Raw genomic sequence first — 288,358 nt, 5'->3', positions numbered from 1 at the left:
TACAGCAAAAAATTGAACAATTTCTCGCCCTTTTGATATCAACTTTTCTGTTTGTTTAATGCATTAAAACGTTAGATGCTCTGGAAAAGCATTAATCAATTTTCCCATTTTTTATTTCAGGATATTTTCTTTGTACAGTTAAGAACATAAGAACGGCCCTACTGGGTCAGACCAAAGGTCCATCTAGCCCAGTATCCTGGCTTCCGACAGTGGTCAATGGCAGGTGCCCCCGAGGGAATGAACAGAACAGGGAATCACCAACTGATCCATCCCCTGTTGCCCATTCCCAGCTTCTGGCAAACAGAGGCTAGAGACACCATCCCTGCCCATCTTGGCTAATAGCCATTGATGGACTTATCCTCCATGAACTTATCTAGTTCTTTTTTTGAACCCAGTTATGGTCTTGGCCTTCACAACATCTTCTGGTTGCTGTTGTATTCTCTTTGTACTCTGGGTAATGTTGTTCCGAGCTGATTTCTGGCCCTTGAAGGAGTAGAAACTGGTTACTAAAGGTGATGCACTGAGCTGGCAGTGGCAAATGTGTGTCAATACAATATTTGAATTTCAATAAAATATTAGTTAAAATGATGAAATGCCTATAGTTTTAGCAATGGGAACATGATTCTGACATCAGCTAGGTGGACAGGTAAAGTTTCCTATTAACTTTTACATGCTCTTCATAACCCAGAGGGCAATGGTTCTTCAGAACAGAAACAGCTTGTCTGTGATTTTAAAAACTGTACACAGTTTGTTTAAATACTATGAACTTGTTAAATGATAAATTTTCTACTAATAAAAGAAAATACTGAGTTCTGGAAAGATAAAAATTATACCTAGGAAATAGTGCTTTATTATTCTAATGCATTCTTCTACTTTAGTAGGACGGCAATTGTTTCAGGTTGTGCTTTCCTTGTTCTTTTTTGGTAGTTGACAGGTTTCAGAGTAACAGCCGTGTTAGTCTGTCTTTGCAAAAAGAAAAGGAGGACTTGTGGCACCTTAGAGACTAACCAATTTATTTGAGCATGAGCTTTCCTGAGCTACAGCTCACTTCATCAGATGCATAGTGTGGAAAGTACAGAAGATGTTTTTATACACACAAACCATGAAAAAAATTGGTGATTATTGTAAGAAGAGTGATCACTTTAGATAAGCTATTACCAACAGGAGAGTGTTTGTTGGGGGGGGGGAGGGGAGATAACCTGGATTTGTATTGGAAATGGCCCACCTTGGTTATCATACACATTGTAAGGAGAGTGATCACTTTACATAAGCTATTACCAGCAGGAGAGTGGGGTGGGGGGAGAGAAAACCTTTTGTAGTGATAATCACCCATTTTTCTCATGGTTTGTGTGTATAAAAAAAATCTTCTGTACTTTCCACAGTATGCATCCGATGAAGTGAGCTGTAGCTCACGAAAGCTCATGCTCAAATAAATTGGTTAGTCTCTAAGGTGCCACAAGTACTCCTTTTCTTTCTGGTAGTTGAGTTGCCAAATCATGCCTTGTGGATATGTTTAATAGGCTTATAAAAAAAGGAAACTTTATTAGCTTGGTGCAACTTCATCTTTCTTCTGCATCATCATACTGCAGGTCGCATGAAATCAGCGTTCCCACTAGAGTATCTCTTGGAGCACTAGCCTCAGCCGAAAGGTGTGAGATCCTTCCTGGAAGCAGTTACAGTATATGTATGTTTTTAAAGGTCTCAAGATCTCATGGCTGTAAAAGCCCTTGAAAATTGCACTTTCTAAACCTTTTCATAACTCTGGAATGAGAGAGAGGCTGTGCTCATGTGAGGGACTGACATTTAGTTTCAAGCTAAAATGGAACTATGCACTGAACTGACTCCACTAAGGATACAGAGGGAACAACATTCCAACGTGGGGGTCACAGTTCTACCTATCTTTATAATCTATTAGGAAGATGCTCAGCCAGATTCTGGACTCTGTCTGCCAGATACAGATCAGAGAGCGGATTTAACCTCTCAGTGCCATTTTCCTCTTCCTAGTCCCACTGTAATAAGCACGTTTTTTGGTGAATAGTTTATTTGCTGAAAATGGGGTCAACAAACTGTTCTCCAATTCAGATCAAAGCTGGTGAATAGTTCTGGCAAAAAGAGAGAAAATACGTTTCCAAAACACGTAAAATGGTTTCATTTAGACATTCCACTCCTTGCTAGTCTAGGTGGCTCCTCACTCAGCTGGCCAGGTTCTGAAAATGCAGATCATACACTGCCGTGCAGTTGGGTGTCGCCTGGGTGGCAGCAGCAGAATGCGAAGAGGGAGCCCCAATGTGGTAAGTAGGGGGCGATGGGAGAGGGAACAAGGTGAACGTTGAGCTTGGTAACTGGAAATAAAGACAAACTTTATTTTGCTCATCTGCATGGCAGCCTTTGCTATTCAAGTGGGCAAGAATCATTCACGTTGCTGTACTGCAGGCAGTTCTAGAGTTGCTCAGGAAGCTTCTGTCCACATTTCTGACTTCCACTGGTAAGGAACAAGCATCTCCATCAGTCCCTTAACTGGCAGCCAGGCAATTACAGGACAGCTTCCTGGGAAACATTTTATCAGGGTTGGAAATGATGGCTTACAATGCTATGGCCTGACTCATCCTGCAAGATCTGACAAGGGGCAGCAAGGACAATCTGTGACAAATGGAAGTCTCTACCCAACACCCCTGTGCTGAATCTAGTCTGTGCCACATCCATAATTCTGTGACATCTCTCCTGGGCTGCACTCCTTTGCAAACAGGCATGAGAACGAAGACAAGGGAGGAGGCAGCAGAGGAGCAACGTGTTCCTATGAAAATGATCGTGTCTGAATATCAATTAGAGCAGTAAAAAAGTTTTGTCACTAATAAAAGTAAGTGCTGAAGCTTCCAGCTTCAAATTCCTGTAATTATCCAGCCAATTATGAGTAATTTTCATGCACTTCATTTGAAAAGGAAGCTGGAGTACCTTTCCCAGTTTAGCATATTTTAGGATTAACCACTTTATCTCCCCTGGCGTGGGGACACCACTTGGTCTCATGGACGGGGCCAAATGTTGCCAAACAGCAGGTGATAAAGGGCCATGCCAATTTATAACGTATGAACGTATGCACCAAAAACGTATGCAATGTATATCGAGGTGAGGTGTCCAACTTTTCGGAAAGTCTGGTCAGACATTGGTACATACCTGAGACAAGACTTAAGAACAAATGGATAACAGAGAGAGGGAGAGGTAGCCACTTTATGAACACAAATCTGCTTTCTGGTAGGGTCAGAAATAATCATGGATGTGCCAGGGATAATATCTACTTAGCTTCTCTGAATGACTTTATATCTGTCTTTGCTGTAACCATGTATTTATATAGCATTATGAGGTTTTTCTAGGAAGCGGAGTAATGTTTTATAGAAAAACATCAATCACTCCGCAGTTCGGTTTGCAGCTGAGTTTCTGATCTGAACACTTCACCCTTATGAATGGTGGTCTCTTATGGGTTTGGATAAACCTGAGAACACCAAAGGCTAGATTTCCAAAGAGTTGATAAAGAGCCTCTTGCTTCCTGTCATTTCTACAGCTGTGGGTGCAGCCAGAATTTCTTAGTGCATTATAATGTTTGCAAGTATGGGCTCTTTTTCAAATTTAGCCCTGTCTCTGAATCAGCGTCGGATCCAAGTGCATCGAGGACTGCCCAGGCATTGTCCTGCACTGCCACTGCAAGGCCTTCGCTACCTCTGGAGCCCTGGCACGTCTTGTGGGCCCATATTTTTCTCTAAAACCCCTTAAGTTGTGCTGTGCCGGCGCATGTTGCAAAAACAACTCTTCAAAAATTGAACCCAGAATGCTTTTTTCCCCCCGTTAAAAGTCTCCTGTAACTACCCTGAAAGCGTTTAGAGAGGCCTGGGGGGAAACACCAGAAACCAGCCCGTCTCTGCAAAACTCATCACAATGAAACAAAAACAGGGTGAGTAAAAAGACTGGCTTTAATGAAACCACTAACCTGTCTCTTCTTTCAGCAATGGCTTTGCTGTCAGAGAGCCTATCCGGGGACAGTAGGCCATGGGGACATTCCTTTTACTAATAACCCGTCTCACTGAGGTGCAGTGACGTAACCAGTGGGTTTGGCATTAACTAAATCATTTCAAACAAGAGTCTCCTTGTATCACCCCTCACAGGAGCCTGCCCTGTTCATTCTTCACATACTGCACTTGGCGTTTATGTGTACTACATGAGGTCTAATTGTGTTGGGAGTACAAATGGTTACTGGTGGAAGGAGCCCAGTGGTCTTGGAATGCGATGTTACCAGTAATATCAAGGAACCTAGTACTTAAATACTCCCAAAATTTAATTAATTATAATGAATCTACAATTAATGAGTGAACCAGAAAGCTGGCTCAGGGGAAGGTAATTTCCAAGGTGTCTCAGCTCTAATTGAAATTATTTGCATTGTTTTCAAAATAATGCATCAACCTATTTAAAGAGTAGGTCCTAAAAGCCATTTCTTTTCCAATACCTTTAGACATTGGCACAGAGAAGGAGTCCTTAGCATAAGTGGCTATAATGCATTTATCTTTATAAACCTCCATGCTAGATACAAGAGAGGAAGCAACTCCATGGTCTAGAACGTCTAGGCTCCATTGTTCTCATAACTTATTAGTATGCAAACAGTGCAGATTAATACTGCTAAAAGCCTATATTAATTTGAGCGCTCAGTAAAATGAAATCAGAAACTCTGTTTTTAAAAGGTGAGACACAGTGGATACAGCCGGCCTGCCTACTGTACTGGAGGAGACGAAGTGAACAAAGGAAATGTTTATTGGGCAGAAAAAGTGACAAAACATGCCAGGTTGAGTATCCATCCTCTAAGTGATTTCAGATATTGATAGAACAATTCTGTTGGCTGTTATTCTACTTGTAATATTAATACAATGAAACATCCAAAGCCTTACTCCCTCCTTCAAATAAATATAGATTTTATCTGTCGATAGGGGAAGCAATAATGTTGGACAAACTAGTTTGTATTGTGTTTAGTGCAGAGATCACCTCTCTTAGTGTGCTCTTTCCTTTGAGATTTCATGCAACTCATGCCCCAGCAGTTGCTGCTGGAGGTGCTGTAAAACAAATACCTGGGTCTGGTGTGGTCATTACAGCTCTCCTGGGAAGGAGTGGTACCCTGGATAACCTTGCTCATGCTTAGTGTGCATTGTCACGGTGTACTTATGTGATATCCTCCCATTGGTTTAAACTGGGATGCAGCATTCTTCACTCTCTCTTCTAAACTGCTTGGTAGCAGTGCTGAGTGCTGTGAAACAGCTGGATGTATTCGGGAGAGGAAAGGCTGCCTCTCACTAGTAGAAGTGATCCTACAAACCTTCTAGGCATGGTGCTCATAGTGACTTCAGCCATAGTGCCAGGTGCACAGTGTTTCTTAAACTTTTGTACCTTTCACTTAGCAAGCCTCTGAGCGCGACCCCCCTTATAAACTAAAACCACTTATTTAATATATTTAACACCATTATAAATGCTGGAGGCAAAGCAGGATTTGGGGTAGAGGCTGACAGCTCGTGACCCCCATGTAATAACATCGTGCCCCCTGGGGGTCCCAACCCCCAGTTTGAGAACCCCTGATGTAGCACTTCTAGTGTAGACCTGCCCTATAAGTCTCCCTCTACTTCACCCACAAGGTGAAGTCCTGGCTCCATTGAGGTCAATAGGATTTTTTTGACTAACTTCAACACGGCCAAGTTTTCATGGTCCTGCAGATACAGAGCACACCTCTGCATGACGGAGAGCACTATATTACATACACACTGGTGCAGATTGTATATATATATCTCTGCATAAAGATACATGGAGAGCATTGTTTCCCTTAGATAAGAAACATTTATTACATTCATTCCATTTCCCCCCCCCAGCCCTCCAAGGCTTGCTCTTTTCATTTGTTCAGAGCATGAAAATGGAAAGCTGGAATTATAATGGACTCCAGATTAGAAAACAGGCAATTTGTGAACTGTGAGGTGAATTTTTTTTTTTTTTTAATATTATGAGTTACAGTTCGTGCACCACAATTTAATTGCATTTGCCCTCCAGCCTTCCAATTAAAAATAATGCAGAAAGCAGCACTTTCAGGGTAGAAATGAGAGAGAGCAAATTCACATAAAAGGGAAAATAGTGTGTTTGGAGAGCAAGAATAATTATTGCCAAAGCAATAATGAGGAGGAAAGGAGCATTGTTCACCATTGTATTCAGGGGCAGAAAATGAGTCATTTGAACCTTGCAAAAGAAGGTCAATTCATATCCAGGGAAAGAAACATATGCCTGTAAACTGTTGGAGAGTCGGGTGACTAGCAGCGTTTTACCTGTGTCTCCGAACAGAACAACTGGAAATATTTAGCCAGCAGGAATATTTAAAAAAAAATGCAATTTTTCAGGAATTTTGCTGTACTCTATCATTTTAATATTAAACAAAAGAAACATTCAGAGGGATGTCTCACTCCATCTGCTAATTGCCTTTCCCGTGACTCCCGTGCTCTATCATTTTCAATGCAGATCTCATGTTGATGACTACTCTTCAGCTGATGCACAAAGAACTTCCACAGTATCAGACTGCCCAGCCCACCAAACACCTTGGACAGACACAGAGAATGCAAGCTCTGATTTTATGAGGTATTCTTTTCTAACTTTTTGCTTTAGGACACAGAAAGGAAAGGGGTGAATAATGCATTTGTGCTACTAGGTAAACACCTGTGAATATTCAAGGGGAATATTCAGCAAGACAAACCATCCTGAGATAGATCAACAGAATTACCTACTTGCCTGTATCTATCTTATCAAATGTGTCCGTTTGTATCTATCTTGCCCACCTACCTATCCATATCTCCTATGTCCACCTGTCTATTTACCTGTCTGCATTTCCAACTCAACGATCACCATACCAAAATACAACAATTACAGGAGGAACTTTTTGTCTGGGAACAATTTCCTCTACACCTCCTTGTATTTCTAAGATAATTATGGTGAAAGATACCTAAGGGGAAAGGGACCACCTTGCAGTCTCCTTTGTTGGGTGAATCCCCTAGAAAGTAGTGTGTTTAACATCATACTGTAGAGGAGCTCATTCCAATCTATACCAGTAGGGAGCGCCAGCATCTAAGGACCCTTCATTGCAAATGCTCTGTCCCTATCTCCAAAGAATCCTGCCCTGGACCCTATTATTTGTGATGTCCCTGTAGGACCATAGCATTTGTAGAGTGAGAGGGGCACTCCTGAGGCCAGGACCTTGAAATGAATCTAGAATTGAACAAAGTGCCAATGTAGAATGCAGAACACTTGCGTTCTAAGCTTTCATCCCTCTGCCCCAGGCAGATAAGCTACAGCATGTTGGATCAAATTTTTGAACAAGACGTTTTAAGTTGTTAATTCTTCTTTATTGGGGTAGGCAGCAGAGCAGTACCCTGAGAGGAGTAGAGCAGGAAGAAGGCAGAATTGAGACCTTCCAAAGTTTTGGCACAAGCAAGGGGGCATAGAGGTATCATTTGAGCTCTCCGCCTCAGGTGCCAAAATGTTGTGGGTAGGCCCTGGGCGGGGTGGACGTTGAGCACCCCCTGGCAAGATGAGAAGTTAGCACCTATGGTCCTGATGGTGCCCCAAATTTTTGGGTACCCTATGCAGCTGCGTATGCTTAAGGACGGCCCTGATCCCACAGTCCCCATCCTCAAAAGGAAACCTGTGTTGGATCCTATTAAAGAAGTTCTGTATTAATCACAAATGAGTTTGATTCCCCATAGTTTAAATTCCTTGGTATTACCTATTAAGAGGTCTCTTGGTTTTTGGTACTGTTTCTCTCCCTCTCTGTGTGAAACTTGCAAGCTGCTAACTGCGTTAGTACATTCTAAGAGAGTCTGTTCTCAAAGCAATTCACACAGAGAGACTCAAAGCAATACTCTGTAACAACAGAAACAGCACCCAGAGACTCCCCACCCTTTTGTTGTATTAACAATTGTGATTAAAATAGAGATAGAGGATGTATGTGGATGGATGCTTGGTGTGGATAACAACTGAATGATCAGGGAGGTGCCAGCCTAAGAATCCGGTGTCCATCGACTGAAGGCGGCGTCAAGTGTAAATAACCAGAGGACCCCCGGAGGGCAGATTGGAATCCATCCAACAGCCTCAAGAATGGGAGAACCAAAGAACAAGATAACATCTGGCAACACGGGGCTGTCAGGAATGTGCCGTCTGCCGATTGATTCGGCAACAGCATGATGAAGTAATTCCCACAGACTGGCATAGGAAGAAATTCCTATAAAAATGGACTCTAGAAAGTGAGAACTTTGGGGTCTGATTCTGCAAACCAACTTCCAGGAGCATCAGATGTGCATTTGACGAGGCCCTGCTCCCTCCTCATGTCCAGGCCACCTGGCCAGTGGCTTGGCATGAGCAAGTCTAGGGCTGGTAACTATGATAACAACCTTGCAGAACCTGTGTCTGTGTGAATGAATGTGTGAATAAATATGAGATTAAATGGAATGTTATAGCTATAACTAACTGCTTACTATGATTCTTTCTATATTCACAATAAATGTAGCATTTTGCCTTTTCTCCTTTAATAAGATCCTGCTGGTTTTTATTTTATTGGTATAACACCTGCACACCACCTTCAAAAGAGGAGCCTGTGAGCTTGAATTCATAGCTTTGCTAGACACCAAAAATCAGGGACTCAATTAGAGACACTGGTTTTATGTCTCATTACAACAGTCTGTAACCCACTAATTCGCCTTTGTCCTATGACTGCAGAGGTGTTAAATTGCTCACTTTATTTTGAAGGGTTTCTTGCAACATGTCAAATCCTTATGCTTAGAGCCCTGCAAATCTGCAGATACCAGCTTTATATCCATGGACCATGTTTGCAGATTGGATGTGGATACAAATTTTGTATCTGTGCAGGGCTCTACTTACGCTTAACAATCTGTTCCACCTTGCATGTGGCTGTGACACTATCACCTTTCCCGGACCTGAAGAACTACTCTGTGGAGCTCACAAGATTGTGTTTTTCCCACCACCAAAAGTCCCTGTCCCCCCGCACCCTGAAAAAGATTCCCTCATCCATCGTATCCCTGGCCAAGGCGCTGTTCCTTAGAATGATGCTCTCTCACAGGAAGGACAATGGGCAGTGTCGGTAGCTGGCCTTTCAGAGGCAGAGAGTCATCCTCTTTCACCAAGCTGTTTTTCTTGTTGTCCTTGATTTGACTCCCGCACAATCACTGTTCAACTCCTCTCTGTCGTTTATGGACATGGCCCTCGGTCTGACATTATTAGATGTTTCTCAGCCTTCAGGAATCTACGCTAGTTTCAATTCATGCTTTTTTCTCCCTCAATACCCTATTGGATATTTGTTGTCTGTTTTTCACGCTTTGTCTGCTTTAAGAAGGGGCCTCCCCCCAACCCCCAGGTATTTTGACCATTAATTGCAGATTTTCTAACTACTTCTTAAAGCCAATGTGTGGGATATTTTTCCCCTTACATTTTGAAGAGAGATGTAAAATAATTGCTTAGCATCACTGCTATGTTCCTGTTATTTGCCTCTAATGTCCTAGCATTAGTCTTGAGAGCAGGTATTTTTTCCTCTTGAATGTTACCTTTCCTTATATGGGGGAATTAAAAAAAAAAAAAAAAGCAACCACCCCAAAACTAGTCCTTTGTGCTTCGATGAGTTGCGTTTTTGACAGAGCCCTTTCTAAAACTTGCCTGAGTCATCCTAGCCATAGAATTCATCACTAATGGTGATTGCTTCCTTGTGTCAGCATTTCTGAGAAATTCTCATACAATATTGTATCTAACTAACTTTTCCCCATTTGTTACTAGTGATCAAAGTTGTGGGGCTAAGGAGCCAAGGCTCCTGGGTTCTGGCGCTAACTTTGCCAGAGGTTCACAGTGTTACCTTTGGCTAGTCATTAATCCTTTTTCTGTCTCAGCATATCCCCCTGCGAAACAGGAACATAACACTCATTAGCTTCGATAGGAGGGGCTGTCTGGATCGTGGAGATGAAAGGACATGGTAGCCAAGGTGAAGTTATGGCAAGAAAAGGAAAAAGAAAAAGAGCAGCAGCAGCGTGGCAACAGCGAGAGGAGCTTTTGCCGTGTTCACAAGGGTCACGTCTTGCTGCGAAGGCAAGGTCTGTCTTTCGGGTGACCGCGAAGTGGACCGTATCGTTTTGTTAGAAGCCTTTTAACCCCTGGAACGTACCATCAGCTGAAGCGGTAACTGAACGTATCGGAGATGGCTCGACAGCGCCACCGATTTTACTTTTATCTGCTTCTCTCCGTTGCTTGTTTTTGGTTTTGGTTTTTTTAATACACTTCCTTCTCATTCCCTTGGGCTTTTCCTCTTTTCCTGTTACACCCTCTTGTAGCTAGAGATTTAAAGTACCGAGTCCAGTCTCGGACTGTGCTCAGCAAGCAAGAAAGGGTCACATACTCCGGTTTAAAGATCCAAGGGGGGAGGTGAGAAAATAGGCCCTGTTCAGAGCACTTGAAAAGCTGCTGCCTGATCTACTGAAGTGCGATTAATTAACACAAGAGGCTGAATTAGTTAATGTTTGTAAGAAGCTTCAAGAGCGCGAGATGAAAGTGCAATGTGCTATTCTATTTCAAAAGAAAGAGTTTATTGCAATTAACTCTCTACATTGCCTCCCTCATCCCGACCTCCTGCTGCTACAATTATCAGCTGATCGCCAGGGAGAGAGAAATGAAAGCTCTGGGTCACAGGGGCATGGATCTCAGAAACCCGGACACTTTCTTTCCACATCCAAAAGCTCTGTAGCCACGGCTCTTCATCCCACACCTGCATGACAATACAGTCCCACCATTCAGTGCTTGTTTCCTGGAGCCCAAAAGCGATGGTCTACCCTATGCAGCTGTTCTGTGAATGCCAAAAGCAAAGTAAAGCTGCTCTTATTTATGTCACACAATGTTGGGCGCCTGCGAGTCTTCTTCAGTTAAGAACTTTATGATTAACTGCACTGCCATTCGCATGTCATGACAGTTAACAGAGCATAGGACAGCAGTGTGGGATCCATCCCTTCTCACAAAGATGGCAAGGTGCACAGCAAAGAAGGGCCATTGCAAAAATGCCACAAAAGCAAGCCACAAGCCCATGGAGTGCTGGGACAGAAAGCAATGCATCACAGGACATGGAGACTGGTCCCAAGATGCGCCACGATCTGCTCTGCCTTCCCTTAACACCGAGCAACACAAGGTGTTGAGTTGGACTCTAGGATGGGTATCCAAACTGCATTGTTCACACTATCGATGATGGTGCCCCCACTGTAGACACGATCTGCCAACAGAGGGAGCAAGTGTGAACATGAGATTCTGATTTTTATGATGTTGACTTTTGGGTGTCAACATCATTTTTGTTGACAAAAATTGGTAGTGCCATGCAAAAACCTGTTCTCACTTTCAGGTGACATTGTAAACAAGAAGCGAGCAGTATTATCTCCCGTAAATGTAAACAAACTTGTTTGGCTTAGCGATTGGCTGAACAAGGAGGAGGACTGAGTGGACTTGTAGGGTCTAAAGTTTTATATTGTTTTGTTTTTGAGTGCAGTTATGTAACAAAAAACAAATAAAAATCTAGATTTGTAAGTTGCACTGTTACCAGAAAGAGAGATTGCACAGCAATACTTGTCTAAGGTTAATTGAAAAATACTATTTCTTTTGTTTGTCATTTTTACAATGCAAATATTTGTAATAAAAACAATATAAAGGGAGCTCTGTCTACTTTGTATACTGTGTTGTAATTGAAATCATACATTTGAAAATATAAAAAAACATCCAAAATATTTAATTTTTTAATCAGTTTTAATCACACTGTTAAATAGAATTCCAATTGAAATTTATTAATCGGGATTAATTTTTTTGAGTTAATCGTGTGAGTTATCTGTGATTAAACCGACATCCTACCTATTACCTCATCCATCTGGTGTCTCTAATATCCTACTACAACTGCACTACAAAATTGCAAATTATGTATTTTCAACCAACAATGGACAATACAGCTCTTTATCTCAGCTGAAATCAAACTGGTAATTTCCTCCCTAATTCTTAGGTAACAGGATATTTCTACAGGTTTTGAGAGTGTTAAAGCTAAACTTTTTGATTAGATTGCTCACTGAGTCAGCATAGGATGCTTCACAGAGTGGAACACCAGCCTCTTTTCCCGAGAGAATGGTGGATTACAATGATACTGTAAATAGAACAGGAGGACTTGTGGCACCTTAGAGACTAACAAATTTATTTGAGCAGAAGCTTTCGTGAGCTACAGCTCACTTCATCGGATGCATTCAGTGGAAAATACTGTAAATGTTGATTATCATGAGAAGATTTGCATTTTTTCTCTGGTTAGCATAATCAGGATTTGCACTCCAGTAACTCAGATTTTAGACATGGTGGGAGGTTTGGGGCGGGGAGGGAGGGCTTCCATTAATATGTGCTTAAACCACAGGAAGCTTCTTAAGACAAACTAACTCAGTTTCTGGTTGTGACATGGAACATTTGTTAAACACACACATTTCCTTTACCCCTGACTTCCCACCCAGTGGGGGCAGCTGTAGTATTAGCAGCCATATGGTATTAGTTTCAGACCACTTATCTGTAAAGGATGTACCAGACCTGATAAGAGAACTACAGACGGCAGCAGCTTTCTGCACAGCGGGATAAACCAATTTGGAAGCATAAAGGGGGATGGGAAGCATTAGTTTTAATGGGGCACAGCCCAAACCATGCTGCAAAACCTAATTTTGCTGTGGGCACAAGATTTTAGCCACAGCAGGTTTTCAAACTTTGATGCTCAATAATCAATAAGCAGTAATCTAGCTTTCCTGAAGCTCCTGGTTCAGTTTAAATGAAATAAAATAACCAGTAACTTTCACTTTATGAAGATAATCAGACACACACAATTTATATATATTTTCATATTCTAGTTTCATATAGCATTGGAGGCACTGTTTAAATATCAGAGATACTGCTAGAAACAAAAAACGAAGGGAAAAAATAAAAAGCCTCCACATACATGCTAAAAACAGCCTGCCTGAAGCAAAAGCCCTGATCCCTTAGAGCAGAGCAGCAAGTGTTAGCAAACTAGATCCATTTCAAAAGGAAAACAAATGAGATAATTTAGCAAACATTAAAGAGATCGCAACACAGCGCTTCTAATGACAAATGAGAGGCCAGAAGGAGAAACAGGCATGGAGGAGCTTGTTGCAAATAGGAAATTTTAAACCTTGTGCAGATTTCCCATTTAAAATAGGTCTTTTCCTGTAATGTATTTGGGGTGGGACTCAGGGCCTAAAGTGGCTCGGATCATGTGTTTGCTTTTCAGGAGCATTTATACAAGTAGAGTCATGAAAGGGGCACGCAGGCTCTTCATGGCATACAGCAATGAAAAACAAAACTATAAAAATATAGTTATACTAACACCTATATCTCATAGCACTTTACAAAGGCAATCGGTATCATCCCCACTGACACTGGGGAAACTGAGGCATAGAGGTGCAGTGATTGGTTAGAGGTCACTGGCCTGCTGGGTGACCTCTAACCAGAGCCAGGAATAGAACCCAGGTTGTCCAAGTTCCAGTCCCAAGTTCTCATCCACTAGGACACACTGCTGCCTTTAATGTACAAAAAACTGTAATGTTTAACATACACGTTATTTAACACCTCCGCAAAAGCTGTTCTCAACCCCGGTACCTCAGTCTGCTGCAAAACTCATTTAGCAAAACAACTAAACGAAAAACCCCACAAGAATGTTTGAGTTAAGATCAGGCCCAAGGAAATAGACCTCCACACACACTTCAGAGTCCTGCTATGGGCCTCCTCTTGGAAGTGCTAAGATGCAGAAATACACCTTCTTCCCCCACATTCTCCTAACCCCTCTGTCCTGTCCACCGGAGGGGCAGGTCCCAAGGGGTGGGATGTAGGAGGATATAGATCTTGTTCACAGAACTAGAGGAAATGGCAGATGGGGAGCTCCTGCTAAGCTGAAGAAGAAGCTGGTGATGAGCCCCAGCCAGAACTGCAGTAGATAGGGTATTGACCTTATTTCCCAGGGACTCTAGTTATCCCTGCAGAGTGCTCTGGCAGCATGCAGCAGAATGAATGTCAACGTACTAGGTTGAAAGGCTCCAGCCTCTGGAAGCTGGTGGTCGGCTATTCAGAAGTGCTTGGCCCCCATAATTCCCAGTGATGCCAGTAAGAGGAACAGGTGTGCTGCAGCCCTGATCAGAGCACAGTCTGGACCCAATTCAAGTGCATATTTGGATGCAATCCAGAAATTGAAGAGACAGGGTGCATTGTCTGAGCCCATGCAAGTCATGCAGCAATGAGGCAGACTCACAGATCATGTAAGTAGAACCATCAGGATAGCCTTACTAGCTTGCCACAGTCACTGCAACTGGCTCCTGGTCTCCCACTTTGCTTGCTGAGCAGAGATGGGATTGACAGCTACGCGGTCACGCAATGCTCCCTGCCTCTCACCAACTCAGTCCCCTTGTGCGTGTCAGTTTCTCCTCTGAAACAGCATCACTGGTTCAATTGGCTGCACTGGGCATCTTTAGTCCCTCAAATGCACCCTGCAATCTTTTGCACTGGTGCTTCACATGCCACCCAGGTTCACAGCACATGAGTAGTAAAGCCAAGAACAGAACCCAGGTCTGCAGACTCCCAGGCCTGTACCCAGACTTTGTTACCTGTCTAGCTTGGTTCCAGGGCATTGGTAAAGCCTTATTGCTGGGTAGTAACAACTCAGTTTGGGATACCAAAGAAAGAGTCCAGCAAACATTGCTGGCTCACTACCTCTTAAACCAGGAGTCAGCTTGCTGAGGATATTCTATCTACTACCCAAGATCCATAAACCTGGAAATCCTGGGCGCCCCATCATCTCAGGCATTGGCACCCTGACAGCAGGATTGTCTGGCTATGTAGACTCCCTCCTCAGGCCCTTCACTACCAGCACTCCCAGCTACCTTCGAGACACCACTGACTTCCTGAGGAAACTACAGTCTATCGGTGATCTTCCTGATAACACCATCCTGGCCACTATGGATGTAGAAGCCCTCTACACCAACATTCCACACAAAGATGGACTACAAGCCGTCAAGAACACTATCCCCGATAATGTCACGGCTAACCTGGTGGCTGAACTTTGTCCTCACCCATAACTATTTCACATTTTTCAGAGTAACAGCCGTGTTAGTTTGTATTCGCAAAAAGAAAAGGAGTACTTGTGGCACCTTAAAGACTAACCAATTTATTTGAGCATAAGCTTTCGTGAGCTACAGCTCACTTCATCAGATGCATACTGTGGAAACTGCAGAAGACATTATATACACAGAGACCATGAAACAATACCTCCTCCCACCCCACTCTCCTGCTGGTAATAGCTTATCTAAAGTGATCATTCTCCTTACAATGTGTATGATAATCAAGTTGGGCCATTTCCAGCACAAATCCAGGTTTTCTCACCCTCCGCCCCCCACAAATTCACTGTATACCTTCAGATCAGCGGCACTGCTATGGGTACCCGCATGGCCCCACAGTATGCCAACATTTTTATGGCTGACTTAGAACAACGCTTCCTCAGCTCTCATCCCCTAACGCCCCTACTCTACTTGCGCTATATTGATGACATCATCATCTGGACCCATGGAAAAGAAGCCCTTGAGGAATTCTACCATGATTTCAACAATTTCCATCCCACCATCAAACTCAGCCTGGTCCAGTCCACACAAGAGATCCACTTCCTGGACACTACAGCGCTAATAAACAATGGTCACATAAACACCACCCTATACCGGAAACCTACTGACCGCTATTCCTACCTCCATGCCTCCAGCTTTCACCCTGACCACACCACACGATCCATCGTCTACAGCCAAGCTCTGCGATACAACCGCATTTGCTCCAACCCCTCAGACAGAGACAAACACCTACAAGATCTCTATCAAGCATTCTTACAACTACAATACCCACCTGCGGAAGTGAAGAAACAGATTGATAGAGCCAGAAGAGTTCCCAGAAGTCACCTACTACAGGACAGGCCTAACAAAGAAAATAACAGAACGCCACTAGCTGTCACTTTCAGCCCCCAACTAAATCCCCTCCAATGCATTATTAAGGATCTACAACCGATCCTGAAGGATGACCCAACACTCTCACAAATCTTGGGAGACAGGCCAGTCCTTGCCTAAAGACAGCCCCCCAACCTGAAGCAAATACTCACCAGCAACCACATACAACACAACAGAACCACTAACCCAGGAACCTATCCTTGCAACAAAGCCCGTTGCCTACTGTGCCCACATATCTATTCAGGGGACACCATCACAGGGCCTAATAACATCAGCCACACTATCAGAGGCTCGTTCACCTGCACATCCACCAATGTGATATATGCCATCATGTGCCAGCAATGCCCCTCTGCCATGTACATTGGTCAAACTGGACAGTCTCTACGTAAAAGAATAAATGGACACAAATCAGATGTCAAGAATTATAACATTCATAAACCAGTCGGAGAACACTTCAATCTCTCTGGTCACGCGATTACAGACATGAAAGTTGCTATATTACAACAAAAAAACTTCAAATCCAGACTCCAGCGAGAAACTGTTGAATTGGAATTCATTTGCAAATTGGATACAATTAACTTAGTCTTGAATAGAGACTGGGAATGGCTAAGTCATTATGCAAGGTAACCTATTTCCCCTTGTTTTTTCCTACACCCCCCCCCCCCCGACGTTCTTGTTAAACCCTGAATTTGTGCTGGAAATGGCCCACCTTGATTATCATACACATTGTAAGGAGAGTGGTCACTTTAGATAAGCTATTACCAGCAGGAGAGTGGGGTGGGAGGAGGTATTTTTTCATGCTTTGTGTGTATATAAAAAGATCTTCTACACTTTCCACAGTATGCATCCGATGAAGTGAGCTGTAGCTCATGAAAGCCTATGCTCAAATAAATTGGTTAGTCTCTAGGGTGCCACAAGTACTCCTTTTCTTCTTGCTGAGGAACAGACTAAACAGAAGGAGCAGGAGAAGGCAGAGCAATAAGTTGGTATTCTGCTTTTTAATAGGATTTCCCTAGCCATGATTCAGCCTTAACTAACTGCCCCATTTGCTTTTGGTGTCATTGGTGCATCACTCCTGACTATACCAGGAAACTCGTCTGAGATTTTGCAGTGAATCTGAGAGGGTGAAGAGGGGAAAAACAAACAAACAAACAAACCAACCCCAAATAAACATCCTTAGATTATACAGAGTTTCCAAAAGTGCTTAGTCTTGGTGCGTCTCTGGAAACACTGATGCTTCCCATAGCAGCTCACCTGGCAGGATCACCTGTGCCAACCTAAGAGTGAGCTAGAAAACAATCTGTTTGGAGCTCTCAGTTGAGATGGTCAGCAAGTTAATGAACATTTCTCTTTGCAGATACAACTGGCTGTAGGAATCCCTGATAAACTGTGTCTCCTGCCTTCTCCCCCCCCCACCCCGTAATAAAAGGTCAGTTTGTTTTTAAACACTGCCATTTCCATGGTTTCTTGCAGAGATTCCAGCTGATTGGGATTGCAGACACTGTTGGGGCTGTTATAGCACCGCTGAATATTCAAAATAATATGTGCTGTCATAAAACAAGAGCCTCTGCAGTTTGGAAAATGTTATGTTTGTGCATGGTTTATTCCTTGCAATGAAATTGGCAGGCTATAGGGCACTATAAAGATGAAGTCACAGCAGAATGTACCCACCACTTCAAAAATTATATCAAGTCAACATAAGCATCTCTGGAAAAGTGAAGAGGATCTTCCTTATGGTCTCATCTCATGCACTGGCCACGGACCTCAAGTCCCACAGGCAGTGCCTATCCTGAGGTCTGAACTTTTGGAGGGGAAGTGGCTAGCGTGATGATATGTTATGCAGAAACAAAGGAATAATTGTGGAAATAAGGGAGTGCTGGCACTATTCAGGTACTTGCAATCTCCTTGGGAGATGGAACAGAAAGACCGTTCCTCTTTACAGAGGGCCTGGCACAAAGGGGTCCTGGTCCAGGACCAGGGGGTTCCTAGGTGCTGACACAATGCAAAAATAATTATGTGGCCCTCATCACTGTAGTATCTGACCCCTCTCAGTCATTAACGGAGTTTGTCCTCTCAGTACCCTCATGCAACAGGGAAGTTCCATTAAGCCCATTTTACAGATGGGAAATTAAAACCCGCAGTCTCTCAGTGCATGTCTACCCTGCAATCAGAGGTGTGGTGGCAGCTCACGAATAGCAGGGAAGATGGGGCGGCAGAGAGTGCGCTAGCCTTCCTGGAACCCCGGGTACATACTCACGCTGCTAGCCAGCATTGAGATCTGCGCTTCCATAGCTTCACTGGCTTTAGATACCAAGATGGTTTAAAAAAAGCCACAAAGAGTACATGTAAAACCAAAAATGGTTAGTTTAGAAGATCGTTAAATTTCACTGAAGTCCTGACAGTGTTATTTACTGTTGATCTCACCTGATAGTTCTGCATGAGCAGCTCACATGCCTGCGACATAGTGTTTAGCTATTCTACAGCATCAAATAACTGTGTTCCTGTCAGACCCAATCCCTTTCCATCACAGTGTTCTGTCTGCCTGCACTTTCCCACTGCAAACATGGCTCCTGTAAGTAATGATTTTACATACACATATCAATACAAGCTGCTTCCTTTTGTTTTCATCCATCCAAGATTGTTTCCCCAGTGCTTATTCATCCCGTTTGATTTCCTGTAGGTTCTTTGCATTGCATCTTCATCACAGAACAAGGGAGATTGCTTGCTCCTTAGCATTTCCATCAACTCATAATAAATGCTGCATGACATTACCAACCCCCTCTCCCCTGCTCCAAAAACATCTGACTTAGATGGTCAGGGCTGTTTTTCTATTTGCTGCATTAGAGCTTAGTACATCCTGCTCAACAACCATCATTTACAAGCTGCAGCCCATCTCTGCTGCTGCAGAGTAGAGCTGTACACACAATATTTGCAGACAGAGAGAAACTACCTAGTGAGATTTCTTCTTTCTGCAAAGGAGAAGGAGGTGGGGGGGGGATCACTTTTTGCCAGTGTAGTTTTGTGTATTTGCATGAGAAGGATCCTTTAGTGAGAACTGTTTGATTTGTGAACACTAAAGCAGTGTTTCACATTGCAGGAGTGCACATTTGCATATATTTGTTTACGAGCCTCAATAGTGAATTTTTAATTTGGGTTTTCCTCAAAGCAACCCCTCATGAACACAGCTGTAAGGGAGCAGAAAAAAATACCATTGTGCCTTCTGTGAAGAATCATGACTATGCACTACAGCCTGGATTTCAGATTGTGTGTAGCAAGCCACAGAATAAACCAAATGTGCAAAAAAAATGGTGCCGAGTATTCTGAATAATCAGCGAAGGATTATAGGCTGCATGGAGACATTCCACAAACAGCAAATGGGAATGCCAAGCTACCTGTTATGCATCATTCACTCAGCTCTAGTCATGGCCATTACATGTGTTATCAGTCCACATCCCCTCATCCCTCCACTCTCCAAATCTCCAGGAAGCTTCTGGCTCCCTCTCTGTATCCCCCTCTACTTTGAAGATCCCCGGGGCACACGTAGCCATCCCCAGTCCTGTCAGCACGTGCAGGTCAGAGTCTGTGCTGAACCCCAGCACCATTTGGTTGAAGTCATTTACATGTGGGTCACTCATTGCTTCCAGCCTTAAAGCATTTGGCTGCATCACCTAGAATTTTGTTACGTTAACCTGGGAGTCCTCACTTAAAGAATTGTTTGCAGCACAAATCCCATCAAGGACAGTACAACTGCTGGTTTCAGAAGGAAGCTGCATACTGCTGGCTCGTGAATGAGCCCTTGGAACCACGATTCCAGTTCATTCATCCAGGACAGTTTTACTGGCATAAAAACTATTAGTTTTGATGGAAATTATGCCTCCCCTCCAGAAGACCGAGCAATAGTTATTGGGGCCCAGAGACACTGCACTATGTGGGGAAGGGGTGTTCCTCCAGAACAGTCTAAGCCAGTGGTTCTCAATCTATTTACCACTATGGACCGCAGATGCAGCTCTGTGCGTATTATGTGGGCTGCATCCACACTACCTGTATGGCCCAGAGGATGTCACATGGGCCAAACCTGTGCACTGATTGGGCTGCAAGCGGCTCACTGGTCTAAGCTGAGCTCCCAGTGAAAATTACAAAAATGCTTTTAATCAAGAAGTAGGCAAATCAGATGGGAAAGAGTCCTTATCGGAGTCACTTGATAGCCCCAGCAGGATTAAAAACACATCTTATACTCATTATCACAACCTAGGCATAAACCCTGACGGTCTATTAGGCAAGGTCAGCCTTTGGCAGGGGCCACAGATGTTAATGCTCCCCTCAGAGGACGTTGTTCAGAGCACAGGTGTGAGCCCAAAAGACTCCCACTGATTTTGCAAACTTTCAGATCAGAGTGCCCATATGTGGCACCAAACCTCAACTAGAGGCTGGGCAGCCCAAAGCCTTCACTTTAAGCTGGGCTAGATGCTGCAACTGCACTTAAGAAAAAAATATTTTCTTGCATGTTATTGTCCTAACTGTGGGCTTAAAAGTCACCCTAGGTAATGCTACACCATATATAAGCTCCAAGGACCTGGTCCTTTGAGACCTCGGTCTCATATGCAAAGGTGACAACACCACCTTGAATTTCTGCACTGCATGTCATTGCAAAAAGAAAAGGAGTACTTGTGGCACCTTAGAGACTAACCAATTTATTTGAGCATAAGCTTTCATGAACTTCGAAGTGAGCTGTAGCTCACGAAAGCTCATGCTCAAATAAATTGGCTAGTCTCTAAGGTGCCACAAGTACTCCTTTTCTTTTTGCGAATACAGACCAACACGGCTGTTACTCTGAAACCTGTCATTGCAAAGACTCCCAGTCTCTTGACAAACTTCATAAATGGATACACCACTCCACTACATGTGAAGGTATCTGAAAGTTACAGTAGAACCTCAGAGTTACAAACTGATTGATTAAATGCATATCGTGGAAACTGCAGCAGACTTTATATATACACAGAGAATATGAACCAATACCTCCTCCCACCCCACTGTCCTGCTGGTAATAGCTTATCTAAAGTGATCATCAGGTGGGCCATTTCCAGCACAAATCCAGGTTTTCTCACCCTCCACCCCCCCACACAAATTCACTCTACTGCTGGTAATAGCTCATCCAAACTGACCACTCTTCAAGTTTAAATCCAACTTAAACCAGAACATCGGGGGGGAGGGGGTAGGAAAAAACAAGAGGAAACAGGCTATCTTGCATAATGACTTAGCCACTCCAAGTCTCTATTTAAGGAGACTATCTTTCCATCCCACCACCAACCTCAGCCTGGTCCAGTCCACGCAAGAGATCCACTTCCTGGACACTACAGTGCTAATAAACAATGGTCACATAAACACCACCCTATACCGGAAACCTACTGACCGCTATTCCTACCTCCATGCCTCCAGCTTTCACCCTGACCACACCACACGATCCATCGTCTACAGCCAAGCTCTGCGATACAACCGCATTTGCTCCAACCCCTCAGACAGAGACAAACACCTACAAGATCTCTGTCAAGCTTTCTTACAACTACAATACCCACCTGCAGAAGTAAAGAAACAGATTGATAGAGCCAGAAGAGTTCCCAGAAGTTACCTACTACAGGACAGGCCTAACAAAGAAAATAACAGAACGCCACTAGCCGTCACCTTCAGCCCCCAACTAAAACCCCTCCAACGCATTACTAAGGATCTACAACCTATCCTGAAGGATGACCCAACACTCTCACAAATCTTGGGAGACAGGCCAGTCCTTGCCTACAGACAGCCCCGCAACCTGAAGCAAATACTCACCAACAACCACATACCACACAACAGAACCACTAACCCAGGAACTTATCCTTGCAACAAAGCCCGTTGCCAATTGTGCCCACATATCTATTCAGGGGACACCATCACAGGGCCTAATAACACCAGCCACACTATCAGAGGCTCGTTCACCTGCACATCCACCAATGTGATATATGCCATCATGTGCCAGCAATGCCCCTCTGCCATGTACATTGGTCAAACTGGACAGTCTCTACGTAAAAGAATAAATGGACACAAATCAGATGTCAAGAATTATAACATTCATAAACCAGTCGGAGAACACTTCAATCTCTCTGGTCACGCAATCACAGACATGAAGGTCGCTATCTTAAAACAAAAAAACTTCAAATCCAGACTCCAGGGAGAAACTGCTGAATTGGAATTCATTTGCAAATTGGATACTATTAATTTAGGCTTAAATAGAGACTTGGAGTGGCTAAGTCATTATGCAAGGTAGCCCTGTTTCCTCTTGTTTTTTCCTACCCCCCCCCCCCAGATGTTCTGGTTTAACTTGGATTTAAACTTGAAGAGTGGTCAGTCTGGATGAGCTATTACCAGCAGGAGAGTGAGTTTGTGTGTGTATGGGGGTGGGGGGGATGTGAGAAAACCTGGATTTGTGCAGGAAATAGCCCAACTTGATTGTCATGCACATTGTGTAAAGATAGGTTTCAGAGTAACAGCCGTGTTAGTCTGTATTCGCAAAAAGAAAAGGAGTACTTGTGGCACCTTAGAGACTAACCAATTTATTAGAGCATAAGCTTTCGTGAGCTACAGCTCACTTCCTCAGATGCAGGAAGTGAGCTGTAGCTCACGAAAGCTTATGCTCTAATAAATTGGTTAGTCTCTAAGGTGCCACAAGTACTCCTTTTCTTATTGTGTAAAGAGTTGTCACTTTGGATGGGCTATCACCAGCAGGAGAGTGAATTTGTGTGGGGGGGTGGAGGGTGAGAAAACCTGGATTTGTGCTGGAAATGGCCCACCTGATGATCACTTTAGATAAGCTATTACCAGCAGGACAGTGGGGTGGGAGGAGGTATTGGTTCATATTCTCTGTGTATATATAAAGTCTGCTGCAGTTTCCACGATATGCATCTGAGGAAGTGAGCTGTAGCTCACGAAAGCTTGTGCTCTAATAAATTGGTTAGTCTCTAAGGTGCCACAAGTACTCCTTTTCTTTTTGCGAATACAGACTAACACGGCTGTTACTCTGAAAACTGATTGATTGCTTACTTTCAGTTCCAAATGAAGTGTGTGGTTGACCAGTCAGGCAGCAGCAGAGGCCAAAAAGGCAAATACAGTACAATGTTCAATGTAAACTACTAAAAAAAAAAAAGAAGTTTACAAAAAGATTTGACAAGGAAAGGAAACTGTTTCTGTGCTCGTTTCATTTAAATTAAGATGGTTAAAAGCAGCACTTAACAGTATTATTTAATCACTGGGATTTCACAGTGCTGCATTCCCTGCAGCATCTTTCCCATTCATAGCCACACACAACCCGGTGATTTCTTCTACTGCTCTGTCTCCCTTGCGAAGTAATTTTGAGGAGTGATTATATTGGCAAGGTTTAGACTGGCAGGGTTTTAGAACTCCGGGGTACTGGATGTGACCTCACTGAGTGACAAGAGCTCCACTGCTTTTGCTTATCACTGGTAGGCAGGAGTCTGCTGGGTCTGGAAAACCAGGAGGTCAGCAAACACTGTAATCAACAGCTCAAGGAGTGACGTGAGCATAAGGGCAGAGGAGCATCATGGAGCAGGTCCTCAAGGAATCCATTCTGAAGCACTTAGCATGGATTCATCAGGGGCGAGTCATGCCTGACTAATGTAATTGCCTTCTATGATGGGATAACTGGTTCTGTGGATGAGGGGAAAGCAGTGGACGTGTTGTTCCTTGACTTTAGCAAAGCTTTTGACATGGTCTCCCACAGTATTCTTGCCAGCAAGTTAAAGAAGTATGGGCTGGATGGATGCACTACAAGGTGGGTAGAAAGTTGGCTAGATTGTCGGTCTCAACGAGTAGTGATCAATGGCTCCATGTCTAGTTGACAGCCAGTATCAAGTGGAGTGCCCCAAGGGTCTGTTCTGGGGCCGGTTTTGTTCAATATCTTCATAAATGATCTGGAGGATGGTGTGGATTGCACCCTCAGCAAGTTTGCAGATGACACTAAACTGGGAGGAGAGGTAAATACGCTGAAGGGTAGGGATAGGATACAGAGGGACCTAGACAAATTAGAGGATTGGGCCAAAAGAAATCTGATGAGGTTCAACAAGGACAAGTGCAGAGTCCTGCACTTAGGACAGAAGAATCCCATGCACCGCTACAGACTAGGGACCGAGTGGCTAGGCAGCAGTTCTGCGGAAAAGGACCTAGGGGTGACAGTGGACGAGAAGCTGGATATGAGTCAACAGTGTGCCCTTGTTGCCAAGAAGGCCAATGGCATTTTGGGGTGTATATGTAGGGGCATTGCCAGCAGATTGAGGGACGTGATCGTCCCCTTCTATTCGACATTGGTGAGGCCTCATCTGGAGTACTGTGTCCAGTTTTGGGCCCCACACTACAAGGATGTGGAGAAATTGGAGAGAGTCCAGCAAAGGGCAACAAAAATTATTAGGGGTCTGGAACACATGACCTATGAGGAGAGGCTGAGGGAACTGGGATTGTTTAATCTGCAGAAGAGAAGAATGAGGGGGAATTTGATAGCTGCTTTTAACTACCTGAAAGGTGGAGCCAAAGAGGATGGATCTAGACTATTCTCAGTGATAGCAGATGACAGGACAAGGAGTAATGGTCTCAAGTTGCAGTGGGGGAGATTTAGGTTGGATATTAGGAAAATCTTTTTCACTAGGAGGGTGGTGAAACACTGGAATGTGTTACCTAGGGAGGTGGTGGAATCCCCTTCCTTAGAAGTTTTTAAGGCCAGGCTTGACATAGCCCTGGCTGGGATGATTTAGTTGGGATTGGTCCTGCTCTGGGCAGGGGGTTGGACTAGATGACCTCCAGAGGTCCCTTCCAACTCTGATATTCTATGATTCTATGAGCCAGACACTTACAAATGAGCATTTCCTGCTACTGACCACACATGCCAATCTACGTCTGGTATGTGAGCTGGGGAGGAGAGCTCTTGCTCCCGGCTGCTGGGACCTGGCCAAGCTTGAGGTTACTGGACACAAGAATCACCCCAAAACACACTGTGGAAGTACTATTTCCCCTAACTCCAAGAGGTGAAAAACCAGAAGTCAGCATTGTTCTTAGGAGGCCAGTCACCCGGACTCAGTAACAGCATCTCCCTACAGGAAGGCTGTAGAGACAATATATTGGGCTCAGTTCCTTCTACTGTGCAAATGGCTGAACCCAGCCTTACTTTATGTCTCCAGCCTTGAAGTGATAAAGAATTGGGTGCGCACACAGGATCAGAAGCATAATCTGATTTTCATTTTAGGCTAATGAGCTCTAGTGACTAGCATGGGACCCCAGGAGCTCATGTCCTCTGTGAGCATAGATGGATTGGAGTCCATTCATTTTCTCGGGCAATACACTAGTCCCAGACATGAAGCCCATGAAGTGCCATCTTCATCCCAGATAACTCAGAGCGACCCTTGCGTTGAGTGATCCAGAGACTTTTTCCCTTCAGAGTTACCAGACACGTGTTAACGTTTCCTATCAGGATTAGCTTGGTGACATTGTAACATGTCATTTACCTGCCCACTCTTGAGATGGAGATCTTGTTAAGTCATGCACATGCTGTAACATACAGATATTGCACCATAAAAGGCTACATCTTAAGGTAACTGTGCAGGAGAAGATTTGCTGGATGCACTTGCAAACTATCACCGTTAAGGATCACCATGGTGCCCGTGCAATTGCAGCTGGTTAGAAGGCTCTTGCTGCTGGTCCCTTGGACTGAACCTCGATATTCAAGAGGAGGCATGAGCCGCACTGCTCTCAGATGTGCTGCATATGGAGAAGCCCCTGCCTGGCCACACAACGGGCGTGGGGACAGGTGTTTCTTGTTGGCAGGGCTCTCAGTTCTGCAAGATGATTGTGGTAGACGTGACACAGCGGTCAGAGCCACTTCAGATTCTGAATACACACTGCACTGCCCCATAGCGAGGACAGACTTTTCACCCATTGGATAACGGGATCCTAACAGTCCTTGTTAGTACAGAACTAACTGAGGGCCACATCATGTGCCCCCTGCAGATCCACACATCGAAGGCCTTCTCTGCAAGGCGGGACTGAGCTAAGGTGGTCACTCACACATTCCCAGAAAACCGGAGATGCTCTGCCCCCACCAGTGTGGCCCGGTGGGTGAGGTCCCACCAGCAGGGGTGGAGCAGCACGTTCTTCAAAATGGAGCTCCCTGTCCAATACCAGAGAGAACCTCGTCCAGCTCCATCTGAGTCCCGGTCAGCAGACATGGGACGAACCCTGGAAAAGCAGGGCTGTCGGGTTTAACCCCAGACGAGTGGCCTGCCTAGGTTCAGCCCTCAGTGCAGCACCACCACCCCCTGCCTATGTGATGTTCAGGATCCCTCATGGGGTACAGGGGGAGCTAGAGATGCACATTCCCTTGCCCCCTCCAGCTCTGCAGAAATTAGTCAAAGAGACTGCCGTCCCAGCGTGTTCTAGCCTTTCAGCATAGCCTCCTTCTCCCATTACCCCAGCGTTGTGGGGGCCGCAGGGAGTAGGGACCCGGCTGTGGGGGGGTGGGAAGTTCTAGGAACCATAGCCAGTTGCATCTGCATGACTAGGGAACAGGCTTCAGAGCCTTTACCCTGGGGGAGCGGGATGTTCACACATGCGTGTATGCAACTCCGCCCCCTTGTTGGGCCATGTCAGGGGTCCTACATGCAGGGATCCTCACAGAGTTCTTCTCCCCTGCAGGCCCTCCTGGCTATTCTCTCAGCGGGGATGAGATGGGCCTTAATCATTTAAATGGTCTAACTACAAAACCAGAAGTCTGGGTCTGGTCTTGCACTTGAAGCCTAGATATCCAGCCAACACAGAGCCTGGCGCTCTGCTGCTGTGACAAACCCCAGAGCTCCATATCTGAAAGGCCACTTATGCACAAATGGGTGAATAGGACTTGCAGGAATGGGGGAATCCTTAAACGTTGCAGCAGCTGCACAAGTGCTAGAAGGGGTAAGGGCCTCTCAGCATTTCCATTACAACCCTGAGGGCACAATCTAGAACAGCTCCGTGCTCACACATCCCAACCATGCATGATTTTTTAAACACACAAGTTTTCAAAATGAAAACGCCAACTTAGCTGTTTCTAAGCCACAGGCCTGCCTGGAACTCTTGACAAAATGCAGGTTCCACAGCCCGGGCCCCTCTGCCTCAGTACTACCCCAGAGCCGTGGGCGGGGTGGGAAAGGAACCTCTCTGCCCTTTTCCGAATGCCCCCTCTAGACTCACTGATCCCGCCACATACACCTTCCCTACAGCCTTCACCACCACCAGCTCTCGTCTCAGTGGGGACTTTCTGCAGCTTCCCTGGGGCTGGGCACGCTGGAAAGGAAAGAAAAAGCCATTAACATTCTCAGTCGGAGATTCTGGTGGTCTCCTGAAATGCCCTTGACATTCATTTTTGATTGTAGATCATTAATATTTACATCAATAATGGGAACAGGGATATTGATTGGGTCATTAAAATAGTCAGTTACTGTATCAATTATAAATTCATGTATTTTTTCCTCAAGTACCATATGAGGGCTAAGAGCGAAAGGCAGGTTCCATGTAGAATCTGCATCAAGCACTCTCTCCATGACTGCTCCAGTGGGGGAACTGGAGACTAAGACACCATCCTATCGTTCGGGTAGTATGAACGAGAAGCACCTCCTCTTCACACCTGTGTCTCATGGATGGATAGGAAGCACAAAGAACACTCTCTATCCCTCCAAGCAGGTACAGCACCTCATCCTTCTCCACAGCTGCTCTGTTTGTAGATAGCATTAAAGACACAATGGGTCACAGTTTGATTGCTGCTAGGCTGATGGCTCCTCAATCTGCCCTTGTCTTAAGCCACTGAGCAAAAATCTCCCTGTTTCTGATGAAGGTGATGAGGAAGGAGTGGTGATTACCACCCCAGAGAGAATGCTGAAGTGGCAAAGTTAGCTAGATAAGTTTATTATGCACAGTAAGGCACACATGGGAGGGTCAAATAGAACTGTCCGGGAAGAAACAAAGAGCCAACTTACCAATGCTAGGACACAGGGGGGGCGTGGCCATCTTCTGCCTCAGTGCAGCCCAGCAGAAGCATCATGCCAGGAAACACTTCCGCAATTAGAATATGGTGTGAAGGTATCGCTTTCTGGGCACAGCAGCAGGGCACGGACTTGCCCCTCTGCAGCATCATCTGGGAAGGTATCAGAATTATGCACTAGGAAAAGCTGGTGCTAGGGACACATTACACACTGAATAAGTGTACTGCTTCCCCCTTTAGAGGCTGAACCCCAGGGGGATAAGAGCCCGGAACTGTTGCCAGCTAATGGAGTGAATCCTTTAGCACATGTGGCAGTGACCTGTGTGTTTGGTGCTGAGCTGCAGCCCACAGCACTGGGCTTTTGTTAGACATCACCCAGCACTTGCTTCCCAGAGTGGCTTCCCAGAGTGACCTCTGTGCATCTCCGGGAGAAGGATTCAGTGGTTGGAACTAGTGTTGGTTGACTCGGAGACTTGCTCCTAAGGACCAGGAGGATACGCTCCAATCTTCTGCCCCCGCAGTCCTGTGAAGGCACCGAGAGTCCTGTGAAGGCGAATGTGTCCAGGAAGATCATCAATCAGGAGGGCGTTAGGACTTGGGCTAAGAGAAGAGGACGTTTGGTGTTGATATTGGGTCCCTTCCTCACAATGGGGTGCATTAGGGAAGGAGCGGTACAGATCTGTTTACCCTGGGTCTCCAGTCATGCTTTAGCAATGCCTAGTTGCAATCCCCATAAAGTGGGCTGAGCCTGGGACTGGGTGTTGGAAAATTTTTTAAAAAGTGTAAAATTAATGGAATAAAATAAACAAGATACGATAATGGGGTGACCAAGTACACCCTGTATTCACACCCTACTGTAATGATCTTTGTACAAACGTATGCCTTGTAAGAGACCACTTGAGAACTCAGTTTGCTGGTCAATATTGTCTTGATAAAATGTGTAGCAACACTGCATGTCAAGCTAAGATTTTCCTTGTAACCATTTCTGACATGCCTGGTTACTTCAGCAGGTCATGGTAAGGCACCCCTGGTTTCAGGGCAGGGGTGACACAGCAGCGCACTAGTCTGGATTATACCACAGTATGTCACAAATAGACATGGTATAAAAACCTCAATAGAATAGAGCAGAATGCAGTCACCCTTCTTATACAATTGAGAGCACCAAATATGGAGTCAAATATAGTAAAAATTTTAAGCGAACCAAATATACTGCAGAATCATTAGAGATTTCACACTTGAATAATAAGAGTATAGCAGCAAGAATATACTACAAGCCACCTGACCAGTATAGTGATGATTGTGAAATGCTCAAGGAGATTAGAGAGGCTTTAAAAATAAAAAACAAAAAACCACCCCCCCACACACACACCATCCCCCCTCCCCTCCCCCCCCCACACAAGAAAACCCAATAATGGAGGATTTCAGCTATCCCTATGTTGACTGGGAACACGTCACCTCAGGACGGGATGGAGAAATAAATTTTCTAGACACCATTAGTGACTGCTTCTTGGAGCAACTAGCCCTGGAAAGCACAAGAGGGAAGGCAAGTCTTGATTCAGTCCTAAGTGATATACAGGATCTGATACGAAAGGGGAACACAGCTGAACTGCTTATAAATCCTGTCCAGCAGGCACCTAATATATTCCCTGTATGGAAGTTTATACAGAATATTTAGCATTGAAGTTACTGACGTTACTTCCCAATGTTAGTTACTTAACACGCAACAGAGAACAATACCCTGGTGTTCTAGTAGCGGAGAGGAAAGCCACTGAGTATCACTCTTAGCGTTGTAAATATTTCTTAACGCTACATCTTATTAAATAGGATATATGTTCTTTATATTAAAACCACATCAACTGATTATTAAAAACATATATTGGGGTCTACCAGCTGCGGAATGGCTCCAGGCCTTTATGTAGCTAAACTTTCCATGGCAAGCTCTGTCTGGAGTGCTTTGAGGCCTTTCCAAATGAACCTCCTGAGACAGGTGTACTGATCTGGATATCCAGTTTCACTTTGCATGTCAAGATTTCCCTTGCCTTCCCCCTTTTTTTTTTTTTTTTTTAAATATGAAAATTAAGACTTCATTTTCCACCTAGAATGTACTGAAGCCACTGGCTAAAAAGGCAGAGACAGGCAGACATGAAAGACTGTCATTGTCCCAGGGCCTAATGCCCATCCTCTCGGGTAGGATGACATTGGTCTCTGAAGGCCACTTATTACCTTCACTCCTTTTTCTTTTCCACTTCCCTGGCACTTTTCATCTGAGAATCTCAGAGAGCTTTACAAACAAAAACACTCCTTAGACTGAGCTCTCCAGAGCAGGGACAGTCTGCTGTGTTACTTTTCTGAACTGTGCCCAGGAAAATGGCATCTTGATCTTTGACCGGAGTTCCTTGGCACTATAATAAATAGTATCTCACAACCCTCCTCCTGGGAGTTTTAGAGGAGTAATTTCATCCCCATTGTACAGACAGGAAAACGGACTGAAGTTATGGGATTTGGCCAGCTTCATCTAGTACGTTGCAGGCAGAACTGGGAATAAAACACAAGGCCTCACCCCCAAACTGTGCTCTAACTAGTGCAGGTCAACATTTTTCCATTATAATGATTTTTGATAGAAGATTTGCATTTTTCCAACAATGCTATCAAAAAAGGCCATGTTTTCACAAATTTGGGTGTTTTCATCAAAAGACAGAACCTCAAACTTTTCAGTTTTCCACGCTTGGGGTGTTTTTTGTCCACAAAAAAAAGTAACTAGTTTTAACTGGATATATTCCCCCATTCTTTGTGCTGCTTCTGCAAAGAAAATATTTGATTAGCATTTAAGAGAAGAAACCCCTTGATGGTGCCCAATAGCAAAGCATCTGTTTTTCTCCATGATTACCTACCGTTCTGGCTCATTGAGGGTTACAGCATGTACATTGCTGATCTGAAATTGAATAGCAATACATCTTCAGGCTCAGTGAACTGAAAACTTAACTTCTCTCATAACCGGGGGAAACACAATGCAAGCTGCACCTGCTACCACGAAGGCTGAATGGTGCCTGTAAAAACTACGTGCTGAATATGTACAAGACTGTGTGACAGTATGTCAAGAATGGGTGAGAGTCCAAGTTTGCTCCATCACGGGAGAAGGTTGCATTTACCTCTTCAGTGTGTGAGAGTGAGAGCGAGAGAGACAGACAGTGTTTGCATGCATGGAGTGGAGTCATGGCTGAGCCATGCTGAGAACATACCCATTGGTCTCAGGCAGATTTGTACCCTGCATGGCTCAGCTGGGCCTCCACTGCTGCTATCTGTACTGCTGTGGCCACACCGTTATTTATTCTTGCACTAGCTCTCATCAAGTTAGTACAAGTACGTGTACACAAACAGGGAAGATCAGCCTGAGTGTGTTTAATCCCGCCTGTGCTAAGCAGTTGTGTTAATAACTAAAAGTTGCATAAAGTTTCTATGCTACATATGTGTTTGCTAAAGCAATTTTTAAATTGCTTATAATTTTATCCCAGATTTACCAGTATCTAACCCTCATTGAAGTCTTATAGAATCGTAGACTTCAAGGTCAGAAGGGACCATTACGATTGACAATTCAGGAGGTCAGACTAGACTAAGTGCAGCCTTTTTAAAGTGCATGAGAACATAGTGCAAAAAGCTTAAGACATTTCTGAGTTAGAAGGAAAGTATCTGAGTGACCTTTTCTTGTACTGTCCAAAAAGAAATCACCTTTCTGCTGAGACCAGACAAAGAAAGTTTTAGTCCAAAAGGGAGTGTTTTGAGGAAGCTGTGGAGTTATGAGTGAGTGAAAATAGAGGACAGTAATGGAAGTTGAGTGGCAGCCATTTCTCCTTGGGCATTAAGAGTCTTGTGAAATGACAGATATTGGGGACAGTGTGTCCTTCCCATACTCCAGCTGGAATTCATGCTGAGGTTGTAACAGTTAAATTGCAAAGATAATTACGTTCCATAAGAGATCATAGCACAGCTTCTGTCACAGTTACTAGCACCTCAGCCACTGAAGCTGTCTCATGTAAAAGCAGGAGGGGTATGTTAACTTGAACCAGGAAAGAATACAAGACAAGGAGTATGCACCCTCTATCCACCTAAATAAAGGTTAGTTCATTAATAATAGCAAGAGGGACCCAGTGACAAAGCCAGAATACTAAATCCTCAGCAAGGTGAAAAGATCCAAATGTAAATGCTGTTGCCAAGATCAGGTTGTTCTGAAGTCTGTGTGCTGGGGTTTCCCATTATTAATAGGTGGTAAACAGTGGTGTTTGTTGGCAAAGAATCAATGAACGTTGTTTGCTTCCTGTTCTGCATTAGCCTCAAATTTTTTATAAAAATGTTACTTTTTTGCCCTTTTTTTTTTTAAAAGCTGTATATTTATTTGGTGGGAAAGAAGCCAACATCCTCAGAATGGCTGTAATTATGACAGAGATATTTAATCGTAGGGGTCTATTGCCCTCTGCACTGAGCTATTGCCGGAGACAGCGAGCACGTGTGGGGGCTGGGAATAGTCAGGGACCACAAACACACTGCCATGTTATCCATACCAGGAGCTGGTGGGTTCCTAGGCACAACCACAAGGAGAGCAGTGAAATCAGATCACTGATTCAGCCAGGGGAGAGGGGGGCAGAAGGTAGAGGAGTGGTGGTCGTGTCACACTGGAGAATTGGCCACGTGACTTCCTTGCACATAGCTGGACATTGAGAATGAGTGAGTGAAGGCCAAACCCCTGGCGTGAATGACACCCAAGGAGCTGGCAGCCTTGTTAAGCAGACTGGGAGTCCTGCCAGCCGGATAGGGCTCAAGGAGAAGAACTCTGGGAACTGAATTCTCCACTCGGTTTTACTTTCTTCATCTTGTAAGACACTGTCATGATATTACAGGACGTGCTTTGCCTCAGACCCTTCGGCTATCCCTCTGGGAGCATCTTCTCGGTAACAGCTCCTGGGCCTCCACTTTGCTCAAAGGGTGGGGGGTCCTGTTGCTCTGCTACTCCGTGACTGGGCCCATGGGGTCAGCACCCGTTTCTCGCTGTGACTCCTGCAAGAGGTCCGAAGGAGCTTGAACTCTGTAGGAGACTTCCCTTCCTGGGAACTACGCAATCATCAGACACACAGAACAGCCTTTTCTAAACAAGACAGCATCTATTAGTCAGCAGGAATAGGGCGTACAGGGATATGTGGCTATAATGGTAAAGAAAAGCCGAGACACAACTGTCACCTATCCGGTCAGCTTCCCCTTGCTTGGTTAGGAGAGTCCATCTTACTCCTGGCATGGAAGACAGACTGGAAGTCTGCAGCCAGCCTTCCTGGCCCTGGCCAATAGTCCTGGATTGGAATATCCTTTCCCACTGAGAGAGCAATTTTTTTTATTTATTTATTTTTTTAAATACAAGCCCCATAACACTTGGGTTCATTGTTTCAATTCCCAGTCACACTGTGCCCCCTTCCACTGTACTGCCCCCCACCTCAGATTCCCCTGTCGCACCCTCTATCTGAGCTGATGGGTAATCACCCATCCATATTCCAAAAAGTCCTCTTGGCCAGCAGTCATTCCAAGTTAACGGTCTGATCATTGGTCTCCATAGTCAATAGTTACCTTGGAGATACATGTTCATAGAATATTAGGGTTGGAAGGGACCTCAGGAAATCATCTAGTCCAACCCCCTGCTCAAAGCAGGACCAATCCCCAATTTTTGCCCCAGATCCCTAAATGGCCCCTTCAAGGATTGAACTCACAACCCTGGGTTTAGCAGGCCAATGCTCAAACCACTGAGCTATCCCTCCCCCCATAAACTTCCCTTCCCTCCTTCTCCCTGGTCACAGCTCCCCTGGTCAGTCTCTGCGCTTGATGCTGTACAGATCATGGCTGAGACAGAACACACTTCAGTCCAAAGAGGCTCCAGGACAGTCCTTGATAGCTCATTCATACTGATCTTGACATTAGTGGAGGATTGGTCCTGCTTTGAGCAGGGGGGTTGGACTAGATGATCTCTTGAGGTCCCTTGCAACCTTGATATTCTAGGATTCCCAGCGAGTGTCTCTAGATCCAGTAGGTGGCAATGTACAAAGTAAGCAGGTAAACTGAGTCACACTCAATTTTCATAACTATAGTGCAGAAGTTTCCTCACATGTGTCACACAAATCAACACTTTGTTGGTAGGTAAATGATGGGCTGCAGATTTTCTTTTGTGTTTCTTTCTGCTTCACAAGCATCCCATGCTAAACCTTGGGTTCTTCAGTAGAAAGTGCATGTGTGCACTCCAACACAGCAGAATTATACAGGAACCACACAGAAGAAAACGAGAGGGAGGCAATTACTCCTCTGTAATTGATTGAAATCCGCCCTGGGCTAGTGTAACTGAGCCAAAGTGATACTGAACCACAAACTCTGCTTACAGCAACACACGCCAATTACCCATAAATTGTGTAGGTACCACTGCCCGTACCAGCACAGCTGGAAGAAACACTGTACTGGACAGAGGGCTGGTATGTCGAGGTGAATGCAAAGGCTCTATTTGGGTGAGTCACGGGAAGTTGAAGTCTGTGCCGCCTTGGAAATGACAGACCTCCGTAATACATGGGAGCTGGGACATGGAATTCATTTCCTTCACGGGGACAAATCAAATAGAAGTTCATTTCTTTACTGGCCAGGGAGCCCGCAGTTATGGATCTTTCTGGGTCAATTTCTTTTAGCTGTTAGGCTGAAATCCATATTTGTGACCCCTACAATGGAACCACTTCCAGGACCCCAGGTAACCGGTGCACTTCTAAGGAGAACCCTCTAAGAAAGCTTGAAGACAAGGAAGTCAAATGTAGTAGGGTTTTGCAGGGGCTGTGGTACTCTGCAATATTTTTATTCATGACTTGATAATGGAATGGAGACTGTGCGTATAAAACTTGCAGATGATGCCAAGCTGAGAGGGCTTGCAAGTGCTTTAGAGGACAGGATTAGAATTCAAAGTGACCTAGACAAATTAGATAACTGGTCTGAAATGAACAAGGTGAAATTCAGTAAGGACAAGTACTACACTTGGGAAGGGGAAAAAAATCAAATGCACAACGAGAAACTGGCTGGTTGGTAGTAGGGCTGAAAGATCTAGGGGTTATCGTGGATCATAAATTGAATCAGAGTCAATCGGATGCACTTGCTAAAAAAGCCTGCTATATATTCTGAGATGTATTAACAGGAATATCATATGTAAGATATGGGAGATAATTGTCCAGGTCTGCTCAGCAATGGTGAGGCTGCAGCTGGATTACTGTATCCAATTCTGGATGCTCCACTTTAGGAGAGATTTGGATACATTGGAGAGTCTAAAGGAGAGCAATAAAAATGATAAAAATGTTTAAAAAACCTCACCTGTGCGGAAAGGTTAAAAAACAGGCCTATTTAGTCTTGAGAAAAGATGTCCGGGGGGCAGGACAGGACTACGGTTGCCAGTTTTGGTTGGATGTATTCCTGGAGATTTCATCATGACAATCTTTAATTAAAAATTAATCTTTAATTCCTGGAGACTTGGCAACCCTGGGGGTGGGGGTGGGGAGCTGGTACCTCATAACAGTCTTCAATATGTTAAGGACTGTTATAAAGAGGTTGGGGATCAATTGTTCTCCATGTTCACTGAAGGTAGGACAAGAAGCGATGGGCTGAATCTGCAGCAAGGGAGACTGAGGTTAGATATTAGGAAAAACTTTCTACCTATAAAGGTAGTTAAGATGTGGAATAAGCTTCCAAGGGAGGTGGTGGAATCCCCATCATTGGGGTTTTTTAAAAGAATAGGCTAGACAAACCCCTGTCAGGGATGGTCTAGGTTTACTTGGTCCTGGCTCAGCACAGGAGGATGGACTGGAGGATTTCTTGAGGCCCCTTCCAGGCCTACATGTCTATGAAAACACCCATAATAACTAAGTACAGGGTCTTCCTACCTAGACACTTCTACGGCTCCATTAGTATAGCATCCAACACCGGATCACCACCAGTGAATCCAGGAAATGCTTTTTAAGGCTGCAATACTGGCCTTAGGTGCTTTTCTTCCATGGTTTGGTGAACCAATTATCTCCTTTCCCAAGCAGCTTGAATGTTGGCACTATTGGGCAAGCCCAATGCTTCCAAACAGGAGTCAGAAAATATTTGCCTGTGCCCAGACTGACCTGGCAGGGAGCTTTACAAGTCTCATAAGAGCATTCTAGCCAGTCAGTATAGCGTATGAGTCATATGACTACATGGCAGCCATTTTTGTTACTCCTTACTCATTCCCTATATAAAATATACCCTGATAATCAAAGCAGTCTCCGTTCTCATCCATCCAGGCTGCCACACCATACTCATCACCACAGCATCCAAGTGTCCCTCTGCATATTCCTGTGACTATGCAGCTCTCCCCCCCAGACTCAGGTCCCCTTTTGTGCCTCTCCATTTCTATACTGGATCCTGAGTATTTTGCATCAGCCACATAAGAGGCTCCTGAAGAAGACTAGAATTAGGATTCCGATGCTGGGGATTCACCAATCCCTTCTTTTTTCCACACTGATCTGAGCAAAGAGTGAGTCTCTGTCTGAGGCTGGAAATTCCAAGCATGTGTCAGTTTCAGAGACTTAGGAGCCTGTTGGCCCCTGGGTGGGGAAAGCTTAGCCTTGCATCCCCGCTCCTTCCCCATGAGTGAAGACATCCTTTTTGTCATCATAATGAATTCATTACAGAAAGGATTGTTGAGAGTAGAGCTTGAACGCTCTCCCTGGGCTGGGACTTGGCAGGCGTGGTTACTCAATACCTATGAAGTGAGCTGTAACTCACGAAAGCTTATGCTCAAATAAATTTTAGTCTCTAAGGTACCACAAGTCCTCCTTTTCTTTTTGCGGATACAGACTAACACGGCTGCTACTCTGAAACCTGTCAATACCTATAATTCTTATGCTGGTTGTAGACCACAGCGGCATTCCTGGCATTGATTCTATCGTTTCTTATTCCTTACACACTTTGTCTGTGATTAAATGCAACACTCAGCCTCCATTGTAAGGATAAGAGATTTAGATTTTTGTCCTGGTAACCAGGTACAATGCTATGATTTGTAGGTTACCTTTACAGGGGATAGGGGCATGTACATTGCAAAGGACAATAGATTTGTATGGAGGAAAGGGGCGTTATTTGCCTAAACAAACAGACTAGTCCTCCCATCTCCCAAACAGATCCTTCACATGCATTGTGTGGCCTACTGTAACTGACAACACAAACCCCAAAGAAGTCAGATTTCAAGATGGTTTATTTCTAGCACTGCTAATGCTTTTAAATATACTCACATTACAAATGGCACATACACAAGCGAGCTGTGCTTAAAAGAGAGGTTACTGGGCTGGGCATTTTCACATACAGAATGCAACCACTGCGGCTTGCATGAAAAATCGGAACAGTGATTGCAAGGTGGATAATACATATCTATGTAATGCAGCATCAACATGCCCAGCATACACAGTGGGGTTGTTTTTGTTTAATGCAAAGCAATATATTTAGATATTTCAAATACTGTAAAGATAGATTGGTTTTAGTAACTTTTAAAAACTCTCCGATTTCAGATATAGAACACTGGTTCGGCTATTGAAAAAAACAAAGTCACAAACACATTATTTATAAGTAGAAGGGAAAAACCACCATTTGCCAGGGTGGCATTCATGCTGATCCCCAAGTAGAGCTAACTTATTCCCGAAACATGTTGCTAGAATGGGGGACAGTGGTGACATCTTTCTCTATGCTAGTTTTGGACCAGAGGAAGGTTTACTGTGGGTTTGGATCTGCCCTTTGCTGAGGATGCAGCTTTCTGACAGTTTGTTTGAATTCCTCAGAGGGATTTTTAGTCTGCTAACACTTGGTCTAGTGCAAAAGAGGGCAGATTTGATCTACAGCTATTAATAAGCAGCTGGGGCTTTGCAAGCTTCCCCAATACCAATCCATGCTTGGCCTTTTAATAGGAGAGGAGGTGGCTCTCTTCACATCGCATCCAATTTGGGAAAACATCATGCCACAGATATGAGTAATCCCCAGACAGTGTGTGTCTAGCCACGGGCACCCAAGGGCTAGGCTGTTTGATTCATAGAAACATGGTGGGTTGAGAGGTTTCAGAGTAACAGCCGTGTTAGTCTGTATTCGCAAAAAGAAAAGGAGTACTTGTGGCACCTTAGAGACTAACCAATTTATTAGAGCATAAGCTTTCGTGAGCTACAGCTCACTTCATCAGATGCATATTGTGGAAACTGCAGCAGACTTTATATATACACAGAGAATATGAAACAATACCTCCTCCCACCCCACTGTCCTGCTGGTAATAGCTTATCTAAAGTGATCATCAGGTGGGCCATTTCCAGCACAAATCCACAAATCCAGCACAATTTCACTCTCCTGCTGGTGAATTTGTGTGGGGGGGTGGAGGGTGAGAAAACCTGGATTTGTGCTGGAAATGGCCCACCTGATGATCACTTTAGATAAGCTATTACCAGCAGGACAGTGGGGTGGGAGGAGGTATTGTTTCATATTCTCTGTGTATATATAAAGTCTGCTGCAGTTTCCACGATATGCATCTGATGAAGTGAGCTGTAGCTCACGAAAGCTTATGCTCTAATAAATTGGTTAGTCTCTAAGGTGCCACAAGTACTCCTTTTCTTTTTATGGTGGGTTGAGTCACTCCAGGGATCTAGCAGTAGGTAGCATTACTCAGTGCCTGTCTCATGAAGAATCTGACTGTGCCTAGCTTCTGGTGGGAGAAGTCACCCATCAAACTTCCAGTTGTCATGAGCAGAAAGACTCTGCCCTATGCAGCCGAACCATGCTGATCCCAAGGGCTCTCCCAGGTTTAGAAGCTTTAGCCCACCCTGAGAAGAAACGCTCACTCCCTGACATGCCTCTTTTGTTTCAGAGAAGAGACTTCCAGGCATTCTGGAACGTGCTGTCTGTCTTGGCACAAGAGCAAGGGCACCATATTAAATTATAAAACTGGGATTTATGAGGAGTGGAGCCCAGAGCGGTTGGGGCAAGTCTATCAATCCCAGTGAAATGAACAAAGACGACAAATCCTGGGGGAGATGGCTTCTGACCCACCTGGCTTGTTAGTTCATTGGCCTAGTAGATACAACAAGGAAATGGCAGTCATGAGGAACCTCTTGGTTCTAATTCCAGCTCTGCCATGGTCTGATCTGCATCAGGTCAATTCACTGCTCTGTGCCTCAATTTCCCCATCTGTAGAATAGGATAGGACAGGGCACTCCTTCACTTGTATGTTGGGAGGCCTTGAATTGTTCATATTTGTAAAACACTGACACCTTCAAATGGAAAGTGCTACAAAATTGCCAAGTCATCTCTTTATTGTCATCATCCTGGGGGTCATATTGCAGGTGTACTTCTACAGCTGTTTGAGGCTAGGAATGCCCTACAGCAGGGGTGGCCAGCTTGAGAAGGAGCCAGAATTTACCAGTGTACATTGTCAAAGAGCCACAGTAATACATCAGCAGCCTCCTACCCCCCCCCACCACTCCCAGTGCCTCCCCACCCACCGGCAGCCCCGCCAGTCAGCGCCTCCCCCTCCCTCCCCACACCTTCCAATCAGCTGTTTCGTGGTGTGCAGGAGGCTCTGGATGGGAAGGGGGAGGAGCAAGGGCACGACAGGCTATGGGAAAGGGGGGGGAGGGGTGGAGTGGGGGCAGGGCCTGGGGCAGAGCCGGGGGTTGAGCCGTGAGCATCCCCCGGCACATTGGAAAGTTGGAGTCTGTAGCTCCAGCCCTCGACTCGCATATACAAGGAGCTGCATATTGACTTCCGAAGAGCCGCACGGGGCTCCGGAGCCACAGGTTGGCCACTCCGGCCCTACAGGGTCAATTCTCTAGCTTTACCTCATTTTAAATGTTGTGAGCAATTAATTGACTGTCAGCTGGGGTGTGGTAACGGGCGAGCCTCTCTGCCGATAACAGGCTTCTGTAGACCTGCACTGACTGCCCATCATATCCTTTGAGCTCTAGAGTTCATGGTTAGAAGTATAGTTGCTGAGTCCTAAGCAAGAAGTGGAGGGGAAAAGCCAAAGCTAGGTTATTTGACGTATGAAATCAGCAAATCTTTAGTAAGGACAGCATGACACCTGTGTGACTTTGCCTCCTTTGCTGTTTTCAGAGCTCGCAAGCACTTATTATTAGGCCACCATATGGCAACATCGACAGGAGACTAGTTTTAAGGAAGAGCAGATTTGTGATTTTTAGGAGATTGATTTGTTCTCTGTGCAAACATAAGAGCATAAGAACGGCCGTACGGGGTCAGACCAAAGGTCCATCCAGCCCAGTATCCTGTCTACCAACAGCGGCCAATGCCAGGTGCCCCAGAGGGAGTGAACCTAACAGGTAATGATCTAGTGATCTTTCTCCTGCCATTCATCTCAACCCTCTGACAAACAGAGGCTAGGGACACCATTCCTTACCTATCCTGGCTTATAGCCATTAATGGACTTAACCTCCATGAATTTATCTAGTTCTCTTTTAAACCCTGTTATAGTCCTAGCCTTCACAGCCTCCTCAGGCAAGGAGTTCCACAGGTTGACTGTGTGCTGAGTGAAGAAGAACTTCCTTTTATTTGTTTTAAACCTGCTGCCCATTGATTTCATTTGGTGGCCCCTAGTTCTTATATTATGGGAACAAGTAAATAACTTCCTTATTCACTTTCTCCACACCACTCATGATTTTATAGACCTCTAGCATATCCCCCCTTAGTCTCCTCTTTTCCGAGCTGAAAAGTCCTAGCCTCTTTAATCTCTCCTCATATGGGACCCCTTCCAAACCCCTAATCATTTTAGTTGCTCTTTTCTGAACCTTTTCTAATGCCAGTGTATCTTTTTTGAGATGAGGGGACCACATCTGTACGCAGTATTCAAGATGTGGCTGTACCATGGATTTATATAAGGGCAATAAGATATTCTCCGTCTTATTCTCTATCCCTTTAATGATTCCTAACATCCCGTTTGCTTTTTTAACTGCCGCTGCGCACTGCATGGACGTCTCCAGAGAACTATCCACAATGACTCCAAGATCTTTCTACTGATTAGTTGTAGCTAAATTAGCCCCCCATCACGTTGTATGTATAGTTGGGATTATTTAATAGTTTGGTTTAGGGAACTAAAGGTTACATCAGCACATGCTGGAATACTTCACAGACCTGCTGATTAGTACTGCCCTGCTCATCAACTGTGCTTCACTGTCCAATGGGCACAATCAGCTGAAAAGCCATCCTTTAGCCCTGTCCTGACTGAGTAAATATAGATGGCCTCTCTCGTGGGAGCTGCCCTCTGCTATACTTCTAACCACCCTTCCTGCCAGTACTTTATACAAAAGGACTAGGGCCCAGTCCTGCCATTTGTTCTGCACAGGTGTGCCTCTGTGTACAGAAGCTGCTCATCTTGTATGCCTTAGGAATGTGAAATAAAGGAAGAGGAAAGTTACACAAGTGCTGTAAACAGATATACTTTCTGCATCCACCAGTACAAATTCTAGCTTACTTGATTGGCATAAGTGCATGTTACTCCATAAACAGAAAAGAGAATTAAGGCTCTTTGGCTGGCAGCACCTGAACTGTGACCCCAGCGCTGCCTTCACTTAAGAGTGAGAGAAAGATGGAGGAGGATGTCTTTCTGAACTTTGGATGGGCTATCACCAGCAGGAGAGTGAATTTGTGTGGGGGGGTGGAGGGTGAGAAAACCTGGATTTGTGCTGGAAATGGCCCACCTGATGATCACTTTAGATAAGCTATTACCAGCAGGACAGTGGGGTGGGAGGAGGTATTGGTTCATATTCTCTGTGTATATATAAAGTCTGCTGCAGTTTCCACGATATGCATCTGATGAAGTGAGCTGTAGCTCAGGAAAGCTCATGCTCTAATAAATTGGTTAGTCTCTACGCCCTCCTTTTCTTTCTGAACTAGATTTTCACCTTTTCTGTTCTTCAGGATGGAAATGCTTGAAAAGAAGCCCTAAAATAATTTTAATACCAGCTAAAGAAACACACAAACAGGGAGATTTTCAAAGGTATGAGGGGCTTGACTGTCCATCATAATGGCTCCTCCGCCAGCCCCCTCTCCTAGCACAAGGGCATGATCAGAACACAGGGGGCACGACCATGGGTTCCTTATGCTTAGGTGATCCCTGGTTGTCAAATTGGCCTCTTGAGGCTGTTGGCAGGCTCTGATCAATGCAGAGGGGTCAGCCTCACACAGCCTACTATGGATCAAAGGATTGCAAAGATAACATTCAAAAACCGGTAGGAAAACACTGCAACCTCTGTGGCCACTCAGTAAAAGATTTAAGGGTGGCAATTTTGCAATAGAAAAGCTTCAAAAACAGACTCCAATGAGAAACTGCTGAGCTTGAATTAATATGCAAACTAGATCCCATTAACCTGGGTTGAAAAGAGACTGGGAGTGGCTGGGTCATTACACATATTGCATCTATTTCCTTAAGTTAAGTATCCTCACACCTTCTTGTCAACGGTCTAAATGGGCCATCTTGATTATCATTACAAAAGTTTTTTTTCTCCTGCTGATAATAGCTCATCTTAACTAATTACCCTCTCAGTTTGTATGGTAACTTCCAACTTCTGTGTGTGTGTGTGTGTCTGTGTGTGTGTATCTTATTATATGTTCCATTCTATGCATCCGATGAAGTGAGCTGTAGCTCACAAAAGCTTATGCTCTAATAAATTTGTTCGTCTCCAAGGTGCCGCATGGCCCCACAGTATGCCAACATTTTTATGGCTGATTTAGAACAACGCTTCCTCAGCTCTCGTCCCCTAATGCCCCTACTCTACTTGCGCTATATTGATGACATCATCATCATCTGGACCCATGGAAAAGAAGCCCTTGAGGAATTCCACCATGATTTCAACAATTTCCATCCCACCACCAACCTCAGCCTGGTCCAGTCCATACAAGAGATCCACTTCCTGGACACTACAGTGATAATAAACAATGGTCACATAAACACCACCCTATACCGGAAACCTACTGACCGCTATTCCTACCTGCATGCCTCCAGCTTTCACCCTGACCACACCACACGATCCATCGTCTACAGCCAAGCTCTGCGATACAACCGCATTTGCTCCAACCCCTCAGACAGAGACAAACACCTACAAGATCTCTGTCAAGCTTTCTTACAACTACAATACCCACCTGCGGAAGTGAAGAAACAGATTGATAGAGCCAGAAGAGTTCCCAGAAGTCACCTACTATAGGACAGGCCTAACAAAGAAAATAACAGAACGCCACTAGCCGTCACTTTCAGCCCCCAACTAAATCCCCTCCAATGCATTATTAAGGATCTACAACCGATCCTGAAGGATGACCCAACACTCTCACAAATCTTGGGAGACAGGCCAGTCCTTGCCTACAGACAGCCTCGCAACCTGAAGCAAATACTCACCAACAACCACATACCACACAACAGAACCACTAACCCAGGAACTTATCCTTGCAACAAAGCCCATTGCCAACTGTGCCCACATATCTATTCAGGGGACACCATCACAGGGCCTAATAACATCAGCCACACTATCAGAGGCTCGTTCACCTGCACATCCACCAATGTGATATATGCCATCATGTGCCAGCAGTGCCCCTCTGCCATTTACATTGGTCAAACTGGACAGTCTCTACGTAAAAGAATAAATGGACACAAATCAGATGTCAAGAATTATAACATTCATAAACCAGTCGGAGAACACTTCAATCTCTCTGGTCACGCAATCACAGACATGAAGGTCGCTATCTTAAAACAAAAAAACTTCAAATCCAGACTCCAGGGAGAAACTGCTGAATTGGAATTCATTTGCAAATTGGATACTATTAATTTAGGCTTAAATAGAGACTGGGAGTGGCTAAGTCATTATGCAAGGTAGCCTAATTCCCCTTGCTTTTTCCTACCCTCCCCCCCCAGAAGTTCTGGTTAAACTTGGAGAGTGGTCAGTTTGGATGAGCTATTGCCAGCAGGAGAGTGAGTGAGTGAGTGAGTGTGTGTGTTCCCCCGGGCGGTGGGGTGGGGTGAGAAAGCCTGGATCTGTGCTGGAAATGACCCACCTTGATTACCATGCACATTGTAGGGAGAGTGGTCACTTTGGATGGGCTATTACCAGCAAGAGAGTGAGTTTGTGTGTGGGGGGGGGGGCAGAGGGTGAGAAAACCTGGATTTGTGCTGGAAATGGCCCAACTTGATGATCACTTTAGATAAGCTATTACCAGCAGGACAGTGGGGTGGGAGGGGGTATTGTTTCATGGTCTCTGTGTGTATATAATGTCTACTGCAGTTTCCACAGTATGCATCCGATGAAGTGAGCTGTAGCTCACGAAAGCTCATGCTCAAATAAATTGGTTAGTCTCAAAGGTGCCACAAGTACTCCTGTTCTTTTTGCAGATACAGACTAACACGGCTGCTACTCTGAATTCTTCCCATGCTGTGTGATAGTTGTACATAGCACAGAAGAGGCTCATATGGGGAATTTGAACACCTGTATAACTCAGGATAAGCTTCCCCTCACTCAGTGTGCTGCATCTTACTGTAGAGACTTCTCCTATTCCAGGATTACAGCCTACCACTGCTACCAGCTAAGGCTGCTGTTAGCTCAAGTAGTAAAGGACTGCATTTAAGGTACTAGGCTCTGATACCACTGTGGGGTTGGCATTACACACCATACATGATAATTGTGTCATCTTGTATCAAAGGGGTGGGATACAACTTCATAATATTGTCTCTTCAACGTTACTGCTGAATATGCCAATGTGATAATGGGCAGGTTGCCAAACTTCTCAATTTTGTAGAAAATTGTCTCAAGTAATCACCCATAACCAACTTGTAAGGGGTTTTTGCTTAGATGGATGTAGTCTCCACCTCCAGCAGCGAGGAACAGATAAAATATTGTCCCGACTGAAAGAGTTATTTGAAATATTGTTATATCTCCTGATGAAATAAGGGCTTTTTGCAAGAATCCAGTAAACCTCACGGTTGTAAAATATTTAAACTCACCCAGATACTTACATTTTCTATGCTAACAGCTATGATTATATAAATGCATTTTAATTCTGGAGCAAAACATACATCCTACATCTTTGCTTTCTGCTATTACTCCAGCCACTTTCTTTATAATGAATGTTCATGGGTTTATTTCTTTTTAAATTTAATCTTATATTCCTCTTTGTCCCATAAACAGTACATAGAAGGCAGTTTCAGGAGCTGCAGACTATGATTTAAGTTAGCTACAGTGAGTCTATTCTTATGGAGCTGATGTGATTGAAAGCCCATAATTCACCACACTGGGTGTCTCTGCTCATGGAGTTGTGAGCAGTTCGGTTTTTTAAGTCTTGTCACTTTTAATATTTATGAATTAGATACATGAACAATGCCTTACCCTGGCTTTCAGCTCACTCCCCTGCTGCAAGCAACTTACACAGCAAATGAGGTTTTGGGGTAGACGGTTAACACTGACTTCCTTTACATTCTTATCCAGTGTGCTCTTTCTGAGTGGAATGTGGGGTAATGCTGACCAATGGTTACTTCTTTCCAGTACAGTAACTGGGATCCTGTTGGAAAGGTTGGCTGCCCCTTCACTAATTCTACCTTCCCCTGGGCTGATCACTCCTTAAGGGGAACAGCACTACCTGCTTTGTTCACAGCATGGAATTAAGAAAAGAGAAACACCTTTGTTCCATCTCCATACGTGCATTATTAACTATGTTCTTTGGTCTCATGGTAGGAGAGCACATTTAAAATTTACTTACACTTGTCTAAAGAGTGGAGTAGGTTTAGCGCTAAGACAAACACTGGGAGTGCTAATTTGCTCCACGTCCTCCAAGCCCCTGCTAGCCCAGAGACGCTGCTTTTCCTGTGAGCTCTAGCTCACGAAAGCTCATGCTCAAATAAATTGGTTAGTCTCTAAGGTGCCACAAGTCCTCCTTTTCTTTTTGCGAATACAGACTAACACAGCTGCTACTCTGAAACCTGTCCTTTTCTACCGGAGAAATACAATAGCACTCAGAAGAATCACAATGGTGCTGGCATGAACACGCTCTCCCCCCACCCCCACTTCCGTATTCTCTCCTTTCATCTCTTCTTTTGGCTGCCTATAATTTTTCTGCTGAGCAGTGTAGCATGGAAGTTTATATAGGAAGAGAGAAGGCCAGCCAGTGTATATCAGCTCACCCTCCAGGCCTCAGGGCCTGATTACAGGACTGGGAGCTCCACAGCCCTAATCCCAGCTCTGATTCTGTCTGTAGCTTTGGCTAACACTTCATTAATGATTTCAGAGGTTATGGTAATAAACAGTATCCGTGGCAAAGTACATAAAGCCATTCTCAATTAGCTTCTTGTGTAAGCAGCCTTGCTGGCAATACACTAAATCTCAGGGTAGAAAGTTCTCACAGAAGAGAAAACAAATAATAAACCCAACCTTCTTAAACCACCGATCACATTTCAGACCTAATGGCTCTAACACAACTAGCCCGGACATTAGAACAGGCCAAAGAGAGAGGGTCACCCATTCATACACCAACAAAGCACAATATCCTTTAGTGAGAAAAGTTATGGTCTATGCACAGGACTGGGAGCCAGGATCTCTGCAGAGAAATACTTACACAGCCTCCTTCACTGTAATATGGGGGTGGCTTACCAACATTAATGAATGTATTCTTCCAATTCTTTCCCATCAAGGTAGGAAAGCACAACTATTCCCATTTTACAGAAGAGGAAATGGAGTCAGTCTATGACAGAGACGAGAACTGAACCCAGCTTTCTTGTGTCCCAGGGTCCAGTGCCTTAACCCCAAGACCATCCTTCACAAGAGCTAATCCCTTACCTCAAGCTACAAAGGCAGAGAGAGCTAAGATATTAACTTTGTATAGAATTTTCAAGAATGCCTAAGTCTCATTAAAATGAGATCATTTGCCTCAATTCCTCCATTCCCCTCATCAGAAAAGCAGGGATAATAATATTGGATTATGTCACAGGGTGTTTATGAAGTGATGTTTGGGACAGACAATCAGTGCTAAGTATTTTTAAACAGGGCCTCTCTCTGTACTTTCCTGAGCCCTCACTTGTCAAACTCCTGGCCATGTACCCTTTGATATGGAAACACCAGTATGCAGCACAGACATGCACGGCTCTCTGCAAGCATGTCAGGTTCTGAGTTACACACCAGACACCACTGTTCAGTTTTATCATAAAACATGCTTTATGAGAAACCCCACAAGTATTTTATCCTCATGAGAAATTACAGAAGTCAGGCTGATTAGACCTTAACTACACTGAGGGGAAACTTTAAAATACCAGCAACCAGGGGAGTGAACTGCACCATTCTATTTTTCTATTTACTGTGGTCACTTTCAATTATTTTGGTGGGGCCAGGTGCAGCAAGTTGCTACTTCCATCAGGTCAGACTAGGTCTTTGGTATTTTATGACTCACAACTGCCCACTGAAAACGTGACAATAGCTGCTTAGACATATCCCAACAGTCATAAGTCATGTCTCATTCTGCACGTAAATTGTCCCTGTTTCAAAAAGAAACAAAAACAAAAGACTAATGGCTGTATTATTTTATGCGTTATCAAGATGGGACTAAAATGATGGTGAAAGACACCATCAGGCCTTGTAGAAGAGATGCAACTCCTGCTATTTCTTACTTCTAGCAGCTCTCTTTTCTTTTTCTGTCTGAACTAGCTACATAAACATGATGATAACCAGCTCCTCAGCATCACCTTCTGACAGTGCCTCACTGCCATTAATATGCAAATCAGAAGCCCACACATTGATTAAAAACATATTAGACAAAGGCTATTGGCAAGATCTATGAGCTTGTTACAAAGTTTGATTAGCGAGCAGCGGACTGTGTAGAAAGACTATGTTTAAACTGCTTCCCTTCAAGCACCTGCACTGATTGGTATGACAAACCCATCTCTGCTATTCAGAGAAATGAGCTCTTGCTACCACATATACTAAACTAACATAAGCAAAGCCAGTAGGTACTTAATTCCAAATGAAAGGCTTTCCATCTTTAGTCCATTAAAAAAAAAAGCAGCTCTGTATTCCCCAGCGCTACCAGGGGAGCAGGGAAATGTATGGCTTTGAATGAGAACAATTACAAGACAAGTGAAACAAACAGTCGTTCTTCTAAAGGCAGGGGTGTCCGAGAGAAGATAGTTCTGTTGCACATCAGCCTTCAGAGGAGCCTGAGCTTATAGATGGGATGTAGCACCAGCTTATAGATGCAGTCGGGACAATGCAAAGGAAATATTGTGGCACTGGCTCTAATGATAGCACCCATTTGCCAAGGGGATGGCGTACCGCGCAACACATGCCAGCAGCCAGACACAAAGCATCTCATCAATCAGAAAAAGAAACACCTCTGAGGAAGGACAACAGGATTCCATACTCAACCATATCAAGAGCTGTGCAGAAGCCTAGCAATAGGAGCATATATGGATGTTGTGACTAACTCACCATCCTGGAGCAACTCCTCGTAGCAAGACTCAGCACTGGGACACTTCTGCCTCCTCTCATCCTTGGGCTGCTGTGGTCTGGTGAATGGGGCCTCGGGCCAGATCCCACTAAAGTCCCCCCTTTGGGGTCATCACACTCGCATGCAATACTGGTCACCAAATAACATCCAGCCCTCTTGAGCTGCTCTTCAACCCCACTTTTCTTTCAGAGAACTGGCTGCTTCGCCCCAGCAGAAATCAACCCCCCAAATGAAACCAAACAACTTCTGCTGCTCCTGCCTGCCCTGGGCTCGACGTGTTAGTCCCTCTGATCTCTTCTCAGCTGTCTGTTCCTCTTCTAGAACACCAACCCACAGGTCTGCCTCAGCGGAGCTTAGCCCCTGTATCAGTCCCATCACAGGACTAGCTCCCCACAGGGTTTTCCCCCTGCGGGAGGAAATCCTATACCCCTTCTCCCCTAGCTCACCTCCCTGCTGACATGCTCCTTCCACTGCTCTGAGCTCCAGCTGCATCTGGTAACTAATTGTGCCTAATGCCACTCTAGGTGCGACCAGGTGGGCTAATTGAGCACGCACGCTCCTGTTAACCCTTTCTCTGCCAGGGTGAGGTATATAAACAGCATGGCCAAGTTAGCCTGTGTACCTGCTCCATACTCTCTGTTCCATGTCCTAAGTGGAGTGGCCCCTTGGCAAGCGTCTCTGTTAGCATGCTAAGCAATGTAAGGCTGGATCCTGGTTAGTCAAAGAGGTCGGTTGTATCAAGTGCTGCTTTTGTGGAGCGCTAACAGGGTCGTGGTTTGCATGAAAGTGTCAGGGAAATGGCCTGGGAACTGCTATAGTGGAGGCATTTTATAGAACTTCTGAACCAAGATACAGTAACACAGGAGAATGAGATGAGAAAAGCAGAGCGTTCTGCATTCTTAACAGCGCTGCGGCGCCTCCAGGGCTAGCTCTTGAAGGCTAGATCAACACAAACCTCACTTTGTCAGTGTAAATGGTTCCATCATCATCTCTGACCTGACATTCTGTCCTCTGAAGAAGGAAATTAGAGTAGAATATTTACCCTGCAGCGTAGAAATTGAGCTTATGGCAGTTATGCAAATGGGGGACACACTAGAGCAGTGGTCCCCCTATAGGAGCATGGACGAACATTGGGGGTCCCCTGGCTCCCAGCCCGGCCACAGCTCTGCACCCACCCATGGCCCTGGCTGGTGGCCCCAACCACGGCCTGGCTGCGGCTCCACTCTCAACCCCAGCCTTCAGCCTTGGTTCCCGGCCCCGGCCCCGGCCCCGCTCCCGGCCCCGGCCCCGGCCCCGCTCCCGGCCCCGGCCCCGGCCCCGCTCCCGGCCCCGGCCCCGCTCCCGGCCCCGGCCCCGCTCCCAGCCCCGGCCCCGGCCCCGCTCCCGGCCCCGGCCCCGGCCCCGCTCCCGGCCCCGGCCCCGCTCCCAGCCCCGGCCCCGGCCCCGGCCCCGCTCCCAGCCCCGGCCCCGCTCCCAGCCCCGGCCCCGGCCCCGACCCCGCTCCCGGCCCCGGCCCCGCTCCCAGCCCCGGCCCCGGCCCCGCTCCCGGCCCCGACCCCGCTCCCAGCCCCGGCCCCGGCCCCGCTCCCGGCCCCGGCCCCGGCCCCGCTCCCGGCCCCGGCCCCGGCCCCGCTCCCGGCCCCGGCCCCGGCCCCGCTCCCGGCCCCGGCCCCGCTCCCAGCCCCGGCCCCGCTCCCAGCCCCGGCCCCGCTCCCAGCCCCGGCCCCGGCCCCGCTCCCGGCCCCGGCCCCGCTCCCAGCCCCGGCCCCGGCCCCGGCCCCGCTCCCGGCCCCGGCCCCGCTCCCGGCCCCGGCCCCGGCCCCGCTCCCGGCCCCGGCCCCGGCCCCGCTCCCAGCCTCGGCCCCGGCCCCGCTCCCAGCCCCGGCCCCGGCCCCGCTCCCAGCCCCGGCCCCGGCCCCGCTCCCAGCCCCGGCCCCGGCCCCGCTCCCGGCCCCGGCCCCGGCCCCGCTCCCGGCCCCGGCCCCGCTCCCAGCCCCGGCCCCGGTCCCGGCCCCGCTCCCAGCCCCGGCCCCGGCCCCGCTCCCAGCCTCGGCCCCGGCCCCGGCCCCGCTCCCGGCCCCGGCCCCGGCCCCGCTCCCGGCCCCGGCCCCGCTCCCAGCCCCGGCCCCGCTCCCAGCCCCGGCCCCGGCCCCGCTCCCAGCCCCGGCCCCGGCCCCGCTCCCAGCCCCGGCCCCGCTCCCAGCCCCGGCCCCGGCCCCGCTCCCAGCCCCGGCCCCGGCCCCGCTCCCGGCCTCGGCCCCGCTCCCAGCCTCGGCCCCGGCCCCGCTCCCAGCCCCGGCCCCGGCCCCGCTCCCAGCCCCGGCCCCGGCCCCGCTCCCAGCCCCGGCCCCGCTCCCAGCCCCGCTCCCAGCCCCGGCCCCGGCCCCGCTCCCAGCCCCGGCCCCGGCCCCGGCCCCGCTCCCAGCCCTGGCCCCGCTCCCAGCCCCGGCCCCGGCCCCGCTCCCAGCCCCGGCCCCGGCCCCGCTCCCAGCCCCGGCCCCGGCCCCGCTCCCAGCCCCGGCCCCGGCCCCGCTCCCAGCCCCGGCCCCGCTCCCAGCCCCGCTCCCAGCCCCGGCCCCGCTCCCAGCCCCGGCCACGGCCCCGGCCCCGCTCCCAGCCCTGGCCCCGCTCCCAGCCCCGGCCCCGGCCCCGCTCCCAGCCCCGGCCCCGGCCCCGCTCCCAGCCCCGGCCCCGGCCCCGCTCCCAGCCCCGGCCCCGCTCCCAGCCCCGGCCCCGGCCCCGGCCCCGCTCCCAGCCCCGGCCCCGGCCCCGCTCCCAGCCCCGGCCCCGCTCCCAGCCCCAGCCACGGCCCCGCTCCCGGCCCCGGCCCCGCTCCCAGCCCCGGCCCCGGCCCCGCTCCCGGCCCCGGCCCCGCTCCCAGCCCCAGCCACGGCCCCGGCCCCGCTCCCAGCCCTGGCCCCGCTCCCAGCCCCGGCCCCGGCCCCGCTCCCAGCCCCGGCCCCGGCCCCGCTCCCAGCCTCGGCCCCGGCCCCGCTCCCAGCCCCAGCCACGGCCCCGGCCCCGCTCCCAGCCCCGGCCCCGGCCCCGGCCCCGCTCCCAGCCCCGGCCCCGGCCCCGCTCCCAGCCCCGGCCCCGGCCCCGCTCCCAGCCTCGGCCCCGGCCCCGCTCCCGGCCCCGGCCCCGGCCCCGCTCCCGGCCCCGGCCCCGGCCCCGCTCCCGGCCTCGGCCCCGGCCCCGCTCCCAGCCCCGGCCCCGGCCCCGGCCCCGCTCCCAGCCCCGGCCCCGGCCCCGCTCCCAGCCTCGGCCCCGGCCCCGCTCCCAGCCCCGGCCCCGGCCCCGCTCCCAGCCCCGGCCCCGGCCCCGCTCCCAGCCCCGGCCCCGCTCCCAGCCCCGGCCCCGGCCCCGCTCCCAGCCCCGGCCCCGGCCCCGCTCCCAGCCCTGGCCCCGCTCCCAGCCCCGGCCCCGGCCCCGGCCCCGCTCCCAGCCCCGGCCCCGGCCCCGCTCCCAGCCCCGGCCCCGGCCCCGCTCCCAGCCCTGGCCCCGCTCCCAGCCCCGGCCCCGGCCCCGGCCCCGCTTCCAGCCTCGGCCCCGGCCCCGCTCCCAGCCCCGGCCCCGGCCCCGCTCCCAGCCCCGGCCCCGGCCCCGCTCCCAGCCCCGCCCCGGCCCCGCTCCCAGCCTCGGCCCCGGCCCCGCTCCCAGCCTCGGCCCCGGCCCCGCTCCCAGCCCCGCCCCGGCCCCGCTCCCAGCCCCGGCCACGGCCCCGCTCCCAGCCTCGGCCCCGGCCCCGCTCCCAGCCCCGGCCACGGCCCCGGCCCCGCTCCCAGCCCCGGCCCCGGCCCCGCTCCCGGCCCCGGCCACGGCCCCGCTCCCAGCCCCCAGCCCCGGCCCCGCTCCCAGCCCCGGCCCCGGCCCCGGCCCCGCTCCCGGCCCCGGCCCCGGCCCCGGCCCCGCTCCCAGCCCCGGCCACGGCCCCGCTCCCAGCCCCGGCCCCGGCCCCGCTCCCAGCCCTGGCCCCGCTCCCAGCCCCGGCCCCGGCCCCGCTCCCAGCCCCGGCCCCGGCCCCGCTCCCAGCCCCGGCCCCGGCCCCGGCCCCGCTCCCAGCCCCGGCCCCGCTCCCAGCCTCGGCCCCGGCCCCGCTCCCAGCCCCGGCCCCGCTCCCAGCCCCGGCCCCGGCCCCGCTCCCAGCCTCGGCCCCGGCCCCGCTCCCAGCCCCGGCCCCGGCCCCGCTCCCAGCCCCGGCCCCGGCCCCGGCCCCGCTCCCAGCCCCGGCCCCGGCCCCGCTCCCAGCCCCGGCCCCGGCCCCGCTCCCAGCCCCGCCCCGGCCCCGGCCCCGCTCCCAGCCCCGGCCACGGCCCCGCTCCCAGCCTCGGCCCCGGCCCCGCTCCCAGCCCCGGCCACGGCCCCGGCCCCGCTCCCAGCCCCGGCCACGGCCCCGCTCCCAGCCCCGGCCCCGGCCCCGCTCCCAGCCCCGGCCACGGCCCCGCTCCCAGCCCCGGCCCCGCTCCCAGCCCCGGCCCCGGCCCCGCTCCCGGCCCCGGCCCCGCTCCCAGCCCCGGCCCCGGCCCCGCTCCCGGCCTCGGCCCCGGCCCCGCTCCCAGCCCCGCCCCGGCCCCGCTCCCAGCCCCGGCCACGGCCCCGCTCCCAGCCTCGGCCCCGGCCCCGCTCCCAGCCTCGGCCCCGGCCCCGCTCCCAGCCCCGGCCCCGCTCCCAGCCCCGGCCCCGGCCCCGCTCCCAGCCTCGGCCCCGGCCCCGCTCCCAGCCTCGGCCCCGGCCCCGCTCCCAGCCCCGGCCCCGCTCCCAGCCCCGGCCCCGGCCCCGCTCCCGGCCCCGGCCCCGCTCCCAGCCCCGGCCCCGGCCCCGGCCCCGCTCCCGGCCCCGGCCCCGGCCCCGCTCCCAGCCCCGGCCACGGCCCCGCTCCCAGCCTCGGCCCCGGCCCCGCTCCCAGCCCCGCCCCGGCCCCGGCCCCGCTCCCAGCCCCGGCCACGGCCCCGCTCCCAGCCCCGGCCCCGGCCCCGCTCCCAGCCCCGGCCCCGCTCCCAGCCCCGGCCCCGGCCCCGCTCCCAGCCCCGGCCCCGCTCCCAGCCTCGGCCCCGGCCCCGCTCCCAGCCCCGCCCCGGCCCCGGCCCCGCTCCCAGCCCCGGCCACGGCCCCGCTCCCAGCCTCGGCCCCGGCCCCGCTCCCAGCCCCGGCCACGGCCACGGCCCCGCTCCCAGCCCCGGCCACGGCCCCGCTCCCAGCCCCGGCCCCGCTCCCAGCCCCGGCCACGGCCCCGCTCCCAGCCCCGGCCCCGGCCCCGCTCCCAGCCCCGGCCACGGCCCCGCTCCCAGCCCCGGCCCCGGCCCCGCTCCCAGCCCCGGCCACGGCCCCGCTCCCAGCCCCGGCCCCGGCCCCGCTCCCAGCCCCAGCCCCGGCCCCGCTCCCAGCCCCGGCCCCGGCCCCGCTCCCAGCCCCGGCCCCGGCCCCGCTCCCAGCCCCAGCCACGGCCCCGCTCCCAGCCCCGGCCCCGGCCCCGCTCCCAGCCCCGGCCCCGCTCCCAGCCCCGGCCCCGGCCCCGCTCCCAGCCTCGGCCCCGGCCCCGCTCCCAGCCCCAGCCCCGGCCCCGCTCCCAGCCCCGGCCCCGGCCCCGCTCCCAGCCCCGGCCCCGGCCCCGCTCCCAGCCCCAGCCACGGCCCCGCTCCCAGCCCCGGCCCCGGCCCCGCTCCCAGCCCCGGCCCCGCTCCCAGCCCCGGCCCCGGCCCCGCTCCCAGCCTCGGCCTTGGCTCCTGGCCTGTCCACAGCTCCGGCCCCAGTCCCAGTCCCACTCCCAGCTGCAGCAGCCCCAGTCCCTACCATGGCCCCACTTCCAGCCCCAGCTTCCAACTGTGGCTGGGGAGCGCAGATGGGGCAAGGGGGGGCGGCCACTACACTAGAGAGAGAAACATTTACCAGCCAACCTGTATATTGTCCTTATCTTACAACACAATGGCCCTGGATCTTCCTAGTGACATTTTATGGGGGGGTGAGTGGACTTTCAGCTGGACTTAGCAGTACAGTCGCATTTTATGAGCTGTCATCAGCTGATTCAGAATGAACCCAGAGAATGGCAGAAGACAGCTAGTTATAGCCCGAAGGGGAGACAAAAATAGATTTCTGCATACATAATTTGGAGATTATAGAATGGGGTTTTTAAAGGTCAGGAGTTGCTAATTAAGTTGATGCAATGGGAAAATAACAAAGAAAGCAGTGCCTGAAATCGTTGTAAAAGAGAAATTAATCCTAAGAAAAGAATGCCATCATAATGTACCTAGGAGCAGAAGTGCTTCATACATTGTTGTCATAGAGTTTCATCTATGAAGCCAGTTGATAAGAACGTGTATTAGATCTGCCATATAATACCTTCGCTTAAAAACACCACAAAACAACAGCAGTGTTTTGCTTTGCTAGAGCTTTCCCTCCAGTAGCCGTCCCATTGTCTAAACAGGTGTGTTAGTACATGCCACAAAGTTCTCTTAGAGTGCTTCTCGAAAGGATGAAGGTTTCATATTTTATAATTAAACTTCTAGGTAGCTACTGGTGCCAACTATGTTCCAATTTAGATTCAGATCTTCAGTAACTGCATACATGGCAAGAGATAAATGAACAAAATGACACTGAATTACTGAAATCTGTTATCTTTACAGCATGTCACATAGAACTTTAAGTTGGAAAAATGCTTGACCTTAAAAGAGATGAAATTTACTTACATAATCTATAGAAGTTCCACATGAAAAATGCAGAGTATATTTTTTGAATGAGGAAAATAAATGTAAATGTCTTCACCCTTCAGTCTAATGTAACCATAGGGGATGCAATTTTTGTGAGCTGTAGCTCATGAAAGCTTATGCTCTAATAAATGCGTTAGTCTCTAAGGTGCCACAAGTACTCCTTCTCTTTTTATTGTTTTATTGCGTTCCATTTCAAAAGGGCACTAATGTATCTATACACAACGTTTAAGCCTAGTGTAGGGCAGTGATCTACTTGATTCAGAAAACACAAACACATCAGAAAGTGCACAGCCTGGAAGGAAGTTCTGTAGGGATCCTTGAGTTCCCACTAGGAGATTTGTCTTTTTATGCCTCTCTTTGAAAGCCTAATAAACTCAGCAAAAGCAAGAGATTAGAAGGATTTGGAGACAGAAGCCTGCCTGACTGGCCCAGGACAATACAGACAACTAAAAGGCAAATTTTGTGCAACAGGCGATAAAGCTGGGGAACGTGCCAGGGTATCTCGATCTCATCACAAACCTCCTGCTTTCTAGAGCACAGCAGCCTGGCCTGATGCACCAGTCACTATACAAGCTTCCCACTAATCTCTGAGAGCTTGCCTGCACTACCAAGTTTTGTTGACAAAATTTATGTCGCCACCCAAAAGTCGACAAAACAAAAATTGCCAAAGGGTGTTCGCACTTGCTCCCTCTGTCGACAGATCGTGTCCACACTGGGGACACCATCATCGGCAGGGTGAGCAATGCACGATGGGTATGTATCCCACAGTGCCCCGTTGTGGGAAGCAAGAGCCGATCGCGGTGCATCTTGGGATTCTCTCTGAGTTCTCCCACAGCCCCCTCAGCTGCCCAGAGCAGCATCACGCGTAGCTCTGTGAAAGCAGCACAGCAGTCTGTGTTCCCAGTGCAGTGCAGGGCAGGACAGGAGCATTCCCAAGATTTGCTCTTTCTTTGTTCCCCCAAGGGAGCGGCACACAGATACTTCCCGGAGCTTTGAAAGGGGAGGGGCGCATGCCTGCAGGGCAGCAGAGATCAAACCACTGAGCAGAGCAATCAGGGCAGGCATTGTGGGATACTGGCGGAAGCCAGTTCTGTGGATAAAACAATCAGCAGGGTCTACACTGGCTGTTTGTCGACAATAAAGGGAGGGGAAAAGACAAAAGTCTCTTGTAGGGGTGGAAGTTTTTTGTCCCCAAAACTGGGCGTTTTTTGCAACAAAGGTCCCATTGTAGTGTGTACCCATTGTAGTGTGTACGCTCTTCTTGTTTTGTTGCCAAAAGGCAGTTTTTAGCAACAAAACTTGCCAGTGCAGACAGGCTCTGAGCCTGATTGTCCTTTACACAAAGACCACTTCACAGCACCCTGGCAGTGTAAAGGGGTGACTTACGCCCACTGGAAGGCTGCCAGAGTGGCGTAAATGAGAATCAGGCCTTCTGGCTTTTGGCCAGGCCGTTTGAGCCCAGTTAATGGTCCACTCCATGCACATTAGTGCTCCTGGGGAGAAGGGTGAACAGATGCCTCTGGGAATGGCTATAACTAGGGCCTTACCACATTCATGGTCCATTTTGGTCAATTTCATGGTCATAGGATTTTAAAAATTGTAAATTTCATGATTTCAAATATTTAAATCTGAAATTTCAGGGTGCTGTAATTGTCAGGGTCCTGACCCAAAAAGGAGTTGTGTGGGTGGGCGGGTGGGTGGGTGGGGGTCGCAAGGTTATTGTGGGGGGGGGGGGTTGCGGTACTGCTACCCTTGCTTCTTCACCGTTGCTGGTGGCGGCGGCTGCTGTCCGGGAGCCCAGCTCTGAAGGCAGCAGAGAAATAAGACTGGCCATACTGAGACCCGCCCCTGCAACTCCCTTTTGGGTCAGGACCCCCAATTTGAGAAACTCTGGTCTCCCCCGTGAAATCGGTATAGTATAGCGTAAAAGCACATAAAAGACCAGATTTCATGGTCCGTGACGTGTTTTTCATGGCCATAAATTTGGTGGGGCCCTAGCAATAAGCAGCTAATCTCATTGCAGCAGAATGAGCTGTCTGGATTGTGAGTCTCTCTCTCTGAAAACACCAAATACAGAAACTACAATGGCTTGTAATGTGGTTCTTTCGGGAAAAAAACGGTTTGTGTTATAATTAATTTATTGTGATTAGCTGTCAGAGATCACCAGCATACAGGCCCCGAAGTTACTGGGGATGAATTTTTCTCCATGGCAAATCACCTGTGTAACAAGCTGCATGGAACTTGGCGGGAGAAGCATAGGCTGGAGGCACCGTTGCTAACTTTCACACGGTAAATAAGCACCCTGATTTTCACAATAAGCCAAAAATCAAGCTAATCCCATTTCAAAACAAGGCCAAAATAAGCCAATCCCTAAGAAGCCCAACACTCTATGTGACTAGATCCCTGCAGCGTGCAGTCTGGGACTATGGTGGGCCTGCTGTGCACCCTGACTCTCTTCCCCCTTGCCCCTGCTTGCCGGGAGCCGTTCAAAAAAAAAAAGAAGCAACAAGCTACAAGCCAAAAAAGCAACACGCTACAGGCCAAAAACTAGCCAACAAGCAACTCACAAGCCAATTAAGCCAAAAACAAGCCCAATTTCTGCATTTTTTTCGCAGGTTTGGCATGTCTGGTTGGAGGTCGAAAGAGTTTGAAGGAGGCATCAGGAAATCAGTCTGTGTGCACATGGGTGCACAGGATCTCTTTGTGCCAACTAGCAGAGGGCACGGGGTGCATGAGAGTTATAGGGATCACCTGGGTCTGGGATCTACATACTAGTTTGCCAAGGAATGTCATGTAAGGTCTCTAATGAAAGCCTGTGTCACACTGGTCATCATAATCATTCCAAGATGTATGTATGGAAAATATGTGAGGAATTATGCATCTATCCCAAACATTCTGTTCTCTAGGTTTGTGAGTTAAGGCAGGTCACCAAGAGTTGATCCACATATAAGGCAGGGAGAAGAGATGCATCTCTCTCTCTGGCTGGTTGTGTACAAATTGAGTATTGTATGGTTCACAATGGATATCCATTTACAGTCTGAGCAAAATGCCAATCCAAGGATTGCAGAGACTGCAGGAAAAAAACAAACACAACAGGAGTTATCCTGTTTACAAAAAAGACAGTGAACTTTTGGAACTATATCTGGGATGCAGATGAACCCTCACTTATCCATCCTCAAGGGGAGACAAGTTGCCAGCAAGCCTGGTCTCATGAAAGAAGGGTCTCTGCCATCCTGGTTGAAAAACACTGTGGGAAAGACTTTGGGATAAGTAGTACCTTATCAGACAAGAGGGCATCTTGTTAGTTGAGTTTAGGCTCTAGAATGCAAGTTATGATTTTATTGTATATGTAACCCTTTGGTTCCAGTACTTTTGTTTGCAATCACATGACTCTCTGTCCTTTGTTAAATACCCTTATATTTGTTATTAGAGGAAACAAGTATAAGTGCTGTGAGTTCAGCAGAGCTGTGTTCTAAGGCGTAACTACTAAGCTGTGGGGTACTGTTCCTTTGGGAACAGCAGGCCTGGTATTTCTATGAGTATCCAGTGGATAAGAGGCTGGACAGCGCTGGGGGATGCTCAGAGGACTCAGGGGTTGGAGTGTGTCTATCACTAGCCTGCATGAGGGACAGTAAAGCCCATGTGGGCTGAGACAAGACCTTGTGTTGCCTGTGGCTGGGAGAGTCAGGGACCTGACTCCTGGCAGGCACAGACAAAGGTTCCTCATGCTAAGGGCAGGTGATAGTGAGGTGCCTCACAGCCTGGCTGACCCTGGGAAGCATCACAGAAGAGTAGGGTGACCAGATGTCCCGATTTTATAGGGACAGTCCCGATTTTTGGGTCTTTTTCTTATACAGACTCCTATTACCCCCCACCCCCATCCCAATTTTTCACACTTGCTGTCTGGTCACCCTGTAGAAGAGTTTGGAGGAGGCATCAGGAAGTCCATCTGTGTGCACATGGCTGGAATGCTAGCTTCAGTTGTAGCACCTCTGCAGATAGTTCTTTAATAAAGAGCCAATTTAGCTTTAGAAACATGAAGTCCTCCAGTGTTATTACGCAGAAAACAGTACATGAAACCACACAATGAGCAGCGCACTCATCTTCGAACACTCCTCCCTCAACCACATGAACGCCTTAATGCTGGAGCATGAATTAATTATGTAGGGGTTGCTCTGTATGTTTACTATCCTCAGAGAATAATTTGCTTCTGCAATGCACCCAGCCCTTTCCTTCTGCAGGACGGTTTCACATCTGCAGTTCACTGAACCCTCAGTGGCCTATGTCCCACTAGGAAAGGGCTCCTGCCAACTTTCGTCTTGGATTGGGCAGTGTGACCAGATGCAGCCACATCCTCAGCTGTGCTCTGAAATCTTTCTGATTAGAAGCAGGTAAGACCCTTAGGAAATATATGTTTTATGCCATTTCTGTACAACAGGAGGAATTAGTTTAGATAAATCTTAAAATGAACAGATCTGAAAGCAGTTCTTCAATGTAGACCTTCCTAGGTATGAGCTACAGGTTGGCTAAAGAAACAGGACAGTTTGGCTAGAACCACCATCTAATGCTGAGAAAACTTGGTCTCCTGTTCTCACCAGCTTCCCCCAACTCCACTGCCCCAGTGAGCACACTTGTTGCAGGAAGCCTTGCTCTTAGAGTGAGATGTGTTCTTTAAGGAGGCTTAAAAGCCCATAGGCTTGAAATTAGGTGAAGGTTTCTAACCACCGCAGGAGTGAAGTTCAGGAACAACATTCCAAGGGAGCTGTGGGGGAAAAAAACCTAACTGGCTTCAAGACTGAGCTTGGTAAGTTTGTGGAGGGGATGGTGTGATGGGGCTGCCTACAATGGCATGTAGTTGATTTGCGACTGCTAGCAGCAAATATCTGGCTGATGGGTCTTGCCCACATGCTCAGGGTCCAGCTGATTGCCAGAGTTGTGTTTGGGAAGGAATTTTCCCCCAGGGCAGATTGGCAGAGACCCTGAAGGTTTCTCACCTTCCCTTTCAGTGTGGAGCATGTCACTTGCAGGTTTAAACTAGAATAAATGGTGGATTCTCTGTAACTTGAAGTCTTTAAACCATGATTTGAGGACTTCAGTAACTCAGCCAGAGGTTAGGGACGGGGTGGGTGATGTTCTGTGACCAGCAATGTGCAGGAGGTCAGATTAGATGATCATGATGGTCCCTCCTGGCCTTAAAGTCTATGAGTCTATAAGGGATTAGGCCCATGACTTTGAAGCTCATCTCCTACTGTCCCAGCACTCCCAAAACAATCTATTTATGGCCGTTTGTGTTGCTAAGCAAGCATTCTGCTCCATTCAAGCCAGCTACTGCTTTTCAGTGACACTGTGAATTGCAGTAGCCTAGCCTAGCCAAGCCTGGAGTGATGAATGTGCTTATCACTGTGGCCAAACCCTCCTGGCCAGCTGCAGAGCAGTACCTAGGACTATCCAGGTATACAGGAGCAATAAGGAGTCTAAGGTTGCAGTCTAGCTTGACAATGAGGGGTCAGATGCCCCTCAGAGGAGAGAATGATGCAGCCCAGTAATATTTCCCTCGTCTCACAGACGCATCTGTCAGGCTCCTGCTGCTCATCCCTGCCCTGAGGCAGCACGAGATGGCTCTGCCTCCATCAGACATGAAGGAGACGCAGAGCTTCTGGCACCTGTTGTTTCAGGGTCTCTCTCAGTGGTTTTACTTAGATTTTAGACAGCAACTGCCACCAGTGCCTAAGCCTCCCCTCCTCCTCGTTCTTCAGCGCCTGAGATAGAGACTGACAATGGGCATCTGCACGGCCACATGCAGCGATCTGGCCCGTAGAGTGCCGCAGCGCCCAGAAACTGGTCTGGGCTAGTTCAGAGCCATTCTCTGGGCCCTGGTGGGTCTGTGGGGCATCTCTGAGGGACAGGGAGGAGTCTGCCCCAGCACAGACAATAACATTTCTGTGCCCTAGCCAGGATTCAAAACAACAGGAAGGGCCTTTCATAACAGCAAAGGTGAGGGTGGTTCTCTGCTCGTTTTCAGATTACCTTGCTCAGGAAGAGGGAATTAGACACCGGTTGGAGGCACTGGCTGCGGCAAGTGATGTTTTTTGGCCCATGTTGAGAGGCAAGTGTAAATTTGCATCCACATGTGCAATTCAGGCATGTGTACGTGGGAAAGGCTGCAACTTCCTTTGTCTGTCGTGAGGATAAACTCTGTGGGGCAAGGCCTGTCTCTGTGGTTATACCCACAGTGCCTAGCACAAGGCAGTCCCAACTTCCATTGGAGTCGAAATACTACTGCGACTAAGTGCTACTGAACTAGTAACCTGTGCATCACATACCATTTCACCTACACGTCTATACCTAGCCCATTACTATAGTTGCCTAGGAACTACTATTTAAAACATGTAAAGCGAAAGTGACATCAGTTAGTAAAGAGGTCAAAGCACTGAAGAAATTGATTTCTTCCTGACAACACAGTATGCTGGCACCTCCTTCCTTCTATGATATGAGGGAATGAGGCTCATTTGTGACTTTGATGTTGAGATTTTCACACAAGGTGGAGCACTGTGTTAGTACAGAGACTTTCCCAATTATTACTCCTACCTGAACACCCAGAAGAGAGATTCATCTAAGATCTACTTGCTGTTAAATCGTATTTTCCTCCACCAGACATTTCCCCATCTAATATAAACAAAGTGATGAAAGAAAAATCAGTTCCAGAAAGACTGTAATTAAGAAGTACTTGTAACTTATTGCATCTGTCCATTTCAAAGGCAGTATACGTTCTGCAGCTATCGAACAGCGCATGCGTTTCAGGCAAAGAACTTAATATCCCCTCTCCATAGGTAGCGACAGCTGTGGGATGACGGAAATATTTTGTGCCCAGCTTCAATCAAGAATTATTTGAGCAAAGCTATTGTGCTCTCTCTCAGTCAGTCTTTGCTTTTACTCACCTCACTCCAGGAGCAGAGAGAACTTTTTAAAAACATGTGTGCTAATTATAAACAAGCAAGATCATGTATTTCTCTCGATCTCCTTCTTTGCTTCATTAAGCCTTTCAACAAAACTAAATACAGGCCAAATGTAAAGGGTGAGATTTTCAAAGTGGACAAAGGCATTTAGAGACACAACACACTAAATTTTAAAGCGAATTGTGTCTAAATGCCCTAGTCAATTTTGAATATCTCAACTGTGATTTGAAGGGGATGGTCCCCCGACGTTTCAATTTCTATTTTTATTTACTGAGACATGAATGTAGCCAATAGTGACTCTTTCTTAGTAGGTTTCAGAGTAACAGCCGTGTTAGTCTGTATTCTCAAAAAGAAAAGGAGTACTTGTGGCACCTTAGAGACTAACCAATTTATTTGAGCATAAGCTTTCGTGAGCTACAGCTCACTTCATCGGATGCATACGGTGGAAAATGCTTTTTCCACAGTATGCATCCGATGAAGTGAGCTGTAGCTCACGAAAGCTTATGCTCAAATAAACTGGTTAGTCTCTAAGGTGCCACAAGTACTCCTTTTCTTTCTTAGTATTTGTCAAGCCAGTTACTCCAACTATTAATTGAAGGAACCTTAATAAATCTGTTTAAATGCTAAGTTAAAATAGTGGTATATTCCCCCCCCCCCAAAAAAAAAATATTGGTGCTTTTCCATTAAGTAGAGCATTTTGCCATCAGATTTCATTTGAGTTATGCCAAAGAATTGTATAATTCAAATAGCAGCCTGACTTCTTAGCCTGGAAGGGGTCTAGTTAGTCTTCATTGCTGGCAGGAGAAACTCTGCAGGATTCCACAGAACAGCATCTATTATTGATCTTAATCCTAATTTAGGAGATAATCACCTCACTTCTCTCCCACAGTACTGAAAAAAATGCTCATGTAAAAATGAAACTGGTGAGTTTTGACTTTTAATGTTTTTTTGCAAGAGAAAGAAAAAATTTCCACTGGTACACATTTGCTTGTTTTCATCATAAGGGCAAAGCAGGTGGTAATATGGTAGAGCATTTGCAATTCTCGGTGAGAGAATCCAAAAGCCAGAGGGAAAATAAAATATTACTGGCAAGAGATAAAGCTAAAGAGCTCCTTCCCTGTATAATCATTTTTTTGAAGGGCATGAAGGAGAAGCTGCAACAGAAGTCACTACGTGCCCTCTGCTTGGCTGTGGTTAGATCTAAGACTCTAAAGAGAAAAAAGAAGCTAAACCACCATCCTAATCACAAAACGCCTATGTTAGCAGTAGATTAAGGCCTATTTCTTTCCCTTTGTAGCTTAGCTGGAGCCATAGGATCCATGATCCTGAAATCCATGCCTTGCTTCAGCCCACGAACTAGATTAATCGATTCCAAGGCCAGAAGGGACCATTGTGATCTAGATTTGGGAACAGGATTGCCTCTAGTGATGGAATTCTGGAGGTATAAGCACCTGCTTGACCTTGTAAGACAAGAAGGCATTCATTTCAGCAAAGCCGGCCAGTAGCGTCTAGTAGATTTACTACTTACTATCTCCTCATGACTTAATAATGACCAATTGTTGAGCCTGATTCTTACATTTGTCAAGAATAAGGTTTAATACATGGTTTACAATGAAACTGACTCAAACTCACTTATCCATTATCCAAAGACTCAGCCACTGTAAAAACCATTGTGTACTCACAAAAGCTTATGCTCAAATAAATTTGTTAGTCTCTAAGGTGCCACAAGTCCTCCTTTTCTTTTTAAGGATACAGACTAACATGGCTGCTACTCTGATACCTTCCCTTTGAGAGAGGTATAAATCAAAGGTAACGAGCAGCACTTAATGCATCCATTGCTGGGTTTTTTCTGAATTTTATTTATTTGTAATGTGATAGTGAATTTAGCACTAGCATTTCAGTGCTACGAATAAAAAAATAAATTAAGTTAGTGTCTGGACTACAGTTTTCCAGATAATTACCCACATTTAGATATAAAATGCTTGAAAGGAACACAGTGCTGCCTAGCACTTAAGTGCCAGAAGAAATACCTTATTTGTTTGTTTAATTAAGTTGCAGCCAGGTGGACAAAGATTAATGACCTGTACATAATTTGTTCGCCTCTCTATCATACACACAAATCTGCAGGGCATTGTGGTGGCCTGTGGATTCAATTAGAAGTATCCCTGATCCTGTGTCAGGCTAATTTCCAGTAGCTGCAGGCCAGTGTCCTTGCAGTGTCCATTTGCACCTTGCTGCAACTTCTCCTGGTAAAGGAACTGATGAATCATTGTTCACTTCAAAGGTGTGAAGCAGCCTCTAGTTGAGTGTGCACAGAAAGGAAATGTCAAAGCCTATTATTTCCAGAGGTGGCAGAAAGCAAGGACAGAAGCAGCCCAGGGAGAATCACACTATTGCACATGCATAAAACAACCAGGAACATTCCTCTACAGAGAAGGTTTATATTTATGTTGGAATCCATAGGATCTCAAAGTCCTCAGAACCTTTTAAATGCAGATGTGTTTTATAGCTCATACAATCCACATTTGTTCTGCATGGTCTCTAGCACCCTCTTGGAACTTGATAACATTTAGTTCCGTTCCTAACAAGCAGACCTATACTAAAAAACAAACAAACAAAGAAAAAAATGGGTTAGGTAATTAACTTGAAAAAAGAAAAGGAGTATTTGTGGCACCTTAGAGACTAACACATTTATTGGAGCATAAGCTTTCGTGAGCTACAGCTCACATCCGATGAAGTGAGCTGTAGCTCACGAAAGCTTATGCTCAAATAAATGGGTTAGTCTCTAAGGTGCCACAAGTACTCCTTTTCTTTTTGCGGATACAGACTAACACGGCTGCTACTCTGAAACCTATAATTAACTTGGGCTCCCTCTGCTGGCTGCATGATTTTGCAGCAGAAAAATTAAAATACTGCAGGATATGGCTTGCCAGTGGCTCCAGTTATTTTTGTTACCAATCTACCACCAAGTCAGTGAAAAATAAATGCTTTCCCTGTGGATGAACCACCAAAGTCTACAAAGGGGTACCTGTCAGGGACTCTGGATAAATGGCTTTTATCTTCGGAATTCAGATCTTTTCTTGAGCTGAACCCTCCCTCCCTATAAACCCTGTTGTGTTTGCTCCTGGTGCGTGACACCAGTTCAGCATGCACACTCTGCCACTGGGACCCATGACAGTGGCAGGTTGTAGGTAGCAATTAGTGAATGAATATTGCACATAGTTTGACGGGATACCACCCCAGAACACCAAAGGACCATCCTTGAAGGGTTTAAAAATCGATGCTCCAGAACTCCTGGACAGGTATTATCCCATTGAACTCATTCACTTTCAAAGCATAAATATCATTGCTATGAACAGTGGATTATGTGATACAGGATAACTACTTAGGCCCAAATCCTTTGCTTAAGAGCCATTGCTAGTATCTGGGTTGGGTGCTGAGCAGAAACATGGGAGAAATGAGGATTAGGTGAGGTGCTCTTCCTGCCTGATCTTAATAAGCAGCAGTGGAGACCCTATTGTGTCCCAAGAGCATAGGCCCCAGTTCAGCAAAGCATTTAAGTCTGTGCTTAAGTCGATCTCCGCTCGGCCCAGCGTGTGCTTAACTGCAAGCGCGTACAAGCAGACGCTCAGCGCTTTCCTGACCAGCGATGGCCTGCTGAATCAGGGCCTGAATAGCAGCGTGCATCCCTCCCGCAGCAGTGGGTTGCACAGACAAGCTCTGGATGAGCTGCATAGGAGTGATCCCGATGCCCCTGCCCTCACTCCCATTTGGCACTAGGCCTCTACATGCATGGAGAAGGGGCCAGGACTTGTGCCTTGGTGTCAAGTTCCTCAGTGCAATGTTAATACGTAACCGTCTCAAAGACAAGGCAGGCACTGGGGTCAAATTCAGCAAGTCTAGCGGAGTCCGGAAGGAGTCTTAGTTGGCCTAATTTACACCCATCTGTCCTTCCCACCCCTCGCCTTCTTGCACCCGCTTCCCACTCATCAGTACATGTGCCACATTAATAGAGTCCTTTCTACTTCAGTAGGTGGGATTAAGTAGGTGTAAGGGGAGCATAAGGGAATCCAGCTTTCACATCATGAACCTCACCTTGAGTTGAGCTCCTTTTCCTTTATTTTCACAATTTTCCCTCTGTCTTCATTTACTTTCTATAGAAGCACCTGGTGCACTGGGTAAAATATCTGTTTTATAGAGGAAACATCAATTCACCTAATCACAGTGTGCCACTAGCATGGCATCGGTGGTGTTGTTCCTTCCACTGCCTTGAAACATTCCAAATAGGCAATTTGCTTCCTAGGAACATCATGTGGACAGACTAATGTCTTTTGTAAGTTAGCATTCAGCAAAGTCGATAGTGGGGGTAGCGTCCATGTAGCCTGTAGGAATCAAACTTGAATGGCAGGAAAAGGATTTTATTCTTTAATTTTAGCTTTCATTGTTCTGTGACCCATAATGTATTTTTTCTGAAGACAAACAGGAAAGGAAAAGATTCATCCATTATACATACCCCGTGATTCATTTTTTTTCTTTATATGTTGACACAAATCATGCCGAAGAAGGTGAAGAAATCATGTTTATTTCTGGTTGAAGACTGATTACATCACAATCATGGATAATTTAATAGAGCAATTTTATATTCTCAGAAGAAATCTAAGAATAAATATGAAAAAAAATAAAATATTTTATTTCCACTGTCTTTGAGGATGAGTGATGTTTAGATGCTGTTTCTTAAAGGATATTTATCATACTTTAGACTGTGTGCTGAATATATTATCTTGAAAGGGTAAAAAAAAAATCCATCCAAATATTTTAACTCACCACAAAATTAAAAAAGAAAATCCATGTATTTGTCCAAAGTAAAGATTTAGTTATACGTTAATTAATGAATCCACATAGGAAATGCTCATTGTCCAAGAAAGCATCCTTTCTATTGGTTAATAGACTCTTCTCTGCAGAAAAAATCTTGATGTTTTTTCCTTCTTTGGACTGATGAATCACTATTGATTCTTCAGGCTGTAATACAAAAAGGAAGCAGAGATAAGTTTCTTTCTTGTTTTTCCTAGTTTTTGTTTTTGCTTGTTTGCTGCTGCTTTATAAGATTCTCTCTCTCCACCTGTTTCCATCATTTACCCATGTAACCCTGAATACAGCCTATGTAGCTGACTGCTTATTCAATTATATACCATCTTGTAATTGTTCCTAGGAGACAAAGGTATACCGAGATACAGCTGCTAGAAGTTGAAGCTAGATAAATTAGGAGTAGAAATAAGGCACACATTTTTAACAGTGAGGGTGATTAACCATCAGAACTTACCAAGGTTTGTGGTGGATTCTCCATCACAGGAAACTTTTACATCAAGTTTTTCTAAGAGAGATGCTCTAATTCATCCACAGCTATTGACATGTAGCAGAAATTAATTCAGAGAAGTCCTATGACCTGTGCTATGCAGCAAGTCAGAGTAGATGATCACAATGGTTTCTTTTGGCCTTAATATCTCTGAACCTATCAATCAAAATACCACTGTAGTATCTGAGCACTTCACAAGCAGCTTTATCCTCACAAACACTTCCAGGAAGTAAAGAAATATTAGCATCCTCATATTACAGATGGGGAATTGAGGCATAGAGTAATTAGGATCTTTGCTCATAGTCATGGAGAACGTCTGTTTCAGAGTCTGGAGTTGAACCCACATCCTAGACCAGTGTCTTCACAGCAGCACCACCCTTCTTTTTACATACTTATTACACTATACCAGAGGGTTAAACACAGTCATCTTCCTTTAAGTCCTCAGTATAAACCTAGAGTTTTTGCACACAAGGCAATATATTTTTGACAACTGAGAACATGTCCAGGCAGTAAAATAACATGATCTAATATTGATAATTTGAGAGATGGGCTGTTTACTTTTTAAAATCAAAGTAATTTCTCCATACACCAAACACCAAGAAAACAAACAAAAACACAAAATGCACAAGCCAATCAGTGGCTTTCAAATTATGATCAAAGCATCAGAGGATATCAGAGACATCTTTATTTTCACTTATATTAAAAGGGAATGGAGAGAATTTAATATTGAGGGAAAATATTACACATTTGCTTTTTATAGGCAGTGTAATTATTCCGATTATCTCTGGAAGAAGCAAAATAATGACAAATTAAAATGCCTTTGAATCCCATCTACCTTTATAATTGTTCATCTGCTAGAGTTGTTATTGCTCTAAACTTCTCTGTATTTTAGTCAGCATCCTGCACAATACCAAAAGCACATGGAAAATTTCATCGCTATTAATAAATGTTGCAGCCATCAAGATAAAAAAACATTTTAAATTTGAGACAGATGTGCTGTGTAGCTCAGGTATTTAAAAATATTTCCTGAAATGTAATGGAAATATAGCCTGAGAGAGAGAGAGAGAGAGAGAGAGAGAGAGAGATCATTCCTGAAGGATAAATTTAATTTAGTCTATAGCTTTCTTAGGGTGGAATCTACTTGTAGAACAGAATAAAAACAAATACAGCATAATAAAATATCACCCCTCTAAAATGCAACCACATAAAACCAAAATGACGGGGTCGAATTTAGAAGTTGTTTGCAAAAATGTTTTTATAGGGCGGAAAAAACCCCTAAAGGTTTATGGTGGTTTTTGAAAGTGCTGAGGGATGATATGAGAAGGTTTCTGTGATTGGGATGGAGTTCCACACCGCAACAAAGTGAATATACTATTGCCTGACAGCTTGAAAGACAATGGTGGGATCCCAAGATGGTGGTAATTTGTATGAGCAGTCAATGTGAGGTTCAAGGAGCAGGATTCAAATGAAGCCAGTGCCAGGAGCTTGTAGGACTTGGAAAACCAGCAGTGCCAATTTAAAGTAATCTGCCACTTTTACTTTGCTGATTCTGGACAAGTCCATGTGCAATGGACCTGCCAAACATCTTATCTTTTTATGTTTAAATTTTATGTTTGAGGCTAACACGGGATGGGTTTGAGGCATCACAGGTGAAAGAAGAGAACAATCTGATGAACTTTGGAATAAAATGAAAACTGTCATGCTCAAATCTGCCAAAGCACATGTTCCAAAATGTCAGCACTGGACCACACTATGGTTAACAGAAAAGGTGTTTGGACTGGCAAAAAATGATGCAGAATGACACAGAATGGCTTGAAGACTGAAGCACCTAGGAGAGAATACGAAGAACTGAGCAGGCAGACTAGACCAGACAAGAGTGAATACATCAGGGCAAAGTGTGAGGAACTTGAGAGTCACAAAAAGCGTATTACAGGTTTCAGAGTAGCAGCCGTGTTAGTCTGTATTCGCAAAAAGAACAGGAGGACTTGTGGCACTTTAGAGACTAACCAATTTATTTGAGCATGAGCTTTCGTGAGCTACAGCTCACTTCATCGGAATGCATATGGATGCATTCCGATAAAGTGAGCTGTAGCTCACGAAAGCTCATGCTCAAATAAATTGGTTAGTCTCTAAAGTGCCACAAGTCCTCCTGTGCATATGCATATGCCACAAGTCCTCCTGTGCCACAAGTCCTCCATATGCATTCCGATGGAGTGAGCTGTAGCTCACGAAAGCTCATGCTCAAATAAATCGGTTAGTCTCCAAGGTGCCACAAGTCCTCCTGTTCTTTTTGCGAATACAGACTAACACGGCTGTTATTCTGAAACCTTACAATACAGGACGACACAAAGGAGCCCTAGAGCCAGATTCATGAATCCGGTGAGTGGAACTGGTGCATAGTATTTTGAAAACGAAGCCTGGGAAAACACCAGTGGTAGATAACATACCAGTAGAATTGTTAAAAGAAATTAGTGACTTCGGTACTGATCTCAAGGAAAATTTGCAGCGACGTACGGATGTCTAGAAATTGACTGGTGAAGGGAATCTTTCTGTTCTTACCAACAAAAGGAGACATAACAGAGTGTAGTAACAAGTGTATTATCTCCCTTTTATTGCACACGAGCAAAGTTCTGCTCTACATAATCCACGATCACATTAAGTGAATGATAGAAGTACAGCTACCACTTCAATAAGCTGGTTTCAGAGAGGGATGAGGCACATGTGATCAAATTGCAAATATCTATCACATCATTGAAAAATGCAGGGAGTACAATCACCCATTGATCATGTATTTCGTTGACTATTCAAAAGCATTCAGTACTATCAGACATGATCATTTTTGGAGGATACTGGCAGACGTGGGGATTCCAAAACACATTATTGACCTCATCGCAAGACTCTACCATCAACAACCACCACAATGCAGACGACAGCAAGTGGTTTTCCAGGGGGCAGGACGTGAAACAAGGGTGTATTCTGTCTCCAAGCCTTGCCAGCATGTACTCAGAATTTATTATATGACAGAGTGGGAAGAGCTGGGATTTCCATTGGTGAACATGTCTTAACGGACCCCACATACTCCGATGACATGATGCTCTTTGCTATAACCACTGATACAAAGCAACAAATGTTGGAGTTTGTAAAAACACGTAGTGAGGAATATGGACTACACCTGAATGAGGTATGAAATGAAATGCATGCACATTGACGTGATTAATAGGATGGCAAGAATGTCTTGCTCAGCAGTGGACTCCCTCAGGAAAGACTGGAAAAACAATTGCATCTCAAAATGTGCAAAGGCTCAATTGGTGACAAGCTTTTTTTCCCCCCACAGCAACTTACAGATGTGAATTGTGGGGAAATAATGCTGCTGACAAGAAGAAAACTGAAGCTTTTGAGATGTGCTGTTGGTAAAGACTTTTGCATATATCCAGGAAAGAAAAAAATACTTGAAATATTGGAGAGAAGCAGACCCTGCAATAAGAAAATATTAGGTGCAAGCTTATATATTTTGGTCACATCAGGAATAGAGATGGAAATAACCTCAAGAAAGTTACCATGGAAGGAATGGTAGTGGGGCACTCTTGTAGGGGACAACCAGTGAGGAGATGGAGAGATGATGTGTGGCAGGTCACTGGAAGGTTAGCTGCTGACTACTTGAAGCTATTAATGGATTGAGAAGGCTTCCAAATATTCTGCTACTACGTCACCAATATTAAGACAAGAATAAATAGATTTGACCTAATTTACTTACTGCCACTTTCTAGGCAGCCAGTGTAATGGATGCAAGACAGGCCTAATGTGATCACAAGCATTCAAAGTAGTAAGCAATTCTGCCACTGAATTCTAAATAAGCTGTAGGCAATGGAGCAACCTCCCCAAGTGCCCTGTACAGGAAATTATTATACCTCGTGGTTGCAAGGGCATGTGCATTGCTGGTGGGAAGTCACCATGAGATAAGGTACAGCCAGTACAAACTGCACAATTGCAGACGGAGTAAAAAATGCACTTTTGCATGGCAGCCAACATATGAGAACTCGGATTGGAATGCCCCTCATCCATTTACTGCTTTTCCCCATCTCTTGCATCCTGGACTACAACGAGATTCTTTGGGGCAGGAGCTGTCTTTGCAACCCTTGTCTGTACAGAATCTAGCACAATGGGACCCTAATCAGTGCCTCTAGATGCCTTCGTAATACAAATGGAATGTAATAATAATAATAACAACAATAATAATAGCATGGTGTAGAGTCACGCCAAAAACCTGTCTCACAACACATCCCCTGCACAAGGGATAGAAGATGGAGGGGGTGGTGGGGGAATCCTCCTTCTACGTCCAGGTAAGGAGGGAAGCAACAAGATGGGGCGTGAACACTAGACTGAGAAGACAATTCTGTGGTGTTCAAATACGACTGTGATTAGAAGCACATAAGTGCAGACAGATATGGAAATGCAATCATGGTGAAGAGTGACATTTCTCCAGGCACGGTATTTACAATATTTTGATTAGCTCAGATTTCTGAATGGCAAAGCAGCTTATGTTAATAAATACCCAACTTCAATTAGACATCTGCATTCACAGTCTAAATAAAGCCAATAGCCACCAAGCATGTCATTTGCTTCCCAGTGGGCTATAAATCCCCTGGGCTTTCACAAGAAGATGCACAATGATTAGGTGAACAGCAATGGGTAAATATCTGTCATGTGTTCAAGATCTTCAGAACACTCTTTTCCTAGATGACATGGCAACTGCCAATCTCCAGTTATTCATTTGAGCACCATCCTGCGCTCCTCATTCAGGAACAATCTCCCGTTGACTCAGTGGGAACTTTACTGTAGTAACAACTACAGCGTTGGGCCCATCTTCTCTCATTTGATTTCCCCCCCTGAAACCCTGGTTTTGGGTATGTCTACGCTGCAGCCGGGGGTGTGAATGGCAGTTCATGTAGACCAACCTGCGCTAGCTGTAATCTAGCCTGCTAACAGTAGAAATGAGGACGCCACGGCTTGGCCTTCAGAGCTAGCAATGCAAACCCCCAGACTCCCCATGGCACGTACTCACTTATGCCGCCAGCACCGAAGCATCCTCATTGCTATTTTTAGCAAGCTAGCTGGAGCACAGCTAATTACTCCTGAGGGAATTCTGCAGCAAAAAATTAAAAATTCTATGCACAATATTTTGAAATTCTGCAAAATTCTATAAATTTTGTTTGTTAATAAATAAATGTGGAGGCTCCAGCATGGCAGTGGGCAGCAGAGGTCACTGGCTGCATGGGACAGGGAGTTGGTGGTGAGGCTGCACCCAACCCCAATACAGCACAAGGACTGGGCCTGCCCCAGAAATGCCCCAGGGCCCTGCCCCTCCATGCCAGCCGCACCAAGTGTGGGCAGGCAAGCAGGATCCCAGTGTGGGGGGAGAGTTCTGTGTGGGGCAGTCTGGGTATGGGTGGCTCAGTGAGGGGTCTGGGTGTGTGTGTGGGGGATCTGGATGCACAGGGGCTCGTTGCGAGGTTCCAGGTACAGGAGCAATGGGACTCTGCAGGGGGTCCAGGTGGGGTGGAATCTGGGTGCAGCTGGTTGGGGGTCTGGGTGCAGGGGACTCATCAGGGTAGGGGGCTCACCAGGGGGGTGATCTGGGTGAAGGGGGGTGAGATTCAGTGGGGGGTCCGACTGTAGGAGGTGAGGCTCAGCGGGGTGAGGGTTGGGGTGTGGGGGGCTTGATGGGGGGTTGGAGGTTCAGGGATTGGATGAACGGTGGAACAGCTCCCCATACAATGATCCTTCCCCACATGGTTGAAGAGCAATGGGGGTAGGGAGGGCGGAGGTTTCTGCAGCCTGTAAGGGGGGGAGGGCTCTGGGGGTGGGTCTGACCTGGCCCAGGCTGCTCCTTTCAAAGGAAGAGCAAGTCCCATCCTTCCTAGTCCAGCCGGGACTAGTAGCTGAGCAGGATAGGAGCCACCAGCTGAGGCATCCCCAGCCCCACATTCCTCCCACTCCCTGCAGTGATTTACCTCCCTGCCAGCTGCTCCAGATACCCAAAACGATGGGCCCACATTGCTGGGGAGGGGCACGTGACCACTCTTGAGGCCTCCCTTTGCTTCCCCTTCAGAAAGTTATTTTTCTGCAGGGAAGCAAAGAAATCTGCAGGGGACATGAATTGTGCGCACGCACAGTGGTACAGAATTCCCCCAGGAGTAGCTAGTGCAGGTGTGTCTACACGAACTGCCAGTCTTACCCCTGGCTGCAACACAACGGAACCCTTTGAGAAAGGAATTATAATTATGTGGGGTGCATGAATGGCACCTAGGAATGGATAAATGACTGGTTATAAAAATACAGAGAGCATGTGAGAGCTCCAGCAGATAAGAGGGAAGTTTTGCTGGTAAAAGAAAATAAACTGAAAAGAGGGAAGATGAAGTTCCTTTTCATGGAAGTTGATGTCATGATCAGCTACATCATAAGACACTAACTACTAGGGGCTGAGGTGAATCTGATGTCACTGCCCCTCATCACCCACAGCCAGGAGGATAGCAGATACATCTCAAGCTCTCAATGCTGCATGCAATGTTGGTTATATCATTGTGACATTTGATACAGGGCCAGATCCTCAGCTGGTGTAAATCAGCACAGCTCCACAACAGACAATGCAGCTACACCAAATTACAACAGCTGAGGATTTGGCCCCCAATGGTCTATTAGTTACAGATTGTCGTGAGGCCCAAGAGAGCGGACGAAATCTGAATGCAACAAATACAGAGGACAGATTTTGAAAGTTTTACCACAAAATGGGTGTGTGTTGTGGTCTGTCTGGCAGTGAAAGGGAGATGGGAAATGCTGCAGAGACCAATGAGACACACAGCATTGCAATGATGGAACTAGGGGACCGTTTCTCTCTCTCAGTCTCTTCTTATCATTATTAGCAGTATTACAGTTACACTGAGAGGCCTGCACTGAGATCAGGGCTCCCCTGGGCTAGGCACTGTACTTACACAGAGCTAGAGACAGTCCCTGCCCCAAAGCGCTCGTAATCTAAACGGACAAAGTGTGGAGGGGAAACTGAGGCACAGAAAGGGGCAGTAGCTTGCTCGAGGTCACCCGGCCGGTCGGTAACTAAGCCAGGACCGGAACCCAGGGCCCTGACCCCCAATCCACTCCCCTATCCTCAGATTGGGGGACTGGGGCACAGGGAGCTTGAAGGGCAGATTTTTCATAAGTACTTTGCACCCATAACTTCAGCTGAAGCCAAAGGGAGCTGCAGCCTGAGTAACTCATCCCAGGTCACACAGGGACACAGACTGAATCCCAGCGCAGTGCCTTCACCAAAAAAATTCTTCCGCTTGGCAGGAAAGTCAATGGGATTGTGCTTGTAAGTCACTTAGCCAATGGGAGTTAGGCACCTAGGTGCTTTTGAGAATCATACCAGGAGCCTGCCTGCATCTTTACGCATCTAAATACCTTTAAAGTTCTGGTCCACTGGCATTTTTTAAACTCCCACCCTGCAACCTTATTTCTACCTGCAAAACCCCTGAGAATTGCTCTGGAGCTGCAACAGGGCCCATGAGTTCATTTATCCAGAGCTATTTTCAACATGGTGATGAATGCAGTGTATTTTACCTTCTTTACTGTATGTGCATGCTAATAAATAAGGAATAATTTTTACAAATTAATATGCAATGCTAAGATTTCTTCACATCCAGAATCCGTAGGTATGGCATGTTCTTACTCACCTAACTGGGGGTTATTTTTAGAAACATTTTTATTGGATCTTTCCAGACTATATGAAATAAACCAGAAAAGAGCCAAGAGTTTTGTCACTTACTGTTTGTCACCAACAATGAAGAGCGAGATCAATATGTGACAGTCTTCAAATGTTTCCCAGTTAACGTGACCCCTCCCCCTGTTACTGCAGCCCTGCACAAATCCTGCCTTCCATTTGCCATCGGTCCCCATGGAAACTAGGCTGCTTACAGTGAGTGTGATCCAGTGCAAGAGGATACTCACAATCACACACCATGCCATGCCTCCTGCTTCATGAACCATTCTGTTTGCTTGTTGTTTATTTTGCAGGGGTGGGGGTGTAAAAAGAACACGTTTATTTTTGGAAAGCAAGTCAGACAATGACTCAATTACCTTGGCACTGTTTACAAATCCCTGATTAAAGGGTTCGTTCTCCTCCCCCACTGCAGATGTTCCAGAGTCCAGCCTCATTTCAGAATGTTTGTGTATTTGCAGGTGTGTTTGTGCACACACACACACAAGAACTATGAATCTGAGCTGTAGATTCACACGGCAAATTTTTAAAAAGTAGCTCTCACTCACCAGCCTTGCCCATGAATGTGTAACTCTCACCAAACCTGCAAGGAAGGCTACACAACCTCCCGGGTAAGCATATTCTGCAGCGTCGTACATTTTTGCTGCTTATATAAGAAACCCTCTTCTGGGTCTGGTTCTAACCCCTTAAATCCCAAGGTTCATTACAAGATCTCAAGTGGAGCTGTATTTTCTTCTTTTTTTAATATATAAAACTTAAAATATTTATGTTTTTGAAAGAAAAAAAAGGCTCTTAGATGTAGCTTTGCATATTCACTGGCCAATGGAAAAGCAGAGCTGACAATGCTAGCTGCATCCCTCTACATCTCTTATTAAACACTGAAATATCAGCCTAGTCAATTTCAGCAATTCGTTTCCTCTGCCACTTCTTCCCATCTTTGGTCAACCAAGTTCAGCAGACAGGCACCCAGGATTCAGATCTGACTTTGAAACTCCTGTAAAGAAAGGTGGGGGGGGGGGGAGGGAGGGGCAGGGAATGTGAACAGTCAGTTAGATGGACTTTGAGTCCCAGCTTTGCTGACTGAGTTCCAATACGATCAGCTCTGATGCTGAGAAATGAAGGAAGGTCAGAATAACATGGCCCGCTAAGCCGCACCTCAAGGGCTGCTATTCAGTGAGTTATTTAAAGCATAATTTGGGGATGGATTGGCTGTGTGTTATACTCTGGAACGCTTTCAGTAGCTGTAATATAAATTTATTGTTTGGTTCACTCTTGTTTTATATGACTCTTGTCTTACAGCTGCTCTCCAGAAGCCTAATATGCTGGGTAATTTTGGGGTGCGATCATCTTTCCATAACCAATCTGTCCCAAGAGGGCATGTCTTTCCTTTATAAAACATTTTTGAAAGTGTGCCAGGTTCATGAAGTGTTTTTTGTTGCCTTGGATACAGCAGTTCACTAGCAAACCCTTTGTGTTGAAAGGATAAGGGGAAAGTATCATCATTAACCAAAGATAACAGGAATGTTAAAAGGGATACAGAATACAGGAATAGGTGTTGGCTAGGTAAAACATAGGTATAAGTTAAGGCAATAATGCAAAGAATCTACAAGCCTCAAGGCCTGTAAGACAACAGCTTAGTTAAACTAATCAAGGCCTAAGGCCCCAAAAGCCTTAGCATAAGTAGCTAATCAGGAGTAAACCCTAGATTATAAAATATCACAAGAATAGAATGCTGTAATAGACAGGTGTGTTTATTGCTGAAAGAATGGATGTGTCTTGAATCACTGTAGTTGACTGGCTGAGAAATGGTTTAGAACAACATTTGCCGGTGCTATTCACTTATGACAAAGATCTTTTAAATAGAAACATCTCCATCTGCACTGATTTCATAGCCATGGACAGAGAATCACAGAAGATTAGGGTTGGAAGAGACCTCAGGAGGTCATCTAGCCCAATCCCCTGCATCATCTGTATTAGGGCAGACCTGCATAATGCTTGAACTTTCTAAAATCTTTTACCCCTTACTGCTGTAATATCCATACTGCACACTGATCCAAGCCCCAGATAAACGCTTGCTTCAGTTTAGTTGCCTGCTTGCTATAAATAGAAGGGACTCCTACATGAAGCAATGTGCCAGACTTATTCTGGGGTCAGATTTGGTCCAGATGAGCTTGGTGCTGGACTGGAGGAATTGGGGGGAAAAGGTAATTGTTGAGAACCCCTTATCTTATCACTAATTCTGTGCTGGCTTGGTAGTTTATCTTAGAACAGACCCTTCTAGAGCACCATCCCCCATCAATCCCATCTAAAAGAGGACACAGCCCCAAGAATTTCTTCAAATGAGCGAGTAAAATCTGTTCCAGACCAATTATAAAAATGAAGTTTTTATTTTGGGTAAATCCAAACTGCCAACCCTATTCTGTCTTACACATCTGCACTTCACTATAGGAGATGAAGAATTCTATATTCATCTGCTGAGTCACTTAGCCTCAAAGAAAATGGTATAAGAATGAACAATGAATAGAGGAAATAGAATAATCAAAGCAATTTCCCATAGAAATTGGTCAGATGAACATCTCTAATTGGCATTCTATTATTACATTTGTAACATACTTTCCTATGAATTTAATAGTAGGTTTCCTCTCTTATTAAATGCCCATGAAGAACTGTGAGATGTTTCCAGATTTAAATAATTATGAGTAAGTGATAAGACACTATATTTAGAAGAAGCGATAGGAATATTAATTTGTGAAACAGCAGAAGGTCCCTTTTAAAAAAAAAAACAACTGTCCAAGTCCTGCAAGGCCTGTGAGTGATACTGTGATCTTCATGCAGGCATCCTCACTTTTTGCCAAAATGAAAGTGACAGGGACCTCCTGCTCAATAATTCATGCTTTTTTCAAAGCTCTAGAAAGCTTTGGGAGTATTTGAAAATTCCACTGGGTCTTGACACTAAAAAGGTATAATGCTACTTGCCCCTTTGGTGCCCAGATGTGGTAATGAACCATTAGAAGCCTTCTAGGCCCAAACTACTAACTGTAATAAACTTCCGACAGGGTTACTTCAGCCAAAATAATAGGAGGATTTAAAGGTCCCAAGTCTCCCTCCTCTCTGGGGGATGTGGAAGGAATTGCAGGTAGCAGCCATTTTCTCTCACACCTTACGTCCCTTTGATGTTCTGTACAATATTTTCCTCCATCCTGATGTCCTTTGGCCCAGTTCCCTGTTTTGCCAGTATGTCAGAGCTGCTCTTGTGAACAAATGAAGCCCTTGAGTTTGAATAACTCTGAGAAGTACTTTTGTCAAACACAATCTTGGCACAAAGTAGGATTTTTCCAACTTCTCCAAACTTTAATCTGAGTTCCATTCAAACCCTTCCATCTCTTTGCTTGGTTTTCTTCTCGCTAGTCGAAGACATAAAAGGATCGGGAAGAGTTACCAGCTAGTGAGTTTTCAGCTGAATGTTGGAAATTCTTTACCCAGATCTTAAGCACTGGCTGAGGAAATTCCAAAGCTCTGCAGTGGAAACATTCTGCATTAGGTTTCTTGTACAGTCCAAGAGGCTAGGTGACAGATTCTCTCTCTCCCCCACTCTCTCTCTCAAATTTTCATCAGAGCAGGTTGGGAGGAAGAATTCAGAAAAACAACACTGGGATACAGAGGAAATCATCCTTCTACAAGGACCAATCCTCTAAAATTTGAAGAGGACACCTTGCTAATTGCAGAGGATTAAAAATATGCAACTGGTGATTGAAGAGCTGAATAAAGTATGAGAAGTGGATACAAAATAAAAATGTGAGGTTACATACGTAATTGTGCAGAAGGCAACCTTGCTGATGTTGCCAGAATGAGAGACCGCTTCTTTGGCGGATCTCAGTTTACCATCCAATTTATTTCAAATTACATCCATGAGGCTATTCTGGTATGCAAATGATTTGCTTTAGCCTTTGCTGTCTGAACAATAAAAAAAAAAAGTCTACTGAAAATAACCCTTGCCTCTGAAAGTAGTGCTGGGTGGTAGCCTCTGGGTGGGATGGGTGGTAAAGCTGTTCTAGATTTTCCCCATGTAGGACCAGACTCAGGAAGACTGGCACCGGCAGGGAGAGGGTAAATGACAGCTCTCTGCGTCAGAGAGCAGGGGCTAATCCCAGCACAAGACTACAGCTGTTGTTCCTCTGGGATTCTGCTGGTAAAGACAGGCAGCTCTGTCTTCTGGCAGATAGAGCTCTGCTTATACAGCTCCTGTCTGCATAATAGCTGAGTGCCACACAAACCCTAAGCCTCACAGTGCCACTGTGGGTCCAGGACATATCATCCAGCTTTACAGATGGAGAACTGAGGCACAAGACATTATGCGGCTCCCCCACAGTCACACAAGGGCTCTGCGGCAGAAGCTGGAACTGAACAGAGATCTCCTCAATCCCAGTCACTTTAGCCATGAGATCACCCATCCTCGCTTACTAGGAGGTCCTATGGGGAAGTCACTGCTAAATCAACCAGCTGCCTTGCAGTGACCTCTGTGCCACACCGCTCGGTTTTCTGAGCTGAGCATTGGTCACTACAGGAAACAAAGGGTAGGAATAAATGCTCAGTTTTCAGAATGGAGAGAGGTAAGTAACGGGGTCCTCCAAGGATCTGTGCTGGGACCAGGGCTATTCAACATATTAATAAATGATCTGGAAAAGGGGTAAACAGGGAGGTGGCTAAGTTTGCAGATGATACAAAACTACTTAAGATAGTTAAGTCCAAAGCAGACTGTGAAGAGTACAAAGGGATCTCACTAAGCTAGGCGACTGGACAACGATAGGACAGATGAAATACAATGATGATAAATGCAAAGTAATGCACATTGGAAATCATAATCCCAATTATACATACAAAAAATGATGGGGTCTAAATTAGCTGTTACCAGTCAAGAAAGATCTTGGAGTCACTGTGGATAGTTCTCTGAAAACATCTGCTTGATGTGCACAAAAAAGTGAACAGAATGTTAGGAACCGTTAGGAAAGGGATTGTTAATAAGACCCTAAATATCATCATGCCACTCTATAAATCTCTGGTATGCCAACACCTTGAATATTGCATGCAGTTCTGGTTGCTCCATCTCAAAAAAGATTTATTAGAAATGAAAAAGGTACAGAGAAGGGCAACAAAAATGATTAAGGGTATGGAACAGCTTCTGTATGAGGAGTGACTAAGATGACCAGGACTCTCCAGTTTGGAAGAGAGACAACTGAAGGGGGATATGATAGAGGTCTATAAACTTATGGATGTTGTGGAGAAAGTAAATAAGGAAGTGTTATTTAACAGTCACATAATATAAGAACTAGGGATCACCCAATGAAATTAATAGGCATCAGGTTTAAATAGCCATTAATGACTATCAGCCAAAATTGTCAGGGATGCAACCTCATGCTCTGGGTATCCCTAAGCCTCTGACGGTCAGATGCTGGGATTGGACAACAGGGGATGGATCACGTGATGATTGCCCTGTTCTATTCATTCCCTTTGAAGCATCTGGCACTGGCCACTGTCGGAAGGTATACCATTGGTCTAACCCAGTATTGCTGTTTTTACGTTCTTACAGCTACCCTTTGGCATCACAGATGTCACAATTCTTTTGTGCTCCTACACCTCCCCTTCCCACTGGATTATCAGTGACTGGCGATATAGGCCAGGGCTCATGCTAATATAGGGCTTGTCTACCCTGGCACTTTACCGTGCTGCAACTTTCTTGCCCAGGGGTGTGAAAAAACACCCCCCTGAGCGCTGCAAGTTTCAGCGCTGTGAAGTGCCAGGGTAGACCGTGCCCCAGCACTGGGCGCTGTTCTCCTCGTGGAGGTGGGTTTTTTTATAGCGCTGGGAGACCTCTCACTACACAAGCCACGTTAAAGCGCTGCTGCCTTCCGCTTTAACACGGCTAGTGAAGACGTGCCCCTAACGTAATGGACTTCATGCAAACCAGGTCAACCTTGGGTGTGTCAGGTTCCTCAGGCAGAAAATCCTACAGCAATGCAGTGACTATGCTAAGCTAAGCAAGTCTAAACTAGTGACTGGAGAATGAGAACGTGCAACAAATGGATGTTAGGCTCGGCCAATGGATTTAGCCTAAATTTATGGAATATAAAAAAATTACCCTAATTTGGGGGCCATTCAAACACATAATGAATAAATAAGATCACAGGAAACATGATTCACACTAGGCACCTTGGAAGGGCTCACATCAGCTGTGGGCATTTTAGGGGGGAAAGGCTGGGCTTGCTCTTTGAGGGAAAAAAAAACAAAGCTCAGAAATTACCTCTCACTGCTGGTTTGGCCTGGCCCTGATTTATCCTTCTGAAAACTTCTGAGTCCCCTTAAGCCACCTGAAATGTCTCAGAAACTAAGGACACCTTTTATATCCTGCATGCTGGAGTAATATTGAATACTTGTGCTTGGAACAGTTCCCGAAGCTCAAAGTATATTGAGAGATTAGTTCATTACTCTACTCTTTGGAACTCTGTACCTTTATAATTTTATTTTAATAATTTATACAAATTGGCAGAGCAGATCCCCTTCAAGTCTTGGAAAGTTGGCTAACAGGCAATTGCTTTACACCATAGAACAAACATATTCACTTGGAATCCCATGACAGACTCAATGTCCTTCCTGTAGTGAGTGCACAAGAGAAGCTCCAAACTCAATGCCTTTAAGCTGGACTGGTGGTGGCATCTGTACAAGGACTGGAAGTTGTTGGCACGTCAGCTCGGTGGGTTACTGCTGTCCATTTGCTTTTCACATGAAAGGATGAATCTTTCAGTCTGAAGGAGCGGATGGACAGGCAAAGTGGCCTCATAGCTGTTCCCTGGCTTGTCTCAAATACAGAATATTTCAGTGTTTAAGGAGAGAGAACGTTTCAACAGGGTTATGTGACCGAGTCCAGACCCCCATTTCAGCCCTAATCTCATGCAATGGCTTTTGTTTTAGTTTTGAAAAACTTCTTCCTGAATCCACACAAGGCTCTCAGTTCTCACACTGGGTATTTCCTTTCTTCTTTAAAGAAAGTCATAAAATCTACTCAATAGCTGCTTTTGCTTTCTGGCAAAACAATGCTACTCTGTTGGTCAGGTTCCATAATTTTGTCCTGCAGCCTGCCATCCCCTGTGCATCACATCTGTACTCTGTGTCCTATGAATATTAAGGAACCTGCCTGGGATTAGGAACTTTTCTTTGCATTATCTATTGTTTTTAATTTTTGGCCTTTTCCCCCTGCCGAGCTGAAGACACAGATACTGTTTTATTAAGGAGGGATGATATATTTATTCAGAAGGATACTGCAGACCATCAAAGTCACTTAAAGTGTCAAATATTCTTTATAAATTAAAGCACAGACTGCACAGGGCAAAATGCAGACCAGGGTAAATTATGAGAAGTGAAAGTTATGAGTATAAAACACTCAAGCTGTGCTGTAAATTTACACAGCACTTTAGAGAACAGAGATAAGAAACATTCCCTGCCCAAGGAGCTTACAATCTAAAGATGAGATAAATATAAAGCAAGTCATAGGCTAACAGCTCAGGAGAGGGATGGTCTGATGGATACAAATGAAGGAAGGAGGGATTTTCTACAGAGGTGTGACTTCAAGTGAGTACTGACTGGAGAAGTGGAAGTTGTTTAGTAGATGAGGTCAATGGGAGTATTCCATTCCTTTTAATTGTTGTAATATGCTAACCTCCAAACAACCATCGTTACACAAATTCCTCAAACCCAGTTTACCTGGCAGGATTGTCACACTCCTCAGAGCTAGAACTGAAATGCACAAAATCAGCTCAAGTGTCCGGCATCAAAGCATAGCTGGTTTCCTAGAAACCATGATGGTCTGAAAGCAGATTTACACCTGGGTGGAGCCATGAGCATGCATCAGGTTACCATGCGTCTCGTGAGCCAGACCAAATCAACCACCACTAATAAAATCTCAGTGAAAGCAGAGATTGAAGTAGAAAACACAGCACAAGATTCTCCATGCAGCTGAAGAAGTGGTTTTTTACCCACGAAAGCTTATGCCCCAAAAAATCGGTTATTCTTTAAGGTGCCCCCGGACTCCTTGTTGTCTGTGGATACAACTTAACATGGCTACCCCCTGATACTTAGCACAAGATTCATTGTCTGTATTTTCAGCTAATTTCATTCTTTGTTTGAATTTTCTCACAGCTCTGCATGCTGGTTTTGGCTAAGCAGAGAAGCATAAGTGCCAAATATACCACCTCTTCCTAAAGTATTTGTGACCTATCTGAAAACAGGACATGCTCAAAACTTGTGAGAAAGCCTGTTCTCATCAGACTTCCATGCCGAAGAGTGATATCCAGAATGCTTTGTCACAACAAAGCTCTAGAGGAACAGGTAAACAAAGAACAAACATTGCATTTCAGGTTCAAAGAATGCAGTCAAACTGATCTATATTCAGCTCTGCCTCTCTCTCCAGGTACCTACCAATATCTTTGTGTCTATGTTTGTAAATCACTTTGGGATCCTTGGATGAAAGGCATTATGGGAGTGCATAGTGTTTTTCTTATATTTACATCTATCGCCCACACCAGACAGACAGACAAGTACTAATAGGAAAAGTACTCACTTGGTCTGATGTTTGGAGCCTTTCAGATGAGCGTGATACTGTTCTATTGAGTTTAGAGTGACATTACAGATGTTACAAGTGTAACTACGCTTCAGACCTGTGAACAAAACCCAACATGGTTAGTTGCTATGTTAACAACAACAGAAACCAATAGTTATTAGAAAAAAGCTGTGCATTTTTGTGACCTAAAGTGGGAGATACAGCAAACAAGGCTGACCGAGAAGAGAAATCTGTTGTAGAAGAGGCCTGGCTCATTTAAGAATAATCTCTTTTGTAAGTTCTAATACAGGAAGAACTCTCTCTTGTCCTGCCAACAACTAACCACTTGGGTGGGAAAACACAACAATACCCAAGAAATAATGCATATATGCTCAACTGAACTAAGGATTTATGCCCCAGTTTTTTCAGTTGCAATTTGCTATTCTTCTTTCACTCTGCCTGTCTGTACTCTGTGCACAGTGTCTTAGACAGCCATCACCATTCTATACATGGCTTGATCATCATCTTTATATAAATGGCCTGATCTTTTAATTGCTAAATACTTCCTAATGCAGATGAAGCCAGAGAGAACATGGAACAGAGGGAGAAAAGAATCCTTTTCCTTTCAGACTGTTAGATTAACTACTGCTGGCTCTATGGCCTACCATGTTTTGAATCAAAATGGCAGCTGGATAATATAAGCAAGTATGAAATTCACCCCAAAGAGAATAAGGTTGAAAATAAGAAGGATGGTTTTAAAAAATCCAGCATAATTCTCATTAATTAGAATACACTCAACCCATACATGTCTCTTACCATTTCCAATTTCTTCTCAACAAAACAATTCCCTCCCTGCCAGCTTATGTTCTTATATAATGTCCAGCATTCTGGACTGTAAACAGCAGTGGAGTCTGAGCAATAAGGGAGATCATCACTGCAGCCCATGAAGTAGAGTAAATACCAGTCTCCTGTCTATTACTATTATTAGACTAGCCATCTCCCTCCCCCATGATTATGCCACAAAAGTGACTGTATGTTAACTGGTGGGTATGAGAAGTTCCGCCTCTCTCTCTTTTGCTCTCTCATTTTGTTTGGTAGTTGGCACAGTTCAGCGTGACTCATTATTATTATAGCGACAGACAAAATGTTCAGAAGAGCTCAACACACACAATCAGGGACAGATCTTCCAAAGGGACCAGCTATCCCATAACCGACCAGATTCGTGGGGTGCAGGTTGACTACTGAGCCCCTTTGAAAATCTGCCCCACATTGGGTGAGCTGATCGCTTGAGTATTGGATCCATGTTGCAGGGTGGCCTATCAAAACCAGAGCTATGCGCTAAGATACATTTATAGTTGGTTGAAATATCTGTCTAGGGCTCTTGATGATGGTGTTCTACTCTTCCACACAAAGCAGTTCCTGACATACTAATTTTAGCTTTCCTGTTCACTGTTGCAATAACAAACAGTAATTGCTATTTATATAGGTGCTACCTGGCTGCCGGTCAACTGAATACCCCTGAACAAGAAACAACATCTCAGTGGGCTCACCAGGGTAAATGTTTTCATGTAGCATGTGTTTTTAAAAAAAACAACACTAACTGATGCCTTTTGCTTTCCATTGTATTGTTTATTCAATTGTTACAGTTAAATGGGGTTTCTTAAGTAAACGTTTAGCATTTTCTCATGATGTAAAACTCCGCAAGTGCAGCAGATCAGTTAAATGAGCAAGTAAAGGCAAGAGGAGATAATGCATAGGAATGTGCCACTGTATACATGCTGCCACTTCACTGAACTAACTGCTCATCTTTTAAAATACAGCACTCATTATGGTCTGTATTTCCTCCTGTAACAAAGTTGTTCCTCTTCAGGGCACGTGCTTAGCTTAAACTGCACTGTTTACCTAATTCACATTTCTGCCTCCAGGTTTAGACTGCAGAGCAGGGAACAGGCAATTAAACAGACAGATATACATTTTCAAAAATAGGAAATGCACAAAGATTTATGAGCAAAATTGCAAAGAGAATTTCTCTGCATCTTCATGTGAAAGTCTCCGACCTAAAGAACTAACTAAAATCCAGGAAGTCAACATGTGGCCTGGCCTGGCTGTTCGAAGTGGGCTAAATTGCAATTTGGGCATATAAAATTCCTCTGAGGTCTCAGATGCTCACCATAGAGAAGACGAACTTATTTATTCAAAGAGTACATGCACACACTCCTGTGAGTATGCACAATTTCATAAACGTTATGATGCAAAGTGCAATGCAAAGAGGAGAAAGGTAATAAGGGATGTGCTCTACAGTTACATCTTACTGCAATTTATTTCTGAAGACATGTCTGACAGTAAATAACTTGTCAACTAATGTACAATACAAACACAAACAGGCAGGTTCAGAAGGTGGAGGCTCATCTATGCACCCCATAAAAGGTTACTTCACTGTGAAAAATTGAAATAGCTGTAAGGTTAATATAGAAATTTAATCCTGCAACAGCATCTTGATATTTTGAGTGGCAGGCTACTGCGGATTCCCTTCCAATACTGTCCTTTCCAGTCAATATTGTTCCAAGTTGTCTTCTAAAGTTAATGGGCTCAAATGGTTCATGAGTAACATGTAAGCTTCCAGAGCTGTTTAAGGAAAATAGATAATGAGTAGGAACAAAGCTTGAAAACCAGAGCCATCCTGTATCTTCTTGGAGATCCCAGAGTAACCTGTACCCAAAGCTTTGCTCTGAAAGTGAATTTATTTTATTTTTTTGGCCTGGTAAAAATCTCTGTTGCCAAAAATCATTATTTAATTATTTAATTTGGAGAGGGTGCTCACTGCTGTGCAATACATAGAAATAAAGACTGCCCCTGCCCTGAAAAGCTGAAAATCTTCAAATAGGCCCCTAGAAGACAAATTGCACTGGTAAGTTGAGAGGTGGTGATAAAATACACTTTCCTAGAATAGCATCATGCTGTCTGTGGTCTTTCCAGAGTGCCCTACATTAAATTTTTTATTTGCAACGGAATGGAAAACCTGTGCTTTGTATTCCAAACCCCATTTATTCAGACATAGTGTCTTGGAGTGCTCCTCCTTTGCCTGGAGAAGATGTTAGGCTGCTTAGTGCATAGCAGATCAAGTAGTTATTAACGTACTAATGTTCTCATTTCGTCTGATTGGACAGGTTTTCATCCCAAAACATTCTTTAATGATTTTCTACAACCATGGAATAAAACGATATTGTTGGAGAAGTTTCAGAGCAGCAGCCGTGTTAGTCTATATTCGCAAAAGAAAAGGAGGACTTGTGGCACCTTAGAGACTAACAAAAGCTTATGCTCAAATAAATGTGTTAGTCTCTAAGGTGCCACAAGTCCTCTTTTTCTATTGTTGGAGAAGTTTCCTTAGATCTGCAGAAGGTTACTGACCATGTAGAGCTCAATTAATTTTTGGTCTTTTTCTGTTTTCATAAATGAGTGATCTGGGTCAGGAAATAGGGGGTTAACTTGGCTCATAATTTTTTTTCATGACAGAAACCAAAAGGTTATGTTATTGAATAAGCATAAGCACGGCAATAACTCTTTGCACCTACAGAATACCTTTCACTGGAGGATTTCAAAGCACTTCAACAAACATTATCTATGCCTCACAACACCCCTTAGTACACCTGTTTTACACCTGGATAAGCTGAGACACAGAGCGGTTGCGTGGCTTGTCACAGAACACATCATTGGTAAAACCAGGACGAGAACCCAGAAGTCCGAACTCCCAGTTCTGTGCTCTACTACTCAACAATGTCTCCTTGTAGCAGAATGAGGAAGCTCTTGCAGCTGATCATCATTGTGGGCACATCCCCAAGGATGAAACTGGGCTACCTTTCATTCTCTCTATGAATATCCCTTGTAGGCAACATTATCCTTGGAAAGTGCTAATGCACATGAATAGGCAGTCGCCTGTGAGAGTGGCAATTCAGTTGCAACTATTCAAGTTGACGTGGACAAAAAGACTTGGATAAATTGCAATCCAGGTTTTGTTTAAAGGCTTACTGAATATGCCACCACCGAGGATAGGCCATTTAGGATACAAGAGAGATATCACATAAAGCTTCAAGTTGCAACAGTAACGAATGAGACCGCACAAAGCACAGACATGTACGTGTCTGAATAATAATTAAAGCATCCTGGGCCCATCCATAAGAAAGCTGAAGAGCGCCGCTGTTCTGCCCCATCCGTCGTGGTGCAGTGTTTCACAGCGGCCCTTGCTGGAATGGTTTAGGTACAGCGGTGGGCAGAGCGAGTAAAAGAACGCGGCACAGCCCCAGGTCTAGAGACAAGGGAGTGGGGAGAAGACTGGATCCCTTGCTGCCGGGCCACAGAATGCTGCCAACCATGGGCTTGATCCTGTTCCCATGGAAGTCAGAGTAGAACTGTGAGCACACTGCTCAGGACAGGCAGGAGAAGCTCAGGTGAGGAAAAGGGCAGGATGATTGGCAGCAGCCCTTTTACATCAGCCTAATTGGCTACGGCCTGGCCCTCTCCGCCCTCCCTCACTATAAAGAGACAAAGCGGCGGCCAGATTCCTTCACTATCTCTGGGGTCTGGCTACTGTCCACCCTTGCAGCCAGAAGGAAGACTGGAGACAGGAGCCCAGTAAGGAGAGATTCATGCTCCTATAGTAATGCTGACCACTGCCCAGCGGCAAGAAGGAATTTCTCACCCCTCTTTGGCCTACAGTGCTGAGGTGCTTTTCCCTTAAAGCCTGGGACTGCTCTGAATAGTTACTGGGTAATAATGGCACCTTCTTACTCAACAGATCTGCTCCCTCTGCATAGAGTCCAGTCTGACTCAGGTGCTCAGTCAACATAGGTAGGAGACTGAGCTGGATCCTGCTCCCTCTTGTGCATCGATGTCAAAAATATTGTTTCCTACGGTATAAGCAGTTTCAACCTGTGCAAAGCTTCTGAAGGAAACTGGGCCACTCAGGTGTTGCTGTAAAGGAATCACACGCAGGAGTATTGGCAAGAAAGTGCTCTTTACTTCATGGTACCAGTCAGTTGGCATTGGTCAAGTTTACAGCCCTTTTACATGGCAAGGGTCAGTATCCCCCGACTCTTAGTGGCTACTCTTACAGTCACTGAGATTATAATTTGGCTAACAGAGCCCTTATTACTGATTTATGAGAAGGAAAGGACTCGACTTGCTTTCAGCTCCTACACAGGGCTAAAAAGAAAAAACTTTCAGTTTGTATGAAAGGAGCAAATTAGGCATGGAGACGATGAGACACAATATAATTCTTAACATGCCTGTGTCCCAGAAGGAAGGTTCCTTTCTCTTTAAAAAGTACACACAACTCGACTCCATTATTCTTCTCTTTGGAAAAACAGCAGGCAGGTTTCAAAAAGGCATTACAGAAAGTCACTTATGTGAGTCATTTAACATATTTTCATTGAAAAGGCAGGGAGGAACTGATTATTATATTAAATGCTTGTATCCCTTGTGGACATCCTTGAAAAGGAGATGGTAATCCTAAAGCTCTTTTTCCTATAAGAAAAATTCTACGTAAATGAAATACTTAACTACAGATCCTCATGCTTACAATTTCCCTATTTTGTGGCCTCCTTTAGTATTCTGTGTGTAAGAGGGGCTTTTTCTAGGATTAATCTCTCCCCTCCCTTTAAAAATACTGTATATTTTAAGGTTTCAGAGTAGCAGCCGTGTTAGTCTGTATCCGCAAAAAGAAAAGGAGGACTTGTATATTTTAACCATCTAATAATTTCCCTGGTATCTCAGACTGTATTATCATTGATGGTCTTATTATATTATTATATTATACAATGGTCTTATAGCAAACTGCTAATGCTACAGTAACGTCACTTATATTCCTCAAACAAGAAAATGAAATTGCAGAGTTCGGAAAGGCTCTGTGGTTGGATTTCTGTTTTGCAGCGATTCACTTGTGTGAAGGTCTGAATAGAACATTTTAAGCTTAATTGAAGAGCTCTGTTTTGAAATGCCAGAGTTGTGGAATTTTTAGCTATGGACTGCTGAACTTTGTAAACCCTGTAATAGTCTCTCTGGACTTTCCACACTATTTTTTCCCCAAAGACATAGAATCATAGAATCATAGAATATCAGGGTTGGAAGGGACCCCTGAAGGTCATCTAGTCCAACCCCCTGCTCGAAGCAGGACCAATTCCTAGTTAAATCATCCCAGCCAGGGCTTTGTCAAGCCTGACCTTAAAAACCTCTAAGGAAGGAGATTCTACCACCTCCCTAGGTAACGCATTCCAGTGTTTCACCACCCTCTTAATGAAAAAGTTTTTCCTAATATCCAATCTAAACCTCCCCCACTGCAACTTGAGACCATTACCCCTTTCAGGTAGTTGAAAGCAGCTATCAAATCCCCCCTCATTCTTCTCTTCTGCAGGCTAAACAATCCCAGCTCCCTCAGCCTCTCCTCATAAGTCATGTGTTCTAGACCCCTAATCATTTTTGTTGCCCTTCGCTGGACTCTCTCCAATTTATCCACATCCTTCTTGTAGTGTGGGGCCCAAAACTGGACACAGTACTCCAGATGAGGCCTCACCAATGTCGAATAGAGGGGAACGATCACGTCCCTCGATCTGCTCACTATGCCCCTACTTATACATCCCAAAATGCCATTGGCCTTCTTGGCAACAAGGGCACACTGCTGACTCATATCCAGCTTCTCGTCCACTGTCACCCCTAGGTCCTTTTCCGCAGAACTGCTGCCTAGCCATTCGGTCCCTAGTCTGTAGCGGTGCATTGGATTCTTCCATCCTAAGTGCAGGACCCTGCACTTATCCTTATTGAACCTCATCAGATTTCTTTTGGCCCAATCCTCCAATTTGTCTAGGTCCTTCTGTATCCTATCCCTCCCCTCCAGCGTATCTACCACTCCTCCCAGTTTAGTATCATCCGCAAATTTGCTGAGAGTGCAATCCACACCATCCTCCAGACCATTTATGAAGATATTGAACAAAACCGGCCCCAGGACCGACCCTTGGGGCACTCCACTTGATACCGGCTGCCAACTAGACATGGAGCCATTGATCACTACCCGTTGAGCCCGACAATCTAGCCAGCTTTCTACCCACCTTATAGTGCATTCATCCAGCCCATACTTCCTTAACTTGCTGACAAGAATACTGTGGGAGACCGTGTCAAAAGTTTGCTAAAGTCAAGAAACAATACATCCACTGCTTTCCCTTCATCCACAGAACCAGTAATCTCATCATAAAAGGCGATTAGATTAGTCAGGCATGACCTTCCCTTGGTGAATCCATGCTGGCTGTTCCTGATCACTTTCCTCTCATGCAAGTGCATCAGGATTGATTCTTTGAGGACCTGCTCCATGGTTTTTGCAGGGACTGAGGTGAGGCTGACTGGCCTGTAGTTCCCAGGATCTTCCTTCTTCCCTTTTTTAAAGATTGGCACTACATTAGCCTTTTTCCAGTCATCCGGGACTTCCCCGGTTCGCCACGAGTTTTCAAAGATAATGGACAATGGCTCTGCAATCACAGCTGCCAATTCCTTCAGCACTCTCGGATGCAACTCGTCCGGCCCCATGGACTTGTGCACGTCCAGCTTTTCTAAATAGTCCCTAACCACCTCTATCTCCACAGAGGGCTGGCCATCTCTTCCCCATTTTGTGATGCCCAGCGCAGCAGTCTGGGAGCTGACCTTGTTAGTGAAGACAGAGGCAAAAAAAGCATTGAGTACATTAGCTTTTTCCACATCCTCCGTCACTAGGTTGCCTCCCTCATTCAGTAAGGGGCCCACACTGTCCTTGGCTTTCTTCTTGTTGCCAACATACCTGAAGAAACCCTTCTTGTTACTCTTGACATCTCTCGCTAGCTGCAGCTCCAGGTGCGATTTGGCCCTCCTGATATCATTCCTACATGCCCGAGCAATATTTTTATACTCTTCCCTGGTCATATGTCCAACCTTCCACTTCTTGTAAGCTTCTTTTTTATGTTTAAGATCCGCTAGGATTTCACCATTAAGCCAAGCTGGTCGCCTGCCATATTTACTATTCTTTCGACTCATCGGGATGGTTTGTCCCTGTAACCTCAACAGGGATTCCTTGAAATACAGCCAGCTCTCCTGGACTCCTTTCCCCTTCATGTTAGTCCCCCAGGGGATCCTGGCCATCCGTTCCCTGAGGGAGTCGAAGTCTGCTTTCCTGAAGTCCATGGTCCGTATCCTGCTGCTTACCTTTCTTCCCTGCGTCAGGATCCTGAACTCAACCAACTCATGGTCACTGCCTCCCAGATTCCCATCCACTTTTGCTTCCCCCACTAATTCTACCCGGTTTGTGAGCAGCAGGTCAAGAAAAGCGCCCCCCCTAGTTGGCTCCTCTAGCACTTGCGCCAGGAAATTGTCCCCTATGCTTTCCAAAAACTTCCTGGATTGTCTATGCACAGCTGTATTGCTCTCCCAGCAGATATCAGGAAAATTAAAGTCACCCATGAGAATCAGGGCATGCGATCTAGTAGCTTCCGTGAGCTGCCGGAAGAAAGCCTCATCTACTTCATCCCCCTGGTCCGGTGGTCTATAGCAGACTCCCACCACTACATCACTCTTGTTGCACACACTTCTAAACTTAATCCAGAGACACTCAGGTTTTTCTACAGTTTCGTACCGGAGCTCTGAGCAGTCATACTGCTCCCTTACATACAGTGCTACTCCCCCACCTTTTCTGCCCTGCCTGTCCTTCCTGAGCAGTTTATAACCATCCATGACAGTACTCCAGTCATGTGAGTTATCCCACCGAGTCTCTATTATTCCAATCACGTAGGTATACAAGTATGCACTTCAAATATTTAAAACTATACAAAATAATTTTTAAAAGTTGCAGTAATTCAGTCAGAATATGTAATATATGGCACCCTTAAATTTGATCTATTTATGTCTAATATATAATTATATAGGGCTTCCCCCCCCACTCTGCAGTGAGCCCTATAAAATCACCAGTTCTAACAAAAAAATTCATTTTTGTCTATTACATGTTCATAACAATGTTCCGATTTTCTCTAGTATTTATTATTTTATTGATATGGCTTCTAGTCACTGTGGTATCTAGGGATGATGTTGGTAGACATACAACAGAGTATTATTTCAGATTAGAAAACAAGTAGTAGTAGGGATAAGAATCGGAATATTCCAAACGTTAACAGAATTTACTGAACACATGGCTATTTCTTATGGGATTTTAAATTGGTCATGATTTCACTTGGAAATGGGTCAATTTTTGTGCAAAAAATAGTCTCAAAATATGGCTATCTGGCAAAACAGGCCCATTTTTGAATTTGGAATAAAATGCAAACTCAAATGTCAAGTACTTAAATCATCTCTAATTTCAACACTGGAATGATATGGGAGTATGAATTTGGCAGGTTGGCTTTGGATTTTACTCAGGATATGAAAAACAGAGTGGAAATGAAAAGTCCACCACAGAATCAGATTGAATGAATGCTGAGATATAAGGCTATTTTTGCTCCCAAGTGGACAACACATCAAGGTAGAAGATTTTACTGATTCAACTTTCTATCCTGAACTTCAAAAGTTAAAAATTTCTGCCATGTGTGATAATTTAGACTTAATGTTTTGCCATTTTTCTCAAGTAGCTTTTCTCCTCTTATTTCTGTCTATATAAAATTAATAACACGTTAAGATCTTCTCTACAAATATTTAAAGGATATTTCATTAGAAATTCATGGTATTTTTAAAAACACTCAGATGACACTGATACTGCCAAATGATCACTGCAGTTCTCAACCAGGGTTCCGAGTTTAGCTACATGGGGCCCACTGTGGTGTGGGGCCCTGAGCAATTGCCCTGCTTGCTGCCCCTTAATGCCAGCCCTTGTTTTTATAAGCAGAAAAACAGCTGTGGCAGAAGTTTGCTCCCAGCACAATAGCAAAACCAAGCAATGTTCTGCATTTATAGCGCAACACTCCCTCCAGAGCTATTAGTATCTATTTCTCCACATCACTGCCAATGGAAGCAAAGAGACCAACATAGCCTTGTGTCAGTGACGGGGGAACAACAAGATTGAATAGTCCCTGCTGACACCAAATGCTCTTTGTTAATCTGTATCCACAAAAAGAACAGGAGGGCTTGTGGCACCTTAGAGATTAACCAATTTATTTGAGCATAAGCTTTCATGAGCTACAGCAATGCATCCGAAGAAGTGAGCTGTAGCTCACGAAAGCTTATGCTCAAATAAATTTGTTAGCTTCTAAGGTGCCACAAGTCCTCCTGTTCTTTTAGCATATACTAACAGTCTTACTGAATTGTAATTACTTGTGTAGGTGAAAGCATTGCCAGCAATTACAGCTCTTAACTTGGGACACAAAGCTTTTTTCCCCCAGAAGGAAAAGTCCTGTGTCAAAGTTATAGAGTATGATTAATAGCAGAATCCTGTCCTACACATCAGTCAACCAACATGCAGAAGTTTCCAAAGTCCTAAGGCATTCTTAATTTACCTAGGTCATCTCATCCTATGCTGAGATTTACAGCTGGGGTGTCATGTTTTCCTCCTGCTAGAATGTTTGATTGTAGAAAGAGTATATTGGTTTATATTAATATACATATTCATTTCAGCATTATATATATGCACACACACACACACCCCTCTTTTAGATATACTGCTATAAAAAACAAAATTTGCTTGGTGGAAAACAAATAATTGGAATGACATTATGTCATTGGGCAAATTTCATATCAAGTGTGCTCCTTGTGTTCATGCTGTGAGTGTCAGAGCCTTTCACTTTACAAATTTCTCTCCCTCTCACTCATGAAGCAGCACACTCATACCATGAGTCAGAGCCCTGGTAGTGCATGTGTGCAAAATACAAACCACAGGCCTGCTGCTGTCTCCCACGGAAGTACATCATAGAATCGACTAGTCCAACCCTCAAAGCAGGGCCAACCCCCAGCTAAATCACCCCAGCCAGAGCTTTGCCAAGCCTGACCTTAAAAACCTCTGAGGAAGGAGATTCCACCACCTGCCTAGGTAACCCATTCCGGTGCTTCACCACCCTCCCAGTGGTTGTCTTCACTGGGAGCAAGATCACTGCAGAGTCTTTGGCAGTTCTGAGATTATAAATTTGCTGCCAACATAACAACGTTAACACTTTTTGGCCAAATATAACTCTATTCACCTCTTTTCCTTATTGCTACAACTCAATGACCATTTATTAAAAAGGCAGCATGCCACCGTTTCACGATATCACCCAGAACCATCTAAGTGTGAAAACTGGTGAACAGAGAGAGAATGGCAACTGAAACAAGCAACCTGTCTCAAAGGCAAGAAGACCCTTCTAGAATATTTAAAGGGGTTAAAATAATAAGGAATTCCATCTGACTATTCAAATTGCTTCTTCTATAGATGGAAATAAGAAATTATGTGGATACTAAGAGGCAGAAGAGTCAAGCTTTCCTTTTATTGCAGTCTGATTCAAAAATGGAAATGCACAAAAAAAGGAACCCTTGGCCTGTTCATTTAACTGGAAGCCCCTTGGTCATTGGTAATTTAAATGACAAAAGGAACTCGATAACTTTTGCAGAGTTAACAAATCAGAGCTTTCCCAGCCTACATAATTGCATTAGTCTGGGGCAAGTTCAGCAAGTGTGTGTATCTTTGTCCTCAACACTGGATGAAATGACAGTTTCAAGGACATAAAAGCAAACAGGTGAATCCAAAGGTCCAGATTTATTTCCCAGTGACTCCAGCTATGTCAGAACATTTAGTAAAAGTTGCTGTAAAGAACGCTGAGTCAATCAGCATTTGAGGTTATGTGACTGCAGCAGACAACTCAAAAGAGCACAACACACTCATTGTGCCATCTAAGCCATTCAATCTTGTCCTGTGCCTCATTTTAGGATTATCTCCTTTGGAGACAGACTGTAGTTTAAGTGCTGAAGGTAATTGGCAAGATCCAACAGATGTCAAATCAGATTTCTCCGCAAAAATCTTTTCAGAAATCCAACTCTTAAAGCAAGCAAAAATGGGAAGAGAGAAATGCTCCAATCTTTAAACGTGGGATAATTGCTTGTATGTACTGTGTGGCAAATGAATAGAGTAGTACTGACCCTCAAGTAAAAGTGAAGAGAAGCAATGAGACGCTGCTTATTGGACCAGCCCAAGTCCCTCCCTTTCTCAGATGTTGACTGGTTACAGGGACTAGTAATGGATGGATGGACTGATCCTCTATGGCAATTCCTGTGTTGCTAAGAAGCATCTTCAGACCTCGAGAGATTCTTCAGGAGCTTGCATAATCATAGTGACGGAATGACTATACTTCTACTCCTATAAAATTCTGCCTGGAAGCTGCCCTTACCAATAACTTATTCACTGTAAACCATGTTTAAAGCCATTTGGGAGGGAAATGTACCTCCTATATTAAGTTAGGGTCTGGTTTTTTTAAATTTGTGCGTTACACACAGGAGTAGACCTCTCTCCTGTGAGTGAGCAGCCAACTTAAAAATCAACGAGGCTACTGTACTCAGGTGAATAAGGGACTTTCTGATGTTTGCAACTTTAAGTCCCCCAATATGGTGCATATATTACTAGAGAACGATTCAAATTCCTTATTAATATTTCCCGCTCCATACATCACCAAAGATTAATGAATGACAGGTTTCTAAGTTTTCTGCTTTAGCTGACTATTTACTTGGACCAATCATATCCCCTGTCTTCTCTTACTACACAGTCTTCAGCCATCTTGTGGCACCTAAATTTCAATTTGTAACTTTACTATTCTGCAGTCTACATTAGCACAAGTCAGAGACACTGTATTTGTCACAGATATTCTCAAATACACCTCATTGTGGCTCAAGCTCCTTTCTGGTCTGTTGTACATTTATTTCTCTGTAGGGACATATGTGATTATACACACCCTGCTGCTTATTCTTTTTAAACATATCCCTGATAATATGGGTTCAAAGGGGATCATATCTTCTCTAGCACATGATTTACAGCTGTGGATTAGGCAAATATTGGAACCGCATAGGATTTTATTATAGCACCAGATAGTCTCTGACAATAATAAGAGCCCAACAAATAGACATGACACACTGAGGTCCTTTCCTAAAACTGGAAATATTGCCTAAACGGTTATTCTGACCAAGAAAACAATGACATTGGACAGGGAGAGCACGATTGCACCATTATTGGGATCCTGCTAGGATGTTACAGACACAGTCAGACGTGTTAAATGCACAGCTTTTTAGTGTAATTCTTCATCTCATGGGCAGCATCATGCTGAAGATGCTGATCAGATAACAATGCCTAGCATGCTAGCTAAAATGCTAACAAACAGATTTGTTTTCCACAATGCTGGAATTTTTAAATCAAGCCAATGTATTTACTAGAAATGGCAAGGTCTAATACAAAGGAAGAGTGATGCAAAGATTCTCCCTTCTTCTTAAATATCATTTAGAGGCCTCATCCTGCCTTGATTTTCACCAGATACTTTAAGAGTCATTGCTAGTGGACATAGTGTCCTGGACAAATACTTGTGTGTCCTCTATTACTCCATTCTGCTTCTCCTCTTGAGGAAGCAGACAGTGGACTGGAATGCAAACTCTACTTCTCTACCTATGCTTTAGGCTTGAGATGCTTACATTCCTAGCAGTGTGTTATCCCTCATTTGCTAATCTCTCATAATGATAAGTTTATTGTGCAGAAATTTTCACTACATAACAATTTTTTAAAAAAACCCTTAATTCTAATTTAATCCAGCCAAGAATTTTGCCACACACAGTCTGCAGCAATATTGTACATTTAGCTGCTACTGTGTATGCACCAAATGATTCCAAGATCCATTACTCCTCGTTATTTAGTGTGTTCACTTGTATGCATGTAACCGTATAATTGAAGACATTCATTTAGCATGGTTGCATTGCACAAAGGTAATTGCAGCGCAAGACAACCACCATTTTTACACATAAAAATTCAGTGTCAGTGATGTCACATAACTCATCCTCCTGTAAAAGCTTCCCAAGTACTTGTCGATGATACGGGCAGTCATGCTGGAAAGGGTACTGCTTGATTTATTCTGCAGTCTAGTTCCGTAAAGATGAATCTCACTTATGTTTTCAAAATTTGTTCCTCCACCTGCCAACCCTCATGCTGAGTCTAAGTTCTACACTTTGAAGTGTTTTGGAAGGTCCTCCTGGACTATAATAGGTTACTTCTCTGTTTTTGAAGTAATGAGTAAGTCTTCCTGTGAACCTGATGAATTACATATTCAAGCTGTTTGTGCACATAAATCCAGCTATTCCTTGTGATTATCAGGTGCTCCTGAACAGTTTTCTGCTACGTTTAAGATCTGAGCAATAATGCCAGGAGAGTGCTGTTTATGTAAAGCTGGGGAGAAATACTGTCTCTTTGGAAGGAAGGGTCGCAATCAGCTTACTGATTGTCACTGAAAACAGATGCTGTTGCACAGCAGGAGGACAAGTGCTCAAGAACGTCAAGCATACGACCGATCAGATGTTTTTATGTAAAGTCAAAAGTAAAACTTCCTAAACCAGTAGGTGGAACCCAAAGGTGAAATTCACCCCTCTGTAGAGGGTCAGCACAGAACCTATGCACCATTTAAGTTGCCTTAATGCCCTGGTAAATTCAATTGTACATCCATAACTTGTTCCAGATTCCACAGTGGCCATTCCTGAGTCTCTTCACTTAGATTACCTTCATTAATAATAATACTGCAAGAACATGGCATATAAAATCCAGTGGAAACTGTTTACACAGACAGCACGGACCCAAATATTGAAAATGTGTTTCATATCAGTTATTTGCACATTCCTTAATAGGCAAAAATTAAAATTTCACTCTGTTTTTTTTGCCAGCAACTAAGGAATCCAATGATAAAGCCCTTGTGGATAAAATTGTGAGTCATATATTGCTTGGAGAAACTTCTACTTGTCTCTCTCCAAAGCAGTAAACTTGAAACTGATTTTAACACGGGCTGAGGATTTTGTTCATTTTCATTCATTTTAATTTCATGCCACTCATAAAAAGCTTGTAGCCAAATTTGTACGACGACCTTTGATTAGCAAAAGTAGTTTATCAACAGACTCATCAATGACAGGTTTCAGAGTAGCAGCCGGGTTAGTCTCTATCCGCAAAAAGAAAAGGAGGACTTGTAGCACCTTAGAGACTTTGTTAGTCTTTAGCAGACTCATCAATGTTGAGTGAGCTTCCAGGTGAGGTGCACTGGCTGTGTAGCTCAAAAAATGGATATTAGATCAGCATCTGTATGCACTATAAAGGATTCTTTGCTAGCTGGCATTTGAGATTAAAATCAGGAGTCATGTACTGAAACTATCATGAGGCACCGTGCTGGATTTCAACAAAATGCTAAACTATTGTTAAGCAAGGGAAAGGCTTACAAGGAATGATAAGGATCAAAAAGATCAATGTAACCAGCTCAGAAACAACACACTTCCCCAATCAGCTAAGCACAGTGGGCCAAATCCCTAGCTGGAATAAATTAGTTCAACTGAAATAGTGTACCAATAATTACATTGGTACAGACCAATTCACGGACGCACCTCACTTTCCATCAGCTGAGGATCTGGCTCAGCAGTAGCATATTAGTTGCACTGTTGCATCTTTTGTCTGTTACCAAGGCACCTCTAGCCAGCAGGAACACAGCAATTTACAGGGATTCCATTTTAGCCTCTTGACCAATATATGCTGGCTAGTACATTATGTTCTATATATCAATGTATCATATCAATAAAATGTATTCTCTGCAGCATATATACATTAGTATGCATGAAGCAGAAAAGCTGGCCTGTATCTTTACTTATCCCATTCTCCTATGCTAAATATCCCATAACACCTTGCATTAAATGAAGTAAGCTTTGGCTTAAATAGATAGGAAAGTTGTCAGGTTTTACCATAACAACAGGCAGGGAATTACTCTCACAGGCCAGTACTGGAATGTCCCAAAGGAAGAGGACAAGACATAGGATTGTTCTACCCTAGTACAGGCCTACAAGGTGCCTTCACACTTGGTATCTGGAGTGCAGCAGACATTCAGAATAAAGAGATAAGGGGTACACCCCGGTATCAGCAAAACAAAGCAGAAAGTTGACTGGTTGAACTCTAGTTTCAGACGACAGCGTGTACCTTTTACCGGTAAACAGGTAGGGTAGAAAAAGATGGCGTTAGGGTTGCAACGGTGGGAGCATGTCTTCTGTGTGAGGTGAATGTAACAATGCTGCATGAGACAGGCTCCCAGAGACTGGTACCAGAGAGAACCTTTTTCCTGTACTACATTGTTATTGACTTAAAGCAATAAACCTGACAGATTCTGATTATTTGGTCTCTTTTTACTATATTTCATAAAGAACCAAAGTGTGGTTGCATACACACAGAGATAATTAACCCCTTCTTTGCTTGACTAGAATATAACAGTGCAGAAAAGCATCACTCATGGCATACAGCATCAGCAGCCCTTTTCGTGACAGCATCCACGAAGCTAAGTGAGAACAATACAATTCCTGCAGCGGGGAGAGAGGCTGCAAAATCTCTGAACTAAAATATGTATTCAGACTGACTTTCATATTTAAAATATTAAAAAGTGTGAAATTAAAGGAAAATGGCAAAGAAATAAAATTAGCTCTGGATAATCTACAAAATGAAACATCTTAAAACAGAGAATAAAGGACAACAGTTAACAGAACTGCAGGGCACAAGATCAAAATTAATGATATTCTGGCTGACTTATGCTTATAAACACTGCCAGCCTAAAAGGGTGACGTTGTAAAATACAGGTCTTCTAATCAACTGAGGTCTGGACAAAGTGACGTAGAATCCAGTATGAGCAAGGAAGGCCTTTTTGCCACTCAAACAGAGACGTGCTCACATCAGTAAGAGCAGCACAAGTCGGGAGTTTTTGTGCTAGTCCCCAAAAGCTCGGTTTAAATAATACTAAGACTGTGACCCAAACTGACAGTGGCGAGGAAATCCCAGTCAAGGCTGATCCTGATCCTGATCCTTTGATTTTTACTCCATGCACTGAGCTGGATCTAAGAAGTGCGGCTCTAACACCAAGGCTAAACAAAATTTTTCATTTCACATCCAATTTTTTCGTTGAAAAATCAGTTTTCCACAAAAAAATTGTAACGAAATTGTTTTGTTCAAAGTTTTTTTTTATGGAAGAAAAGTTGCATTTTTCAGCTAGCTCTACACAGGGGTCACATTTGGTTTAAATTATTTACAGACATATATCTGCTTAAAGAGAGAAGGTGTCATTAACTGTGTCACAAATTCAGCGTTAGGTGCCTTCAGACACCAGCTGACTTTCATGCTTAGGCTCATGCAGAATGTTCATGGCTAGATTTCAAAAGAGCTCAATACTTATCAGGTGCATGATGGATACTGAGCTTTTCTGAAGATCTGGCTCTCATTTTGGTGCCTGAATGGAAGCTGGGATCTTTTGAAACTCTTGCTTTAAATCTGCCATGAGCTGCCAGCTGCTAAGGCCATGGCATTGCATAATTGGCAGTATGACTATCTATCTGACCTGGGTATCTGAGCATTTTTGCACAAGACATCCTAATAAAATCCAAAACTCTAATGCACCAATATCTCCACCAAGTACAAGTGCACTGCTAATACTGACATGTGACAAAGGAGGACTCTTATCTCTGAACCTAAAATCTACCAAGATGTGCAAACCTCAAATGCCAAAAGACATGCCACCTGTTTTCAAAACTGTTGGCTTTTCCTGCCCTAACTCTTTGCCAGAGAGCACAGGTGTCGGAGCATCGGCATAGAACTTCACAGGATTGGTGAAGACAATTGGAATAGATGGGATTTGGAAAAGACAAAATGTTTTCTAAAGGGAAGTGAGCCCAGTTTGATAGTGGTTTTTGTTTCAGTTATACAGGTGAGAAGTAATGAGTTAGAATTAGGAAGAACTTAAAGATTAGTGTTCTTTCTGCACTTGTGTGTACCTTTGCACTATCGTAACACATCAGAGTTCCCCCCCATGAAACCTGACATGTATTCATATAAAACTGAATGCACGCCTATATCCTGCAAATAAAATATTAATGACTTTATTTATTAATGTCATTCTGCATAAAGTGCATTAAAACACATTCCACAGGAACACTTGTTAAATTCTTTTTCACTAAATGAAAGTGACAGCACAGAACCAAAAGTACTTATACTGCATATAGCGAAATTATGGGCTGAGGACACACAATAAATCCAACTCTGCCATAATTTTTCAAGATATATCTGCATCTAATCACTATTGGTTTTTGTTGCTATGGGAATATAGGAGAGTTTTCCAGTGATGACATTCCTGCATAGCCATCTCCATTCTGAAGTCTGGAGACCAGACACACCAAATAGCACCATATTTTATTCTAAAGAACCACTGTTGTAATTCCCTTTTTGAGGCAGTATCCCATCACCTCTCCTTGCGCCTTTGCATTCCTCCTCCATGAGGAAGCTGAATGGTCTCTGGCAGAAAGCTCCTGTTCCAAGGTGCTAGCTACAGAATTCCATTTTCCCAGCACAAGAAATTCAAGACCATCTCTGAATTTACGTCCCCATTTTTTCTATTTAAAAAAATAAATAAAATCAGGGTTTTTACTGCTTGCCAGTCAGAGAAATCCAAAGGAAAGACCAGAACAGATGGGTGTCTCGGGAGCACATGGAGAGCTCTACTGGTTCTGGTGCACTATGGCATCTGGTGGTGTTAGTTGTTAGTCTGCCTGAACTTTTAAAATACTTGAATTGGGAAGTTCTCACTCCCAGCAGCCTAGACCTCTTGGTACACTGGTATTAGAGTACATTGGCACAGCAGTCCCATCCGGAGCTGTTTGGCTGTTCTTCTGGGATGCTGGACCCTACTGAGCAGTTTCCTAAATTGTGTTTGAGACTTGCGTGTACCTTTCGCAAGACCTCAGCTGAGGCTCTTCTTGCAGACCTTATGGGCAGGGTTAAATAATTTCCCAGAATGTGCTGAGCATTCTCATTGTGAAACAACCTATTCCCTCAAAGGTAAAATAAATAAGGAATTGGTAACAGTGGGCTAGAGAGACAATTCTGCCTGATTTCATGCTTTATAGAAATCTCGTTTTCTTTTTTAGTATCTAGGTCTGGTATCATACCAAGTGAGATATATAGGCAGCTAATTTGTCATTGTACAGAAGTACATAGAAGTTAAGGTTATAAATACCGACAAGATAAAGTCTTTATATTAAATTATTAGCTCACTCTCTCCATTCAAAGTATACACAGGACATAGCAAAGGAAAAGACGCACAACTCACACAGTGAAACACAGACCTTTCACAAACTGGACGAGCTGTCAAAGTGAAAGGATTTTGACATATACTTTCAGCTCATTGCTAGCAATAAGCAGAACCCATAATTAAATTGCCCATAAAAACCCTTTCAAAGACCTGTCAATTTCTCTGCATGGCCTTTGCCCATGCAGTGGCCACCTACTTTATAGGAGGAACAAGAGAGATCAGTGAGAAAAAATGCCAAATGAGAAGCAAAACTGGTGAAACGTGACCTGATGGAGCAGAAAGCAATTTGTTTTATGCTTGGTGCAGTTTGGGGAAAGTTTAAAACGGCCAAACTGGAACGCAATATACCTAATGCAGCAGCTTACATTCACTATTGTCGAATAGTCTCATATGTTGGACAGGAAGATTCCAAACTTTATACTCTTGTTATTATATTTGTAAACAGTGGAACCATAAAAGGATACAAAAAAGTGTTAGCTCTCTCCATTGCAGTTCAATCAGGGTCAGACTGGCATGCAAATCGTGCTCAGCAATGTCAACATTGATTGTGCCTTAGCACACAACAGGAAAGACTACAAGAAGGTTGTTGTTACCAACCACGAAGTGAAGTCCTAGCACCAATCCCAGCTCCCTATCCTGACATGGGGAGCTGATGCAAAACTCTATGGACCTCTTCACTGGCTTTTGTGCACTCTATTACAGAATACTGCTCACCTGTTTAAGCACATAGCTCTCACACATCACTTGTCAATCTCAACTTAACATAGTCATGTGGATTCTTACTGATGCAATAAAACCAGGAACACAACCATAGCTTCCCATACTGGCACATATCCACCCATCTCACATGCATCATGACACAAGACTTTCAGATTTTCCATCATATTTGTCCTGGAAGGCCTTGTTCCCCACAGGAAGACCCAAATAACATACTGACTCAAATCCAGAAAAACCTTTATTTGCTTGCAGCAAAGAACTCAAAACTCAATAGCGAGCAAGGTGGAAGGATGCCAACATGCCGAACACACACCTCATTAAGGGGGAGGAAAGTGCTTTTAATTTCTCTCTTCCATGGTATGTTTTCCGATTCAATGTATGGAATGGGACCCGCCTCACTTTCCCCCAATCTCCTCTCACTTCTTTTCCTTAGTTTTTCCGGGTCATAACTGGAAGACAGGATAAACCACTAGCTGTGCTAAGACCGCACACCAACCTCTGGAAGCACCCGCTGCAATGTATAGGTAATTCGAGTGACCGAAATCTTCTCTCAAGTTTGCAGGAAGATAACCTACTCAGACAGATAAAGTCCTCATACACGCAGAAAAACTGGTATGCAACTTCACATATGGCTAAACATAACCAGGGCTGCAAACATCACTCAAATGCAGCAAATCATTACGGGAAAAACAAAAATCCATAAAAAGAAAAGGAGTATTAGTGGCACCTTTGAGACTAACCAATTTATTTGAGCATGAGCTTTCGTGAGCTACAGCTCACTTCATTGGATGCTTCATCGGAGCTGTAGCTCATGAAAGCTCATGCTCAAATAAATTGGTTAGTCTCTAAGGTGCCACAAGTCCTCCTTTCCTTTTTGCGAATACAGACTAACATGGCTGCTACTCTGAAACAAAAATCCATGTTCTTGTAGTGCTCATGGAAAGAACATTACAAAGGTTTGAAGCTTGTCACAAGGTTGAAAAGGCAGTCAGATGACAGCATTAGCTTTTTTGGACCTGCTAACATGAAAAGTTTCCTCTGCTCAGGCAAAGCATCAGATTTCCAGGGCTATGCAGTCATGATCCCACATACCTCAGATTAGAGCTGAGCACAGAGAGTAGAGAAATAATGCCATTTAGGAGGCTTTTTTATGTGTTTGTTTATTTATTACTTTGGAAAAGAAAATAAGACTTCAAAGTTTCAGAACAAACACTTGGCCAACAAAAAAAAAAGAAAAGTTGAAGCTTTAGCTTTCTATAAATCTCTTTTGTCCAGAGCTACAGCTCCACATTTATTTTTCCAAATACAGGTTCATATTTAGCAACATACATTTTATTATAACCATTATTAGAAAATCAAGATTGCTGGAATTTTGTACTTCAAGCTACACTGCTCACCAATACTATAAAATGCATCAAACATTAGGTTCCCAGTGTAGTCAAAACAGAATTAATATTTAAAACATGATGTTGCAAGCCACCTGGGATCACTTGAAATGGAAATGAGTTTACCATCCAGTGAATACTGAGAAAATAGAACCCATAGGGAATGGAAAGCATGGGAGAGTACAGTCTGCAAGCTTATTGACAAATACAAAAATATGAGAGAGAGAGTAAACTGGGCAATTTCGCACTGATTAAAGCAAGTTACAGTCCAGAGGTCTGCCTTCATCTCTTTTCCTGTCTAACAGAAGACACCGTTAGCTTCCCAGCTAACAACATGGAGGAAAAAGTCCTGCAGTCAGCCTTTAATAAAAAATAAAAAAAAAAAATGTGAAAAAGACCATTTTCTGGCTACACCGTTATTCTGAGCGTCGGGGCACATTTTGTAGAACAGTCTTAAATCCCTTCCATCTGCATCAGGACAGGGCATTAACGCTGATGCCGAATTTGCATCTCTGAAGAAGGAGCCAGATAAAGTGAATGTGGCCCATCAGCCAGACATGTAACTATTTAGAAGTCGAAGTAAATGATGTATATATCCCTAAAACCCAGTGAAAGATTCTGCACTTTCCTTTTAGGAAGTAGGACATGAGCTCTTTAGTTTCCACAGAACATTAGGCGTTTTCAATCAAGCCACACAAAGAGCCTTGGAGAGTTGCATAAGTCTAACCTGACGCAGCTTTTCCTTATTAGATGCAGAAGTGCAGACACAGGAGTGGAAGGGTGCTTTTCCCTATCTGCGCTGCCAGCACTCTTCAGAGGATTTGTCTGATGGCTTTTAGTCACAGATACTGTACTAGGCTGACAGCCTCAAGTATCTGAATAGAATAAATCACTTGGCTTCACTTCTCCTTGCCGAGGGGAAACTGTGAGTCCATGAGGCTCTCACTTCCTACCAGCGGGGCTGAAGAGACAGGGCTGGTTACGTACCTGCAACCTAGATTCAGAGCTATCCTTCTGCCTCCAAAAGTTTCTTTGAACTTCTCAAACAGGGACTTCATCCTGGGACAAAGGCTAGAGTCCTGGCAGACAAGACCGCCTAGACTGCCACCCACCGGCATGGACAGCCAGCAGCTAAGAAATCCTCATGAGCAAGAGCAGGGAGAGCACCACAACAGCAGGGTGGATTTGTCTCCAAAGGGCTCAGGCCATCACCAGCATTCTTTTGCCAGCTTCACACTCTGAGGGCAGTACTATCCCGCACCGCGGCACAATGCAGTATCTGCTGAGTCACTGATCCAAACACAGCTGTTTTGCTGCCTTTGCCACTATCTGTAGCAGCTCCGACATGTTATTCCTAGGAAGGATATTGCAGTCCCTGCAGTGCTGCTTTGCACTCACTGGACTGTTATGCATTCAGTGTAATTTCTGCAAAGACTGGGTGATTTTATGCCCAGTAGCTCAACACTTATCACTTATGCATAGTAGGATCTCAACTGTAAAATCTCATGTGTCAGGGCATAAACTGATCACTGCAGGGGTCAGGAAGGAGTCCTTTTTCCCCAAGTATAGCAACACTCAGCTGGTCCAGGGAATTATGGAGAGTGACAGATAACTCAGGTGTCTAAATACAGAATAGGTACAATTTTCAAAAGCCCCTAAATGACTTCGGAGGCCATCTCCCTCTGAAGCATGAAGTGTTTGCCACTTCCACAGGCAAAATATGAAACTTAGCAGGCAGGTCAGTGATCTGATCCATTATGGAAAGTCCTACATTCCAGCGATTTTACAGAGCTGGGGATGTCCGTAGAAAGAGTGGGGTTATAATCAAGAATGGGCCTTTTTTCTATCCATGCATAGAGATATACATGCATGCCTGCAGCCCTTCTTTTCATGTTCTAGAGCGTGAGGTCTGAGAAGGGAATTTATAAACAATTCTCCTCTTTTGAAAGAGGACTTTGTTAATACAACACCAGTGGAGAAAACATGTTGTAAGTGGATTCTGACATTTTCAGCAACAAAAGATTAATCTAGTTTACTAGGATGGCTGTTGTTGGCTTAATTGCTAGCAGTATCTGGTACACCTGGTTGGGAATTTTTTATCAAAATATTTTTTTCATCAAAAATGCTGATTCCCTTGCAAGAAAATGTTGGTTTTGATGAATTTTGTGTTTTGAAACATTTTTGAAATGAAACATTTGAAATTGTTGAAACATCCCATTTCAACATTTTCAAAAAGGAAAAATATGTTTTTCAGGTGAAAATGACTGTTTAGAAATTAAGTTAAATTTAATTTACACTTAAATTTAAAAAGGTCAAAATCTAAAAAAAAATGTTTTAAAATTACTGTTTGGATTGATCCAATCTAAAGTTTTTCTGGATTTTCAGTTTGTGAAAATTTTGAGATTGACCTTTTGTCCCAAATTGGGACAGGAAACATTTAAAATTTTGAAAATTCTTGTAGTATGAGAAAACAAACAATCTCTGCAGTACTATGTGGATATTGGGGATAGCAAGGCCCAACGGGGATACTAGAAGGGAGCAAATTTTAATTCTCTAAATTTCCGTCCTGGACTTCGGAAGAGAAAAACATTCTACCTCATTTTTATTTCAAGCTCGTGTGTGAGCTATGGGCATTTCCAAAAAGTGGCTGTGAAATCCCTGGACTCTTCGCAGCTATTCCACTTCACTGAACGCAGCACAAGAAGCTGCAAATGTAAACAGGGCCGAGAGCTCTTGCTGAAGTCCACCCTGCGAGTTATGCAGGAATTAAACTCTGTGCTTGTTCTGGACAGGGACTGACAAATTGGGACAAAACACCTGCCCCTGGCAAACATCAAGCAACATACAAACAATTGCCAAATTCTAATTTATTATGGGCACCATTTCCTCCTGCAGGAGAGACATGTGACCACAAAACTAACTGCACCTAGCCATGTAACTACTGTGACAGGGTCGGGCCAGATGGCTATAGGAGAGTAATAGAAGGCAGATATATTAGCCCCAGGCTAAGTAGGTCCCTTTTTCCTGGGTAAGGTAACAAGGAAGGTTCCAGAACAATCACAAACCTTCTGGAGACAATTAAGACAGGCTGATTTGCAGCCAATCAAGAAGCTGCTAGAATCAATTAAGGCAGGCTAATCATGGCAACTGGGTTTTAAAAAGGCGCTCACTTCAGTTTGTGCTGTGTGTGTGAGGAGCTGGGAGCAAGAGGCACTATGAGCTGAGAGTGAGAACGCGGACTGTTGGAGGACTGAGGTGTACAAGCATTATCAGACACCAGGAGGAAGGTCCTATGGTGAGGATAAAGAAGGTGTTGGGAGGAGGCCATGGGGAAGTAGCCCAGGGAGTTGTAGCTGTCGCACAGCTGATCCCGGAGGCACTCTAGACAGCTGCATTTCACAGGGCCCTGGGCTGGAACCCGGAGTAGAGGGCGGGCCCGGGTTCCCCCCAAATCCTCCCAACTCCTGGTCAGACACAGGAGGAGTCGACCTGGACTGTGGGTTCAGAAAAACGGCCAAGCTGAGGGCTGCTGTGAAGCTCCAAGGCGAGCAAATCTGCCGATAAGCACAAGACCCACCAAGGCAGAGCAGAAACTTTGTCACACTATCCAGCAAGTAGGTGAAGGTGGGAGGACAAATGCAATAACTCAGGTGTCTAAATACAAAATAGGTACAATTTTCAAAAGCCCCTAAATGATTTCGGAGGCCAAGACTCACTGAAAGTTACTAGGACTAGGGATCCTAAGGCGCTAAGTCACTTTTGAAATTGGGGATTTAGGTGATTAAATAACTTAGGTGCTTTTGAAAAACTGATTCATTGTATTAATAATGGTAATTCTGATGTATTAATAATATTAATTTTGTTTGTTACACAAAAATTAACTGTAGATGATACAAAGTTAGAATCTGGATTCACACCCAATCTCCCCAAAGCTCAAGGAGATCTGAGGTTTTGATTCAAGAGCAGCTCCAACCAAAACAGAACGCAGACTTGCATCTGATGAAGTGAGCTGTAGCTCACGAAAGCTTATGCTCTAATAAATTGGTTAGTCTCTAAGGTGCCACAAGTACTCCTTTTCTTTTTGCGAATACAGACTAACACGGCTGTTACTCTGAAACCTGGAATGGGCTTGAGTCTCAATTTCTCTGAATGAACCTAAATCAGGAATAATTCCACGGAAGCTAAATTACACTGGCATTAATACGGTTTTAAGATCAGAACCAAGCCCTGTTTCCTTTTCCAATAACTCCTAAAATCAACCAATCTGTTCTGATTGTGATGTGGATTCAAATGATGTTCTGCAATTATTATACCAGCTAAACAGATCTGTTCCCCACTGGATTGAGTCTATAAATGGAAATCACAGACAGGAACTGAAAGTTATGATTAGCAAATGAGGAATTTCTGTTTGTGGTTAGACCCTTTGGGTGTTATGATCATATGTCACGTTTATCAAATAGTATGTCAAGCCTCTGACATGTAGAAAATGATGTGAAATCACTTGAAATTACATGATTGCTGAATGCCTGAGAGAATAATGAATAGTGAATAACATGCCTCATGTGTGAGCAGCCACTAATGTTAAACAAATGTCATCTCTTTTCCATTCAGAAGATTGTGAAATACTAATTTCACAAGAGAAAGAATTGCAAAAAAACTATGTTTAATAGCAATAACAGTGCAATTTTACTCAACCAAAATAAGGGAATTAAACAGTAAAATGATGATGTTACTGGAGGAGGCTTGGAGCAGGGTCTTATCCTAAGAGTGCATAGGCTTTGCTTAACAGCATGGTCCTGACTGCACACATTTTTTAGATGAAATCTCTGATAACATTTCTGTTAGCAGATTGCTAGAAGATGGCCAGAGGTGGGCAGATTGACTTTGATGGTATATGGAAGTTTACGTCAATATTGGACCAGATTCTCCTGGCCAGCTATGCTATGCTCAGTGCAAGTCCAGAGAAATGAGCAAAGCACTGCTCCCCACTCTCAGAGAGAACGGACACCAGCCCAATCCCAAAATCCAGGTGGAGCAGCCTTTAGCCCACTCTAACATACACCAGGTAGAAGTGGGAGGAGTCACCTGGATTGAAGAATGGGCCAATAATATCCCCTTTTCTCCTGCGCCAGGAGCCAGCAAAGGGCTGGTGGAGTAGCTACCACAATGGCCCTGTACTTCTGGAGCCTTCTCTGAGGCAGGGGAATCCTTCTGGGGCCACTGAAGCTGCAGAACTGGGTCCATTAGCTGTACATTCAGGAGAGGCATGGCATTTTCTCCTCCAAAATGAAAAGTTTGATCACTGAAACTAGGAAAAAGTACCCCTCAAAATGTCAAATACTAGCAGCAAGGTGCCCTCTCTTCCTCTCTCACAGAAGTCTGCGTGCATCTGTGTATACACATTTATGTTTCCTTCTCTCCTATAAAGTGCACTGTCCATTAATGCATGATTTACTGATACTAGATTATCTGCAAATCCAAAATATGTCATGGAGTTCAGAACAGCAGAACATTTTCAGAAACACAGTATGGACCAGTAGGTACCTTAAACGCCTTCATTTCTAACTCCCCTAGACAATAACTATGTGAATAAAACATTCCACAATTGATTTATTTACTGCTACTAATGTTCCCATCCACACATGAGTTCAGCATAGTTCAAGGTAGTAAGCACTTACATATTACTGTCCCAGTTTATTCTTCACTGCATATGTTCAGCAGGGGGCAGTGAGTCAGCCAATGAATCATATTTATGGTATTGTGAGCCACACTGGCTCTCCCTGTGTAGCACACATAGAATCTGAGAAAGCAGAAGTTTTATTTGAAGCTTAGAAATTCATAATCTACAGTATGTCTATTAGTAATTGAAGGGAGATTTTTAAATTTGTTAGTCTCTAAGGTGCCACAAGTACTCCTTTTCTTTTTGCGAATACAGACTAACACGGCTGCTACTCTGAAACCTGAAGGGAGATAGTAATTTCCTTCAAAAGGAACAAAACTGAAAATGATATGGAATGTCCTGCTGCGAAACCAAATCCCTGCACTGGTTTGAAAATCTCAACTAGTACCTCTTCCTTTGTCTATTTCAATTAATTATTCCTGTAGACACATATTGGGCCATATTACATCAAAATGAAACTTGTGCCTTAAAAGGAGCTCCATAGTTTTCCCTTTTTAGGCATTTTCACACTTTAATGATATAGTCTTCTCAGCATTTGGGCCACATCCTCCATTGGGGTAAATTGGCACAGCTCTATTAAATGAAGCTACACTGATTTACACCAACAGAGAATCTGAGTCAAACTCTCATACATATTTATGCAGAGTATTTATCAAGCACAGGACCAATTATAGTTAAGCCCTGAGCGTATCGCTACTAAGCAAGAATTTCCAGGTGAGGCTCACACCTTTGACTGATGCAAAGGTAAGACTCAAGGTCAATGTTGAGAGCTAATAGCCTTACATGGGCTGCTGAGCAAGTCACTTTCAGTTACCAAATGGGGACAGCCCCTTTGTCTTTTATTTAAAAGACAGGCCATTCAAACACTAAAGAATTTAGAGGTCAAGTCATTAAGATGTGTATTTCTGTAAGAGCTGAAGTGCTGATAACTCAGGCTGAGGCAGCAAACAACATTTGCTCTCTAAGCAAACATCAGACATAAAAGAGACAGGTTGTGACTTGTCTCCTTTGGTGCCCTGACATGGTCTGATGCTGTGCATGCTGTTTAAGCAAGTGGAGCCGGGTCAAGGAAGGTCCATTAGCTGATCATAGAGAGTTGCCCAGCATACCTTCTGAGAGAAGGCAAGAAACCTCCAAAAAACAGTCACAACACATTGAATGTGATACGTGTTATGCTCATTTTACAAATGCCTCAATGGAGGCACAGGACGTCCTTTGCCTAAGGCTACACAGCAAGTCAGTGGCAGAAATGGGAATAGACCCCTGGAGTCCAACTCCCAGTCACACTGCGCCAAGTACTAGACTATCGTTCTCTCTGTAACGTGGCTCCTAGAAGAGCGATCCTGTGTTTGCCAGGGAATTGCGACATGCACTGACCTCTAAGATCCTCCTTCTTTGAAAGAGGAACAAGATATCCTAGAGGACCAACTTCTGAATGATGCTGCTATGACTGCAGAGTGTTATCCCACAGAAAGGTATTCAGGTTGTCACCCTATTTGCCTTATCGACCACAAAAACAAGAAAAAGGAAGGCTCCTTATAACCTAAATGAAATAATGTATATACTTGTTACCATGTTTTTGAATATTGACTCAGGGGTTGTGGTTTTAAGGGTGTAACTGAGCCTGGTGGAAGGCCTGAGTTAATGTTTTACAATTTTTAAAAATTAGTATTCATCTTACTGAGCTGTGCTGGTTTTAAAACACATATTTACTGTATTGTGTGCTATGCCTTAAGGCTCAGACACTACATTAATAAATGGTTTCAGAGTAGCAGCTGTGTTAGTCTGTATCCGCAAAAAGAAAAGGAGTACTTGTGGCACCTTAGAGACTAACCAATTTATTTGAGCATAAGCTTTCGTGAGCTACAGCCCACTTCATCGGATGCATGCATGTATCTCACGAAAGCTTATGCTCAAATAAATTTGTTAGTCTCTAAGGTGCCACAAGTACTCCTTGTTCTTTTTACATTAATAAACTATCCTAGAAAAAGGAAAGTCATGAAGAGCTGCATATGAGCAGCATTAGCCAAACACTGCATCCTTTTCTTCTATAACCAGACAAGACTGGAATCTGCTAACTGCTAAGAGAAATGACGAAGGTGAACAGAGAGACACTAGGCTGCAAACACATTACAACCTACAGAGGATGAATCTTCCTTCTCAAAGCACAGATTCTTTATGTTCAAGACAGGCTCTTACCTTTCAACTCTCCTAGATCCAAGGTCTTCCCTAGTTGTTCTAATAAGTCGGCCCTGGCTGCGTTCTTTTTGTGCTTTTTGCCATCATAATGTTGTTGTGCCATCATGGGGTTATTGAACCAGGCTGCACAGAGCTGACAGTACCTGTCTGAGTCTCTTCTTTGGTGAGGTGAAGACACCACAGGAGAACTATCCGCATGCGGCTGCTTTAGTGAACTCAGAGTGGTTTCTGTAAAAGAAAACAATCAGACATGGAGTCTTCCCAGCCCAACCACTATTCATACTACACCAGAACCTTGAATAGACAGTCCCCATGTTTGACACAAAGAAGAATTAGCAGCGGTTAGCACCTTCCATTGCAAAGACTGCTGCTCTACATATTTTGAATGGTATGGCTTAGAAATCTACCATCTCCCTTAAAACAGAAATGTTAGTGTGCTTAGGTAGCATGAAACTATTCCTAAATTATTTGCATTTACACCAGCTCAGGAAGTAAAGCTTCTTTTAGTTATAGTTACATGCTTTATTATTAAACTTTACCTGTTAACATTTTCTTGTTAAAACTGCTACTTATAATATAAACATACTGGTGAAGAATAATCAAAAATAGTAATCAAAGAGCATAACCTTATGTATGACATTACATGTATAAAACCAAACATTTCTCAGAGTAGGAAAACTGTTAGATTTATAATCATCTGAACATTCTTGTTTTCAGTTTGTTTGTTTTTAGAAAAGAATAGGAAAAAAAACAGAAGAATTTTAAAATGCCACAGATAAAGACCGTATTCAGTAGTCAATCCCCTCGCTCAAATATCTTAATACACTATTAATAGGTGCCACCAACATGTAAACCTTCTGGTTTAGCCCCTCAGCCCTCTTCAAAATTGCCAGAAGGCTCTAGCAGTCTACTTTTAAAAAAGTGATCCTGATTCAAAAGGTTTTAAAAGAAAAATGGATCATTAGTCATAATGCAAAACAAGAGCCGCATGTGTTTGCTGTGATCTCTCTGCTGAATATAGTACAGCTGATAAAAGAAAAATTAATTTATAATAAAAAGGTAAAAATTGTGATGCTATTGGAATACCAGAATACACACTTATTAGTACTTAATTGGCACACCTAGCTCATGTGGTTTTCCATTTTTAGATTTTAAATAAAATGTTTAATATCAAAATAATTACTTAAAACTATGCTTTCAGGAAATATGCTTCTTGGGATAAGAGTAGGAAAATTTGCACTCTAAAAATCAGTTTGAGAGCTCTTCTGATCCAAAGGTTTCACCGCTATTGTAGCTCAGCTCTAATGAAATTGCAGCTGGAGGGACTGACAAAGTGATGAAAGAACTTCATTATTTGATTCTGCAAAGTTCCTCAGTGAGCAAAATAACGATAGATTTAGGCACATAATTATGACCTGAACCCTCTGTGATCTCCCTCATGGTTCAAGAGTGTTAATACAAGTTACAAATCTTCAGCTGACCGGTATATGAAAGGATCTCTATTAGCTTTCATTAAGGAAATTGTATCTTGCCTCTAATGTTACTTACGACCTTATCAATTTTCAGGGTTTTTGTAAGAGTCTATTGGCAATGGATTGGATTTTCATTGGAATCTTGGAAAGCTATTGGATTTTCATTGCCTGAATTACAGTTGGTTCTGAAACATAGTTCTCCTACTTCCTAAGCCCTGATCGGGGAACCATTTAGGAAGAGAAAAATATCCTAGACGGATACCTCATATGTGCTGGCAAGATTGATACACTACAGAGTATTAACAAAATGAGCTCCTTTGGGTATTAGTTAACAAAATTATTATATAATTGACTCTTCTGTGGAGACATTTATTCTCCTCTTTGTATTGGCTAATGGACTTTCCACTTACCCTGGTTGAATTTATTTAATTCCACAAAGTGACGGTGTTGTCTATTCACTGTATAGCTATTGGTTTGAGAGTAGCAGCCATGTTAGTCTGTATCCGCAAAAAGAAAAGGAGGACTTGTGGCACCTTAGAGACTAACCCATTTATTTGAGCATAAGCTTTCGTGAGCTACAGCTCACTTCATCAGATGCTTCATCAGAGCTGTAGCTCACGAAAGCTTATGCTCAAATAAATGGGTTAGTCTCTAAGGTGCCACAAGTACTCCTTTTCTTTTTGTATAGCTGTTGTTTCACTGGTATAGTTAGAAACAAAAAGAAGAGTAGTTCTGCTAAATAAGACTGTCTCCCGTTCGCACATCCATTGCTGCCTTAGACTGTATGCCCTCTGGGGCAAAGTCCGTGTGCTTGAAGACTCCTAGCACAATGGAGCCCTAATCCTGACTGCGGCTTTTAGGTGCTTCTCCAGTACGAAGAATAAATAGGAACCCTAGCTACCCTTACTCTCAAGCTAATGCAGCTCACTGATTTTACTCTGTGTTGTTATTGTTCCTTCCCCACATTTTATCCATTCACACTGCCACTGCGCAAGGGACTGTGTGCTGGGGGCTCAGAGAGGGACTTGGGACTGGCTGGGGTAAATCCACCCCAACCCCACTCCGGGTGGGCTGTGAAGGAGTCTGCAGCCCAGAGCAGCCTCCTAATGGGGAGCTGCCGGCAGGGCCACTTGTTTGGCACAACAGCCCCAAGCAAATTCCCCAATTCTCTGCTGGGGCGGGAGCCCACGTCATTGGGGAGAGCTCTGGGCACTCTAGGGAGAAATCCTGAGGTAAAATCCTGGGGCAAGGCAGCCTCTGCCTCAAGCACCATCTTGGAACAGGCTGTGCCACAACAGGGCGCCTGCCTCACTGCCCTCTTCACTCACCCATGAAAAGGAGCATGGTCTCGCTGTAGCAAACGCAAAGCCTTTTATTCACATGATTCGCCACAGTCTGCGGATGCCTCCTGCTAAACACACTTCCTCCCAGAGCCAAACAAGGTTACAGCAGCTCCTCACTCCCACGCCAAGGTCACCATTCCCGGGTCACCCACCCGAGAGCCATTAGCCAGCTCTTTCTGAGCCAGGTCCAGGGCCCCTCTCCAGGCCCCCACCCTGATCGTGCCAAGACCCACTTCTCTCCCACAAGCGTTCTCCAGTAGCCCCAGTCAGGTCTCCTCACCTAGGAGTCCTCCTACCTGTCGCACTGTCTATTCAGGACCACAGGACCATTGCTGAAAGGGGGCACCCTGGCCACCCTGCCTGAGAGTCCTAGCTCTGCTCCTAGGATCCTCCTGCCTCCTCAACTCCCCTTGCTTCCGGGCCCAGCTTACGCTGACCAGGCTGGTCCTTTCCCGGTTTCCTGGGAGCCTCTGCACAAGCCTTCCTCACTCCCCACAACTTGGCAGGATTCCCCAGCTCCAGCCAGCCCTCCCAACACCTTTCCACAGAAAACATCATGAGCAGTTCGGTTACTGAGTACCTTCAGCAGCTCTCTGCTGTCCTCCCTCTCTCGCCCTGTTCTCAGACAACTCTCACCCACCCCTTCCTGCAGCGCTTGGTCTCTCCTTTATATGGCCCAGCTGCCTACTCTGAAGCACATTTGGGAGGCAGCTAATCAGCCACAGATGCACCAGACCCTGCTCCCACTTAAAGGGGCCAGTCACCCTGTGACAGGGACACATCCTCTCCACAGCCACACAGGGAGCTGATGGGCCAGTCTGCCAATTCCTGTCTCAACAACGCCCCAGAGCAGACAAAGATTCCCTCCCTATTCCTGTGCTGCCCAGACATCTGGTTTGGATGGGAGCCAGCTGAGAGGGACCATGCAGAGAGACCCTCAGAATCCATGTCTCTCCCTTCAAAGTCCTTCACTTTCGAGTGGTTTGGCTAAGACCACATAAGGAAATAGTGTCACACCCACACCTACTCACCCACCCACCACTGGGTTACAATCACAGAGCTTGGCAAACACAGAGAGCTTCATACATGGCTTCGTGTCAGTCACGGAGCAAAGCCTTTGGATACGATAGCCCGAGTGTCCCCCTCCGACCACATCCCATCACATGCTGCTCTTTTATTTGCGTCTCTAATAATGGTGTTAGAAGCAGGAAAGCTGTCCGAGACTGATCTCCATTTCCTGGTCCCTGTCATATGGGTTACTAAGATCACACACCCTCCGTCTCACAGCAGGCGTCAGGGCAGCGGCTACTGACTCCAGTAACTACTGTTAGTGTCCTGTCCATCAGCAAACAGAGGGGGTCACATACACAAGTGTAACTGAACTTTATGACTCTCACTCAGAGGTAAAAAGAAAAGGAGTACTCGTGGCACCTTAGAGACTAACCAGTTTATAGCTCACTTCATCGGATGCATTCCTTTATATGGCCCAGCTGCCTTCTCTGAAGCACATGGAATGCATCCGATGAAGTGAGCTGTAGCTCACGAAAGCTTATGCTCAAATAAATTGGTTAGTCTCTAAGGTGCCACAAGTACTCCTTTTCTTTTTGCAAATACAGACTAACACGGCTGCTACTCTGAAACCTGTCATTCAGAGGTGAAGTTTTAGTTGCTTCTGGCAGCTCTTCCTAGGCAAGAGTTTTCTGCATGTCACCAGGAGCCTCGTCTTGGTCTCCAATTCAGAGGGTGCAGAATTCTCTGTGCAAAAGCTAATAATTCCCAGCTTTGTAAACACAGTCATGTAGTTAGTTGTTTAATATCCAATATTTATGCCCACCTTCATTTGCATCTAAATTAGCTGAGGGTATGACCTTTCCCAACCCACCCACCCTCATATGCTTTGCATGGACTGGGCACAATATGCCCCCCTAAGCCTTGCTGGAGGCATGCCACACTACACACACTGTACTGTTCTGTACATTTCTTGCTAACTCCGTATATACAGTGCTGAGATGTTTCCAGCTCAGGTCCTAGACACTTTGGTGCTTTCTCCCACAGAAATATAGTATCGAGCTCTGCTCTCTCTTTTGAGCCTCACACAGTTTTTATTATGCAAGTAAAGGACAAAATTACTTCTCCAAAAAAACTCACAAGCAGGAGGCAGCGCTCAGGAGAGGCCAGATGGCATTTTCCTCATAAAATCACTTGTTGCTCAACAAATAAAAGCAATCTGTCTAAAAATTCAGTGCCTTGCATTCCAAAAGGACAAATAAACCTGTATAGGCACTGAACACAATCCAGATAAATGGCAGGAAAACAGTATGTGATCATGTAATTCAAGACTGCATTGTAATGCATACACACAAGAGGGCAGAGTTAAGGCCGCGAAGTGAAGCAATCAAAAATCAGGAAATGGGTTGCCTAATACGCTTAAGATTCTTTTAATGCAGTATTTTTGTTTGGAATTTTAATTAAATGAAGTGTAGCTTTCCTTGTGTATTATTGCCCATACTAATAGTTTACCAGCTCACAATCCTCCCCTACTCTTAATAATCAGTGTCAACTACTGTCCAATGCCTTGAACACAGAATCATAGAACTGGAAGGGACCTCGAGAGATCATCTAGTCCAGTCCCCCGCACTCAAGGCAGGACTAAGTATTATATAGAACATCCCTGACAGGTGTTTGTCCAACCTGCTCTTAAAAATCCCCGATGATGGAGATTCCACCACCTCCCTGGGCAATTTATTCCAGTGCTTAACCACTCTGACAGGAAGTTTTTCCTCATGTCCAACCTAAACCGCCCTTGCTGCAATTTAAGCCCATTGCTTTTTGTCCTGTCCTCAGAGGTTAAGAACAATTCTTCTCTCTCCTCCTTGTAACAACCTTTTATGTACTCTCAGTCTTCTCTTCTCCAGACTAAAGAAACCCAACTTTTTCAATCTTCCCTCATAGGACATGTTTTCTAGGCCTTTAATCATTTTTGTTGCTCTTCTCTGGACTTTTTCCAATTTGTCCACATCTTTCCTGAAATGTGGCACCCAGAGCTGGACACAATACTCCAACTGAGGCCTTATCAGCACGGAGTACAGCAGAAGAATTACTTCCATGTATAGCCTTAATTAAGTGCTAAGTACACGCTGGCCCTGCCTGCAGGGAAGCAGGTGCAGTTTGGAAAACCTTCTGCTCTCCATTCACTGGAACTCCTCCTTACTGCATTGTGCAAAGTTCAGGTAAAAAGTACTCCCTGTACAAATTGCTCTGTCTACTTACTGTACTCACACACTATATGTTCCACTAAAACCCTGATTATTCGTAGTATGTCCCAATCAAGGAGAATGGACTAAATGACACACAAGGCTAACCCAAAAGCAGAAGCCCATTCAGTTTTACACTATTTTGATGTTCGATGCTCTCCAGTGCAGAAGGTGGTGTGTGCACGTCTCAAAGATTCCAAGCTGTGTGGCTGTAAATTGCGGTGTCTGGGTGATTATTCCAATTCAGCCAAATCTTGGAGAGGTGTTTCATGCTTTCCCCACTCTAGCCCCATACACAAACTGTATCGGGAGAGTTGTTAGTGACTGACTTTTTTTTTTTTTTTTTAAAGGGGAGTGCAAGTCTAAAACCTTCACCCATAAAATTATCCTCTATAGACTTATAAGATGAAATCTTTCTATTCTTATCTTTATTTTTGACCGCTGGGATTATCCGCAATAACTGTAGAAGCATTTGGGCATCTGGCACTTTATAATAAAGAGTTATTACATGTCGAGATCCAGGAGTTCGAGTTATGAGGTATATTGGACATGCTCCTTGCCTAGGCCCCAGCTATAAAGTTAAATATGTCGGCTCCTTTGGCCAGGTTTGTCCTTGTTTATATGTTAGCTGCTGCCTTGAGGGGACTGGGGTGGCATAAGTTCACATAGCTGGTGGTGTCCTCAGGATTTATGTCTGCTCCACACTAAAGAATTATGACTGGAGCATACTATTCCCTTTGCTGCTGTGTTAGCTAAATGGGAGAGAACTCCAGATTGCATGTCAGAGCCTGTCTCACAAACTCTTCCTTCACTGATTTGCAGCGCATGCCAGTCAAAACATAATTAATGGGGAGTGGGCATTAGTGGGACTCGAATTTAGGCCTTTTTCTTGTCCATGAAGTGATCTTAGTAGTTAGGGATAAAGCAGCAATCACGCTCCCTCAAGCCACCACGTATTCTGTGCTACCAAAGCCCATAATCTCCATGGTATTAAGAGTTTAGTGTGGAATGTTCTACTCATTCCAAGAGCCGTTGGCTGCATCAGATGTGGAAGGAAAAGTTGTGAAGCCCAAGGGATTTCCCTCTGAGCTGCATTTTTAAATAGCGCTTTGTTTCTATGTGAAGGGAGCATACTGAGCTACCAAACCAGAACTCCTCTCGCTCACTAGTGGTAGTGTTTTACCCTAGTCTGTGCTCACTTTGCATAGGTGTTCATGATTTCACCAGGTACATAGTGGTGAAGCATTAGTCCTCCTCTTAGTGATGCATTTGTAATGCAAAATCTATTTTTGTATTGTTGCGTCACTTAGACCTAGTTTACAACTACAGCTAGGCCTGAACTATTGCCATATTTAACCACTAATTAATGAAACACATCCCCTATCTACTGGAACTCAGGATCTTCCTGAACAGAAATAAATGACAGCTGACTTCACTCCAAATGGGAATTTATCTTTTTAACGTACAGTGCCTTCTAGCCAGAAACAGGACAAAATGTCATTCCCACAGTAGCAACATGAAAATAATTAACCCTAGCAAAAACTTCCTTCCTTTGACTTTGGTTCTACCGGTGCAACGTGTTATGTAGCTTATAACAGTCTGTCTTGCATTGTTTTTTGGTATTGGAGGGGCGTGAGGCAACATTTACAGTTAAACACTTCAGCACACTGGTGATGGACAACTGTTTCACTTATTTCTTGTGTACAACACTTTCTAATCACAGGACTACCTGCAAAGGCACTGAACTCCTCACCCTATCCAAGAGGAACTCAGGATAACAATACTAAGAAAGTAAGCACTCAGCTGCCCCATTACAAAAGGGAATTATGGAAATACAGTTTCCCTCAGAAAAGAAGAAATTCCACAGATAAGGTTGACACTGAGAGCCTGTCTTCACTAATCGCTCCGGTGCTGCCGTACCATGCCGATGGAAGAGCTTCTCCCCTTAGCAGGTTTCAGAGTAACAGCCGTGTTAGTCTGTATTCGCAAAAAGAAAAGGAGTACTTGTGGCACCTTAGAGACTAACCAATTTATTTGAGCATGAGCTTTCGTGAGCTACAGCTCACTTCATCGGATCCCCTTAGCGTAGTCAATCCACCTCCTGGAGAGGCGGTCACTATGTCAACGGGAGAAGCTCTCCCATCAACATGGTGCTATCTAAGCGGGGAGGGGGAGAGGGGGGGTAGGTCGGTTATAACTACGTTGCCCAGGGGTGTGGATTTTTCACATCCCTGACCAACGTAGTTATACCGCTATAGGTCTGTAGCGTAGGCTTGGCCTGACTTTATAGTCACAACCAAATTCTGAGAGTTATTTTATTCCATCACTTTTAACAGATCTGAGACTGAAAACCTGAATCAGGCACCAATGGAGTGAAATGCCAAGGAAATTCTGTTCACGGTGGTTCCTGATGGGAGCGGAGTGCAGATCACGGCATCTCTAAAAATATGCGTGCCTTTGACGTTTTGCTGCATAGTATCATTTCTTACCCAGAATGGTGACGCTAGGTCCTCTACTGCACACCAACCATCACCTGCGGAGCCACTGCTCCGGAGACATGGCACTTCCTCAAACTATGATTCATCACCCACTATCCTACTCTGCTGGTGCCGGTGTGCCATTTTCCACCTTCCTGAAATAGCAGGTCCCAGCACTGGAATAAATGAGGGCAGCAGCTATTATTTTACCCACAATTCTCTGTTTTATAATTTGCACTGATGACTGAATGCAAGTTGACAGAAGATGCCAGAAATGACTAGAGAAATTAATCAGTAGTGTTGGTGACATGAAGCCTCTGAGGGCACCAGCATAACACAGCAAAAATGGGAAAGGATCAGGAATAGGAAAGGATCAGAAATATTTCACCACAGTGATAAGACATCACTTTTTCCAGTAATAAAAAAGCTTATTGTCAAATCACTCCTCAATCTTCTAACTGCTCCAACTGGGAAATGATATAAGATCAGCATTTTGTTAACTCTGAGATGATAAAATTCAGAAATATAATATTTCTGAAATACATTGAAAACTGACCCAAATTTTCTGTGATACTGAGTACACAGGAAAACCAGAATATCAAGTAGCAGTTAGCTCTCAAATCCAGGATACAATATGAGTTTGTGCAGAGACGCAGAATACATTGAAATGTATCTGCATTATTCCCATGGTCAGACAGGAAGATTGCTGTGTAATGAGTAATTGTTATTTAAAGCTATCAAGAAAAGCATCTAGATTACCAGATAGGAGTACCAGGATAATCCTTCTTTGCTGATAAAGCTGCTATGGCAAAGAATATTATACATGTAAGTGTGCTCACTGCTTGAACTATATAGGGCATACATTAGTCAAAATTGAGAATTTATGTAACTTCACACTGATCCAGAAGATCCTTACTAATTCAATAGAGAGCTCAAACAAGTCTGGATCTAGCATGAAAATCCATGCAAAAGGACTAAACCTCTCTCAGCTGTATTAAACAGCAGCGAAGAAAACAAGCTGGGCCCTAACACTACCTCGTTCACAAGGAAAAGTACTCACACTCATACGTAAGTCAGATTCATAGGGTCAAGACGGGCAAGTACTTGGATGGGAGGAGTCCAGGAGGGGAGGGGAGGGGAGGGAGGGAGGGCAAAAACAAAGACCAGAAGTGGGTGTTAGAATACAGTAGGTGCACTTTGCCCTCGGAGTCAGTGCAGACCCAAAAGGCCAGGTCCGGAGGACCTCTCTTTCAGAAAAGAAGTCAAACAGAGCTTCTGATCATTAAAGCTCCCAAGATAATTTTTGAAAGAGCAGGGATATTACTTTGGTGTTCCAGCCAATGTTCACAACAGGTGATGAGGAACAGAACTTTGGTAGCAGAGCTGGTAGAAAAAAAATCAGATTTTGGTGAAATGGTACACACTTTCAATTCTATTTTTTTTTTTTATAAATTGCCGTTGTTTTTCAACCAGCTCTAGAATCATCTCTCTGTAAATTTCCCCGACGTTTCGGCTGCACACATTAGTGTTCATTTTTGCCTCTAAACTTTGTTGTTGTTACTGAATGATTTAAACAGCTGCTACCTTCAATCCAGAGGTGGCTCCACATCTGAAGTGACTTATGTATAGCCAGATGTAGTTTATAAATTCTTTCATCTCTCAAGCATATCAACAATGCTAATTAAATTCTCATTATAGATATTTACATACAATGGTCCTATCAGTAGGACAAAAAGTAAGATTGCTTAATCTTAGCCCAAATGAAAAATTTTGGGGAAGTTTCATAATTTTTGGAGCATTTCTTAATGAGGGGACTATGAACAGTTTACCTATTTGTGGAGATTTTGTATTTTTATTTTTTTGTCCTATAAATTAAAAAAAGACTTTCATGCTAAAAGTTCAGTCTTGCAGTACACCAGACTCCAACATGGACAAGTGCACACAATACATCTACATGTTAAAACAAAGAATTAGAACATTATGAATAGATTCATAGATTTTAAGGCATTGTGATCATCTAATCTGACCTCCTGTATAACACAGACCAAAGAATTATATACAGGTACTCCAGTACCGAACCCATTAACCTTTGTTTGAGTACAGCATATCTACCAGGCAGGCATCCAGTCGTGATGTGAAGATACCAAGGGTTGGAGAATCCACCACCTCCCTTGGTATTTTGTTCCTATAGTACATTTAGTAGAGATGGCCCATATAGCAGCAGATATTATTATGGTGTGCTCCAGGTGACTGCAAATGTTTTCATGTGTACATGCTGCACTGTGCATTGCCATCCCTGTAGTTCCTAACTTTGCAGACCAAAAGATTTCATCAATCTCATGGCTGGAGGGAAGAAGTTTAATAAGACAGTCTCTTTTAACCCCTCCATTTATATGCCTGTAAAGAACTTGCAATTTTTAAACTTGAGAGAGTTCTGTTCAGCACACTTTGATTTTCCATGTTTATATTCATCCCAGGATGAAAAGTCTAGTCACAGTGGGATGAAAGCGAAGGAGAAGCAACTGATGCATATAAACAAGTACGCTTACTGGTCTGAAGAGTGCTAATGTTGATGAATTTTTAAGGCTAAGCAGTTTTGGGCCTGGTTAATAGTTAGACGGGTGCCCAAAGGAGAATACTTGGTGTTTTAGACTTGCAAGAGCAATGGCTGTGCTCACCAATCTGGGGTCAGGGTGGCTGAGTCCCTACAACGCCAGCTGAAGTCAATGGGGCCTGCAGGTGCTCAACACCTCTAAAATTGTACCTATTATATCTCTTCTTAATAACATTATACTTTGAAAGGGTTTCTATTTGATGTTTCCCCCCAGGAATCAGTGACTGGGCTGTGCAGATATGTGCAGTTGTGGGGGTGGGGGACTTGGGTTTCATTCAATCGTTCTCATCTTCCCTCTTTGGTGGAGAGTCTAGTGCTGTGGCTCTCAACCCTTCCAGGCTACTGTACCCCTTTCAGGAGTCTGATTTCAAGTTCCATCTCACTTAAAATATGAAAGTGTCAGAGCTCGCTATTACTGAAAACTTTCTTTCTTTCTCATTTTTACCATATAATTATAAAATACATCAATTTGAATATAAATATCGTACTTACATTTCAGTGTGATACTTCAGCCTGTTTTTCACTTGTGAGCCTTTTCTGAAGCCCAAGCCCCATGTAACTTTGTGGGGCCTCCTGTGGCATGGGGCCCCAGGCAATTGCCCTGCTTGCCACCCCCAATGACAACCCTGCACTTGCAATTCCCCCTAAACCTGGCCCGTGATCCACCTCGGGGCTGCAACCCCCAGGCTGAGAAACACTCATCTAGATGAGTTGAGTACCCCTGGAAGACCTCTGCATGCCCCCTGCGTAGACCCCTGGCTGAAAACCACTGGTCTAATGGACATATGCTCTGATTCAATCTGCAACCTGAGCTTTTTTGTTTAAAGAACGATCACTGCTTGAGTTGTTACAAGCCAATGATTTACTTCTGAGTGGATTAAAATAATCCTACTATTAAATGCTCTTTTGCTTTCTATTTTCTTTCTCTCACAAAACATTTCAACTAAGATTCATCCCAAGATAGAATATATGGAAAAAGCCACTGGATCCTGGAGCATCCTCCAAGGCTGAGAGACACTCCTAAGTATCACTGAATAAAAGGGACCTACTGTCTAGAGAAAGGAGCAGAAAATAGGTGTCTGGAGCCAGTAATTCCACCATCAGAGTCAGAGGTAGCAGTTTCAATAGGAAGGTTGAGATGCGCGTAGGTTAAGTCTTCCTGGAACCACCTAAATCTTCCATAAAAATAGAGAAAAGTCTCTGGGGGAGCTCTTCCTGGAGCTGTTATAGGAAAACTCCAAGGCCAAGTCTCAGTTATGTATTTGTGCCCTAGAACTTGGTGCCACCCACTCCACAGAGCACACAGTTACCAGCAGATTTTTCTGTAAGCCTGCACTGAAATCACATTTGTTAATGCAATGTGAGTAATGCTTGGCAAATAGGCCTTGAGATGCTACTTCACACAACTGCCACACTCACAGCTGTCTATACGTGTCTCCTAGGACTCTTGAAAGCAGAATCTTTGAAGCAGCAGTCTGGAGTACGAGAGAGAGCCTCTGTTACATGGAGCACAAAGGAGCTGATCTCCATTCCAGCAGAGAAATCTCAAAAGAAACTGGTTCTGCAGGGAGCCCACATAAAAGCTGTTTTTAAAGGGGAGTGCTTGAGAACTCCTGGAGAAGGATGGCCACTGCTGATTAATATATTCCTATTGCTTAGATTCATCAGATCAAGTATCAAGAAGACTTAATGAATACTTGAGTTATTCTTTCCTAGTGATTACTACAACTGAAGAGCTCGTTACACAGAGAGATATGCAGCAAGGGGTGCGGGTGTAGTCCAGACTCAGCTCACTTGATTCAGATTAACAAAATTAAATGAAAACACAAAGTGAAATCAGGGCTCTTTACAGTGCCGCTTGAGACAGTGTTGTGGGTAATGTTTTCTCTTTACATAGGAGAGGTGCAGCATGGACAATACCACTGCAAGTTTCCACTACACAACCTCTGACCCCATTCTGGTAAGGTACTGTCAGTCTGGAGAAGTAACATCAGTCTCCATGTCCATTCAGTCCTTGACTAGTTAATTTATGGTGTGGGGGTTTCAGGTTTTTAAATACGAACATATGTTCATTAGGAACTGAAAAGACATCATGATTAGGCAGTTGGTGAGCTGAGACCATAGTCTATCATGCTGACCAATATTGTCACGTTGTTTCCTTCTCCTCATTGGTCTCCAGCTGTTGTTTCTTGTCTTATGCATCAGTTGGAAGTTCTTTGGGGCAAGAATCTTTTTGTTCTGTGTTTGTAGAGCGCCTAGCGCAACGGGGACCTGGTCCATGACAAGGACTCCTAGGTGCTACTGTAATACAAATAATGAACAACAACAACTAATTTCACATTGGCCAGAAAACAGCTTATGGATTTGAACAGTTGACCTACATGTGAAGCACTCACATGGCTCAGAGAACAGATATTCACTCATTTATTTGAGGCTTGAGCCAAAGCTCATTGAGCTCAATGGGCTTTGTATCCAGCCCTTCAGGCTTACATCCTGGAGAACAAACCTGTGGAAGCTTGGAAAGTTCAAATATTTTCCCTATGAAGGCATTTGATCTTTAAAAAGAAATTCTCACAGTCTAAAATATAAACAAAGGTATTCTTTCCACTGGTGCCTTTCTTAGCGTTACCCATAATTTGAGTCAAACTGCGATGCATGTCCTGAGGACAAAGGCCTGATACTGGCCTTCCAAGCAAGAAAGCAACTTTAAATCGAGTCATTATGCCATCTCATATCAGTTCTCTTAGCATTGGTAAGGGGTTAGAAGTCGTGGCACCCAAAGCTTGGGCAGAAACATAATAAGGTTGCAAATAACTTCCATGCCCAGTCTGAGTTCCCATATTCGGGTCCCAAACTACTCGGCAAAATTTTCAAAAGCACTTAAGTTACTTAGGAGCCTAAGTCCTATTGAAAAGGAATTGGACTTAGTCTCTGGAGCCACTTAGGTGCTTTTGAAATTTTTACCCATAGTGTCTTCTGACAGAAAGCTGCACCAGTTGGTCACCAAATGCCCACTGTATCTATTATATTTCTGTAATTTAATTGATGATGACCTGTAATGACTCCCTTCAGGAAGATATTCTTTAGTTAAAACAATGAGTAAGCCATAGTTTAAAAGTGATTCCCTGCTATTCCCCCAGGTAAAAGGAGTGACCATTCTTAAGCACAACAAGGAAGAGGATAAAAGACAAGTGCTATTTTATACTTCACCATCTACAGTCTGTAAAGCAAGAAAAATCTTATTTAATTATACCTAGGATTTACATCCGACCCATTAGATAGGGATATAAAATGCACAGCTAAATTTAAATTCCTTTCTAAAGGAACTGCTGCTGGTAGTAACAGTGAAATACATGACAGGTTTCAGAGTAGCAGCCGTGTTAGTCTGTATTCGCAAAAAGAAAAGGAGGACTTGTGGCACCTTAGAGACTAACCAATTTATCTGAGCATAAGCTTTCGTTAGCTACAGCTCACTTCACTGAATACATCCGATGAAGTGAGCTGTAGCTCACGAAAGCTTATGCTCAAATAAATTGGTTAGTCTCTAAGGTGCCACTAGTACTCCTTTTCTTTTAGTGAAATACATTGCACCTATCTCTAAGATTACAGCCCAATGTTAATGCCCGTTTAGTATCCAGTATCCTCTGTCCGGATTGAATAGCAGTGGAAGTTCAGGTTCAAAGATTGTTAGAAGTTGAAAGGATTTTATGGATAGGAAAACAACAAGATGGCTAAATGATCTGATTCCAACATTTGTCTTTTCTGAATGTAAAAGTGAATGAGCCTGCATTATTGGAATCGCTGCAGAGAATGGCATGAATGCCATGTAGGCAAAAATCAAGAGGCCAGTGATCCAAAATGTTTTAAAGTCTAGATTTTCCTCTACAGTGAGAGCCGATTATATTCTGCTGTGTGCAGTAACTATAAGGGGTTAAACATATTAGCTGAGTTGACAAATAATTTCTGATAATGAAAGTGAATCTTGTCATTGGTTATGCATGCCTGGAGGAGACATTGTCTTCCGACGTGCAGACGATTTGCAGAAACATGGAAGCAGAGATAACACTAATATAAGGGCCAATGGTGTCTGATAAACTACTAATCTACGTGAACCAGACAGGCAATAATGGCATCAGCAGGTTTTTTTAAAAGGTTATTATGACAGCAAGAAAAATGAATAGCTGCTTCTGCTGATCTTTATTCGTTAGCTATCCCTTTACGTTCTCAATCGGCAGAGTCATTCGAGCTGCAGTGCACCCCAATCCTGCTTTGGTGCAGTGAATAGTCATAAAGCTGAATGGACAGCAGGTTCTGCTTTCTAATATCTCCTCATATTCATGGTCTCTGGACCTACCTGTGGCCTTTAGTGCTGGCTGTTCACCTAGCAACAGTTTTAACCTTTTGGCATGGATTTTGCCTTGGTAATGTGACTCGGCCACCACTGCCGAGGTGAAGGACATGTTACAGAGCGTGCAGCATTTGTTCTTGTCCACTGAGTCAGCGTCACTGCCCTGGATGGAGACAAAAGAAACAGAGATGTCAAGTAAAACTGGACAGACCTTTGCAGAGAAAGGGAAGAGCGAAATCCAGTTCTGTGATGTCACTGAAAAGCCACAACCACCCCAGAAATCCAGAGGGACTTTTCCCTTCCTTCGTTATCTGAAACGCACCCCCGTTTGCGGCCCAAGCATTAATTCTGCTTAATGAATTACTCCCCACTTCTGATGCTCCGTACCCCCGAGTGTTCCTGGAATGGATGACAGCACATCGCCTGCTTTAATACGAGTCCCAGTAGGCATGAGGCCTTGGATGCCCAAGGAGACCGTGGTATTACATGGTATATAAAACCATTCAGGCAACCGCTTAGCAGGCTCAAATGGTGGCTCAAAAAGGACGTGGATAGAATCTGTTCATCACCTCAGCCCTATCCAACCGTGGCCTCAAAGAAAGGCGACGCTGACAATTAAGTACATGCTCCGATGCCAGTTGCTTTGGGACTCTCCCCATTGCTCCTTTGCTGTGGTAAGTCTCACGGGGTGTAACTCGCTCCCTGCCAGTTATCAGGTCTCCTTCCCCCGCATACTTTCAAATGATCCCTCAAGAGGTTCCCTTTGTTGCTGGCTCCGTATTTGCTTTCACTGGCTATGGGGGACTGGGAAATAAGACAGATGGGTTGTTATAACAGAAGTTGCTTATTGGTCAAAGGGGCAGCCTCTTTTATAATGATTTTTAAGATGTGCCAAGGAGCAGCTAGAATGGGACAGGCCCCTCTTTAGAGGATGGGGGCAGAAAAACCAATCAGGCTAGGGGTTTCACCAGAGCCAATCCACCACATTCCAATGGGATTCGGGCACTTCACTCCTGCAGGCACCTCTGGAAATCACAGCCTAAATGTTTAGATTATTGCCCCCCTTTCTTTGGTGTGCTAGAGCCTGGGGCTGGGTGTAGGGGCACTAAAGGGGTTCCATTTAGCACCCCTTGCCTTTCTCCTTGCAGGGGGAGAGCTGCTGCAGACAGGAGAAGAATGCCTGCAGGAAGGCTGAGTGCTCTTCCCCCAGGCTCCTTTTGCTGATGGTTCCTTCTTTAGCCTGTGTTTATGAGGACTCTCTCCTGCCAGGTTTCAGAGTAACAGCCATGTTAGTCTGTATTCGCAAAAAGAAAAGGAGTACTTGTGGCACCTTAGAGACTAACCAATTTATTTGAGCATAAGCTTTGCTGTAGCCACAAGTACTCCTTTTCTCTCTCCTGCCAGTGGCTCGGCTTGGTTTCTGCCCAGCCTGCCCAGCAATGAACAGAGCCCCTCGGGTCATCTGCTGGAAAATCACTAGAAGGTTCATTGTAATTTTAAATCTCCTCTGTTTTAATGCTGTGGCATACCGTGCCAAGCATTTCAGGCACAGGCCAGAGAGGGGATGGGGAAAAGACGGCTTTATAAATAAAGGTGTCAGAGTAGCAGCCGTGTTAGTCTGTATTCGCAAAAAGAAAAGGAGGACTTGTGGCACCTTAGAGACTAACCAATTTATTTGAGCATAAGTTTTGCTGTAGCTCTCGAAAGCTTATGCTCCAATAAACCGGTTCGTCTCTAAGGTGCCACAAGTCCTCCTGTTCTTTTTATAAATAAAATGACTACTGAACAATCAGATGGATGGCCGGCCACGTCTGCAGCAGTGGGTCTGCCAGGCAAAAGCACTGCCAGGCAAAGCAACACCTGGTAACTCTCATTACATTCTGTACGTACCAGAGATCAGACAGGGCCTTCAATTATTAATCAGAGATTAGTAAATTGGTAATTCAGGCTGGACTAAAAGTGAAGTCTTCTGTAGGGCCCCTACTGGACAGGCTAGAGCTAGGACAGTTTCCTTAACTAACCCAATGCTGGGAATAATATCGGAGATGCTCCAGAACAATTTCTCTGCTCTTTCCAGGTGCACAAAGGCAAACTCTTAGTTATCAACAGATGGGGAAATTCAGGAACTAGGATCTAGCTACGCGAGTCCCTCCACCCCCATTCCCAATAGACCATGTAGAGCCTGAGTTAGTGGCCGAACACATTCCGTTCCTGGGGTTTGGCTTATTGGTCACTCAAAAACAACAACACACACACCTCCTTGGCCATTTCCCTTCCAAAATCCCCAGTGCGCCTTAGTGCAAAGAATCATTTGCACCCTCTTCAGATCCTTGCTGAATCTAACTGACTGCACCATTGGCCAGCATTGCACGACACAGCACTAGCTCCCCTGACTCGTCCCGGAGAGCTCTGTTCAGTACATGAGCCATGGGCAACAAGCCCAGCAGGCCCATACAGCACTTATATTTTAAAAGGTGCTTTGGGGAAGTGCCAGGGCCTAGTCAGGGATTCACAGACTGGCCTCATTTGTCCTCCAGCATCTCAGCTTTTTTAAAGAAATCTCTCATCTTGTGGCTGCAAAGAAACCCACACTAACGTGATCAGAGTGGGACCAATGCAGTGACGCCTGCTCAAGTTCACAGAGAGCCAGAAAAAACAGCTCTGAGTCACAAACTGCCCCATTCATCTCAATGGGGGCTAACTCAGATGCTCAATGATGATACTTTAAATGCCAACACTGATAACTATTTCACTGCTCAAAAGTCTAAGATTGAAGAGGAAGGATCATGTTATGAGGGACAATGGTTCTCCTGGCTTGTGGTGTGCTTGGAAAATATTAAATAATAATGTGGCATGATGAAGAAACATTTATAGTCCACTACTAATTGTGTCTGGGAATTTTGAGCTCCCATTCTGGTTGGCATTTGCAGAGAGAATTCCTGCAAAGAGTGTTGGACCATCCCCAGCATTTCATCTGTTGACAAGTACTGTAGAACCAGACTCGTATCTTCCAGCAATTACCTACTACCAACTGCTAACAAGATAAACCTGAAGGCAAGACCAGCCTAATGGCACCTACTAAAGACTGGAATAACTGCAACAAAGCTTGCCCAGCAGGCCAACTACCAGCCAGGAAAAATCTGCTACTTTCTGCTTCTTCCCTTGTGGAAGGCGAACTTTTGAACTCTGCCTTGTGACTACTCAGATATGAAAAAGGATAACCACAAAGAGATGGGCTTTTTGCATGTGGTATGAAAAACATGCCTAGTAAACTGATGCTGCCAGAGACTCTTCTTCTAATACAGTGGGTTCTCAAACTGTGATCGGCTGCTCTGCCTGGAGGGGCCGGGGTGGTGGTGTCTATGGAACGAAACATATTTCTGCAAGAGTGATGCCTTGTGAGTGCTGTGGCAACAACCACGTGAGTCTGACACCCAGACTAAAAGTCACTTGCTCTTGCATAGGAGGTCCCCGTGCGTGCACAGCATTTCCATTATTTTTTCCAGAGTTGGTAATCTCTGTATTTTCATGAAATTGGGGAACAACAGATTCAGGTAAATGACTGTTTCAGACAAGCAGAAGACTCCATCAGGTTGGGGGATATATTTTCTAACGGATGGAGAGTTATTCTGCTACGCATCCAGAGGACTACTGCAGCCCTCAGGTCCTAAGAGCTGCACAGGACCCTGGGCTGTATGAAATAAGAGCACGTTGGAAGTGCGGTGGATCCTGGCTGCCGATTATCTGGTGTAGAGATCATCTCTGAAGTAATGCTCTACACTGGTGTAACTGGCCAGTGTCACTCAACGTACAGAAGCCATGCTGCCCCTTGGATGGAATGCCAGAGCTGAAAGATGTGTATAACTGCAGCTCCCCGCAATGGGCTCACCTACAAACAATATGAGCACCAATATACTGCTCCACAGGGGTGAATGCTCCATAAGTTACTGCTAATGATCTATAATCACTTCTGATTCAGCTCACTCTGTCCCTCTCAACCTACAGATGCAAGCTGTGTTTCCATGGCCAGCAGCCATGCAAATAACATTTTTGCTAAATTGAGCCCTTTAAAACAGAAATGTGCTTCTGGCCACCTTTTAGAATATAAGTGATAATTTATCCCAGGAATGTGATTTTTTTTCAGTGTGCTCTTTAAAAAAAAAAAAAAAAATACCCCCCCCCCCACACACACACATCACAGTGAAATGCATACATGTGCTGGGCCCCTACTGCTCTGAGCCAGTAAAGGTCTGTAGGACAAGTGCATCCAGAAGGCCTAATTTGTATTTCATGAATAATTAGGAAGCCACATCAAGAAGATTTGAGAGATTATAAACATGCATTGTAAATACAAACTGCTGAAATTCCTGCAGGACACAGAGACAATCTAACCTTGCTGGAGATCCCCGTCCATTCGCTGCATTCAGCGCTCCTCTTTCCTTATATTCCTGTCCCCCGAGAGTTTCCCCCTGCCCCAGCCATGTGCCCCTTACAGCTGCAGCCAGTGCCTCTGGCCGTGATTATGGAAGAGTCCCTACAACAGAATAGCCTAATGGGGGACAACGCCAGGTCCGAAGCAAACATTGAAAAAAACTGCTTTAGTTTCTGTTGCGGGAGCGTTGCTCCTTTTACGCTCCCCAAGGTGTCTCATCCCATTGTGCCTGAGGTGAGAGGAATAAGCAGTGTGGTGATGCACACAGCAGCTCTTAGTGCTGGGTGCAGACCATTTAGCAGGGAGCAGACCACTCTGATTGGAGAGGAAAGGTACCAGAGGCAAACGGCTGCTCTGAAGGACAGCAAGCAGCAGGCCCTACAAGAGAGGGATGAGCCAGCCTTGGGTACGCGGGGTGTGGAGTGGCAAACTGATATGCTGGAGGATGAGAGGGACAGGCTTCAGTTCCGGGTGACTGAGAGGAAGGGAGCTCGGGGAAGAGAGAGAGCGAGCAAGCCGTTTTTCTTGGACAGCAGCCTGAGGAATGGAGAGCCAGAGAGGCCGTCAGAAAAGCAGACTGGCAAGGGGTGATGGAAGAAATAAAGGTTCTAAAGGGGCATGAAGTGGGAACCCAGATGATGCCTGCCGGGAGGTGGGCACCCAGACGATGAGCACTGGGCAAACAAGGACAGCGTGGTGGGTAGCTTCATCTCCTTCTCAAGGTGCATGGAAGATGGCCAGCCCTGGGGAGGGGGAGAGAAAAAAATAGTACTCCCTCCGCTAGAACTTGCCCTGGAGCGACCAAGGCTTTTTTTGGTGAGAGGAGTGTAACAGGGAGGCTTGCTCCTCGAGAACTGATTAGTGTTTGCTGAGTTCCAGTTATCGTCAATACTTTTGTGCTGATTATACAGTGTCTCCATTATACTTTCAGAATTCTTCTGTAACACTGTACTTTGAAGGATTGTAGTTTCTTTGCTTCAATGTCCGTGTTTCACCGTCATAATTTAACATAGCTCAAATGTAAATTTAAGAGTCAGAATTTAGTCTTCAGTTTTGTGTCCCTTCTAATCAAAAATGTATACTTCCAAAATGTCTCTTTCACGCTCTCTGTTCTGGTTCTGATTTCAGCACCCAATCTTCCATCATGATGCTTCTTAAGTAGCAATAATTTCTCACTTGCTGTACAGCTATGTGGTTCACTGGAATCTTGCATACCACCATAGTTTTGTCTTGTCCACATTCAACATGAGAGGATATATAATCTCCACTAACTTCATCAGGCCTTCTTCTGAATCAGCTGACAACAGTGTCATCTGCATAGTGAATGTTATTCCCCTATTTTCCATTCATCTTAATATAGTCTTCTGTTTCTTCGATTAATCACTCACTATAAATGTTGAATAAAGTGACATTATACAACCTTATCTCACTTCTCTCTTGATCTCTATTAGATTTTCATTTTCATCTCCCATTATAATCACCTTCTGATTGCAGAATAATTGTTTTTTCACTTGGAGTTTGTATCCACCAGTCCCTACAGATCTTAATATATTAAGCAATTTGTAATTGTGGATTCTGGCAAATGCTTTTTGAAGTCAATGAACAGAAATATATTGTTTTCCTCATTTCAATTGATCTTTCTAATATGAGCTTCAAGTTCATAATGGTATTTATTTTGCCCTTTCTTTGTTTGAAGCTATATTGTTTTTCGCTTATTTTCTTATCAGTCTTTCCGGGTAGTCAGTCTTGAACAACTTGCAAAAATATCGGAGAGTCATGCAATACCAGGCTGATTATGAATTGTAAAGACTGCAGAAGTGTTCTTTTTTGGGGGATTGGGATAGCGTGGGGTTGTAAAATATTCTCGCAAATCTCCCGTCTCAAACATATGCTTTTTTTGCCTCTGTTTTCACTAACAAGGTCAGCTCCCAGACTGCTGCGCTGGGCATCACAAAATGCGGAAGAGATGGCCAGCCCTCTGTGGAGATAGAGGCGGTTAGGGACTATTTAGAAAAGCTGGACGTGCACAAGTCCATGGGGCCGGACGAGTTGCATCCGAGAGTGCTGAAGGAATTGGCGGCTGTGATTGCAGAGCCACTGGCCATTATCTTTGAAAACTCGTGGCGAACCGGGGAAGTCCCGGATGACTGGAAAAAGGCTAATGTAGTGCCAATCTTTAAAAAAGGGAAGAAGGAAAATCCTGGGAACTACAGGCCAGTCAGCCTCACCTCAGTCCCTGGAAAAATCATGGAGCAGGTCCTCAAAGAATCAATCCTGATGCACTTGCATGAGAGGAAAGTGATCAGGAACAGCCAGCATGGATTCACCAAGGGAAGGTCATGCCTGACTAATCTAATTGCCTTTTACGATGAGATTACTGGTTCTGTGGATGAAGGGAAAGCAGTGGATGTATTGTTTCTTGACTTTAGCAAAGCTTTTGACACGGTCTCCCATAGTATTCTTGTCAGCAAGTTAAGGAAGTATGGGCTGGATGAATGCACTATAAGGTGGGTAGAAAGCTGGCTAGATTGTCGGGCTCAACGGGTAGTGATCAATGGCTCCATGTCTAGTTGGCAGCCGGTATCAAGTGGAGTGCCCCAAGGGTCGGTCCTGGGGCCGGTTTTATTCAATATCTTCATAAATGATCTGGAGGATGGTGTGGATTGCACTCTCAGCAAATTTGCGGATGATACTAAACTGGGAGGAGTGGTAGATACGCTGGAGGGGAGGGATAGGATACAGAAGGACCTAGACCAATTGGAAGATTGGGCCAAAAGGAATCTGATGAGGTTCAATAAGGATAAGTGCAGGGTCCTGCACTTAGGACGGAAGAACCCAATGCACAGCTACAGACTAGGGACCGAATGGCTAGGCAGCAGTTCTGCGGAAAAGGACCTAGGGGTGACAGTGGACGAGAAGCTGGATATGAGTCAGCAGTGTGCCCTTGTTGCCAAGAAGGCCAATGGCATTTTGGGATGTATAAGTAGGGGCATAGCGAGCAGATCGAGGGACGTGATCGTTTCCCTCTATTTGACATTGGTGAGGCCTCATCTGGAGTACTGTGTCCAGTTTTGGGCCCCACACTTCAAGAAGGATGTGGATAAATTGGAGAGAGTCCAGCGAAGGGCAACAAAAATGATTAGGGGACTGGAACACATGAGTTATGAGGAGAGGCTGAGGGAGCTGGGATTGTTTAGCCTGCAGAAGAGAAGAATGAGGGGGGATTTGATAGCTGCTTTCAACTACCTGAAAGGGGGTTCCAAAGAGGATGGCTCTAGACTGTTCTCAATGGTAGCAGATGACAGAACGAGGAGTAATGGTCTCAAGTTGCAGTGGGGGAGGTTTAGATTGGATATTAGGAAAAACTTTTTCACTAAGAGGGTGGTGAAACACTGGAATGCGTTACCTAGGGAGGTGGTAGAATCTCCTTCCTTAGAGGTTTTTAAGGTCAGGCTTGACAAAGCCCTGGCTGGGATGATTTAACTGGGAATTGGTCCTGCTTTGAGCAGGGGGTTGGACTAGATGACCTTCTGGGGTCCCTTCCAACCCTGATATTCTATGATTCTATGATTCTATATTCTTCATTACCTCTAACAGGGCTTTCAAGCCTTCATCCTCTATGCTTTTTAACAATTCAGCCAGTATTCAAACACAATCTAGCACTTTTCTATTCAGAAGTCACTGCTGCCTTGATTTCTTTATCCATTATTGGCAGGTTTACTTGACCGATCTCTAAATTGAGATTTTTCAGGCCTACCACCATATAGTTCCTTGATATATTCTCCCTATCGTTCATTCTCGTCTTTAGGATCCATCAAACATTGCACATTTTTGTCCTTAAGTGTTGTATCGATCACCTTTTTTCTGTAATTAAAAGTTTCTTACCTCACTTGTTCCTTCTCTTTAGTCAATTGTTCAATGTCTTTACATTTCTCATTCAACCATTCGAACTTTGCTAATCTGCATTTTTTCTTTATCATTCTATTTAGTCTTCAATGTTCTTCTCTTTCCATTATTGATCTTTGTGCTTTTACTTTCCTTCTTTTGTCCATCAGAGCAATAATTTCATGTGGTATCCAAGGGGGTTTTCTTAGCTAGTAACTTCTTCCCACACATTTATCTGCAGCTTCTCTGATAGCATCTTTCAGATGTACTCAAGTCACTGGGTCTTTGTTTTCATGAATGATATGCAACACTTCTTCTTGGTAATGACTTTGTATCTCCTGATTCCTCAGAGCTTCAAGGTTCCAACCTAGATAATGTTTAGCTTTCCGTACATTTTTTCAGGTTGATATTCAGTCTCATCAATACCAATCTATAATCTGATCCACAATTTGCACTTGGCATAACCTTAACCTTCCTAACCCCATTTCTATAACTATGGTTGATTGTGATAGATTCTCTTCAAGATGAGTATTGCAAATAATGAGGTCATCTTTCTCACAAAATTCCATTAATCTTTCTCCTCTGTCATTTGTTCCACTAAAACCAAATGTGCCAACTGTCACAGATATCCTACCCCTTCCTACTTTTGTGTTCCAGTCTCCCATAAGAATTACCACTCTGTCTTTTTTTCCCCCATCACTCATTTCCATTGCTTTTTCTATGTTTTCACAGAATTGTTGGCCATCATCATCAGAATCTGCAGTTCTTGCGGCATACACTTCAATATCATCTTTTGGATGTGCTTTTATCATAATCATCATTACTGTTTGATAGATTCACTTATTCAATCCTTCCAGCTACAGTCCTACTTACTATAATTACCATTCCTTTCCTACTTTGCCATCCACCTGCACTAATAACTCTGTATTCTTTGCCACTCGTAATGCTTATGACAAAGTCATCTTGACCTCTCCAGAACATCTCACTCACTTAGTCCCATTATTCTGATGTCTAGCCTTTGCATTTCTCTACATATATTGGCTAGCTTCCCAGGTTAAGCCAAGCTCTTCGCTTTCCACCTGGCGACCCCTGCAGTCACCAAATTTCACACATCTGGCCATGCAGGGCACCAGCTGGTGCTGAGGGCCAGTCAGATTGCATGGCAATTGAGGAATACTCGCATTCCTCAATGCCATATAGACTTTAGGGCGCTGTGAATGTTTACCATTATAAAACAATTACATAATCATCTGTGCCAAGAATCTTTTGCTTATATACAGTGAGAATTAAGCATTTAACAGTTCCCAAACATCCATCTCTATCCATATGGTTTCTTATTCAGGCACTGACCACCAGGATCTCTCTCAACACCTATTTTTATTTTTTCGTCCTACGGTTCTGAGCAGGCTGCACCTGAAGCCTCCACAGAGAGCGTGTCCTGACTTGTATTATGGCTGTATCACTTTTCAGGTGCAGTACCCGCCTACTCTCATTTTTCGGTCTCTCAATTGATATTTCACACTATTTGTCTTCGGTGTATTTAAAGGAGACAGTAGGTTTAACAGCAGGGAGCAGAGCCAATACCATGTAAGTTGAGGGTAGGGAATAATTGTCCATCACTACTGGTGAATGGGTGGAGAAAAATGTTCCCAAACAACCCAAAGGCTAAACTTCGCTCACACAACCAATTTGGCAGATACTTAAGAACAAACACACACTTTCATAGCTATTGGGTTTGCTGTCAACAATTTACGAACAGGGCTGCATTTGTCGTATTAGTCATAACGAATATTTGAGTCAGCACCATAAGGAAACGTGAGGAGTGCATTTAGAGCTATACACAGTTGGCCAGATTTTCAGAAAAGCTCAGCATGCTGGGTTGGCTGCTTATTTAAATGCCTAAATAGGATCAGAACTCTATTGAAAATCTGGCCCTATTTGGAGCAAGAACTTTCCAACAGCCAGGGAATCTGCCTCTTTCTTTTGTTTATCCCACCTGAAATCAGTGGAAAGCCATTATTTAAACTGCACTTCTCTTCCAGCTACCCTGTGTTCCTGCGAGTATGCATGCACAGCTGTTCACAGTGAAGTCATAACAAAACAGGGTGCCCAGAATCAAGCCATATACAAACCTGGATTCTTTCACCCCATGAATCATTAGGCAATGCTGCCAGTGCAGTAATATGTTAGGAGACGTGTGCCAAGCTCTCCAGACACCTCATGAGCTTAGGTCTCTCTTGCACTAAGTGGCATTTTTATTCCCTGTGATTATACAGAAACTGAACATGAACAGATACTTTGACAAAAACTAATGGTTGCTATCTAGATCACTGAAATGTTGGGCGCCAAGACAAGAGCAGTTCAAACACACGAAGTGGGACAGAGACAGATAAATAAGGCTGCTTGACAATAAAAGATCTGAACGAGGCATGAAATATACTAAAGCCACTTATTAGTATTCCTAAAGAAAACAACGTTGCTTGACTGTGATCTGCATTGACTATAATGTAATCTTTTCATTTATTTAAAATGAAGACTGTCTGATTAGAACTTGGAAGACTTACAGCTTTAGCCTGCTCCTGGAGGCAACTTGACCGATTGCCCCCTAGAATATGGGAATAGGTATTGTTTCATATTCTCTGTGTATATATAAAGCCTGCTGCAGTTTCCACGATATGCATCTGAGGAAGTGAGCTGTAGCTCACGAAAGCTTATGCTCTAATAAATTGGTTAGTCATCCACCATGATTTCAACAATTTCCATCCCACCACCAACCTCAGCCTGGTCCAGTCCACACAAGAGATCCACTTCCTGGACACTACAGTGCTAATAAACAATGGTCACATAAACACCACCCTATACCGGAAACCTACTGACCGCTATTCCTACCTGCATGCCTCCAGCTTTCACCCTGACCACACCACACGATCCATCGTCTACAGCCAAGCTCTGCGATACAACCGCATTTGCTCCAACCCCTCAGACAGAGACAAACACCTACAAGATCTCTGTCAAGCTTTCTTACAACTACAATACCCACCTGCAGAAGTAAAGAAACAGATTGATAGAGCCAGAAGAGTTCCCAGAAGTTACCTACTACAGGACAGGCCTAACAAAGAAAATAACAGAACGCCACTAGCCGTCACCTTCAGCCCCCAACTAAAACCCCTCCAACGCATTATTAAGGATCTACAACCTATCCTAAAGGATGACCCAACACTCTCACAAATCTTGGGAGACAGGCCAGTCCTTGCCTACAGACAGCCCCGCAACCTGAAGCAAATACTCACCAACAACCACATACCACACAACAGAACCACTAACCCAGGAACTTATCCTTGCAACAAAGCCCGTTGCCAACTGTGCCCACATATCTATTCAGGGGACACCATCACAGGGCCTAATAACATCAGCCACACTATCAGAGGCTCGTTCACCTGCACATCCACCAATGTGATATATGCCATCATGTGCCAGCAATGCCCCTCTGCCATGTACATTGGTCAAACTGGACAGTCTCTACGTAAAAGAATAAATGGACACAAATCAGATGTCAAGAATTGTAACATTCATAAACCAGTCGGAGAACACTTCAATCTCTCTGGTCACGCGATCACAGACATGAAGGTCGCTATCTTAAAACAAAAAAACTTCAAATCCAGACTCCAGCGAGAAACTGCTGAATTGGAATTCATTTGCAAATTGGATACTATTAATTTAGGCTTAAATAGAGACTTGGAGTGGCTAAGTCATTATGCAAGGTAGCCTGTTTCCTCTTGTTTTTTCCTACCCCCCCCCCCCCCCCCAGATGTTCTGGTTTAACTTGGATTTTAACTTGAAGAGTGGTCAGTTTGGATGAGCTATTACCAGCAGGAGAGTGAGTTTCTGTGTGTATGGGGGTGGGGGGATGTGAGAACCTGGATTTATGCAGGAAATAGCCCAGCTTGATTGTCATGCACATTGTGTAAAGAGTTGTCACTTTGGATGGGCTATCACCAGCAGGAGAGTGAATTTGTGTGGGGGGGTGGAGGGTGAGAAAACCTGGATTTGTGCTGGAAATCACTTTAGATAAGCTATTACCAGCAGGACAGTGGGGTGGGAATAGGTATTGTTTCATATTCTCTGTGTATATATAAAGCCTGCTGCAGTTTCCACGATATGCATCTGAGGAAGTGAGCTGTAGCTCACGAAAGCTTATGCTCTAATAAATTGGTTAGTCTCTAAGGTGCCACAAGTCCTCCTTTTCTTTTTGCGAATACAGACTAACACGGCTGCTACTCTGAAACCTAGAATATGCAGTTTTCCAAATGTGTGTATGTGTATTTATTGTCTAGGCTCATTCACTCTGCAAACTGGTCCAGTTTGGCCCCCAACCCACAGTAAATATCCCTCTAGCAGTGAGCCATCTGGAGACAGCATTGTGCACTTCTTTACTCTACTGTTCCTTCAGCAGATGGTACATACTCACCATTGACAAGAGTTTCACTTATGAGCTGCAGTGAAACAGTCTGGATTTTAGCAATTGCTGTCCTGGGGAGTGTGTTGGATGGGTTCATTAAAAAGGAGGAAGGTTTCCGCCACTGTCCTTATCTTCTTTTATTAGAGAACTCCTAATATAGCAGCACAGTCAAGGTGGTGACCAAGGTCCCGCTGCCTGCCCTACTTTCAAACCCACTCCAACATTGCCAAAGAAAAGCCCAACAATAGCATTTAATTTGGATGCACCATCACTCTTCTTGTATGCAAAAATAAGGGACAGCCAGTCCCCACAACTAAACTCTTGGCTTCCTTTATGCTGTGGAGTGTAATCATTATAGAACTACATGGAAGTGTTTATTATCCCCAAATTTTAAACTTACAGTGTGATATTCACACCGGTGCAGAGGGCCAGAGCAAGACCCATATACCATTCTAGTTCCAGTTTAATCTGTGGGTTGAATGAGATTTAACTGGTGTATTAGCCTTGTGCTGATCATTTGCATAGGGGTGATTTTTATCGAAATTGCTCCTTTATATGCAGAAAAAGCCATTTGTGGCTTCAAGTGTTGACTACTCTTGGGAGGGTGGGAAGCGGGGAGAGAGGAGAGGTTTTCAAAGGCTTAAGGGGCAGTTAGAAGCCAACTGAAAATCAGTGGGAGTTGCGTTCCTAATTCGCCTTTGTGACTTTGAAAATCTCCTCCTTATATACGGTCTAAGGAATACAAAGCCCACATTTGTTAACTGCATCAAGCCACTGCATTAAATAATTTTAATGGAGGGTGAAATTAAGGAAAAGAAAAATTCAGGCTGAATATCTGGAAATATTGGGGGCTGCAGATTAGTCTTCCACGGAAAGTGGCAGAAGTCCAATTGTTTTTGATATTTAATACTATCGGGGACAGCCCTGCAGGAGGATACATTACAGCAACAGCAGCCAAATAAGATTTTTCCATCTCCAATCTAGATGATCTTGTGCTGCTCCAAGGGGCACAGACTGGAATAGCATTAACAGAAGAAAGAGTGACTGCAGCATTCAATAAGAGAGTTATTTTTAAGTTGCTATGTTCCCACTGGGTGTAGTTCTCTTGCCTGGCAGAAATATTTACTGCTGCAAGTACACCACAATGACCCATTAATAGTATTGTTAAAGGCATGAGAATGTGCAGAGTTTATTAATTAACCTAAATAGGGATCCCAGTGCTTTTCAAAAGGGTTTAATGGGAGACCTCTCCATTTCTGTCCCAGCCAGCATGCCCCTCCACACAACACATCTTGCTAGACTAGCTTCTAGCTCACTTCTTGTCAAGCAAAGCGTGACCAAAATATAAATCAGTCATTTTCAAGAGCCATGCAGTTCTGTTCTATCCAGACCTACTGGCATTATGCACTGATTAAATTCAGATGATGAATTCCTCCTTGCAATATCTTTGCCATGCAGTGCTGGTGGTTTTGCTAGAATATTTAAGTTTGTGTTGTAGGGAAACTCGGGATGTTGGACACCTACTGTAAATGACTACGTTTCCATCTACAGCCAGTAAGCCAGCAGCATGTGCATTTTGTCACAACCAGCTACAACAGCAAAAAAGCATGTCCATTTTCAACACTAGAAACGTTCACTGTCCATCCAGACACTTGTGAATCAGGTAAGAGGAACGACAGCAGCAGGGAACAGCAATGTGTTTGTGCAGCTCACACCTAGACCATCTATCAGCTTCCTTTTCATCACAAAGAGCCATTGGGAAAGGGACTATGTCCACACTACAGCCCTTACTGGGGCACAGCTGTACCGCTGCAGCTCCGCGGCTGGAAGGTCTGCTGTGCGGCCGCTCTGTGCCGACAAGAGTGCGCTCTCCTGTCGGCATAATTAAACCACCACCTCTGCGGGGCGGTAGCTATATCAGCAGGCGAGCATCTCCCTCCTGCAGGTTTCGGAGGAGCAGCCATGTTAGTCTGTATCCGCAAAAAGAACAGGAGGACTTGTGGCACCGTAGAGACGAACAAATTTATTTGAGCATAAACTTTCGTGAGCTCCAGCTCACTTCATCACTTCACTTTAATTAATCTAAATCAGTTGTAGCCCCTAGGGGAAATCCCACAGAAGTATATTTTCTACTCTGAGTGCAATTCACACTTCTGTTAAGTGGGATTCAAGATATTTTACATGTATTCGAAGAGGAATTACTTGAAAGTCAAGTGCACAGTGAAAAATGCTCAGAATTCATTGATCATCAGTGGCTGCAATAGATAAAGAACCACCCCTTGAGCTCTTGTCTGACAACCTTATACACTGAGGTGTTTATGAACTTGGGTCTGTGTGCATGTGTGTCTGCCCTATGCTTTAAGTTGTTTGCAGTGTTGTTGTAGGCGTGTTGGTCCCGGCATATTAGAGACAAGGTTGGGGAGGGAATATCTTTTATTGGACCAACTTCTGTTGGTGAAAGAGAAGCTTTTGAGCCACACAGAGCTTCAGGTCTGGAGAAGGTACTCAAAGTGTCACAGCTAAATAGGAGGTGGAAAAGATAGTTTAGCACAAGTAGTTAACACATTCTAAAGGACCAAAAGTGGTCCATTAACACCTCTGCAGTCACAGGACCAAAAAAAGGGGGCTTAGTGTGTTACAGATTGTTGTAATAAACCATAAATCCAGTATCTTTATTAAGACCACAATTTTTAGCTTCTAGCGAACTTATGAATTTAAGTTTCCAGGCTCGTCTTTTCATGGCGTTGTGCCATTTTCCTTTGAGGATGAGGACTGAGAGATAAGATATGGAGTAAATGTTCTGTGAAAAGTGTTTGCCCAGGGGTGATATGGTGTCCAATAAAAGATAGTACCTGGCCGAGCTTGCCTCTGTGCTTCAGTGACATTGTTTCATTTCAACCCGCTTTCACAAATGGCATGGAGTTTAAAAAACCACCTCAAACTGTAGGCATCTAACTTACACTGTATTCACAACGTCAGCGCTTTCTTTTTCATGGATTCTCAGATCACAAACTTTTTTTTTTTTTTTTTTTAAACTGGCCACTAAAGTTTTTGGTTGAGAGTTTCAAAGCCTACTGGGGAATTCAGTCACACAGCTCCCATTAATTTCAAATGGGAGTTGTATAGCTAAATCCCTAGTTGACTTTGAAAGTCTCAACATCCATGCATAATGTAAACACACCTTCCCTGTTAATTTCCTCTATCCATTTTTCTTATGTTTATAATGCTAATAAGCACCAGCAGTAGGGGAAATGTTTTGGCTAAAGCATTATTAATTAAATATACAAGTCTGCAGCATTTTGTCAGTAGCATTGCCTTCTTTATTTCCTCCATAAGGGTAAATTCCCTGCACAAAAAAAGTGTCCAGATGCTCAGAGGCTTGCTCTAACCCTGAGGGATAATTATTCCTTTTGTCACTTTGTCAGGAGATGGTTGTGTGTGTAAACAGATGGGCTAGACGGACCTGATCCAGGTTCCTTTCACCATTGGTTCAGTGACATGAAGATGATATGCTGGAGGGTAGGGATAGGATACAGAGGGACCTAGACAAATTAGAGGATTGGGCCAAAAGAAATCTGATGAGGTTCAACAAGGACAAGTGCAGAGTCCTGCACTTAGGACGGAAGAATCCAATGCACCGCTACAGATAGGGACCGAATGGCTCGGCAGCAGTTCTGCAGAAAAGGACCTAGGGGTGACAGTGGACGAGAAGCTGGATATGAGTCAGCAGTGTGCCCTTGTTGCCAAGAAGGCCAATGGCATTTTGGGATGTATAAGTAGGGGCACAGCGAGCAGATCAAGGGACGTAATCGTCCCCCTCTATTCGACATTGGTGAGGCCTCATCTGGAGTACTGTGTCCAGTTTTGGGCCCCACACTACAAGAAGGATGTGGATAAATTGGAGAGAGTCCAGCGAAGGGCAACAAAAATGATTAGGGGTCTGGAACTCATGACTTACGAGGAGAGGCTGAGGGAACTGGGATTGTTTAGTCTGTGGAAGAGAAGAATGAGGGGGGATTTGATAGCTGCTTTCAACTACCTGAAAGGGCGTTCCAAAGAGGATGGATCTAGACTATTCTCAGTGGTGGCAGATGACAGAACGAGGAGTAATGGTCTCAAGTTGCAGTGAGGGAGGTTTAGGTTGGATATTAGAAAAAACTTTTTCACTAGGAGGGTGGTGACGCACTGGAATGCGTTACCTAGGGATGTGGTGGAATCTCCTTCCTTTGAGGTTTTTAAGGTCAGGCTTGACAAAGCCCTGGCTGGGGTGATTTAGTTGGGGATTGGTCCTGCTTTGAGCATGGGGTTGGACTAGATGACCTCCTGAGGTCCCTTCCAACCCTGATATTCGAGGATTCTATGATAGGATTATGTTTATTCCCCCACCCCCCACTGCTCCTCGGACATTCCTGTTAACTGCTGGAAATTGCCCACCTTGATTATCACTACAAAAGGTTTCTCCCCCAGCCCCCCCACTCCGCTCTCCAGCTGGTAATAGCAAATCTTAAGTGATCACTCTCCTTACAGTGTGTATGATAACACCCATTTTTTCATGTTCTCTGTGTATATAAATCTCCTCACTGTATTTTCCACTGAATGCATCCGATGAAGTGAGCTGTATCTCACGAAAGCTTATGCTCAAATAAATTGGTTAGTCTCTAAGGTGCCAAAAGTACTCCTTTTCTTTTTGTGGATACAGACTAACACGACTGCTACTCTGAAACCTATGATAGGATTGTGTATCCAACTGGTAAAATAACATTCCTTGTATATCAAGACAACCTGGACAAATGCTATGAATAAGCCAGTCTGGGATTTTGGCAACGTTCCAATGGACTGCCTTGCCAGAGGCTGGGTTTAGGAAGGAATGCAGGCCAGGGGAGTTTAGGTGCTCTGCAGAGGTGACATCCTGCTTCAGGAAAGGCAGCCTGCCCCTTCCAGGATGTACAAAAAGAAAAGGAGTACTTGTGGCACCTTAGAGACTAACCAATTTATTTGAGCATGAGCTTTCGTGAGCTACAGCTCACTTCATCGGATGCATACCGTGGAAACTGCAGCAGACTTTATATACACACAGAGAATATGAAACAATTCCTCCTCCCACCCCACTGTCCTGCTGGTAATAGCTTATCTAAAGTGATCATCAAGTTGGGCCATTTCCAGCACAAAGTGAATTTGTGTGTGGGGTGGGTGGAGGGTGAGAAAACCTGGATTTGTGCTGGAAATGGCCCAACTTGATGATCACTTTAGATAAGCTATTACCAGCAGGACAGTGGGGTGGGAGGAGGTATTGTTTCATGGTCTCTGTGTGTATATAAAGTCTGCTGCAGTTTCCACGGTATGCATCCGATGAAGTGAGCTGTAGCTCACGAAAGCTCATGCTCCAATAAATGGGCTAGTTTCTAAGGTGCCACAAGTACTCCTTTTCTTTTTGTGAATACAGACTAACAGGGCTGCTCCTCTGATTCCAGGATGTACAACTCACATCAGCAAGGGTGAAACACACCCACATCCACACAGACACGTGCACCCCCCACACCGGCTGGCCTGCTCACAGTAAGGCACTGCCACTGTTCCGGAGATCGTCTTCTGAGAATGAAGGCAGAGGAGAGACCAGCACCACTGTTTGGGTATATTGAAACACCCATCTAGTGTCTTGTCTACACAGAGAGTTGCAGTGCTTCAAACTAAGGTGTGAGTTTAAACCAATTCTGCTGAACAGGAACAAACCTTTGTGTGGACACACTGGATTTCACTTTATGTGGCTTATTGCAGTTTAGCATAAGTCAATTGGGGACAAAGTTAAGCTGAACTGCAGTAAACTACTCTTAAACCCAAATGTCGTCTACACAAGGGGTGGAACCAGCTTAACTAAAATCAGTTTATTTAACTGGTACACGTTTTGTGCAAATAAGGCCTTGTATTATTTTTCCTCACTTCTTCCTTTACTCCTCCCATTTCTTTTCACAGCCTCAGTTGATAAATCCTGGAATAGGTGGATTTCACAGCCTTGGGAGGAGATACCTATTGGCTCCCTAGCTTTTCCTAACAGGAGGTTGCTGGATTTTGTAATTTTAGAATTTTGTCCCTGCAGCAATTCCACATGCTGCAAGAGTGGGAGTGGAGAAAGAAAGCTCTTTGGGGGCCCTGCCGTTTACCCCTTCATCTGCTGCTCTCAGATGAGTCTCCTTAGTGATACTCTGTGCTAACAGAGACTACTTCCGTCCTCCAGGTTCTCAAGGACTCCATTTCACCATTCTCCACATCACTGGTTTTAGAGATCCCATCACTCCAGCTGCTTGACTCTGGCCTGCAAATTCAACGCTACATCAGCATGCTGTCTACTCCAGTTTCTGCTGCTTAGCCCTTTCCTCAAAGTCAACGACATCTCCCATTATGGGCAGTAGCTTAGAGCCAATACCAGTTCTGAAAGGCGCTGGGCTCTGTTGGAAGCTGTCATGCCAGCCTTGGTAGCAGGAAGGGTCTTCCCTCTAGGCAGCTATCTTGTCTCCTTGACAACCTCTTGAGTTTCTAGGCTGCCATACTTCTTTGTAAAGTGGTTTTAAAAACATGGATTCCTGTGAGGGTCCAGTCATTGGACCCTCTCTGGAAGACGTTGTGTTGTACTATAGCCAACCCGTACTGTTAAAAAATCTCAAGTCAGGCCCCAAAATCTTGAAATTGGCTTAAAGATTGTGAGATTTAGAAACTTGTGGTTCATTTGTCCTTGCTTTCTGGGTTTTGAACCTTTGGGGTACTCAGGGTCACATTTTCCAGCTTTTCTCTACAACCATGAAGACTAGAAGCTTAGTTTACCTGAATCTGAGATTCTCATGTCACAACATTTCCAGGAGCTGGGGCTTCAAGAAAAAAACCTTATATATTGTAAGATTGGTGATAAAATCATGAGAGTTTGCAGCTCTGGGTGGGGCCCAATGGAGGTGGATTCTGTAACTTCTCACTCGAAGCTGAAAGTTCAACCCACCAATGAGTGCCTTTACTTGTATTTTCACTGGCCCTGTCTGAAACACCATCAGTGCTCACGGCTGTCTTCTGGATCCCCACTGAAATAAAAATGCAAAGCAAAAAGCCAGCAATGCAAAATGGGACTGAGCAAGTACCCAGAATAGGAGCCTAATTATTATATACATGTTGCAACACAGACCTGAGCCATCTTAAAAGGAATATTTTCACCCTTTAATTTGAAAAAAATTTCAAGGTGTACACTCCCCCTAAGTGACAGATTTCAGAGTGTACACCCCTCTGCCCGAGTCCTGATGGGTAAGACCTGCAAAGCTCTGACATGATGAGCAGAGTTTAACGTGACCTTCAGCTACTGACCCTGAAAATATCCCCCTTTCCAGAGGGAGCCATACTTTGCTGTTTCACGAAATCCAAATTGGTTTTGCCAGCCCAAAGATTAAATAATCCCACCAGAAAGGAACTCATCACAAAGCGCTTTGTCTCCATGCATGAGCCCTGTCACCCTTGCATAAATTGAGAGCAGAATGTATTTTATTTCTAACCCCGGAAAGATTACTTGAGATTTCATTCTGTTACACTTTCCCCAATGACAAGACCATTCATCTTCCTGTGATTTTGTATTCATGCCTAGCCACAGTGCTAATTCATAAGCCTTCTTTTAATAACATTATAAACTTCAAAATGAATCTTGTACATCCAACAGAATTAATTTTAGTTATTCAGAAGCCTGTTAACAAGTTGCTAAATGGTACAATCCTTACAAGAGACTATGCAGCTGCAGGCCTTTGCCGGACGTCCCTTAAGCAATGTTAGGGAAAAAACAAAGAAGTTTATTCAATCAATGTGAACCTCCTGTCTTCATTTCTGGGTTTCACTAAGAATAAAAGATAATATGACTCCATGAAATATAACAATACAAAACATAGCACCAAAAGCAATGAGAAGTGTCTTAAATAGGCGTTCATTTCTGTGTATCAAGAAAGCGCTGCTGGTAAAAAGCTATTTTCCATAATGCTAAGTGTAAGGGTTGGATCGCCTTCGTTTCAGCCTGTGCTTCGATCATCATCTAAGCAAAATGCAAGTGCTGATTTATGGTGATTTGTATCTGGTGCTGAAAGATGTGTTGCACCTCAGAATCTCTTACAGCCAGCACGTTACTTGGAACAAACAATCTTAAACTAAGGGCCAAAGTCCACAAAATAAAATAATCCAAGTTCCACAGCTCGGACAGTGGCACAGCTCACTCCCAATTCAGGAGGGAAATAATGGATTTGCCCTTAGGCTCAGAGCTTGGAGCCCCACTTTTGGTTTCAGTCAAAGACGTAGCTTCCAGGCTTCCCACAAAGCACTGGAGAATATACTGAAAGGAACGAGTCTTTTCAATGTCTCTGTTTCTTTGTTTCATGGCTTGAAAGGGGAACAGAGATGATGGAGCTTGTGGGAATTATTCCTTGATTCCCCCAGCTAGGAAAGGTGCAGCCGGGAAATCAGCTTTCAAATTGGTAGCCAGCTTTTGGCTCACTCATAGGCTTTTCGCTCTTCATTCCAGACGGCCAGTTTTTTCCACTTTCAGTCCCCTCCCTTGCCTCCAGAATCAAAGTCGCACACCTGAAACAGCTCAGAACCTTCTCCAAGTTTATCGTACCACCTGCTAGAAGGGCCAACACGCCATGCAGGGAGACTGAACTCTGCACTTGCCGATCCTAGAACATCGGTGTGTGAGACCCATGTGGACCCATGACTTTGCTATGGCTGAACCTCTATGTCCAACTTCCAAGCCACAGGTCAGGTCACCGTATTCTCTAGGAGCAAGGGAATGCACAGCAGCAAGAATCTCACACAGAGACCACGCCCCTGGTGCAAAAGGGTCAGTTACCAAATGAGAGTAAACTCAGATCTAGTTAGCACTATTGTAGCACTGGAACTGTAGCAGGGCAGCCTCACCTTGAGTGGATCCCTGTGACAGGCCATGGCACCACCAGTATGCCTGCCTCAGTTTCCCCTTCACAGTCTGTGTCCATTTGAAACCCCAGTCTTGGGCATAATTTATTCAGGTACACAGGAAATAATCTGCAGAACCCTCAGGATAAAACCAGTCTTCCACAAACCCTAAAGGACAACAGACTCGCAACAGTTATCCCTACCCCTGGCAGGGACATCATTTCCAGCTCAGCCTCCCAAGAATCTGTCTCCAGCCTGGTGCCACTCTTGGACCCTGTTCCAGGGCCTCGCTCTCTCTGCCATCCACGTGAGCGTTCCCAGATCCACTTCTTTCCCATAGCTCCTCTTCTCCCATGGCCCAGGTCAGGTCCCCTGAACAAGGGCTCCCTGCACTGATCCACCCCATAGGCCTCCTCACCTGAGAGTCCTACTCCTGCTCAGGGAAACCTCCCTCCAGGACCAACCCCTTCTCCTTAGGCTCCATTTCCCACAACCCTCCACTTAGGCCTGCTGCAAGGGGGCTTCCCACAGCACTCTACATACCCAGGCATCGCTGGCTGTGAATCCAACCCCTGCTGCTGGTAGCCACCCTCCAGCATCAACCCTCTTGTTTTGGACTCAGCTTTCCTTAACTAGGCTGGCTCTTCATGTCCCCAGGAGCCTCTGCATGAGCTCTCCTAGGACTCAGTGGGTTTCCCCAGCCGGGGCCAGTCCTCACCAATAACATGCTTCACCTTTTGTTCTCCCCAGCAGCTCTCTGATCCAGCTCTTCTGTATGGCTCCTGCCTCTCTCCTCTCCTCATCCGGCAGCCCCCCACCCTTCTCTGTCTCCAGCAGCTCTCCCCTGCCGCTTTCCTGTCTCCAAGTCTCTCCTCTCCTCCTTAGGCAGCTCTCCCCTGACATTATCTGTCTCCTTTTCATACAGCCCAGGTGCCTCCTCTTAAACCCAGTTGGGACTGGGAGGCAGCTGATGAATCTCATGTACACCAGACCCTGCTCCCTGTTAAATGGGTAAATCACCCTATGCCAGGAACCAACAGACCTGTCCTACCTTATGGACTAACGAACTGGGACCTAGAATTCTGAGTGTGCCGGTCTCCCTTTCCCAAAGCAGCATCACGGAGGAACATGGTGTCAACTGCAGTGTCCATTATCAGAACAGGACACTTGAGCATGTTCTGAGGCTGTGTCCATAGCTGCTTTATTTACAAGCTGATATTGTTCAGGCTAAAACAGAAAGGGCTGCTACAGACAGTCTGGGTAGTTTTCCATGGACAGAGTATAAAACCCAGAGAGTGATGAGGAAGGGGGCATTGGTCACTGCCTTTAATTGGCTTCTCTTCTCCCCCCCCCCACAAGTTGTGGGTCTCCTGGGTGTAAAGCCTGTTGACTCTCAGGTCAACACTTCTTGGATTTAATAATGTTCCCAGTCCTGGGTTAGTCTTTGTCTGCTCATCTGATGCCATCCACGCTGGCTCCCACCACCAGGAGAGAGACAGAAACTTCCTCTGACAACTGGACCCGGGTTCCAGCCCAGCCTTCTACCCTGACCTCTGAACTCTTCCTGTGAGAGGATGGATCCACAGCTTGAGCCTGAAGCTGACAACTACCAGCACCTACCCACTGTTAAAATAAAAGTTTATTAAGTCATTTTCCCACAGACAAACCAGCAGTTTTGTAAGTCAGCTGAGTATGGTTGGTTGCCACCCAAATAATATTTTCATCATCATTTAAGAAAAGAATTCTAGAAGGAAAGCTGATTTTGTAACATGCAATCCTACCCCATCCCCCCTCATGTGTTCAGGAGAGAGAGAGAGACTTTTTGTCCCTCCCCCCAAAAATGCCTAAGTAATGTAGGGACACAACTGAAAGTCAATACAACTTATTATTATTATTTATATTATTGTAGTGTAAGTGCCCCAGTCATGGCCCAAGACCCCACAGTGCTAGGCACTGTTCAAAGACAGAACAAAAAAACAAAAACAGAACAAAAAGGCAATGCTTAAGTATAAGCTTCATGCTAATATGTCACTTAAGTACTTTTGTAAACCCCATGCAGAAAGTTTATATCACATGTGTGATTATTAAGGAGTCCAACCATGAGAAAGAACCCTGGACCTCTTAGCAATATCCATGAGATGCATCTAATCATCACAGCTAGGACACCAATTCAGGCACCAGTTCATTTGGACATTTTATCATTTAACGACACGGGTGTGTGTTTTCAAGAAAATGATGGGATCATGCCTTAGCCATGTCCAAGCACAATTGCAGGTTGCAGGGACTTTCTTGCCTCCAGTTATGGAGGTAGCAGCCCGACAGCTCACAACTGCAGTAGACTAACCTCAAAAATGACAACCCCTATGAGGGATGCATTATGCATGACTACTTTGTGCCATGTGATGAACTAACAAGAGGATTCCGCTCAGACAGGAATGGAGGGGGATACACACAGGGACCTTGCTTTAGAAACCCTGTAGAGTGTGGTAACTCAGGATGGCAACATCTCTGCTCTTCCTGTCTCTATTGCTGCTAAAGAAGAAATTGTAGTCACCCAACACTAATTCCTTTACGCCAAGCAGTTTATAGCTAGATGGAAATTTCAGTTAAAAGCGTTGCACAAGATATGCACATTATTAGAAGTATTTAGGCTTTCAAACAGAGCATTTTTCTTTAATTTCTGTGTAATTATTCCACATGAGTTAAAGCATATATTAAAGCTTTCACCAGGAACTATAAAAAATATGTAGAATACAAAAAAGTGATGTACTGATAAGTTATCTGCTAGTTCACAATCTGAGCTTCAAAAAAAAAAAAAAAAAAAAAAGCAGCCTCTATCCTTTATGCTTCTTTCATAGATACCAACCATTTCAGCTCCCTTGTTTCACTGTCTGTAGCATTCCTTACAAGGCATATGGTGCTCTTTGCAATATGTTTTGATCTCATTTCTTATGCTTCCTCAGGCAATTCATGTCTTAATAGCATCTCTCCGCCCCTTCAATAAGCGTAGTCGCCGACTAGGGCTGCCTGCCATACTTCTTAACTGTACCTAATAGTACAAACGGGACCAGGAAGAAAGTACGAATGGATTTCTCCCCATCCCAACCTCTGCCCCAAAGCATACAAAAAGATTCCATCGTCTCTGTCAGTCTTAAACGGGGCCCATTCCCTATTTACAGGTGACGGGGAAATCCGGATGAAAACTAAATTTGCCAAGTCAAGTCATGATTGACTTTAAATTTCAGAGCCTGTGACCTTCTCAAATTGTGACCTAGTCCCAGCCTGCGACCTTCTCGAATTACTTTCAGCTGAAATGTGAAGCGCACATTTAAAAGAAAAGGTCAATGACCACTCAGTATGCCAAAGACACCAGGTTTGTTTTACAAAAAAAATTAAAACAAAAGGCTGCCTAATAATTGGGTTGTGTAAATTCAGTGCTTTTTCGGATGAAGGTTTAATGGCTGCTTAAGGAATGGAGCATATTTTCATAAGCATCAGATAATGGCAAATATTATCCTCCACATTATTTAAAGGTCAGCTGGAAAATGATGTTGATCATGTACAGTTGGAAAGGCCTATGTCATCAGAGATGTAAAGCTGAAACAGACGTTGCTTCCTTGAAACCTTTTCCCTTCGTATCATCTGGAAGACCAAGCATTTACTTTCATAATTACAAGAGGTAGGATACACTCCAGGAAGTTTTTGGAAAATGTAGGGGACAATTTCCTGGTGCAAGTGCTGGAGGAACCAACTTGGGGCAGAGCTCTTCTTGACCTGCTGCTCACAAACCAGGAAGAATTAGTAGGGTAAGCCAAAGTGGATGGGAACCTGGGCGGCAGTGACCATGAGATGGTCGAGTTCAGGATCCTGACACAGGGAAGAAAGGAGAGCAGCACAATACGGACCCTGGACTTCAGAAAAGCAGACTTTGACTGCTTCAGGGAACTGATGGGCAGGGTCCCCTAGGAGAATAACATGAGGGGGAAAGGAGTCCAGGAGAGCTGGCTGTATTTTCAAGAATCCTTATTGAGGTTACAGGGACAAACCATCCCGATGTGTAGAAAGAACAGTAAATATGGCAGGCGACCAGCTTGGCTTAACAGTGAAATCCTTGCTGATCTCAAACACAAAAAAGAAGCTTACAAGAAGTGGAAGATTGGACATATGACCAGGGATGAGTATAAAAATATTGCTCGGGCATGCAGGAGTGAAATCAGGAAGGCCAAATCACACCTGGAGTTGCAGCTAGCCAGAGATGTTAAGAGTAACAAGAAGAGTTTCTTCAGGTATGTTAGCAACAAGAAGGAAGTCAAGGAAAGTGTGGACCCCTTATTGAATGAGGGAGGCAACCTAGTGACAGAGGATGTGGAAAAAGCTAATGTACTCAATGCTGTTTTTGACTCTGTCTGTCTTCACGAACAAGGTCAGCTCCCCGACTACTGCACTGGGCAGCACAGCATGGGGAGGAGGTGACCAGCCCTCTGTGGAGAAAGAAGCGGTTCGGGACAATTTAGAAAAGCTGGACGTGCACAAGTCCATGGGGCCGGATGCGCTGCATCCGAGAGTGCAAAAGGAGTTGGTAATGTGATTGCAGAGCCATTGGCCATTATCTTTGAAAACTCATGGCAATCAGGGGAAGTCCCGGACAACTGGAGAAAGGCTAACGTAGTGCCCATCTTTGAAAAAGGGAAGGAGGATGATCCTGGGAACTACAGGCCAGTCAGCCTCACCTCAGTCCCTGGAAAAATCATGGAGCAGGTCCTCAAGGAATCAATTCTGAAGCACTTAGAGGAGAGGAAAGTGATCAGGAACCGTCAGCATGGATTCACCAAGGGCAAGTCATGCCTGACTAATCTAATTGCCTTCTATGACGAGATAACTGGCTCTGTGGATGAGGGGAAAGCGGTGGATGTGTTGTTCCTTGACTTTAGCAAAGCTTTTGACACGGTCTCCCACAGTATTCTTGTCAGCAAGTTAAAGAAGTATGGGCTGGATGAATGGACTTTAAAGTGGATAGAAAGCTGGCTAGATTGTTGGGCTCAACGGGTAGTGATCAATGGCTCCATGTCTAGTTGGCAGCCGGTATTGAGCGGAGTGCCCCAAAGGTCGGTCCTGAGGCTGGTTTTGTTCAATATCTTCATAAATGATCTGGAGGATGGTGTGGATTGCACCCTCAGCAAGTTTGCAGATGACACTAAACTGGGAGGAGTGGTAGATACGCTGGAGGGTAGGGATAGGATACAGAGGGACCTAGACAAATTGGAGGATTGGGCCAAAAGAAATCTAATGAGGTTCAACAAGGACAAGTGCAGAGTCCTGCACTTAGGACGGAAGAATCCAATGCACCGCTACAGACTAGGGACCGAATGGCTCGGCAGCAGTTCTGCAGAAAAGGACCTAGGGGTTACAGTGGGCGAGAAGCTGGATATGAGTCAACAGTGTGCCCTTGTTGCCAAGAAGGCCAATGGCATTTTGGGATGTATAAGTAGGGGCATTGCCAGCAGATCGAGGGACGTGATCGTTCCCCTCTATTCGACATTGGTGAGGCCTCATCTGGAGTACTGTGTCCAGTTTTGGTCCCCACATTACAAGAAGGATGCGGAAAAATTGGAAAGAGTCCAGCGGAGGGCAACAAAAATGATTAGGGGACTGGAACACATGACTTATGAGGAGAGGCTGAGGGAACTGGGATTGTTTAGTCTGCAGAAGAGAAGAATGAGGGGGGATTTGATAGCTGCTTTCAACTACCTGAAAGGGGGTCCCAAAAAGGATGGATCTAGACTGTTCAGTGGTAGCAGATGACAGAACAAGGAGTAATGGTCTCAAGTTGCAGTGGGGGAGGTGTAGGTTGAATATTAGGAAAAACTTTTTCACTAGGAGGGTGGTGAAACACTGGAATGCGTTACCTAGGGAGGTGGTGGAATCTCCTTCCTTTGAGGTTTTTAAGGTGAGGCTTGACAAAGCCCTGGCTGGGATGATTTAATAGGGGACTGGTCCTGCTTTTAGCAGGGGGTTGGACTAGATGACCTCCTGAGGTCCCTTCCAACCCTGATATTCTATGATTCTCTAGAGTCACACAAATAGACCATTTTCTCTGCAAGGAGGCCAAGGTACCCTTTTTGGTAACGTATGTTTTTACAGAGAAACATAACTGGGCTCCAGTAATATCATACTCAAATAACTGCATTTTTAATATTCATTAAAGTTGTTATACCAATAAAATAAAAACCAGCAGGATCTTATTAAAGGGAAAAAGGCAAAATACCACATTTATTGTGAATACAGAAAGAATCATAGTAAGCAGTTAGTTATAGCTATAACATTCCATTCAATCTCATATTTATTCACACATTCATTCATACAAACACACACACACAGGTTCTGCAAGGTTGTTATCATAGTTACCAGCCTTAGAGTTGCTCATGCCAAGCCACTGGCCAGGTGGCCTGGACATGAGGAGGGAGCAGGGCCTTGTCAGATGCTCATCTGATGCTCCTGGAAGTTGGTTTGCAGAATCAGACCCCAAAGTTCTCACTTTCTAGAGTCCATTTTTATAGGAATTTCTTCCTATGCCAGTCTATGGGAATTGCTTCATCATGCTGTTGCTGAATCAATCAGCAGATAGCACATTCCTGATGGCTCCGTGCTGCTAGATGTTATCTTGTTCTTTGGTTCTCCCATCGTTGAGGCTGTTGGGTGGATTCCAGTCTGCCCTCGGGGGGGGGGGGGGTGTTTCCTCTGGTTATTTCCACTTGACCCCTTCTTCAGCCGATGGACACTGGATTCTTAGGCTGGCACCTCCCTGATCATTCAGTTGTTATCCACACCAAGCATCCATCCACATACATCTCTATCTCTATTTTAATCACAATTGTTAATACAACAAAAGGGCAGGGAGTCTCTGGGTGCTGTTTCTGTTGTTACAGAGTATTGCTTTGAGTCTCTCTCTGTGAATTGCTTTGAGAACAGACTCTGTCTTAGAATGTACTAACACAATTAGCAGCTTGCAAGTTTCACACAGAGAGGGAGAGAAACAGCACCAAAAACCAAGAGACCTCTTAATTAGTAATACCCTGGAATTTAAACTATGGGGAACCAAACTCATTTGTGATTTTAATACAGAACTTCTTTAATATGATCCAACAAAGTCACTATGCCGTGACATCAGTAACACTACCATCAAGCTGAAATGAGCGGGATACAGCTGTGTCCTCGACACGGTAATGATGTTATCAAGCTGCCTTCAAGAGACGGTCTAAATATCTCAACTCTGTGGTTACACATGGATACAAAGGACTGGATAATATCTGAGCAGGGACAAGCATATTCCTCCTTGGAAGGCCTGGGAGAGGACAATCATAACAGACAAACAAGTTCTGTTGTGCAGGAACAACACTCTGAGCTTAGAAGAGCCAAAGGATACATAAGGGAAGCAAAATTATCACATGGCGATCACCTAATGGACAGATGGGGGATATGATGTATTACATAGACACAGAGCATATAGACTTACGGGGTGTGTAGGACAAGGGCAGGCACAGAGCTGTCAGAGCAAAGTCAGGCTGGTTTCTTATGAGCAGGAGAAAACAGGAAGTCAAATGGGCTTCAGAAGCAAAAAGGGTGAGCACCTGGATGCTGAGCAATGTGCAGGGAAGGGTTAGGATGGAATCAGAAAGCAGGTTGGAGGCACCAAGGGATGATGTGAGAGACCCCAGGAGGGCGCTTTCAACAAGACCCAGATCTGAAGAACGGATTGTTTCACAGGAAGAAATATTTTTAGTGTGATGTCCATGGCTTTTGCTGCCCAGCTCCCATGAATATTAAATCTCCCACACCGAACTGTTTGTGCCCAGTGATCTAAACTAGAAAGAGAGAGATAGCAATGAGGGCAAATCAAAATGGACCTAAGTGAAAGGATCTTGAGATGGGCAAAGAGAGAAGCTGTCACAGCCAAGTACGCAGATAATTGCCAAGAAACTGAAGTTCATCCATTCAAAGGCCATAAGGGAGAGTGGAATAAGGGTTACAGGACACACTAGAATGGAAATTGCTCACTGACGTGTATTTCTTCCTTCCTCGTTTTCATTTGACTAGTTACTCTCCCCCATGAATCTCTCTCTAGCTGCCTCTCTCACACAGTGCTTCCCTCTGCTATCACTTGTTCTCTCCCTGATGTTTTTTCCCCTGGCGTGAGAAAGTTGTACACAAATATCATCTGAATGTATGGAACCCGAAAGGACTTCAATCCAGACTGACGGTGGAACAGTTACAGAACTTTAACCATCACAATTAAAGAGCAGGTTTTACTACCCTAAATTCAAAGGGAACTAGACTGAAAGTGCCATCATCCACGTAGTCATCATCCTTTCAGTCGTTTCCACTGCAGTTCACCAGCCAACAAGCTAAAGGTGTCAGGCAGCGTGATCTGGCTCTGAATGCACACTATAGGTGTGTTGTGAGGTCTCTCTGTTTTAGAAACGACCAAGTAAAAACTAAAAGTTCAATTACTGGCAGGTCATATTTTCTGTATCATTTATGGAAAATTGTTTCAAGTAACTCAGCATTTCAGCTACCCCAACTCTTACCTCTGAAGCTGTTACAGGAGTACATGCCTTTGCACAGGGGCGCCAATTCACAAAGCAGCGCAGAATAAGGCTCTGAAACATACTCACGTTTTCTGATCGGAGCTTCTTGGCCGGGCAGCCTCCGTCTATGGGATGTAGCATGTAGTAAAGTCTGACTTTGCTCGCGTGTTTCCGACTCTGTGAAGGAAGAGCAAAACCTGGTGAGGCAACAATCAAAACATTCTTACTGGACAGCAGAGAGAACCAAAACTTGAATGAGATTTATCAGTCCCCTTGATAAACATCAATCATGGGATGCGAGAGGAGGAAACCCTTAGTAAATAACTCATTCAGAGAACATTTCACAGGGCTTTCACCAAGGCTGAGGAACAGAGTTTAATCCTGGAAATATTGTAAAGCCATCAGATACAGAGATAAATGGTACAATTTCATCTTGAATGCTGCATTCAGTCCTGGTTGCCCAGCTCCATGAAGATAGAGCAGAAATGGAAAAGGTTCAGAGAATGGCAACACAAACTATTAAAGGGAAAGAAAGATTTCCATCCCAGGGGAGATTTAATAACAAAGGATTAGACATTTATATGAACAACTGGAACATCCATAATTGCTGTACTTAAGATAGGATAAAAATGTATACGGGATATAAAACCTAATGCTCCAGGAAATAAGTAAACCAATAACTGCATAGGGTTAGGGCAAAACTTCCTCTATGGGCAAAAAGAAAAGGAGGACTTGTGGCACCTTAGAGACTAACCAATTTATTAGTCTCTAAGGTGCCACAAGTCCTCCTTTTCTTTTTGCGAATACAGACTAACACGGCTGCTACTCTGAAACCTATGGGCAAATTAGCAGATAATTGTGCATTAGAGCTTTTATGCCTTCCTCTGAAGCATCTGGTGCTGTCCACTGCCAGAAACAGCATACTGGACTAGATGGACCTTGGTCTGAGCTAGCATAGGAATTCTGATTCTCCTTCTCTCCTTTTTTTAGTGGTAGTCTCAGATAAACCTTGCCCAATACTCTGAAAATCTGGGAGGTTGACTGTTCCTGGAACTAAGCTCCACTGGCAGGGAAAAGGCCCAAATTAGTTCCATAGGTGTTAAAAAAACAACCCCCCCCCCCCAAACCAATCCAAACATACTGCTTTCAAGAGCAAACGCTCTGTTTTGTTTGATAACAGCCCTCAACCTCTCAGGAAGTGGCAATAAAAGATTTGTGGACTTAAAGAAGAGAGACCCCAGTCACCCACAGGCCCAAGTTCCATGTGAGGCACTAACTGCTCCACAATACAATACGCTTCCCAGGTATGAACTCTTCCCGGGTTAGCAACTTAAGGGCTGTTTCCCCTCCCCCAAGAATATTTAGGACAGTGTTGAAGAGTGAAGGACCTGCTAGGTCCTCAGGTCAGTCAAATGCAAGTGAACAATACAGTACACGTGCCAGTGGCACCAGGAAACCAGCATGCTGACCAGCTATGACACAGACCGGCAGTGACATGGTGCCTAAATACTCTGATAATGGGCACGTGACAAAGGTGAGATGGTTAGAGAGAGAGAGAATAACGATTAGTCACTGTGACAGCATCTCTGCCAACAGTCTTAGGATAGCTTAGGAACAGAGCGAATAGCATCGACATTCTGTAATATATACAACAAACAACAACCTCTGATGGCAAGAATTTAGCAGTATAAATATTCCAGTTTTTAATGGCCGAAAACAAACAACACTTAGAAATAGGCTGAGAGCAGTTAAACTCCAGACCTGGTTATTTTAGTTTCAGTTACAAGAAAAAAGAAAAGGAGGACTTGTGGCACCTTAGAGACTAACCAATTTATTTGAGCATGAGTTTTCATGAGCTACAGCTCACTTCATTGGATGCATACCGTGGAAATACAGACCAACACGACTAACACGGCTGTTACTCTGAAACCAGTTACAAGAAAAGTGCCATTGAGGCAAAAAGAAACCTGAAAACAACAATTACTTTAAATTGCATCGAGGGTCAGTTTCATGGTATTTCTTGCATTAATAATTTTCCATTTTATGCAAAGTCATTACTTTGATTCAAACCGCATTTGTTTCATGCTTCTAGGAGTGGCCAGTACCAACCTCCCTCCTGGTTAATTAAACCCCTTGCCCCTTAGTGCTCCCAATTCTGCTAGAGACAAGACTCCTTCCCACATTTATTTTTATGTCTGACAGAACCCCAAGGCCTTCAAAGAGAAATACTCTACAGCAGGGATGCAGAAGAGTTGTCTAATTTGTGACAGAGAGCACACTTTGTGTAATGCTTTAATAAATCTCCTACATTATCAAGTTCTTCTGGCAAAGTCATACATCCATCAAATATGTGTCTCCTTGAAATCATGTGTTAACCCAGAGCAAGGAACATAGGTCCACCCCAGCAGGATCTGCTGAACAGACACCTAAGCATTCCCAAATTATTCATACTGCAGGAAAGTTTCCAAAGGGCTCGTTTCTGTGCAGAAGGGACAGAAAACGTTTGGAGGGGCCTAGGTGGGATCATTCTTTTTCCAAGCTCATAGGAGGGAGCTCGTAAGTGCTAGTTCCACACTGCGGTCTGGACAGCTGAAAAGGGAAAATGAAATGTGCTCCTCACATTAGTAAAAATCCTGTGATTTTTAATATATCAAAGAGGGATTAAAGCTTCCACAGCAACAGCCCTAAGTTGCTGCAGACAAGTTTTCAGGGCCTCACTTAATCAGAATCCTTGTCTTCCTGTAGATCTAAGGGAAGAAATCTGCAGCTAACAGACACACATACAAAATCCAGACATGCACAGCAGCTGCTATTATGCAAACAAGTTTGCTCTGAGTCTCCATTTTTGAGTGCCCTGCAGAACAACTGCACCACTATATTATAATTTCAGATCACAGATTTGCAATTTTAAAAAATTAAATTACCATTAATGAGTGGCGGAAGAGTTTTTCCATGGTGCGAACGTGGAGCTAAATTTGTATGCGTAAATGTGACTCTGCATTTTAAGCAGGATCATGCAATAAATTAAAATAAACAAATAAAAAGATGGAACAAATCCGTGAAGATAGTGGATAAATAAATATAGATAAATAGTGGAATGTATCTTTCCCCACCTTTTCTTCTTATAAGGTTTGAGAATATGGATTTTCCCTGACAGACCTCAAATCTGTCTGTGGGCAGAGCTAAATAGAGGAAAATTCAAATGCCTGCATTATCAAAGATTAAAAGTCAAGACAAGTGATTAAGTAATTTAAAAATGACAGAGTAAATCCACTTGAATTTTAAAGGATTGAGCTGTGCAAGTAAGTCCCATATGTCACTGGTCCCACCGAGTTTCTTCCTCGAACTTGTCGCAATAGCATATGAACTTTTCTTTGTGTTTCACTCACTAGAGATTTGCACGACTGGAAACCTGGGGCCTGATCCAGCACCCAGTAAAGTCAGTGCAAAGGCTCTCATTGATTTCAGTGGGCTTTGGATTGGGCCCGAACTGGGCAGGAAGTATTGACAAGTGACATTGATACTGCGCATTTGGACGCAGTACATAGCACTGAACGGGCCTTGTTCTCAGCTGCACTGTGGGGCATGGGTGCTTTGTACTGCACCGGTTGTGTAAAAGGGGGCTGCCAGTGAGCACAGCCCACTGACAGACCCCTTTGCACTGACAGAATGGTACCAACAAAAGAGAATCAGGCCCAGTGTTGTTATGATGCTCTGAAGATATTGAGTAATGGAAAGCTGAGAGTGCAAAGCATTATCACTAGGACAACGTTGCTTTTCTTTTTTGGTCTGTTTAGTTCTGTGCTTTGTGCAGTCTGGCAGTATGTAGCTATACTCTGCTATCTAGCTGAGTTTATATGCAGTTCAGAAAGATTATTTTTAAAGATTAAAAGACAAGATTTTAGTAATCATTTTAAGTGTTCTTTTCTGGATGAGACAAAGTGCTGTACAATAAGTGATCTCAAAACACCATCATTAAAAGGCAACCAAAGTGCCATCTCTATGTAAAACAGCTCTCGCCTTTATTAGATGTTTAGATTTACATGTGCTGAAAATGGGAGAGTATATGTTCTAGGCATAACTTCAAAATCGAGTTCAATAAAGATCCCTCACAAAAATGAACTGCGGTTCATATTATCCAACAGAGATTTGCTGCTAGACTAGAGCTCAGGACCTATCCCAAACCTTTGCAGGTATTTAGTAAGCCTCTCATTTACTGTAAGGGGTAGGAGATAGTGGGGCAGATTTGTCAACCCACTTTATCAGTGATACTTCCTGCATTTACATGTGTATTTATCACCTTAATAACTTGTCAAGAGCAAAGTGATTATTTACAACATCCTGCTTGCAAACAGTCCTGCTGGTCCCTCCAAGTTGCAGACTTGAAATCTGCAGCTTGGAGGTGTTGGAAAGGGTAAGTGTTGAGAGGTAGTGATATGACACGGGCTGACAGCTTCTCTGCTGCACTGTGCTCTGCAAAGAACTTAAAATGCCACTGAGCAGAACGAAAAGGAGTACTTGTGGCACCTTAGAGACTAACCAATTTATTTGAGCATGAGCTTTCGTGAGCTACAGCTCACTTCATCTCACGAAAGCTTATGCTCAAATAAATTGGTTAGTCTCTAAGGTGCCACAAGTACTCCTTTTCTTTTTGCGAATACAGACTAACACGGCTGTTACTCTGAAACCTGTCACTGAGCAGAACAAATTTCTTCAGGAGAGAAAAGTGTTTTGAATCGAACTTGGGGGCCCAGTTGAACAGTTTCTATCCCTTCGCCATGTTTCAGAGAACAGAGGGGCATGAAGACATTTAGATACTACAGCAGTGAGTATTGTTGATGCTAATACATACATACAAAGTGCCCCATTTCCTCCTCGTTACATGCTTTGAGTCAGTTCTGTGTACAAAGATGCCATAGGAGATTCCTCCAAACTAAATGAGAGCCATGGTAGGTTGGTATAACTCTCCATCTACTGACAGTTTGCAACCATATTCTTGTAGATGTCAGGGGAAAAGAGCCTACACCAGAACCATTTACCTGAATTCGGAGGTATTTGGATAAAATGGGACCTAGGCCTGGACCCCTGATTTTCCCCATCTCTTTATCTGTAATAGTTCCTGAAAAATAAAAAGACCTGATTTACAGTTTAAAGACAAAAACAGGCACATCTATAAGACTGCCAGCTCTGGAACAAGAATCCTCGTCCAGAAGAAACCTACTGATTCATCTGCTGTAGCCCCAAAAGTTGTCCTCAGAGTGTGCTGTGTTTCTCTGAGTCTGAGTACTTCTTTAGTGGCTGAATCAAGTGCTATGCACTTGACATTTTTACTTCTAGTCTCTGTACTAAAGGAACTATCTTCAAATGGGAAAAAATTCCGCTTAATGTAATACAGTTTAAAGACAACTTTCTCCAATGAAAAGAGCAAGGAAAGGGGCTGTTTTCCTTCTGCAACAACAGAGATCTGCGATGTCAGAGTTTAGGTACTATGGCAATAAGAGCCATAGAACCAAATAGATTAGATAAAATAACTACCTGTCCAGACAGATAGATAGATAGATAGGTAATCTATCTACTTACCTACTTTGAATTTCTTTAATACAGCAAAGGTGATATAGAAGCAAAACAGCAGTGATTTAATGTAGGACAAACAGGAGTCAAACTTGCAGCATAAAGCCAGATTCATCCTCTTGAGGCTGGCGTTATAAATCACAGTTCTGCAACAGGCTTTTATTTAGAGAGAGAGTGCAGCACTGTAGGTGAGATTATACAATTACATTCTCTGCTGGATAATAGCAGCAAGCAGGTCCCAGGAAATTAAAGACAATGGTAGTTTCAGGCAGAGTAGCTCTGCTTATTCAGATAGGAAACATTTGGTCTCTGGCACTGGGAGGGACCAGGGACAGGAGCTATTTTGCTTTTTATTAACAAAAGCTCTATCGATTGATCTTTCTTAGCGTTTTATCCTGCCGCCCTTCATCATAGTATCTGGGTACCTTCTGTGCAAAATCAGTAGCAACAGCCATGCCCTTACTGGATTTCATTGAGCCTCTCGCATGTCAGACCTCTGTTTGGGATACTGGTTTGTTTGGTTTATATGTGGGGAGCGGGGACTGATGGGAGCGATGTTCTTGTACATTTAAAAAAATCCCCTTTCTCTAGTCTAATTGGTTGCAGCACACAAGCAGCTTTCTTCCAGCCAATCGGCACGCCAAAGGCCAGGAACAGGAATGTGTCCATTGCTACTTTATTCCACTAATTTAAGATGACCTGGCAATATGAAATATCTCCCAATCCTGCAAGGGATTTCTTGAACACCCGAATGGGACACAGGGTTCCAGAAGTGGCCACATCAAGTGCCAAATACAGAGGTAAAATGATGTCCTTACTCCTACTTGAGACTCCCCTGTAAATACATCCAAGGATCACATCACCCCTTTAGGCAACAGCATCAAAGATCTATTTTCCATAAACCCATGTTGACTGGCATAAATTATATTACCCTCCTTCAATTCTTTACTAAATCGAGTCCCATATCAGCCATTCCATTAAGTTATCTGGGATCTGTGTCCGCCTAGTATCCGTATAATTACCTGGGTTGTCCAGTTTAGCCATATTAAATACTGGCACAACATTAGTTTCTCCAAGACCTCTGGACCTTCCCCAGTGTTTCAAGACTTTTATTGAACATCAATATTAATAATCCACAAGGCACCTGAGTCAGTCAGCTCCTTTAAAATTCTTGGATGCAAGTTATCCAGACCTGATTATTTAAAAAATGTCTAACTTGAGAAGATGCTGTGTAACATCATACTGAATTACTGTTGGAATGGAAAGTATTTCATCAGCATCATATGACGAATATATCATCTGGCTTTTTCTCAAATGCAGAACAGAAATATGTATTGAACAGTCCTGCCTTTTCAGCATTGTTATTGACAATTCTACCATTCCCATCTAGGAACAGACTCATACCATTATTAGGGTTCCTTTTGTTCCTACTACACTTAAAGAATTAATAGATTTATACATTCATGGATTCCAAAGACAGAAGGGACCACTGTGACTATCTAGTATATACAAAGCAGGACACAGAACTTCCCCAAAATAATTCCTAGAGCATATATCTTTTAGAAAAACATTCAATTTTAATTTAAAATTTATCAGTGATGGAGAATCCACCATGATCCTTGGTAAATGGAAATTGTTTCTTATTGTCCTTAACAATACGAGCTATAGATTTCTCCTGGTATCCTTTTGGCATCAGTTCCTAGATTCTAGTTTATATTCACTGCTATCAACTTTTTTCCCCACATTTTACTTGTATATCTATACATTTTATAGCTGCTTTCATTTCCTCGCTAAGCCAGGTTGCTATTTTAACCACCATAGCCTTTTCTCAATTGTGGCTTTTTGAGCAGGTAGGGAAATATTCTTAAACAATTCCCAATTTTCTTTCACTTTCAATTCCTTCTCCCAGCTCATTTTGCTTGTAATGGTTTTCAGCATGGTGAAATTGGTTCTTTCAAAGCACCAAGTGTATTTTAACAAATGTAAAGTCCAGACCAGTAATGTGCAAACAGAATAGTTCAGTCATGAACACTTGCATGTACACAATCACTAATTTTTAGTTCTACGACCAATCCCTCCTTATCTGTCACGACAGGGTCCAATACAGGGTTCCCTGTGGTGGATGCAACACTTCTGGAGTTAGGAAATGATCCTCTACAGTTTTTAGAAATTTCAAGGATGTTTTAATTCTGGCAGCATGAGACCTTCAGCATGTTGCTCAGAACGAAGTCCCCCAGGACACAGTGGCTTTTCCCCCTACACACAATATATAAGGATGACACTGCACAGAGACTGAGGCACTTCCTACCCTGGCAGAGTTCATTCTGTGCCTCCAGCTAAGAAGCGGCATCTGGTGGACCCCACGTGCAACCCAGGAATAACGGAGTTCTGCTCCTAACTGTGTCAACTTGGGCCAGTCACCTAACCACTTTGTGCTTCTGTTTCCCTGTCGGTACAAAGTGATACTCATTTGTACCATTGTGTGAGGATTCATGGTCTTTATAGTATTTTGACTACTGTCCATCAATTCTAGTGTCAGCATTCTTGTGGTCAGTCCCCACTATGCCCTTTTGACATCCCTCTGCCTGGATAGTAGCTATGTATGCAAGATACATGCACACACAGACACCCCCTTCTCCTCATGCCAATGAAAGTTATGAACAAGTTCAGGCAAGACCGGATCGCCTAACCTTTGCAGGAGCGGTCTGGTTACGTGGTTCTGGCTGGGAACATTTTGCAAACCCTAGCAGCTTTTCCTCTTTCTTGAATGCTGCAATTTAAAAAAGGAAGGAGAAAACTAAGCTTGAGAAACATTTCTAAGTAAAACAAATGGCTGAGGAAAAGCCATGACTGCTGCACGCAGAGCTGCTGGCTTGTGAGTAATGAAAGGAGCTGTTTCATCTAGGTCTCCTTCTCAGCCCAGGAATCACCTGAGGTCAGCGCAGCCAAAGCCTGACAACTTTAATTAAAAACAACACTGCTGTTCTTCGAGTCACCTTCATAAGAGAAATCTAAACACTGGAACCAACTCTCCAGTTCTGGACACCAAGGAATTCCTTGAGCAGGGGAATGAGTTTTAAATGCCAGGATCCCATTCCCTCCAAACACCTCATTCACTAGAAAGAATAGAAGCTTCACTCCCTAGATCTCCTTCTGCTGCGCTCTGGAAAATTAAACCTTCAAGATAACGGAAGCGAAGCCAATGCAGAATAAACTCTCAAAACTGACCTGATGCAGGTACAGTCTCGTCACAGGAAGAGTTTCAAATTGTGCTTCTGCCATGACAGGAAAAATGCCACTTCAGGGTGCTGGCTCTCCCCTTCGTGCAGGAGCACAGCTCCCCATCGCCAGTGAGAAACATGACACATCCCCATCAGTGGGGAGGATTAAGAACTGGTACAGAGAGCTGCACTGCAGAAGCTATTTGCAGGGCACAAGTTCCCTTGGCTCGACAGCACCTAGGAACTATGCTACGTATTCTTGAGCACTATCCCCTGTTCTGTGAACTCAACTATTTACGTAGCTACACAGACAGCACAGTCTTGTAACGGGGAATAGAGCCCTGGGTGCTACGATGGGCTGTGCTTTTCCAACCAAGGGGCAAACTGGAGACCTCTCAGAAACTAACAGAGTTTGAAATTGGGTAAATTATGAATTAGGAAATAGTTTAAAGTTAGCGTATAAACAAAAGGGTTTTCACTCCTTATATATGTGGCAGTGATCGGCCGGGCTATCTCTGGGTTATCTGTGCAACAACAATGCCTATTTTTAAAATTCTTCTGGAGCTGTGGGGGGGGGCAGTAGGGGGGTGTTTGGAGTCTGTGTCTCCTTTTTCCTTCTTTTCTCCTTAAAGTTTCCAAATTCTGAGCCTAATTCTGCTTTCACTTCACTAGTGTAAATCAGAATTAGGGGCAAAGAAGGCCAGCGTGTCCAGTGGTGGGAGAGGGGAATGAGGCTCTCAGGAATCCATGCTGTTCTTGTTTCTCTATAGGATTTCTTCCATATTTAGAATATCTACACTATGGTCCAAATCCTGGTCCCAGTGAAGCCAAAAGCAGAACACCCATTGGAGTTAAAAGGGAGCAGCTTTGGCCCAATGTGCGCTGGGTACTGATTTACAGGTTGGAAAATTTGGAACCCCAAGGTATGAACTGTCTGTCTTCGGAGTCACACATTCTAAGATCAGTTTCAGAGGAGCAGCGGTGTTAGTCTGTATCCGCAAAAAGAAAAGGAGGACTTGGGGCACCTTAGAGACTAACACATTTATTTGAGCATAAGCTCACGAAAGCTTATTGTTAGTCTCTAAGGTGCCACAAGTCCTCCTTTTCTTTTTACATTCTAAGATGAAATCTTTAACCTTAGCGTTACCTGCAGTCCAAGTATCTCCTATCTAACACCACAAACTGAACATATCCTGCAAGGAGGGAAATGTTTTACTCTACACTCCATAATGCTTGAACATAGTTATATTACCAGAGAGACCAAGCACTGTGACTGGTTCTAAATGCTAGTTCAAACAGAGGAAAATGAGAAAACAGATATTTCAGACTCTGTTCCCAGCTACATTTATTGATGGGAGTCTGGGTGCAGACCAGAGGATTTTTTGGCTATAAGACTGAGCACATTTAAAGACCTCTTTCCCCTTCAGACCTTCTTTGGTCTCTTGCTCCAGGCAAATCTTGCACATGGGTTGATATTAAAAATGGGAAGTTTGCTCTTCAATCTGTATTTCAGGATGATTTGCTGTGCAGTTCCAAGCACAGGGAGAAAATCACTTAGAGCAGGGAAGAGTCCCTGTGGAATATCTGCTTCTCACAGCAACTTTTATAGTTGTTGTCAGCCACAAACTTTTTGATTGCACACAAACACTTTATCAACGTTGCAGTGGCATATTAAATTCTTTAAGCCTGCAGACCTACAGTTCTGCTATTTATTATTTTTTGAATTAGAAGTTTTAGCCTCACGGCAGCTGCTACTGTCATCACTCAAGAGAGGAGCAATCCTGCACTGCTTCTGTGCATATCATATTCTGTGTACCATGCCCTTTTAAATATTTCTTCCCTTAAAAAGCCAATGTAGCTTTCTTTAACCATTCTACTCATTTGATCTCTCTGCTCTGTAGTGCTCATCAAAGGTGCCACATTGACAGCCCCACCCTACATACTGAAGGCTTCTGTCTATCCACAACAGGTCGGCATTGCACAAGCTTCCCTATGCCACCTGCTAGCAACATACCTCATTAGAGCATGCAGGGAGTGCTCCTAGGAGGGAAAGGAGAGCTTCTCCCTGTGGGCCATTCTACGCTGCCTGCAAATTTCAGCAAGGTGTGCCAGAGGGAAAGTGCATTAACAAACATATACTATTTGTTCCTTGTCAGACACAATGCTACATCAGGTTTCAGAGGAGCAGCCATGTTAGTCTATATCCGCAAAAAGAACAGGAGGACTTGTGGCACCATCTAGACTAACCCATTTATGTGAGCATGAGCTTCCGTGAGCTGCAGCTCACTCCATCGGATGCATGCCTGTAGCTCACAAAAGCTTATGCTCACATAAATTTGTTAGTCTAGATGATGCCACAAGTCCTCCTTTTTTTAATACTTCATCACTAGCTCTACCCACGAGCCCTGTGGGCAATGGCAGCCAACCCAGGGAGCATGACGACATAGTGCAGGCACATCCGCATCTGCACACGCTTCATATTGCTAATTGCCACTTTGATGGAAGTTCAGCTTCAACTTTGGATTTGTGTAACCCTACATATCTTCCTACACGTTCCTTTTAAAAGCAAAGCCCACAGAGATCACAAACAAATATTTTGAGCCCAGAGTCAGTTAACAGGATGATTGTAGACTTTCAAGAGGTATATTAACTTAACTACTGATACTGGCATTGCAATACCAAACTGGAGACCAGAATCAGAAGAGCTGACGCTACTCCAGTGTATTGTGTTGGTTCGTTCGTTCGCTCTCGCATATATAAAATAATTTTGCTGTGTTGGTTTTATTTTAGTATCATGTATTTGAATCAAATTGCTATAGAAGTATGTCAGTGTGACAATTTCAGTAGAACCCCAGTGTATAAAGTGTGAGTGGATTTTGTCAGAACGCATGGAGACAGTTAATCCTTCATCTCACGAATACCTGAAATCTAAATCAAAAGTGAAAATTGCAAGGTTAAAATAAAACCTTCCTGAAAAGCAACAATGAAGACTTTGAAAGAAACGAATGTCCCCTCACGCCTCACTGGATCTGTCCGGACTAACTGATTTATTATCTTAATTATGCTCACTGTTATTTCAAGAGCAAGATACACGTATTGCTGTTAACAATGCCAGCGTCCCCACGGACTTTCAATCACTGTTAATGTCAGGGGACCATGAACTTCAGGGTCTCACCCTTGGTGTATTTCTCTGGTTTTCTGAAAGAAGCCTCTATAGTTTAAACTATTTTCGTCCAGAAATGTGATGTTGTTTGAAGGGAGCCCTGGCATGAAGTCAAATTAGATCAGGCTCTATCTAGTCTGCTGTTGCTGCTACTTCTCCTCAACAGTAGATTTTAGCACTGGGAGTGCATTAGAAATTATGTTTGGCCATTAATGTTGACAACAATGTGCTAATAAGTAGCCTCGTAAAGAACCAGTTTAATCTAAATTGGTTTTTATAAAGAGCAACGTGATCTAGTGGTTAATGCTATCCTGGGGACTCCGCTTACTGTATGCAGAAAATGGGGAAAAGGTAGGTAGTAACCATCTCATCATAAAATATTTGTCAGTGTGTTTCTTTAGTACAACAGACAAGGCCATATCTACCTAGACCAATTTTACCTCCTGCTGTTAAATTGTACTTTAGGAAGTGGCTGTTTTGTTGTGGTATCTGAGCACAATACACACAGACACATACACAAAGGCTGATGCAGGACCACTCATGCATTCTCATGCACATCAGTTTATTTTTCTTTACTGCTCCTTGTAACATTAACACAAAAAAATATTCAAAATATTCAGAAGTGTTGAATTTTCCCTCCCACGCTCAGTCCCGGCTGCAGGGATCTGCCCCCGTGGGATATAGCAGTAGTAAGGTCAATGCATTAGGTATGGCTCTGCCGCTGAAAATGACTTGTAGTTAGTACAGCACAACTGCTCAGGGGCCTTCAGTCTGTTGAGATGAGGTGGTGGTTTGGGACTATACAGTCTCTGGGTCTGTATGACACAGTCATTTCAGATTATTCTGCAGTCAATATTTCCTGCTCAACTGTGCCCACTCTACTCCACAGTTTGATCAGTAATTTGTCCCTCATATTGTGCAATCTTTCAAGAGGACTCTTTTATTGCCATAAAATTTTCCAAATCTCTGCTGTGTTGCCACATATTCGCTCCCTAGGAATGGAAGCTAAAGACCCATTTGGAGCCTTTAGCAAGAAGCATGCCTAGCGTAGCAAAAACTTCATCCGCCCGTGAAAGACTGCTTTGGGGACAAAAAGAAAAGGAGTACTTGTGGCACCTTAGAGACTAACCAATTTATTTGAGCATAAGCTTTCGTGAGCTACAGCTGAATGAAGTGAGCTGAAGCTCACGAAAGCTTATGCTCAAATAAATTGGTTAGTCTCTAAGGTGCCACAAGTCCTCCTTTTCTTTTTGCGAATACAGACTAACACAGCTGTTACTCTGAAACCTTTGGGGACAGATGCTCGATGATATGTCAACGGAAAATTATCCCATGGAGAAAATCAGAAGCACAGGGCATTTCATGGATGACTTCCCTGCTATGGATTGGAAGTCAAGGAACAGGCAGCAGGAGGGAGAAAAAAAGATTTTGCAGGTATACATTCTAGCCTGTAGCAACACATATAGGAGCTCTCTTCTGATGCTCAAAGACTATCCTAGCACCTTTGGCTCCAGCATTTATTGAATGGCATGTGTGCTCTTCCTCCACATTAATATTTCAGATACTGGATTGCTTTTCTGGGCAAACACATTGTGATCTTTTACTGTACTGACAGTAAACAATGCCTATTATTCCTTCAGACAGGCGACATTTGGCACAAAATTCCCTACACCTGGACAGCCTGAGCGATAGCAGATAACATCAGAAGCATCCAATCTATCCACGGAAAAAGAATATGGATGAGGCTGTCAATACTGTTCACGAGAATCACTTGTCTCTGACAAGGCAAGAGATTCCAAAGAGCCCTCCGTTCCTAGAGACCAAGCCAAAGGACATGGTACTTCCTTTCTTTCCCTTAGTTTTCTCAACATCAGAATTTTAATCCACTTGTCTCTGCTATTCCCCACATTTCAGTTATTCATTGCCTTGTTTATGAGGGGAGCCAACACCACCACATTCCAACTGCACCTTCCTGAGCTTCTCTTAAAAACCCAACATCTCTCTTTATTCTAGATCAAAACAATAAACTATTCTTCAAGCACCTGAAGTCTACACTGAAGAAAAGCGTTCTAGCCGCTTCCAAAGCACATGCGGTAATGAATATGCAGCTCAAGGCAAAACCTGGATAATAATAATTTTAATTTTACTGCAGGATTTTCAAGGAGAAACTTAGAAAGACATTCGCATTTATTTTCAATGGCTGCAAGTGCTTCACTCACTAGGACTTCCTGAGAAAGCCGATATTTAATTTACAGTGTAAATCCCCCAAAGGAACTGCTGCAGCTCTCTGCATGGAGACAGCTGTAAGGAAGAGCTGCATTACAGATGGGAGCTGTGAGAGCTAGCAGCTATCGAAGAGCAAATGGGCTCATTACTCAGAGGGAAGGTGAGACATAGAACCAGAGAGAGAGCACCTGCTCTAAATACGGATTTAAATGACATTGGAGCCATTTACAACACACACTTTGCTTCTCTACAAAAGAAAAAGGACACTAAACTTTCTAAACTACTACATGCCACAAGGGGCCACAGCAATGGTTCCCTCAACCCACCCAGCAATATTGTTAACCTATCCAACTATACTCTCAGCCCAGCAGACGCAGCTGTCCTATCTTGGGGCCTCTCCTTCTGCCCCTCCACCCCCACGAACATGATACAGTTCTGTGGTGATTTAGAATCCTATTTTTGACGTCTCCGACTCAAGGAATATTTCCAACACACCTCTGAACAACATACTAATCCACAGAGACCTCCCTACCAATACTACAAAAAGAAGGATTCTAGGTGGACTCCTCCTGAAGGTCGAGACAGCAGACTGGACTTCTACATAGAGTGCTTCCGCCGACGTGCACGGGCTGAAACTGTGGAAAAGCAGCATCACTTGCCCCACAACCTCAGCCGTGCAGAACACAATGCCATCCACAGCCTCAGAAACAACTCTGACATCATAATCAAAAAGGCTGACAAAGGAGGTGCTGTTGTCATCATGAATAGGTCGGAATGTGAACAAGAGGCTGCTTGGCAACTCTCCAACTCTACAAGCCATTACCCTCTGATCCCACTAAGAGTTACCGAAAGAAACTACAGCATTTACTCAAAAAACTCCCTGAAAAAGCACAAGATCAAATCCGCACAGACACACCCCTGGAACCCCGACCTGGGATATTCTATCTACTACCCAAGATCCATAAACCTGGAAATCCTGGACGCCCCATCATCTCAGGCATTGGCACCCTGACAGCAGGATTGTCTGGCTATGTAGACTCCCTCCTCAGGCCCTATGCTACCAGCACTCCCAGCTACCTTCGAGACACCACTGACTTCCTGAGGAAACGACAATCCATCGGTGAACTTCCTGATAGCACCATCCTGGCCACTATGGATGTAGAAGCCCTCTACACCAACATTCCACACAAAGATGGACTACAACGTCAAGAACACTATCCCCGATAATGTCACGGCTAACCCGGTGCCTGGACTTTGTCCTTACCCATAACTATTTTACATTTGGGGACAATGTATACCTTCAGATCAGCGGCACTGCTATGGGTACCCGCATGGCCCCACAGCATGCCAACATTTTTATGGCTGACTTAGAACAGCGCTTCCTCAGCTCTCATCCCCTAATGCCCCTACTCTACTTGCGCTATATTGATGACATCTTCATCATCTGGACCCATGGAAAAGAAGCCCTTGAGGAATTCCACCATGATTTCAACAATTTCCATCCCACCATCAAACTCAGCCTGGTCCAGTCCACACAAGAGATCCACTTCCTGGACACTACAGTGCTAATAAACGATGGTCACATAAACACCACCCTATACCGGAAACCTACTGACCGCTATTCCTACCTCCATGCCTCCAGCTTTCACCCTGACCACACCACACAATCCATTGTCTACAGCCAAGCTCTGCGATACAACCGCATTTGCTCCAACCCCTCAGACAGAGACAAACACCTACAAGATCTCTATCAAGCATTCTTACAACTACAATACCCACCTGCGGAAGTGAAGAAACAGATTTATAGAGCCAGAAGAGTTCCCAGAAGTCTTCTACTACAGGACAGGCCTAACAAAGGAAATAACAGAACGCCACTAACCGTAACCTTCAGCCCCCAACTAAAACCCCTCCAACGCATTATTAAGGATCTACAACCTATCCTGAAGGATGACCCAACACTCTCACAAATCCTGGAAGACAGGCCAGTCCTTGCCAAAAGACAGCCCCCCAACCTGAAGCAAATACTCACCAGCAACCACATACCACACAACAGAACCACTAACCCAGGAACCTATCCTTGCAACAAAGCCCGTTGCCAACTGTGCCCACATATCTATTCAGGGGACACCATCACAGGGCCTAATAACATCAGCCACACTATCAGAAGCTCGTTCACCTGCACATCCACCAATGTGATATATGCATCATGTGCCAGCAATGCCCCTCTGCCATGTACATTGGTCAAACTGGACAGTCTCTACGTAAAAGAATAAATGGACACAAATCAGATGTCAAGAATTATAACATTCATAAACCAGTCGGAGAACACTTCAATCTCTCTGGTCACGCAATCACAGACATGAAAGTTGCTATATTACAACAAAAAAACTTCAAATCCAGACTCCAGCGAGAAACTGTTGAATTGGAATTCATTTGCAAATTGGATACAATTAACTGAGGCTTAAATAGAGACTGGGAGTGGCTAAGTCATTATGCAAGGTAACCTATTTCCCCTTGTTTTTTCCTAACCCACCTCTCCCCCCGCCCCGACGTTCTTGTTAAACCCTGGATTTGTGCTGGAAATGGCCCACCTTGATTATCATACACATTGTAAGGAGAGTGATCACTTTAGATAAGCTATTGCCAGCAGGAGAGTGGGGTGGGGGGGGAGGTATTTTTTCATGCTTTGTGTGTATAAAAGATCTTCTACACTTTCCACAGTATGCATCCGATGAAGTGAGCTGTAGCTCACGAAAGCTTATGCTTAAATATATTGGTTAGTCTCTAAGGTGCCACAAGTCCTCCTTTTCTTTTTGCGAATACAGACTAACACGGCTGTTACTCTGAAACTGTCATTGGAGGAGAAGACTCCAAGAGATTCATTCAGGTAAGCCAGTGTTCATCTGCATTTATCCCAAACTCTTTGGTCTGGAAATCACATGAGAAGAGTTTCTCTGAGATTTCCAGTTCCTCTAGCTTTGAGATGGGTCTGACTCAGGAGCACACAAGGAGACTTCATCCAGGATTATTACTACTGTTTGTCTTGCTGTAGCACCTAGAGGCCAGGGCCCTGTGATGTCATGTCCTCTACAAACATACAACAGGGATGCTGCTTGTCAAGTTTGTCATGTAAGTAGCACAGCTGAGCAGCAGAAGCACACAAAGGCGGCGGGGTGGGGGTGGGGGGGACACACACAAACAAACAGCTTTTCTGACCCTTGCATCAGCTTTGAGTCACTTCTTGCTTCCTCCAAGCCCTGGTAGCCATGTTCCGCTGAACAATGCATAAATCTAGGTACTTACATGCCCCTCATCCCCACAGTATCTCTCCATGGGTGGGCCATGACTACTCTGCATGCAGAGGTTTCACCTGGATCCCGGTGCCACATTTGTTCAGGGAGCTCAGCTAAAAACACCCATCTCCAACTGCTATCCCCACATCCTTCCAGCATCATTCTCCAGGCTCATGGTAAAAACCTCTCCCCTCCCCTCGGCCTCCCTTCCAGGGTGGTGTATGTTTTGTATTCACCCCTCACTAGATACATTGCAGTGACCTCTGTGTGCATTAACCAGAGAATCAAGTGACCCCATAACTGCAATGGACTTCATTTACAGGCGAGTTTCACAAGGATTTCCCTGCAAAGCGCTTTCTGGCACAGAGGAAAAAGCAATTGCACCTTTGAAGGGAGAAAGGCATTTTAATAGCGAAGCTTTGTTGACAAAAGCCTAGGGAATACAATTTAGCACATTGTTCGCGTAGCACAGTTCTTCTAATCTGAATCCCCAGGCTCTCCGCGGGGCAGAGCCAGGTCTTGCAAAGGGCACTGTGCTCAGGGTTACCTACTCAGGCCACCGACTTATGCATTTTCCCCCCCACCCACAGATTTTATATTTATATAAAAATAAATCAGTCCCACCATTTCAAATTGTGTTTGAAGGACACTGAGCATTCAATGCAGTGAGAGCTGGATGAAAAGGTCACTTGCCTTTAGAAGTCACTTGGCTTTACGTCCAGCCGAGAAACATGCCCAGTGAAAAAAGGTGCCCTTAGAACATGCCGTTGAAAACCCACTGCGTCTTAAAAGACTTTCCAAATCTCTCTGACATTCCATTACCTAAATGCCATACAGAGTAGGAGCTCTGCACTGGGTGGGTGCTCAGCACTTGCACTTCACATCAGAGTTAGGAACACAGGAGCAGATCCATGGCCCCTCTAGCCCAGTGTCCTATCTCCAATATTGTCCAGCACCCAATGCTTCAGAGGAAGGTGCAAGAAAATCCTAATCCCTAGAATTAGTTAGAAGGATGACAGGTTTCAGAGTGGTAGTCATGTTAGTCTGTATCAGCAAAAACAACGAGGAGTCCTTGTGGCACCTTAGAGACTAACAAACAAAATTTATTTGGGCATAAGCTTTCATGGGCTAAAACCCACTTCATCAGATGCATGGAGTGGAAAATACAGTAGGCAGAGGTGTGTGTGTGTGTGTGTGTTATATATAAAAAAAATATAATACACACACACACACACACACACACACACACACAGAGTACATGAAAAGATGGGAGTTGCCTTACCAAGTGAGGGGGTCAGTGCTAATGAGACAATTCAGTTAAAGTGGAAGCTGGCTATTCTCAATAGTAGAATACCAAGGGAGGAAAAATCACTTTTGTAGTGGTAATGAGGCCAATGTCATCAGGGTGGCCCATTTCAAACAATTGACAAGAAGGTGTGAATATCAGCAGGAGGAAATTAGTTTTTGTAGTGACCCATCCATTCCCAGTCTTTGTTCAGGCTTAATTTGAGGGTGTCCAGTTTGCAAATTAATTCTAGTTCTGCAGTTTTTCATTTGAGTCTCTTTTTGTAGTTTTTTTGTTGAAGAATTGCCACTTGTCTGTTACTGAGTGTCCAGGGAGATTGAGGTGTTCTCCGACTGGTTTTCGAAAGTTATAATTCTTGATGTCTGATTTGTGTCCATTTATTCTTTTGCGTAGAGACTGTCCAGTTTAGCCAATGTACATGGCAGAGCGGCATCCTGTAGGTGTTTGTCTCTGTCTGAGGGATTGGAGCAAATGTGGTTATATCGTAGAGCTTGGCTGTAGACAATGGATCGTGTGATGGGTTCTGGATGAAAGCTGGAGGCATGTAAGTAAGTATAGCAGTCAGCAGGTTTCCGGCATAGGGTGATGTTTATGTGACCATCGCTTATTTGCACTGTAGTGTCCAGGAAGTGGACCTCTAGTGTGGACTGGTCCAGGCTCAGTTGATGGTGCGGTGGAACTTGTTGAAATCCTGGTGGAATTCCTCTAGGGCCTCCTTCCCTGGGTCCAGATGAAGAAGAGTCTCAATGTAGCACAAGTAGAGTAGGGGCGTTAGGGGACGAGAGCTGAGGTGTTGTTGTTCTAAGTCAGCCATAAAAATGTTGGCATACTGTGGGGCCATGTGGGTACCCATAGCAGTCCCACTGACTTGAAGGTATAAATTGTCCCCAAATCTGAAATAGTTGTGAATGAGGACAAAGTCACAAAGTTCAGCCACCAGGTTTGCCGTGACATTATCGGGAATACTGTTCCTGACGGATATATTCAATATATATCCAACATGATATATGCCATCATGTGCCAGCAATGCCCCTCTGCCATATACATTGGCCAAACCAGACAGTCTCTACGCAAAAGAATAAATGGACACAAATCAGACATCAAGAATCATAACATTCAAAAACCAGTCAGAGAACACTTCAATCTCCCTGGACACTCAATAACAGACTTAAAAGTGGCAATTCTTCAACAACAACAAAAAACTTCAAAAACAGACTCCAGCGAGAAACTGCAGAATTGGAATTAATTTGCAAACTGGACACCCTCAAATTAGGCCTGAATAAAGACTGGGGGTGGATGGGTCACTACAAAAACTAATTTCCCCCTACTGATATTCACACCTTCTTGTCAACTGTTTGAAATGAGCCACCCTGATGACATTGGCCTCATTACTACTACAAAAGTGATTTTTCCTCCCTTGGTATTCTACTGTTGAGAATAGCCCGCTTCCACTTTAACTGAATTGTCTCATTAGCACTGACCACACACTTGGTAAGGCAACTCCCATCTTTTCATGTACTCTCTCTCTCTCGCTCTGTGTGTGTGTGTGTGTGTGTGTGTGTGTGTACTCACTCTCTCTCTCACACACACACACACACACACACACACACACACCTGCCTGCCTGCCTACTGTATTTTCCACTCCATGCGTCTGAAGAAGTGGGTTTTAGCCCACAAAAGCTTATGCCCAAATAAATTTGTTAGTCTTTAAGGTGCCACAAGGACTCCTCATTGTTTTAGGAGGAGGAGGGCTGAACCCCATGCATGTCTGTGAGCCGGACTGGTTTTATCCAAAACCAACCCAGAATACACCCCACGTGCATAATGATTTTAGTGAACATGAGGTTTATATCCTTTTTACTCGCATCCCCTTTCTCCAGGAATTTTGCTTTCTATTTTCCCCATGTGCATGGGCTCCTTTGTCACCACATGCTGCAGACAGCCTGAAACATCTGACGTGCACTGGACTACTTTGTCCTATTCAGTGTTTCTTCATCTGCTCATTCAGTTTCTTCCTTTATTCTCCCACAGGGAGAAAAAACAGGTGAGCCAGCCGCAACGCAGAATGTCAAATCAAAGTAGTGCAACATGTTGTTACCTAGCAGTGAATTTATCAGGCATCCAGATTTGGATACTTCATTGCAGTGGCATAAACGGTAACAATAACAGAAAATAGAAGAGAACAGATTTCTCTGATTAAGTATTGTAATGGAAACAGTTCATACAAGTGCCCCTAAAACTCTCATCTTGGGGTTACAATTCTAGTTGTGTTTCAAATGCTTGGTCTTCCTCAGTTTTGGTAAGTGGTATTCAAATCACACATCACATAAAGAAAAGGAGGACTTGTGGCACCTTAGAGACTAACCAATTTATTTGAGCATAAGCTTTCGTGAGCTACAGCTCACTTCATCGGATGCATGCCGTGGAAACTGCAGCAGACTTTATATACATAGAGAATATGAAAAAATACCTCCTCCCACCCCACTGTCCTGCTGGTGACAGCTTATCTAAAGTGATCATCAGGTGGGCCATTTCCAGCACAAATCCAGGTTTTCTCAACCTCCGCCCCCCCACACAAATTCACTCTCCTGCTGGTGATAGCCCATCCAAAGTGACAACTCTTTACACAATGTGCATGATAATAAAGTTGGGCCATTTCCTGCACAAATCCAGGTTCTCTCACCCCCTCTCCTCCCTCCCAAAAACCACACACACAAACTCACTATCCTGCTGGTAATAGCTCATCCAAAGTGACCATTCTCCCTACAATGTGCATAATTAAGGTGGGCCAGCTAAGGCTATAGCTCACGAAAGCTCATGCTCAAATAAATTGGTTAGTCTCTAAGGTGCCACAAGTACTCCTTTTCTTTTTGCGAATACAGACTAACATGGCTGTTACTCTGAAACACATCACATACTTATCAATCATAGAATATCAGGGTTCGAAGGGACCTCAGGAGGTCATCTAGTCCAACCCCCTGCTCAAAGCAGGAACAATCCCCAATAAAATCATCCCAGCCAGGGCTTTGTCAATCCTGACCTTAAAAACTTCTAAGGAAGGAGATTCTACCACCTCCCTAGGCAACGCATTCCAGTGTTTCACCACCCTCCTAGTGAAAAAGTTTTTCCTAATATCCAACCTAAACCTCCCCCACTGCAACTTAAGACCATTACTCCTTGTCCTGTCATCTTCTAACACTGAGAATAGTCTAGAACCATCCTCTCTGGAACCTCTCTACCTCTACCTCTCTACCTCTCAGGTAGTTGAAAGCAGCTATCAAATCCCCCCTCATTCTTCTCTTCTGCAGACTAAACAATCCCAGTTCCCTCAGCCTCTCCTCATAAGTCATGTGTTCCAGACCCCTAAACATTTTTGTTGCCCTTCGCTGGACTCTCTCCAATTTTTCCACATCCTTCTTGTAGTGTGGGGCCCAAAACTGGACACAGTATTCCAGATGAGGCCTCACCAATGTCGAATAGAGGGGAATGATTACGTCCCTCGATCTGCTGGCTATGCCCCCACTTATACATCCCAAAATGCCATTGGCCTTCTTGGCAACAAGGGCACACTGCTGACTCATATCCAGCTTCTTGTCCACTGTCACCCCTAGGTCCTTCTCTGCAGAACTGCTGCCTAGCCATTCAGTCCCTAGTCTGTAGCGGTGCATTGGATTCTTCCATCCTAAGTGCAGGACCCTGCACTTATCCTTGTTGAACCTCATCAGATTTCTTTTGGCCCAATCCTCTAATTTGTCTAGGTCCCTCTGTATCCTATCCCTACCTGCCACCATATCTACCACTCCTCCTAGTGTAGTATCATCCGCAAATTTGCTGAGAGTGCAATCCACACCATCCTCCAGATCATTTATGAAGATATTGAACAAAACCGGCCCCAGGACCGACCCTTGGGACACTCCACTTGATACCGGCTGCCATCTAGACATGGAGCCATTGATCACTACCCGTTGAGCCCGACAATCTAGCCAACTTTCTACCCACCTTATAGTGCATTCATCCAGCCCATACTTCTTTAACTTGCTGACAAGAATACTGTGGGAGACCGTGTCAAAAGCTTTGCTAAAGTCAAGAAACAATACATCCACTGCTTTCCCCTCATCCACAGAACCAGTAATCTCATCATAGAAGGCGATTAGATTAGTCAGGCATGACCTTCCCTTGGTGAATCCATGCTGACTGTTCCTGATCACTTTCCTCTCATGCAAGTGCTCCTCTTCAAGAACTTCAAGAACAGGAGTACTAGTGGCACCTTAGAGACTAACCAATTTATTTGAGCATAAGCTTTCATGAGCTACAGCTCACTTCATCGGATGCATTCAAGAAGCGAGCTGCAGCTCATGAAAGCTTATGATCAAATAAACTGGTTAGTCTCTAAGGTGCCACAAGTCCTCCTGTTCTTTTTGTGGATACAGACTAACACGGTTGCTCCTCTGAAACCTGTCTCCACTTGTAAGCTAACCGACACCTCTAAAGCAACATCCTGTGCAGCTCAATGCCACAGTGTGAATGGACCTTGCTAGTGTATTTTCTGCATTTGGATAGATGCAGCTTCATTGCAAGCAAATACCCCAAGTCCAGCTACACACATCAGTGCACTCATGAGCTGCATCCTGGACTAAAAGCAGTGTTGGAGAAAGGGCACAGTACAGGGGGAAGTATTTGTGGATTTTAATGCAGATGAGAGCTGAGGTACAGTAGCTGTATATAGGAGAGACAGAGCAGAGGAGGGGAATGGAGAGAGTTGTTACAAAGACAAAGTGAGCGCAGTGTTTGCTGCATGTCTAGTTGCAAGTGAAGATACGCTGCAAACATTCAGATTCTTTTGTCATTTTTCCTGCTACTCTTGCCCTTGGGAATAAGATTGCTTAGTATCTGCAGAACCATCAACGAATTGTGTGGTTTTTTTTTTTATTCCCTGGCAAAATAGTGCGAAGGAAAGCAAGAAATAAAGGGGTTATTACTGATGGCTCAGAGATGGAGAAGAGAAACTAAGTGAAACTGACTATTCCTGTTTGGCAAGATTAAAACCTCCTCATTTTATATGCCTTTCCTCTCTCCCCCACTTTCTCACACAGAAATGTCTAATTTTATATGCAGAGTGGAGCTGAGATTTCACTCCATGGCCTAGAGGTGCAGACTATTCCCACTGCACTAAAATCAGTGCTCAAGGAGAGATCATACAGTAGTAGTTTCAAGGTTTCTCTCTCTCTCCCCACATATAATCTATATCTTTGCATGGAAGAGGCCACTCAGAATAAATTGTAATGTGTTTGTGGCTATAAGCCAAACCATCAGATGTGTGGATATATCTTGGGGGTGTGATATATGCAGAATTACATGCCCAGAACCTGATCTTGCACTATTGAAGACAATGGCTGTCATCCCATTGATTTAAATTGGAGAAGGATCAAGCCCCCAAATATCAGGAGCTGTGAAGTCATCCTGTGATTGTGATTATTAAGGCACAGACAGCTTGTGAAATGAACAATTGGATTATTTTTATTTGAACATTACATAACAGCAATGGAAGCCAGCTGTAAAATGCAGCCTGCCCCAGTCTGTTCTACCTTCCCCTGCAATCACCCGGTCTTCCAAAACAAACCACCACCTTTGGCCGCTGCAGCCACACCCACACTGCATTGCAACGGCAGCTGATCCACACGGCCTCAAAACAAAAGGACAGAGCAGCACGAGACCACTCTATGTGCCAGTGCTTCAGGACAGCCCAAGGCCCTTCAGGGTCCCTAATCCTATTACAGAGCTAGAGGAGACTGCAGGATGCCACTAGCCCTACATAAAGAACAGGAGGACTTGTGGCACCTTAGAGACTAACCAATTTATTTGAGCATAAGCTTTTGTGAGCTACAGCTCACTTCATCGGATGATGCGTCATGCATCCGATGAAGTGAGCTGTAGCTCACGAAAGCTTATGCTCAAATAAATTGGTTAGTCTCTAAGGTGCCACAAGTCCTCCTGTTCTTTTTGCGAATATAGCCCTGCATAGCTCTCCAAGGAGCCAGATGTAGCTTTGGTCCAAATCTCTTTTCTGCATGTTGGCATCCAGGCCTAGACATTATCATCCCCTGCAGAGAAGTGCATATGGTTATAAACAACCTTGTCTCATGATTGTGCAGGGACCCTGTTCCTATAAGTCCCGACACAAAGACAGACAAATGAAATTTAGTTTGGGCACAGAAAATTCAGTGCTGTGTCCATTTAAGGCCCTTCCTGGGTATTTCCACTGAGAAACTGAGCTTGGTGCACGCCTCGGAAAATCCTGCAAATATTCCCTCCGTTGACCATTTGAGTGCGCAATGGCGGCGTTCAGACCCCTGCTGTTTCTGTTAATTTCTGCTGCAGTCAGACCCAAAAGAGCCCAGTGAGAATCAGGGCTAGGGGAAGATTTGATCCCCTACCCAAATTGATTATAATCTAAGAAACCCCCGTGTGTGTTTTCTCTGAACATTTTAGTGAACAAATTTATTTCTAGAACTGGTTAGAAAAATAGGATTTTTTTCCCCCCTGGGAGAAGTTTTTTGGGGGGATGGAAGGGAGATCATCATAGAAATTGAAATCAGCTGGAAAAAAAAAACTCATTTTTTCTGCAGGAAGTTTCAGATCAAATTTGAAATGAACATTTGTTTCAAATGGACAATTCAAAATGAAACTATCATCATTTCCATTTCATTTTGAATAATGCTTTAGAAAGACATCATATCAAAATGTCATTTTATTTCTGATTTTTAAAAATCAAAAACAAAGCATCATTTGAAGTTGAAATGAAACAAATTTTAGTTTCAACGTTTCCTGTAGGAATTTTTTTTGGTCTGAATTGACATTTTTCTGTGAAAAGTTTCAGTTTTGACCAAACAATATTTGACCAGCTTTATTTATTGGTTGTAGGAGACCGTGAACTTTACATGTAATTATCATTTATTTTGCAGCAGCATCTAGAGGGTTCAGCAAGGATAGGGCTCCATTGTGTTAGCTGCTGAACAAACATACATATTAGAGAATATTTATGGAAAGCAAATTTTGAACTTGTAAAGGGCAAAGATTCTCACTGGAAACCGGATTTGTTCATCTAGCCAGAGAACAAACACCTTGTGACTCCAGTGTCCAGTTAAAACTAACCATCCCAGCTCAACTATCAGAAACTCAGAATTATTCACAGAAATGATGTGTTCAATCATTCTGAATTACTAATCTATCTGGGTAAGTCACACATGGCTCACTCCATCTCAGAACAGAAAAAAGAAGCTAAATTCATCCAATAAATTATTCACTACAAATTATTTGCTCAGGTTTCATTCAACCACATCCATTGTATATTGGGAAAGAGATGTATGAAGGTGTCCTATTGATGTCTGGGATAGAGGCAGTTCTCAGTTGCATCTGTTTTCCAAAGAATCAAACTCCACAGAAAGCAAGTTAACTCTGCGAAGATCAGTGCTACATTGACACATAGGCAAGTTCAAGAGTTGCAAAAAAAGTCTACAATACAGAGAGAAAAATATTCAGCTAGAGCGAGAGCAAACTATCCAATCTCCAAAGCCCAGAAACACGTGCAAGTTCTACCCTGGACTCTCTGCAGTACAAGACAGCCAGATTTTCAGAAGTGCTCAGCCTCCACAATTGGGGCTTGATTTACAAATGGGCTCAGCTCCCATTATTGGAGCTGCTGGGTGTTGAGCACTTACAAAAATCTGGCTCACTAGTGTCACATATGGTACCTTAAAGGGGACAGGGATGAGCCCTGGAAAGCTCATAACCCGTTTTTGCACAATTAATCCTTTCTTATGGGGCTGAAATATGAGACTTTAGTGACAAACGGCCGGCTATTTCCACAGGAAAAGAGGGGTTTTCTTTACAAATACCAGCTCTGTAGGGAGTATGCTCGTGGAGCAAAGGCTGTTTTTGGAGTTTCTTCTAAATTGGGACATAAATGGTGTTTGTTCAACAGCTACAAATGTAGGAGAAAAAGTAAAATCTGTCCCAGAAAATTCTTTCCAAAATTTTGCATCAAAGAATCAGAGACCACAGCAGGGGTACATGCGCCGCACTTCACAGCGTACAGAATCCAAGAACTGGAGATTGATTTGTAAGTGGGTTGGGGTTTTTTTTGTTTTTAAACAAAAGACAAATGCAAGATACAAACAGAAGGTAAAAGTCAAATAAAATGAATCAATTGCACAGCTATGCCCCTTCCCCCTGCTGCTTCCGTTCCCTGTAGCAACATTCCTGGAAGAGCCATCTGTGCAAGCATTGCTTCTTCTAAAATATCGTGTCTCAAGCCTGGAGGTATCACCAAGAGCTGCACTACAGGGCTTATGTCCTCCCCTCTGCATTCAGCAGTAGGTTAATCCAGGGAATAGAACTGTCTGTGGACCAGTCATGGTTGCTCCCATATTCAAAAGCACCCAAATACCTGGGAGGCATTGGGTTTTATAGGGGCTTTGTCAGAAGGAAACATTCTACTCTGGAGCACAAAGAAACCAAGACAGTAGGGGCCTGGCCTGGCCTGCCAGGAGAACAAACACTGCTGCAGCTGCTGGAAGAGCCACTCAGAGCCAGCTGAAGAGGAACAAATACCGAGATGGATGGAGGGGAACGTGCCGGCTCCGATACACTGCTGCTGGCACCATCAGCGCAGCAGCTCAACATCTTCGCTGTATCGGAAGGAAAGCTCCGGGCTGGGTCTTTGCCACTCCAATTCCTTGAGGTGGGTGGGCATGTTTGGCTTGTCCCTTCAGATTTCCAGCTCCCTGCGCTCATTGCGTCGCAGAGCCTGGTAGGCCCGGTTACATAATGGAGCTGCTGCACCTGATGTCAGCAGTGTCTGCTGGGATTGCACAGGTATGACAAACTAGCCTGACACATCGCTCCAGATAAACACAACACAAAACCAGGTTGGTTTCCCCATTTCAAAAACATTAACAACTCAGCTGGCACCAGCAATTACACGGGCAGACGAAACCAGGCTGCTAGCGTACCCCATTGCTCACAGGTAGCAGTTCCTATTTTCTGCACTCGTGCCTCCGTCTCCTGGGCGCTGAATATTGGCTTCCTCTTGCAGCATTATCAAGAGCTGGAAGGTTGCTGCCTTAGAGTTGGCAGTAGCTGCTGGGGATGTCCGTTTCAGTCTCTAGGGAAGCCAGGGCAGGATATACAGGGCAAGGCTGTTGTGACAAGTTCCTTATTTATTAAGGACAACATGTCCTCCTCTACAATGCACCAGTCAAGGCTGTTGTCAGTTTCCACTGCCAACGGTGGGACAAATTCTCCCGCAAACGTACACCCAGGGCAAAACATTCACGTAAACCGGAGCTGAGGTTTGAGCAAACCAATCTGTGCCGAGGAACCCTGAGAACAGAATTGTCATTTGGTTGACAACAATGCAAACCTTGGTGGCATCAGCAGAGTTTTGCATTGAGTTTCATGTTCACCAAGTCATAAAACCCATGCACAAAAGAGGCCCCACCCTCAAGCTGCCCGTAAAAACTCCCTTCCCCTAGAGCTTGCCAGTGTTCTAGGTTGGGAAAGACAGGTCCCATTTCAGACTCACCCCTGTCACTGATTACTAAAAGCACAGCCAGGGTGGATATGAGAGTGACTGAAGTCCCATTGTGATTAATATTCCACAGCCTGTCCGCTTGTGCTAATGCGTTCACCTTCCATTTATCCCAACACAGCCCCACACAGTGGCCAAATCCGCAATCTGAGTGCAGTATTCATTTCTGACTGACACAAAGCCAGCATCACATTTACAACCATTTACACCTTTCCTCCCGAACTCCATGCAGCATGTTCCCTACAGCTCAAAGAGTGTACGCTCCGGTATCCCATGTCAAGGCGGGGTATGTACTGTATTATTTTCCTCTTACTAGCATTATACAATGAGATATCCTTCTGCGATTGCCTCCCTGTTTAATGGGAATTTATTTAATTTTGTTTTGATGATGTGCAGTGCTGTTAATTGCTGTTCTAACACATCTCTAATGATATATCCTTTCTAATTGTTTATAGCTTGCCTACCTCTTAAGTGCTTAAATACATTCAAATACTAATCTATTCTCTGCAAAATTAGAAATTTCTTCTCAGCAATGGATAGCACAGCACATTTAATATGAAAACTTGAGTTCAAATTGCTGAACTCTTACCGGATCTCACTAACTACTTGCTTTTTGAAACCTAGTTTTTCAATACAGTCTTCAAATTGCAGAACTGACTTTGCAAGTTTAGGCAGCAGCAAGAAGAGATGCAGCAGGGAATGTTACAATGGCATTATTTAAACAATTAGAGAACAATATAACCAGCAATAAAATTACTTTTAATTTAAACAGCGTCGTTCTGCATTTACGTTTTTGATTGCATTGTCCTGTTTAAAATACTACTAGGCCAGTTACGAAATCAGCTGCAAAGATATCTTCTTTTCATGCATTTTCTTTCTATAATGGATAGGTTCAATGATCTTATAAAGGAGAAGTTTTATCCACAAGGTATTAACAGAATGAGACCAAGCAGAACAACAAGTATTCCATACATTGGGGTAGCATTGCCAGACATTCCTAAGTGCCAAAGAAAAACTTAGAAAATCAAGTCCAGGCCATATATTGAGTGGATGTAGCTCAGGGACTTGTTTTACTGTTCTCTAAGCATGGGAATTTTAAAGAATAGTCTCTACATTTCTGCATCAAGATTCAATGATGGCCCAAAAAGCGATTCCACCAAAGCAGAAGAACTCTGCAGTTTCCAGCAATGGATTATAGCCATTGCAAAACGTCATTCTAACAAATTTAGGCTCTGAGTAACAAAAGCTCTTACCTCATAATGTGCCACCCGCTGAGATTCTGAGATTAGCTGAGCACTGCACACTTTGCAATAGCTTTCCGTGAATAGTTCCTGGTCAATATCAGACGACTTCATCTGCGTACAGTGATACAGACAGACAACAGAACAGAAGGAATGATTATTTTCAGTGCTAGCACATACCACGGACAATAGAGAACAGTCACATTTCACAATGATCCACGAAGAGCGGAGCAAACCAACGTTCTGAAGAAGTTGGATGCTCTCCAAAATTTCATTACAAGTGAACGAAGCTGTAGCATCTTAAATTCCGTAAGCGCACAGGTAAGTATGGAGAATATTGGCAACCCCAGCTAGATAGCGTTGTATGCAATTCTCACATAAATGGTGAGTTGTGCATCCAGTAGGGACAGCTGATGATCTATTGATCTCTGTTCTTGAATGATTTGGAACCATCAAGTTATGCACACAACTAGCCTATGTAAATGTGCTTTCTTATTGCTGATACCCGCCCTTCTCTGCCTTCTTACTGTCTGTTACATTTACTTGCTGTGTCTTTCTTAAATTGGATCATAAATAAACTTTAGGACAAGAACCAGGATACCCTGTAATACAATGGGGTCCCAATATGGGCTTGGCCTTCTGGTTTCCATTACAATATAATAAATAAAATAATAATAAGGGACTCAAAGGAAACAGAAGAGAGCAAATGAAATGTTCTCAGCCTGCAAAAGAAAATCCAGACCTAAAAACATTTACCTTTTTAATAAACATAAGTCATTAGTGCTGGTATGATTTCCAGATTTCCACAATGAAAAGCCAGACCCAGAATTAGTTATGAAACACCCACCCCCCAAACACACACCCCTTGCTCTGCCGTGACACTGTTCGCTGCAGTGTATGGCGACATGTCTCAGTCTGAGGACCAGAAGTGCTGTGAAAACATTTCTAAGAAACACCTAGAGAACACACTCCTCCTGTATTGCTGTGTCAAGACCTATGGATCACTACTCAGGACTGATGGATCATTTAAGTGATCCAAAGTCCTTTTGACTTGGGGCAGGAGCAGGACTTGAACATGTGTCTGCAAAGTCAGGATAAGACATGGTATTGACCCACTGCACCTCCCATTTTTACATATATGAATTTTTACCATGTGTCATCATGCCTCTCAAATCCAGACTGCCTCCTAGTGGCCAGGTACAAAATTACAGGGATTTTCTCAGCACAGCACAGCACCGCCTCCAATTATCCTAGTGCCACAAAAGTCCACTGAGGGGTGCGGCCTCTCCCTCCAGCCAGCTCACCACTCCGTCCATTCCCCTTCTGGGGTTAACTCAATCTAGTTTATTTCAAGCCCATCTCCCAGCCTCTATCTGGCCCTTTCTGTTCTTCACGGTCTTTCTCCTTTTGGCCTGGGGCAGGGCTGCTCCTACCCCATTGGGAGCCCTATGCAAGAATATTTCCCCCCCCCATGACACTGCACCCCATATTCTCCATAGCGATATTATATGATAATGGCATAATTATGATGCATTTTATGCAAGATGGGTCATGTAAGATGTCATTGGAAAAGCTTTGATTTGCTGAATACGATTATCCTATTCGTGTGCACGGATCATTTGTGTGTCTGAAGTTATGACTATTGACTCTGTATTTCACATGTAGTTACACCTGGGTGTTGCTTACTAGGCAAGATGCTTCCAGTCTAGATTGTGAGTGGGGAAGGGCCTATTTGAGGTAATGAGGCCCTCAGGGGGAACAACAGGCCTAAGGAGAAGTTTATCCCCCACCTGGTGAGCCGTCCTGCGAACGCTCCAGACAGCTCATAAGTAATGGCTGCTTTGACTCAGCAAGGTGTGCAAGGGCCGGTGACCAGATCATCAGACTCTGGACTCCATCTTGGGACGTCAGCGTTTTTCCACAAACGGAGGGTTTGAGACAAAGGGTCAGGACCGCCTGAGCCACCTGTAGGGCTTCGGGCATCAATGGCACCTGAAGCTGGCAGAGGCCTGCACCGCTATCCAAAGTTACAGGCAAGGTATGGGATGGGCTGCTCCGCACCGCTCAAACTTGAGCTGGGGCCTGACTTCCCAAAGGGGGCGTTGAGCTGCCCGGCGTGGATCTTGGCTCAGCCCCAGCCCTCTCCTTTCCCTTGCAGGAGGTAGGGGATCTTCCCCTCGCTGTCTTCTTCGGCTCCCGGCTGGAGCCGTGGAGGGGGATCGGTGCTGAGTGGGGGCCGGCACTGGTGGAGCACTGCGCAGCGATGCCGCCGTGCTCCGTGCGGAGTTGGACCCTCGCCCGGTGCTGGAGCGAGCGCCGACTCCACCAGAAGTGCGTTCAGGCGGTTGCCACGCTCCTTTTCCATCCTGAGTTTGAAGCACTTATAAAATACGACACTTGTCACTTACGTGCCCTTCGCCCAAGTGCATCGGGCAGCTACTACGTGGATCGCTGATGGGCATAGGCCATTTGCGAGGATCATAGGGCTTAAATCCTGGGGACCAGGCCATGCCTGGCGGAGTCCCGTTCAGGACTAATGAAGACTTTAAGAACTAATTCAACTACTAACTATATACAACTGTATTACAGGTTTTATAATGTTCGCAAGAATGGAGAACAAAACCAATGTAAGCCAGAGCAGCAAACGGTCCAGCACTGGCGGTAAGAAGGAGCTGAGGGAGGGGGGAGCTGGCAGTGCCCCATATACCGCGGCATGCGCGCACCACTCCAAAGGGCCCCAGCACCGGGCCCCTACCGATGCCCCGGAGGGGGAAAACTTCCGGCACCGGCGCCTGTGGTGAGCGCACACCCACGCACACCCCCTAATACGGAGTGGACATGAGCAAGCACTTGAAGAACTGCTAATTCATAGGCAAACTAGTGTGAAGCCTAGTTTGTGTTTTTGTTTATTTGCTGGGTAATCTGCTTTGATCTGTTTGCTACCCCTTAAAATCTCTCTTTTGTAGTTAATAAACTTGTTTTTGCTTTATCTAAACCAGTGGATTTGACTGAAATGCCTGGGAAATCGTAGCTCCAGGGGAAAAGGCTGTGGCATATTCCTCTCTACATTGGGGTGGGGGGGGCAACTCTGTGAGCTTACACTGTACAAATCCCTGTGCAGTGCAAGACAGTATAATTTTGGGTTTATGATCCAGAGGGAATGCAACCTGGGGAGCCGCGTTACCTCGGCTGCAGCCTTTCTACTGTTGGTTCATGCAGTGGCTGGTCAGAGAGCCTGCATGTTACTACAACCGGGTGTGTCCCTACCTGCGAGAGTGCTGGAGGAAGTGTAGGACTGGGAGCGGAAGTGCAGCTTGTCACAGCAGCACTGTGAGAGAGAGCCCAGGCTGGTGGGTGAGAGGGCTCAGTGGTACCCCAGTTCCAGGTGGCAAACGGTCCAGGGGAACTCGTCACCCCCTGACAAACACACACTAATAATTAATGGGGGACCCCCTTGAACTGCTTGGGGCCCTAAGCAAACGCTTAGGGCCCGTCTTCACTAGCAATGCTAAAGCGCTGCTGTGGCAGCCCTTTACCGTGGTGTGTGTGTCTCCCAGCACCCTAAAAACCCCACCTCCAGGAGGGGGGTGGCTCCCAGCGCTGGGGCACGGTCTACCCGGGCACATTACAGTGCTGAAGCGTGCAGCGCCCGGGGGTGGTGTTTTACACCCGAGTGAGAAAGTTGCAGCGCTGTAACGTGCCCGCATAGACAAGCCCTAAGTCTGCTTATGCCTGGCACAGCTCTGCCGGGGGGGGGGGTGGTAGAGGGGCCCACGCCCAGCATTCTGTCCCCTGGGTTCCAGCCCAGGGACCCTGTTTAGGCAGCTCAGGACATTCCTTCCATCCTTCCCCAGTTTTCTCTGGGCTGCCCCTACCTGTACCTCAGTCACCAGCATCTTCACAAGATCTGCAGATTCTGCAGCCCCTACCTTGAACTGGTGGTTCCTCAGCTTCTCCTAGGACCAACTACAGAAGCGTTTCCTAAAAACCAGTCTCAGCTCTTCCCTGTGGCAGCTGGATTGTACTGCAAGTCAGTAGCTCTCTCCTTTAAACAGGTGTTCCCCCTCAGCGCTCTCTCTGGGACTGGGTTTGTATCCTGTTACTTTGCCTTGGCTTAATCAGTTGCAAGGCTTTAGCCTGCTCTCTTCAGCTGAGCACCCTCCCCAGTTAGCCTTCCAATCTGAAGGGGTCAGCAGCCCAGCCTTCTCCTCTCACTCCGTCTGCTGGTGGGAGGAGACAGCACCCGTTTTTATGCTGCTCCGCTTCTACTAACATTTTTCCAATGGGTTGGGAGACGGAGGAGCCCGGCCCTGCCTTCTCTGCAAGGTTTTATGCCCTTAAAGTTCCAGTCTCAGATTCCTTCCCCAATCACCATTCGGTCTCCAAATGTACTTATGGGACCTTCCAAACCCTTAAAAGTCAAAGCCAGGCACCAGGGCGGGCTGCCCATTAGGCACTACTGCCCTCAGTGGCAGACTACCTCCTCACAGCACTGTTTTACTATTTTAAGTGTATGAATTAAGATTGCGAACTGCTTTCCATCTTAATTATCCTCCAGATATATAAATACTGATGTGCATAACCATTTATAACATGTATTATCTCGACCTGAAACATGCTTGTAACACCTGCTAGTTTATAAAGAGTTAATAAAGGATTATCTAAACATGTAACTTTATTATAAAATGTGATGGACACGTCAAACTGCATGACAGCGTTTTGCAACTGTATTCCAGACCCCAAGGGAAACAGCCCTGGAGATTTACTAGGTTTTGCTGTTCTCAGTGAGCTATTTAAATATTTTTGTCTTCCCTGCAATTTCCTATAAGGAAATTCACAAAAATACATTAAATGAGCGACCTGGCTAATAGGAATCTCTAAATCCACTGCACACTCCTTCGTCATTATGCAAGTGACTGCAGAAATCAAACATTATGAAAAGATTTCCAAGGTACAAGTCAGGAAGAGCAAGGCTGGTAGGAACACGAACCCTAGCAAAGCAACTGAGCAGCAGAAATCGCTTTAGAAGTAGCATATAAAAATCTGTGTCCTGATCAAGATCCATTTTCTATTTGTACATCAGTCACAACAACCCCATGTGCAGTCTAAGGTGGTAAACAATACAGCTTCTTTAGCACTGATCTGAGTCAACTGATTGTGATGGAAAATAAGTAATGTGGAAAATAAAAGGCTACAGAACAGTGTAGGCAGAAAAATTACCATGTGCAGAAAGCACTGTTTCTGATAGCTAATTACTGGCTTTGAAGATATGCTCACTCACTTTTGCTACTTGCTCTAGGTTTAGCCTCCATTTGTATTCTCTGGCAAATGATGTATGGGGAAACTATTCCCCAATATTCCAGCGGGTATTTCAGGCACCCAGAAATTTCATTGTGAAATCCTGTCAAGCACAGACTGAAAATGCAGGAAAATAGTCTCACTTAAATCTAACAGAAAAGGAGTACTTGTGGCACCTTAGAGACTAACCAATTTATTTGAGCATGAGCTTTCGTGAGCTACAGCTCACTTCATCGGATGCATGCTGTGGAAACTGTAGCAGACTTTATATATACACAGAGAATATGAAAAAATACCTCCTCCCACCCCACTGTCCAGCTGGTAATAGCTTATCTAAAGTGATCATCAGGTGGGCATTTCCAGCACAAATCCAGGTTTTCTCACCCTCCACCCCCCACACAAATTCACTCTCCTGCTGGTGATAGCCCATCCAAAGTGACAACTCTTTACACAATGTGCATGATAATAAAGTTGGGCCATTTCCTGCACAAATCCAGGTTCTCTCACCCCCCTCCCAAAAACCACACACACAAACTCACTATCCTGCTGGTAATAGCTCATCCAAAGTGACCATTCTCCCTACAATGTGCATAATTAAGGTGGGCCATTTCCAGCACAAATCCAGGTTTTCTCACATCCCCCCCACCCCCATACACACACATATTTTTTCATATTCTCTGTGTATATATAAAGTCTGCTACAGTTTCCACAGTATGCATCCGATGAAGTGAGCTGTAGCTCACGAAAGCTCATGCTCAAATAAATTGGTTAGTCTCTAAGGTGCCACAAGTACTCCTTTTCTTTTTGCGAATACAGACTAACACGGCTGTTACTCTGAAACCTGTCATTAAATCTAACAGATTAGCTTTGCATCAAATTTACAGATCTCAAGCCAGAAATCAAGTAGCTAAGGGTGTTAATTCTACTTTGCTTGCCAATGGTACGTACTCTAACATCATAGGAACCCTGCAACAGCTAACCACTGTAGGGCACATGAGGTGGAGCCGCAGCATTAGCTCATCCCTTTACATTATGAAAAACAGATCCTGAGCCTATTCTCCCTCTGTTGCGTGTGCACCACCCCAGTCCTTTATGGATAAACCTGTAGGATTCCCATTAAAGGAAGAGAACCTGATGTTTTCCATATCTGCAGAGGCTCTCTGGGTATGGACTCCGCGGGCCTGAGACCCAAAGAGGTGGGAGTAAGATTGTTACAGGTCAATTGTTACCATCCGCTAGCTACATTTCACGTGCTACGGTTACCGCACATTGATGGAATACATCTCACTGGGGGGACCCAGTTCTTATGCTGTCAATTCCTAAGCAGAATGTTACATATTACGAGTATCATGGAAAGATTCATGTGTGGTCCTGTTCAAATTAACTAATAGGGCCACTTCTCATCACGTGGGACATAGCTACAGACATGCACAACCAAAGCATTTCCAACGTGTTGTGAGCCTTTGTAACACCATCGGGATCTGCTGGCACCGAAGTGCGCATGCAAACTAACTGAAAATGTGCATTTTCTATACAGGGACCACTTCACCAGCCATGAATGTGCAGCCGCTCCTGGAGTGAAATACGGCAATTGTTTAACATCACACAGGGATGCTATGTTAACAGGTTAGCGCAGGAAAGGCCCAGTCCTGCGACACCCCAAGGACCACTGGTCCCAAAACAAACAACTTCTCCAATTGAAATGCCACAGGGATTTCAGTCATCATATTTTGCCTCCCTACATCAGGCCATGCGAGCTAACACCCCTGCTCTGGTCAGGTGTGCCATGGGATCCTTATTGACCTTGGGTGTACAAAGGCCAGGACCTTGAGCAACGCTGCATTGCGGAGCACTCCCGCCTGGGCGCTGACTCAGGGGCACGAGTGCCCCCACTGCAGCACGCAGCACACCTGCAAGACCCTGGATTTCCCCGAGAGAACTCCCCTCCGCACACTGACTCAGCCCAGCCTCACTCAGCGTGGGAGAGCTCCTCACTGCCAGCTGGATGTGGCTGAGCTGAAGACATTAAATCTGTGGGGACTATTAGAAGAGGCTTCATATCTCTTTTACTGATTAGCCCCAATTCATTAATGAAAAACTGAACACCTGTCGCTTACTGATACCACTTCTCTCATGGAGGGTGACCAGACAGCCACTGTGAAAAGCAGGGCGGGGTGGGAGGTGATGGGCACCTATACAAGATGAAGCCCCGAATATTGGGACTGTCCCAATAAAAGCAGGACATGTGGTCACCCTATTCACTTGCAGAGCAAGCCCCTGGGAGGCACAGTTGCATTCGGTACATTTTCCTGCTCCAATTGCTCACAGGACCAGCCTCCCCACACACTCCTGGGGAACATTTAATCCAAATAATTCTTGTCCTGGCTTCCCCTCCTGCAGGAATCGCAATGCACTCTGCCCAAGCCTGCACACTTCCAGCCTCCCAGCCCGTAGCTTCTAAGGACTTGCCCACTCTTCGCTTCCAACAGCGGAGCAGAGGGACACCAAATTGCTCTGACCTCTTTCAGTAGCATGGATGGGGCCTGCCATTGTCCCTCTAATTAGCATTGTTCTCCCTACGTTACCATTAGAGGTGTGGGGCTATTCGCCTCTCCCCAGGTGCAATTCAGGGCTCTACCCTGGTTCAGTCCTGGATGTGCAGTTGCGTCTCTCTAACGGTGGGAAGCGGGTGGCTGTAGATGCAGTCACATGAAAACACTATCCACAGCGAAGGCTCCCACCTGGGAGGCGAGTCCACAGCTATTCTGCGCGCTGACAGGCAAAGCCGGGTGCAGGCTCTCAAGGCTGGTTGCTGAGTTTACACAATGACAGGAGCAGAGAGAACCCAGTGCCCTAATCACACGAAGAATGCTGCCCCGAGGGCTCGCTGACTGCCTTTGCATTTTAAAGGGTTTTATTGCTTTTTAATAGAGACACAGCGACAAAGAGGAAGAAGAGTGAGGGACAGAGAGATTAGAGGGTAAAGGAGAAAAAATGGAACCAAAGCCTCCTTTATGCCATCTCTTGAAGTCTTTGTATTAGACTAAAGCATGCAGAGGTCTCAGTCATACATAAAGCCTGTGCAGTTAAAAAAAATTCAGAAGCTTTTGGCAACAATAACTGTTTAGGGTGCAATTTATTACCAAGTGTCTGTGAAAAAAACAAACAAACAGTCATCTCAGCAAAGGGGTGTTCTGTATTAGAATGTGAGCTACCTCCATTAAAGGAAGATTTCCATATAAAACCTGTACCCGTTTATATAAATCATCCTCACAACAACACCACTATGAAGCCAGACAGATTGAGGACAGATTTAAATTCAAGTATCAAGCACTGACAAGGAGAAAACAGAGTTTTTTACCAATCCCACATAGTTCTTGCAAAAAATGGTCAATAGCTAAAAGGTACCTAGAGCAACAGCTGCAGACAAAGTATCACTTTATTTCTGTTGTACTTTGCCGAATGACAGCCGAAATAAACATTCATTTCAACGGGCTTTCTCCTCAGCAACAAACTACGGCATAAATGCAAATTTCACTTGGTGCTAAGGCAGTATTTTGATTGAGCTTTCTTTTGTATATTACAATACACTAGACACCCACCACTCACCTGTTCAGCAACAGCATACAGACCCAAGCAGAGAGTACTAGAAATACAGGTTGTCAGAATAGGCAAGGGAGAATACGAGGAAGGGGAGAGGGAAGATAATTAGATTGTCCAGGATGTCTCTCTCCTCGACAAGAGACTCTATTGCTCCTGAAACATCGGTAAGTATTTCCCCAAGCCTGGGTGAATACTCTCCCTTTCTGGGCTCTGAATCATGCAAGACAAACTCCTTCACAGGGCCACATCCTTGCTCTGAATGGGCTGAGAACACCTCCCAAGCTGTCTCTCCAGCAGCAGGTCAGATATTTCGGTTTCTGGCTGACACAAGGGTGGCAGAGGTAACTCAGTAGTCAAAGAATTAAAACACACTTTTTAGGGGACCGCAACAAACATCTGGGGTGCGTCTAACTTGAGAGACTAGTGTGACGGTGGCTTCTATTTCCACCCGAACCAGTCCGCACACCCATCCCCAAGCAAGAATGTGGCTCCTGTCCAGCATCAAAGCATCATTCTACCTGTCCTAGAGATTTCCCTTTACAAACCCATAACAGACCGGTCCCTGTGCTTCCCAAGCAGACAGGCAAGATCCTACAGCCAGTGCATGCTGCATTTTGGAGTATAAGGGACTGGACTCGGGTCCAGAATGGTCCTATTGGCAGGTGCTGTGCTGGGCATGCATATAGGATCATAGGATTAGATGGTAAATGGATGTGTACTCAGTAAGATCTGCCATCACTCCTACTCCAAGCTGGATTCACTTTCACATCCCCTCCTAAACAAACACACACATTACATAAAAGGCCTGATTCTCCTTTCACTTACACCTATGTAAATCAGGAGTAACTTCACTTAAGTCAATAGATTGATATAAAACAGGTGTGAGACCATAATCACACTCAGGGCATTTATTTCAGCTCAAATCAATCAGGATTTAGTATTTCACAGGGTGATAAGAAAAGTAATAGAATGAATGACACACCAGCCAACGCTGGGTGCTCCCTGTGGAGGGCCACCCATGACTCCGGAAACACTTCTGCCATCTGACAACTTCTCATTCTGAATCATTGGTCTGGGTGCAAAAGCTAAACAGAGGAATACTGAAGCTTTGCTACTAAACAGAACTTTGATCTTCAAGGAAAACTAGATTCAAGTTCTCCTTTTTATGACTGGCTATATGTACAATGAAAAAAAATAATATTTTCTTTTCTGTTAGATTAAAGCTAAAGCCAGACTGGTGATGGGAACTGGAGGCAACAATTGCAAAGAGCTGGGGACGCTGATCCAGTCATTCCAGGTTACTGTGTTTTCAACTCCTATATGAGAACATTGGGTCCTATGGCAATAGGACCCCAGATCATGGAGATGTAAGAGTCAGCATAAACAGTAACATTTAAAAGTTCTTGCCTTCCACCTAATGCGTCCTGGAAGTAATAATACTGACAGACAGCACTGGCCACTCCTTAATACAACTTAAGATAATAGGATGATCACAAGGTTTGATGGGCTATGAATTGTTTACTGGGAACCTCTCTGGCTGCCCATGCACCGCAGGGATCTGGCGGCTGCTTCCAGGACCCGTATGGAGCCTGCCTTAGCCCTGGATCCCCACGGCACCGCCAACCAGACTTTTAAAAGGGTCCCTTTTTGACCGGGCACCTGACAACCCTATCTGGAGGGGACGGGCCACAGGGAATACATGGGGTGGGGCCGAGGGGATATCTAGACAAGGCAACAATTCAGAGCCTCCCTCTCAGGTGCTTCTGCTGGCAGAACTCCTGCTGAGTTTCAAAGCACTGTGTGTGCTCTGGACCGGTTCCCTCCTGCTTACTGCCGGGCTCAGCTGCCTCACGGGGATATAATATACCCTTTAGATCTATCGTTTGACCCTGTGTTTCCCTAGGCAATGAAGGCAGAGACTCGCCTTGGCTGCAGTTATGCACCGGGACTCCCAGGGAGCAGGGTAGGGGCAGGGACATGGGGTTTGGTTTGTTTTTTAAATGAGCACTGACTTTTGAGAAGTCTCCATGCTGCTAAAATGAATCTGCCTCCAAATTTTGCACCCTGAAGTTCCCAGTGCGGCTCCCTAAACCCAGCAATGATTATTTTTGTGCTCGTGTCGTGACCACAGGCCCCAACTGGGCTGGGTCCTAGACACACACTATAGGGCAGTCAGTCTATCACCCTCAGGTATTTGGAAAGCTTTTAGGCTCTGCCATGATGCATAGAACCAAGAGGGGAAGCTTCCTGCAGCCTTCTAGAAGGGAGGATCACTAAGCAGTTGTATCATTGCAGATATCCCCATCACAGCATCTGTAGATAATTTACAAGGTCTTTAATCTTTAACAAAGGGGATCTTCTAGGTACAAATCCCAAGAACAGAGCAAGTAACTTCATTGTTTAAGCAATAAGAAGAGGTTCTTTAAATACAATAGGAGCAAAAGAAAGGCGAAGGACAGTATAGGTTCTCTTCTTAGCAGGGAAGGAGAGCTAATAACTGATGACAACAAAAAGGCGAGGTGTTCTTTGCCTATTTTGCTTCAGTCTTCACTAAAAAGGTGAAGGTGACCAGATACTCAAGACATATAAGATTAACAAGGGGGAAGGAATGCAAGCCAAAATAGGGAAAGAAGAGGTTAAAGGATATTTAGATAAGTTATATATATTCCATTCAGCATGGCCTAACGAAATTCATCCTAGAGTGCTTAAGGAACTAAATGAGGAAATCTCAGAACCATTAGCAATTATCTTAGAGAACTCCTGGAGGACTGGTGAGGTTCCAGAAGACTGGAGAAGAGGAACAAAGAGGACCTGAGGAATTATAGACCAGTCAGCCTAACTTCAATACCTGGAAAGATACTAGAACAAATTATTAAACAATTAATTTGTAAGCACCTGGAGGATAATAGCGTTATAAGGAATAGCCAGCAGGGATTTGTCAAGAACAAATCATGTCAAACCAACCTCATTTCCTTCTTTGACAGGGTCACTGGCCTAGTGGATGGGGGGAAGCTGTAGATGTGATATATCTTGATTTTAGTAAGGTTTTCAACATAGTCCCACATGACCATCTCATAAGCAAACTAGGGTAATGCAGTCTATGTGTTTTGAGAAAAGGTGGCTGTGGGGGGACTTGATAACAGCCCTTTCCGCCTCCCAACAGCTGTTTGGCAGCGCTTAGGACTTTCCGGGAGGGAGGGAGAGGAGCAGGGATGCGGCGCGCACTGGGGAGGAGGCGGAGAAGAGGCAGGGCAGGGATGGAGACTTGGAGGAAGGGAGTGGAATGCAGGTGGGAAGGGGGCAGGGACTTTGGGGAAGGGGTGGAATCGGGGTGGGGCAAGGACAGTGCAGGGGTGAGAAGAGGCAGGGCAGGGGTGGGGCTGAGGCAAGACAGGGCCGTGGGGTCGGTCACCCACTAGGCAGGGGGGAAGTCAGCGCCTATGGTCCTGGCTCAGCGCCAGGGGCTGGACTTGATCACTTCTTCCTTTCAGCCCTAGAGTTCTACGATTCTATTCAACCCTAATCCAAACTCCTTTTCTGAATTCCACTTTAACTCTCTCTGTCTGGAAAAATCTACGGATATGCCTGCACCAGGAAAAAAAAAACAAATTCATGGCTGGCCTGGGTCAGCTGACTTGGGCTTGGGTTCAGGGGCTGAAAAAAAATCACTGTGTAGACATTTGGGCTCAGGCATCAATCCGAGCACTGGGTGGGTGGAGGGTCCCAGAACTCAGGCTTCAGTCCAAGTCCAAATGTCTACACCGGGATTTTTAGCCCCACAACCCGAGGTCAGCTGACCCAAGCCAGCCACTGCCATGCCACAGGTCTGCTATCCTTGTGTAGATGTACCCTAGTAATTATTGAGCCTACAGTTGGTTAGTCCTTGGCTCATCTTCAGTAGCTAACCTGAATTTTTTAAAAAAATACCTTCCTAAAGCAATTCTGCAGCCATGTATCTCAGAGCCTACTGTCAAGAACCATGCAAAAAGTAAGCTGGACATTCCCTCTTACACCACTGCCAGCAAACAGTCAGCCTCCTTGATAATATTGTTGCAAAACAACATTTGTACTTTAGGTGGTTGATAAGAAATGCAGAAGCGGAGACACAAAGGGATTCAATTTCTGCACCTACTTACAGGGCTTTCTTCTAGGGAGCTGAAGAATTAATGCACAGCCACAGTCTCTGCCAGTTGGACTCAAACCATTCAGCTGAGCGCAAGAGTGCACTTAGAGTGCGCTGCAAGTTCTAAATATTTCAAACTCTTCGTTCTCTTTCCCCATCTCCACTGCAAACAATGGTCATTGTCTGCTGCTGTTTCACAGAGGTTTATTATTTATTGAAGATTTCCTTTTTTCAGTGCTAAACCTCCCCTTTCCGGATCAGTATCCTCTCTGCATGTCAGTTCAGCATCCTCAGCAATAGTAAATTGTGTCATGAGAGACTATTTTAAATATCTTGTGCCATATGGCGACCAGTCTTCCCACCAGCTTCGGCAAGTATACACCTCCAGAAACGGTTTTCATACACATTCTCTCTTTTATTTTACAGTTCACATTTTGGGTTTCACAATTTGTTGTTTCTACGTTTTGGCAGACAACAATCAGCAGAAAACAATTAACGTGATAGGAATTTTAAAAATACTTACCAACTTTAGTACAAAGATCTGCCTGCTTTCAGAGACAGTTTGTGGCCTTGCTATTTCAGAAAGCTACTTTTACACTCTGTCTGATAATGCCCACAAAACGTACATCCAAATGCACTTAGAACACTGCCCGAGGGTGCGGGGGGGGGGAGAGTAGTAGGTGGAAACTGAAAATGAAAGATACACATTTTTGAGATCAAAGCTGAGTCCCTTAGCAACTGTCATCCAAATCCTAGAACACACTGCACAGGTACAAGTATAAAAGCTACAGCGAACACCACAAAAGAGAGAATACACCTGTGATGTGTGACTGCAGACCAGCTAACTGTACATGCAAAACTGTTTCATCATCCAGATAAAGAGATGAAAAATCACAGATCAGTGGGACAGCAGGGATCGGTTTGATTGGCTAGCCCCAGCCCCAGACCTCATGCCTGTGGACATCAGCTCTGGAAGGCTAAGTAGTTCTGAGCTACATGTTTATTCTCTCCACTCAAAGTGAACAATGCTTTTCTAATCGCAATTGTCTAAGCCTGGAAGGACGGGCAGCAGTTCAGACTTGGCACACACTTTGGGACCTGTTTTTTCTCAAAACCAGCACACATCATGCTGCTCATAGTTACTTACAGGTGGCACTGGCCACGGCTGCATTCAGCTGGAATTCAGAAAGCCATATATTGCTAGCACATTTCCAGGCCTCATAATTAGAGTCACCTGCTTGATCACCTGCTCGAGGCCATGTACTTAGAACTGCTGCACTGACGGATTTTTTCATCTCCTCTGATCAATGACAAAGAGCATTAACAAGATAAAGCACAAAGTTGTACCTTCTTGTGTTTGCTCCAGTTGGGGGATGGGGGGAGGGAGGAATCCTCACTTTTCAGTCCCTGATCCAATTTATTCTCAGACACCTTACCCACCTTTTCCAGAATTAAAGGCCCGAGATATTCAATGGTTAAATTCAAAAGATAGGTGACAAGTGAGCATTGGGGTGAATGCCAAATGGGAGCAAGAATCCAGAAATTAAGGTCCAGGATTCTGATCAGTGTTAAGAATTATCTGTGTTCTTTTCAAAAAGAAAAGGAGGACTTGTGGCACCTTAGAGACTAACCAATTTATTAGAGCATAAGCTTTCGTGAGCTACAGCTCACTTCCTCAGATGCATATCGTGGAAACTGCAGCAGGCTTTATATATACACAGAGAATATGAAACAATACCTATTCCCACCCCACTGTCCTGCTGGTAATAGCTTATCTAAAGTGATTTCCAGCACAAATCCAGGTTTTCTCACCCTCCACCCCCCCACACAAATTCACTCTCCTGCTGGTGATAGCCCATCCAAAGTGACAACTCTTTACACAATGTGCATGACAATCAAGCTGGGCTATTTCCTGCATAAATCCAGGTTCTCACATCCCCCCACCCCCATACACACAGAAACTCACTCTCCTGCTGGTAATAGCTCATCCAAACTGACCACTCTTCAAGTTAAAATCCAAGTTAAACCAGAACATCTGGGGGGGGGGGGTAGGAAAAAACAAGAGGAAACAGGCTACCTTGCATAATGACTTAGCCACTCCAAGTCTCTATTTAAGCCTAAATTAATAGTATCCAATTTGCAAATGAATTCCAATTCAGCAGTTTCTCGCTGGAGTCTGGATTTGAAGTTTTTTTGTTTTAAGATAGCGACCTTCATGTCTGTGATCGCGTGACCAGAGAGATTGAAGTGTTCTCCGACTGGTTTATGAATGTTACAATTCTTGACATCTGATTTGTGTCCATTTATTCTTTTACGTAGAGACTGTCCAGTTTGACCAATGTACATGGCAGAGGGGCATTGCTGGCACATGATGGCATATATCACATTGGTGGATGTGCAGGTGAACGAGCCTCTGATAGTGTGGCTGATGTTATTAGGCCCTGTGATGGTGTCCCCTGAATAGATATGTGGGCACAGTTGGCAACGGGCTTTGTTGCAAGGATAAGTTCCTGGGTTAGTGGTTCTGTTGTGTGGTATGTGGTTGTTGGTGAGTATTTGCTTCAGGTTGCGGGGCTGTCTGTAGGCAAGGACTGGCCTGTGACTCGGGATCGTGAGTAACACTGCCAGCTTTCTCAAGTTGTTTAATTCATTTTGCAATCAAGAGTAAAAAATTCCTTTATTAATAATTAATGTGCTTTCAGCAATTGTCTGCATATGCTACAGTTACAACAAGGCATTTGAAGAAATGCAAACAATTGCCTTTTGAAGTGGCTCCTTTCACAGACTAGTCAGCGTGATGGATGGCTGGGCCCATTTCATGAGTTAACGTTTTTTGTATGTTTTTATTGCCATGGGGTAGGTGGTGCTTCAGCCGTGCACGGGGAACAACGGGGTTCGTGCGTGCGTGTGGAGATCACATGGAGCAGAGAGGTCACTAGCATAACAAAGGGGGGGGAAGGACCAAATAAGCAGAAGGAAACGGAGAGCAGAGAAACGTCCGACCTTACGTTGCTAATGAGAGCGCCAGCACCCCCTGCTGGCAGTAGGACAATACTAATAGAGTTAGCAGGCTTGCAGTACAGACTGCAGCAGGCTCTCAGAACTCCAGGCTGATGCATGCTGCAGAGGAGAAGGGGTTTGTTGGGTGGAGCCCTGGGCAGTGGATTGCCACCCCCCAACAAACTGTAGGAAACCAACATTACAAGGAATAAAGCAAAACTAGGATCCTACTGATAAGAGGAGTTCAGGGGAAAGGGTGCAAAAAGCAGAGGGGTGGTTGCTGAAGTGAGGCCTTCTTGCCTGACACAGAGAGCAAGACTGCAGCTGGGACTCAATTTCTCCTATGAACTGCATGGCCTGACCCCCAAGATGGGCAGTGCTGGTGTAAATCCAGCTCAGGGTCACCATCTCCAAGAGGGGCTGGTTTGACCCCAATCTATGGAAAATTGGATGGCAGTGGTTCCAAACCTGCAGGGCTTTGCCATTACAGAAACCCCCTGATCATAGGGTGTTGACTTTCCAGAAACTAAATCGGGAATATGTTCACTTGTTCCCTTTTCCTAAGGGACTCTGAGCAGAGAGTCTGGGCTCAGAGCTGCCTAGAACTGCACTGCCTAGAGTGCCACCTAGCCATTGTCTGGAAGGCTAATGCTTCCAGTGAACGCTGGCCATGGTAAGGAGAGTGGTAAAACCATTCTCATGGCCAGCGTTGGAAATCATATATTCCTACAACAGCAGTACCCCCTGGCACACTGACAGGGCAGGGCCTGCAACCGTCACTACTGCACAAAGGAAACCGGCCAAGAGCCATAATTGCAGTATTTTATTTTTTATGGTTCAGATTCAGCTGTCACACAACGCAGCCCACCCTGGGTCAAGACATCAGCTAAGGCTGGTAGGGGAGCCCTTGTGGCTGGGGCAGACACAGCTTGATGGGCAGAGAGCTTCCTGCTGTTTGAGGATCTACATGCTGTAAGCCAGAGGATTTGAGGCAATCACGCCAGCTGGCCACCCTGCAGAATCTCTTTGCTGCTGCTGAGCTGTGACGGGAGTAATGGCTCTTTTTGCATGTACAGTGCCCAAAAGCATGCTAGGCACCTGACAGCGCCAAGAAGGTGGCCCAGTCCCTGCCTTGGAGCTTTCAGCCTAGCAGCACAGCAAAGCAGCTGGGCAGAGGGGTCAGGAGCGACGTGGTGAGCTTGCAGTAACAGATCAGTCACTTGCTATCTAGGGTGCTACATGGTTGAGTGACTCTTTGCATCAGTTTTGATAAAAGCATTTAAATGAAATCTTTAAAAAGTCTTCCGCAAATAGACAGGTCTGGGCTGCTTGTAGTCCTCAAGGAGAAGCTGGCCTCGAGGAGAGGAGGCACCCACAAATCTGGTGGAGAAGGCATTCCTGAAAACCCTTCGCTTAACAGGCAAGTAAAGGCTCAGCCAGTCTCAGGCCAGGCAGGACTCACCTCAGTACATCTCAGCAGTGCACAGCCAGCCAGGTGAATTTCCTCTGAAGCACCAGCCACCAGCCGCAGCCAGGACCCTAGCCTCTCTGGACCAGCGATGTGATTCACTATGGCTAAGCCCACACCACCCTGCTCATTCCTGAAGTGCTGCATTGCAGACGCCTCCTCCTAGACGAGGAGCTCCTAGTCAGACTCGCTCTCAGAGCCAGTAAATGCTGCTGGGAGCAGGGAGGACTTCCTCAGGCTCTGAAGCTGGCCCCCTCCTCCACTCCAGGGCAGGGTGGTCTCCCTCTGCCAGCCTTTGCCTCTCATTTCCTTGGTTGCTCTGCCATCCAGACTGGGGTTTGTCCCCCTGTCCATGAACCATCACAGTCTCTTCAGACTCAGTTGGCTTCACTCCTGTTTTCAGCTTTTTGACAAATATTCACAGACTTCTGAGCTGAGCGTGTGGCACAAGCCAGGGAGCAGGAGGGATTCTGCATGCGGCTTCCGCACAGCTGAGCTGCATGTGTCAAAACATCTCAAAAGCTGAGACAGGAATGCAGCAGAGTGGGAGCGGATGAAGTTCAATATTTACAATGGGCTTGTACTGAACTTCCAAAAATATTGAATCCTGGACAAACTGTCTAACACAAGCCACCAAACTACTCCTTTGCACCAAGTCACTGCTGCATGCTTATCAACATTCAGCAAGGGACTGGATAGTTACATAGATATCCAGTCATAATTAACAATGACAAAAAATTTTAAGGAATATTGAACTTCCTGCTTTGGGGTTTAAACCAATCTATAAATATTAGAGACAAGGACTGGCGTGTGGGAAGGAAAGAAGAATTATCCCATAGCTGCGACTGTCGGGTTCTCACACCCTTCCTCTGAAGCATCTGTCATGGGTCACTGTCACAGACAGGATACCCAGCAACATGGGCCACAGATCTGATCCAATCTGGCAATTCCTGTGTTCCTCTTCTTTGTGGGGGAGCAGAGACCAAGTGTCCCCTCTTGTAACTTCTCCACCTTTGATGGAGTCACACATGGGATGGGTCTGGCTCATTGTGCATGAAGAGTTGCTAGGAGAACATCTCACTGAGTGCAGGATGAGGAATGCCATGTCAGACAGTGAGGGGGCACAATTATTATGCAAGATCCCCAGAGAAAGTGACTGGTTTAACATGGTACTGTACTGAGAGTGGGGGTTGGCCAAGCAGGCGATTTGTCAGCCTCCCACTAAATTGCAGTGATGCTAATAAATGAGGATTTAGGATAATGGCCAAATGCGCCTTCCTACCTTTCACCTGCTTCTACAAAGAGCAAGAACCAAGGAAGCAACAATTTGTGTATGTAAAAAAAGATGCACAGTGCCTGAGCCAAAAAGGAGCAGGAGTCGCTCTCTGTAGATTATGCCTTTCAGGCAGAATAGGAGTGAAACCAACAGCTCAGAGAGAGACAGAGAGAGTGTCCCCTAAATAGCAATGTGTGATGCAGCATGGCCAAAGGTTGACATAGTGAGTGCATGACTGAGACACACACGGTTACGAAGGGTAGTAAAAACTGAGTAGTGCCTCCTTTACTCACTGCCCCATAGAATACAGGAACAAAGGGTCAATTGATAAAATTAGAGGCAGGTAAATTTAGAACACACTGGATAAAGGAAAGAACTGTTCACACAGAGCAGATTGCCAGGCTGTGACATTCATTTCCATGCAAGGTCATAGAGGTCAAATACTATAGCTGACTTAAACTTCCAGGGAATCCAGTTCCTTTTAAAGTGGCACAATCTCATTTTATTTATAAATACGTGTGTGTGTGCACGTGCGTCACACATACACAAGATAGCACCAAAGTGTGTCCAATTAACGGACATTTAAATAATCTATACAGCGCATGTCAAATCTTAATTGCAAACTTTTGCTATCTTGAATAAAAATATATTTTGAATAGTGGCCTAATAATTTTATGGCTATTGTACTGAAGTTTGGGTTATGGAATGAAGGATAATCAGACTCCATGTCTCAGGAAATAAACTAATCCCTGTAGGGGACAGGAAGGAATCCCAGGCACCTGCCCCAGAGCAGAATTGTGCACCTGGCCAAGTGGGAAGATCTGTCTTCCTTGCAAGCAGTGGATATTGCCCAGAGCCAAAAGCAAGATACCAGATTTGATGAACCAATGGTCTGTTTGGGTTTGGCAAGTCACTCCACTGAATTTAATAGCATATTGTTGCTCCACAGTCGGAGCTTAACCTAAAGTTACCACAGTTCTTTCCCTCTCAATGTGACTATTCAGGATTTCCACTAGGAAGGCAAACATTTGGCTCCCTGTGGTATCTCATGCATGGTTCCATTGCACTCAAAAGGATTGAGCTTCCCACAACCACAATGCCCTGTGAAGTGCGCCAAACATCTGTCAGCTCTGCAGCTAACCGAATCGCAGCCATTGCCATTGGTACAGCAGTGGTGGGTCAGCAAACACGCATAGCTCATAGCCCGGCCACTAACTAACAGCATGTTCAGCAACACCCAGCCGCTCCCACTGGGGTACCTGTGACCACAAACTGACCCATTCCAAGCGATTTCTGACCACTGCCCATTTGCAGTTCAACTCTCTCACTGGGCGTTTGTTTTACTTGTGTCAGTGGTACCAGGAGGGATGGGGCCCATGCACTACAGCTGCCTACCCCTCTTCCTGACTCTAAATGCATCTCGCCAGGCAGTGGGAGGAGCTTGTCTCAGAGGAATCTCTGCCACCAGGGCGCTGGGACACAAACTCCAAAAGAATGCAACTGTAACACTGGCAAAAACATGTGACCGAGGCATGTATTTTACTTTGCTTCCCACCACTGTGGCTAATATTATTGTTGGTTTTGTTGTAAACAACAAGGATGGATGTTGGGAGGCAACCAACAATTCCCTAGATCTAGAAGAAACCCCACCATGGAAATGCCAGTATTAAGAGTAAAAGAAAAAAAGAGGGATGGTCAATTGCACCTCCATGCAGAGAGAAAGTACAAGTTCTGTGCACTACTTAAAAAAGTCACACTTGAGTCCTCAAACTAGGGCTGATGCCTCAGCCTCATGTTGGCTGTCTGCACAGGAATGGATTTTCCCAGCAGGTTCATCAGACATGTGAATTAAAAATCTGTGGCTATCCATGTTAAATCCTCAGGAAAATTATCACTGATCTCTCCCCCCTCCCCCCGCATTTATCAGGGTGTATTTGCAATACAAGAGCCCCTCTGCACTCCAAGGCGGGTGTTTTGTGATATATGAACCTAGCTAATAGAGTCCAATCTGCACATGCAGCTAACCAGACATGATATAATAATAAAGCAGTCCTTGGCTACGAGAGATTTACAAGCTCACTGGGAGCAACGTCAGTGCATAAAACACACTCCCAGACTCATGCTGAAATCCCCACTGATGCCTCATGCATGTATTGTCCAAGCAGGAAAGAATGGAGATGCTTTTGACTAAGAGGAGCAAACATCAAACAGCCCAAGGCTGAGAGAGACGACGCGCTCTGGTTAGGATTTGGCTTGATGTAGTTAAATGGCAGAGGAAAGGAACACAGACACACAGGTACATTTAAAGTGCTGGGAAAGGAGGACTGATTAGTAGAAGGAAAGGATATTGCGGTTCGTGAATTCCGGCGCAGCTCATGGCTCTGTCCCTGCAGTAATGCATTCTGCTTGTACTGAAACCTGGCAAGTCACCCACCCCTTGGGAAGACAAGCTGATCTGACACCCTAGTAATGAAACCATGATAGAAAGTCCTTGCCCTTTATTTCCCCCCACTCCTCCCTTTCTCGCCTTTTCACTTGCATCCTCTTTCATACCACCCTCTTCATTAAGGGCAGCCTCCCGCTGCCTCTGCCCCAAAGGCCAGATTTCCCAGCAGTTCCCACTGTGACCCTTGTGGACAGATTTTTCAAGACAGCTCAGCACCCACCATGCACCAATGTGCTGAGCTCTACTGAAAATCCGGCCACGTGCCTCCACCTTTCTCTGCTGCCAGTCTCTCCCCAATGACGCCGTGGAGGCCAGCGTGAAGCCCTGGCACCCACTGGGAAAGGGACACCACGGTTCTGAAGGAACCGAACCAAAGTTCTCCACTTGCGGGGAACGTGCTCTTACAGCGTGAAGGGGCTTTGTAGTTTAGCTACAGCCAAACTACGCTTGTCATGTGACGTATCCATTACTATGGTAACAGTGGTTTCTCATGAATAGAGGCATAAATAGTCTTGTGAAAGCCTCCCTGGAATTTGAGTTCCTTGCTGCCAGGCTGCAGTAACCAGAACACCTTCCTCTTCATGCTGTCTGGCCCTCGCCCTTTGTGGCTGCCCCACGCCCTAGAATCTCACCTGTCCCAGGTAGGGCATACAGGACAGGTTCTCCCTGCTGCAAAGAACATACGTTAAAAGGAAATGTCTGTAAATATTTAATGTGTGTCAATTTCAGTGCCATTACCCTCAGGATGCAAGGTTTATTTCTGGAGAAACAGGACCTACTTTTTCCTGTGGATCCCTAATAATGTATAAAACAGTAGGAAGTGACTCAAGCTGAATTCTGTGCCTACCATTAAAACACAACTCAGCCTCTGGTAGTTTGCATAATCAGAGCTTGTCATCCCCGATCAGCATCAGTTCAGAAACCCAAGAGGCAAAGCCATGTTAGGTGGCAATGAGCTCAGATGAAGAATCCTCTGGAGAACGAACGTGACTATCAGTGTTTGGGAGATTATTTTAATACTGGATTCCTGGATAAAAATCTCCCATGTAGGCCTAGCTGGATAAACCAAAAGCATTTCTTTAGGAAAACACCCTCAGCACCTGGTCACTTGGGCAGATGTACAATTGAGAGATGAGCCCTGTTTATTTAAATATTTTAGCTGGTTTATTGTGTCAGCAAAAACTCCATCGCCAGGGGAGTTCACAAGACCAGCAAAGGGACTGTTGAAGGGCTCTAGCTACAGCAAGAATTGAATGGTGCTCAAAGAGTGGCCAACTTTTCCCTCCCCTCACTGGAGCGAATGGCCCTGCTTATTTCAGTGAGACTTCTGCTGATCATTCATTTAGAAGATGCTCTCCATGTCCCGCTGCTTGCAGCTGGTAGGAGAGATGAGGGCTCACAGATGCATGGATGGTAGGTACAAGTACACAACACACTCAGAAATTATCTGTGGATCCACAGACACCAGACTAATAGTCCATTTTACATTATACTGTTCACCAGCTGCAACCACAAGGGTTACTACCAAAACTTTGGATTTGCCCATTGTTTAGATGCCGTCCAGGGAAGAGAAAGCCTGTATCCATGATGTTTTATTTTAGAAGGGGTCTTGTGTCTGATTTCCTTCTCTTCCTGCTTTAAGCAAATTGCAGAGAGAATTCCCTTCTATTCTGTGTTTGGTAATGAAAACTGGGTTTGCTTACGGGTTATTTCCATTATTATATCTCCTCTGCCATGATCTGTTTTACTTCATTCCTATTACAGTAAATCCCGAGGAGTCAGCTGCTTAGTTAGCGATACAGATCAAAGAGAAAGCTCAGTTTATGTCGGCTTCTTTTTTCTTTGCCTGTAACGAGTCACAGTCTATTACAAACCCTGCAGGTAAGGGCCAACTCAGTCCTTGTGCGGAGAAGAGCTATGTGCCACCCCAACCCACAGACAGGTAAGTTCTCCATATGCACATAGCTCGTCCCCCTTCCTTATTTAACATTTGTATTCCCGTCAAACCCAGAGGCCTCAACCAGGTTGGGGGCCCCTGTGCTAGGTGCTGTACAAACTTACAGTAAATGGAAATCCCTGTCCCAAAGACCTTACATTCTAAAAACAAGACCAAGCAGGATGAGACACCAGCAGGCTAGGGGGTGCTGGGAGGAGGGAGAACAGTGTAACAAAGACAGCAGGCTGTTTCTGCCTAGACTAGCTGCATGTGTAATTCAGAGCCCGTCAGCAGCAACCATCACAGTGATCTTCTTCCCCCAAACGCGCTACCCTGCGCAGCTGAGGTGCTCTAGCCACCAACTGGCCGACAGCCAGACATGGGGGACAGTTGGGTCCGGGGCACTGGAATAATGGGGTGCTGAGAGCCATTGAACCCAACTGCAAATCCAGCATATGATGGAAGCCGCTTCTGCTGCCATACCCCCAGCACCCCTAGTTCCAGCAGCTATGTTTGGTTGACCACCCCATAACCATAAATGGCATCAGAGCACATAGCATTCACCAGTGCTACGAGTAAAGCCTGCATTGGCCATCATCCAGTGACCCCTTGTAACAGACCAATCCAATTTTGTACCACACAAAATTAAAAGGGTGAACACCTGATTTACAGTAATATTTAAAAAAAAAATCCCTAGATACCCTGGCCACCCCATACAGAAATACAGTGAAGTTTCTTTCATCATTCCATACATGGAGGACTAGCTCAGCCGCTACCATAAACCGGCCCCGCTCCATTCCAGTTAATGGCACCAGGATTATTTATGCCACCTGAAGATCTGCACTCCCACCCCCCAGCGTTTCGTGGAGGGTGTCGAGTTTTCTCTCCTCCTCACAAAAGGCTGGATGGAGTCGCACATCACAGCCCTCTCTGATGGACTGTGCTGGCTACAGAGCAGTGTCGGCCAGGGGGATCCAAAATACAGAGTCACATCACGACCCCCCCATACGTTATGAGAATGGGACAAGTTAACAAGTTAATCTCTGCACTTTATGACTCACCAAAAACACATATTTATACATGAGAAGAGAGATTTAACCCCATTCCATCTAGGATTATGAAGGAGCACGACCAGGAAACGCTCAGAATGAAAAGCTCCCTCGAGCCTTTATTCCTTAAATATGAATGCATTAGCCATGACGTGCACGGCCCTGCTAGGCTGTCAGGTGAGTGCCAAATAGCCCATGAGTGTTGCAGAGGCCTTGTGCGGTCACTCTGCCCGGGCGAATTCCACTCACAGATGGCACCAGACGCATGGGGCTGCTCGGGAAGGCGAGGGGGCTGCTCTCTCTCCTGTATAGTTCCAAGTTACCCTGGTCCCTGCTCCAGAAGAGCGACGGGGATGGTCTTTGTGGCTGAGGCACTGGACAGACCTGGGATCGGTTGCTGGCTCCTCCATACGTCTTCTGTGACCTTGGTGAGTCACTTAACCTTTCAGGGCCCCAGTTCCTCTTTGTAAGCTAGGGAGCATCATTCTCCTTTTCTCCCCTCCTCTGTCTTGGCTGTTTAGACTGGAAGTGCCACGTTTGTGCAGCACCCAACACAACGGGGCCCTGATCTCCGTGGGGAGAGGGGGTCCCTCGTGCAACTGTAACACCAACAGGGATAGCAAGGCCTTGCTGTAGAATTGTACAGCAATCAAATTCTTTCGTCCTCAAATAGAGAGAAAAGGTCAAATCCTGCTTGCTCTGTTCAGGCAATCAACGGTACTGGAATCAGGTTGGGTACATTAGGAAGGAGGATCTGGCCCACAGTGTGAACCATATCAGTGAGAGCCCGCTGGGAATTTTCTCTCTTCCCACCCTGCAGAGCAGATCATTGCAGATCACAGTCACCCTTCTCAGTACATCATGATTCCCTCTTGTCCCTTTTCACGAGGATCAGAACAATTCAGCTCCCACTTCTCTACTGGGAGGCAGTTTGAGATGCTGACAGTGTGTGTGTGTGGGGGGGTGCTCTGGCCCCATACAGCAGTATAGGACAGGTAACTTTCCCAGCCTTCACTACACAGCAGAACCTTAAAGGTTATAGCTGAGATTGTCAGAGCTGTCCAAAGGATTTAGAGAAAGAACCCCCATTACCACTACTGCTGTGTGCCTAAATCTCTTAGTCAGCTTTGAGCATCTCAGTCTTTGTGCTTTTAATATAATTCCATGTGCTGACTCCACGTGGTCTAAAAGGGGTCAGCAGATTTCATTAAACCTCTCTATGTTATCATGTAATCTGTATATTCGTCTCATCAGCAACAGCAGGCAACAAGATGCTTTCCCAGAAACAAAACATAAGGCGCTTACATCCCAGCAGCCCCTTCTTTCCAAACATTGTCCTTTGATTATTGCTCTTTTTAAAAATCATTCATTTTTATTTCCTGCATCGGTGGGTCAGAGAGGCAGCAGTTGTCTTCTGTGCTTAGATACGAGGCTACTGGGTTCTATTCCACCCCTGCCATGATTGATGGTTGCACATGGCCTTTCCATGTTTGTTTCCCTAGGATAACACTACCATCCTGTCCCACTACCAGTGGACGGGTCAGGAGTCTCGTTCATTAATTCTTATGATGTTATTTGAGTTCCTCGGGTGAAAGGTGCTACCAAGGTGCAAAGTATTAGACTTCCCTCGATAAGTTGTAAAATGCCCAGCACCATGCCCACACCATGCTGAGTACCAAGCGTGCCCCTGAGAGGTCACCTCTGTGACACTAGAATTTCTTTACACAGCCTGATTCAGTTTATCGCCATTACACTGTTTGAGACATCCCTGCCCAAGTGCTTGAGGATGGTGGGAAGGGAATTAAAAACTAAAGCTACAGCAAGATACAACATCTGTTTTCAACAGGTCATAGAGGGTTGTACTCACTCAGATGAGAGCAGGGGATCTTGGTGCTGTGGTAAAAAAAAAAGCCGAGAAGCCCTGAGATCTAGAATACCCCCCACACAAGTTCTAATAAAAACCCAAACTAAGGAATTTCTCAAGCACCATCGCATCTGCAGAACAAAGGCGCCTTTAATGTTTTAAGACCAAAATGGAATGACAAGGACAAGCGGCAAGGAGTAGCGGATGGTGACCCTCTTGAGTTGGCAGCCATTGGGCAAACAGCCAGAGAAAGAAGGGGCTCAATTTAAAGCAACACCAAATGGAAGACTAGTAAAGCAGCCTTGTAAATTTCAAAGGCTATATCCTTAATTGACATTACTTGGTTTCCATTACAGGAAGAGAGATGTTACAAGAGCACCTGAGGTGTCTCGTATATAGGAAAATAGTTAAGTTGCCAGCAGATGCTGCTCGAGAATACATAGCATAGTTACTGCCCAGGTTTTGCGTTGTAAGACCAATAAAATTTGTCAGCATTGTGCACTGTTTGCATGCCGCTCTCGTCACAGAGCTCCCAACAGCCTTATCCATATTCTGGAGCCCCATTGCAAGTGCATGCTTTACTGGCAATGTAAGGCAGCCAATGGTACCATGCAACAGGGGTTGGAGAATGAGTGGGAGGTCCAGTGAGGCGAGTAAATCAGCCGCAAGTGGGGCCTTCAGAGAGCAGTTTCCTAGACTGTTAAAGGCTTTAAAATGTCAGCAAAGTGGTTAGAATTGCAACAAAGATACCCAAAAATTAAAAAGAAAAAAACAAAAACAAATAAACAGCCAAGAGAAACAACAGTTCCATCGTCAACGCAACTAAAAGCTCTTCAGATTTGAGCTACAGCTGCCGGCACATTTGAGAATTAGAATGATTAACTGTTATTATAATTAGCAGTATCTTGCAGCATCTCTAGTGGCCGGAAATAATGTCATAAAATTGTCTTAATTGCTTGATATTTTCCAATAGTCAGATCTACAATAACTAACTTTATGCCTTTGTAGGCCTATTTTTGAAACAGCTGCCATTTCTTCATTCTCCATGGTGAGCAGGTGAAGGGTTAGGAGAGTTCACAACCATATGTCAGTTTTAGACCAGGGGATTGTTTGGGTTAAGTGAAGTTTGTTATCCAGGACACTTCAAGTTCCCAGCTGTGTTACTTCCTCAGAAAATCCCTGAGCGAGTGGGAAATGCTTTTCAGCATCCACAACTGGATCAAAATCTTCTCCTAAGGTGTAAACTAAATGCAAGCCTGAGAAAAAATGTGTTTGGGAGAAGTTACAAGAGGAGGCTTACAGACGCCACGGACTTGGACTGGCTGAACATTGTCCATGACAATGTTTTTTGACAGAAAATTAAGTAAAACTGGACACCTTATTGAAGGCCTCTGCTCAATGTGCAGTGAGGTTATATTTACAAAAAGCAAACAAGATGTTAGGATGCGTAAGGAATAAGATGGAGGGTAAGAGAGAATCTTATAATGCCATTATATAAGTCAACTGGGCGGCCTTTCGGAAATACTGTGTGCTGTATTGTTCACCCTGCCTCAGAAAATATATTGCAGTAATGGGGAGCAGGGGGGCCAGTGGAAGGCAGCAAGAATTATTAGGACATGGACAAACTCACATGGAGAGATTGAAAAGACTGGGATTGTTTACCTCAGAAATTAGATAAATAAGTGGAGACATGAATGATAAAAGAATGAATGGGATAGAAAAGGGAGATTGGGGGCTTCTTTTCTCCATGTCTCATAACACAAGAAGAAGGGGCAATTCAGTGAAATTATCAGTTTTGAATTTGTTGCCTCTTAAAAGAAAATTCTTTTTTACCCAAAGTGTAATTAAATGTTGGAACTCGCTGCCACATGATGTTTGTTGAGGCCAAGAGCCAGCCAGATTTAAAGAGGGACTGAATATTTATATGGGAAACACAAATATGCAGAGTTAGAAGAGTTGATGCTAACATAAAATTTACAAAGGAGATAAAACCAGGTATTTCAGACTCAAGCTAGACTAACCATTGGGGATAAGACTTTGATGCAGAGCCGGTTAATGCATGTCTGCGCACTGCCATCTTCCTCTGACATTGCTGGGGCTGGTCAGAGAGGACACTGGAATAGATGAATGGATCTGGGTTTTGACACTATATGGCAATTCCCATAGTCCACAACTCGACAGTGGAGCTCTTTCCACCATAAAATATTTCAAAGTACACACACACACCCCCAGAGAGTTTCTCCTATTTTAGAGGATCCTCTGACATTCTGTCTCCCTTTTGTTTTCACACAGCTCAGAGATACGCAGAACCCCTTAGAGCAGCCGGTCCTCAGAAAAGATTGCAAGGTAACATTAAACCCGATGCTGCCTGTGCCCGCTACAATCTCCCTCCCCTCAGTTCTTCTTCACAGCATCACACAGCCCAGGCTGGCTGGTCGGGCTGTGCCAGGCTGAACATACTGCTCATCATACCAAGCTCCTTCCAAAAATCCTGTCAGTTGGTGTTTTGTTTACTAGTGCGCAGTCTGTTCACATGTGCTTGGTGTATTTCAAATGATGGAGGGTTTGAAGCAGCCTATACAGCAGGATTTTAATTGGTTGATTAATTTACTGCTTTAAAAGTGGTGGGTGTTAGTTTCCGTTCTATTTCTGGGGTTTCTGACAAGCTGCTCTGGGTGTAGAATATGCACTATTCAGAGCTTTTCCATTTCCTTTCATTTTAACATTGCAGAGCTGGGAGCCAGGAGACAATTGCTGGTTTTTGGATCTGTTGTTGCATTTTTCAGGGTGTTTTTAAACATCCCTGTGTTGGCCTTTCCCATCAACTCCAAAGCGTCCAGTGTTCTTTGGGGCCAAATCAGACTTTTGCAATACCTGGGAGCAGCAGCTTCTGCCAGTTGCTGCCAGCAGAGCTCCCAATTCACTAGGAATTTGCAGCCCTGAACCCATAGCTGCCCTTCAATAACAGAAAGGCCTGTAAAAGCAAACATCAGAGAGAGGGGAGATGACACCTCCACAGCTTCAAGTGAAGCTACTGATATAAACCAGAATGGCTCATTCACTCTCCTCTGCATCCAGGAATCATTCCACCAATAAATGCTTATTGGCAAAGAGCAGGGCCTGGCTTAACCACATTTAATGCCCCATTTCCCTATTAAGAAGTCAGACTAATCTATCTTTGTTTTGGAAAAAAAAAATTTTTTTAAAACAACCTAATATTTCTCTCTCTGCGCTTTAAGGGTCTTTAAAATCCTTTTTGAAGCCTCTTGTGTGAATTTCCAGACCTGCTCTCCATCAGTTTACGGGTGAAATGGATTAAAACAAGTCCTTTGAAGTGTCAGCATTTGCGAACTGTTTGGAGACTGGCTCAGCTCTGCACTTTGTCAAGTACTGGAGGGAGGATAAATGCCATTTCCCTCTTGATTTCCCGGTCATCTATTCTTCTCCCTGCAGACGTAAAAGCCATAATAAAAGCTGGAGTCATAGAGTACATCCCCTGGTTTGAAATACAGGCCTCTCTCAACTTCCACATGACATGACTGCCTTATATCTTTGCTGGGAGGGCTGCCTCAGGGCTTCCATGTATCCTGTAGATGTATACATACCCTGCAGCCATCATATCCTGTACATGGATCCTGCACCATTTTATCACTTTAGTAGAAAGGCCTGGCTTGCCAGCTCCTTTAAAATTAGCACAAGGGCTATGCTGGGCAAAGGATGCACTAACAGAAGAGCTGGGGCTCCTGGATTGGATCATGTGCCTTTGCTTATGCCACAAAGCTCAAGGTTATCAGGCAGCATCCTCATAATATAAGGTATATCCTCAGCCCACATGGAGTACCAGTGATGTCTCATCTTTTTGAGGGAGCTATCAAGCATATGGAAAAAAGAGTGATCCAGCGGATACAGTGTACTTGGACTTTGGGAAATCCTTTGACAGGGTCCCTCACCAAAGGCTCTTAAGCAAAGCAAGCCATCATAGGATAAGAGGGAAGGTCTTCTCATGGATCAGGAATTGGTTAAAAGATGGTGTCACTTAATCATGAAAATGAAGGACCAATGACATTGAATAGGACCAAGCACAGAATGACAATAGGCTTCCCACACTCAGTTTTGCCCACTCACTTGAGTCTGGACGTGCAGTATTTCTGGATCTCTTGAGCAGGACAGTCAGCTCCTTAGAGTGCAGGGATTATCTTTACGTTGTGTGCTTAGACAGTGCCTGACACAATGGGGCTGCTACAATAAAATCATAACATGTGCAACATTTTTAAAAGTGCCAGGCTCCTAAATGACTTCAGTGCTTTTGAAAATGTTCCCCAATGTTTAGCTGCGTGGCAGGCTTAGTGATATGTAACCACTAGGAACCAGCCTTCGAGCAACAGACATGGAAGGTAAATTGTGGGATTTGCACCCAGGTCTCGCAAACAGTTTGGACAGTTCTGAAACCCCCCGTGACACTCTATACCTCGGGGGAGCATCCTGTAAACCCAATATTCCTCATCTATATATAATTGTGATACTGCATCTAAAGCATGCCATGTGAGGTACCAGGGGAGAGGTTATGCCTCTGTTCCATATGAATGGGTGTATCATTAGTGCACAGGAAGTTATGAGAATTGTGTTGTATGATGGTCACTAAAATATGCTGTGAGTTGGGGAATCTCCCAGATATGAGATCCCCAGAGACAAGGACAAGGGAGGTGACCAGCCCCAGGCAGGTGTCAAACCACCATCAACAGCCGTTGTCCAGCCAGGGAGCTAGGATGCAAGGACTCACTTGCACAAGGTCACAATTCCCCAGGGAATTGCTCAACCTTGCCTGGGGACTCAGCAATGCCCACCAGACATGTCTGGATTGTGTTCTCCAAGCACAGGGTACTAAGGGTATAAAACAGAACACAGGGGCCCCATGCTTGGCCTTTCTCTTCCCTCCACCTGTGCAGCAAGCAATAAGGGTGCTAAGAAGACTGGTGATTTCATCAGAGGAGAGTGGCCCAGGTTTAAGGGAGAACCCTGTATCTTAAGGACTGTAAGATCCAATGCGGTGAGAACATTCCTTGATCTAAATACTGTCTAGTGTGATAAGGGTTACAGTTTAGACTGCAAACTTATATTTTATTTTGGTAACCACTCTGACTTTGCCTGTCACTTATAATCACTTATACAGTAAAACAAGTATCTTTACCAGTGAGTTTGCCTGAAGTGTCTGGTAAATCTGCTGAGGTTTACAAAGGTCAGTGTAGATCCACTTTCCATTGATGCAGTGGTAAACCAATTAATAAACTTGCATTGCTCAAGAAAGGGTCTTGAGCAGTGCAAGACAGTATATATATACAAAGCTGGGAGCTGGGGGGGATTTGGCTGGTGCCTTTCTCTGAGATTCATGAGTAGCTCTGGGAGCTCCACATGAGGTTGTACTGAGAGGCAACAGCACCTGAGGTTTTGCCGATTGCCACTAGTAAAAAAACCCAGATAGGGTGAGAGAAAACCCAGAATAGGGAGTAAAGAGGGCACAGTGGTCCCACAGTCCCAGGTTGCACCCAGGGGTCCTGTGACACACCCCTCATTAAGATCTGACATACAGGAGTGCTGGCCAGGAGTCGATGGCTGGATCCTGAGCTGGTAGGAAACCAATTGCATTTCAATGGAGCTAGGCTGATTTACAGCAGGAAAGGATCTGGCTTTGACACTTTGTGTTTCCTGGCTCCAGTCATATGATGTGGCTTAAGGCAAAGGTGGCTGTACTAAGACAGCAATCAGCACCTGTCGTCTCTCGTGGCTGCTGTTACCGAGCTCTCTGTGCCACTCAGTCCCTAGATCTTTGTACCACGCTGTTAGTTCTGTACTTAGCTCCCTGGGCCCTCTGTGTCACGCAGCCACCGCTGGAAATACAGACTTTCTACGGCACTGATCCTGCAGCGCACTGTGGGAGCAGCCCCTGAGCCCCTGCAAAGGTCAGGGCGAAATGCTGGCACTGGCTACCGCGTAGGGGGAGCGCTGCACCACACACACGAATTTGCAGGCACTCCACATGGAGAGCACAAGAGCCAGACCAGGCTGAGCCTGCTTCTTCTCCTGCCCGCACATTAAGCATCTTCAAGATGTTAATATTACACAACAGGAAAGTGTTAATATCAAGAATATTCATTTCCAACCATCTCTAGTTAATGAAACAAAACAAACTATCTGGAAAAATGAGAACATTACAGTAACAACAACAAATTAAACACCAATACAATTAGGGAGAGATTAGGCATCGCTCCTCTGGGAGCATTTCAGAGCCCAAGGTCTTTCTCAAAATTTGATCATTCCCAGCAACTTTATTTCCTTCTAATTAATAAATGGGTAAGTAAACGGCGTGGTTTCTAGAAGGGAGATGGCTCCCCCGGTCCTCTCTGAACAAGAGCTTTCCATCTGTGTTCAATAACACAGAAGGGCAGAGCTGGTGGCAGGTAGAAGCGCGCACACCTTCAGCTCAGAGAGAAATCCCACTGTCAGCAGAATGAACGGCAAAGGCTGCGAAAACAGAAGTTCCTGCATGAGTGTCTGTTACAAGGTGACTGAAGGGGGAAGGCGTCTCGTGCTAACATGCAAGAACTTAACAAAGAGAAGGTCAAGGGGTGATGTGATCACAGTCTAAGTCCCTAAGTGGGGAACAAATATTCAACAACGGGCTCTTCAGAGACTGGTGTGACACGATCCAAGGGCTGGAAGCTGAAGCTATACAAGTTCAGCGTAAGTTTTTAACAGGGAGAGTAATTAACCGTGGGAACAATTTACCAAGGGCAGCAGTGGATTCTTCATCACTGGACATTTTTAACTTAAGACTGGCAGTTTTTCTGACCAATCTGCTCTAGCAATTGTTGTGGGGAAGCTCAGTGGCCCATGCGGACAGACCGGGTGCAATGTCTGCTCTTTCTAACCCGCCTTTCCTTGAGCAGGTGAAATACTTTGATCAGAGACTGGCTGTCCCGGACCAGCAGCTACGTACAAGTGAGGAGACAGCGGCTTCAGTGGCCAAGTTAATTAAGCAAGGCTCATTTGGGGCTAACCCCACTGGCCAGGGCTTGACAATCCACCCAGGGAAGCTCTACCTGGGAGAAGAGGGAGCAGGAGACCCTGAATTCAGTGAGGCTTGACTGGCCTGACAAGCTAGACAAGTGTTGCCAAAAAGGCAGAGTCTGTCGGTGGGTCAGAGCTGCCCCGACAGTGGGGACCCACCATGAGCTGGAGGAGTGACCCCTGTGACTGTTTGTCATTACTGACCATTGTGCATCCAGAAGCAGGTTCCCACATAGCATGATGCTGTTTCTGCTCACCTCCCCTCTTAGGGCCCTTGCAGTATTCGTGTTCACCAGCACTACCCGGAAGGCAGAGTGCTGACATCACCAGCTGGGCCTGAGGCTGCCTGGCCTCCACTCCTGAGTGACCACATGCAAGACACACATTGATTATGGAGTCAGAGTCCTGGGTTCAACATTACCCTTGGAAAACCAGCTCTACTCCAGTCTTAAAAATGCTGAAACAAACTTGCTCCTACCAAGTGGCACAGACTAGAAGCAACAAGTCCCCTTCCAGGTGGATGCAGTCTGAACTCATGTTACGGCTCAGGAAAGTAACGACAGTGTGGTACCCAGCTGTGTGCTCTGAAGATGTCCCTTCACCACCGCTTGTGACAGCCAGGCAATGCTCAATGCTTTGGTACAATCACACGTCGTAACCTCAGGAAACTCACTTCCCTCTTATTTGCTTCTATACATATGCTTAAAGTTAAGCACCTCCTGAACTGCTCTCCTGGTTTGTGACCATAATGCAGAAACCCGTTATAGAAAGACATCTAAGCAGGGGAAGGGTTGGCAGGTCCAGTAGGTCTTTGGGAACAAGTGCTTGCTCCCATTTTATACCAGTATCCCTAGTACTCAACCAGTGCTAGACAGGTGCAGGATGTTTCCAGGTGTATTCAGCTCCCAGAGATACATTTCAGGAGCGCTGCCTGACACAGCTGCCCTTGGTCACTGGAGCTGTCTCCATGTTGAGAATAACTGCAGACAAAAATCACTTTGTGCGATCGATGATGAGAACGAGTCCTCTCCTGATCTCAGGGTCATTTCTCTGACATGTGACTTGCATGGCCAGTGCATTTTGTTACTGCACGATGCCTGGAAATCCCTGGATCAAGGCCTCCTAAAGTCCTCTCTCTCCACAAACTAGCCGCATCCCTCCATTACAGCAGCATGAAGCCCTTTGAATAGGGAGAATCTGGTTTAGAGCCTCCAAAAGCCATCTGAATCCTACTGAGTTTCCTGGGGAACCAAGGAGATGCCCTGAAAAGCCCTCAAGAAAACTTAAATGAAGGGGACAAAGATACTAAGTTACATGGAGCCAAAGCATCTCCTGAGCTGCAACCACGCTCTGCCCAAAAGTCCTGGCATAAGGCTGGGTCCTCTTCAACTTCCCTTAGTTGATGATAAAGGATAAAAAGGAATAAAATAAATACTCAGGTGAGAGAAAAAGATTCTCTACCCCGGGTGAGAAAACGTCAGCCTTCTGTTTGTTAGGCTGCGGCCCTACCTTTCAGTAATCTGCATGCCTGTTAATCAATGTGCACAGCCATTGCACCTGTCAGCAAAGGGGGTCTTCACACTTTGCAAATGTTAATTAAGCCTCCATCCCCTACCCCCTCCCCCGCCCCCGGTTAGATAGCACCATGTGTAGAACTCAACCCATTACACAGAAGGGGAAATTGAGACACTGCAAGGTTAGGACCAAAAAGTCTTCAAACTTGGCTACTTCTAGTCAGGCCTTTAAATCCTTAATTAGGCACACAGTAAGTGGGCTGATTTGCACAGGTGCTGAGCACTCATGACACAGCTGGATCTCAGGCCTCACTTTTATTTAGACGAGCCTGCAATGGGGTTTCCACTCATCACCAGGGCACCTCCTTGGGTCTAGGTTTGGGAAAGTAGCTCTCACGACACCAGGTGCCCCCTTCTGCTGTCTGCTCCCTCTGTGACCATCTCTCTTCTGGAAACTTGGCTTTATAGTGCTGGCCCAGCCCCTCCCCAACTGGGCTTCACTCTCAGTTAACCCTGGCCTTCCTCTCAGGTGACTCAAGATGCCCACTTGGCCTCGTTAATCCTGTCAGGGCTCTGTGGGGTGCACATCCCATCCCAGAGTTTAACTATCAGAGTTTTGGTACCAAATGTTGGACACCTAAGTGTGACAGTCTGGGACATGGTGGCCACAGGCAAAAATAGAACCCAGGAGTCCCAATACCCTAACCCCTGGACCATACACACTGTCCTCAGAAGAACTCCTGGACAGTTTAAATTAAATACCCTGCCTTCCTGGAGTCCTCCTGACCCTGAAAGTATTTCATAATGGAAACAAAACCCAATGAGAAATTAATGGACTACAAAAGCTCCAGTTTGCTTGTTACACTAGGACAAACCTTTAAAAAAATTATGTTTATTATCTACATTTGACCATTGTACTTTGGTTGGGGGGTTTGGGAGGGTAAATTTAAATCAACCAGAGTCCTGCAGGAAGGGATGACAAGTTCACAGCGGGTTCACAGAGAGATTGGTAGTGGGTACAGAGGAATGAGGGGCCATTAATCTTTCCAGGTGAATCTCTGGGGACAGCAGGCAGGATGGAAGGCATTTAGCATAACACAGTGCTGTAAAACCATCCTGAGAGAACACTGGTGGTGGTGATGGTAGGATGCTAAGTTAGCAGGGTCCATCTGGCTGGGCCAATTCCGTTACTAGCTGGAAGCAGCAAATTACACCTGATCCCAGTAAGTATTAACAACACTCCTGTTTGTAGACAACTCAGCTCCCTTTTCAGGTGGGCTAATCAACAGAGCACAATCAGCTACAAATAAACAGGATCAGGAGAAATTATCAGGACTAGTTCTCTTCTCCCATGGGGCAGACAAGTGCTGGGGGGGGGGGAGCACGCTGCGTTCAGTACACTCATGAGACCGTACCCGCAATACGGTGTCATATCCGGCCACTGTGTTATTCCGGAGTCCAGGGAAGGCCAGAAATGACCAAGGGGTGGGACGGTTTGAGTTGAGGAAATATTAGACATAATATATCTATAGCTAAGCCAAGTGACCGCTGAGTTGGAGGAAGGTGTGTGCAGTGGTGCGGTGCAAATATCTGAGCAGGAGGGATTGAAAGGCGACTAGGACTGATCACATGAGACTAAGAGGAGGGAAATACAAGTCTGATTACCAGGACCAGCTCCCTGATGGTGAAAGAGCTCAGACCGCAGGGATGTCTCCCAAGGGAAGCGGTGGAAGCCCTGCTGCCCAGGACACCGAACACAGACCTGGAGAGAGCCCTAGAACATGCACTGCAGGGACTGCTGCAGGGGATAGCTTTCCAGCTCAGCTTTCTATGACCCTGCCCTGCTATTTACTATTTTTAAACAATGATTTATTGTTTTTACTATTTCCAATAAAATGAGGGAGAGATCCATTTTTCACTTTCAGAGGCTCCTCATTTCCCCCTCCCCCATCCCCTTGCTCTAGAGAATGAGTCATTGTCTGCGAACCTTTTTCAAAACAGCTCTTCTAAAATTCTGTATCAAATCACAAGCATCTCTAGTCCACGAGCCAGCACAGGGAGCAGAAGCCCTCGGATGCTGTTGATCTGCTGCATGAAAACAAAGAGCCGTAAAGCAGGAATCCTTCTGCTTGGCACAAATCTTTTGCCCCACTGTACCTTGTCTAGCAACTCATTTAGTGCCCATCAGGTGGGGACACAGGGGGCCTGTGAGCTCATTGTGTGCTTTGAAGCCCGGTCTGTGTCTGGAATTGTGTTTCAGGGCTGGCTGTTTTGTTTTGCGGACAGATAACACGTGTTCATGGGAGAGTCAGCTGCACAGTCACACACGGAAAGGGCAAACAGCAGATTTTTATCTGCCACAGCACAGCTTTACGAAACACTCTCCTACCGGACACAACGCGCACGGTCACTCCAGCATCGGAGAAGGGGGCAACGGCCTGTGAGTAAGGGTGAGAACACATTTACACGCAGGGGCTGACTGGCCATGGGTCAGGCCGGGTATTTTCATTCCGTGGAGACAGATCAACAATTCCAGTGGCTCATCGGAATCAATTATTTTGCTCAGCCTGAACCAATGATATCCCAGCTTGTACTACCCAAGGAGCTGGCTTTTGTTTCATACTCTCACATACAGATTAATACAATGAAAGGCGTGTGGTCAGCCCCAATGAACCATTCATTCAGCTAGCATGACAACCTGTCAAGACCTGGAGTTGCTTTCACAACACTGGTCTTTGCAACCAGAGCTGCTGTGATGAGTTTGGTGAGAGCTACCTCATAGAAAGGTGACTCCAATCTATACAGGAACAACAGGATTTCCAGAAATCTGCCTTCACTTTATCGCACCAGCTCCAGGTTGGAAAGTTTTCCAGACTTGCCTGCGGTGGGGAGAACTAAGTTATTTTTCTACAGGTACCAGCATTGGCTCTCAAGACTCACGGCCCTCCGAACGTAACTTCCCGTGGTGTTTGGGTCAACCTAGAGGCGTTAATCTGGTGAAAGCCTCTGCAGCCGGTAGGCTGGTCTGACTCTGAGGCCTTTGAAGACTTTGGCCCCCGATTAACCAACAAAATGAGATGCTTAACAACAATACCGGAGGAAGTATTTTAAAGGCTGACATGGAGAAGTGAGGTGGGTAATACTGATAATGTATTCTGGTCCCCTGCCATCCCCTCCTGCTGGTGTGATGGCGTATGTATTACCTACACACACCTGGCACAGAATCCTCAGCAGTCCAATGGCTGGTTCAAGAATCCTTGCCCCATTTTTATATATACACACACACCCTGCAGCTCTCCATGCAATGGATACTGTGGCACTGGTACACACAAGGTCCCTGAAATAACAGCAACATAAACAAACCTGATTCCTGAGGTGAGAAGTTTATGAAACCATCTTCCTCCCTTCACACAAACAAACATTCTGCTATTTAATAGCTCTGATTTCCCTATAAACTTTTCTAACGACAAGCTAGACAGATTCAAACAACAAGCAAAACAAGGAGGGATGCGGGCAGTACCTTTCTGTTGCTGGCTGGGCTGGCGCTAGAGGATAACAGAGCTGTCCCAGTGATGCTGCTGAGACAGAAGCACTCTGGAGTTACGATTACAGCTTTCCCCGCTCCGCGACCAGATCTCTCAGCAGCCCAGACCCACTGTGCTGGAAATGCACTTAGTAATTATCTGCAAGAGACCAGGCTCCGCCCCCAACAGCTCTGATTGGTCCTCTGGCCCTGTGCAAGTCTGCATTGGTTTCAGTCAGTCAATCTACTATTTTCCAGAGCCTCAAAACAACTGAATTCTGTGTCCCATGGATAAGGGGTATTGGGGTGAGCGTGACGGGGCAGGGTGGGGGGTGTGAACAGACTGACTCGCACAGAGCAGAGACTAAGTCAAAAACACCTTGAAATTATATTTCTTATGGTGTTAGTAAAAGGATGTATGAGTCTGATTTAAAGGATACAGACTGGGATGGGTATCATAGAATCATAGACGTGTAGGACTGGAAGGGACCTGGAGAAGTCATCTAGTCCCATCCCCTGCACTCATAGCAGGACTAAGTATTATCTAGACCATCCCTAACCTGCTCTTAACCACCCTGACAGTTTAGGGTGGTTATCAAAGGCTCGGAAAGGAGGAGCAGAGTTACTTTCAGCTGCAGACATTACAGAGGACGCACTTATTCTGATAGATGGAGTTTACTGTAAAAAGCATGTCTTATATCCTAGCAGCGCCCAGCTGCCAGCAAGGTCAAGACCCTGTTGTGCTAAGCACATACAGTAAGTGACGGTCCCCACCCCAGAGAGCCTCCAGTCTAACAGACGCAAACCATTTGGCCGGACTGGCAGTGGGGAGAGATGGGATAACAAAAGTAATAGGACGTGCACCATGCTTTGCCAGGTGGGAGCAGCAATCACAATTCATTACATGGCTAATCATCATCAGCTGGCTGCTTACCATATGCATCATGGTTGCAGTGAGATTTGAGGAGTTGCATGGAAAATAGGGTGGTGGCTTTATGGATTATACACACAGAAAATTAGTTACAGGCTGTGTTATTATAATAGATTCATAAATACTTAGGTCAGAAGGGACCATTATGATCATCTAGTCCAACCTCCTGCACAACACAGTCCACAGAATCTCACCCACCCACTCCTGCGAAAAACCTCTCACCTATGTCTGAGCTATTGAAGTCCTCAAATCGTGGTTTAAAGACTTCAAGGAGCAGAGAATCCTCTAGCAAGTGACCCGTGCCCCATGCTACAGAGGAAGGCGAAAAACCTCCAGGGCCTCTTCCAATCTGCCCTGGAGGAAAATTCCTTCCCGACCCCAAATATGGTGATCAGCTAAACCCTGAGCATATGGGCAAGATTCACCAGCCAGATACTACAGAAAATTCTTTCCTGGGTAACTCAGATCCCACCCCATCTAACATCCCATCACAGGCCATTGGGCCTATTTACCATGAATATTTAAAGATCAGTTAATTACCAAAATCATGTTATCCCATCATACCATCTCCTCCATAAACTTATCGAGTTTAATCTTAAAGCCAGATAGGTCTTTTGCTCCCACTACTTCCCTTGGAAGGCTATTCCAGAACTTCACTCCTCTGATGGTTAGAAACCTTCGTCTAATTTCAAGTCTAAACTTCCCAAAGACCAGTTTATATCCATTTGTTCTTGTGTCCACATTGGTACTAAGCTTAAATAATTCCTCTCCCTCTCCGGTATTTATCCCTTTGATATATTTATAGAGAGCAATCATATCTCCCCCTCAACCTTCTTTTAATTAGGCTAAACAAGCCAAGTTCCTTGAGTCTCCTTTCATAAGACAGGTTTTCCATTCCTCGGATCATCCTAGTAGCCCTTCTCTGTACCCGTTCCAGTTTGAATTCATCCTTCTTACACATGGGAGACCAGAACTGCACACAGTATTCCAGGTGAGGTCTCACCAGTGCCTTGTATAACGGTACTAAAACCTCACCTGACGCATCCCAAGACCGCATTAGCTTTTTTCACGGCCATATCACATTGGCAGCCCATAGTCATCCTATGATCAACCAATACTCCAAGGTCCTTCTCCTACTCCGTTACTTCTAATTGATGCGTCCCCAGCTTATAACTAAAATTCTTGTTATTAATCCCTAAATGCATAACCTTACACTTCTCACTATTAAATTTCATCCTATTACTATTACTTCAGTTTACAAGGTCATCCAAATCTTCCTGTATGATATCCCAGTCCTTCTCTAAATTGGCAATACCTCCCAGCTTTGTATCATCCACAAACTTTATTAGCACACTCCCACTTTTTGTGCCGAGGTCAGTAATAAAAAGATTAAATAAGATTGGTCCCAAAACTGATCCCTGAGGAACTCCACTGGTAACCTCCCTCCAGCCTGACAGCTCACCTTTCAGTAGGACCCGCTGTAGTCTCCCTGTTAATCAATTCCTTATCCACCTTTCAATTTTCATATTGATCCCCACCTTTTACCAATTTAATGAATAATTCCCCATGTGGCACCGTATCAAATGCCTTACTGAAATCTAGGTAAATTAGTTCCCCTGCATTTCCTTTGTCTAAAAAAATCTGTTACTTTCTCAAAAAAGGAGAACAGGTTGGTTTGACATGATCTACCTTTTGTAAAACCATGTTGTATTTTGTCCCATTTACCATTGAATTCAATGTCCTTAACTACTTTCTCCTTCAAAATGTTTTCCAAGACCTTGCATACTACAGATGTCAAACTAACAGGCCTGTAGTTACCAGGATCACCTTTTTTTCCTTTCTTAAAAATAGGAACTATGTTAGCAATTCTCCAATCATACGGTACAACCCCTGAGTTTACAGATTCATTAAAAATTCTTGCTAATGGGCTTGCAATTTCATGTGCCAATTCCTTTAATATTCTTGGATGAAGATTATCTGGGCCCCCTGATTGAGTCCCATTAAGCTGTTCGAGTTTCGCTTCTACCTCAGATATGGTAATGTCTACCTCCACATCCTCATTCCCATTTGTCATGCTACCATTATCCCTAAGATCCTCATGAGCCTTAATAAAGACTGAGGCAAAGTATTTGTTTAGATATTGGGCCATGCCTACATTATCCTTGACCTCCCCTCCAATGTATAAGGTTGTCTGAAAGCTGTTCACATATGGTGTATATCTGCATTATACACCCACACTGTGCATATAAACAGAGAAAGAAAAGATACTAGTACACCGAAAATAACCCTACCATAGCGTGCGAAGGACACTACTGGGAATGGGAGGAGTCTGCCGTAGCACCCACGGGCCCCACACTTCTCAATTCTATGAGGAGAGTTGCCACTCAAGGAGCTCACGCCCCAAGGAGAGACAGCCAAACAGACAGAGGCTGGGGGATAACAGCAGGCAATTTAAATACAAGACAATGTCTCACTGTAGGCAGCATGGCAGAAGTGGGTCACTATGGGCAGTGTTGGGGCTGCCAGGACACGGTTAGGGAGCTCGTACCATGCCTAGAGGGGCATGTGGAAGAAGACAGATGATTGTGCAAGAATGATTGTGACAAACAGGCACATCAGGCTGGGAGCACTGGCAGGACAATGGACATTTGAAGCTTGACGGAGGATGGATAGGTAGGGTGGTGCAGAGCTCTGCAGAACTTGCTCAGGGTGAGGTTATCAATATGCCATTGCACATGTGTGCACCACTGGGCAAACAACCCAGAACATGCTAAACCAAAAAAAAAAAAAAAAAGCCTCTAAGAGCAATTAACAATTTGTTAAAGGAAAAATATTTTTGTCATCTACGTCCAGAAATGAGGGCAGCATGACTCTGTGGCACGATCCAGTGATTTTACAAAAATTCCTGAACCCAAATGCTTACAACACAGTAAGAAAAGAGAACTCCGATTTGTCATTTCTCTGCCATAATGGTCTCCCCCCACCCTGCCCCAGGAGAAGCTGAGGAGAGAGATTCACTTCGGGAATGCCTCCAAAACTTCAAGTGTTCACATGATGCTTTGCTGGACCAATTGGTTTGGAAACGGGGATCGGTATCTCTCCACTCAGGATTTCCTCTGGCCACGCTGGCATACTCTGACCAAAGCTTCCCAGGGGGGAATGTGGCATTTCCTCTACCATGTGAATCGAGGGCAGGCAGAGAGCTATAAAACCGGAAAGCAACAAAAGGTGACAGGAACTTTACAGACCCTGGCAACAGCTTTAGGATCATGCTGCATTTAGAGTCACAATTTGGGCCAGGTCTTTGTTTACCTGGACTGGTTCACCCTGCCCCATAAGCCCTGCTATTCCTTGCTCCAGAATCTCAGGGACATGGTGGCTCAGGGAGTCCAGCCTAGGAAGCCCTTTCCAACCTCTGTCCTTCTGGCTTGCAGAGCAGTAGCTTTCCCAGAAGCACCAGGAAGGGGCTCATCTCAGGGGCTATATTATTCATTGACGAGGCTGACAGGATGCAAACACTTACCTCAGTCCCATTACATGCTAACATGTAGGGAACAGAAAGTTTTTATTCTCTGTGATTCCCTTGCTGCTGTAACTGTGAGGCAGCTGGTGTTTGTCTCTATTTACCCTCACACAAGGGCAGCGGCTTTAGAGTGCCCATTCAGGGGGGTACTGTAATATATTGACAAATTAACCAAACAGAAACAAAACTAAAGCACTAGCCAAAAGCCAGAAAGCCTCTCGTGCCGTTTTGCAGCTCACTACGTTCTGGCTATTATGGATTGCCTTGGGTAGCAGCACTCCCCGCCCCAGAAGCTCTGCTGTCAGACATATAGCACGGACCGACAGCAAGAGCCTCTACACGGATCTTAGCTGCCATGATGGAGCACATGGAGTGGCGCAGGGCGGGTCCCAGAGCACTCAGCACTTGCCGCCAGCTGCACTTGGGAGCACACAGGAAGCCAGGGCACGGACTGGAGCACAAGTGTCATGCTTAAGGCAGCTTTCCTTACTCAGGAGATGGGCAGATGCTGAAGCTTCCAGCCTGCCCTGAAGTACTGTGCATTGCTATAGACTAGTCTGAAGCAGAAACAGCCCTGGCCGGCAATCATAGAATACCAGGGTTGGAAGGGACCTCAGGAGGTCATCTAGTCCAACCCCCTGCTCAAAGCAGGACCAACCCCAACTAAATCATCCCAGCCAGGGCTTTGTCAAGCTGGGCCTTAAAAACCTCTAAGGATGGAGATTCCACCACCTCCCTAGTTAACCCATTCCAGTGTTTCACCACCCTCCTAGTGAAATAGCATTTCCTAATATCCAACCTAGACCTCCCCACTGCAACTTGAGACAGTTGCTTCTTGTTCTGCCAAATCCCCATAAGAGAGGAATGGCTGCAGCCCTGGTTGGCTCTCATCTGAGAACCCACGACCAGCAATGAGTCCAGTAGGATCCAGGTCCCACAGACACCCTCATCTGAGGGTGCAAAGAAGGCAGTGCTTGCTCCTCTTTCAGCGAGTATCATTCCCATCTTCTCTGGGCTGAGTCGCAGCCAGTTTGCTGCTTTTCATGCCTACCTGGCACCAGAAGAGAGAGAATGTGCTTTGCCTTCAAGATAAACTGAGGTCATGCCGAATCACACAGCCCAGAAATGCAGTTAGGAGAGTGGATACAAAATCCTTGGTCTCCCTGCACTTCAGAGTTGAAGACACAGAGCTGTAGCTCCTTGAAATTGGAAGGTTTTAAGAACAGCAACATCCACCATTCCTGGGACAGCAGATGGTTCCCCAAACAGGTGACCAAATAGGGGAGCATTTCAAACTCCTTCCCCTGCTGCAGCCTCATCTGCTTTAATCAGACACTGCATGTGTTTGGTTTTGTGATGAGGATTACAGAGGTGAGGATGGGTCCTCTAAACTGTTTATTCTAGCACCTTCTCAGATGCTCATAAATATTCTCTTTGATGGCATAATAATTCCTTGTGTTCCATAGACACATTACTTTGGTGAGTTCAAAAATACATTCTTTGAAGTATTGAAATTCCACTACTGTTTTGATTTGTATTTTAAATGAGAGCTCTCCAGATAGTCACTATTAATAAGATTATTTACTTGAAGAGCATCATCATTCATTTCTGTATGAACTGTGCTTTGTAAAATACCACTTCTGCTAGCAGGGCTAGACAAAGTAATCCATTACGGCTGAACAGAGGCTTGTTAGCTCGCCTATTTTAGAGGATTTAGGGACTGGAGGAATTCTACGCTGTTTGGATGAATTCATGCACTCGGTTTAAAAGTGCTATTTCTGAATCGTATACAACAGGGGTCTCAAACACGCAGTCTACAGAGTTTGCTCTGGGGCTGGAGCACCCATGGGGAAAAATTAGTGGCCACCGGCAGCCAAGCTCTCCCCCACTCCCCGCCCCAGCGCACTGCGTCCCTGCTGCTCCGCCTACCTCACAGCGCTTACTGCTGCCAAACAGCTGTTTGGTGGCGCTTAGGACTTTCCAGGAGGGAGGGGGGAGGAGTGGGGATGCGGCACGCTCAGGGGAGGAGGCGGAGAAGAGGCTGGGTCAGGGACAGAGATTTGGGGAAGGGGTTGGACAGGGGCAGGCCTCATGGAAGGGGTGAAGTGAGGGTTTTGCAGTCTATTACCAACCCATTTTGAAGTTCTCAGCTATTTTGACTTGACATTTCAAGTACAACTACAGAAAAGGTGTGTATCTGTGCTGTGCCAAGAGTACTAGAACATTGTGATATCAGAGATAACTCAACCAATCACCACCCTTACTCAATAGGGAATTTGCATGCTACAGTGACATTGGTTGTATGAGGGAGACTTCACAGATGGTGGATTAGTTGGCCTGACTGCCACACCCTTGTGCCTAGCTGCCACCTCACATATCAGCACAACCATCTACACAACAACACAACCCGCAAGTCCAAATTTAGAGAGCCCCTCACCCCAGCACACACCCCTTATTTGCCACCAACACAAATCAACCAAAATCTCCCAGCACAGCACAACACAACCCAGGCACAAATCAAACACACATTTGCCCACCCTCACTCATACTTACTAGCAAACGACTTGCCACTTTAGCCACTCAAGTTTATGGTAAGCATATATTGGACTACGGTGACAACCCAGTAAAAGTCAGTAGAAAAAAATCACTGAGATGCTATACAATTTAAGGGTGTAGAAAAAAAGATATATATTATATGAGAAACAGTACGTGATCCTGTCATTAACAGATACACGATAACACAGTCTCAAAGGGGCAGAGAAATAGTTGTGTGTGCTACGTGGCCAAAAATGAAACGACTGTCAAAATTAGCACCGACTTTTCACATTACAGTTTTTAAAAAGTTAATACATTGACTTTTAATAGCTTACTATATTACTCTTCATTTGTTTCATTTTTGACTATACTTTTGTATCATTGTATGAAAAGTGGTCAGTGATACAGCCCTCGGGCCAATGTACTAGTCCTCATGTGGCCCTCATGGTGATTGGCGTTTGAGATCCCTGAAATACAATATTGTTGTCAGTAACATCAGATATCACCTTCTTGGGATCCCTGCTAACCACGGTTACTACATAACTTAATAAATTGGTGTTTTGGATTATTTTACTGTTTATGCATCTCTTTCCACTACGCTTTGATGAGTCTTTATTAAACCCCAACTGGTGTCCTGTCCAGGGAGCAAGAGACATGGGATGTGACAAGGAACAAGGCATTGATTAAAAATAAGAAATAATGAAAGGAGTGTCTGGGGCATCTCTGAGGAAGACAGGATGTCAGTACCAGTGTGGCAAAAAGCCTTTGTTAGCAGCATTCACTGGAGCCATCACCTGGTGGCTGACAGATCTTTTCAGAAGCCCTCACTCAGCCATGTTGCCTTGGCAGGGCAGTGACGTGGAAAAGTCCCATTAACATAGGGCTGAAAAACTAATGAAGTTGTATTGTATCTCAAGAAAGGACTGACACATGAGTTAGGTGCAACCCCTTTGACCATAGGGGGAAGGTTAGAAATGTCACAGGTGAAGGAAGAGACAATGGATAACAGCGCAATAGCTCAGGGGCCAATGCACCAGGGTGTTGCTGCTGTACTTGTTCTCGCTTTGGGGGGAGTTAATTAAGTGGGTAGCTGGAGTAGGTGAGAGGGGGCAGGGTGTTCCTAGGTGACATTTACTGCCTGCAATAGATTTGATGGAAACTCCCAGGAGAAAGTCCGTTCATCTGGGTCGTTCTCTTCTCCATCAGACCTGCTGAGGGCATCTCCTGCTTCCCTTCCTTTAAAGAGGGGCCGGGTGGTGGTCTTGGCCAGGAGTTCTCAACCTTTTCCTTTCTGAGCCCCCCCACCATAAAAACTCCACCGCCCAGCTGTGCCACAACAAGGGTTTTTCTGCGTATAAAAGCCAGGGCCGGCGTTAAGGGGTTGCAAGCTGGGCAGTTGCCCGGGGGCCCTATGCCACAGGGGGCACCACAAAGCTAAGTTGCTCAGGCTTCGGCGTCGGCCCTGAGTGGTGGGGCTCGGGGCCCTGGGCTGTGGTCCTGTGTGGCGAGGCTTTGGCTTTCTGCCCTGGGCCCTAGCGATTCTAATGCCAGCCATGCTTGACAGACCCCCTGAAACCTGCTTGCAGCCCCCTCAGGGGACCCAGACCCCTGGTTGAGAACCACTGGTCTAGGACAGCTCTTTTTAAAGGTGCTCATTGCTACTAAAGCCAATAAAGCGACATAGCCCCTAGGGAAGCTGGAGGATATTTAGCAGTATTTTCAGTTTTCATACTGGAATGGACAAATAAGCCTTTACTCCTGCCCTCTCACTGCCAAGTAAATCTGTAGCTGCTTCATTCCCTGCCCCCCTAAAGCACTTGAATAATCAAGGTTAACCTACAGCCCCCACCTGTATTCTGGCGAACAGGCTCATCGGTCATGGAGTAGGAGAGAAATGTCTATCAGCAATCTCTCCTCTTACAAACATAAATAAGTGAGTAATAGCAAATTACTGACTGGGAAGCTGGGTTTGAAGCTTTCTAAGGATTCATGGCTGAGCTGTGACTGACTGTTATGACAACTTGGGAGCATTTAGGTTTCCTAACAAAAAGTGAATCTAGGAACTTCAAGTTTATTTAGTGTAATTGGTTTCTATTAAATATGCCTCACTGACCATTAAGAGACCTTGGCCGAGGCAAGAGCAGCTGTCTGCTCCTGTCTCCTGCACCTGCTTGTTAACTACCTTCACACTGCTATCCTTAGATACTTTTTTGGGCGGGGCTGGGGGGGGGGGTAGGGAAAGAAAAGTGCAGAAATCTCTTTAAAAGCACAGCCCTCCCCCCAAACACTGGGAAAAGAAAGACTGTCTGAAATGGAAAGACTGGTGGCAGGCTGCTTGACAGCAGTTTTATAAAACTATTTGAGCTGTTCTACTTCCTGATCCAGCTTGGCTCTTTGGCTGTAAACCCTTAAAGAGTATTTAAGCCATGCACTTAAGCCTTAGAAATTGACACAAGCTCTTTAGAACTGCCTCCTACGGCCTCAGATACTTAAGTGCTGAGGCCTTAGACAGGCACATCAGACAAAATATTTGTAATGATGCAGCTACCATCCAAGAGGAGGTGGCAGCAGGGGAGACATTAAAGCTCTACCCAATGTTTAAACTATTTCTAGGGTTACATAACTCAAAGCAACGATAGATGTCTTCAGCTCTCAGATTTACTCCTGCAATGGGAGCATCTAAGCAAAACATTTTACAAATAACTTACAAATAATAAATCTTTAAAACTCTTTCAAGGTGTTTTATTTGCTCTTTCCTAAGAGTTATTTATAGTCTCCCTGAACATTAGTTTCACTGCAAGTCAAAAGCCAAACAAGAGGATGGATGGAAGGTCTGGTTTGGTCTCCAAATTGCAGCACAGCAGACTTTCCACAGGCAGCTTCCTCCCTTCCCTGCCTGCCACAGAAGTCTGGAACGGTGCCCGTAAACATCACAGGCAAAAGATGGAGCGGGGATGTTCCTTTGGTAGCAACGAACAATGGACCTGCCAAGAGGCCAGTGAGGTTTGGCGCACTGACATGGCTGCAGGTCTGTGACTGGCAGAGGCCTTTCTAAGCCATCTATTGCCTTGGGTTCCAAGAAGCAAATGGCAGCTGGAGATAGAGCAGCACGGCACTGCCCATATCTCCATGGTCTCTTTGTCTCTTCTGCCCTGGATCCCATGGCAAGGAGAGATGGCAGTAATCCCTCTGGTGAAGACATGTCTATATGTGGCCGGGTTTGGGGCTTAGTCTGACCTCTAAACATTTCTGCCACTGGGAAATCTCTACCTCTTTTTCCCATGAGAGCATTCCCCTGCACCTGCCTAGCTGCTGCAGCCCTGTGCAATATGGCACAGACGGGGCATGGATGGAGAAGTACGAGGACTCTGAATTCAGAATGGAAGCAGGTAGGGGGCTGGTGGAGTTCCTGGTGCATGTGTTTGGCCTCAGTGTGCTGCCCAGCCATGGGATGGAGAGAAGTCGGGTCCCACATGAAAGCATCAGAATCCCAAGCGTTCTCCAGTGGCTGTAGGAGCCGCTCTGACTTGTAAACCAGCATTAATCAGTTCATGGAGCAATGGGTTTACCTGAGTGTTTAACTGTCATGGTTTTTAACTTAACTTCGTCTTCCAGCAATCTGAACTCTGATTTCAGGCCTTCAGGGTAACCAAAACCTGCCCCAGCAGAGAGGAGGAGCCAAGCTAAAATACCTCTGTTCTGGATTTCAAGTCCCCTCCACAAATGGTAGCGCTTTGATCCAGGGGTTTGGCTCGGCGTTACGCACAGCTGGAGAAAGATGTGAAGCCTCCCCAGAGTTCCTGATTGTGGAGCAGGGGATTTGGTTCCAGCCATCTCTAGCTCCAGGCGGTTCAAATGGCAGCTCCCGGATTAATGGTTAACCCTGATTTCTTATTACAGCTAAGACTTTAAATTTTTCCTTTTAAATGATTTACCTTCCCTGTAATGGGCTCTTATATTGCACTGGGGTTTGCTTTTAAACATTAATTCACCAGTAGCAGCAACAGACACACACACAGCTCAGCAAAACAGAGCTCCCTCTTCCAAGGGGAAGCCACAGCGCAGGGGGCTGCAGGAGGAGCCGGCTCTGTCAGGGAATCTCCGCTAACTCACGAGTCAGGAGCCCGCAATCTCAGAACGTTTTCATAAAATTCTTCAGCTCAATTAGCATTTAAATAGTCGGCATGCTTTGTTCTCGCAAAAACGAGTCATGGCATTGTAATCAGGGAACGCCAGCAGCCAGGCTACGCTGGCGCCCTGGAAATGTCAGCAGAGTTTATTTGACACTGTGTAGTGCTTTTGGTATTTAGTAACATTTGGAAAGGGCTGAGGATTCGGTTTGTCCTCCCAGAGGGGCTTCCCCCAAAGAGGCAGAGGGCACTCACCCGCCTTAGCTTGTCGCAGCAAGTGAAGCGGAAAGGGCGTTTCATGTAACTTTGCCCAGGAGTGGAGCTTACAACTCCTGGGACAGACCCCTGCACCTGTGCGGCGGAGCCCTCTGCTCCACGGAGATTGGGACTCTCTCTTTGAGAGGAGGCAGCCAGTGTCTGAGCACACACGTACCCAGGTGCACACACACACCCTGGCCTCCAACTCCCCCTTTAAAGCTCCGATATGTGTAACTCCGAGCACAAAGGAAGTAGAGAAATGTCCATTTGGTTCATCAGGAACTGGGGGAAAGGGGGCCATTTAAGAGGAGGGAATAGCTACGTTTTATAAAATGCCCCTCACAGCTGTAAGAGCTTCCCAACACATGACAAGGTGCCTCTTCAGCCAGGTGCAGGCCCAGCAAGCCCCAGGCACCTGAGCAGAGAGGGGAAAGCAAAACTAGAAGCAATGTGCTGATTGGTTTGTTCACCCCATGGGGCTCGTTTGCACTGCCAAAGCCATTTAATCAGACCCTGCAGAGCACTGGCCAAATCTGTCAGAGGCTCCTGCCGCCGTCAGATGTTCGGAGCATTCTAGGAGCTGCCCAGGAGTCACACTGCCTGTAAACTCCATGCCAACACGCCTGGTACCACTGCCCAAAGGGGTCAGCCCCAGATCACGCCCCATAAGGGTGTCCTCTCCCACCCCACAGTTTCATTGGAGAACGAACACCTGCTTGTATCTGTGCCAGAACGCCCAAGCGGTGGGACTTTGCATCTGGCCCTTGGATGATCACAGCTGCCATGGTGGGCCCCCAAAGGGCAGGAGGTTTCTGAGCCTGCCCCATTAAAGCTTCGTAGATTGTTCCAGCCCTCACTTTGAGGGTCTGGTGCCAATGTGTGTAGTGGGGGTGCTGAGGGCCATTGAACCAAACTGCGAACGCTTTGAGCCAGGGGGTGCTGCTGCACCCCCTGCACCCCCAGTCCCAGGACCCCTGCTTGAAGCAAATCCAGTCACGAGGAAGACGTCGATGCAGGTTGCAGTGCACCAGCATGCTATGGCATGATTGTTGGGACAGCCAGCTTAAGAGACATGCCAGCACCTGGGGGAGCAGCTGAAGCTTCTTCTGGAATGTCTTGTCTTATCTTGGCCCAGGCCGTGTAAGTTACAATAATGGAGGACAAAGACTGCCGCCAGACCATGGAGAGGAGTGAGTGCAATGCAGATGGCAGAAGGCTCTTTTGGTGCTTGAGTAGCCAGTGATAAGTCCAGCATCACCCCAAGGCCAGGAACTGTCTGAATGACTGGAGGGGCAAGTGTGCTCAGTGATTGTTACTTATATGACAGTAGAGTCTGGAGACCCCAGTCAGTCTCAGGGCCCCAGCATGCGGGGCACTCTACACCCCTAGAACAAGACAGTCCCTTCCTCAAAGGGCGTACGCTTGGATCTGGGTGGTGCCTTTCCCTAGCTCACGTCATTTCATCCCTTCCTGGATTCAGCCTAGCTGGGCAGAGAGAGAGCTGGGAGTCTGTTAGAGGGGTGTGGTCGGTGCATCACACTTTGTGCCACAGCATGATGGACCCTAGAGGTTGTGCATAGATGGGGTCAGGGTGGACCCCATGCTGCCAAGCTCTGGGGGAGACTCAGCTATCGCCCATGAGGTTGACGAAATTCCCAGGATGCCGGGGAGGGGAGCAGCTGATCTCATGCTCGGCAACATGTTACATTTTCATTTAGGAAATCATTACAATGAAGCCAGGAAAATGCAGTTATATGGATACACATTTCCTGTGGGGCTGAAAAGGAGTCTGCCTGGCAGCCTAAAAACCCACAGTTTGTGTATCACCAGACAAGAACCTGAAAACAATTCAGCATCTTATTACATTAGCAGTTTTGTTAAGCAACACCAGCGCAATTGGGCCTCAGAGCCATGGCACAGAGGCCCCAGATCGCCTAGGAGCAGCCTTCTACAAAGCACCAGAAAACTGCTTTTTTCTGAACCGGCCTCAACAACTCTCCCTTTGCATCAATACATTTCACTGGGAATTTTCTCCATGACTGTGCTGTATAGGTTCCTCTTGCAAGATTTATCACCCGCAGCTATTTCTCCTCACCTCATCATTGGGCAGCTTTAGAAAATTCAATCCTCACCCCCCCCAAAAAGCACTCTCATTTCTACTGTAAAAAGAACTATTGTGAGGGAAGCAGTTAGGTGGCCAGAGCCAGCCCAAGTCTGGCCCAGAGCAGGGAAACCCAAACATTAAGGAGATAGTGTAGGTATGGGATGTAACAAGCAATTCAGAAAGCCTGCTGGATCGTGTGAGCTTTAGCCCACTCCTGAAAGCATCTCTCCTTGCTTTGCTTTAACAGTGTCCTCCACACAGCACATGCTTATTTAATTAAATTGCCTCCAAGACTAAGGTCCTGCTTTCCTCTACCTCACTTAGAGAAATGGGAAGCTGCGTGGCTAGACGACAAAGATGAGCTATTCACAGAGCACAGTTTGAGAAGAAAGGGGCTCAGGCTGCGGCAGGAAGCATCCCAAGTAACTAGTAGGGACAATTTTGTAAGCCCAGGAAGAATTCAGCAATGGAGCAAAGGGAGTCATGACATCAGTCAGGAATAGCTGTAGCAGTGGGGATACCAGACCTTGATCTGCCTGCAATATGATCAGGAGAAAGTCTACCGCCTAGGAGAGGTAATTTTTCACAGTGGTATAAATCTAAACTAATATCAGAATGATATACATCCTGTATCAGCACTGGGGGAATAGGACAGATGCAAAAAGAAACAAATTATTACCTACCTTTTCAATAAACCTGGACAAATGAGTAATTTATGCAATGCATTCTGGTCCTTCCTGAACACTTGCCTCAGTTGTGGTACCTGCAAGAAGCTTGTTCATTGTGATTCTACAATGTACATATCCTACCACCTCCCCTGGGTAGCTGTTGCAGTTTTCCCCTGCCTGCTCTCTACTTGTTCATGTATCTGTCTTTAGACAAGGAGCTCTGTAGGGCAGGGACTGTGTTGTCTCCTCTGGGAAGTGCCTAGGCAGTGAGAGTAAAATAGAATAGAGTCACTCACTCTGCTGGCTGGGTGTCCGTGACCAGGCTGTGAATTTCTCAGATGCATTCATAATTATATGGTGCATTAAGTCTTCTGCAATGCATTAGTCTCTGTGCACTGAGTGCAAGGTGTCCTATGTGATTATTGCTGGCTGAACAGTCACTCTGCACCCTGGGTTTGTTAGTTGTGAGTGGCGAGATCAGTGACAAGACTTTATGGTCCCATCTCCCCGTCTGTAAGATGCAGGTAGTGCTGCTTACCGACCTGCGTCAGGCATTTTGGGATCTAGAGATGAAAAGCTCCGTAGGAGTTTTGTTATTGATTGAAAGAGCAAGTGCCCACACACTCAAAAGCTGGGTTCCAGGTACATGTGGCTTGTGCTTTCTGGGGACACTGGCATGCACTAGCAACCACAAGTTGCTGGACTTGAGGCGGCAATCAATGAGTGAAATCCTGTGTGATGCAACTCAGAGGATTATGATGATTCCCAAGGTTAAAAAAAAAAAAAAAAATCTATGAATCAGCACCACCAAAACTCAGCCTCTTGAATCTTCATGGGGACTATGAACACTAAGGGGAGCAACTGAGCTCACCCAAAGTGAAGTCACTTCCAATTTCAAGTGACTATCCCCAAAGGGGACAGAGGGCTTCAGCATGACTTGCAGTTACGGCAGGGTGAATAAGGCACTGCTCTGACGCGGAGCAGGATGTGGCAGGGAAGAGAGGGGAAGCCTCTGGCTAACCAAAGGGGAGATCCTCTGCCTTTGACCCGAGGGCTTCCTGTTGCGTAAGAAGCAGCTGAGAGGCAGGAGAACAGGCCTGCTGGCTGGGGCACAGCCCCAGAGAGAGGGCGGGTTTGTCATTAAATTGGGGTGGCAATCATGATGTGACAGCTGGGCGTGAAGCCTATGCACCTCCAGCAGGAAAGGAGCACTAGAGAGCCAGGTGAGTGCCTGGCTTTCCGTGCAGCCCGGCTGGCAGCTCACACTTCGCTTTTGTACCACAGCTCCTGAAAGGGCCCCCGGTGCCTCCACTGTGCAGCCTGAAGGGGGACAGCATGATGCAGCGGTGCCCTCATTAGCCCCTGAAAGGCCACACCCTAGGTATGTGAAGGCTCATGCCCCTGCAGCAGACGGGCTGCCATACAACTCAGTAGCTACTTGCAGTCACTCCCCAGCTACCATTCAGTCTGGGATTGTCCCAGGAGCCGAAGGGAGCTGGCACAGAAGCTCTGCTTTCTCCTCCTGAACATGGCCTGCTGGGGCCAGCCAGTCACCCACCAGCACAGCTCCTTGACCTCAGCGAAGATGGCCACAAACCTGCTGGCAGCGCAAGCCCCACATGCACAAACAGCTGCACTGCCTGGCCCGGTGTCTGTGGACCAGTAATAGCCCTACAGGCCATGAGCCCATCGCTGCCGGCTCACTGTGCAGGGAAACATTGCTGCTGGCACAACTCCAGAAACATGAGGAATAAGCCCAGCAGGATTAGTCACACACCGATGAGAGCAGATGCATGGGCTGCGCTGCTGACCTGCCCTGGGTGTTTGAGGCATAAAAGAAGGGTGGGCCCAGGCCCAGCCCAAGCTCAGATGTGAATTATTCAAATGGGGCTCTGCTAGGCTATAGAACTAGTGAAAATAGCACCAGTCCTGCTAAAGGGGCCAGCCACAGGGACTGCAATAGGACCAGCACAGGCAGGCTGCTTTTCAGGAGAAAGGCCCTAATTCCAAGCCCCTCTCCTGCATGGGAAGGAGAAGTGTAGCACTTTGCATGCTGGGGGGCTCAGTGGAAGTACTGTTTTTACTGGACTGACTCAGGGAAGTCTCTTGGAACAAGGGAGAGAGTACAGCCCCACCATAACCAGCCTCGGTCTGCAACACCCAGCTGGTGTCTTCAATAACTTGTGGCACATGCTGGATGGCTATTTGACTGTTTAATCCAGTGGATCAAGGCTTCCTAGATCCGTGGAGAAGAGATTAACATGCAATAGCCTATAACCATCCTTCCCATCCCACCTTTCCCCCCTATGACTGGGGGGGGGGGTTTCTGGGAGCCACTTCATCTTGAAAAGTCCCTTGACATGTGTTAACTACTTATGCTAAACAATCTGTTCCACCTTGTATTTAGCTGTCACACTGAGTATATGTCTCAGACCTGAAGAAGAGCTCCATGTAGCTCAAAAATTTGTCTCTCACCAACAGAAGTTGGTCCAACAAAAAGATATTCCTGCCCCCACCTTGTGTCTCTTATAACCAGCCTTGTCCCAGAATCCGAACAGCAGCAGGGGCTGACTGTTACCAAGAGCCCCCTCTCATTGGCCTGAGTACCCTTATCAAGGGACATTAGAGAAAGGGAGAGGTGAGAGCTGGGTCATTTAATTATTACACAACCAAAACCTGGTAAACTATGGTGCTGTGTCAGTCTTCAGGATTGTGAGTAAAGCATTCTGGTTTTATGGCTGTTACCCACGCAGTTGGCTGGATTTTTTTTTTTTCAGAAAACAAAAAGTGAAGCCTAAATATTTTGCAGATGTGTCTGTTGTGCCAAATTGTTTTGGTTGGAAAAAACCCAACATTTTGGGAAAAACAAAAAAATATTGACTTTTTACACTCTAAACACCTGTTTCAAAATTTCCTTCCCTCTTAAAAAGCAATCAAAAAAGTGTTTTGGATGGTCAAACCAGAGGCACAAAAGTCAACTTTTCAATTCATAAAAGTTTATTAAAAATTTGTTTTCAGTTTGTCCCAAAACAGTTTATTTTTCCAAATTGACATTGAAGCAAGAAAATCCATTATTTGCCTCACTCTAGTTATCTGCACTGTTATATTAGCAACATCAGTCATTTATTCATGTTGCCAAAAAGCTCCATTCGGGGATCAGGGCCCAATGTGCTGGGCACTGCACAGACTCAGAGTAAAGCAAAGAGACTCGGACCCAAAAGAGCTCTCAGTCCGGTTATGACAGGGTGCAACAGATACATCCAAAGACATACAAGAAGTGGCAAGACAAGGTGACAATTAAGATGTTTGCATGAATGAGTAGTCAGAGCAGTCCGCGTGTTTCTGTCTATGGTACAACTGCAGTTAGTTTCTCTGTCCAAGGCAACAAGTAACTTTTTTGTGGGTTCTGTACTGTGGCCATAGGGTACAAATCAGTAGCAGAAAGATTTTTATTTAGCATCTTCCAAACTAACTGCCTCCCAGAATGCAACATGCTATTTGTCTGCTTTGATATAAATCACATGATGTTTACAGTAACACTGAGCAAGGATTAATGGCTTTGCTAATTATATCACTATCAGTTAGCTACCAAGAGGACTGGTTATTGCTCAGCTATATCTAAGCCCATTCACCTGGCATGCTGCTGAATTACCATGTGCAGTATATTAGATGTGCCTCATTTTACAGCTTCAAGGACCTTCAAGCCTGCAAGTGTAGTAAGAAAAAAAAAATGTGCTTATTAACATCAAATGAGTAAAGCCTGGAATGCCTATTTATTCCAAGAATGCCAGAAACTAATCCTATCAATTCCAGGGAGCATCTCCTGGAACAGCATTTCCAGATAAATACCAGCTATGATTTGCATTAACTCAGGCTCAATTGATTTCTCCTCCTGAGCTCATGAAAGCCCAGTTTCAGATCAGCCTCCCATTTAGTCCTCTCTGCTCAGTTGGCTTGCCTTGTTTGCTAGGTATGTGTTTGCTTGACCTACAAGTCATCTGTTTTAATTTGCCTGAGTAAATAGAGGAAGCATTTTTCACATTTTTGCACTGATTGATCTGCAGTGAGATTGAGCTTCGCATCTTCTTCACTCACCCACCTGCCTTCCGCCAGCTTCTTACACACAAGAGCTGTAAAACCTAATTGTCCTTTGTCAAATGTCTGCATTTCTTTTCCGTATGCCTCGCTAATAGCGCACTAAAGAATTTCTGTAGCAGAGACTAATTTTAAAATGCTATTAGCAGGGATGTAGCACTGGAAACACTCAGCTGGTAACAATATCCCAACTGCCTTTTGCATTTTTTCAGTTTTGCTATTTATGACAAGCACAGATAAGATGCAGTTTCAGAGGAAAGTCAAGTATAGTATTTTGGTGCCAAAATAATTCTCCATCTAATGAATGGCCTATGGCTATGACAACAAATGTTTTGTACCGAGAAGACGGCAGCTGTGTCATTCGCCTGGGAACTTACTGCAAAGCTGAAAAGTGGCGAAGGAATGTTTGGTTCAGTGACTGGCTGTACTGCAAACCTGAGTCTGCAGGTTATCCAGTTACGCTGCAGAGACAGACAATGTAAACTGCCTTATACTGCCCTGGTGCCTTTCCAATCTTGATTTCCAAGAATGAATCTCTGTCTATTGCACTAAGCAGTACCCATTAGACTTTCCTGGAGTTGCAGAATAATTTGTCTCAGGCAAAAACTTTTCTTTCTGGTTTTATTGCAAAAGCAAACAGAACAATAGACATTGGAGATCGTCCCTTTATATAGATCACGCTTTGTCCACCCCAGAGAGGGCAGTATAGGATTGCTTCCTACAGCACATCTAGTGCTTTGTCTGGTTTAACTGTAGGTCTCTCAAGTGATAAAGACTCCACCACCTCTGTAGAAGATTGCTAAGCAAGGTTTTAGCTCTGTCAGGGACATAAGAATTGCTGTGGATCAGGATCAGAACAGTCAATCCAGTTCAGTATCCTGTCTCCAGCTATGGCTAGTATGAGGTAAAATGATCAAAATGGACAGTTATACAATGACAAGGCTAAGAGGAAAGTCTCTTCTTAACCCCAGGCAATGAGTGGTTGGATTCTCTTGTGGTTTTCTTTGTGTTCTGCCTAAAATGTTCCCTTTCTTAATTCCATCTGACAGCTTCATGTACCTCCCTAAATAATTTCTCTTCATCCCCACATTTCCACTTATCAAATGTTTGCTTTTAAAAAGTTTTACTTACACCATGATAAATACATTGTTTGATGACAGATCTTGATGACAGATCTTGGAACAAGATGCACAATTTAAGATGTGCAAAGAGAGGAGATTAAGAGTCCTCAGGCCAATTCAGGATTTATAGCTGAACAGAATAGGACCTTTTGCCTCAGATGCTTGGAGACAGCAGCTACTGGCAAATAAGTCTGCTTATTTTAGCCAAGACCTTATGGGTCCTAGGCCTCTTTCTGTTCCTGTGTCCTCCAAGGACGTTATGTCCAAGCTAGCATGGACCTATCTATGGATAAGAAGAACAGCCACAGTTACATTAGACAGGCTGTATACAGTTGGGAAGGAATGCCTCGTGCTTCAGAGGATATGATCTTTAGAAAGAAATTCCATAGGGGCAGGGTCTTCCCTAATTGCCCACTTCAGGGTGTCTTGAACCTTCCATTGAAGCACCTAGTACTAGCCATGGTCATGAGCCAGGTTCCTGGCCTAGATGACCCCAGTCTGATCCCATATAGCAGTTCCCACCACCACACCCGTATATAGCACGTCATAAGTAAATCTCAAAGCGCTTCCCAAAGGAGGTCTGCATCCTTAGCCCCGCTTTACAGATAGGAAAATTGAGGCACAAGGGAGGGAAGGAGCTCCTCCATGGTGACCTACGTAGAACCCAGGCCTCCTAAGTACGAGTATAGTGTACTGCCTAGCCTAGCCTATGTTCCCCATGTAAAGTTTAGCTTACATTTCCATTCCATTGAACCCTTGACTTTTCCCAGTGCCTCGTAAGCTGCCATAACTATTTTTAAGAGCTAATAAGTGGCCCCAGGAAAGGTAATTAAATGCAGCATGATCCCCCTTCAGTAGCACTGCCCAGCAGTACACAGCTACCGACTCAGGTACTAGTGCAAATCACAGTAGCCATAGAACGGAGATACCAGCAGACAAACTACCGTTCCCCAGCTGCTCCACGGTGAACAAACAGCTCAACTCCCATTTGGTTTCCAAGGTTTCTCATTTTGATGTTTAACTCTGTATATTTATAGTGCCCCTTGCAACTGAACATGAGCAGTAAGACAGCCAGGCAGAAGTGTTCCTGAACAGAATGTTTTTCTGTTTTCCACGAGGCGTCAGCAGCTCTTTAAAGTCTCCTCATTACCTTCCATGTTTGATGCAAAGGCAGATTTCAAAGACACTTCAGCTGTGACAAAAAAAATGCAGGTTCTGTACTGAGCCACCTGCAAAGTAGAGCAACATGACCCAGATGAGAAGGGAACTTTGAAAGGATCGTGTTTGGGGAACGAGGCTTGCCATTAAAATACCCAAAACCAGGATGGGTCACAGGGAATGTACTCCCTTCCGAATTAGACTCGTAACTTCAGCATTAGGATGCCATGGATCAGGTTGCTAATTTAGACTGTCATTAAGCAATACTTAAATGAATGTGGGTAGGATAATTTCTTCTTTTGCAGAAAGCAGGTTAAGAACTCATTTATATCAGAGACAGGGTAAATGGAAACAGTGCATTGGAGCCAACTGATAATCAAGATCACAGCCCACCTCAGGAGCCAGCCTTCCTCATGGGTAATTAGATCTTCCTATATTTTATTAGGAGTCTTGCTTTTTCTCCAACTAGCTGTCGCTCAGGCTGCCCCATGGGCCTGAGAAAGGGCATTGCTGCTCTGGGAAGAACCTCAGGCAAGCTGGCTTTGAATTATGATGCAAAGGGCCCTGCAGCCGGCCCCAGTTATGTGTCTGCACAATTCTCTGAAATGCACAGGAGTCTGAACTGACAGGGGCCCTCCCCCATGGTCAGACACAGAGCTTTGAGCACAAATGTACTGAGTCAACTTTATCCTTACAGGCTGGACAATGAGAGCAGCTGAGAGAACACTGAGCATCAGAAGGGGCCCAGGAATTACATAGAAGTAATTTGTGACCAGCTCCTTGCTTCGTGCGCTGCCCGTTGCAGGTCTTCACCAGCAGGGTCACGTCAGCATCTCAGGTGGAGAGAGAATGAGCAGGCTTCAATTCCAGCTGCTGCTTTCACTCAGTTAGGTGGCTTTTAGCTATGCAGATCAGAGCACCACCATCAGAAAATGAAGCAACACAAACAGCCCCTTGCCTGAATCACACCCTAATTATCCTGCCAGTCCCTCTCAGGACACGGGGAAATACCTGGGTCTGGCAGGAGCCCACTCCCAACTCCCTTGTGGGCACTGAAGGGCCCTTGGAGATCAGCACATTCAGCAATAACCACTGAGGATATTTGAGGAAATAGCCTAGTTAGGCATCAAAACCCCATTCCAATCTAGAACACATGTCACAACTACTGATCAGAACTGAGCTGTCCTGCAGCGGCTCAAGAGCACAAGGACCAACCTCAGGGCAGACTGCAAGGAACCCGGGCACAAACCCCACACTGGCTGTGGGTTCTGTACTTAGATTTCACCAGCCAGTAACAGCCTTAACATGGAGTCAGATATGGGGTATTCCTCACAGGGAGCCTGCCTCTGTAACAGATGTTCCCAGGCACCATGGATCACAGCAATATTCAGGTCACTCCCAGTCCCAAAGGGTCAGTCACTTACCCTTTAGAGCTCACACCGAATACAACCAGAGTGTTATTTAAAAAGTTAAAGCAGGTAAACACACAGTTTTATATAGAATATATGCACGCGCACACACACACGTTCCAATTTCAAAAGTAACAGATGCTTCTATAATATACATCCTTTAGGGCAAACCCAGGGTATACACTGGGGATCTTTTGCTTATGCCTGGTAATCCTTGCTCCCCAGAGCCCAAGCAGCATAAAGATCCAGTTTCTTCTTGTTAGGGGTTTTATTCCCTTTCCCCCCATGCTCTGAGCTGCTAACACAGCTGACAAGAGGAATTCATCAGGAAAAGTGGGTGGGGGAGGGGGCAGTAAGCAAAATCTTTTGTCCCCTTTAACCTTCTACTCTGTCTGGTGTCGATGGGCCTTCCTTGTGGGGCAGGATGTATGCTCTGCTGGAGAGCAGCATTTCCTGCTGGTTAATATATATCTCCTGTCTGGGGATTTACTTAGTTAGAGGCTCACAACACGGACGCTCAAGTATTCTCTTATAATGGAGATAGAGACGTTATAAGTGAGATCAATGCCAGCAGCAACTCACAAGCATTCAACAAACACTAAGCACATTCTTATAACGCTAATCCCTATTTTAACAATAGTAACACCCAGGTGAGCCAGACGGATTCCAGCCATGTATTTGTCAGTGTTCCACTGAGCCACAGGGACCTTGGCATAAGCTGGCACCTGCTCTGCCAGTGTCACAGTAACTTTATGAAGGAGAAACCTGTAGACTCAAATAGATGGTACCAGTTTCCTCCTTACACTTCTAAGTAGAATTGAAACCATAAAATGGAATGTTGCTTGCTGGATAATTGCAGCTGCTACACACCGTTCCCTTGGAAGCCTCCCTGGGAACTTCTAAATCATTAAGCAAACCAATCCACGAGTTGGCATGGCTGCAGGATAGAAACACAAGGAGGTGGCTCAAGGCACTCTCTGCAAGGAGACGGATGGGGTATTCCAGGGTAACACTGACCTGGGAATTCATTTACAGCCAATGATCAGGGTATTCTTTAATGACTGTATACGTTAGTCCAGGCAAGTTACAAATAGAACAGCATCAGGCTATCCGCCCAAGAGGTGCTGAATGTCGCCTTCTCAACAGCATCCCAACCCTTCTCAGGCATGCTGCGCTGCCATGCCACCTCAACATTACAGAAACATCTTGGCAACTTTTATCTACAGCGCACCCAGCGCAGCTAGGCAGTTAGCAGACACAAAGGCAGGTCCCTGTTCCTAGAAGCCTCCCAGCCATGCAAAGTCTCCTAGAGCACGGGGCAGGGCATTTTAGCTGCACTGTCAGTTAGGCGCCAATACGCAAAGCGCCTTCGGCCAGCCTGCCCATCTGCAAGATTAAAGCCCTTGAAGCCTCCAGCAAGCCATGCGCCCAACCAAGGCAAGGCCTCGGATACCATTTCAAACCACCTTGAAATCAGAAGGGAAGTACTCAGAGATGCTGGGAACCAGTCTCTGGGGAAGTAGTTAGCAAAGAACGTCAGCTTAAAGCTACAGCAATGTAAGACTTTAGACAAAGCGTACACAGCCCCAAAGCGGGTGCTGTGACTAGGTCAGAATTAAGAGAAAGGGCCTGATTCTCTCCTCAGTGAGACCAGTGTACAGCAGGAGTGACCCACCATCAACAGTGAACTGCAGCACTAACATTAGTGTAAGGTGTGAGCAGAATCAGGCCAGGAACTTTCCTGGAGAGTTGTTGGAGCTCTCACTTGCCTTGTGAGAGATAGCACCTCACCTAGCCCTCGATTGGCCAGGCCAGTTGAGTATCTGTAGTGCCTATCGCAGCCGTGGTAGTACTTCCCTGGTGGCTAGGCCTGTAGGGCACAAGGTCTCCAGGGCAGGGACTCTGTGTGTGTGTGTTGAAGCAGGACTGTTCTTAATGTTTTCTCTGAATATTGGGGGGTGCCTCAGTTTCCCTATGCAGTTCTTAAGTATCTAGGGGGTGGGGTAAGGGTGTATGATCGTTGCAGAGCCCTAGAGGGTAGGTGTGTGCAGGGGTCTGGACACAGAGAATGGCCAACACCCTGTTTCCTGGCAACGGATGGCCTGGCCCTTCCCCCCTGCAAGGTGAGAGCTAAAGGGTTGGAGAACAAAGGAATCCAGCGACCTCCTGGCCCGGGGAAAGGGACAAAGCCCAGAGGAGGGGGGGCTGGAGAGAGTTTCAGTTTGGGGCTGGGGACGAGAAGTGAAGTGCAGATGTGGTTGTCTAGCTCACTGCCCCCCAAAATGGACCCGGCTGAGGGGTCCTGTTCTCTGCACCTACAAGCTCTGTTTTAGACCATGTTCCTGTCGTCTAATAAACCTCTGTTTTACTGGCTGGCTGAGAGTCCCATTTGACTGCGGAGTTGGGGTGCAGGACCCTCTGGCTGCCCCAGGACCCTGCCTGGGCGGACTCGCTGTGGAAAGCGCCCGGAGGGGTAGAGGATGCTGAATGCTCCGAGGTCAGACCCAGGAAGGTGGAAGCTGTGTGAGCTTTTTTTCCTGCAGACAGTCTGCTCACAAAGAGGAGACTTCACCAGAGTCCTGCCTGGCTTCTTAGGGAGCAGTTCCAGAGCATCGCCCAGGGACTCCGTGACAGGAGGTACCTCAAGCACTCAAGAGCCGTAAAACGATAAACGACAATAACCTCGGTGCGTCCATATACGTGAGCAAGGCCCTTCTCTCTGCTAAGCAAATAACCACGAGGCCCTAGGAGAAGGGATGGCATGAGGCGTCTCTCCACTGCATAAGAGGTAGCGAAGTACCGACTGCAGAGCAGACCCTCGTACAGACATTATAGTAAAAAAAAAAAAAAAAAAAAAAAAAAAGGAACTTTCCATGGGGTTTACCATTTTATCTAATTAAAACTTGCCCTAAAATTCCAGCTTCAGGCTTTCCCCTCAGCCCTTCTCTCTGTAAGTTTACATCTGGGGAAGTTTGGTGTGGGGCCAGCTCTGTGGGCTTGACTGCCCTACAGGGGCCTGCCTATGGCCACATGTAGTGACTGAATGGCTTGTTACCTGTTGCTGGTGCCACAGGGGGCTGCCTCTTGCCCTGGATGGCAGAACCAGCACAGAACAGATGCATCTACAACCTCATTCCTATGGCCCCTGAAAAGGATGCTGATCAAGGTGGGTCGAGGTGGTTTGACCTTGCTCTCTTGTGTCCCTCTGCTTATCCTGCTGCTGCTGCCGCCATGAGTCATCTTGATCAAACTTCCAGGCAAGACAACAGAAATCTCACCTTTTCCTACCATCTGTTGAATGTACATTCCCTGGGGGTATTTGTGCCTTAAAGGCATCTCCAAGTTTCAGATACTTCCTGAGGAAGGCACTTTATATGCAACCAATCCTTGTTTACTTCACTGAAGGTTCTGACTGGCTGACAGGGAGGTCTCCATTTACAATGCAATTAGTGTTCACAGCCACAAAGCAAAAATTAACTGACGTAGATTTTAAGATGCTAAAGGAAAAAGCAAAGCTTTTATTTTTTGCTCCTTCTTAATTAGTTCATTAGTCTGCAAATTATGAATCAGAAAGAGTCATCTCATCTCCATGTCTCACAGCCCAGAAACTCGTCAATTTCTGAATTTTCTGGGGACCAGCTTTTACCTTTTCATCTTTAAAAGAACTCTAAAAGCAGCAAACAATTAGAGAAACAAATAATGAACCAGCTTGTGTACTCCAGATTGGCTACACAATGAAGAGATTCCCCTGTAATTGGACTGAAATGGAAGCTTTTGAGTGCTTCGCCTACCACCGCTCAATGGGAAACATGAGCAAATCAGATGGCATATTCTCACCAAAGCAACGCGTATTCTCAACCTGTACCATCTAGGAATACAAAAGCTGCTTCCAGCCTTCTGACTTATTTAAAACAATCCAATGTTTAAAGCAATTCAATCCTACAAAGTCAGTCAAGAGAGAGAGATGATTGTAAAAAGGGCCCGGAGTTGAGGAAAGAGCAATTTTAGAAGCATCCAGACCGCAGGTATCCACTCCAACATTCTCCCCCGTGATAATCGGGGCATCTCCTTTGGCTTAGCTTGGGAAGTTTTAACCCCATGAGTTTGGATGGACCAGGATCAACAAGGCCATGGTTACAATATTAATAACATCCTTAAAATAAAAAGCACAAGACCACCCTTGAAGTTGTTGCAACACAAACATCATTACTGAAACATTAACAAAACAATCCATATAAAATTATGGTACATTTGTCAAGGAACATTATTCTGGAGAACCATTTCCTAGCACACTGACTGCACAGGTCCTCAATTAAAGACTGTTTTTGTGCAAAATGTGCCACCCAGTGGTATATGTTGGTAACACAGGAACATTTTCAAAAGCGCTCAGTGCCCATTGGGACACTTAGGGCCAGGTTACCAAAGGGCACAGCACCCAACTTGATAATTTATAGATAACTGAAGATCAATTATTCCCTCTCCCAGTGCACTGACCCAGCCCATGCAGAGCTGCCAGCAATCACAACTTCATTTGTCTCAGTAGACCCCTCCACTGCTCACTGTCATTCACAAAGCCCCACAGGTGGGCAGGGGACTTTGCAAACAGGTAGGAAGACAAGGTCCCTTCTCCAAAGATCTTGCATATTATGGGCCATGTTATTCCCATGTGGGAATTCCACGATATGCCACGATATTCCACGATATGCATCTGAGGAAGTGAGCTGTAGCTCACGAAAGCTTATGCTCTAATAAATTGGTTAGTCTCTAAGGTGCCACAAGTCCTCCTTTTCTTTTTTCAGAAAATCTGTGACTCCACACTGGCTCCCAACCCACCTTGCTCCTCTCTGCATTCTTGGCAAGATGATTCCTGCAGAGTCGAATGTGGGACCAGGACACTGAGCGAGGAGCTCGGAGTGCAAAGAGCACAGGAGTCTCCCTAGGATGCACAATCCATTAACACATGGCATCTTATCTCTTCCTTCCTCAACTCTGACAATAGTGCACATCAGATGCATCTCTTCTGTGCGGGTGGATGAAGCAGAGAAAGGAGGGACCCCTCACAAGGAGGGAGAGTGGAGAGATCTCTGTAAGCTAGGAAGAAAGGCCCAGTTGTCTAGCTCAGCAACTGCATTGGGGTTGGTTTTATGTAGCTCCACTGGCTTCTTCCAGGACCTTTTTCCAAGGACAGGTGCACTGCTGGAGTAGCTATTCCTATTCATGAGCAAGGTAAGATGATCTGCACAGAGTCCGTCTCGGGCCCCGTCCTAAAGCTAGAACTAGGAGCAGATTAAATTTGTACATAGCTCTGGAAGGCACAGCAGTGCTTTTCTAGGACTGAGCTGAAGAAACTAATATCTGCAGGCAAACAATGGTTCTTGATCGTAATTTACCTGCCGCTGTCTGCCCTGCTCTTAATTCTGTTTTGTAATAGCAGAGGATTTGGCTTCTAGACTGCAATTTAATACTTGCATAAAAGTGACTCAAGTACCCTGCCATTAAGTCAGTTTTACTTTGAGAAAACAGTCCATGTATTATTAGATGCTAATCAATTAGAGGGAGGGACCATCAGGTCTACAAATGAACTGTGTTCAAAGGGAAATCGTTCTGTCTGGAGAAGCAGAAATCTCAATTAGCTGGTGAAAGTCATTTCTTTAACTGGCTTTATGAGCAGGAGTTGCCCATAGCCTTTCCAGAAGTATCTCGATGGCCATTGAACATGCACAGCAGGAGCTGAATGTACATTAGGAAGTTGCTCAGGAGAAGCCCGAAGTGGGAGAGGTTGATTATAGACAAAGAACACCCACCTACTGCCTCATCTTAAAGAGGGGAGAGGGCTCTGGAAATAGCCAGCAGCTTTCAAGCAGCCAAGCAAGGCTCTCAGATTCCAGAGCCTGTGAAAATCATGCCAGTTGTACTCGTTTAGATGCCACTATTAAATGAGCTCATGCTCAGGTGAATTGGTTGGTCTCTGGGGTGCCACGGGTGCTCCTTTTCTTTTTGCGAATGCAGACTAGCACGGCTGTTACTCTGAAAAGTATTCTAACAGTCTCTCCATTGCCATACAAACCGGGAATATCAACACCGCCTTACTCCTACTCAACATACCACTCCTTATACATCCAAAAGATCACCTTGGCCCTCTCAGGCACAGCATCACACTGGGAGCTCACGTTCAGCTGGTTATCCACCAGGTCTTTTAATGTTCATTCCCCCTTTCTAATGCTCCTGGAACTCTATGGATGAAAAGCACTAAATAATGGCTTAGTACAAATACTTATCCTAATAATTTAGAGCTTAGGAAGCCAGATAGGAACAAAATAAGACCCAGCCAAAGGGATCACAATTGGAATCTCAATGTCTGGGAAAATCATGCAGGAGAAGGAGAGAAACGCACACCAGTAAGAGAGAATGCCCTCCCAGATGTGCGAGGCAGTCAGAGGAGCTAGCAAAGGACTTTAAAGAACATAAACAATGTGATCAAGGGGCAGATCAGGGGACCTAGGCAAACCCAAGGAGCAAAGTGAACAGGATAATTAGAGGTTTCAGAGTAACAGCCATGTTGGTCTGTATTCGCAGGGAGAGGGGGAGTGCTTGTGGCACCTTGGGGACTGGCCAGTTTGTTTGGGCATGGGCTTTCGTGGGCTGCAGCTCACTTCATCGGATGCATACCATGGAAACTGCAGCAGACTGTGTGCGCGCAGAGAGTGTGAGGCAGTGCCTCCTCCCACCCCACTGTCCTGCTGGTAATGGCCCACCTTGATTATCATGCACATTGTAGGGAGAATGGTCACTTTGGATGAGCTATTACCAGCAGGAGAGTGAGTTTGTGTGTGTGGTTTTTGGGAGGGGGGTGAGAGAACCTGGATTTGCGCAGGAAATGGCCCAACTTGATTGTCATGCACATTGTGTAGAGAGTTGTCACTTTGGATGGGCTATCACCAGCAGGAGAGTGAATTTGTGTGGGGGGGTGGAGGGTGAGAAAACCTGGATTTGTGCTGGAAATGGCCCAACCTGATGATCACTTTAGATAAGCTATTACCAGCAGGACAGTGGGGTGGGAGGAGGTATTGTTTCATGTTCTCTGTGTGTATATAAAGTCTGCTGCAGTTTCCACGGTATGCATCCGATGAAGTGAGCTGTAGCTCACGAAAGCTCATGCTCAAATAAATTGGTTAGTCTCTAAGGTGCCACAAGTACTCCTTTTCTTTTTGCGAATACAGACGAACACGGCTGTTACTCTGAAAACTATTAAATCAATTACCAACCTGCATATTGTCACCATTGTGAGTGGAGCCGAGGGAAAAGCGGTTTGTGAATATTTATTCACATAAAAAAAGCCAGTTCCCCCACAGCGACCCTCTCGCATTTGCCTCCACTGAACATTTGCAGGCTTGAGTCTGATTAGAGTGAAAGCACAGTTCAAACTCAAACATGGGAATAACTGCAGAAAGTGAACGCAAAATTTTACAAGCAAATATTCCACAGGCAAAGCCACATGACTAGGTGTGCTGGTGAGTGATGTCAGCAATCCGATCACGAACAAACAATAGCACCTAGTGAATTCCCAATTGTCAACTGGGAACATCCACAATGAGCCACGTGCAAATGATCTAGAGACCAAGAAATGTTCCCTGAAAATATTCACAAATCATTTTGGAGGACGGATGTGTTTGGGAATTTCACTTTCTGCCCAGGAACAAAACAAGAGGTGAAATTCACTCAGACAGTTTGTTCTGGATTATTCACCCAGAGCTGCGTGAGAGACCCAAGTTACAGGAAACTCCCTCTGCTCCTCTTGGGACAAAATTAAGGGTCTCTTCCCCCAGCCAAATGGAGGAAGAAAAGCTTTTCAGAGGGATATTTATAAAACATTATTTAGTTTTTGGGGCTTATATTTCACTGACCAAGAGAACAAAGCTAATACAGGAGGGCTTCCCTCTCCCAGCCAAAACACACACACAGAGTCTCTGCCCCAAAGAGTGACAATCTGAGCAGGGCCAGCTCCAGGCGCCAGCGAACCAAGCAGGTGCCTGGGGCAGCAAATGGAAAGGGACGGCAGGAAGTCGGGCTCTGGGGCGGCAATCCGCCCTTGGCGGCGGCAGGAATTCGTCGGCCGCTCCATCACAGCGCGTTTCACGCTTGGCGGTGGGAATGCGACTCTTCTTCAGTCGCCGGCAGCAATTCGGTGACCGCGCCATCACTCGGCCTCTGTGTTCGGCGGCAAGGTTTTTGGTTTTGTTTTGTTTGCCGCTTGGGGCAGGAAAACCACTGGAGCTGGCCCTGAATCCGAGTAGACTGACCAGGCAGAGGGGCGAGAGAAAGGAAGCGCTAGGGCGACTTTCCCAGTTGCAGAGACAGAACTGAGGCACAGCTATCTAGTGACTTGCCCCAGGTCACTCAGGCCACAGGGGAATCCAGCCTGCCTCGCCCCAGTCTACTATTTCAATGACGAGACCATTTTTATCTCCGAAGTTTGGTTTCCGGCCCACACAACAGGTCAGTGATGACATTGATTCAGAACCTCACAATCAAGGACACTGTCCGTAACGCCCTGTTCTTCCAGACGCCCACGTCGAAGCCTTGGTCTCCCCCTCACCAGGCCCCCTTTGGGACAAACACATGCTGGCTGACGCAGCCAGTGCCCTGAATGCTCTCTGCTGAGTGGGCTGCATCAGCTGCTTTTCCTAGCTCTACTTGGCCCAGATTGCAGGGTCCATTTGTCAGTGAGCCTCTTACCCTGGGCTCGGAGCATGGGATTTCAGCTTGGTGCCTCAGTGTGAAGCTGATAAATAGGAGGCTGTTTTTATTGGTGCACATTCTAGTTAGAAAAGTTTTAGATGTCTTGGTGTTCATATTTCAATTGAGATTTATATCCCGGAGAACAATGCGCGGTTATAGGAGAGCGCCACTCTCCCGGCCAAGGCAGCTAATTCTCAGCCACATCTTTCTTAGCTATTTTCTGGCTCCCAACTTTGACTCATTGTCTATTGTTGCACAGCTGTCAAGCGTAACAAGGGGAGCTGTGTCGCTGCTTACCCAGTGCAAGGGAGTTCCATTATGCAGGGAAATTTCCCTGCTTCGCTCAGGCTTTGTCTCTTAACCCTCGCACTGCTGTTCACGTGCACAAGGCACTCACGATGTGAGCAGGGGCAAGAGAAGAGGAAGGAGACGCTGGGTCTCACTTTAGAGGCTACCTCAGCAGAAAGGTGGGTGTCATACAGCCACCAGGTTCACACCTGAAACCTTCGTGGGTGAAACGTGCAGAAAAATCTAGTTCATTCATGGAGCTGCAAGGGCAGAGTCCTCGGCCAGATGCCCCGTCTCGCCCAATCATTCCAACTCCCCATGCCATCGCCAGTGCACCTAATCCAACCTGTGTAATCAGGCTGAAATCACTGTAAACGCTCAGCTGACACATGCTCCTTGTCTAAAGCCTGGCTTCTTCTCTGGGAAAGCAAGAAACGCTCCAGAGAGGGCAGCGCTGATACAGACTGGGCCAGAGCTGCAAGGTGCTCAGCATCCTCCCAGGATCAGGCCCCACCTACTCAGGCTAGAGGGAAAGCTTTTCTAAAAGAGCCCTGGCCAATAAATTCAGTCACTACTGCCCCTCACCAGCGGATGCCCCAAGCACAAACCCACACAAAGCTGCCACGCTCCGTTCAGGTATCAGGCACCTTTCCTGAATGAGGCGTGTCTATTACTAAGAAATGCCACGTGTTCTCACTTCAATTGCATTGAGCAACTGAATTTTTTTCAAAAAACTCAAATAGAATCTTTGTTTCCAGTTTTCTTTTTTTTGCTTTTGTTTTTTCCCTTTTCTGTCCCCCTCTCCTCCACCACCCCATTCTGTTCACTGGGAAAGGGGGGAAAAGGAGCAGGGAGGGGATAAAAACAGAGCCAAAAATGTTTTGGTTCTCTTTTTTCCATTGGAAAAAATGGAAGGTCTCAATCGAATTAAGCAGCTCTCCACGCAATGTTTGTTTGGGTGGACAAGCTGCTCTTTGTTTGAGAAACATTCTGACCGCATGCCCAGCTGTGACTATCAGTGTAATTACTGGGATTGTGGCAGCACCCAAGGGACGCAGTCTGGGGATCGAGGTCCCGCTATGCCGGGACAAAGGCAGCCCTCTCCATTGTTGAACATTTGTCATCATTACCACACGGGCATGATGCATTTAGCACTTTCAAAACTCATAAGATGACAGTTCCTGTGTTTTGGCTTATACTGGGCACTGGATCATCATAACCTCATTGCATCAACTGCCCTACTCTGCCCTCTCAGCCATGGATTGAGAGCTAGCAGAGTTCCCGTAGCAAGGACGCATCTGGAAGTGCCTACTCACTGACTGCCCTAGCTGTCTTACTAAGGGCTTGTCTACACTGGCACTTTACAGCGGTCTCACTCAGGAGTGTGAAAAAACACCCCCTTGAGCGCAGCAAGTTTCAGCGCGGTAAAGCACCAGTGTAGACCGTGCCCCAGTGCTGGGAGCTGCGCCCCTCGTGGAGGTGGGTTTTTTTAGAGCCCCGGGAGAGCGCTCGCCCAGTGCTCTCCCGCCACGACACAAGCCGCGTGAAAGCGCTGCCATGGTAGTGTAGACGGGCCCCAGGGGACAGAAGAACCAGCTAATGAAAGCTATTTGCTCAGCCGCTGGTTGCTGTGCTGCACCCAACTTTAGGTCAAAAAGGGCAGAAAAAAGATTTAGAACAAATGTTTCTTTGAAAAGTTTGACCTATTCTACAAGTGGGCTGCAAAACAAAAGGGTTTCTTCAAAAATTTTCAAATTTTTGTCTTTGTGAAAATTTTTGCCCAGCTCTAGTATTTGATTTCTTTAAAATCCAAAGTGCTTTTGAATCACACTGCAAGACAGCACCATGTAATCCTCTAACAAGCAACGAGGGTCCAGGAGCACAGAGCCACGGGGCCACAGTCACCACTGGTATAAATTGGCGTAACTCCATTGTCATCAAAGGAGATCCCGCCATAGGTACCCACTGCAAATGTGACCCAGTGTGAGCTCTCCTGGTGCCAGCAATATCCTCTATGCTCCAGCCATGCCTGCTGGGGACCTGGCCAGACTTGTGTTCAATATTTGATTAAAGAATGACTTGCTCCCCCCAGTTTGAGAAACAAGCTGGTTTCTGAGGCCACAGGGGAATTGTTTAGTATAATTTATGGGCATAGTTAGCAGAATTATTACGGCAGACTTTCCTTGCACACTGTGTCTCCTTGGGCGGTCTCAGAAGGAGTTCGTCACTGGTGGTGAAGGGGGGACTCCAACAGAGGTGTTTGTAAGCGGTAAAGGTTTGTTTTCCTGATCTGTGCAAGTTTCTTGTCCCCCTCTGTGCTGCCACTTCCCCTGGGTCACACAGTTGGGCTGATCCTAGGAACTGCAGAGCACCCTCCCACCTCCTTGGACCTCAACAGGGACTGGCCTGAGGGAGGTTTCACAGAATGGTTTCAATGGGAGCAGGATTGGGCCCTGGCACAGCCCCCATGAGGACAGTGCATCCCTGGGTTTGTTTGGGGAAGAGGTTTCTGTTCCCCTCAAGCTGTTCCTCTAAGTCCCTCACCATAATGGCGCAACATGGATCACTATTAGTCAAAACAGACCCCTCAGCTCAGCTCAGGGCCCTGGTGTGCTGAGCACCGATCCCACCTGCAGTGAGAGAGAGTCCCTAGCCCAGAGAGCTCAGTCTAACTGGACACAGGATGGTTTGATACACAGGGAGCTGCAGTGAGGAAATAGCAGGGGCCAGGGTTTCATGAGACCTTGGCACCAACATGGGTTTCTTTTGAAAGGTCTGGCCCAGCCATGCCAGGAGTTAACCCACAGCTCCTGAGTCACTGGCCAGCGCCTTCCTCCAGGCTGTCCTGCCTCCCTAGGGAAGAACAGTGCTTTACCTTCAGGAAAGGCGAGTTAATAGCTGGCAAATGCTGCCTTTCCCCAAGGACTCTGCAGCAGAGCCGCATGCAGGAACCGTGCCTTTTTGGCAGGGCTTGGAGGTCGTCTATAACCTTAGCGCTGTCAGCTTTTCCCCCCTCAGGTCGCGAGAAGCGAGAGAGTCGCTTCCTCTCAAACGCTGAGCCATTGAGCAGATTAGCTTGCCAGCTCCAGCTAATGGCAGACAGGTGAAACTCCTGTCAGGCCCCGCTGTCACTGCCAGGGTCCCACCCCATGAAGGATGAGGGGATTTGGCTGGCTATTGGCTGTTGTCTGGAGCAACAACATTGGCCTTGGGCTGAGTCCAAAGTGTTCTTTGGCGGTAGGAGAGAAAGAAAAACATTGCTGTCACCCAAGCTGCAAATATATGTCCAGGTTTTCTGGAGAGACTAGAGAAAATAAAGCTCTTGCAGCTCCTTCCTCCTGCAGCAACACGGCCCTGCTGTAAGCTCCCTGCTGACTTTGGCACAGGGCAGGTGGCCGCTAATCAGAGCGGAATTCATTTCCCAGGTTTGCAAAGAACAATTTGAAATTTGTCCAGAGCACTCAGCAGGTAACGTACAGTGAATGAGGTGCCCAACCCACTGCCTCTCCCACTCTCCTCCCATTCCCTTGGCAGAAAGAAAGGGAAATTAACTTTAGGGTAGGCGTTTGGGGGGCTGTTAACCTGTTTCTGTTAAATTCTCTTCCCTCTGCAGGTTAGGGGCCTCTGCTCCTTTTGGAGCTTCCTTTTCATGCTACTCCCTGGGCTGGGGCCAAAAGTCTCAGCTGTAAACTAAGCATTCAGTCCTACAAGGAGACAGGCCCCTGCACCCATACAAAGTCCCACTGAATTCCAGGATGCAGGGATCCATCGGCACCATGCTCTTAGGCCTACAGCCTGTGCCTGCTCTCGCTGGAGTCAGCCTGGAGCGCTACACGCAGCTTCAGCAGGATTGGGCCCTCACTTTGAAACCTCTGGCAACCTTTTTGAAATAAGCTGCTCCCTGGGGAGCTGTGTGAGGGAGCCCTGTAGGAAGGGATTCCCAGCACTGCCAAGGCTTTCTGAAAAAACTCTTTCAACCTATTGGGAAAGGGCAGCTGCCATTTGCTCTAGCAGATCGGAGGAGAGTGGATTTTGCATGGTTTCCCCCGCTGGTGAGAATCCTTTCAGCTCAACTCTTGCTAGCAGCAGGTTTAGCCTATACTTTACCCTCCACCTCCCTAGGCCCCCCGCGAGTCTCTACAGTACCAGAGATGAGTTTGCTCAACAGGCTGCTGTAACTCAGAGGAGCCGGGGGGGGCTGTCTAGTCTGTAGTAAGCAGATTGGCAAACAGGGAATTCTATACAAACAATAAGACTTAAATAGTCAGGGAAATTGTAACAGAAAAGCCAAGACATTCCAAGCCAAGTAATTTTTGTTTTCCTAAGGGCACAGTCCGCATCAGCCAACTTTTAATATCCTGTCTAATTCGAACAGGACTCTTATCACTTATGATAGATGGCTTGGGAGGGCTGGGATTTCATCGTTTTGACTTAAGACAACAGAAAATTTCCCTACACCACTCCCCTCTCTGATTTTCGTTTGTCAAATTCTAGATATTTGTGGGCCCCAATCTGGACTCCCTAATGGAGCCGATCATCATCATTATGAGATGCTAACCGAGTGCAAATGAATGTCACAGGGCCTAGAATACAACAGTACTGCCATTTATAGTGTAAGACTGTGTTACTTTTATTAGTGATCAACCACAGGAGTTCAATTATTCCAACAATCACTGTTTTACAGTTGGTAAGAAGGATCCAAGAAAACGTTTCTCTGTCTTTAAATGATCGCATAAAGCTGGCTGAAAACACACCATTTGAAGTCCAAATAACATGAAGCTGAATGTTACCTGTCATAAATTGTTAGCCTTGTCCAACATGGTTGGTGAGGTGCTGGCTGGACTGAGGAGAGCACATGGAGTTCTGTCGTTTAGGCAGCCTAACTAAACTAATTCTCTTCCAGGAGAGAGACTGCAGCAATCTACTACTTGAAAAGAACACCACACAGACAAATCATAGAGCTTTTCTTAAGCCTCTTATTTGTATATCATGGCAGCATTAAGCATAATTAGAGGCTGTATAATCAGCGAGAATTAAGAAATATGTAGTAACTGATGCCATATTTTATAAATATTCGAACTGTTTAAAAAACTGAAAATGTTTTCAAAAGAAATATGTTAGCATAATGATTATAAAGTCTTAAATGTGAGTGAGCTGCTTTCCGAGGCTGGGTTTAGACTCAATCTCAGGAACATAAATAGGGTTAATTACCTTATATGCAAGCGGGATGTTTGCACATTCCAGAAGAGTGTGCTTTTTCCAACGTGCTAATTCCAACACATTCCACCCTGTGCAATTTCTTCTTTTATGCACAGCACCTCTCTCTCACACACACACTTCAGTACTTGTAGTGGTGAGCCTTGGAAATTGATTGAGACATCAACTGCCCACCCATAGGTTAACTGGATATTCAAGTGCAAATGGGGCTTTTCTGAATTCACCCTGCCAGAGAGACTGCATTGATGTGCAAATCGCAGGCAGCATAGAGAAGCCTCGGATCTATACAAATGTCTAACTCACGGTTCCATTTTCTAAACAAGAAGCCCTTGCCCTAAGGAGAAAGTGGAGGGCTTATTACTGAAAATAGGCCTTGTGATACCGAACGAGATTCACCCGACAGCACAAGGCTGATGGGATGGGCCTGCGGCCTTCAGTGGGAATTCAGCAGTGCCTCAGCCAGGTCATACTGGCTCCTCTGCAGAGGTGAGTTCCACCCACCGTGAATCCCTAGTTACTGCACTGTGGGCAACGTAATCTCCTCCGTGCCTGGCTGCTCCATGCTTAGACCGAGCTCTGTGGGGCAGGTACTGTCTTTTACTTGGTCTGTGCAGCACCCAGCACAAAGCGGGCCTGCAAGCTGCTACTGCAATGTAAATCACAATGCTAGCACTCTGCATTATACCGTGGAGCCACTCGGACCTGTGCTCTGCTCTTCATTACACCAGTATAAATCCCGTCCGACTGCTGCGGAGTTCCCCCAGCGTAGGTGGCAGCCAGGGCTGGTGCTCTGACAACTCAGACTGACCCTTTGCTGTGAAGTGGTAGAGAGACAAGGCGGGTGAGGTAATACCTTCTACTGGAAGAACGTCTGTCAGTGAGAATTGGTCCAATAAGAGATATTACCTCACCCACCTTGTCCCTCTAACATCTTGGGACTGACAGGCCTACAGTGACACTGCACACAACAACGTGAAGTGCGTTAAGCAATTACAGCAGTTCAGTTTCTGTACTGACTTTATCCTTCCAGCTCAACTCCTCACAATCAAGCTGGGGTGGCATGAGTGGCGAGTCCATGACATGGCTGGGAAGGAATATTCTTTCCTGAGGGCCATTAGAGGACACTCTGATGCCCAGAGCTCATCTGCTGTATGACTCAAGTGCGGAGTTACATACGAAGGTGAATAAAATACAACCTGACTCTAAGGAGACTTTACATAACCAGAGCTTTGTTGTTCTCAGAGATAACACCACCACAGATTTGGATCCACAGGACACAGAAACATGGCTAATTTGTAAAGCCTTGGTAATGATAACCAAAATGTAACAGTATGGACGTGTGCTCAGTTCCACAGAATGTGACAACTTACTTGGAAAGTCATGACTATGTAGATAGATTTGCAAAGATGCCCTCTTGCTGGGATCTCTGAGCTCAGCCAGCCCTGGGCTTTCTGGTTTCTGTGGTCAGTTAATGAGCTGGCACCCCACTAACTCGTTGCTTTTAATCATCTCCGAGAAAACAAACCCTTTATCCTCTAGCCAGGCAGAGCAGTTAATTAGCGTTGTCTAAACATTTCCTACAGTGAGGAGAAGAGTGCCTCTCCAGACAGAGTGGGGTGCTCAGGGCACCACACCCTGAGCCCTAGTACTTAATACAAGCAGGGCATTTAATGCCCACTACAGCCACAGACAATGTGCGTACTGACTCTGCTACCCTCTGCCCCCAGCACCAAGCCCACATGCTCTGCCATAAGCAGCTTGTAGGGAGGAGGCCCATGGGAAAGGCAACCCTCTCCAGAAACACCAGGGCACAGAGGGAACCTTTTACAGTGGTAACCTGATTAGCAAAGGGGAACCCCCTGTAGCACCAGGGAAGGGAGGCAAGGATCACACGCTCTGCAGACAGGTGTGGGACAAGGGGCAGCCTCTTCCCTGTTAGCGAACCTCCCACTTGTTGGTCTGTAGCCGCTAGGGGCTCACACATTCATTAGCCACTCCACTCTCTCTCTCTCTCTCTCCAGTAGAGCAAACAACAGCCAATAGACAACTAGAGAGGGGTGGGGGGGACACACTCCTATCAGCACACCACCTACAGCCAGGTGCACAGCCTGCAGGTCCCCCCAGCTACCACATCCACTGTCCTCGTAGCTCAGATTACCACCCCACTGACGGCACCTGTGCCAGCTCACAGGGTTCTCTCCTCAGCCCCCCAATCTAACCGACATAAGGAATAACATGAAACAGCCTCACCTGAGTCTTTTCCACCCTGGTTTGTCCTGGTCTTGCCACAGACTTGTGCTCATCTGACCCTGAGGAGAGGGAGACTCCCAGGTCCTTCCCTCCCTGGTGTCTGCTTAGCTAGTTAGACCTTTCAACACTCCTTGCCAGCTGAGGCTCAGCCCCTTGCCCCAGGCAGCTTCTTTCTGACACGCTTCTCTGGCTGTCCCTACGCTCAGCATTATCACTCTAACCCAAAGAGAGCTGGCTAGGCTCCCCCTGCCTGGGGCCCTGCTTGTTCTCTATTACCCTCTCAGCTGCTTCCCCCAGCTGCAAGTGCTGGCTCATTCATCAGCCACAGGTGCATCCCCTTTCAGGCTAAGATGGCAGCCCTGACAAGCTGGTCGCTGCAACCCTCCTACAGGGACCATGCCCCCTGTGACAGGGAGTCACCTGTGCTCATGTGATGTTCCCTTGCCCAGGACAGGGAGATCAGAGAGGTGCAGGGCCATGCAGCACCCATGGTCTGGAGAAGGTAGGATGTCATCGGTCCCCATATGTCTGGGGTCAGTCAAGCCCTGCGACCATGTTGCTGCATTTCACACCCCAGCTTCCATTAAGGAGTTTGCATTCATTGGAATTTGCTGTAAGTCGCTTTGCTCCTTGTAGATGAAATAACCTTGCCCTAAAACACAGCATTTCATGTGCCTTCCTCCCGAGTTGTCACGTATCTCCCGCACCATCGGGAATCTGTGGAGAGCAGCCCAGTGCACACTAATTGCTTTGGCATGTGGGAAGCAGAAAAACAGCCAGGCTCTGCATTGAATTAAACAATTATTTTACTCTTCTTAGAACCTCTCTCCAGCCTGAGCACCTTCACAATAGCCTAATCCTTTCTGCAGGGATGTGCAAGGAAGCCTGGGCTGCATGTTGTCAGCTGTCCTGCAGAGACTCAGGAGCATGAGTGCCAACCTCAGGGCAGACTTAAGACCCAAGGCACAAAACACAAATTGGCTATGAATCCTATACTTAGATTTCACCAGCCAGTTATCAAGTGTAAACTCTTCAGCATTGTAACAGCGTAAACCTGGTGTCACAGACATCCCCTTGGGTACTCCGATCTGTCTTGCTACCCAGGGGAGCCTGCCTTTGTGACAGATGGTCCCTTGCACCCAGGATCACAGCAATGCAGGTCACAGCCAGTCCCAAAGGGCTAGTCACCCCGGTCAGTTGCACTGCAGAGCTCACACCAAAGCCAATGCTTATAGCCAGTCCTGTAATAAACGATATAAAGATTTATTGCACAAGAAAAGGAAACAAGTTATTTACAAGGTGCAAGTGGGCTCCCAAGGCTCCCAATACAAATGCTCAGAGATTACCGTACAATTTGGGATACAGATGGAGCCTGGTGCATCACACTCCCCTCTTTGCATGTTGAAATCACTCCATTCTTTGCCTGTCCTATTAATGCCGACAATTCAACCGGTGCCATCCAAAGCCTCTGCCCAGGAGGCCTGCCAAGTAGCCAGTGGGGTACACTAGCCATCTAACCCCTTTTCCTGAAGCTACAAGCTGAGGACTAGGCTGAATCTGCCCATTTGTGCAGCGTGGCAGGAGGCATCAGATGGTGAAACTCTGCTTGGTCGAAGTCTCCCTGCAGGTCAGAATTGTGTAATTAACGTAAAATCATGGCGTTAGGTTTTATGAACTCTCCTGGTAGTGAGATCACAGGACACGTACAATGGATTATATCTGTGATCTGCTGGATTTGGAGGGTTTAAATAATCGTTGTTACAAATGGCACTGCATCAAGTATATTGTACTGTAAGACACTGGGCTTTAGGGGATGCATCAGAGCCAGTGTGTGCCGGCTTACCCCAGGGAGAATTTGACCTATTAGAGCCCCTTCTCACAACCATTTTGGAACAGGCTAATGGCTCTCCTACACTGTGGTCCCAATGCACCTTCACTCTGAGCATGTCCAAGCACAGGCCCCAAGGCAGCTTTCCTGAGGGTTCCCGAGGACTCACCAGTCACTTTGGCTAACGGGGAAGCTGCCGAGGCTGCAGGGCCTGCTGAGCATGTCCAGCCCAGTGTTGCAAAGTGAAGGGAGTAGCGCCGAGTCAGAACATGGGGAGGGAGGGGGGCAGCTATTTCCCTTTCATCACATGGTTGTCACACGTGGCTTATTGAAGAGACAGTTCAGAGGTGACTTGATCACAGTCCATACATACCTACATGAGGAGAAGATTTCTGAGAGCAGGGAGCCTTGTAGTTTAGCTGACAATGCAAGAAGGAGATCCAGTGGCTGACATAAGGCACAGATTTTTAAGTGAGGGTAATTCGCCATTGAAACAACTTCCTTAGGGATGTGCTGGACTCTCCATCACTTGAAACGTTTACATCACAACTGGCTGTGTCTCTACAATAGATGCAGTCGCTCGGCCGGGATTATTGGGTGTGGTGCAGAAATCACTGGGTGAAATTCTAGGGTCTGTGTTCTGCAGGAGCTCACACTAGATCAGTGGTTCCCAAACTGGGGTTTGTGAACCCCTGGGGGTTCACGAAATGTTACAGGGGGTTCTTGGGAAAAAATTCCCTAATGGTGGACAGAGCTGTCCCTAGGGACCCCAGGCAGCACGGGGCCAGCAGCCCAGAGCCCCTGAACTTCCGAGAGCTAAGCAGATCAGAGCAAGCATATCTATCACAGTGAGGAGATTTAAACTTCAAGACTCCTTATAAGAAATGGACAGGGAGGTGGCTATTTTTTGCTGTTTTTAAAATTAAATAGGCAGCTAGTATTGTTTTTAAAATTATTATGAAGAACAAGTTTAAGCTTTGTTGTAAAGTGCGTCGTTTGCCTGGACTGCTCAAGACCTGAATGCTTGTGTTGGAGGAACTCCTTGAGTTGGCTTCTGAAATACCTTGATGCTGTTTCACATCTGATACTCCCTGATGAAATCTAGGAGCCTTGTCTTATAACAGGCTTATTCAAAGTGATACAAGCTACGAAAGTGAGATCTTGGAAGAGTGTTGCCATTTTCATGATGTAATAAAAATACTGTAATGATAAATAATAATTAATAATAATAGTGTGTAATAAGCATGTCATAAAAACAAGTTTTATATTTCCAAGATCACTGCTTTTATAATTTATACTCAGGTAAAGGAGAAAATCCCTGGAAATATTCATTTTTAGGAGGGAGTTCACAAGACTTGACATTTTAGTGAAAGGGATTCACAGGTTGTTAAAGTTTGGGAACCACTGGACTAGAAGATCAGTATGGTCCCTTCTGGTCTTACACTCCATGGCTCTCTGAACTACCTTGTAATGTGCCATGGAGGTAAAGCATCAGGGCACTTACACCTTCTTCTAACATCAGCCCAGAACTCACAGATCATTCGGGGCAGCCACCCTATTTCGCACAGATAGTGTCGGTTTTACAATGTGGGTACCTATTGTCTAGCATTTTGGAGTGGCTGCAGATACGCGCAGGGATCTACTGCAGGGAAGGGGAAGAAGAAGCCCTTTAGAGAGAGAATTGCTGCTGAATGAGAAATATTTCAGCTGGAATCATCCCTCCAGATGAATTCTTCAGGAAATACATTCTGTTCTATAAAGCACAAATGCCAACCGTATTAATCTACAGACTGTACCCAGTTAGTTAGAGGGGGTGTGAGGGTCTGCACACACACAACCCAAAAGAACTCTAAAAACATCAGTGGTTCCAGCAAAACCTTCCCAACATCTGCCTTCTACCCAAGAGGGTTTGAAGTCAAATTCTCTGTCTATTCAGCTTAGCTCAGGGGGCTTTATAGCCCTACAAATAATGGGATGAAACTGAGACAAGGGGAATTTAGATGGAGCCATAAATATAAGGCAAAGCTACTTGAGGATGAGACTGGGGACAAGTCTCCAGAAGGACATGGTCGAAGTTCCATTCCCCAGTTACATATGAAGCCAGATTGAGCAAAACACTTTCAAGCATCCCACACTCAAAGCTTACCGCAGGCCTCTCAGTGTCCCAGGAAATACACTCTAAGGAACAATCCTGCACTGGCTGCTGATGGAGGCACTCATCCATGGCCCTAAACAGGCTCTTTCCCTCCTAACTGAAGCAACACCTTCGTTGTGTTCTCCCCAATTGGTATTACTTTGATTTTTCAGACATGATTGCAAAATGCTCTGGAGCAATCAGACAATGAAAAGCGGAAGCACATCCCCTGGCCGGAGGTCACAGGACACAGTGCACAGAGCCACAGACACGGCCAGTCATTTCTTCTCAGAATCTGATCTTCCTAGACAGTGTCTCAGCTCCACGGACGCTCAGTCCTGAAATGGGCCCATTGTTTCAATCCTCTTTCTAAAGAAAACTTCTTGGCATAAGCCGTCCCACACTCTCGCATGCATCTCCTAATTCTAACTAAAACTGTTTGAACAGAGGCCAAAATTATTCAAAACTAACCTCTTGTGCATGGTGTGAGTCTTGCACGTATATTGCACTGTGCTGCACTCCATCTTCCCCAGCAAAAGCGTGGTTTCGTCCTGGGCTGGAGCTGCAGAGGGAGACAAAAAGAATTAAACACATTTAGAATTAGAAAGAAGAAGTTCTGTCAAACTTAACCACAGAGTCATGACTGAGGCTCCTTGCTACAGAAATACATGGAACAGGTTTGCTGTACAGGAACAGCTGATGATGCAGTAGATTGAGCTGAAGGGCAAAGACACCACAGCCATCCCTGCTGCCAGATCATACTCCATGTCTCCAGCCAGTTCTGAATGGGGCCAGGCAAGAGCTCTGGTTGCTAGTTGTCAGTGAAGCTGAAATTTGGGAAGGACACCATTGAATTTGGCTCCCTGCCTGAGCTGAACACTGCCCATCGCTCAGTTGTTTGACTTTCCATCCACATTATCGGCTTGAACTGGAAACCATCTGTTTTCCCTCAGCTTGGATCCAGCTTTCACTTGGAGAGCAGAGGCCTTTTCAGCCATGGCCCCTGGGTCCGGGTTTGGGCAGCTGCTTCACTCACTGCTCCATGGAACCCCCTGCAAAATAAACCCCAAGTCTGGACACAACAATATCGGGTGGTGCCCGTCTTTGAAGGCAGATTGGAAGCCCAACGGGGAAAATCTTTAGCAAAAGAGACAGAGGAAAGGGAGCCCAGTAGGTGGCTTAAGATGGAGGGGATGGATAGGAAGCTAATGAAGTTAGCCCTGAATGAGTAGCAGCATAAAATCAATGAAGGAGATGGTGCTGGGATTACATAGGCCGGATTCCTAGAGCAAGACCTGGCTCCATGTACTCTGGAAGGACCCAATAGTTAGATATGTACCTGCTACCCTGGTGGGATTGCACTAAAGTGGAACAAACTCTCCAATTAAATATCACTCAAAAGGACAGTTGGTCTTTTTGCTGTGGAGCCCCAAAGATGGCAGTGCTGCTGTGTTACAGCTCCAAGCCTGCGTGCGGTAGAGGCTGGGGAAGAAACCGCTTCTAACCAGGGCTCCAGGAAGAAGCCCCAGTCAGCCCAAGCCATCAGGGCCTTCAGACCACAGTTCCCTTCTTGTGATATTTGTTTTAACCTGTCAGTGTGTTTTCTCCTTCCCAAATCAACGGGGTCTGGATTCAATCACCACAGCACACGGAGTATATTTGGTTTGAGGTTTTTTTCAGGGAATGGAAACAGCTTCACCGAATTGGTCGGCTGGTTCCCCCATTTAGTCTCCTTCTGGTGGTTTTGTTTCATGTCAGACATGTTATCAGCTGGCATGTTAGTGTAAACACACACCATAGAAGGAGCGACCACCACACGCAGCCCTTCGACGCTGCGCACTCAGCACGCAGGAGCCTGGCAGTGCAGCGCGAGTGGGCAGCGTGGGACTAAGAGTTATGGCAAGCTGCGTATTTTTCAGTCAAAGTTACAGTAAAGTTTCCACCTGGTAAATCAAGGGTCCAGTTCCCCCTCGATACAAACGACAGATCCCTAGTATTGCCCATGAGAAGCCGGTGGCACCAGTACCAAACCCACAGGCTGGCAATGTCCCAGCCTTCAGAAATAGCCCCCTCTGGGGGCCCCCAAGTCATCACTTAACACTGAAGTGGAGTGAGGCCTGGTCACAAATGGAGGGTGTAAGAACACGGAGCACAAGGAAGGAGCTTTGCACCAACGTGCAAGGAGCCCGTTAACATCACCCAGCCAAATCCCATAGGGTAGAAATGTCAGTACTGGGGGTTAGACAGACACCGTGGGCGAGGTAACACCTTTTACTGGACCAACTTCTGTTGGTGAGAGACAAGCTTTCGAGCTTACACCGAGCTCTTCTTCAGGTCTGGTTTAATAAAGTGCAGGTGACCCCTCTGAAACCTATGGAAATCAACTGAGTAACACAGAGTCTGAGCTTCTGCAGCATTAAAAGCACTTCAGTAGGGACAGAAGAAATCTTTCTGAATGGAGAGGTTTCCATTCCCTGGACCAAATGCAGACCTTGTGTGAGCAGGTGCAATGCAGTGGACATTAGTGGAGTTACAGATACTGGCCCCAGGTGAGAATTGGACCCATTCCACTGGTGTTTTACACCAGAGAGCTAAGGGGGTTGGAGATATGGAGCCTTCATAGAATCAAGCTTATGCTCAAATAAATTGGTTAGTCTCTAAGGTGCCACAAGTACTCCTTTTCTTTTTTCTTTTTGCGAATACAGACTAACACTGCTGTTACTCTGAAACCTGTCATAGAATCATAGAATATCAGGGTTGGAAGGGACCTCAGGAGGTAATCTAGTCCAACCCCCTGCTCAAAGCAGGACCAATCCCCAACTAAATCATTCCAGCCTGGGCTTTGTCAAGCCTGACCTTAAAAATATCTAAGGAAGGAGATTCCACCACCTCCCTAGGTAACACATTCCAGTGTTTCACCACCCTCCTAGTGAAAAAGTTTTTCCTAATATTCAAGATTTTAGGAAATATTCAATGTGAGAGCTTCATGTCAAAGAGCTCAAAGGGGCATTAAGGACAGACCCACCCCAGACCCAGCCATGATCACTGACATGCCTGCACACTTCCCTTGACCACATGCTGCTATGCAAACCTGGAACCATCTTAGTGAGGGAGTCTCATATACACCCAGGATCAGATCTCTGGGGGCACATGCCGTGCTCATTGGGAACACAGCCATGAATCATAGAAGATGAGGGTTGGAAGAGACCTCAGGACTCAGGAGGTCATCGACTGGTTCCCATAACTCAGTAGGTTTGTCAGATTCAGCGCTTCTCCAGGAAGGAGGAACTGGCCAAGGACCAATCAGTAGTGGCAGTTGAGTTACCAGAGAGGGATGACAGCAAAGGTGCTGAAAATAGATTGAAATTTTGGCAATTTAAGCCCATTGCTTCTTGTCCTGTCCTCAGAGGTTAATGAGAACAATTTTTCCTCTCTCCTCCTTGTAACAACCTTTTATGTACTTGAAAACTGTTATCATGTTCCCTCTCAGTCTTCTCTTCTCCAGATTAAACAAACCCAATTTTTTCAATCTTCTCTCCTAGGTCATGTTTTCTAGACCTTGAATCATTTTTGTTGCTCTTCTCTGGACTTTCTCCAATTTGTCCACATCTCTCCTGTATTGTACTGTATTCATAGAATCATAGAATCATAGAATATCAGGGTTGGAAGGGACCCCAGAAGGTCATCTAGTCCAACCCCCTGCTCGAAGCAGGACCAATTCCCAGTTAAATCATCCCAGCCAGGGCTTTGTCAAGCCTGACCTTAAAAACCTCTAAGGAAGGAGATTCCACCACCTCCCTAGGTAACGCATTCCAGTGTTTCACCACCCTCTTAGTGAAAAAGTTTTTCCTAATATTCAATCTAAACCTCCCCCACTGCAACTTGAGACCATTACTCCTCGTTCTGTCATCTGCTACCATTGAGAACAGTCTAGAGCCATCCTCTTTGGAACCCCCTTTCAGGTAGTTGAAAGCAGCTATCAAATCCCCCCTCATTCTTCTCTTCTGCAGGCTAAACAATCCCAGCTCCCTCAGCCTCTCCTCATAAGTCATGTGTTCCAGACCCCTAATCATTTTTGTTGCCCTATTGTGACTGCAGAAAGAGGAAGGGCTGGATTCAGAGCTGTGAGGCTAGCCTCAGCTTCTTTTGGGCTTGCACGTATGTGGGAAGGGTGATTCAGTGAGTGAGCACGTGGCACTGGCTCCATTATGTAGAGAACTTTGCCCTTTCAGCTCAATGCTCTGCTGTAAGGGTGGCAGAGAAAAGGAAGCCACAGGGGCAGCAGATCCCCAGAGCACTCGGGAAAGCGGGTGTTGAAGAGGAGTGGGCTAACCACTGTCAAGGGCTTATCAAGAGGCTAATCGCTGCCTCTGCTCCTGGAGAGCTGTTTTCTCAGCGAGGTTCTCAGCAGGGCATTCCTGGCTCCTCTCCGTACTTGCTCCATGGCCCATTCCCTTCCTTCACCATGAGATGGCACCAGTATCCCGCCGCTACTGATGGGGACGTGGAGATGGTGGCAGACAAAGTCTGAAGTGGAAAGCACAGTCCAGCTCTTTACCCGGAGTGCTTTAGTGTACACGCTGTTGCTGAAATGCCTGGAGCCCTGAAATGAGCATCCCTCCTACACACAGCGAGGAGCAACAGCCGCAGATCTCGTTTCAGCCACTCTCAGGGGCAGTTTCTTTGGCCCCTGTTGCCCTGTTGAGATGAGATGCTCTGAAGCATGCACAGGACCCACCAGCTGTGCCTTCACAGCTCGTGCCAAATGTTCCCGGTCCGGGAGGTGAATGTGCAGCCACAGCATACCATGCTGACAAATACCATAGTGGGAGCAGAGGATACGGGCCTTGAGCATAGCTGGCAGCAACACACACAGCAGCTGAAGCATCTTCTGGGGAGCATCAACCATTGTGGCAGAGCTGCCGTGTTCACGTGTGCAAGGAAAGGGCACTCCGTCTATGTTAGCACAACCATCGTGGCCCATTGGTGAGAGCTCTCCAGGTAGGCGCTTCCTACAGCGTAGCACTCACATAATAAGCCAGCCTGTTGCGCCTTCCCTGCTGAAGTGTCCAGGGATCAGGACCTGCACACAGGGCCAGCAGGGGAATTTGCAAGGGGGCAAGATGAGAGCACACTGATGAGAAAGCAGCACACCCTTTCTTTGTGCCTAAAATAACACATTTCTACCAGCCACGCTGGGCAGCTGGAGTGACCGATTAAAGATTTGAATTGCTTGGAAGGACACTGCTGCACTGGAATAACTGCCAAGTGCTAGATGAGTTAATATAACTCTAATGCAATATAGTTTTAGGCTTGAAACACCAGCAAACCCCTCACTGCAAGATAATGCAAAGCTTGGGCAGCAAACACACGTTTCCCCATGCAGAGAGAACAGGTGCCACATAGGAGCCAAGACCAATAACTGGAACTGAGAGCGCTCAGCCCAGAGATTTCCGTAACACACTGCGGGCAGGTGGCTGGGTTTGTACGCCCGACCAGCAGGAGACACTCTGCCTGCTCCTGATGCGCTGTCTCCATGGAGTTGCTGGAAGCACTTTCCACGACACCTCACACTATTCCCACACTATGCCACTGGTCCTTCCCATGGCCACTGGCATCCCGCACCTTCTGGTTCTCTGCACCCGACCTCCAGGCAGCTGCAGTCTGGTGGCTGGCGCCCAGCACTTACACGTGTAGCACTGTCTCGTTCTTGAGTGAACCCCTGACTCGCTGTGCTCAGCTTCCCCAGCTGTGGCATCAGAGACTCCTTTGCAAGGCACTTCGAGCCCTAAATGCAGAGGATCCCCGTCACCCTGGCTGCGCTGCCCACAAAGCTCTCTGCACCAGGCCAGTGTCGCCACGCTGGCTCCTCTGCACAGCCTGGACTTCTTACAGCACCCGTTGCAATGCGTGTCTTTTCACGCACACGCCAGCCATGCAGTCGACGGGCCCTTTGTGCCCTGAGCAAGGACGCAGGCAGCAGAACCCCAGCCCCTGCAAATGTCAACAACAGTCAAGCCTCTGAATGTCTCACAGTTGCCACTAGAACTTAAACCGTTCCAGCTGCCTAACATTACAAGGTGTCCCAAAGGAATCCTGAAGCCTGACACGCTGTCCCCACACAGGACCACTTAATCCCCTTGTTTATTGTTTCTCCAGCAGAGGCTAATGGTAATTTGCTTATTCTGGCTTCTGATTCTGATTACAATGGTTGCACCAGCTTGCCCTGCATTTGGGGAAATCATTAGTTAACATCTGACGGATATGACAGAGGCCTTCCAGTAGCTCAGAGGAGAAAGGGGAGACCGGCACAGACAGGCAGGGACTGCTTTTCTGTCCCAGCTGCTGGCTGAGGATAGTGGGGGGTGTGACAGGGTAGTGGGGGTGTGACACGTGGAGGTAAGAGGCTCCTCTGCTGGAAGCTGGAGTGAGTCAATAGGCTTTTTCACTCAAACAGAGCCAGTTTCCCTGTTAGTGGCAGCTGCTGCTGTCACACATCACCTGAACAGGATCAGTGGTCCTCCTGCAGAGCAGATCTGGCTGTGGGGTCTGCTTCATTACCCCTGACCTGCCTCTGCTGGGCCCGCTTCTCTGTAACAATTCCTCTCACCACCTCACTCGCTGTCACACACTGGGTAGTCCAGGGCCACGCCCCTCCTTTGGGAGAGAGATGCTGGGTATGTCTACACTGCAATGTGAGCCCACGCTTGCGTCTACACTGTAATTGCACTAACCCAGGGCTCGGACCCAGGGTCCCAGGACTCTACAGGGTCACTATGCAAGAGCCTCCAGGGTTCGCAATGGAGAATGAACCCATCAAGCTTTTTGCAAGCTAGCTGCTTCCTGGTACCGTACAGGGCAGGCAGTAAACTTTTCCCGCAGTGCACCAGGTCCTGTGGCTACAGCGGCCACATTCCAGGGCGGGGGAGCACTTGGGACTTGAGACATGGTTACTTTGACTCAGGTCTGAGCACTTCAGTGTGAACACCAGAGCCCTAGGTCCAAGCATGGGTTAGAAATGTCTTAACGTGGGGTTAAAATACAATGTAGACACTCAAGCCCAGGGTTCCCTAATGCAGGCCAGCTGGCTCCCGTCCCACTAACTCCAGGCTTACACTAACCATACCTGTTGAGAGCTGCCAGAGCCCTGTTACTCATGATTACCTCACACAGGCCAGGCACCTCCAGCCTTTCCCCAGCAGGCACCCTGGGCTTTTATGAAGAGTGATCTCTGGTGTCCAGCTCCAAGACAATGCCTTCGCACAGCAGTAGGCCCGGCATGGCGGGAGGGGAGCTGGGAAGGGGGGTTGGTGCCCAGTGTTCCCTAACGGCCTGTTGCTACCTGCAGCGTGTTCTATAGACAGCTTGTATCCCCCCAGCTGCTACCGCTGCTCACGTGCTGTGCTCGATGCACGGACCATCACACACTACAGTCCCAGCCACTCAAAAATTATGAGTCAGGTCTCCCCAAATCACAGCCTGGTATAAAACTCACAACACTTTTAAAAATAAAACAAATTGATCTTTTCATTCATCTACTAGTTTCTGAGCCTTTCAGGATCAAGTTTTCCAACTTCTCTCCACAGCCACGTGGGCGAGAGACTTACTTTTGGTTTTAAATGAGAGCCTGATACAATCACATGACTCCAGCAGCTGGGACTTTAAGAAACATGACACGCTCATAATGAAATGGTGAGAGGCTGGCAACACTGCTACTGTCACTCACACACAGAATCCTGTAGCTGTTACTACCCCTTCTGTGGGGTATCCCTGGGGTAGAGATAGCCTGGAAAATATGCAGAAATGTGTAGGGACTCACTGGCAGAATGGGCCAGTTTTAAAATGCATTAAGAGGCATGACCTGCCTCTAAAATGCAGATTCAGTGCCCTGCGGGAAGGGTGGCCATTCCATTACCGCCTATTTGCAGACTGGGCACTGCCCTAGCTGTGTGCTGATGCGGACACCCTCCTCCCATGTGGCACTCAGAACAGCAGCTGGCTAATGCCGGGACTTGCTTCCACAAGCACCGCCTTCGGAAGGGGGTGTTTCCAGACACAGTGTGCCACCATCACGGTCGGTAACCCAGTTGGCACAGGTAGCAAACATCAACTCTAGGTGGCATGTGCTTTAAGAGCGTGTATAAGCAAACCCTGGGGGCTGGAGGTCTTTATCCCAAGCCGTAAGAATCCCAGGACAGTGACTCCCAAAGCTAAAATGCCAGAGCGAGGGGCAGAAAGGCAGGTGAGCTGCCTGCAGGTTGAGATGCTGACCTTTGAATGCTGTGCTGTCTAGAGCACTATGCCAGTGCAGAGGCCACTGCCAAATAGCACCAGGCAGAAATATATTAAATTACCTCAATGGGAGGTTCAGCATGAACGAATCAGACAGCTACATTTGCATCCACCACAAGACTCAGTAAAGCCAGAAAAATCCATCGGGAAGGGGGAAAGAACTGCCCTGGCCAAGCCACACGTGGACGTTGCGCCTGAGAGCTCCTGGATGGCATGTTAGAAATGGCAAAAATCTACCCAACTCTGGTGAGCAGCGAGGGGTCTGTGCGCAGGCCATGCTCACCCGAAGCTGACTCTATGCACAACACCTGGAGGGAGCTTTTCCTGCCAAGTTTATAGCACAGCGATTTCAGGAAGCTGCAGAAAAGCTGCTCTCAAAGAGGGTGTTCGGTCTGGGCCTGGGATGTTCAAGGCAGGCAGGCAATTTGCAGGGACACCAACGAGACAGTTTGCAGAGTTGTCCCAGACCCATGTAATGTAATGATCTGTGCGAGCAGCTAGTCAGACTCCTGCAGCTCTGGTACCCGAATGAAACAGACACCGACTGCCGAATGGCAAGCCCCTTAGCTCCCCCAAAGCTGAGCACCTCGGTGTGTTTCCAGGCTTCCCACTGACCCATTTTCTATTCCCAGAGCCCCTCCCCTTTAATTTTCCCCAGGTTCTACAGGAAGAGGGCTGTCTTTTTTTAAAGGAGCTCAGTGTCACTCAATGGATTTTGCCCTGCAGGCTGGAAACCACCTGTGGGAGAGGAGAGATTTTAAAAGGTCAGGGCAGTAAGGATTGATTTCACCATCACCCTAAAGAGGTGCCCAGGTTTGAACATAGGCCTTCTCTGCCTTGGCAAGCTGTATGTGCCAATGGCCCTGCAGGGCTGGGGTCAGCCAGCTAAAGATGATCATTCAAGGGCACAGAATGTGGCCCCCCAGCAAGTCACCTGCATCCTTCCTGAGGCAGAGCCCTGGTTCCAGGAGGAGCCTTTCTCCTTCATGCTTTACAAGTGCCACAAAGTAGGGCTCTCCAGTCTAGCCTGGGGCAGGCCTGCCCAGAGACAGCAGGGATGGGTACAAGTCTGAGACACAAACAGGCTCTGGTGAGCATCCCAGAGGGGGCCAGCAAAAAGACTTGCAACTCCACCACTTGCTCCAGTTTGTCTGCGGGATGCTTTCGCCTCTAGGTCTGTAGCTGTGGGGACTGCTCAGGGACTTCCTCTGGGCCCTGGGGAGCCACACTGCACTCACAGGAGGCAGCAGGAGGCTGAGATTTTGTTCCTAACCCAAGAGCAGCAGCCCTGGCGGGTTTGCCCTGATGTGCACGGAGAAGAGAAAAAGGTCAATGGGATGTCCTTGTTTTGTGGTTCTTCACTTGCCCATAACAAATGGGGGGGCAGACTGTTGAGAGGCACTGTGTGCCTGGGGTGACATTCTTAACCCTTGGTCCACAGAAACTAACTGGAACTTATATATGGTGCCTTTATTCCTTAGGCTGTGGTCTCACAGGAGCCTAGGGGGATTAGGAGCCCAGCTAAATTTTGTGCGTCCTTGAAATTCCCAGTCTTGGTGCTTTAAGCTGACCTATATGTTTTGTGCATTTGTTATTATTATAGACCTCTCCCTATAACACAGCCCTAATGTAACAAACCACTCATGAAAGGAAGGGACTTTTGTATGTCTGAGCTGTGAAAACTCTGGGGTAGGAGCCTGCAGCATGGCTAGGGGGGCCCTGCTCTATGGTTTGGGGAACACTGTTACCGAGCCGGAGCCTGCGTTCTGCGTGGTCGCAGAGAACATTTCTGAGGCTCTTCCTGGTGGCAGAGCAGCATTTGAGAGCATAATATGTTCTCTCTGGGCATGCGGCCTGCCGTGTCCCGTACTGGGTACAGCTCCCAAGGAGCATGCATGGCCGCAACTCAACCTCTAGCTCAGACCTGTAGATCTTCTTTAACACAGGTCTGGTGTTTGCCAGAGATTTTCCTGGGGGCAGCTGCCATTCACAGAAAGGCGAAAACTTGTCTGTCTCTCACCAACAGAGGTTCGTCCAATAAAAGATATGACCTCCCCTACTTGTCTCTCTCATATCCTGGGACCAACACAGCTACAACACCACTGCATACATAGGGCAGTGACATTCCCGGAGCAAAGCACCATCTGTGAGAACTCGAGATCCGTGGGAATACACTTCTATGCCTAGTCTTCTCAGAAAGGAGAAATGCACATGCTGCCTCAGGCTCTGGCTAACCTGTCCATTGCTCTTTTCAACTCCCCCATTTTGCCCTATAAATAGCACTCGTCAGTTCTCTCAGCCCTTTCTTTGTGTCTAACTGCTCCCTGGTGCTCCTTGGTCTAATGCTGCACATCCCAGGGCTCTATAATGCTTTGCTGGCCATCGAGTCATGTTTCCTGCTTCCCTGGTCTTCTATCATTTCTATTCCAGATCCTCCTGCGAGGACCAAGGGACCATCATGCCTTCTTCTCCAGCTCCTCCAGCCACTGGCAGTGCCTCCTCCAGCTCTTCCATGCACCTCCCGGCCAGTCCTCTCAAGAGCCTTGTTGCATCTTGACACCTCCGGGGCTCCTTTTTGACTTGCGCGTGATATTTTGATGTAAAAACGAGAACCTAACATTAATGTGGCACACATTAAATGGATTAAAAGCTGGCTAACTGATAGGCCTCAAAATGTAACTGTGAATGGAGAATCATCACTGAGTGCATGTGTTTCTAACCAGATCCCGCAGAGATCGGTGCTTGGCCCTACGCTATTTAACATTTTTATCAATGACCTGAAAGAAAACATAAAATCATCGCCAATAAAGTTTGCAGATAACACAAAAATGGCAGGAGTGGTAAATAATGGTCACTGATTCAGAGTGATCTGAATCGCTTGGTAAGCTGGGCACAAGCTGGATGCAACAGTATGCATTTTAATATGGCTAAAAGTAAGTGTATCCATCGAGGAACAAAGAACGCAGGCCACCCTTACAGGAGGGGAGACCTGTCCTGGGAAGCAGGGACTTTGAAACAGATGTGGCGACATTGTGGTGGACAATCAGCTGACCATGAGCTCCCTGTGCAACACTGTGGCCCACAGAGCTAATGCGATCTTGGGATGCATGAACTGGGGAATCTCGCATAGGAGCAGAGAGGTGATTTTACCTCTGTATTTCCACCCTGGTGTGACTGCTGCTGGAATCCTGTGTCCGGTTCTGGTGCCCACAATTCAAGAAGAATGTCAATAAACTGGAGAGGGTTTAGCGAAGAACCACAATAATTACTAAAAGATTAGAAAACCTGCCTTCTAGTGATAAAGCCATGGAGCTCAATCTATGTAGCATAACATGTTAAGGGGTGATGATCACTGTTTACAAGCATCTATATGGGAAACGAAGATTTGATAATGGGCTCTTCACTCTAGCAGCAAAAGGTGTAACCCAACCAATGGCTGGAAGCTGAAACTAGACAAATTCAGACTGGATGCAAGGTGTACATTTTTAAACAGTGAGAGTAATTAACCATTGGCACAGTTTGCTAAGGGTTGTGTGGATTCTCCATTGCTGGCAATTTTTAAAATCAAGATTGGAAGTTTTTCTAAACTCTCTGCCCTCAGAATTATTTCAGGGAAGTTCTCTGGCCTGTGTTCTACAGGAGGTCAGGCTAGATGATCACAGTGGTCCCTTCTAGCCTTGGAATCTATGAGTCTATCCTCCTGCAGCTCCCCAGTTCCCTCGAACAACATTTATACACTAGTACATGGGGGGTAATCAGGGTCATGGCCCTGCTGTGCTGGGAGCTGCGCGAACACCTAGGGAGACAGTCCCAAAGAGATTGCCCTGTAAGAAGACAATGGGCAAACAAAAGGAGAGAGGCACAGTTAAATTGGTGGGTGATAAATGGAGACATTTCCTTATATTTGTCAGGGTCATTGTGTTCAGAAATGACTAAACAGATTGCACAAAGTCATGTTTGCTCCTGGTGGAGACGGAAATACATTTGTTCCAGAAACTGCCTCCTGCCTTTTCTTGCAGACCCATGATTAAATACTGCTAGCCCTATTCCAATGGCCTTGGGCTTTAGTCCCTAAAGCAGCAGACCAAAGTCAAGCCACAGAAAAAGAAAAGGTAGAACACACATTGCTCAGAGCCTGAGCCCTGCATAAGGGAACAAAACGACCAGTCACTGTCTAACGATTCCAATGAAGTCCCTACTGAAATTACCAAAGAAAAAAGATCAATAAGTACTCCTTTTCTTTTCTACTTTCTGCTACTTGACTCCGTTATAGGAAGCTGGCTGACTGACTGAGAGTCATGCGCACTCGGAGACTTCTCTCCGTATTTCTTGTAAGGGATGGCATTACGATGTGTATTGAAAACAGCTCATTGATGTTGAACAGAAGCAATTATGCCCAGCAAATCGCAAATCAATGTTATATAGAAGCTGGACATATTATATACAAGGTACTAGTGATTTCAGAAGCGCATGCTGTCATCTTGGTCCATGAGGATTTATGGCTCTAACTCTTTTTACATGACAAAAAATATATTCCTTTGGAAGTGGGTAATGAAGAGGGCTGTCAGGGTTACTGCTGGAAAAAACCTCCACTAGCTCATTGCCATATTATGCATGATAAGCTGCAATTGAAGAAGGTGAAAGGGGCACAATGGAGAGCAGGATTTTTATCAGTTTTCTTACACCAGGCTGTCATACTTTGCCAATGGGCTCCAACCCCAGGGGCTTTCTGCAGTGCACAGAAGACTTGTCACAGTGTGGACTGATCGAGTCAGTCTGTGTTGTCCGTTGTGGGGCCACTCCCTGCTGCCATCACAAAGCAATTACACAGACGGGCTAAGGAAAGACTACCCAGCAGATGGGAGGGTGCTTCCCAGTGCAGGTAGACCGACGCTGGCCAGCATGATAAAAACAACAGTGTAGCCGTGATGACCCAGGCTGAGGCTAGCCACCACCCCAGTCCAATCCTTCCCACCCCCCCGGCTACGGTCTCAGCTGGCTAGCCTGAGACTCCACCTCTGCTCCTGTGGCCACACTGCTATTTTTCGCACTCTAGCTTGAGCGGAGCTAGTGAATGTAGGTCAGCCCACGCTTGGAGACACACTCCTGGCTGTGTGTAGACAGGCCCTTAAGAGCCCCAGAGCACAGCTGGAGAATGCCCAGCCCTGCTCCCTTGGTAAAAAGCAATGTGTGAAGGCTCTCAGTTTTCCCCATGATTCATGTTGCCCTGTGGAAGGGTACGTTGTTTGAGAGCGGGTCACAGGCATGGCCACAATGAAGGCTGGCTCCACTGGCCACCAGATCAGAGGCTGGGACACACTGCCAGCTCCGGGCTGGAGCTGCCTTTCTCATGCATGTTAATACCGCAAGTAGTGGCTTCATGAAGACCAGCTGGAGGGAAGGCAGTTTTATGGCCGCAGACTTCGTTTCAGCAGAGAGGGGGAAAGGATATGAAGACCACACATGCTCTGACCAACATTTCACTCCTAGCACTTTTACAGGCAGATTCCACCATAAATCTCTCCCTCAAAAACCACCCTCATCTTAATAAATAAATGCCACTTAAGGGCCGCTGAATTTTCCTTTCCTCTGCGTGGTGTAGACTTCCCCACACGCAGGTTGTAAATCTCCTTCCCAGGAGGGCAGCAGCCACCCCTTCCTCCACCCTTTGTTTTCCTTTCTCATCTGATCAATAATAGGAGTGTGGGAATGTATTGTGCACCTGGCCAGTTAGTACTGCTAACACTTACGAGGCATGCAGCAAGCAGGTGCTCTCCTGAGGCCCCAGGCACAGGGCTGAGCCGTGCTCCCATTAAAGTCAATAGGATTTTTACCAATGACCTCAGTAGCATCAGGATTAGCAGAGCTCAGAGCTTGCAGCACCGTTAAACCCCACTGACTTCAGGATCAGGCCCACAATAAAGGGAAATCTGTGCCACGACACCTCAGTTCTCTCCCGCACCGGCCCTTATCATGCAGACCAAAGCCCCCATCCGGTCCTGCCTAGGCCCCCTTGTCCCTAGCCTGAATCATCACCTGCTTTTCCAGGCCTGGATCTCCACCCAGAGAACCGCCAGCCATTCCCGTGCTGGAGTTCGCCTGAGCCCACCCAGCCGGCGTGTGAGGGGGATGAAGGCGCGATGCCAAGGAGTGACAAGCTGGGAAATGCCAAACTCGTTATCGCTCCTGACCTCAAGCAGGAGGTGAAGCTGGGCCAGAGCCGGAAAGCTGGAGCGTGGACCCAGGATGCTGGCTCTGACTGTTCGCTCACCATTCATGGCCACTTGGTGCCCAGCTGCTGGTGTGAGCCAGACCGAACTGGCAGAGTCACTCAGTGTGCCACTGAAACACGGATGCAGTCTCCCAAAGGGTTAAGTCCTTGGCAAATAAAGGTGCTGCTTCCAAAGGTCTCCTCAGTTGTAGGAGCCGCAGCATCAGTTGGGAGCCCGGGACTGGGCTGAGCGAGTCTGAAAAGCTACAGAGCTACCACCTGCTTTGCTAAAAGTGGCAGGAGTCACCCAGGGCTGAGCCAGTGGATTTAATTACTTTGGATCCTGAGAGGGTGTTCTGACCCTTTGGGCCTGCGCTGATTGCTCAGGCATTGTGGGTAATATTTTGGTGATGCTCTGGAAGCAGGTGGACAGGGGAATGCACTTGACAGGCCTGTCATGGTGGTTAACTCATTTCAAATTGTTTGCTCCATTTACAGTTTCATACCCATCAAAGGCGAGAACAACCAAGACTCTAAAAATGCCCCCTGCTTTGTGCAGACAGGCACAGGCAGTCTCTTGGGAGTCCGTGCGCGAACTTCCGTCCTGCTCCTCCATCCCACAACCTCAGTAACGAGCACCCTACCCTCTGCTCTTCCATTTGTGCTCCAAACTGCACCTGTTTTCAGCATGGATCTTTACCCCTGTCCTGGTGTAAATTGGCCCCATTCGCCCCTGTCTTATACACAAATTTGACACCAGCTTCCATGAGACAGCCCCATCCATCTCCACAAGCAGCTCAGGCTGTGAGCCATTTCTGTTCAGAGGAGCTGGAAGATCCGCCAGTTCCCTGCTGGGTTGAGAGGATTCCTATGGGTGCCGATCCCTCACAACCCAGGCCCATTTACAGCCACATGAACACACAGGAAGCGTGTCTGTTGTGAGGACGGAGCGGAGACTACCCGGCCCAGGAGTTCACTGTATGAGTAGCACTCTTTTGCAAGCTCTGTAGCCATTTCCTGGGGAAACCTGGGGAGCCTCAAAGGGCAAATGGCCCTGTTAGATTCATCAGGAGACCCAGGTTCTGCTTTCATTTCAATACCAGTTGGATGATATAAGCCATAGCTGTATGTTTGGCTTCAAGAACAGAGATTCCTGCCAGGAGATTCCACTGTGTTTTAGTGTAAACACTTTTCAGTGACAGATTCTATTAATGTTCCTGGCTAATAAATCCCAGGTGGAGGCAGCAAGGAGGTGTTGGTAAAATAATCAAACAGCTGGGAAAAGCTCAGAAGTGTCCTTAGGCTCTGGTCAGAGAAGTGAACCTGCATGACACCAGCCAGGAAGGAGGAGATGTTGGGGAATCAGCAAATGAGCCAGACCCTGGAAAGTGGCATCTGCTTTCTCCATTCACACCACATGTTGGCTTTGCAGGAGAATAGAGAGAGAGCGCGCGCGCGTGCAATTTCCCCCACTGCCCCTTCTGTCTTGGAGTGAGTGACTCCTTAAGGGTCAGGTCCAACTGCTTGTGTCCATTGTCGCCTCACTGAATACCCTCCACTGCTTTCTCTACCTAGCTTGGGAACTTCAGGGCTCCCCTTGGGCTGACCACTTGGTTTTCAACAGTGGTCAGCTCCTAGTCAGAGTCTAGGTCTCCATGTCAGATTTCCAGCCACCGAGCCCTTGGTGTCTCTCTGCCCTCATTACATCTGACTTCTGCAGCTTGTGGCCTTCTCTTCGCCTGGCCATGCTGCTGTCCGGTGAGGAAGGGGGATGTAACGTGCATTATGTGGCTTAGCACACACAGCTCTGAGCTGCCCCTTAAGACACCCTGCGTGAAAGCGCTGAGCTGGCGTGCGTTAAGGATTTTCCCCAGGATGAGGAGTAGCTCTGTGCTAGGACTCCCCCATCCCCAACAATGCAGAAGGCAGAGCACTGGGATCCCTATACCAAAACATCTCCCCAGAAACTCCACACAGCGACTTGATTTTTCTCTGGGCTTATGTGGCCTGTGATGAGCATTGACAGCTGGGCCCAGGCCTATATGCTCCCACACAGCATCTGCTTCACAAAAGAAGTGTATAATGACTACTTTCATGGCACTGGGCATCCTGGTACTTAGCCTGCCCTCAGCCCTCGGTCTGCTGACCTGAGCTGTGCTGGTGGGAATCTTTCCCACACCATGCAGGTCCCTTGAGGCTCTGGCAGAGTGATTTATCTCGCTGAGCTAGCTCCCCTTCTCCTCCAGACAAGGAAAGCTAAATTAAAGCTGAGAAGAGCTTCAGCCACTCTAAGTGTTCTGGCTGCATGTGTCTTTTCCCACAGAATCTACAGTCCTTCCACCAGAACCAGCTAATGTCTCCTGCCCACACTCTCCACAGCCACTGCCCTGGAGAATAGCATCGCTGCCGAGTGTAATCTGGCTCCCTGGAATAACACCGAAGGAAGAGGCTGAGCTTCACTGATTTTACTTCTGTGGAACGTGCTGTGGACAAAAATTTCAGACTTGGACGTGTAAAAGCTCTGCACCTAAATGTGCTCTGCATTCCAGAGGCACTGAGCACCCACCACAGCTGCCCAGCCCCCCCAGAAAACCAGGCATGCACGAAGACGCCCAGGTCTGGATCTAGGTGCTGACTTCAGGCACTCAGATGCAAGTCCTCTGGCCAGGGCAAAGCACCAACCTGACACAAAAACAACGACATTTCTGAAAGTGTTAATTACCACACAGCAGAATCAAAGAAAGCCCCAGGTCCAGAGTGGGTGATTGGATGTATTGTCAATGGTGTCCTGAGGGAAGAGCTCTCAGGCTGGAGGTTATCAGCACCACAGCAGTGAGGAGGTAAATATCACTGAAAAACGAATCCTAGATTGGACATCAGGAAAAACTTCCTGTCAGGGTGGTTAAGCATTGGAATAAATTGCCTAGGGAGGTGGTGGAATCTCCATCATTGGAGATTTTTAAGAGCAGGTTGGACAAACACCTGTCTGGGAAGGTCTAGATAATACTTAGTCCTGCCTCAGTGCAGGGACTGGACTAGACCATCTCTCAAGGTCCCTTCCAGTCCTTTGATTCTACTCTTTTCCTAGGGGATGGACTAGAGATGACGTAATGGGCTTTTCTTTTCTAACTCTGTGCTACTCGAGGGGAAGGGGGACAGCCTTTAATCACACAGGCAGTGCCATGTGAGGCCCCCCTTTAAAGCTCTCTGAAATAGAGAAGCACCGAAAGAGACACAAATATGGCAGCGTATGAATACCCGTTAGCGTGGGTCCCATCCACAGAATGGAGCAGTCCCAGGGGCCGGTAACTCCAAAGCTTCCACTATAAAGAGTGGCATGACTGGCTATGGTAGAGTGCGGTAATCCAAAGAGTTCTAGAGAGGTGGATAGCTCCGGGGACAGCCAGGCCACAGCCTGATGGGAATTAACCACCCCACGTTCACTGTCCCTAATAGAAACAATAGCTCTTGGCCAATGCAACTCCATTTCACGCTCACCTAGTGCAGGAGAGAAGAGCCTCAGACACATCCAAGTGCTTCCACATGCATGGGACAGAGAGATGCTTTCCATAGCAAGGGAGGAAGGGTAGTTTTTGTGGTGAGGGTGCTGGACGGGGAATCAGAAGCTCTGGGCTGAATTCCTAGCTCAGCTACAGCCTCTGTAGGCAAGTCACAGGGGGCCAGATTTCCCAGGGCTTCCCACCCACAATTGGGTCCAGATTTTCCAAAGTGCTCAGCTCCCAGCAACTTCCATTGGGCTCCTTACAGCCAGCTCAGCACTCAGCACGCCAAACTCTGCTGATAATCTGGCTCTTAATCCCCTTATGCTTCACTTTCCCCATCTGTAAATGAGGCTAATAAAGTTTCCCTTCTCCCCCCATTTGTCCGTCTTCCCTGTTAGATTGTTAACTGTTTGGGGGAGGGACGGTCTCTTACTACATGCGTGTGCCACACCTTGCACCACGGAGCCCCGTTCTGGGCTGAGGTCACTAGGAGCTGCCATGATAAGAAGAAGAATTCTCATCTGATCTCACAGTCAGGTCAGAAGAGCAGCTGTTCCAGCTAGTTGAGTGTTGAATTTGTGCACAACTCCTTCCCAAAACCTATTTTACCACATGCTCCACTGACGGCTTTTTCTTTTATTTTTTAATCTGTTTTATTTACTTATTTATTTTTTAAACTGGCCCTTTGTGCTTCGAGCACAGAACCCTTTCAGACTGAAATCTTGTGAGTTTGGAATAATTATTTTATCTGCTAGACAGTAAAGAGCATTCGGTGGTTTTAAAGAGTTTTACCAAAGCTAAACAACATAAAAGCAACTTTAATCACAGAAAAACGTTTCATTGGGAATCCTGAGCACAGACCCAATCAAGGGCTTTGAGGTGTGGTAGCGAGCAGGTAACCTTTCTGTACTGCATATCTCTCAGTTGTAATTATTCATTGTTCTGAATTATCAATATCAATGGATAATCTGTACAGCGATTTCCCACGTCTGCCTGAATGCATTAAAGGTGGAACTTCCACAGAAGGGCTCTGCTATTTCTCTGCTGGTTTTGGTCTGGAG

The 288,358-nt window shown here is 45.7% G+C and overlaps 1 protein-coding gene across 4 annotated transcripts; it reads right to left on the bottom strand.

Moving 5' to 3' along the window:
* Window positions 1–67,170: 67,170 nt before the first annotated feature.
* On the bottom strand, window positions 67,171–265,874 carry ZMAT4 (zinc finger matrin-type 4). Of its 4 annotated transcripts, none has more exons than XM_084615387.1 (7): window positions 265,330–265,874; window positions 188,751–188,852; window positions 159,216–159,305; window positions 128,849–129,005; window positions 113,335–113,562; window positions 84,077–84,173; window positions 67,171–67,360 (listed from the first exon to the last, which is right to left on the bottom strand). In XM_084615387.1, exons 2-7 carry the CDS (start codon window positions 188,850–188,852, stop codon window positions 67,345–67,347), a joined length of 690 nt encoding a protein of 229 aa, XP_084471513.1. In that variant the 5' UTR covers window positions 265,330–265,874; the 3' UTR covers window positions 67,171–67,344. The 4 variants fall into 4 exon arrangements, with proteins under 4 accessions (XP_084471513.1, XP_084471515.1, XP_084471512.1 ...); XM_084615389.1 differs by lacking the exon at window positions 265,330–265,874 and adding an exon at window positions 237,585–237,703; XM_084615386.1 differs by lacking the exon at window positions 265,330–265,874 and adding an exon at window positions 226,901–227,022.
* Between the last annotated feature and the right edge of the window lie 22,484 nt (window positions 265,875–288,358).

This window comes from Lepidochelys olivacea (genome assembly GCF_965140295.1).
Source record: "Lepidochelys olivacea isolate rLepOli2 genome assembly, chromosome: 26".
Classification (NCBI taxonomy): domain Eukaryota; kingdom Metazoa; phylum Chordata; order Testudines; family Cheloniidae; genus Lepidochelys; species Lepidochelys olivacea.
The sequence above is the reverse complement of the archived record's forward strand: the minus strand, read 5'-3'. Positions and strand labels throughout refer to the sequence as shown.

What these genes read in the sequence shown, in the direction of transcription:
- ZMAT4 (XM_084615387.1), bottom strand. Translation starts at nt 188,852, where the DNA reads ATGAAGTCGTCTGATATTGACCAGGAACTATTCACGGAAAGCTATTGC. An exon ending in GCCAGCACTAAAGGCCACAG is followed by an intron (nt 113,563 to 128,848) that starts GTAGGTCCAGAG and finishes TTTCTTTTACAG; the next exon opens with AAACCACTCTGAGTTCACTA. An exon ending in GGATCTAGGAGAGTTGAAAG is followed by an intron (nt 84,174 to 113,334) that starts GTAAGAGCCTGT and finishes TTTTGTTCACAG; the next exon opens with GTCTGAAGCGTAGTTACACT.